The sequence below is a fragment of the Numida meleagris genome, chromosome 2 (assembly GCF_002078875.1).
Source record: "Numida meleagris isolate 19003 breed g44 Domestic line chromosome 2, NumMel1.0, whole genome shotgun sequence".
Classification (NCBI taxonomy): Eukaryota; Metazoa; Chordata; class Aves; order Galliformes; family Numididae; genus Numida; species Numida meleagris.
The window spans coordinates 62,371,076-62,637,464 of record NC_034410.1 but is presented as its reverse complement, the minus strand read 5'-3'; the positions used below and the strand labels follow the sequence as shown (position 1 = coordinate 62,637,464).

General features: G+C 43.6%; 4 protein-coding genes and 4 long non-coding RNA genes across 16 annotated transcripts; 4 read left to right on the top strand and 4 right to left on the bottom strand.

Annotated features, from left to right (window-relative positions):
- Positions 25,925–122,236, top strand: RREB1 (ras responsive element binding protein 1). 3 transcript variants are annotated; one of them, XM_021387046.1, is made up of 12 exons: positions 25,925–26,320; positions 50,089–50,214; positions 54,324–54,443; positions 55,738–55,940; positions 60,505–60,594; positions 61,891–62,054; positions 79,875–80,019; positions 81,186–81,322; positions 95,284–95,473; positions 96,376–99,112; positions 114,144–114,890; positions 118,552–122,236. In XM_021387046.1, the coding sequence occupies exons 4-12, from the start codon at positions 55,827–55,829 to the stop codon at positions 119,070–119,072; spliced, it is 4,845 nt and encodes a 1,614-aa protein (XP_021242721.1). In that variant the 5' UTR covers positions 25,925–26,320; positions 50,089–50,214; positions 54,324–54,443; positions 55,738–55,826; the 3' UTR covers positions 119,073–122,236. The 3 variants fall into 3 exon arrangements, with proteins under 3 accessions (XP_021242721.1, XP_021242723.1, XP_021242722.1); XM_021387048.1 differs by lacking the exon at positions 50,089–50,214 and having other exon boundaries at positions 26,194–26,320; XM_021387047.1 differs by lacking the exons at positions 25,925–26,320; positions 50,089–50,214; positions 54,324–54,443; positions 55,738–55,940 and adding an exon at positions 59,896–60,161.
- LOC110393773 lies at positions 122,156–125,386 on the bottom strand. The gene is made up of 2 exons (XR_002435194.1): positions 123,877–125,386; positions 122,156–122,947 (listed from the first exon to the last, which is right to left on the bottom strand). It is a non-coding gene; the product is annotated as an uncharacterized LOC110393773 (long non-coding RNA).
- Positions 129,715–143,799, bottom strand: SSR1 (signal sequence receptor subunit 1). Its single transcript, XM_021387050.1, has 8 exons — positions 143,606–143,799; positions 142,036–142,154; positions 140,554–140,641; positions 140,136–140,398; positions 139,563–139,639; positions 137,817–137,895; positions 136,931–137,024; positions 129,715–134,034 (listed from the first exon to the last, which is right to left on the bottom strand). The coding sequence occupies exons 1-8, from the start codon at positions 143,682–143,684 to the stop codon at positions 133,967–133,969; spliced, it is 867 nt and encodes a 288-aa protein (XP_021242725.1). The 5' UTR covers positions 143,685–143,799; the 3' UTR covers positions 129,715–133,966.
- LOC110393772 lies at positions 146,379–157,576 on the top strand. Its single transcript, XR_002435193.1, has 3 exons — positions 146,379–146,568; positions 156,697–156,860; positions 157,463–157,576. It is a non-coding gene; the product is annotated as an uncharacterized LOC110393772 (long non-coding RNA).
- Positions 156,783–159,485, bottom strand: LOC110393770. 2 transcript variants are annotated; one of them, XR_002435190.1, is made up of 4 exons: positions 159,199–159,485; positions 158,027–158,123; positions 157,169–157,205; positions 156,783–156,887 (listed from the first exon to the last, which is right to left on the bottom strand). It is a non-coding gene; the product is annotated as an uncharacterized LOC110393770 (long non-coding RNA). The 2 variants fall into 2 exon arrangements; XR_002435191.1 differs by lacking the exon at positions 157,169–157,205 and having other exon boundaries at positions 156,787–156,887.
- RIOK1 (RIO kinase 1) lies at positions 159,631–205,996 on the top strand. 4 transcript variants are annotated; one of them, XR_002435188.1, is made up of 20 exons: positions 159,631–159,792; positions 160,309–160,541; positions 162,136–162,226; positions 163,279–163,348; positions 163,772–163,814; positions 164,474–164,566; positions 165,398–165,510; positions 165,640–165,720; positions 166,267–166,353; positions 166,851–166,988; positions 167,747–167,850; positions 169,289–169,395; positions 170,251–170,316; positions 172,014–172,133; positions 172,424–172,477; positions 172,996–173,139; positions 175,643–175,755; positions 203,544–203,771; positions 205,022–205,087; positions 205,514–205,996. XR_002435188.1 is itself a non-coding variant. In XM_021387049.1 (17 exons), the coding sequence occupies exons 1-17, from the start codon at positions 159,722–159,724 to the stop codon at positions 174,585–174,587; spliced, it is 1,704 nt and encodes a 567-aa protein (XP_021242724.1). In that variant the 5' UTR covers positions 159,655–159,721; the 3' UTR covers positions 174,588–174,675. The 4 variants fall into 4 exon arrangements, 1 of the variants encoding a protein (XP_021242724.1); XR_002435187.1 differs by having other exon boundaries at positions 159,655–159,792; positions 160,331–160,541; XR_002435189.1 differs by having other exon boundaries at positions 159,655–159,792; positions 160,331–160,541; positions 175,643–179,888.
- LOC110393771 lies at positions 205,880–211,344 on the bottom strand. Its single transcript, XR_002435192.1, has 3 exons — positions 208,093–211,344; positions 207,317–207,411; positions 205,880–205,960 (listed from the first exon to the last, which is right to left on the bottom strand). It is a non-coding gene; the product is annotated as an uncharacterized LOC110393771 (long non-coding RNA).
- Positions 212,020–249,588, top strand: DSP (desmoplakin). 3 transcript variants are annotated; one of them, XM_021387244.1, is made up of 24 exons: positions 212,020–212,502; positions 220,465–220,567; positions 222,222–222,370; positions 222,674–222,848; positions 225,479–225,607; positions 226,913–226,963; positions 227,800–227,961; positions 228,611–228,715; positions 229,903–229,998; positions 230,544–230,669; positions 231,532–231,684; positions 232,823–232,977; positions 233,298–233,424; positions 233,949–234,153; positions 234,662–234,879; positions 235,680–235,846; positions 236,157–236,295; positions 237,614–237,807; positions 238,619–238,781; positions 239,372–239,455; positions 240,323–240,430; positions 241,045–241,143; positions 241,930–242,427; positions 245,643–249,588. In XM_021387244.1, exons 1-24 carry the CDS (start codon positions 212,303–212,305, stop codon positions 248,835–248,837), a joined length of 6,801 nt encoding a protein of 2,266 aa, XP_021242919.1. In that variant the 5' UTR covers positions 212,020–212,302; the 3' UTR covers positions 248,838–249,588. The 3 variants fall into 3 exon arrangements, with proteins under 3 accessions (XP_021242919.1, XP_021242918.1, XP_021242917.1); XM_021387243.1 differs by having other exon boundaries at positions 241,930–242,895; XM_021387242.1 differs by having other exon boundaries at positions 241,930–244,221.

The following is a 266,389-nucleotide window of genomic DNA, read 5'->3' as shown; positions in this document are numbered from 1 at the left end:
CCTCCTCCTCCCCTCCCTCCCCCCCAGCGGGGACGTGCGTGTCCTTTCCCTTCCCGGGGAGAGGGACGCGGAGACGGGAGGGTGTCCCCCTCCCTCAGCCGCCTTTGTGCGGAGCGGGGGCCGCATCTGAGCCGGGGGGGTCCCCTTCCTCCGGCCCAACCCGAGACAAAGTTTTGGGGCAGCGCCGCCCCAGCACCCCCCCGCCCCCCCGCCCTCCCCCGGTGTCCCCGGAGCCACGCGATGGGGGACACGGGGGGGTCCCGTGCCGAGCCCCGGCGAGGGGGGGCCGCGCTGTTGTCGGGCAGAGTAGGGCCGCGGGCAGCGAGATGCTGCAACCGGGTTTTTTTTTTTTTTTCGGCGAGCAGAGGAGGGAGGGCGGTGGATTGAACTTTGTCATGTCGCAGATAAGTTTCCTCTGGCTTCTTCTGCCTGTGCTTCTCCCTCCGCCTCCCCTCTGCACGCACGCGGCTTCTTTTTTCCGTATTTTTTTTTTCTTTTTATTCTTTTCTAAACTTTCTCTCATCCCACCTCTCAGCTGCACCCTGGTGGGGGGGAGCCGAGCCCTCCCCAGACCGCCAGGCCCAGCCGCTGATGCCCCAAGCCGCCAGCATCCTGCCCGCGGCAAGCTGAATTCAGGGGAAGTGGGGAAAAGCAGTCCCATCCCAACTCCTTCTTTTCGCCTGGTGTAGATAAGCACCTCGCCACGCTTAGTGTTGAGAACAGAGTCCCACACCCAAGTTTGGGGCAGCACGCAGTTGGTGTGCGCTGCACTCTGCTTTGGGGAAAAAAAAATCTGCTTATTAACAACAGGAGCAGTTGCTAACTAATGCCGTCTTGTCACCCTGCAGCGTTCAGCACACAGCTGTTAGGGTGGCTGAGGCTCTCGTGTGGAGGGCTGAAACAAGCCCTGCGTTTTGTTACCGCAGTTCCTGTTTTCCACCGGGTCAGCCTGAGTGAGAGGGATGCGGTGACTCAGGGTCAGGCCAGCCATATTTGTTTTAGGTTCTAATTTTCCCTTTGAAGACTTAGGGGTATACAGTCTTCTCTTGGTGCGCCTGCATAATGCCTATTAGCCTTAACGGGAGTTAGGTACATCCAGGGAAGAATGGGCCCTTTTGTTTGTTAGAAACCCAGGAACAGCGGGAGCCCGTCATCCCATCAGCCCAAGGACCAGGGCCGCCCTCACCTGCTGGTGGGATGCAGCCCCTTTCCTGCTCCACCTTCCTGCTGCCGGCATCCCACCCCTGGACAGCATTGCTTTGGTGGTTGGAAACACACCGTCCTCTGGGTACAGCGCAGAGGACAGCACAAACTTTTCCTTCTACTTTGCAGGAAGTTGGTAGTTGTCAAACTGCTGTTTGTCCGCCAGTCGTGACTGTTTTCATCGCCACTATTTCCCATTGCCTTCGATAACTAGTGACGCTAAAAAATATGCATTTTAAGGCAGAAAATAGCAGGGTGTCTGCTGGCTTTTTTTCCCTCACCCAGAGCTGAGCTTTGCGGATGTTGGAGCAGTGGAACATCGTGCTCTGACTCAGCTCCCGCAGGTTGTGCAGCCATCCTTAATACCTTGCAACACGCGCTGCCCCTCTGCCCTTCGTGTTGTGATTTTGAGGGTGCAGGAGAGGCCTGACGTTTCAAAACTGGGCAAGCTGAATGTCTTAATGATCTTTGAGTAATATGCATAATCTTCTTCTGTACCAAAGGCAAGTGCAGTGTTTCCCAAGGCAAAGAGATACTGCCGTGAGTCCTGCTTCTCTCAGTCCTTAAGGATGTTATCGCTTCGTCTACATTGAAGTTGCACTGCAACCGTAACAATAGCTTGGCTTCAGCCAACAGAAGTTTCTTCTTAGGCAGAAATACAGCTTGGATTGCTTTCAGAGAGATTTCTTATTTAAGTATAACCTGTTAGTGTACTTACAACTTATAGATTAAAAACATATAGATAAATCCCTTTGGTTATATTCATTATCCCTTGTAAAAGTAGGTGGTGCTTAGAAGGTCATAGGATAAGTGTTGCTAAGCAGCTAAACAGAAGGATGCTAAAATTAACCTGAGTGTTTTTGTAAGGGATTCACTTTTTAAGTTGCAGTAGTTTTTTTGATTGACTTCAAATACAAATTTTTGATACTAAAACGTCGGACAGAAATTACTTAGAAGCATGAAGAAAGCTTTCCGGAGGACTGTGTCAAGCAGTCAGGTTACCCAAGCACAGAAATAATTCCACCCTCCTCCAGTATGCCTAAATGTGACCAGGATTGGGCTCTCTCTGCCCTTTGCAAATGTCCTTGTGGAGTTATCTGCTGCTCGCTTCTCCAGGAGCATCTGATGCATGTTGGATAGCAGCCTGCAGGGACTGCGGAGGCTCCCCAGGAACGGGCAGAAAACAAGTAAATCCTGTTAGGCTCAACTCTATGCGCGTGCAGAAAAAGCCCCTTCTAGCTTTTTGATGGATGATGCCTGAGTTTGGAAATCTGTGTTTTAGGTGTACACTCTTGCAACGTGTGAAATCATGCCTGCTGCTTCCAGTGCAATAAAGGCTGTTGTAAAACGAGCGCATTGTTGGGCCGCGCTAGCAGCGTAAGCCAGCCACCTCACCAACGTGATGCTTTCCGTCTTGGAGGTGATTGTCCTCGGAGGGGGACGGCAGCGCTGCGTGCAGTTCTCCTGGCGGCAGCGGGAACGCCTGTTGCTCTGTGTCTTTTTCCTTTGCTTCCTTTCTGAATCCAAGCAAAATGTGGGATTACAGCTTTAAAATACGCTTTCTTCAAGAGTATTCGGCACGTTGGAAAGGAGCCAGGAGCTATTTCATGTTCCTCTGGTCGCGGCTTCATCGCGGATGTAGCGCTCAGGTACCCCGCAACTCTTTGGAGAAGCATGTGGAGGAGCAAAAGTAAACTCTGGGGGTGAGAAGAGTTGCCTTTTCAGGTGACGGACAGCGTGTTGCTTGCTGCAAGGTGCGAGATCTGACTTGCCAAGTTGTTGTTCAGAACTTAACACAGGTTTTCCTTGGGGAGGCATAAGAGGAATCCTTTCTGTGTGCGTTGGTTGGTTTTTAATATCCTACCTAAAACAGCAGCTGTGGGAGCTGCCCCCCCTGCCTTCCATTTAGGAGCATCTCTGCAGGCAGGGCTTGGGTGCCCTCAGTGCATCACCGGAGAGCAGCGTTTCCAAAAAGTGAGCTGCCTGTGTAGGGCCGGGAAGGGCCTGGGGCTTGGAGAGCTTTGCCAGGTCAGGTTTGGCTATCAGCTTTCGATTACAAATGAAAATAGGTGAGGTTGGCTGGGGTGGGAAGTGCTGGTCTGGCTCTGGGGTACTTCTGAACAGGAATTTCAGGAGTGTTGCCTCTCTGCTTTTCAGTGCAAGAGCTCTGGTAGCTCATCTTTGATGTGTGCCAGCTGTGGCATTTTCCCACCTGAAGTCCTGCCCTCCCCTCCGGCTGTCCCTATCGCACCCCTGAGGGCCAGGGACTCAGCAGTGAGTGCGGAGCAGCAGCACCAGAGCATCCCATTCTCCTCCCCTTCCCATTTCACTCCCAGCAGGGTGACAAAACTTGCTTAGAGCTGCTGTTAATGTTTTGTGATGAAATGTTACAAGTGCCAGTAATGGCCAGTTGGGGCATATGCTGTGGACTCCTGTTGGATAGCTGGTTTGTTTTGTGCTGCTCTCTTGCAACAGTGGGAAAGGGTCTGAACAAGGAAGAGGGCCTGGACAAAAGGGAGAAGAGTCAGTGGGATGTTTGGCTCACAGCTGTGTCGCAGATACTTGCTGCGGTCAGAGATGAATTGTCTGATGCAACTGAGCAACACCTGGACCTGCACGTCCTTTAGAAGTAGCACAGGTCCTCTGCTGTATCCTGTCGTGTTTTTTTTTTTAATAGTGGTATTTCGGCTTTCAGGTTGGCCAGCCTAGCAATCAATAAAGGTGGCTGCCTTTGAATAGGTGCTTTACACAAAAGAAGGAGTTGATGGGTGGAGACTGTTTATTCAGAGTGATTCAACTAAGTAATGCTAAGGGACTCTGAATGCCTCTTTAAAGATGCAGAGAAAGGCAGCTGTTTTAACAGCAGGATTCACCTGAGGAGCCCTGGCCATCCACAGAGATGCTAGAGCAAGGGAAAAGAAAAGCAGCCAGAATCCCCCAGGGGCGTTGTTAGGCTCCTGGACTGAAACAGGTATTCCAAGGACCATTAGGGAGAGAGGCCTTTAATGCCTTGATCACCATCTCCTTTGCTGCACCTGGAATGCAACTTTGAAATTCCATCATTTTCCTGCATCTAACCTTTCTCAGCAAAAAAAAAAAAAAAACCACAACAATTTGTGTTTAATTTATTTACTCATTTAATCTCATATGTTTAATCTTAGGGTCTTGATGGACCCTTTTGTCTTTGAAGAAGACATCTCCTGGTCCTGGTGTCTGGTGTTTCTTTGAAGATCAGTTTGCACAAGGGATGTTACTTTGTGTAGAGCCCTCAAAAAGTGTTGGGAGAACTGCTTTCACATCGTGGCCAAAGGACTTGACAGGGCAGTTGCCTTCAGCTTGGAAAAATGAAGTTCTGACTTTTAAGTCACTTTGAGTAAAAAAAGTTAAGCATCGTAGTTATCTTCTGTGCTGGTGTGCCTGGGTGACTTGCTAATTTGCCTCTGAAAATAAATTTATTTTGTGGTTAATAATGGAAGTGTCAGTCCCTGATAGATATAAGACTCCTCCAGTTGTCATCTTCTGGTGGAGATTTTAGCAGGTGCTATAGCACATGCCTTCTTGATATAGTGCAAACTTAGTTGTAGGTGTCGTAGGAATGGGTGGTCAGCATCATCCATCCTTTGAAAACAGGATGATCAACCACTGACAAACTTTTTTTTGCTAATTTAGGTATATGCCTACTCTGTAAAGATGAGAGGAACGAAATGCTCACATTGAAGCATGGCTGCCTTTGCATTTATCGTGTGCGATTAGCTGGTTTGAGCAAGAGCCCCTGTTAGTCCCGTTCCATACAGCAGGTGATGTCAGTGTGCAGATGTATCAGTGCCTGGGAGTGTTCTGCTCAGAGTACTTGCATCAGTGCAATAAATTCCATTCCTGTGTTGAGGCCGTGCTCCTTCACGCTGCTATTGCTGCTGCTTGGACAAGGGAAAACTGCTTTCTATTTTGCACATTAAGTAGCAATACTTCCTTTTATTTCCTTTAGGAAGCAACGTCACTTTTAATTTGGACCGCTTGCAGCTTTGGGCAGGGGAAAGAGCTTAGTTTAAGTTTCTTGTTCACTACACAGAATGTGTTTTCTTCATCGAGTTAAATTCACTATCTCTCAGCAGATGTGAAGCACCAGGACATGAATACCAGTGTGCTGTTCTTCCTCTGTGTGTGTGTGTTTTTTTTCTGATGGTGATGCAGTTGTGTGTGTATTGAGGACAGCAGGTGGCTATGGCATCTTGTGCATGTGCTTGCCAGCTTTGTCCCCTCCTTATCTCCAAAAGCCTGAAGGTATCCTGAATTGATGTTCACATCAATAACTTGTAGCGCAGCTCAAATATTTTGCAGTCTGTGATGCTTTTGGACAGGAGGAAGGAAAGCTGCAGGAGGAGGGTTGCTTTTTAGGTGAAACACTGCAGGTCCAGGGAGTGGAACTGCATGCTCTGGGAGAGATGTAGCTGTGTTACTGCGGGCTCCCATTTGTGAGGTTTGACTGAACTTTCCAGGGGAAGAAGTGTGAGTGCAATGACAGGTGCTTCTCAGTGAAGATGCAACTTATGCCTTGCATTTAGTTGATTTGGAGGATGTATTTCTTTTGGTCTCTTTTTCTAACAGCTGCAGGTATCAATGGTTCTACTTCCTTATCAGATGTTCCAACCAGGTGTCGGTTAGTACATCTTGCCAGTTTCCAAGTAAGTTTCAAAACTGTGGTCCTGGGCAGCTTGTGGAACAGGTCTCGGATCAACGTCCAGCTTTCACAGCAGATAGGTGGCTTTTCTGCTTGGGAAGCTCTTTTAGCAGTGCTTGGAGTGGCAGGAGCCTGACTGCCATGTTGCAAAATGGCTGAGAGCTGTATCGCTGTGCTCCTAATTCCCTAGTGTAAATGTAGGTTACTGCTGGAAACTGTGCTTTTCTTTAAATTGTGAGGAATCGGTTATTTTCGTATCACTGTTACCTACACTTTGAGGGAGAAATCTTCTTGGTCCTCTGTCCGTGTTCCTCATTTTTGGGAAACGGCAATGTCTCTGCTAAGCATGAAGTGACTCAGAGTGCCTGCCACATTCTGCCTAAGCAGAGGGTGAATTCCTAGGGGTGACTGAGGTGATCTGTACCTCCCCATGGATGCCAGTTACCCTGGGAGCAAGCCGTGCCGATTGTAAACTCCGCAGGAAGGAACTGGTGGATTCCATGAGCTCGGCAGCCCCGTTAACGACACTTCAAGCCATTCCCAGTCTCTGCTTTCAAAGCTCCTGGAACGTGTAAGCTCTTTAAATCTAGTGACTGAGGATTTTCCATGGTTCCCAAGAAGAAAAAAAAAAAAGAAAGATTAGAGTAAGTGGTAGGGTTTCTCGTCTTAAACGCTCAATAGTCAGCAAATGAAAGTTGAGGTGTTCGTAGAACTGTCAAGTGGGCCAAGCTGAACACAGATTGTATCTCATTATGGCTGCTTTGACATGTTTAATAAATCAGTAGATGTGTAAATAGCACGTAGAGGTGGAAAACGTGTCTTCATTCGAATCAACATTCCTTCACATTTCACTGGATGAAGATTTTATGTGGGGTATATACAGCTGAAAGCTCTTGAGCATTCATAGCACAGAAGAGGCCAGGAAACTTTAAAAAACTGAAACACTAATAGTGCCTTTGTATTTTTCTGGTGCTAGAAATTCCTACAGGTGTACTTGTAAAATCAGTGCATCTATTTTAGGACCTTGTTTGATAAACAGCAAACTGACTTTGAGCTACAATAGCCTGTTTGACAAAACTCTCTTCTGTCTTGAGTTTGAATGTCACCGAAACAGCATGGGCATTCCTGCATCCCTTTTCTAAATTGTAGAGGCTATGCTTTAGCTTTTGTGAATGCATTCCCTGTGATGAGAGGGAGGAGACTTGTCCTTCCCAGGCTTATCCTTCCCCCCAGAAAAAGGGGAATGCAGAGAATTTTCCCCGAGGATGGATCTGGGGCAGATGGCCCCTGTGTGTTTGGGGGCAGAGTTTTTATTTACACCCTTGCATAACTCTGGATCTCCATAGTAAAAGATGTGGGTCAGTAGATTTGGAACGCCACGGGCTTGCCTGGGGCTGCGGTCAGCCCAATGGCCAACGTGTGCTGGTGCCTGCCTGGGCTCGGCCAGGAGTCTCGTGTAACCCTGTGCAAGAGGAGCTGCTGATGCCTGGCTTGTGACCGGGCGCATTGGCAGCCCTTCTTGCCAGCACTGCCTCAGTCGTGTGACTTGCGTGCAGTAACTGCTTCTGTTTGCGTGCTCACTGGCTTTCTTTTCAGAATGATCGCTACGAGGTATTTGGGCCAAAAATGATTTACATTGGGCAAGAAGATGTCAGCACGCTGTACAGACTGCACCCTGCATTTGCTGTCCCAGCAGGTAATTCAGGCACTACTCAGTAGCGTGTACTGGGAAAGTCCAGACTGCTGATTTAAAAATTTCCACTAGTTCTGGTAATGGATGTTTATACGAGGTGCCTAGTCCAGAGACCTGCAAAGTGAGCGGGTGGTGGTCTTTGTTTAATTCCTGGTATACAGATGCCAAGTGTTATGCTTTGATTTCCTACACTGTAAACTCTTCGGGGCAGGGATCAGCATTCAATTACCGAGTTTTGAAAAGCCACCTAACACACTGTGGAACTGACCTGCTCGGCACTACCTCAGTATAAATGTTTAATTATAACTATCTTCTTACGCAGTAGCGGAGGCTTTCCAGATATCAAGGTTGAGGCATGCTGGGAACCTGCGGTGCTGCTGCTGAGGTGTCTGCCTACAGACAGAGAGCTTTGGTTGCAAGGCAGAATTCAGAACGCTCTCATCATAAATGCCTGAATTGCACACGAGGGACAAATATTCAGGATTGTTTTCTAGGTAGTAGTACAAGTATATATTCAGGAGATGGTGTTGCTTGGTTTAGAAGCAAAAATGCTCTTCAATTTAATACTTGTCTTAAGGCGTCGTGGTCAAACCGTATCCTTCTCTTTCATTTTAGTTACAGGTCTGTATGTAGAAATGGCAAATGTTAAGATTCTGAAGTGCAGAAATTAGGAGAGGAAACTGGGAATAGAAAGGAATCACCCCTTCGATACATCATGTTCCTAAGAGCGAAATGAAGTGCGGTTGCTGGCTCTTGCCATTCAGAAAGTAATCTAATTCTCCTGCCTTGAGTGACTTGCGTTGTAGCTTTAAACTGGATTCTTAAGTCACCCCAACAGTGATGTATGTATCATTTGTTATGTTTATACAACATGAAAGCATATGGAGTAATGGAAACAGCTAGAAATTAGACCTCCAGAGAAGACTCCCGTTTTAATCAGGTTACTTACTTGGATTAAACCAACCCAAATTTAAAACATGTGGCACATGTACTCAACTAGTAGCATTTTCAGCACGTTGGGGGTCCGTCTGGGCGATGTGGGTGCGCTGTAGTAGTCTGTTGCTGTCAGCTTTGTCGGAGCACTTTGGTGTTGCTAAGGTTGGAATAAGCTGATGTCAGATTTTTGTCCACAGCACATAGCAAGTAGAGGTCAAACACTCGCACAGCCGGTGATACTATGACTTGTTAAGAATGTACGCAGCAGGTCGCTTTTCAAAACATCTTTTGAAAGCAGCCTCTGAGAGCAGTGCCATGTGTAAGAGACATGCATCTTCGTCTGGCATCAGCAAATGGATGCATCCTATCACATTGGGCTGCTGAGCATGTTTAGTCATGTTACTGTAATAAGCTCTGGGAACAGGAATGGGTTTTGCCCTGCTGCACTTTGTGAAGATTTGAATGAATTTGACTGGTTTGTTCCAGAGGAACTTGTGCTGGTATCTGCTGTGTTTGTTCGGGGTATGTGAGAGGAAGGTGATGATTTGGTTTCTTGGCTGAAGAAGGTTTCTTTGCAGTTTAGAATTGCTGACATTGCTGCACTTAGTTGTACCTCTTCTAAGGAATAGTAACTTAAAAAAAAATCGTAAGTGACGCCTAGAGTTGTTTCTGGGGCTGATGGCAAACGTGTCTGCTCAGTTTTGAGGCACCCCTTTGCCCAGACAAACCAAGGGTTGGGTTCCCTCCTCTGGCTTCCAGCTGTAGCCTTTAGACATCCCTACTTCTCCTGTCCCAGGGAGCCATCCTACCACACACTGATAGAACATTTGCTGTGGAGGGGCTTGCCATCTTTTTTGTTTTTTTCCATCGTAACACAGCTCAGCCTAGTGGCTCTCCAGGTATTTTTAAAATTTGCTGGTGTGTGCGTGTACGTCGGAGGCAAGCGTGGATCATGCCAAGCGCTGATCCTGCAGACACTTCAAACATAGATATAATTCTACTTAAGGAGGTTGTTCCATTTAAGTCAAAATACTGGCATGGGTGAAGCGAAGGGAAGTGTTTCAGGACTGGGGCCTGTGTTTAACTTGCAGAAAAAGTATTCATGACACAAGCCAGAATCTTTAACCCATGTGAGCTGCAGCTCCGAGCACGTCTCGCTGGCTTCGGTTTCTGACCTACTTGAGAAAGCACTGCTCAGCTCGAGGCGGTGCGGCTGCTCTCGTGGCCTGAGAGGGGCCGGCTTGGAGGAGACGCGGCGACAGCAGTGGCTCTGGGCTGCAGCTCCATCCACACATGGTGCCTTGTAAGAGTTAAAGCTGAGTGCTCGAGCAGCTCGTGTTCTCTGTGTGTGCATACTTTCCTAATCTTGACATGGGGTCTGAGCTGCAGGCTCTGAGGGCGTGCGTGAGGTTGCCTGCCACCTTTCTTCTCCCCGAATCTGTCTGCGGCTCAGGGCAGGGATGCTCCCCGCTGCCGGGATGGCTGGCTGCTGAAATCTTGTGCCCGTGGGGTCAGCCGGGCCAAATGGTGCCCTGGCACAGCTCACGCTGCCTTCGCGGGGAGTGGCAGAGGGAAGGAGAAGGGCTGCAGCCTGGCCCCTTTGCTGCTGCTGGAAGATGGCTTGCACACACGTCGCGCTCATGGGAGAGCTCTGCTGCTCTGCTGTCAGCATTTGGCTGGAGAACAGCTGCCTCTGTGGACGGATTCTGGTTTGAGACAGGGCAACAGCTGTATGGAGTGGGACTCTGGGAAGAGTAGGGAGAGAAAGAGTATGTGTTTCTCTTCTTTAGGTGGCAAAGTCCTAAGGTCAATGTGGGCCTTGGCCATCCGGGAAGGAGAACTGCTGTTCCTTCACCTCACAGCATGGCTGTCAGAAGTCACCGACTGCTTCTGGACTAGAGACTGGAAATGAAAGCCGCTCTTTTTTTCGCTTAGGTCTTCTCAGAGAGGCCGCCAGTGGCCACCTCGCCCCACCCTGCAGACGTGTGGGTGGGAGGGGGGCAGCCAGCAGGAGAGAACATCACCAAAAGGCAGAGCAGCGCTTTGGCTCACTGCCACCAACAGGAGCAGCAGCAGCTGCCGGGATGGCCCCCGGAGCCTCACTGATGTCAGCAGAACCAGCACTCCTTAAAGCCCGCACCGCATGCGGGGGGCCGGGGGGCACAGCTGGGAGCTGCAGTAAGAGGAGAAGGCAGGGCGTAAAAAACATAACTGCTTTTATTTATTTTTTTTTTGCTCTCCGAAACAGACCTCTGCTTTCTATGGGGATGGGAACGTTTTGGATGGGTGAGTGAGAGTTAGGAGAAATGCATAAAAGTAGAACAAGTTACCAAAAGTAAAGGAGCAGAAAGGAAAAACACTGTAAGGTTTGTGTGTGTCTGCAGTGTGTCTGTTTGCTTGCTTTTTTCTTTTAAGAGAAATGTGGCTGGGAATAGTCGGGTGCTGTTGGATAAATCCGTCAGTGCATTCCCTTCTCTCTGTCCCTTGTTGTCTCTGAGAACTTGTCAAACTGTGGCAGATCATACTGTCAAACATCATACTGTGTTGGAGAAGTATCTGGCTTGCCTTGGGATGCCAAATGAGATATGGCAGGTTGCAGTCCTGCGTGCGCTCCCTTTCCCTCCTGCCATTACTTGAGCAGGGGAGGGGAGTGCACATCAATCACGTTGCTGTTGGCAGCTCCCTTCCGCTCCCCTTTGCTGTTGCAGAGGTGGCACCCGCACCACTGGTGTGTTTTGCTGAAGCTGTCTTTCCGTATGCGTTAATAGCAAGGGTTCCTGATGGTGAAAGCCTCTGTGAAGAAGGGCTGTGGGGCTGTCTGACCTCTCTGATGTGGCATTCACAGTGCAAAATTTCCTGTGATTTTGATAATGAAGTGAATGTGAGTTGCTCTCGGGCCGTGGACAAAGTCACAATGTGTGGTTTGAAATGCTGAGGGAACAGGATACAAGCTTTTCCAGAACTGTGCTGCTCGATCACAGAACGAGGTTGGACTGGACATGAAACTGGATTCCAGGGTGACGTGGTGATTGCTGTCTCTGTCGGCTTTGCTTCTTCCCACAGTTGGGGAGTTGATTTTCCCAGTAGGTCTGTGCCAGCTCAGTCTTGCTGCTCATATTGTGGTGTTACCCCTGCATAGAAGTTGTATTTGAATGGCTTAGAAGGACTATGCAGAGCACCAATACAGGTGACAGGGGTAAGCCAGCCTATCCGGGCTTGTTGCAAAGCTGAATGTGCGAAATGCTGTCTCCATCAAGGCTGAAGTAATAATAAGTTGCAGAGAGTCTGTCTTGAAAAACAAACAGCGTAGCACAGGCATTTGGGAAGGACTTTGTGCTCTTTTATATGGCCGATGCTCTTTGTTAACTCAGGTTAACTTACAAGTTGGATTAACATTTCCTGTGTCATTTGGGTATTCTTGGAGTAATTAGCAGAAATGACACAGGGTCACAGCAGTTGTATGAGACAGAATAAGCATCTACTCGTGTTCTTTTCAAACCAGACAATGGCACAAAAACCACGTTTAATGAAGGTGACAGAGACAGTAACAGAGTCAGCAAAAGAACCCAAATGCTCTAAATCCAGTCCTGTGTCTTCACCATTAGATCACGCTTCCTGTCTAGGCAGATGAACCCACATAAAACCCCTCGTTCACAAACAGATGACTTTCAAGTACTACAGCATGGTAAAATACAGCTAGGGCTAATATATTTGCTCTGACTTTCATCTTGAGTGCCTGGTGGAACACCTGTAAGTATTTACATTTTAACATGAGCTTTTGTGCTTGTGAAAGCAGACAGTTTGACAGCAGTGACCTCTCGCACAAAAGCTTGAATAAGTGATGAACTTCCAACAAATCCATGACCTGAACTCTGCTGGGTGCATATTGAAGGCAACAAGTTAATATGGCCTGTGGCTGTACCAGCAAGGGGCCTGGCTTTGTGCTGGGCTCTTCTGATGGAAGTGGTCTGCAGACGTGTCTCTCACCACTGTCCCTGCCCAAAGGCCTTCACGTAAGTTCTAGAAAATAAGACTGCCTGAGCTCGCTGCCTAGGTGAGGGCCTTAGGCAAATGTTTGCTATAGAAATGACCTCAGTGTTTCTGGAGGTTTCTCATCCTGCTGCTTGCTCTGGTCTCGGCTGAAGGGCTTGGTTAGTGGAGATGAGAAGACAGGAGGGTGGACGTATCTTGTGCCTCCCGTGTGCTGCACTTCAGAGTTCACTGTGCTTGGATTGAGTTGGGCTGAACTTCAGTTATGGGCAGCTCTGGTGTTGGACATGTCTCTGCTGCAAGTGTGGTACCCTCTGGCTGTCAGACAGGGAAGACAGCTGTGGTATGGTAACCTCTGAATTCATCCTGACCTGAATCATGCTGAAGCTGCGGTTCCAGCGACATTTCACCATCTCTGCCCTGTCCTGGAATGGGCAGTTCCTGGTACCTGCTTCTCCACTGAAACTTTGGGTCAGAGCAGGGAATGCCTCTCCAAGCTGGTGCTGCTGCTGAAAGAAATGCCTCTGAATCTTTGGCTGAAGGTTTTTCAGTCCTGTGGAGTAAGTCACCCTTCATTTTATCACTGGCAAAATTGAAAACTGGAGGGAATCCTGTTTGTGTCTAATTACAAGTCAGGCCAAAATCCCTTTTTAGCTCAGGATGCCAGCTGATGTGGATTTATCAAGATAGGGTATGGCAAAGGGACACCTGTTGATGCTTTCCTCGTGTAGTCTTCCAGGCACAGCTTCTGGAATCTTGAGCCAGGGAATTTTTACAGAAGTTCAGTATTTGGATTCAAGAATCCTTTTTCCTGAGCTTGGCTTTTTGAACCTGCACAGACACTTGGCGTGTTGTGGTGAGCGCTGCACTTTAGCTACGTGCTTTGTTGGAGAAGGGGTAAAAACCCAACTTTCAAAACCTGCCATTGGATGCTTCCGCTTGATACCATTTATGGCTCTGGGAAGTAATGAGTAATGGATCACTGCTGACCTTCTCCGTGCCTTTCAGGACTGCGTGGATCTCTGTTGTATCACGTCAGTGGCCTTCCTGCCATGCTGGAGTCTCCATCTGAGTGTCAGTGATTATGCAGAAGCTGTTCCATGCTCTTGATTACGCTGTTCACTTGTGAAAGCTATGGTTTGCCGTGTTAACATCTATCACAGACACATGCCAAATGTACTTTATTTGCCTACATATTTATTTCTGTAAGACATATACTTGGACAGGCTTAAAGATTTACAGGTGCTGCCAGGATTCTTTTCTTCAGCAGTTTTTTGGGGGGGAAGCTTTCTCAGTACTGGCACTTTACAGACAGGAGATGCTGACTGCTTAGGGTGTTTGAAGATCTGGCTCAGTTGCTTCCATCCTGATAACTTGAGAGCTGCTTGTTTAGATAATGCTTTGCTCTCTGCCTTCCTCTCCAGATACACTCCTGGTTTCTAAGAGTAGTGTCCCTGCATCCCTCCAGTAAATATCTTTTTACTCCTACAGATGGCAGCCTGAAGCGTGCCCTGCACAACTAAAACTTTAGTGAGTGGAATTCATCCAGAGACAAAGGGCATCAGTCCTTGCCAGCTGTGGAGTATTTCTTTGAACTCTGCCCGTCCCAAGTGGTATTGCCACAAAAAGTTAGCCAGCTTTCCTTGTCCAAATGCTGCACTGCTTACCCAAGGTGGTAGCTGGGATTCATCCATCTGTGTGGTCTCAGCAGCTGTGGGCAGAATTGCTTTGTGCTCCTTGAAGTGAAATGCTTATTGATATAACTGTTACATTCATACCCTCTTCTTTTCACGATCTCCCGACCTACTTGTCCACCTGTAGGATTGCTGCACATTGCTGAACCTGACAGTTTTAACTTTTTGCAACCAGAAGAATTTTGCTTTAACGCTAACCATACTGCTGGTGTTTACTTACGTTAGATCGCTCCCAGGGCACTTTGCAAATGGGTGCCCACACTACTACTGAAATGCAGCCACTTCTGAAGTGGAAAGTGAAGAAGGAGACGTTGAGATCAGGTCATGCTAACCCTTTTCTCTGTGTAAAGTGCTGCACATTCTTCAGTACTGACATAGCCTGAAAGGGAGCCACGGCTTTTAAAGCCCTACCTTACTTAACCTGTGTACCAAATTATGCGTGCTACTTGATTTGTGTTTAGTTTGTGAAAAACTTTATTCCAGCTTGCCAGAACTAGGAACTTCATTGCAGGTGATATGAATAATGATGATAGTGATTTCAAACCTTTAGTAAAGAAAGTATCTCACAGCCAGAAATCAAATTTGTCTAGGTTACATATTTCCTTTATTAAGCATCTCAAGATTTATGAAATATGGCAATCTTATGAGAAACCCTATACATCATGTAATGCTGGCTTATAATGATAATCTTTCAATGTAGCTGTGTATAAAACCATTCTAACAAGCTGTTGAGCACTTAGTCCTGTGCTATGTGGGCCCTGTGATTTATGTTGTGTTTGGAAGTAACTAGCGAATCTGTTCAGAGAAAGGAGGCTGGGGCTGTCCTTTTAAACTATCAAGCTGTGTTTGTAGCTCTGACTGTTGAATTCGAAGCTCGTCTCGTGGTGCTCTGCTGCTGCTGTATGCATTTAGTATCCTGCATTTAAATATAGTATCCAAAGGGTCGCATAAGGACCGAGGAACGTAGCTCTAGCGTGGCATATACTTTGCAAGGCTCTCTCTGCTCTTGGGTGTTAAACCAGGAAAATCTGAAAGCTAACATGAAGTCATTGTATATGTCTGAGAGGAGAGCACATCTATGTTGCTTTGATTAGAATGGTTTTCTTGGAATCATAGAATCATTAAGGTTAAAGACCACTAAGATCATCTAATTCAACCATCAACCCATAACCAACATGCCCTCTAACCCATGTCCCTCAGTGCCACATCTGCATGTTTCTTGAACACCTCCAGGGATGGTGACTACACTTCTTAATTGCCTTTATTTCTTAGAGTACATATCTTAAATTTTAAAGGTCTTAAATACCTAAGATATATCCAGCAGTACGAGGCTAAGAGGCTGATAAGCACTTTTTTTGCTTATCCCCCTGCCTCCCAAAAGAAGTTCATTTTCACCTGGATCAAGAGATTCAAAATGACCGTGCAACCAACATTAAAAAGGTCAGTGCTCAAACCACTGAAATGGCCACATCTAACAAAGCAAGGGTCAGGAGGAAAAGTGGAAGGACCAAAGGGAATTCCTTTTTGCCAATTTATCTTTGCTGGGGTCTCAAATCAACCTTAGATGAACCAGAAAGCGCTGCTTGCTAGGATGGATCCTGGAATCCATGCAGCTCTGCTGCTGGGTTGATTAATTCTTGCTCACAGAGCCTAATCCAGGCTCTGCTCCATGGGTGGGGGATCATTAGCTCTGTCTGTTGTATCTGTCTTGGTGTATAGGAACTGCATGTGCTCTGTTTCTCTTGCTGGGTTTAAATCTTGAGTGGCTTGGAGTTGCAATGTGGAAAGAACTGCACGGTCCTTTTTTTAAAAAAAAAAGTATCTGGAAGGTGCTTCATTTTTTATTTTAGTGTATTCTTATCTTCATTGTGGCTTCCAGCTTCATTGAAGGTAAGTGTGAGCATCCACTCTATGGTTGCTGTCAGTTCATAGGCATCTTTGTACCGTGATATCAGTAAAGTACTGAAAGAGTGGTAGGCTTATGTTAAATAGAGTCACTTTCCCCTCTCTTGCCCCTTTTCTTTTCCCACTTGGCCCTGTCTTCCAGGTACGTTGTTGTACTTGCCTTCAAAGCTTGTATTTAACACCACTTGTGTTTAACGCTTCCCCCCCCCACACCACTTCAAGGCAAGTATTCTTCCAGGTATGTGACTACAAACAATGCAAAGGGAACAATCTCAGTAGAGATCTGCGCATGATGTTTGTTATCTCTTTGAAGCTGCCTTTTTCTTAGGACTCTTTTGATATTTAGGTATTCCCTCCTATCTTTCCCTTTTCTGGTGCATCCTTGCCAGGATAACTGAAAGACCAGTGACAAACTAGTGTTGTCAAATTAGTGACCTCAGAATTAATTCCTTGACAACCTGAATGTGCATTTGACATCATAGCATGAAGAAGCAGTTTGTAATCTACAGCAAAACCAGCTTAAGGAGGGGTTTCTGTTTTTGTTTTCCATAATTTGTCTCCTCACCTCTAGCTGTTCGTTCCTGCCCATGTACTACTTTAACTTGCATCCCCTTCAGAGGTGCTGATACAAGTGTTTGTGGGCTTTCCTCTGGAAGTGAAATCACGGAAATGGTCTGAGTCGACAGTCCTCTTCCATTTTTTTCTGTCTTACAGTAGTCACACCCTGCAAACTTTTGTTTTGGTTGCTAAAAGGGAAGCAAACTGTAGGCTTTCCCAGTATGGGAATGAGCAGCTGGGGAAAGGGGAAGAGCTTCTGGGAGGTGCTTACCCTCAGTGCAGGAATCACAAAACTACGTGCTGTTTGCATAAATAGGTTTGAGAGTTACAGCTGTGAAGCTGGTCTCTTCTTCCCACTTTACCATGCATCGATGCAAAGCTCTTTATTGCATTAGCTGTGCAAAAATTCTGTTGCTTCTGTAAATTGTGTCGTCTTCAGCTGTTCTTTCTGCTACCAGAGTAATATCCATCTTAAGAGAGTATCTTTCTTAATTACGCTTGATATTGTGTAAGGAAATCATGTTTCATCATGTCAGACCGTGGTCCAGGTTTTGTTCTGGCTGAGCTGGTACAAATCTCACGCACCTTTGCCAGCGTTGGTGCAGTGTCTTTAGTGGGGGAAGTCAGTTTGTGTAGTGTATCAGGAGCAGAGTTATCAGTCGCTGCAGAGAGATTGTGCCAGCGGAGCTGAACTAACAGTAAGGACTGACGGAGATTTTACCAGAATGCCTGAACTTCTCTTACAGGGAATACATTTATGTTAAAGGCCAGCTAAACGCTGCAACAGCACACTTCCAAGAAAGCTGCCATATTGCTAATGAACATGGACTGTGAAGGGGCTTTGTGGCATATGCATACTTGATACAGGCTCAGTCAGCGGCTGTCATCAGTTCCAGTAGTCCATTTGTTTTTAGATTTCTGAAGTTACAACTTCTTCAGGGAGTAGCATGTAAAACAGGACAACCCATAGAAAGCTAGAACTCCAGCCAAAAGACACCTCCTCTTTGTGTCTACGTGTTGCAGCTGTCTATCTCTTGGCAGCAGGCAGCGTGGTGTAGAATGTGATGTTTCAGCGCTGAAACATGAAAGAGTGAATGAAGGAGTTCAGGACTTAAAATGGTTTTCTTCTCTAGGGAATTTCAGTCTTCATCGTCGCTTAATTATTTGGAGTCTGTTTGCAGAAGTGTTTATTTCTTTCAGTCATTCCTTGTACTAAAAATATGAAAAACTGAGACAGGTCACTAACTCTTTTCTCAGTTGTTCTACAGTTTAGTAATCAGATGAATCATAGTCAGTTGCATTGATACCCAGCTGGGAGGAAATATGAAAAGGAGGATGTGTATATTTCTTGAGGGGAAGAGAGGGGGAAAGGGGAGGCTGAACATTTTATCAGTGAAATAGACTTTTGTGTAAGCCAAATGTCATTTTGGGTTAGGAATGTCAGCGCAGGTAATATCATTTTGGTATGGATTACATTGTTTCTGTACAAACTATGGATGGCATCATAACACCTTTAATCTCCCCTAGTTACAGCTGGAAAAATAGAACTTTGCAAAATGAGCCAACATAGATTCCCTCAGTCTGACAGCGTGACACCAGGAACGCTTGTGTTCTGGGGCATGTAGGTGTCCATGCAGAATGCCACAGGAGAGGTGAGATGACCCACTGCAAGTTTTCCAGGTGAGAGCCATTTTTTGTACGTGCAGTCAGTTAGGTGGATGTTCTTGGAATGCTGCATGGACACGGTGTCTGAGGAGTCAGAGCCCACCACTCCTACACATAGGGCTGGAGGAACAACTGCCATCCCTGGCAGTGCATAGTCACACACCAAGTCCTTGCCTTTTGCCTGGGCTTTTCATTATTCCAGCCTTGCTTGGGGTGCAATCTCCTTTCGGTTCATAGAGGTACAGTTACCCACCCTCACTGGGTAGTCTGAGTAGGCAGGCAGGGGCAAGTTGTGCTGCCCTTGTGCTTGGCGAGGATCGCATATCTCTGCTTTGAAGATGGTTGCTCAACCTCCATGAAGTCTGTAAGTCACCCTGGGGAGAGGAGAAGGATGAGCACTTGGGGCCTGGGGCCTGGCTGTTAGGCTGCACTTCCCTTGCGCGGTGCAGGGCTGGCTGGCCATGTTCTCGCGGCAAATGGAGGAAGTGGTGCTGGCGGCGGCCCTCACGCTGGATCTCCTTGCATCAGGGGGCTGGATGCGGGTTGCATACAGCACCAAGGTGGAGACAGCAGGAAAAATCCCTATCAGTAGGCTACAGATGAAGCGAGACCAACTTTCCAGAACGCTTCATCTTGGAGGGACAGAGATTGTTTCCACAGGCAAGCGGAGGGGAAAGTACCACGGGAAGGAGCCGGGGAAGGATGGAGGGGGCCGGCCGCTGCTCTGCCTGCTTGCTGACTAAACAGTTATGTCAGCTGGCAGTCGGAGCAGCCTGGGGATTTGCGATAGCTCCTGGAGGGTGGGGGCGGCCGTGCGGGGGGAAGGGAGGGGAAGGGAAGGGCTGGCCGTACTGCAGCAGCAACCGCTGCTCCGGCCTGTCCTGGCGCGGGGGACAGAGGCCTGGCTGCGGGCCCCTCTGGGAAGCTTTCACAGCCATGCCCAAGCAACAGGGAACATGCTTGTTGAAACACTGTCACAGCATCTCATAGAGCAGCCTGCCACGAAGTGCAGGAGGGCCTTCCAGCCTTGCCTGCTGAGCTGGGCACATGTCACACACTGCGCAAGGAGCCCAGCGAGCGGAGTGCTGCTGCCAGGTACTGGGGCAGCACTATGGGATGGAGCAGCCCCTTAGTCCCCCTGCTGTGCTCACAGCAGTCCCAAATAATGGTGTCGAGGCTGTGCCAAAGTGCTACCTGCTGTCCTGCTGCAGGGATGGCCTTCCCCATGTGAGCTGCTGGAAAGTGGACTGTGAATCCTGGCTGCCATTCAAGTTGAGTGTTTCCTTCCTTGGCCTTGAAGGCAGATGGAGTCCAGGCTAGCCTTTAGGCAGAGCAGCAGGCATTTATAATGATTCCTGCAGGTTGCTGGTGTTTAAATCCCGTTTTTCTGTTCTTGTTTTGTTTTCCATAAATCGGGTGCTGTAAAACTGGAATAGCCTTGGAGCAGCTGTGGCTTTTCACCCATGTGCTTCCTTCTCCTCCTCCCCCCCGCTGAGAGTAAGTGAAGGATGGGTTGCATGTGAATCACCTCTGCGCCTACCTAACTTCTCCTGTCCCAGCAGCAAGACAGAGGAGGCCCCTGTCCTGACAGGCAGAAAGGGTGTGTGTCTCAATTGTGTGAGGTCAGCTGAGTTAGCTGAACGCAGTAAAAAAACACAAAGCCCTCTTGATGCTCCTTAAGGTACAGCTTGCCATGTCTGAAGCTGTGCTTGTGGCTATGTGAGACCAGCTAATGTGTTAACCTGCATCTTAATGAACATTAAGGTGGATTTTTAGTAATGTTAATCTGACTTAACTGAGTTAACACGACAGTAGTTCTGAACGAACCTGTCTTGCTCACATGGACAAGCTTGCTTAAGTTAGCAGGACAAACACCAGTCTTTCTAATGGCCTAGTTAAGATGATTTAAGGTGATTTGCCTTTTTTTTCCTTCACAAAGGTGAGTGCATCATGCAAGATGAGCAAAGGCCGTAGGAAAATGTTTGTATTTGCGATGTTGAAATCTACGGATCTAAACTAGGAGATGCTTTGTTTTGCCTTTGTGCAGCTCTCATCACCTTGGTGCAGTTCTCACATGGGTGTGTTGTGCCTGGCACTCCTTCACAGCACACCTGAATGCTATTCTGTGCACGAGTTAAATGGTAGCATGATTGCTTTGTGCCTTGCAATGCTTTGCTGAGTGGCCTTACAGATGACCAGGGCAGCTGGGCTCCTGGCAGTTTGTTCAAAACTACTTCAGAGTTTGCTAGCTGGTGTGGCAAGGCTAGAAGGCACTAAAATAGCCATGTGACACCTCAGTCTTTCTTCTTTTAAATGTTCCGCTTATGACGGACCAGAAGAGCATGCACTTGATGAGAGAGTATTGAAACTGATAAAATTTGATCCCCTAAACATCTAGCTCTTCTTCCTGCTTATAGTCGGTAAAAAGGCTTGGTTTTGTTTTGGTTTTACTTTCGAGCAGGGGAAAACATCTCCTGGAGATAAGGAACCACTCAGAAGTTACTGTGAAGCCAGTTATGTATTGTCTGGTTTTATAAAGCAGTCAGGTGGTCCATGGTTCTGTGAAAGTGGAATGATTTTGAAATGAGGGGTATATAACTGCTCGAGTACTTAGGTGCGGGGTCTGAAATGCTGAATAACCGCAATTCCTGCTAACTTCACAAGGAACGCTTCTGGAAACAGCTCTTGATGCACTGGGTTCAAAGCACTACAAGTGCAGGTAAATAGTTCTCTAAAATATTTTGGCACGCTGAGAAAACTTCGGTGAGTGCTACTTGGAAGCTGAACACTGGACTTTCCATGGCTAAGATCAGTTTAAATAGGTGAGTTTTTCTTCCTTCTGTGGGTACAAGAGAGGGGAACAGAAGGGCGAGTAAAAAAAAAAAAAAATTGGAGGAAAGACCTCACTGCTGACTTGGGCGACGTGTTTGACCTCCTTAGCCTCGTGCGCTTGTCTGTGGTTTTCAGCCAAAGGCTCCCACTTTGAGAAGGACTTGCTTCTTGTGCTGAACTATTTTTTGAAGCAGTGAATGAATGCAATATGTTAACGCTCCTGTAAGCCCCAGAATTGCTTGGCTGCCCCTTGCCCTGCCTGCCTCATTCTGGCTGAAAAGGTACCATTGTTTGTTCTGCAAACAGAGGGTGATGTTTGTTTCCAAGGTGACTGTGGCTCTGTTGCTGCCCTCTAGTACAAAATTAAAATGGCTTTAAACACCTGAGAGCATCCCACTGTCACTAGAGATGGTGGGAGGGAGGAAAAAGCTGTTTTGTATTGATCTCTGGGCTGTTTATTAGAATAAAGACAAAGAAAATGTCAGTTAGCTAAGAAGTGACGATGCATGCATTTGGTTTATATTACAAAACATTATCCATAAATAGTACACGGATACAGCTATTGAAACTCTTGGTAATTCTAAGAAGGCATGCCTTCAAGGAGAAGAAATGAATGTGAACATCTTTCAAACATGCTGCTCAAACGTTAGTTATCCTTTCCATTTACAGTAGGAATATTCTGCTTTTTCAGATATTTAAATCAGAGGATATTTTGAAGACGTTGCTCAAGTGAAGATGTATCAGCTTCCTAAAAGGAAAGCTGGAAAGGGAATATTAACAGTTCTGCTAGACTTGTGGGTTTTCTGATTGTTTTGGAAAATGATTATTTGGCAATAAAATACGCATCCTCAGAGAGAAACTCCCAGCAGTCAGTTGTTTCGTTGCTTTTGTGCGTTTTTGGATTCCATCATTCTACGTATATGACACTCAGAATAGCGCCTTGCTTTTAAGCCTCTAGGTGGATGGATTAAAAGCATTTTAGTGTGGTCTCCCTGTGCTGCCTGCTGATCTACTGACACATCTGTTTAGTATGGCAGGGGGAGCAAGTTGAGGGGAAAAAAAAGAACTTCTTTTAATTGGTCACGGATGCTGCTAGCAGAACTTTGCCTTCCTCCCCATCAGGTTTAGTACAGTTCATACACAGGTTTCAGTAAACATTAACCACTTTTATCAGGGCTCACAGCATGCTGAATGGTTAGCAAAGAGCATGTACTGAGAGGGACAGAGAAAATGAACAAGTCCAAGGTCAAAAGGATGGTAGATTTTTCCTTCATTGAAATACATGGTGGAGAAGGTTGACAATACTTTGTGCAAAAAGTAGGTCTGTGTGAAAACCTGGTTCTTGTCCTTCAGCTTTTGTCTGAGTGGAGGCAGTTTGGCGTTCTGCGAGGAGCATGCGCATCCTCAGTATTTCTCTGCTCTAGTGGGATCCTCAGAGGATGTCAACGTTCTTCACACTCATATTCAGGGCAACGTGAACTCTTCGTGCCTTGGATCAATCCCGTGCAAAGTATGATCTCTGCTATCACTGTCATATCTTTATGAAGGCCTGCTCCTGCCCAGCATCCACAAAACTTGCATTGACTTTCAGCAGTGCTCACAGGCAGCAGGAGATTGTGATTTCCTCCTCTCCCTGCCTGCATGAAGCAGTGATACAAAGCCATCCTGATTAGAAGAGCTGGTTAAGAAGCTATGTGGTTTAGCAATTTGCCTCCCCTTTCTTTCTCATGGGTGGCTTAGATGTTTTGTTATTGTTTCTAAGGGGTGCAGTACTGCTAATTTTGCTGCAAAGTGATTTGCTGTAGTGATGAAAAAATAGTTGATCAGTTTAGCAATGAAAATGGGAAAAACTGCAGTTAATTAAATGATTTGAAGTTGAGGTGTGAAAGTTTCGAAAAGAACATGTGACCTACCTCAGAACTTTGTTGGAGCATCTGATCACAGAATCACGGAGTTGTAGGGGTTGGAAGGGACCTTGGGGGATCATCAAGTCCAGCCCCCTGCTAAAGCAGATTCCCTACAGAAGGTTGCACAGGTAGGCATGCAGGTGGATCATGAGTGTCTCTAGAGAAGGAGATTCCACAGTCTCTCTGAGCAGCCTCTTCCAGTGCTCTGTTACTCTCAAAGTAAAGTTTTTCTTTATGTCCAAATGGAACGTCCTGTGTTCCAGTTTGTGCCCATTGCCCCTTGTCCTGTCACTGGGCAATGCTGAAGAGAGCCTGACCTCATCCTCTTGTCTCCTATCTCTTAGATATTTATAAGCATTGATATGATCACCCCCTCAGACTTCTCCAGGCTGAACAGCCCCAGGTCTCTCAGCCTTTCCTCATACAGGAGGTGCTCCAGGCCCCATCTTGGTGGCCCTCCACTGGACTATCTCTAGAAGATCCCTGTCTTTCTGGAACTGAGGAGCCCAGATCTGGACACAGTACTCCAAATGTGGCCTCAGCAAGACAGAGCAGAGGAAAAGAAAAGCTTCGCATGACCTGCTGGCAAATTCTAAAGTTATTTTTAATTGTGCAAATCAACATATCCTGTCCCTCCTAACTCCAGTCAAATAACGTTTTGCAAAAGAAAGAAGCAGCAGCGTTCACCTGCATGTGTCCTAGAAGATAAAATCATTGAGAGGTTGTACACTGGAAAAACACAGATTTCCTCAAATGACACATCAAACACAAAAGAAATCCAAACCGCCTGTGAATGATCTGACAGTAGTTTGAGAAACACCCTCTGCTGCATGCCCCTCAAATAAGAAACGTGTGCGCACAGTTAAAAATCTCATCTTTGTGGTGACACAGATGATTCAGTGCAGGAAACGAGAGGAATCTCATTCAGCAGCTAAGCATTTGTGGGGCGGGGGTGTGAGGTTCATGGTGTTCAGCACACCCGGCTAGAGAGCTTCGGGCTCCTTTCTCTCCTGAATTTTCTGCTGATTTAAATCAGGGCTGCTACCTGAAGTATCGGTGTGAGGTGCAAATCCTTTCTTCTTCGTTCTACTTGGATCAGGGGAGAGAGCAAAGAAAGACAAGAAAGGAATCTGTAGCTGTTTGTTTTTTTTTTTAAATATTAACAGCAGATATTAGCAGTGCCTTGTGATGGGAGGTGCAGGGTGGGCAGGCCAGCGGATGGAGATCACTGCTGCTGCTTGTGGCCTGTGTCCTTCCTCCGGTGGTGGCCAGACGTCCTGCACCAGCCCTGTGCTGAGGTTGGTGGAGGGATAGAGGAGCTGTGCGTGAGGGCTTGCAATTGCAGCCTCTTTCAAGATGCTCTTGTTCATCTAAATATAAAATAATGACTGTGGTTTTGGTCTTAAATATTTGTGGGATTTCAACAAACCACTACAAAGTAAACAGCAGCAAAAAGTGACACATTTAAGGCAGGATTTCTTCTTTATTTTTCTTTTGTAAGGTGATGTGGACACTTGTATCCTGTGACTCAGTGTTTGAATTGAAGACATTTTCTAAATTTGAGAAATTCTTTGTTCATCTCTTATGCATAAAATTTCCTTAAAGAGCTTTATTTTACAGTTTTTCATGAGGCTGGTATGTAATTTTCTTTTTAACCCTATTGATGTTCTTCCACAGCTTTCCAGGTGTTTTCTTCTCCCTCTCCGAATAAGACAAAAAATCTCCCTTCCTTTCTTAATAAGCAGGTCATGTGTGATATTACCAGTTTTTGTAAAAGTCTGTGAAGAGGAACTGAATCATATGTGCAAGGTGATCATCCCCCTGTACTCAGTACTGGTGAGGCCGCATTTCAAGTACTGTGTTTGGTTTTGGGCCTCTCACTACAAGAAAGACATGGAGGCCCTGGAGTGTGTCCAGAGAAGGGCAGTGAAGCTGTTGGAGGGTCTGGAGCACAAGTCTTATGGGGGTCAGCTGAGGGAGCTGGGATTGTTCAGTCTAGAGAAGAGAATGCTGACCTTATCGCTCTCTACAGCTCCCTGAAAGGAGATTGTAGCCAGGTGGAGGTCAGCCTCTTCTCCCAGGTCCCAGTGATAGGATGAGCGGTAATGGCCATAAGTTATGCCAGAGGAGGTTCAGGTTGGATATGCTGGATATCAGGAAAAAGAAAGAGTGGTGAGGCACTGGCACAGGCTGCCCAAGGAGGTGGTGGAGTCACTGTCGCTGGAGGTGTCCAAGAAACGTGTTGTGTGTCACTGAGAGACATGGTTAGTGGGCATGGTGGGGTTGGGTTAACAGTTGGACTAGATAGTCTAAGTGGACTTTTCCAACCTTAATGCTTCTATGATTCTGTGAATTTGAATTCTAAACTATATAGATTTAATACTAAGGGCAAGTTTAATGGGAACATGAGTGTAAACTTTTGCCTTGTCTGGAAACTTTCCAAGGAATAAAATAAGAAAGACGATTTTTAGATTGTTTTCATGCCTCTACAGAGGCATTTGCAGTTACGTAGCTGCTGTAAGTCCTCAGCTGATAATGAGCACTAATGAAGTGGCTTTTCATGCAGTTTTGTTGAGATTATTTATGCAAATGCAGGGCAGTGTTTATTGCAATGGCAATTATTTACAATTCTCAGTTGGTAAACCAAAGCATTACCATTGATCTCTGGTGCCTTGATACCCTGTAGAAAGCCTGCTCAGTTCTCCCTGCTGTAACTGGCTGGGTGTGCTCCTGGCTTTTGTTCCTTGTTTCCAACAGACTCACAGGTTTTGTCTGTTCATATCACAGAGCTGCAGGAAGGGCTTGCTCTTGATGAACAACTCATCCTGGTTTTTTTTTTTTTTTTTAAAGTTCTGTGGAAAAACACATGTATTGTCAGTGCCACAGTCCTGTTTCATGAAAGGATCTCAAAGAATGGTTAGGTACACTGTGGGCAGGAAGAGTTACACATGTCCCTTTCTAGATACCCTTGCAGAGTCTTCAGTGCATTCTCTTAAATCTTTGATGTACAAAGTCCTTTGAAAGTATCATGTAGGCACTCTGTCAACCCTTAACCAAACTTTCTGTCATCTGTCCTTTCACTGGGCCTTTCCAGGCCGGGGAAGACATCTCTTTACCCCATAACTAAATGTGTTCAAGTTCAACTTACTGCAAAATGTTTGTCTTCCAGTAAGATGTGAGAGACCTCTGTGCTGTGCAAATGCTTGCAGAAAACACGATGGATGCCTCGCCACAGCCTTGGAGCAGCCAAGAGTGATTGGTGAGACATTTCTCAACTCCGATCAATGTGCAGGCAGGCCTCAGCTCATTTTTTCTCTTAAAGAAACTCTCACTGGCCTTCCCACTGAACTTCAGTTACAGTCTGTGATTTTGGGTTGGTTTTTAATTGCCAATCTCAGTAGAACAGAGGAGGTTGTATGTATTTATTAATATGCTGTACTTTTCCATTTACGAAGACCTTTGTGTCCACTTATGTGGGTATCCCATGTATCTGAGGTCCAAGCAGGATTTGACCTCAGCACTGCAGTTTGGTGCAGGTCTGGTACTCGCTTCCTGGGTTGAGGGCAGACAGTATGGCACAGTCCCACTCTGCAGCAGGACCTGGACACCCATGGGCCCTGTCTGCACACAAGGGACATTCTGGGACTGCAAGAGTACATCTGCAGCCTGCATCTGGCAGCCTTCTGGCCAGGAGTGCTGTCAAGTGGGAACTGTAGGGCGCAAGACATGCTGTTCCTGTAGGAGCCTGGTCAGCGCTGTCAGTCTGGTGGGGTTTCTCCATCCTGTGGCTTGTCAGTAGACACCCAGGCGTGGGGTGTTGACCAGGTGAATCCTCCAGATGGGCCACATGGGGCCAGCATCCCCCTGATGAGGTGGCAGGGGGCCCGGCAAAGTTCCCCAGCCATAGAGCCTGGGTTGTTTCAGCCTTGCAACTCTGGTGGAGGGTCCTACATTCGAAGTGCTAGCAACTTCCTTGTTAGGATGCAGACTCTTTAAATTTTTATTAAAGGGATTGTCTGTTCTGACATTTAGCTAGCACCAGATGTTGGCTTTTCGTTACCAGTGTGGAGGTGGCATAGCTAATAAAGGCGAGGGTAAGAGACTTGCGTGAAGCTGTCAGATGCGGCTTTGTGTGCTGCAGCCTGCGTGATGTCTGTCGCGTCTTCATGGGCTGGTGTTTCTCTTCTTCCTTTTCTTCTGCACTCTTGACTGGCCAAGTGTTTTCCAAGTGCTTGTCTTTTTCAGGTGGCGGTGCTCATTTGTTACGTGCTAGCTAATGCAGTCAGGGTACAAAGATAGCTCAGTGGCAGTTTGTTTTATTCCTTGTACTTTGATATTTCTTCTGCACATAACTTTCCTGTAGATCATACTTCTCCCCCTCAACCTCTTTTCACCATCCCCTCCCTCAGAAAATGTCAGCAACCGATTGTTTCCTTTGCAGAGCTTAGAGCCCCTAGACAGAGGCTTTCCCAGCTTTATGAATGCACCGTTTGTTGCTGAGGGCACAACTGTTCGATATAACTGGCTGCATCCCACTCTGCTTTGGACCAGCATGCACTACAGCCAGTCTGTGCATAAACCAGATTTTTGTATTAAATGGCACCATTTTGTCCACAGCAGCAGTCTGTCTTTTGTGTGTGCGCGTGTGAGACTTGCAGCTTTCAAATGCAAAATGTATAAAGAACAGTAGTTTCGCAGAAATAAGTGTTAGTCAGTGAGCGTACATCGCCATTCGAAGACTTATTTTTCTTAGGGAGTCCCTGATGAGTGGTATTTCTTCCTTATTTTGTGTAGGCGGACCAAGGCAAAAACAAGTTTTTAAATGTTTTATGAAACGGATACAGAGTGTAACATCACAGATGTGTTGTGTTATCGGGGGCGCTCTCAGTTATAACTTCAGTGGAAATAAATGCATTTAGCACATTGAATGTGTATGTGCTTGTTTACACTTTATTTCATTGAACTGCTGTATTTCCCCTCCCACCCGTTTCTTATTTTGCTGGGGACTGTATAGGTATAGCGAATTGAAGATGCTGTGTGCTTCGCTTATGTCTAGGAAATGGCATCTGCTGTGAAACCTGGCGCTTCTCTTTGATGCTCTCCCTGATTACTCCCTGCCTAAGGTCAGTGTAGTTCGGTCATGGCGCAGGCCTGCAGCCCTCAGCTGTACTGTGCCTGGGGCAGCAGGAGGGGCTGCGTGGCACTGAGCTCCGTCACAGCCACGGGGGAGGCTGTGTGAGGCTCTGGTTGCAGCTGCTAAATCACAGCTTGGTCCCCACTCTCTGCTTGCTGCCTTTGTCTCCATGCCTGGCATTTCTCCTCAGAAGCACAGTGCCCTCTTCTCATCTCTCTGCTTACTTACCTGTTGGATGCCTCCAACAAATAAGAACGCTTCCAAAGCAGCCCCATCACCTCAGAGCTCACTGACTTGTACTATGTAGAAATCCTTTCTGTGCTCCTTCTTCACTGTATTTAGTAAGCAGGGGAAACTAGTAGCACCCACTTGTAAGAAGGTGGTGGTGCAGAAGATGAAGATTCCCCACCTCCCCCTCTTTTGGATACCCACGTTGAGCATTGGGCAGGCTTACCTAAAACATAATAATCCCCCCCACCAAAAAGAAATATGTACAGCTTTACAGCCCACCCTGACCGTGTTCCTCTACATACTCAGTGCTCACGTAACATTACCCATGGGATGTGGGTGGGAGGAGGAAACTTGTTCTCTTTCATGTGACTGCAGCACAGTTAAGAATTGCAGCAGGCTTCAGGCACTCGTGTGACCAAAATGATAGATCCGATGGGTTTCTAGTAACCAGTGGGGAACTTCTCAGGCACATCTCCATGTCTCAGCTTCCTGGTGGACTCCACGGAAGGATGCAAATCTGCTCTCTGTGTGATTGCTCATTTGTTAGGAGCTGGCAAGTGCATAGTGCGCAGAGACAAAGGCAGCCCTGGCCTGAAAAGCCCCCAAAGACAAGGTGTGTAGTAAATACATCTGTAAAGCAGTGTTTGAGTTACAGACTGCCTGCGGCTCACTCACTTGCACTCCATCTCTTCCCATTGCCCCTTACTGCCTTAAAAAGGGATGGCAAAATAGCTTGATAAAATGCAGCAAGTGCTAAACTGTTGATATGATTAAAAGAAGAAAAAAGAAGAGTCTTAGCTGAAGCATATGTCTGCAGCACTTTAATCTTTTATGGATTGCATACTTGCTGTGGGAGTGGAAGGGGATGTTGCAGGCTTACTTTCAGTGCATGCAGAAGTCTTTCCCACAGCACGAGAACTCCCTGGAAAACATGTGAAACAACTGACTGGAAACCAGGACGTTTCTTGTGCCCAGCACTCATTGCTCTGAGGGATTTGCTGTGCTCTGAAGGTCATTTAATCATCTCCCTTCTTTGTTGGTTTCTTTCAGTGCATTTCACACATGCTGCTGCTGCGATCGAGCTGTGCATGTGTTGCTTAGCTTTTAGGGGTCCGTGTTTCTGCCCTGTGTTTTTGCCCCTGTTTCTTTTGTTACTGTGCTCCTGTGATGATTAAGCATCTGTTGCTTAAAATGGCTACTGAGCAAGCCCACGTTCTTGCCATCAGTCAGAAACTGTTCAGCCCATGTCAAACCCCCCGCAGGGCTTTGAGTTGATGCCTGTGTTGCTTAGCAGGTAGATGGCTGATCTTTGGGCTGTCCATTAACCCTGTGGGTACTGCACACAATGAAGACATAAATCTGCTGCAGTGGTGAGAGCGTCTCCCGGTGCTGCCACCCCCGCACCAGCTCTGGTTAGATTTTCGGGGCATGCAGTCTTCTGAGCGTGTGGTTTGGGGTTTTCTCTGCTTTGCTTCCCCACCCCCTTATCGCTTTGCATAGTTTTTATTTTTGAGGCGCTAGAGGAGCAGCGGTGAAGGCGATGGGCTGGCACCGGTGGGCCGGCAGCGTTGCTGAGTTAGTCAGGTCGCTCCCGTTCCCTGTGATAAAGAAGCCGTGTGTCCAGGATCAGCCTGTGTTGGGCTCAGCATTTCGTTTTCTGGCATCCCCTTCCCGTGGGCCGGTGTTTGTACTGGAGCGTGACAGGGTGTGAAAGGTGTCAGAGCAGAGAAGGGGCTGCAGCTTGGCTCCAGCTGCCAACAGAAAAGCAAACCAACAAAACGAGAGTTAAACGGAACATACCATAGAACAGGTTAGGCAGGACTCAGAAGCCAGATACGAACCTTCTGCTGCGCTTTAAGGCATCTTTAGTCCACCCTCCTCCCTCTGCCCTTTCAGGATTTTTCTCCCCCCTGTTATGAAATAGGCCTGTGCGGGCTCGGATCGCCGGCAGGCGGGGAGCTGCGGCGCTCTCTTGCCTGCTGCCAGCTGTTTCTGAAGAAGGAGCGGGTGCACTTGTCTATGCCCATCATCCCCTCTGCACAGCACAGCATGCGCCTGGCTGCGCGTCATGCCCTCCGCCTGGCTGCCTTGTGGACGGCTGGGCCCTGAAGTACGGAGGGAGGCAGAGAGGAGATGGGGAGTGCAGGCGGGTGGAGCTGGCTGGGCTGATACTCCCCGCAGTTAATCATTACTCGCAGCATAACCTGTTCCTGTTTTCTAGAGGTTTCACTGGCACCCGTGGCCAGGAGCATGAGGGGTATGTGACGGACTGCTTTCCAAGCAGCAAGCTCGGTGTCCGATGCACGACATCAGTCCTTCTGTAACATGTTTATGCCTAATCGTTCAGTAAACATACCATATATAGTATGGATTGTGCTCGCTATAACACCCTGCTGCAAGGCGACTTCACTGGTACCACGCGAATTCCTTAGCTCCTGGTAACCAGCTGGCAAATAGGATGTCACCATACGTAATGTAAATATATCCCACCAGTGGCTTTTTTTTTTAATTGTCCTCCCCCTAGCACATAAAGCACGTGTTTTGGATCGCGATAGCCCGAAGTCTGGCACTTTGAGAAATGAGGGAGGTTACGCACAAGTTATCAAAGGATGGGCTGAGTCCCGTGAGTGTGTTGTTGTTGCAGAGTAAAGATGCTGCTCTTGCCATAAATGTCAGACAAGGCTCATATTTTTGGATCAGTGGTTCAGGGACTCTTTTTCAGGCTTCTTCCTTTTCTCCCTCTCTGTTTCAGATACCTGTTGCCTCCTAGGTGATGCTCTAGCTACAATCCATTGAGAGCTTACTCTTTTCATTCTAGCATCTTTCGTAGAATTTCTCCCCTTCCTCTTTCTCTGCGCCCTCCTTTTGCTTACCTGGTGCCAGCAGTGTACTCAGCACAGCAGAGAATGTGAGAAGCAGCACTCAGGCTGGATTCACAGCTTTCTTCATCAGCTGTTACATATGGATTGCCTTCAGCTTTTTTCTTTTCTTTAAACATTGTGAAAAGACTTCAGCATTGTTCTGACTCTTTCTGAAGTGGTTTCGGAAAAAGGAGATGAAGCCTGTCAACCTAGACTGGGGTAGGTTTTGTTTGCTTTTTTGTGCATTCTGCTTCTTGCCCTGTTTCCTGGACTGTGAGAATGCAGTGAGGTGGTAAGGACCCCAGGTAACCTTGCCTGGAGTTCTCTGTCCCTGCCTGGTGATGGCTCTTAGCGCCTGGCGCCTGCAGCTTAGTGCATGGTGATGCCTCTCCTACCTCTGAGATGGTTTCTCTGTCAGAGGGAGTGCCAGATAGCTGCGGATGGGTACAGGGAGGTTTTCCTCTGGCGGGCTGCTCCTTATTTAGCTCACAGAAGAGAAGAGTTTGTGGTGGGGGAAATGTTTAGGTGTTACGTAAATGGACAGGACATGCATTTCTCTGACTCGTCTCTCATTGGCCTCGTCAGAGTGAATTATGTCTGACTGCTTGGCAGTTAATTGGACCATCCTTCCCATTTCCTAAGCTGATAAGCCCCTCACTGTCTGCCTCAATCAGGCTTCTTTGTTTGAGAAGTTACTAATGCTGCAGAAGAAGAGAATAACAACTTTCCTATGTACTGTAACCAAGTGATGGGCTCTGAACGTTTAACTGCTGTCATAGTCTGTGAAGATCCTCTGTATTTCTTCAGCAACATCCTGTCATAAGAATTATTTGTACAGTAACTCCAGTGGGGCTTGGCAGGCAATGAAAAGTAGGTACAGCTGGTGTATTTACTACCAGTCTTGCCACTTTTTGAAAGAATTGTGTTCGTGTTTAAGGAATCCTGTGAGCAGCTTTGTTCTGGTGGATCCTGGTAGCTGTGCCTGTCGGGATTGAGTCTCAGAAATCGCTCCCTTTTATGACAGACCCTTCAGATGAGGACCGTCTTCCTGGTGTGTCTGGACGGTGCCTAGCTTAGAGTGGGTGTTGCCAGAAGGTGAGTAATAAATGGTGATTAATCGTCTCTGCTCTGTGGATGAGTTAGTATGAAAAAGCACTTGGCTGAAAGTTATGCTTCAGCAAGCTCATCAGACTTAACCATGCAGGAGACGGTAGCATACCATCCTAAAGGCCTGATTCTTGTGCCTCTGGTGGGTTTTGTGTTGACTTCCATGGATTTACTACATCTGACTGGAGGAGAAGCCTGTCTCCTTTTGTCTCCAGAGCTAAATGATATCCGTACTACAGGTTGCAAATGAGTAGAGTGATGTGGAATTGTACGTACTAAAAGTAAGCATCCTTCTGTCGGATTGTTTAGTAATGATTTTGATGCAAAGGTATGATTATCTACCTTGCAGGTATGCATCCTCATGCTTGTACCATTGAGTCTGTGGTACAAATGTACAAGATGCAACGATAACAGTTTGTGTGAAATTGTATCTTGAAGTTGAAAAGTCATTTGATTCTATGGGAACCCATTCATCCTTTACTGTCAAAACTGTAAATAAATAGAAAACCTAAAGCTGCAGTGATTTCTAAAATAGTTTCCATTCTGAGTTTTCATATTGATTTGAGCAATGCATTGCATCTGTTTGATCATAGTTACTTCTAAAGCCTTTTGAAAGCAGGATTAATCACAGAAAACTTCCTTCATCCCCCATCCTTCGACTATTTCTGGCAGCTTTCAGGGACCTGAGCACACAAAGGGTGTATTGGAGGATTTGCTCCTTGCACAGAAACTGGAAGAACTGGGGATTTTTGTTCTTTCTTTTCTTCCTTTGGAAAAAAAAACACCAAAGCTTTCCAAGGCATAGAGGATGTAAAAGTACGCAGAGAAAATAAATATTTGTGCATTGCATTGTGAACCTGCATTTGCAGGTACGCTTTGACCTCAGGAAGTGACCACCTGTTTGCTTTTTGTTGTAACTCTGAGTTTGCACTGTTAAGCCCCAGAATGGTAGTGGTATAGCTGGTGAAAGAGGAGAAGACACATACGCCGTCCGTGGGGATTCAAGCTGCCGCCAACGATGCTCAGCAACAATTCGTTCATTGTGTCAAAGAGATGCAGGGACCACAGTGGGCTGAACATGGGGCCTGATCAGCAGGACAAGATCTCGTGGAGAGACTGAGGGAGGTTGGAGTTTAAAAGCCATATATGTCCCACCAGTGGTGGCTGGATCTCCATTCTCTCCTGCCAAGGACTTGTCATCAGACCCTGGACAACTGACTGGCTCCTCTTGCAGTGACATCTTTTATTGGCATTTCTGTTGCCTGACATTCAAGAAGATGGGCAGAAAATTTGCATTTGGATTTTAAAGTTTTTGGAAGAATGTTTATGCTTTGTATCTTGGCTGAACCTTAATGTTGTAGCTAACCGCCATTGATTGATTCACCAAAGGCCTTGGCATCTACCACGGGGTCCATGAGCTGTAACCTTTCAGAGTGGAGGTGATGAGGAAAGAGAGGGAAGAGGTATCCATGTCCTGAAAGAGTTGAAAAGGAAAAGCTGGATAACAGATGGCTTCTCACTCAAAAGTCCTTGGAAAGAAAGATGCTATGTACGTAGTAGTTAATGCAAATTGCCCTCTGTGTGCACGGAAATGCAGACTGGCTCAGTGGCTTGTCAGAGTCAGGATGCTGAAGTGCCATCATTGCAACAGTGAATTGAGAGAATTTGGGAGGCAGTCTAACTTCCTTAAACAGGAACATCAAGGATGGAGAAGTTTAAAAAGCGTTTAGCCTCAAAATTAGGGCAACTTGAAATGAATTAACTGGTGGGCCTGTAGTGATCTGTGTTCGTGAATGTATAGGACCTTAAGCACAGAAAGTATTGGGATGAGTCTGGAAAGGGTCCGTGTGTAAGGAATGTAGTTCTTCTGGCTGCTGAGATAGCTTTTTGTGTAGACAGCGTGGAAAATGATTACAAAAACAAGTACTGCAAGGCACTTAATGAGATGGGAAACTGGAAGTGCTAAAGCTGTGGCTCTTGGAATGGAGTGATTGTGAGAGAAGTGCAGCTTTTTTCTGCTTTGTTTCCCAAGCAAACATTTTTTGACTTGTGAACAACCAGGAATTGAGTTTATCCAATGGGCTTAAAGTCAGCAAATCCAAAAATGCGCTGAATATCTCTCTTGACTTCTGGGATGAGGGGCTAGGACAGCTACTGGACTTGAGGAAAAAAGATACCTAATATTTGCTAGCAGTTCCACCATTGTGGTTCAAGACTTCGTTTCACCTTTTGAGAGGATGTTTAGCTGTTGGCTTTCACTGGTTTGAGATGGGGGTGACTGGAACTGACCAGACCAGTTTGTAGGGAGCTTAGTCAGCTTCCCTATTTCAAGGTATACATAGAGAGCCAGCTGGGACAGTAATGTTGGTAAGTTCCTCTGCAAGCAAGACGCTGGGCTGCCACGGGTATTTTCAGTCAGAGATCACTGGGCACCTTTATTCTAAGCCCTGTTTTCACTTGCATGCAGCTCTACTAAGCTTCAACCAGTTGTGCTGGAACACCACATTTCAGGTGTTTAGCTTCAGGCCACGTTTGTTTTGGTTGAGAGAAAAATAAGTAATAAAACTAATAATAAAAAAAAAAATGTCAGCCATTTCTAAATACGCAACTAAGGGAAAATAACTTCAGGTTTTGAATTCTTTTTTATGTCCTCTCTTTTCTTATTAGAAGAAAAAACAAACTTCCACTACCCTAAAAAAAAAGGTGGGGGTGGGAGGTGATTCTGACCATTTTTTCTAGTCCTCAGAGTTCTACTGCAGGAGTACTGAGATTTGGGAAGGGAGTGGGAGACGGCAGGTACAGCTGTTGATGGGAATAAGCTGGCGGGGGTGACAGCAGCAGTGCTTACTCTGGCATGTTCTGTTCTTGATGTCTGTTGCAACGTGTGTGGGGAAAAAGCCTGCACATGATCCCATGAAAGCCAAGCATCCTTTTGTCCCTCTGACTCCAAAGTGGAGTAAGCTAGATTAGCTCTGTGAACACTCTAGTTGGCAATGTAGTCCCACATCTTGATGTAGCAATTTAGCAGCCTTGTGTACCTGTGTATCTGCATGCTGTTCCACTAGCAAACAGTGTGGTGAATGCCCAAATATTTCTCCAGTGCTGTGACACGGAGGTATGGAATTTATGTTTGAGGGGTTTGCTGGTGTCAGACAAAAAAGCTGTTCTGTTGGATGCATTTAACTTTGCAGGTGCTTCTGTTCCACATGGAGTAAGGGTAGATTGAAAGCTACCTGGCAAGATTTGCATACCTTGCCAAACACAGGTAGTCTCTTATATTAAAACAAAGGCCCAGGAGTTCATAAATACCTGGGCATGTAGCGCATGGTCCCTATAGCCCTCCCTTGCAGACCACAGCTTGCTCAAGGACCTTTTGGCAGTGCCTGTTTGAAGCTTCAGTGGAAGTTAATGTATCTCCTTAGTAGAAGGGGCCTATATGTACCAATTCAAGACTCTGAGGCTTTGGTTTGTATTGAGCCCTTCAATGTGATTTGCAGTGGTCTGTCTGCATCTTAGTGAGCTCACAGTGCAATAGAGAACAGAGGAAGGCTGCAGCAGTGCTCACCTTCACTTCCATTCAGGGGAAACTGCAGCAGCAGAAAGGAGCATGCCACAGCTGGAGCTCCAGAGTGGGTCTTGCTGGGCTGTGAGCGCAGAGAATGAGATACCACTGGTGCTGGAACTATAAAGATGTGCGTATGAAGACGGAATGAGAAGTTACTGCAAAGCTACGTTTGCAGGTACCATAGCAAGGAAATTTTTTGAAACAAGGTCTGAAAGGTTTTGCAGCAGAGAGTATTTCAGGACACACCCTGACCTGTTTCATTTTCGTTGCTGAAGTCTTACAGTAGCCCCAGGTTTCCATCGTTAAGGCTAGCAATTAATGAAACATTTCAGGATAATTTTTCTGTTGTTTTGATTATGTGCAGTATGTATGTGTAGTGTGTGTTTTTAATATACGCTTTAAAAAATAACTCATTTCTTTTGCTTGGTTATGGAAGTAGAGACTGTGGAAAGAGTGTTTTGTAAGTTCTTTGACAAGACATTTGGCTGAGGATATTCATTCATGTTAAGCACCAAGGAGCAATACTGAATAGCTTTGCTTTCTGCTGTTTCGAGGAACTCATCAAAATGAAAGAAAAATCACTTTTATTGTTTGCTTTCTAAGGGAGAAAAAATGGAGTTTGAAAAGGGGTTAAATAGAGATTTGTCTTCCTTTTCTCAGAAGCTCCCCTTCCCTCCAAAACCCAGTGCTCCTTCCTTCTAGTGCTGCCCACAGTATTGCCGTGCTGCCAGTTTTAGGGGTGAGTTTACACGATCATTTTGAAAAGTGCTGTAGTCTCAATCTCTGGTAATCCACCAGGTGGAAGCAGATGTGTAGGATGTTTGTATTTGTAAATCTGAGGTTGTGTGGAGTGGGTTTCTGAGAGGGCGGCGTCCGTGGAAAGGGAAAGAGAGAACCTTCCTTGGCCTAATGCTGTCAGTAAAGCAAAAGTTTGCAGTTAACCACCGGCTTGATTCGTTGGTGGTTTTTGTTGGTGCGGTAGGCTGGGTGACATTGTATTAGCCAATTCTGATGGATGGTTAGAGATCAGTTGCCTGGTTGTTCTGAATGACGGTAAGGAGCAGGCCGTCAGGAGGGGGAATCGGATAGGAAGTGGTTTCTTAGAGCTGGTGTTCTGCTGGTGCTAACAGAAGTTCTGGTCTGCTAGCCACCAGCGTGCTTCTCTGACCTGCTCGAGCACAGCTGTGGCTCATGCTGCACTGGTCCCTTCCTGCTACCTTCCTGATAACCACCTTGCATCCGGGTGCATTGCCGCTCATGCGAAAAATGGCAACTTTGAAGTCTGGGCGGGGGGCATCCCTTTGTATTCAGCCCTCACAAGGATTCTGCTGCGGAAGCATCTTTATCAAGAAAGGTGCTAATGTGTTCCTTCCTTTGTTTCGGCAAAGGGATGGGTGGGGGTGGGTAGGGGGAGTCCACGCTCCAGCAGGAAGCTGTAGGTAGCTCCGAATAATCTCCTGAAAGCATCCCTTGGCCTGCAGTCGTTTGGAAAGAGTCTGTGCTATCTTGCTTTGCACTGCCTGTATTGTTTTGTGTAACATAAAACGTTTGTGTGCATACTGCTGCAAGTTCTTGGTCTTTTCTAGTACCATTCTTGTTGTTGTTTTTCTGCTGATGTGTTGTACTAAAATTAATATCACTGTCTGACAGATTGTGCTCCCAATAACTTAAGCTTCACACACAGGGCAAAGCCTGGACAGTAAGTTGTGTTGAATCGTTGGCTTAAATCATTTCTTCACTGACGTATTCTTTGAGCTTGGCTTAATTCTGAACGGGGTACAGTAACAAATTGCCTAAAAGTTAAGCCTTCCCTTCCAGCTGTACAGGTGAAAATATTTGCATTTTCAGCCCAGAGTTGCAAAACCCAGCCCTGTGCATGTACTTCGTGCATGTTAGGACAAAAATAAAATGGAGAAAGAAAGAACTGAAGGAAACCGTTTGCATCAGTTAAGGCCCAGTGGGATCTGAGGGTCAGTATCACTGCGAATTGAACAATTCACCAGAGAATTTGATAATACAAAGAAATTATGGTATTACAGTAAGATTTTCTTACTATTATTCTTATTAGTAGCAGAAACTTTAAAAATGAAAGGAGAGCGAGAGAAAGTATGGGAGCAGAAGTGGCCAGCAGGGGAAATCACAGAATCACAGAATCATAGGGGTTGGAAGGGACCTCTGGAGATCATGTAGTCCAACCCCTCTGCTACATGACCAAGTCGTGCTTGGAAATGCAGAGCATGATGGTTCAGGAGTGCTGCTTCAGTGTGTTTGTCTTTAAAACTTCTTTCTCTCTTGGGGAGGAGAGACAGATCACAGCCGTGTGAAATCTGATTTCTTAATGCTGTTTTGAATAAAGAAAAATAATTCTGGTCCCTCCTCTTGTCTGGATGACTGAAAACTTAAACGGGGAATGCTGGGCCTGCAGAAAAGTGACAGTAGTCTTGAATCTGTAAGTGACATTCAGCCTTCGTTGTTATTTTTAATGAATTAAAGCAGTGCAGAAGTCTGCAACAGACCAACATTTGGTCCTGCTGTACCTTGGTGAAGTAATTATAATGCAGAAACAGCTGATAGTCACGTCTCTAGCTCTGCACAGCGTTATGACTTGCTACCTACATTCCATGTTTAGCTTTGAGCGATCAGATGGTGCAAGCAATGTGAGCTAGCAGCGTCTGAGGACACGCAGCCAGGCAGCATGTCCTTGCTCCGTGCAGCTTTGGTTTCTTTTCTCCACTTCTGTCCCATTCCATCCCCTTAAGGTGATGGAGGCAGTTAGCTGCCAGTGCGGGAGCATGTGTGCCATTCCCACTGTGCTGCAGGTTAAGTCCAAGGCTCCAAGGTTTGTAAATATTTTTTCTAAAGTACCTGGGAACTCCAGGTGAGCAATTTGCCCTGCTTACCGTTCTGTAGCTCTGGTTGAGACGTGTAGTGGCACATGGTGGCAAGACTGTTCCAGCATTGTTACTGATGTAGCTTAACGAAGCGTGAGTTGTTTTTTGGGGGGATAGCTTCATCTTTGTGCATGGGGACAGGGCCATTTACAGCTGCTTGTGAACAAACAAAAATGTGGAAAATGCAGTTTAAATCAGCCCTGAGAACTCTGAGGGAGGCTGAGGGTGGAGATTTTCTGGACTTTTGTTTGTTTTGTGCTTAGTGCTGCACAAAAGGTACACCCAGTCCTTGATCTGGGAGAGATTGGATAGACAAGCAGTAAAATGACTGACAGACCGCCGGGGACTGCTCTTGCTCTCTTGCTCCCCTCTTCCAGGGATGCCATGGAAGAGATGCAGTGCAGACATTTTAATTGTGCTAGTTTGTTTTATGGTGAACTTATTTTCACAAGGTAAATTGGAGAGCTGAGGCTTAGGTAGAATTTTAATGGTAAGGAATGTTCTTTATGACAGAGGGACTGCAAACAAGCTCTGAGCTGGAGGGAGGGGAGAGAGGGGAAGTGGGAGGAGGGACTCTGCAGATGGAACTGGCTGAGAGTTTGTTCCACGACATCTTTTCATCTTTCCATGGTACTGCAGCACCACAGGAATAGAGTTACAGACAACATTCTTGCTCAGGTCTCTCATCCCGCACTCAAATAGAGGGTGTAATTTGACGATGCTTCAGCTACCCTGTTTGAAGACTGTTAGTGAAATATATTTGCGTGCACGTATAGAGAAAAACAAAAAAACAAACACACTACAAATCCTAAACTGGCATGGCCGATTCCATGATCCCAGATCACTGCTAGGCACGAGGGAGAAGGGTGCAGCGGGAGCTGAGGGGTTAAGTGAGGACTGGCAGTCTGTCCTTCTGAATGACAGCCATGGCTTACATCAGGTTAAATCAGTCTGTGCTCTGCAGACTGAGGCAGAGCAGAATGGATTAAAAACGGGTTTCCACATCTAGCCTTGAGATTCCTTGCAGCCGTAGTTCTAAATCAGCTTGTGGGGGGACACATATCACTGCACCTCAGCAGCGAGACGAGGTATGAGAGGCATCTTCTTCCAGGACACTTCTGGCAGTCAGCACTGGCTAAAGTGTTCCTTACTAGCACCTCAAGTTCCACGAGTTGATTTTAGGCTGGGTTTGCCTGCCGTCTTTTTCTCCTGATAGGGCTGGGGAGCAGCAAGGCCTGCTGGGCCGCACAGGAGCCACCTCATGCTCTGCTGGGCCAGCTAGCACAGGGCTTCTTGTTCAGCCAAGGTTATCTCGCTGCTGACCTTGTAACAGAGCTCAGCCTCTCTGTGGTATGGTAATTGTGAACATGAGGGGCTTTGAAAGAGTCTGCACAGGCTGATTGTCCTTTCTTGCTTTTGTAAAAGCTGTAGTTTATTTGCATCCTCACTCTGAAATAGGAAAGAAAGTGACACAGTGTTAAGTTCACAAATTCTGAGGAGGTCCCATCTGAAGATTCTTACTTTCTAAAATCCACTGTGGAGACTTCCTAAACTCGACATGACAGGAGGCTGCCATGCCACAGCTCGCCTTAGAAGTCTGCTTTTGGTCCTGTACCTTGTCGGCTGTTTGCTTACAGAGCTCTGATAGCTTGCCGTAAGTGATACATGGCATTTGATTTCTTCTAGCTGCCGACTTTCGTACTGGAATGTCTTTGCCTTGGTTGTAATTGGTTCAGTTTACTGAACTAAATATGTTTGCATGCTTTTGGGATGAAGAGGGACTTCTGTTTGCCGTGTAGCAGAATGAGGCATGGGGATTAACGGGGGGAGAGGGAGGAGTTGTGTGGGTTTTCTTTTTTTCCTGGAGGCATCAGGCTCCTCCTGTCGCGAGGGAGAGCATAGTACATCGAACCTAAAGACCTTTAAAGTACATGCTGAAATGGATGCTGGGAAGATACAGTACAGTGCTTGGGCACAACTCCAAGGCTCTCAAGGCAAGTAATATTTAAACAAGCTGAACAGCCCCTTTAGGCAAGCAGCAGGAAATCCAGCTCTGAGCTTTGTGTTGTTGCATGGTCAGCAGAAGATAAAAGCTCAGGCTATGCAGCTGGGGTTCCCTCCTATCACTGGATGGCAAACTGTTAAGAAAAGATAAAAGGGCAGAAACGAACAGGGGGTCATCTTATTGAAAAGCATTCCTTCATATTTTAAGCTGTCATAGTACTTTGAAATTTATTGTGCCTGACGCAGTTCAGAACTTACGCTGTCACTGGCAGTGGTGGTATGTGTTGGAGCTTCTACATCAGCTGGCAGGTGAAAGGTGAATTCAGCCATCAGCTTCACCAGAGATAAATGTTTAACGTGGGCAGGATGGTGATACACATAGGTGCCTTGCTGCAAGCGGGAGCCTCCCAGAGCCCTTCTAGGTCCCTCTTTTGGCAGCTTATCCTCAATTGGGCACTATTTTAACAATGAGGAAAACAAATTTAACTGAATGAGATTACTATTTCAAGTCTTCTAATCATTGTTTACTGTATTCCTCCCCTCCATCCCTCCTCCTTTTTTCCTGCATCACAGCACTGGTGTCTTGGGAAAGAAAATGCTTCAGAGCATTTGTTACCAATTTAGCAGCAAGTACGTGCTCAAATTTGGGATTTCTGAGATCTGTGTGTGCCATATGTAGGCAAAGTGTAATCTTTGCTAGTTCCAGTAGAAAGGAGCAAACACAAATTTGCTGTTCTTCAGATAGTGTTTCTTTAATCTAGTGAGACTTACATTTGTGCAGCCTTTTTGTTTTGGTAGGACAGTTAACTGTCCTCCCTGGGGTTCCTAATTGCTTATCATGGAGTAATCAGTCTCCTGGGTGTATGAAAGGCTGAAACACTGCCAAGATGGAGCCCCTGACTTCCCCAGAGGTCTGATAACCCTCCCAACTACTGAATCCTTGTGGGAGCTTGCTTGCTTTAACGACCTTGCTATTTCAGAAATTATCCCTGTTTTAGCAGGTTTAGGAAGTTTTATAGGGGTGTATTTACTAAGGAACCTCTGAACTTGTCAACTATATTTTTTAATGTCAAATCTGTATTGAATAATGTTTTGAGTTCATTGTGAAATATGCTGAACTTGTTGCTGCTCCTTCTGTTTTAAAAAGTGTCTACCTCCATAGTCTCCATGTCGTGCAAGACCCTAACAGATGAGGGAAGGCCCTCTTTCTGTCTTCAGCTGTCAGTAAGTCAGGCTGGCGAAATCTTCCAGCTTCAGAAACCCTCTTTGAAGTTCAGATGAACGAACAAGTGAAACAAATCTGGTGACTGTCTTCTAGTTTTTGGTAGAATTATACTTCCACATTACCATGTGTGAAATGAGTGGGTAGGCTGAGAAACGTTTTTTACCTTACAGTGAAGAATTATTTATTTAGCTGGTGGTTTTGTTTGGTTTCTCCTTTAGTTTCTTGTTTAAACTCATTAAAATACACACTTATCTTCTCCACAGGTGAGACTGCTACTAATTCCTTGAATTCTTCCACTGTACCTCTTTATATATAACAGTTGAACTCCAGAATGCTTATGAAACTTAGTGCAAAGCAATAATGTCTGAACTGGAGAAGTAAAATAGCTCCTGCTATTTAGTATCTGGGTGAAAGTATGCATTGAGATTTTCTGTCACTGAGATGTTCTTTGTCCATTACTTTTGCTCGGAATTAACATCTATTAAGTATGAAGCAGTGCCTCCTGTTTTATGATGTAGGCCCACAACGTCAGAGGCGGATGTTGGTGGTATGGCAGTAGGGGCTGAACCTTCCCACCAATATTCCATTACATTTTGCTGCCCTGTGACAGCTGGCAGCAGAGGGGCAGTCTGACAAAATGGCGTCTGACATGGAAGTATGTAAGAAGCAAAGGTGCGTCACTGAATTCCTCCATGTGGAAAAAATGGCACCCACTGACAATCATTGATGCTTGCTGAATGTTGATGGAGACCAGCCAGTGGATGTGAGCGCAGTGAGGCAGTGGACGGTGTGTTTCAGCAGTGGCAACAGTGACAGTCAGCCCCGCTGGTGCAGATGTTTACAAGTGTGGTGTACAGGCTCTTGTTCATCGCTGGCAAAAATGTAGAGCTAATGTCACAGTGGTGACTGTGTTGAAACATAGTGTTTTGTAGCTGAGAATCTGCTCTATCAAGCAGTGTTATTGTGCTCTGTCTATTGGTTGTAATTTACGTGGAAAGAAATAGGTGGCATTACTTTTGGTGCAACATATTGCCACAGTATGGGCTGGCTTAAAACTGTAAAGCAAGGTGATTTCATTCTTAGAATTAAAAGAAAGTGGGTGTGTATGTATGTATGACTGAGATGTTCACATGGGAACATCCCTCATGAAAATAAGTATGAATTTCAGTATCACAGGTCCTATTGTGATCCTTTAATGTTGCTTTGCTGTGTGTGCATATCTGAAGTAGATTAGTCAAGGTTCCTCTTAGCAAACTCTTGTTATCCTGCTGTAGAAATTGAGATGGCTGTGAGTGGAGGCACAGGTCTGTTGACCTGTTTTGTGTGTGTGTGCTTGGTTGTTTTGGAGTTTGCCAGGAGTTGGACTCGATAATCCTTATGGGTCCCTTCCAATTTGGGATAGTCTATGATTCTGTGTCTTTGTGACTAGTATTTGCAACTACTGCACAGTGGAGTTGAACTTTTCATAATTTGTACTATTTCGTTTCAGATTAGGGTTTTGGGGTGTGCAATATTATCTGTCAGGGGGAGTGAGCAGAAGGAAATGAACTGCCGTTTTCATACGTGAGATGTGGAAAGAATTGTCTGTATCATCTGTTTGATGGGAATGTGTGAAGCAGTGGAATTGTTTTTTTGGGAGAGGAGGATGGTTTTGGACCAGCAGCAGACATTTTTGGCTGAAGGAGCAGCAACTTGAAACTTCACTTACTGAAGAAACCTGTTCACAATTTTGTCTGTTTTCTTTCTTTTCCCTCCGCTTTCCTGAAATAAACTTCCTGCAATTCTTTGCGCGGTGCAGGTGTCCAGACTCCCCTTTACTCACAGTGACTTGTACAGCCTGTCAGACAACTGAAGGCTGCACCTAAAATTCTGCCCGTGGGGCCGTGCTCTGCAGTGGTCTTGACAGAGTTACAGTGGGTACCTTTTACACCTACAGGCTGCAGCATCTCCCTTTGTCTGAACAACTGAGAATTGCGTTCCAGGAGCCTGCATGTGGGTAGGACTGCCCATAATAGAAAAAAAGAAAGCTGCAGAGGCTGTAAGCTGCTGCCTAATCCCTGTGGTTGTTGTGCCGAGGAGCTTCAAAACTTTGCTGGATGGATCTGGAAGATCGTTGCAGAGTAGAGGGTCAGTCTTGCTAGTATTTGCAGTTATTAACATTAGTGGATGTTTGTTCGTTTACTGTGTTTTTGTGTTTTTCTCTGAGCGTGTAAGAGGATTGTGGCCTTGCCACCAGAATGCTCCCGTTCAGGGAACTTAAGACTGTTCCCGCTGACGAGCTTTGAAGATCAGCAGGCATTTCCTCACGGTTTACTGCATTGTTGGAGGAGTCCAATGCTGCAGAAGTCTTCAGGCCTATCCTCCCGACTCTGGGCATTCCTCACCCCACCAGCGTGTGGATTATGCTGTTTGCAGACTGTCTAAGCTCCATGATGACCTCCGTGGATTCCTCATGAGCTTTTGCAAGGCCGGGCCTGTGTACTTTGTAAAATCCTTTTGAAATGCCTGCTAGGCTTTTTGAAAGTCCCAGAGCAAAAGCTATGTGGCAAGGAACGTAGAAGATCAGCAGCTGGATGTGGTTGTGGATGAAGGGGATTTGTGTTTGTGTGAGTGTAGGCAATTCTTGGTTTAGAATGCATCTTTGTCAGGTCAGATAGAGAGAGATCTTTTCTGAGGAAGCTGCTTGTACTCATCTGATAAAGGAAAGAAATTGCAGAACTGGATTCCTGTGCTCTTTTTTAGCATGTGTGTTGCAGTCTATGAAAATTAAGAGATGCTGTTTCGTTTTGTGAGTGTGCAGGAAACACCTCCCACAGGTTAGTTTCGCCTTACTTACTTCAAAATAGACAGAAAACTCATACTGAAGAGTACTATTGACAAGTAGCACTGTTGTTTAAAGTTTCCCTGGCGGCTCTCCTGTGTGGGTCTCAGCTTGGAGATGGTTTGCCTGCTTGCCAGCACCATCTACTGCTGTAATTAATCTACCTCTAACTCAAACGAAAAACAAACACTGACTTTCAGAATGCAAAGCTCTCCAAACAGTGCTGAAGGAAGGCTACCTACCCAGCTGCAGTAAGCCAGTGCGAGTGCTCACAAGGCTGCAGCAGCATCTTCATCAGCAATGGGGTAGAGACGTTTTTCTCAAGGCTGGGTTCTTCCTTCACCGTGAGGAAGCAATAAACCCCAGTTTGAAAGATTTGTGGTACTCTGGCATCAACGGCAAATACCTGATTAGAACACTCCAGGTAAAATTGAACAGCTAGCTTGTATCTTTTAGTTCTGGTTCAGAATGATAGGAGAATGGCAATTGATGGTCATCTCAATTTAATATCACGTGGAGATGACATCGGTGGTGCATATCTGTTTCTAGTCATTAACAGACTGTAGGAGGTGGTTGACTCGAAGCCTGTTGTACCTTGTGCAGGGCAGGACTGTGACTTTGGCTTGTGGGTCTGTGTGAGGTCTGCCTGGTGTGGAGATATGGGTATGAAGCCGTGCTGCAGGTTATCTTGCTCACAAAAAGCCTGTGTAGCTGCTTTGGATGTTGTGCTGGAGCCTGACTTCAAAAATACCTTCTAAGGTGGACAGAAGAGTGAAGGTTGCACAGAATATTTCAGAATCCCTTTGCTCCAGCACTTCTCTTTTTCCTCCCTGTGGCATGTGGTTCCCTCTCCTAACGTCAAGCCAAAACTCTCTAAAAATCTCTTTCAGTGTGTGTGTTTCTGAACATTTTAAATTGACTTATAAATGTGTTGTTTATTTGTTTGGAGCTTGTGATAGACGGAATAGTTCCTGTGCTGACCAGAAACAGAAGACGGGAAGATAAGGATGTTAACAAGGTGGAGTAGAAAAGGAGGTGTTTGTTTAGAAGCCTGGTCTCTCAAGCCTGTGGAGCAGAGGAACCCTGCTGATAACACAGATGAAATAGTCTGCCTCTTTCCTAACTTTAGAGGAGTGGAGCTTTGTAATAAATGGCTGCCATGTGGCAGCTGTCTCCCAGCTTCGTGAGCCTGGCAGTAGTTAATCCTGTCAGCAAGTCATGCTCCCTGGAAAAGAGCAGCGAGGAGAGCTGCAGACTCTTGAATCATTCTCTGCAAAACATTAGCGTGTTGAATCCCTTTCTGCTTAAAATGAGTTTGGTAATTTGGTAGGGGCTCTCATCTTTAAGTAGCACTAGAATACAGCTGCGTTGGCTTTTAAATAAAATGTTAGAAACGTGTCAAGCTGTTGCGATTTTTTTCCCTCTTAAAAAAAAAAAAAAGCCATTTTGGTTTTGAAGGATGTGTATTCCTGGGTATAAAATATGCTGTTTTGTAAGGAAGGGACGCTCTGTGTTGATACTGCCATGTGTTAAGAAGTTACAGGTTGAGCATCTGAGGTCATGATTATCCTTAAGAGCTTGAGGCTTTACAATGTAAAAACATTTACCTTAATTTGCTTTTTAATGTTTTGTTGAGCATCTGAAGTTTCTATCCTTTCTACACAACCCATAAAACTAGAACTTCCCCTGAAAATAGCTTGGAGATTCTTATGCAGTAATGTAATACCATCAGATTTTCACAAGGCTTGCGATAAAGTCTTAATGGTTGACAACACCACCGCCAGGAAATGAGTTTTAGTCACTGTAATTTCTCTTCTTTTCTTGCATTGCGCAGTACTGCACCCTTTGGTGGGTGAAGCCCTCTTTAAATCCATCCCTGGAGGAAGAGGATCGCAAGAAGCAGGGCACTAGCACAGGAGATTTTCTATGTCTTCCTCTGCATGATTCATCCTGCCTCTCAGTAATCCCTTCCAAACCTGTCCTGCTGCACACATGCAGCTCCAGCTATGTGTGAGGAACAAGCACGAGGCAGCAAAATGCTTGCTCGTTTCTCCCAGCCCATCCTCCAGAGATTTGCCTGGGACCTTTGCCCGCAGCCCTGGGTCCGGGGCTGCCCTGGGCCAAGCTGCGGGGTTGCAGGCCCCCCTCCTGACCCAACAGCTGCAGGCACCGATTGCCAGCGAGCGGCACGGCCGCATAGCTCCGTGGCTTTTCTTCCTCTCACTGCTGCTGTTCCTTCTTGTTTCCACGATGCCACAAGGAGGAACAACCAGACTGATTGTCTCCCTGCCGGGTGGGTGCCTGGGCATCTGCACGACCAGTTGGTAAGGCACAGAAGCCCCTGTTTTTTAAGTGACACCAGGGGCTATTGATTGCAGGCTCGGGCTGTGCTGCTGCTGCACAGATGCTTGCTCTTGGCCCACCTTAAAAGGACAAGATATCCCGTGGTTCAGACGGGCTGTATATTGCCGGGGATGCCAGCATCTCCTAGCAGAACTGAGTGTCCCACTTCACCCACATTGCATCCTGTAGCCTTTTCTTCTCCAGAGCCTGAAGGGCACTGCAGCTTGCCTTGGCTAGAGGGGAAGTGGCTTTTCTTTCTCTTACGCTGAAATGTTTTCCATCTGGCTCTCTCAAGTGCAGTTTGTCTAGCTCGCCCTTTAGGCTCTGGGACAAGCATCCCATTCCCTCAGTGCAGTGCTTGCTTAGCCATCTAGGTGATGGCACATCAGTGGATAGCTTTTTTTTTCTTTTCTTTCCTCCAAGGTATTAAATTCACTGGGTTTGTGATTCTTCTCGTCGTTGCAAGGCAAAAAATTGAAAGAAAATACAGGGCTTTCTACTTGCTGCATTTAGATTGTTTCTTCTCTTTATCTTCCTTGCCCCTCTCTGAGGCAGCAGCAGCGGTGAGGTTTTGCTTCCCTGAGAGCTGCAGGGGGTCTCAGGCCCACCTCAGCAGGGAGCCTTCAGGGCCAGGCCCTGCAGCCCCTGGCTCTGAGGAACGTGGTCCCGGACTCCCAGGCTGTCCTGCACCATGTCCCACAGTGTCTCCTCACACAGCGGGATGTGGGCCAGCCCCAGCCTGAGGGAAAGCCTCAGCAGCCAGGCTGGTGGGGAAGGCTCATCCATCTGGGGAGAGACTGTGCACCGTGACTCAAGGCATGCCACCGTCCCGTAGGCTGCCAGCCCAGGGGGATGCGGAGAGACTTTCTTGGGTCGCCACTTCATCTAAGGCAAATAAACTGGAGTCGAAGCCAAGAAACACATCAACTTCCTGGAACTCTGCGAGCCGTCCACACAGCTGTCCTAGCTTGCCGAACACATGCAAAGCAGAGCTTATAAGGACAGACAGTATTGCTTTTGTGTCCCTTCTCGGCACGCGGGGAGGGAGCAGGGGCAGGGCACACTGGGTAACACCAGAGGTCCGTCTTACCCAGCGTGCTCCTATTGCCACAGTGAGCTGGGGGTTCTGGACACCCTCCCCAGAGGCCTTCTGCACCCCAATGGCTGCATGGGGAGCTGACAAAATGAGGATGGAGGGGGTTTGTATGTGGAGGGAGTGGAGGGATGTGTGCTTACAACTGCTGGCTTTCGCTTTGCTGTTTTCCCGACTTCATTTGTTTGCGTGTATCTGAAATCAGCTTTTGTGGCCCCAGGTTCGTTGAACTGTCTTGAAATCTCAGTATTCCCTTTTGTCTGAACACGTTCTCGAGGCTGACTGCTGTTTGGTGACAAAGGCTTCCTGGAGGGCCAGGTGCTAACCCACAAGCTGATACGAAGGATGAGGATGAGGAACAACTTTTAGATAGATCTTTGATATGAGGGAGGAGGAATAAGGTGTTAGAAAATCTCAAAATCCATCAAGAGCTGGTCAGTTGTGTGATGTTGCCATCCTGGGCGCAGTGATGCTGAGCAGGAGCTCAGTGTGGACTCGGACCAGACCGTTGGAGGTGCAAAGCATGGTGGCTGAGAATAAGGGTTTCCCATCAGGGGATGGGGCTGTCAGATTTTGGTTTCGCTCTCAGCAGTGCAGCAGCATGTGCTTTGCTTCTCCTTTCTAGCCTAGCAAGACCACAGGCTGCTGCATGTTGTGCCATCCCCACCGCATGCAGGAACAGATGGGAGTGTGCTTACTCTTCAAGTTAGCAGACTGCAGGGCCAAGAGGACAGGTATGAGTGCATCTTCAGTTAATGCTGCCTGTTTTCTCCTTGCGTTGCTGTAAGCCCATTGAATAATGCAGGAGAATTCCGTCCAGGAAGCCCCTGCTTTTCCAGCACAGCATCTCACTGTTACATTAGTACAGCTTCCTCATTTTCCCTGTGACTTGTCAGCATTGTACCAGGGCATCACGATGATTCAGAGCTGTAGTTTGCTTAAGGCAGTAGCAAAGTTCAAATTCCGGTACATTTTATGGAGAGATGCTTTTGGTCATCCAAGCCAAAGTCGTGAGGACTGCTAATGGTCCATAGATCATGAGAACGCAGATTTCAAAACTTTCAAAACTCCAACTTTCAAAACTGAATGCACCCACATATCCCATCATGCGTGCAAGGGAATAAAACTGAAGAAGTAAACAGCTTTGAATATTCAAAATCTGGGCTGCTAGGTGTGGTACCTACAGTGTACAAAATAATTGATAAATGCAGGGGGTCTTCTTGCTTTTGTTTGGTACTTCCTGCCCTGCCCCTAAAACAGGCTGTGCTCTCCAGCTCTGCTTTAAGGCATGGCGGTGAGCGTGTGCTTCACTTGTTTATTCAGTGTCTGTGCATATCTGTCGTGTGTGTGTTAAATTACAAGAGGCATATGGATGCGGTGGATTTGTAGAGTTCTTTTACAGAATAAAGTATTACGTACGTGCTAACACGGGTGAAACAGCTGTATCAGTAATAACCCCAAGAGGTCATCACAAGATGAGCGGTCTGTCTTTTAGTGCCCACAGTGCATGTCCTGAGGTGTTGCTCCTTCGGTTTGGTGTCTTTGAGGTTTCGTTTGTTGTTGGGTTTTGTTTGGTTTGTTGTTTTTTTTTTTTTAACTCCAGTGGAAAATTTTAGTTGGAGGTACAAGTTCAAAAGCTTTGGGGTAATATCCTTAGTGCCTGCCAGATTTTTCTGAATCCTAAGTGAGTAACCGACCACCAGCTATTCCCATGGCACTGGTTTTTTTATGCTTGTCTTCCTTTCCCCATAGGCTGCTTGGTACTGGTGCTCCAGCAGTGGTGACAGTGAGGTGACGCTGCCAGTATATTTCTCTACCGCTGGGGTGCCGAGTCAGCACCAACACTTCAGTAGCAAGGGCACAGTTGATATTAAAAAGGTCAGTTGGGAAAACTTTTTTCTTTTGGTTTTCCTTTGCCTTGAGGCAGTGGCTTTCAGTAGTATTAACCCCTTTTTCTTCCCACACAACGCATTTTCATCCTCTTTCCTTCCTGACAGCTTTGAAGCCAAATCACATTCAAAAAGTAGCTTGGGTGGCTGTGCACATCTCTTGGGGTGGGAGTGAGCCTTTGTGCTTGGGAGCGTCACTGTGTGCTCCGGGAAGGAAATCTGCTCCTCTGGTAGGAGCTCAGTACAAGACGCGTGCATCAGAAACATTTCTGAAAGTGGTGTAGTGATTCTTAGGTATTACAATCACAAGTGTAAGCCGTAAACTTTTGTTTATTCAAATGCAGTCTCTCTCTTTGAAGATCTGTTCGTGTCTAAATTTGTATACTAGGAAGGTCTGGCCTTCATTTAAATGATCCTTGGATATTTTTTTCTACCACTAAGAAGACAAAAAAAAAAATCAGTGGGAAAGCCTTGAGTAAGATAATAGCGTTGCTAAGATGGAAATGATGAAGAAGGCTTGGGATTCCTGTTTGGGCCTCACAGGAAAACGTGGTTTGAAATGCATGTGTGTGGGGGGTGCATTCCTAAAGCCATCATTTGTTTCCCCTGTTTCTGCTCCTCCCACCGCATTCTCTGCTGCGTACTACGGCATATTTAATGAAACCAATAAAAGTATTTGGCTGAGAGTGTTAATCTTTCCCTGGCCCAATTAGTGCATGGCTTCCAATTTAACATTGATGTGAACGTTTTTTTTAAGGCAGAACAATGAGCAGCTTTGTGCTACACACCAGGTTTTCCCCCGCCTTGCCTGCATTGTATGTTTCTTCTTACCTGTTCCAAAGGGAGAGCTCCTGTGCAGAGCCGGGAGCAAACCGGAGCAGGGACTCATACCAGCTCCGTGCTAGTGCGGCCACCTCTCACTGGCAAGTCAAGTGACCGTGACTCTGAAGGCTCATCATCTCTTCTCCTTTCTTCTTCCTTCCCCCGTGGCCTGTGCTGGCCTGCGTTCTCCTTTTTGCTTCATCTGTGATGCTCATCGCCAGAAGGAGAAACAGCTGTAACAGTTGAGAGTGGTCTTTAAACAAAAAAAATTAAATATAAATAAATACACATAAGCAGAGGGGGGAAGTAGCTGCTGATGGACTCAGCTTTAGCATACAGTGGAGTCACACTTTATCCCAGAGGAGGAAATAGGTCTAGCAAGTGTCTTCCTGTACAGACTGAATGGGAAGCAACAAGGCTTTTTTCTTTTTTTTTTTTTTTTTTTGAGCCTGCTGTTTCTCAGAGGCTCTCCCGTTATGTGCGGCATTGGGGTGGGCCTCCAGCAGAAGGAGGAGCTGAAGGCCCCACAGCCTACTATGTGGGATTGCAGCTGCCCAGTTTCATGGCTTCGGAAGGATCACCAAGTGGAGGGAGCCGGGTCCCTTTCTGTGGCCATGGAAAGAAGGCTGTTGGGATTTTGTTTTGTTCGTTACCCCTCACGTATATGCCCTCTGCTTTCTTAAGAAGGGGTTACTGCGATGCTGGGGGAGGGTCTCCAGAATAGATGTCTTGAATGCTTGTGGCCAATTCCCTGTTTCCTAGAGGCTTTGCTCTGATGTTGAATGCAACCTGAGGCCATGCTGTTTGCCAGCCTCTTTCCTGTTTGTCTCTCTTTCCTGGAGGTCTTTGTTCTCTTTTGGGAAAGGGGAGGAAGGAGGCTCCATTGGTGTGACCTCTGAGCTGGGGTGTTTAGAGTCCTGAGGGCAGGGCCACAGGGCATCCCTGCTGGTCACTGCCTGTCTGATTCCCTGGATCTCATAGGTGCTGTGGAAAAAAACATTTCCTCGTCCTCAGTGATGCATTTATTTAAAAAAAAAAAAAAAAGCTGCAAGAGAAACCTCTCAGTATTCTCTTGCCTGAAGGCTTTCTGCCATGGGTTTTCCCACAGGAAGGAGTGATTTGGCCCAGTATCCTTATTGTTTCTATATCCTATTGCAAATAGAAAGTTATGCTTCTGAAATCAGTGCGTCCTGCTCATGTGGTTATCTTTGTTTAAGTGGTGCATTTTTGCTTCATGCCAGAAAATGGAAAATACACATGTGAATAAAAGCATGTGACTATAATCCTATTCTTGCAGAATTTGAATTTCAGTCTTTCAACTGCTTAAAATTAAGAAATGTTGAATCTTCAGAGTTACACTATAGAGTAACTTTTTCCAGGATGTAACATTTTCCAGTGGTAACATTAATGTTAGAGGTAGTGGCTGAAAGAGGAAAGGATAAGTCTACTTCAGATGGAAGTGGATGGAAGAGTTGTTATTTGTTTATTTTGTTAATTTGTTTGTTTGCTTGTTTTTAAGTAGTAAAGCACTTACTTGCATTGTTTTAACAGAAGTCCTTCCAAATGATATAAACTGGTCATCATTTTTGGTGGTACTAAGAAGATAGAGCAAGCAACTTGGAAATAACTCTTTAGTACTTGTTCTCCTCAAGATTAAATCACTTACTTTCTTTTTAACCACTTACGCTGTAAAAAGAAGTGACTGTGTTGCTCTTTAATGACCTCTTATGAAGACCTTAACAAATAAGCAGCTCTTATACTTGTTTGAGAAAACTCAGGAGAATGGATGCTTGGCCTCTCCTTGAATCAAGCAGTCCCTGCCATCACAGGGAACAGCAGCGTTTTGCTTAGCAGAAAAGCATATAAAAATAACCTTAGAAGGGTTATATTGAATTGTTCAGGATAGCATCAAAATAGTCTTGGTTTCTGAAGATGCAGACTGAAAATGGTGTTTGAAGAAGGGGATTTTATCTGGAGCCTTAGACTGTGGCCTCAGTCAGATCACACATACATTTTACCTCTAGACTGTGCTGGCTCACTGTGTCAAACCACCAGTGTGCTGCTCCTGAGGACAGCAGTTTGACTTGGGGAGCTTGAGTCTGCTGCTTTTTCTTGAGTTGAGTGAAACAAGGAACTGCATGACACAAGTGAAGAGAGCAGAAGCTCTCTTTGTCTCCCTTTCTCTTTGTCTGCCTTTTGTTGTGCACTCTAAAATGTCAGAAGTTGGGATACCATCATTTCTTGTTTGCATATGCTGTTCAAAAGGATTTGAAGATATGTTTTGTGACTGATTTGCATGTCATCCTTGAGAATTTGTTATTTAAAAGGAAGAAACCCCATTAACCGCAAATTGAGAGTGGTGGCCTCTGCTTTCTGAAAAAAAGGAAAATGTGTATTTGATGCGATTTGGAAACCTGAGATGATGAAATGTCCACAGTGTGTAAATTTCCAATATGAGGTTATAAAAGTGTGTTTCTCCAATGAAAAGGTATCAGTATTTTCAGTGTTACGAATCATCTTCTTCAGAGGCTATGGCCGTGGGTGCTGCAGGGAGAGAACCCCTCTCTTTGTTAGACACTGATGATTCACCGTCGCTTCTATCAGTGATGTTCAGCTGCCCTGTCATTCTCCAACCAGAGCAGGCATCCCTCCTGAAACCCCAAGGATAGCATGATAAGATTGTGGTCTCAGAAAAGGGTGTGGAGAAATTCTGTCAGCAGATATGGTGGTTGCTTGTCTTCAGTTCATCTAAAACCCTTGGGCAGCGGGTGTAAGGAATGTGCCAAATGGCCCCAAAAACCTCAGTAGTCATTTATCTACTGCTGGAAGGAAGAAGGTTGCCCTGAATTCATCTATTCCCAAGAAGAGAAATTGAGGAGTGGGATGGTTATGAGTGAAACTGAATTACTTAGTGAATCTCCAGCAGGAGTATTCTTTTCCGTAAGTCGTGACTGTCAGTGGCATGCTGGTGTGCTCAGTCCTTTGTTCCCTCCTCCTTTTTTTCGTGGTGGAATACTAGAGACCAAGCTGAGTAAGGGTTTCCTTGCTTTGTTTGCTCAGATTTCACTGTTGGCAGCAGCAGCAGCATCTCCCACCCCTGTGCTAGGGCACTCATGGCCACGGGCTCTTGATTGCATTGGTTCCATTAACATGCTTCTACCATCAAACCTACGTACCCATCAGTAGAGCTCTCAAAAAAATGGGGCTGTAGTCTCTGCTAAAACAGCTTCCAGCAAAACTTACTCTCTTTCTCTTTTTCCCATCTCCATCACATAGTGCTAGAGGGTGCTACTGAAGAAGAGGCTGAAGAGCCTGATGCTACTAAACCTACTACACTAAGTGAGGAGACCAGCAAGCAAGAAGAGAGCCTCAGTCAATCAGGGGATAGCAATGAAGGTAACTGGTTTGACTAGCTCTGAGTGACTCATTAATTTAGGGCATTGATTAAAGCTTGTAGAAATATTTCTTACCCAATGCATGACCCTTATCTGTGTGAAGGGTATAATATATGTCGAGCAGAGGCATGGGTGCATGCATTTCTTTCCTCGCCTATAACCTTTATCTGCGTGAAGTATATGAAATACACCAAGCAGAAGCACAGGCACGTAAATACTCAGCTGCCACTGTAGGCTTCCAAACTAAGATTTTCTTGGCTCCAGGTAACTTGGAACCAAATTACTTAGCCTCAAAAAACGCCTGTTTGTAGTGCTCAGACTTATCTTCCAAAGGCGGTATTATACAGAGATCAAATGTTTACAGGCAGACATGTTTCTTCTTGCTCCTTGTTCACCCTCAACATCCTCTTGTGTTAAAATGACTCTCACACACATGAAGATCCTGTGCTGTCCACCTGAGATGATAGAGTTGTAGATTCGCAGGGTGTTCCTATTTGGTTGGGAGATTCTTTTTTGGGGGAAGGAATGTCTAATTTGAAAGCATTTTCCTTTTTAACTCCTTAAGGGGAAAGTGGAGGGCCTTACCTGTGTGTTTGACAACCTACGTAAAGAATATGATGGAGAAGTCTCAATCTGAACAGCTTTGCCTGCAGGGCGACATTAGTTATGGTTGTAACATATACTCCATGGACTGATACAAGTTGGTAGACCAAAAAGAAAAAAAAAAATATTAATGCCAGCTGTGACAGTAAAAGTGCATTTTAGGGGATTTGGAGTTGGTTTTTTTTCAGATTTAGGTTTTTGCTTCTACAGAGCTGACCTAAGCTATGCTAGACAGAGAAACCAGTATACTATGCTATTAATGTCTTAGTTGTGTAGTTCTGCTTAAAATACATGCTTGCTTGAATGATGGTATTTACCAGAGCATTCATTCATCACTGCTGCTCTGATAGTTCAATGTGATTGAAATTGATACCATTTTACATCAAGAAAATGTAAGGTAAATCACTCCATAATCCTCATACTGAATTTAAGATGAAAGTCAAGGTAACATGAAAGTCTTTAAGAAGAGATCTGCACCTTGTCCTATACATTCCAATAGGAGAAACTTTCACTATTACAAGAAAAAATTTAGTTATTATGAGCTGTTGTCTGTTGTCCATGAAATCAGAGAGTGTGATACGAGTTGCAGGCAGCTGAAAATACCTTGGGGTTTTGTTTTGTTTTGTTTTTTTTTGTTAAATTTTTAAGATAGCCTAGCAACTCTTATGTGTGCTTTTTCTTTTTAATTCCAGAGAAGCAGCTGGAAACTTTAAACAGTTACAAGGTGTCACCAAGTTCACCAAACAGTTCAGACGGAGCAGACTTGTCCTCCATTGATGCCATGATGTCAGCAGTAATGAATGTGGGGAAGATAGCTGAAAATGGGGGGAGCTCTCAGACTGTCAAATCTCCCTCGAAGTCTCCTGCACCAAATCGGATTGGTAGGAGGAATCAGGTTTGTAAACTCAAGTGCAGCGGAATGAAGGGAAGTCAAACAGTTGCATGGGAAATGATAAGATGTAATTATGTTTCAGTGATGGTTTTGTCTTTTTTTCACTCAATGAGTTTGTGTTGCCTCTGTCATTGCTTCTATATGCATGTTTCCTAATGGCCCTCCAGAACTTAACTTTAGAAAACTGGGGATGGAAGGGGTCTGCTTGCTCGGATTCTTGTGTCATGCAGTGGGCAAGCTGATCTACGAACTGACACCAGCGGTAGCAAAACCAAAACTGCCACTTCTTCCCTGCTACATCCATTATCCATGTTCTTGCATTTCCCTAATTTGTTGAGAGGGGCAGTTTGTTTCATTAACCTAGGAGAAAAGTATCTGGAACTGAAGTAGTTCTGTGAGGGATGGCCTGGCAGTAGTTCAGCAGGATGGCCTGGCAGGGGGCTGTGGGGCCCAGCTGTTAAAGAGGGTCGCTTCGTGAAGTATTGCTCCTGCAGAAGATGTGAGTGATTTAAGGTTAAAGGTGATGCTAGAACAAAACGTCCGTGAAGGCACTCAGTTCACACAATTGTACTATAAAGTGCTCTTACTTTGTTGTTAATGGAAGTATGAAGAACTGTTGCAGAATGCTTTGTATAAATCTTGCAGAGCAAATATATGTAGCTTTTATCATTTTTTTTTTCCATGTACCAGTTGATGGCACCAGTTGATAGCTGTATTGATCTGGAGAAGTGAGAGAGCCAGTTCAAGCGGTGATTATTGATATCTGTGTTTCTCTTCTGCTGAGTTAAGCCCTACTAATGAAGGTGTTGAGGAACAGCAAGAAATACCCCAAATTTCTGTGTCCATTTGACTTCAGCACAGAGAATTTGTAAATGAATCAAGACGTAACAGGGATCAGAAAGGTTGAGAGGCATGACTCATGTGATGGTCCTATAGTAGTTTATTAATAACTTGCAGAGTAGCTGTCCAGTTGACATACTTATGACTTGTCTTGAATTTTCTTCCTTAAAATGAGTTAAAAATCATTAATAATAAATGAACATAGGAATTCTTAATTGAAGAGCCTGGGCCGTATATGGGCAACTGTGTTCATGGGGTCACACTCTCTAGCACTTGACTTTGAAGTTTATTTGCAGTGTTCCCAGTTAAGGGCTACCCTGGTTCCTTGATTTCATCATGTGAAGTACAGACTGGAGTTTAGATGAGACTCGGTGGCAGTGCTATTGCACAGCTGTCTGCTGGTACACTATGTGGCTTGGCTTCAGGGAAGTTTATTAGTGTTAGTGACCTTTATTCCACCTGATACTTCGATGGGCATCGAATCAAAGGAAGCTTGAGAGTAAATGTGACAGGATTAAGAGGGATTCTTGTGGTGTAAAAATAAATAAATACATTGAAAACATAGTAAATAGCCTATTTGTTATTAGGCTGAAAGATCGTTATCACCAGAGGGGCAAATGTCTACATTACTGTGGTATTAGAAGTGAGATGTGAAATAATAAGTGGGTACCAGTCTGTTTAACAACATCTAATACAGTGAAATTCCATTTTCAGCATGGCAGCATGAAAGCACTGATTTGTTTCAGTGTGTAGCAGCACAAAGATCTCTGATTCTGGTCAGAATGTGCCCCTGATTGTAATTGCAAGGATGGTAACAGTTTGCTAGTTTTCTGGGTCTGACTGCTGTTTCTTGGCAGCAAAACACTTTGCACTGAACCTTTGTCCCAAGTCTATGGTTCTCTTTATAATGCTGACTTTATCTTGGCTCTAGTCTACCTATAGTCTAATAAACATGTTCTCACATCAACCTGCATCCATTTGAGCTTTTCATTTGCTTTGCTCTATAAGAGAATAAAAAAAAAAAGTGACAAAGGTGAGCTGGAGAAAAGCAGCCCTCATGCATAATTCCCAAAGCATTTGCCATCAGTTGAATGCAGAGCAGTCTTGCCAGGTTGACTAAAAAAAGAGTAGGTAACAAATTAACTGTTAATTTTATCTTTCAGTTCAGGAAGTGTGTTTTCCCCAGCTTGGCTCCAGTGAGGTGGCTGAGTGCTGTGTTCTACGTTTGTGAGTGGAGCTGCTTTTGCAGTAGAGATGCTAATGTTTTTTGGTCTGGATCGAGTCAGTCAACAGTGTTCCTCTTGTAGCTACCCTTGATTTGCTTGAGCTGTGTTACGGTATGCAGCATGTACCCTGGGTGACCACTGGAGAAAGTTTGGGTTTTAGTTAATAATAAACCCCAGATTCAATACTAATCAGCTCTGGCAGAGCTATAGTGTGTTTCTGATCTTTGCTTCAAGGTGAACCAGCAATTACTCTATCTGCTGTTAATTTGCTGATTCAAAGAGCAGGCAGTTGAGAAAGCAGGCTCTGAAACCATTGATTGCATCGTGTAGAACTGTATCACTCATTTAAAGGGGGGCAAAAAAAAAAAGCAGTAGGTTGATAATTTCACATAAATACCCTGGGGATTAAACACGATCTAAACTGTCAGCACAGCTGCAGGGATTTTCCTCGCAGCACAGTGTGTTTGTTCTCTGTCCTGAGCCAACTTTAACAGGATTGCAGTATAATTGGAGCTGAACACTACTCCACAGACTGGTTGCATGTAGTAAAATTAAAGTTGTATCAGTAGGATGGAATGCGTGTGTGTGAATTGTATGTGTGTGTGGGCCACGGGGATAATGTGTTTTAATTTTCTTGGGGTGTTCAGACTTCATAATGGCAGCCTTTCTTACTTGCTTTCTAATGTTTTGTGAGTAAAAGGGCATTGGGCCCTGGCCCATGTGCGTGGCCTACAGTGATTAACTTCGGGATGGGGAGCCTTGAAGTACAATTAGAAAGCTGTATGCAAGAGAAGCAAGAGGGGGGGTTGGGAGAGCCTAACAATTGCTGTTCCTGATAGTTTTAGAAGGGAGGTCACTGGCTTTGTTTACATGAGGCAGAATGAGAAAATAGCTCTGCATCCACATCCACAAGTCACTGGAGTTAATGGAAGAATATCATGACCCTACTTTTGAAAATGTAATGTTAGATTTTAGTCTGGAACTCTCTACAGAGTATTTCCTCAGCTTGTGTTGAGAGGAATCAAAACAACAACAAGAAAAAGCCTTTTCTAACACTGTGTCAGTGTCTTTCCTCCTGTAATGCCACAGGATTGATGACAGAGGCCTGGGTCAGTCATTGTCAGTGCTCCACACAGGTGCTTGTTTCTGATGGTCTGAAAGTGGTCCTTTCTCGGTTGATAGCTTTTAGGACAGCGAAGGGGAAAAAAATTGTTTGGAAAGAGGAAACAGATAGATATATACACATCAGCTCCCTCCTGTTTCTGACTAAAGAGCTACTTAGGTTTGGTGGGGTTTTTTTGTTGTCGTTTGTTTTTTTTTGCTTGTTCTCACTAATGTTACCTAAAATAGCCAGCAGAGAGATTCAATAGAATGCATCCTTTTAGCATAAATATTATAGCTTCCCATCAGTCATGCAGAGATGGTTTTTGTATTCTCATCACCGTGAGTTTAGGTAACAGGCGGTGGACCCCTAGCCGGTAAAGACGTGCATAATTCTACAGAAAACAGAGGTTTCATTTTCAGTGCCAGTCCTTCTTGCTTTGAGTCATACAGGCTTTGGTTCAGAAGCCACATCTGGTGAAAATGACCGTATGTCATTCAGTAGCCATCCTTGCAGACAGCACAGGCAGATGCCTTTGGTTTCTGTGAGAGTGCCATTCCAGCCTCGGCTGTGAAAGAGCAGTGGCTTTCCCCAGTGTCTCAAGGGCATACTTAAATCAGGCTGAGCAATCCGGGTCGGGTCGGCTGCATTGTTTGTACTCATGGTTTGACCATGGTTACTCCTGCTTCTCACCTGGGTGGAGAATAACCCGGTTCATAATGTGTTCTTTTGGAGTCACGTAGGCTCCCACATTGTCACCTCTTTCTCACTATGACCTCATCAGATCTTGCAAGCTTAAGAAGGGTTGGGCCTGGCCAGTGTTCCTGGATGGGATGCTTCCAGGAGAAACACAGGATGCTCAAGGAAGTGGTGCTGGTGATTCAGTAAATGCTGCTCTTCCTTTTGAGTCAGAGCTCTGAGAAAAGGGCATTGGCCTAGCAACCTGCCATCAAGATGGGGTTGAAAACCCAAAGTCCTGAAGACTTGTGCTTCCTAAAGATCTTTTTGGAAGATTAGTTGCATTTGCCAGCATATTCTGGCATGATTCCATCCCGGGTAATTGCTTTCTGCTCACCTAAATTCCTCCTGGCAGTTTGAGCTGGTTGCAGTAATTGCCTTCACTTCCTGTCCTAAACTGCTACTGCTGAGTATCTGTGTGCTGTTAAAACAGCTGCTGTTCTTCTGTGGTGGTTCAAATGGCCCCTATTTATAAATTCAGAAGTTTCTGAAACTTCCCTGAGGGATCTTCCAGGATGATAAATGCACATACAAGTTATTCTGTTAGCCGTGGCCTTTCGTACTGGAGATGGCTTGTACTCTTTCCATCCACAGCAGTAACAGCTTTCTAGTTCTTTAACATCTGTATTCCTTCTGATTTTTTGTTTTGTTTTCTTCACAGGAAACAAAAGAAGAGAAGTCTTCCTATACCTGTCCTCTGTGTGAAAAGATTTGCACTACACAGCACCAGCTAACTATGCACATTCGTCAGGTACGCAAAGTACAAGCTCTCAATTCCCTACTTTATTAAGAGTGTCTCATTGGCCAGTAGGCATTTTGCAGTGGTGAAAAACAATTCCACGTGCAAATCAGAAATGCTTGTATGTAACTTTTCACAATTGTTTTGCTTTTGTTTAAGCTTTCCCCTGGTATTAAAAAAAAAAATATACCAACCAGGAGGTGGATAATTCTCCTGTCTTTCTCTCCTTTCCTTCCCCTCCCTACTCCCCCAGTGGCTCAAACAAGGATGTGTGTCCTGTTCTGCACAGCTTAAGGTATCCTAAGGATCCGGAAAACCACTTCCATCATGAGGCATAAGTCCTGTTTTGCTATCCTGTTTGAATAGGGTTCCCTTTACTGTTCATGCAAATTAAGAAGCAGGAAGAAACAACTTTAAAATTACCTCGATGTTAAAGAGCTTCTCTATCCTTTATATAGGGTACAGCAATTTTGAGAGGCAGAATTTAAAATACCTATTTCAAATGTATGATGCCCTTTATTTTTGTCAGATACAGGCCTCATCTTGCTCCTCTTGAAATATGTATATGTGTGTTATGAGGAGCTTTGGCTTTTTCTATGTCAGAAAGCTCTCCCTGGGATGTTAAAGTTGTGGTTCACCACTGTGAGTCCACTAGATACTCATTACTTCAGTTTTCCCTTCTGTACTGTAACTGCTACTTAATTTTTTTCCTTATTCTCCTTTTGGTTTTGGTTTTGGGTTGTTTTTTTTTTCTTGGTACGTGAAGAAATGTTCACTTCTCTGAATACGAGTGAGAAAGAATGGTACATATAACACAGTAGACGATAGCCATGATTTGCTTCTGTTTTCTTACTACACAGTCACTTTGAAATTAGTATCTTTAAAGAGTATTTGTTTTTAAGTGTCTTCTGACATCAAGTTCATAATTACATTCTTTTTTTCCCCTTACCACTCACCCTACCCCAAACTACTACATAGCTTAACATATTCCAAGGTACCACTTGTTGGATGGATTGTTTCTGGATCCCTTTCTATCCTCTTCTGCTGCATACCCAGTGAAAGTGCAGCACGTGGTGGGCATTCCAGGCTGCCCAAAGCAGCTGTATTAAGGAGTTAAAAGCAAAAGGAGGGGGTGGAGTTAGGGGGGAGGGCTCGGGAAGAGAATTGTATATGGGGCACACCTTAAAATAAGGTATTGTGTCAAGTGGCTCTCTAAAGCTGCTTTTAAGATGTTTACAGTTCTCTCTGATATTTTACTCACGCTTCATAAGAGTCATTCAATGAAAAAAAAATCATTGCTTTCTCTAGCATAACACTGACACTGGAGGGACAGACCATTCCTGCAGCATCTGTGGAAAGTCTCTGAGCTCAGCGAGCTCCCTTGATCGCCACATGCTGGTGCACTCAGGTGAAAGGCCTTATAAATGTTCAGTGTGTGGACAGTCCTTCACCACCAATGGAAACATGCACAGGTGAGTGCTGATTGTGACCCAGGAGTTTGGAAAGCATTACAAGATCGGGGGCTGGGTTTGTTTCCTTGGAAGGACTTTGAAGCTGACTAAAGACCCTTACTTGGGCAGAAAACATGGACTCCGTTGGATGAGTCTGGTGTGATACAAACTCACACACACTTTACAACTGCTAGGATGATTATGTTGTTGCAGGGAGCCAAAATTGAGAGAGGGCTTCTAGTTCTCCTCACATAGTATTCAGTTGTTCTGGATATCCAGAAGTATTGCTTTTTAGGTTTTATTATTATTTTGACGAACAGGATGGATTTTTCTTTAAGGATAAATATAAATAGCCAAGCTGTAGAGCAACTTCTAATGTCGTAGCTTCAGAGTATCAGATGCAAATGGTTGTACTGGGTCATCTGTGGTCATAGAGGATGTTAAGCGGTGAAGTATCCAAGTGGCGCTGTGAAGATGCCTTTTCAGAATAATTGATCTTGTTTGTAAATACATACATCAGTACTTGTTGCACTGTAGGCAACTTACTGAACTACAGATCCAGGAAATTATCTGTGACCAGAGTATCCAGACATATTTCATGTAGTTTCCTTCATAGGGATGTAGCAATATGTATAGTTGTCAGCTCAGGAAACAGAATGTAAAATCACATAGAATCATAGAATGTCCCAATTTGCAGTGGACCTGTAAGGATTGCCAGGTCCAACTCCTGGCTCCACACAGGACCAAACAACATTTACTGGTTAGTTACAGTTGTTCTAACTGTAACACAGCTCTAGGACAGCCCTGTGAAATAAAATATGATTTTACAGAATGAAGAAAGAATGGATTTGTGTTTACTACTCCAGCAATGCCTGGAGCATCCTGGTTGGGGCCATCCCACTGGCTGGTGCCTTCTTGCTCCATGGAAAGATGGCCCCCTTCCTGCTGGGCACACATTTCTGAAACTGCTCTGGAATAATAAAATCATTAAATTGGAAAAGACCCCTGAGATCATCTAGTCCAACCATCCATCCACCACCAATACTTCCCACCAAACTGCGTCCTTCAGTACCACATCTACGCGTTTCCTTAAACACCTCCAGAGATGGTGTCTCCACCGCTTCTCTGGACTACCTATTCCAATGCCTCACCATTCTTTGTATGTTCCTTCCTCTCATCTCCCAGTTCAGTATTCACTTATTTGCATGGGTGGAGCACCTCAGAACCGATTAACAGTTTGTGAATTCCCACGTAGCTTTCGTCCCCATATCAAAGGGTTCACAACCTACTAAAAACTGGAAGACAAGTAGGGGAGGGGAGCCTAGCTTATAAGCAACATGGCAAGAGTGATGGTTACAGACTGGTTCTGTGTGGGAGGGAAGATACCTTGTTTCACTGATTATTACCAGCAGTTTTCCAAGCAGTATGCTATAGGTGGAATGAAGGAGGTTATTTCAGTGATGACAGGAGAGATAACAAAATCGTACCCAAAGGAATTATTATCTGCTTGCAGCTCTGCCTTTTTCTGAATCTTATTGACAGTTTAAGCAGTCATGTGAAAATGGAGAAATAGGAATGTGTGCAATTTTGTAACTCTGTATTCATTTGACCCATACTTGATTAGAATTGAGGAGGGATGGAGAAAGAAACAAATGAAAAGAGGAGGGCATGAAGATGCTCAAGAAGATACTGGCCTTGGGCATTGAATAAATCGTGTCTGACTCAACTGAGTCAGTTGTGAGCCACGTTTCCCAAATTGGGTCATTCCTCAGGAAGGCAGGGCATCTTCTGAGTTGCAGCTGATGCCAGTATTGGCACCAGAGGGTGAATTTCAGCACCAAGTCCCTCATGTTGGATACCGCTGTGTCCTGTTCCTCACTAGGCTGCTCACTGAAGGGTTGCAGGGTTTGTTTAGCTTTTTGCTCAGTAGGCATCTCCTCATCCTCCCTAGAAGCAAGGAGACTTCCTGTGGGACTTTATTCCAGGCCTGCCAGATGTTGATGTAGTATCCTTTGCTTATCGAGGTTTCCCTGTATAGCAACCCTTATCGTGCTTTAGCAGTAAATCTGCCAGACTGAGTGACTTGCCCAAAAGAAGTAACTATAGATCAAAACCTTCTGATGACAAGGTTGTTCATTTAACATTTTTCCTCTTAATGAGGTGTTGCCTGAAGTTGCCAGGGTAGAGTGCTCTGTTTACTGCCCGTGCTAGGAAGGACCTAAATTGTACAAGGAACAGATTCCTGTTACAAGCTCTTTCCATCTGACAGGTGTCAGTTCCTGTCTGCTCTGTAAAACTCCTCCTTGTGTAGGCTCACACTGCAGCAGCACGGTGGAACACTGCAAAAGCATGTTGCTGAGCTCACTGACAGTGCACCAAGTGGCCCTAGGCCATGACAGGAAAGATCGTGAGCCCACTGAAACAGGGTAGTTTTGCTAAGGAAGAGCACTGGTGGGCAGGATGGTGCCAAACCAATTGTTTGCAGTGAAGAACCATTTCTTGATGTTGTAACAGGCTACGATAGTGAATCCTGTTGCTGAAATAGAAAGTATGAATGTGCAAGTAGGCAGATGAGGATAAATACAAAGTGAAATGAAATTTGTTATCTGATACTATGACACACTCACAGGGAAGACGTTGATTTTGCCCACTAGGTACTTCCTTCAGAAACAAGTATTTCTGGTCTAAGATGGTCTGAAAGAAATTTTTCCATAGGCACCTTAGGCCTGGCTGTAGCATTGGGTCTCAGTGCTATGGATGAATGTTTTTCATATCACGTTCAAAACCTTCTGCCCCGAGATCCTGGAGCAAGGACCTGCTTGCCAGGTCCTGCCTCATGCTGCTCCTGAAGGCCATGCTGGTGGTGGTACCACATCTGTTCTTCCATGCCAGCTGGCTGGTGGGGCAAGAATGCCAGCCCATCTTTCCCTGCTGCTGCACGCAATTCCTTTATTCTTTGCTTTTGTGCTAGAGTGGCAGATGTATGCCCAAACCAGCAAGGAACAGGGTTTCTAATGTCCCCCTCCAGAGTCACACAAAATGTGGAGTCGGAGAGAGAAGTCGTGGGTTTAACAAAGCTGTGACAGTTCTGCTAAAGAATCAGCAGAGCTTGAACATTCCCATGAAGTGCTGCTTTTGCACCAGAAATGCTCAATGCCTGGGACTAGAGTGAGGGAGAATTTAGTCTGCTGAGATCTGGATGGGAGCAGAATGTGTATATACATCCTGTGTACATCCTCTCTTCTCTTTCTCCCCCCATGCCTTGTTCTGCCTCTTACTTAACTGTCTGTACTATCTTTTTAAACTGGACTTTTAAAATACCATTTAGGGGAAAAAAATCCAATGGATTAATGTTGTCAAGGGCAGTGCTGTGCCATAGGAGTGCTTAATTCTGTTCTGAGAGGATGAAATTTCGGATCCATTTTTCCACCTCTAGTAGCAGAGCTGAGAAGGAGGGGAGAAAAGTTCCAGTTGCTTTTTTGCAGTTTGAAAGTATCAGTGTCACGTTCTTCATAGAAAGTAATTTTTCTCCCCCCTCCATTTATTAAGGTAAGGGAGAAAAAACCCTCCACAGCTTTAATTTGTTGGGGTTTTTTTGCATCACAGGAAGAGTTTGTTGCAATACCTAATTTTTGTCAAGTGAGAATACTATTTTCTCTGCCTTCATCTAGCTGTGCTGGGGTGTTGCATGTACTCTTTACCTGTTAAATTGATGCTGCCCTTCCTGACTCTCACAATGCAAGCAAACACTTCATTTGTAAATGAGTCAGAGCCTCTCACATAAGGTCCAGTTCCTTTTTGTTGTGCTCTTTGGCTCTTTGTCAACAAGTCGAGTTGAATGGGCGCTGCAAATAGAGGGGTGGAGAAGGAAGGTTCTCGTGTGCAGCACCATTCAGTAAAAGAGGTTAAAACCTGCTTTCTTTTCTGACCAGGGTGACTCTTGGCCAGGATTTTCAGCAAGGAACTGTGATCTCAGGGCACCTCAGAAAGCTCTCTTATAGCTGCCAGACTGCTCCAGAGTGCCCTGAGCCTCCTATGGGGACAGTGGCAGTTGGAGAGAGCAAGATCTCTGGAGAACGCTCAACATACAGCGTGAAAAACTGATTCCCTCATTCCTTCGAATGTGCTGTCAGCCTAGCTGCCTCCAACTCAGTGCTGCTGCTCCTGTTTGAGGAGGGTTCTTGCAGTCTGCTGTGCTAACTGGGAGATCCATCCATGTCTGGGATCTGTACCAGAAATACGATTTGCTGAGAAGCAGTACAACTGGAGAGGACGCTGCCTGTTTTACACAGGCTTCTTTTGGAGCAGAGCTGGAAGGATCAAACTTTGTACTGTCAGGGACTGATGTGGGGCTTGGATGGCTTGTTTTCTTGGGGCTTTTAGGAATTTAGAGGAAGGGGTTAGATCATAGTAATTTTGAGTTCTAAATTCCTGTAACTAGAGTGGCACTGTGATCTGTACATAAGAAAATCTGTAGTACAGAGCATGCTAATCCTCACACTTCTCTGCTAGAGACACAGACTCTGCAGCTTTGTCTCGGTCACAGTAAATTAAAGTTGAATACTCTCAGATCTCTAGCAGGAGCATAAACTCTTATGGAAAGAAGGCGTGTGCATATAAAGAGTTTTCTGTGACTCTGAGAAGTCTGGGGATTTCCAAAGACGTGTCTGAAATCAATAGCTTGCAGTTACTGAAGGCTTTCCATCTGTACTACCACTGTAGCTCTCTAAGGAGTTTATCTGTGAATCACGCCAACTCGGAGGAGCTCTTTTGGGTCTAGACTCTGCTGGCAAATAGGAAGTTGCAAGCCTCTTATTCCATCTCCACCACTGCATGTCCCCAGAATGTGAACAGCTAAGTTGGTCTGCTGCTGTGGGTTTTGAGGATGGTGGTGGTTATTCGTAAGCTTTAGCAAGGGGCCTTAAGGCAGAGAAAAGAGTTCGCTTGACTTACTGTGCTGCATTCCAGTAGAACATGCATCAGACTTCAGGGGGAAGAGTGATGCCTCCACTTGCTCCAGATGGGTTTCCTTCAGGGTAGGAGACACTGCCAACAGCTCTTTTTCCATTTCTGTAACTAAGGATGGTCTGTACCTATCACTTTAAAATCAGATTTCCATCCCTGCCAAAGACACGTTCTCCACGCAACTTGGAAACGTTAATAGGATATAAATGCCAGGAGAGAGGTGAGAAATGACCTTCCTGCCAGTTTCCAGTGGGTAGCAATTACAGGCTCTGTGGCAAGTTTGAAAAGAGTTAAGGGATAATACATGTATTTCAACCACAACTTCCCAAGTTTGGTAAACTAAGCTGCAGTGTCTATGGCTGGTGTTCGCCAGGCTGTGTGATAATGCAACCTGACTGAAGTGTTCTGTATGAAACCAGAATGCTGCAGGTATTGACCTTCTTCTTGTCCTTCCTCCCTGCCTAGCGAAATTCTTCATGGTGGCATTTCAGTTACATCCTACTTGTAGGCTGTTTATGTACTGTCTCAAGAACAGGTCTCGAAGTTTGGAGATTTTTTTTTTGGCACATGCAAAACGCCACATGCAACAGCCACATGCAGAAGTCTTTGAAAATCAAATTGGAAGATCTGGATTGCAGAAGCTGTGCTTTGAAGCATGCTTACAAAGGGTCCTATCAAAGAAGGTATTTCTTCTTTTAATTAAGAAGGCACTTTCTTTCTCAGTCTTATTCTCAATGTTAGATAATTTTCCCAAACTTCTTTTTTTGACATTCTGTCAAAAGAAAAACAGCTGGTTTTATTGGAAAATAGCTGCTCTGCTATCGAATTTTTTTTGAACAACACCTCATGTGTATGCACGTGTTGCAGAGTGTGGGTTTTTTGAGAAAAATGGAAAATGCACATGCTGGAAGGGAACCTGTGAATGCTGATGTTTTTTGCCAGCCTCCTTCACCGGCAAGTGAAGAGGGTACACTTGGTGAAGACTGTAATACACTGATTAGAAGATGAATGTTGTGTCCCCGTAAAAGCACAGGGATTGAGATTCATAGGTTTTAATGATTTTCCAGCTCTCTTCAGCGCGGGTCTGTCTTTTACAGACAGGCACGCATACAGGCTGCCTGTGACATCTCAAACATCCAATATGCAGAGTGTCTTCAAGATCTGGCTAAATCCATCCTCTCCCTGTGTTCCACCTGTGAATTTCTCCTATGTTATTTATGATGCTGGCCTGCTTCCAGTAAGTTGTGTGTGCTTTGTGGGGTGCAGTGCAGTAACAATGCCCAGCCTCAAAGTACAAATAGGATCTCTGCAGTGTAGCACATGCATGCTGTCTGGCATTTGCTTAAGATGGAGATTTTTGGAGGTAGAGTCTAGCCAAATGAGATGGTTAACTGTTTTGTTTTTTAGAAGGGAACTGTCTTATTACAGTGTTGTTTGCTCTCTGGTGCACAGATGGGCAATTGGAAATTTGGTGTTGAATTTTTGGTAGCCTTGGATGATGGAACACGTAAAATCTTGAAGCTAAAAACGAGTGCCCAAGGAACTTGCCACACTGAAAATGACTGACACTTCACATGTGTGAAAAGGCATTTGTTTATTGCCTTGCACAATGGAAATGTCTCTTTGGTCATCTCCTGAGGAGCTTTTATTTCAGCGCTCTTAAATACGAAGAAGCAGGATGTATTACAGGCTTTCAAATCCATTCCTTGTATGTGGGGGATGATTTAACCGCTGTCAGCATGCTAGTAAAAGATAAGCTTCAGCAAATACAAGTGGCCTAATTCTTGAGCAGGGATAACTAACACAAAGGACTGATTGCAGCTTCTAGTAATTGATAACCAGAGCTGTAGAAGACAAGTGAGATACGATACCTGTTCTAGTTTTCTTTGCGGTTAAAAACTGTTTCTTACACTTTCATTAATACATTTTGTAAATAAAGGTGTGGAAACGGAGAGAAACGTTTTTGGGCTCTCCTGTCAGCAGGGATGTCCAGAGTAAATGTTTGGTACTCTGCTGGGACCTCTGTGTTTTGAAGATTTCGAAAAGAAAGAAAAAGGTCAGGATTTTTCAACAACAGTACCTACCAGTAAGAGTCTGTTTCTCTGTGCCTTTGGTGAGAATGAGAAAGACAAATTATTTTTAACAGTCCGGGCAGAAGCTTTTGTATGCCTCACTGTTGCTGAGTAGATTGATCATCTATGTAAAGATTAGACATAAACCGTTATTTAATTCACATGATGCACAAATAGGATGCTCCAAAAATAAAAAGTGGATATCTTCAGCTGTAAGCTAACTAAAGGAGCTCTTGTGTCACAGTACCGCTGTGAGAGCTGTAAGGAGATGCTATGATTTCAGACATGTTAAACACTGCTTGTAGCCTTGGACAGTATCCCCCTTCAGTTATCATTAAAGACCAGCAAAGGAAGTGAACACAAAAACAGTAATGTTGAGATCTGATTAGAATCAAGCGAAGCAAGGAAGTGCGGAGTTAAGATTTATATGCTAACCTTAATTAGCTCTATTGTTCTTGAGAGCTGAAGCATACACAATGAGGAACATTATCCTTGCATCTCCACAGCTCTTCAGTACCTAAACATAAGAAAGAATTCACTGTGCTTTTCAGCCCTAGATTTTGTGTGTGCTGCCTTTCATTAATATCTAAATCTGCACTTGTACTTTGCAAGGTTGTGGATTTTTAGGCTTTAGTTTTCTACAGACAAAGAGGGGATGCTGCCCTCAGTGGTAGCTTGAGGTTTGTGGTGTGAGTGATGCTTAGGGGGAAGGTGGTCTGACATCAGAGTAATGCCACCCTCCTCACGGGCAGTAACATAAATCTCCATGTAACAGAGTGCATTCAGCGTAGCTTAGTGCTGCTTTGTTAACCATGTCACAGTTCAAACAAGCACAAACCACTTGACAGATTAGACACTAGTGACAGAGCACATGGCTGCACGAGGCCTTGATCTTTCTGCATTAGTACCTTTTCAGGAACATCACCTCCTCCAAAGGTTTAGTATTCTCAGGGATGCTACCTCCTCTTCTCACCTTGAGGAGTTACAGAATAAATAGAAGCTTTAGTTTTGCTAGCACTAGAAAATCCAGGCTGTTTCAGCAACCAGTTAGTCCTTTGCCATAAGCCTGACATTAACGTGCGGCTCGCAGAGATGTGAGCTCTCAAGGTGAACAAGTGGTGCGTTGTCTGGTTGGCATTTCAGCTGGTGGCTTGTCTTCCAGCCTGTGCACTTCATTTTGAGTGATTCCGTTGTAGTAAATGCTGGCTGCTGAGAAAGTTTGCTGGGACAGTTTGTATGTTTAAGGTCATCTTTGCTTAGCCTGTTGTGTGTGTGCGCGTCAGAAAGACTTGCATCGCTTCCCTAATGAGTGTGTGCTCAGCGTTGTCTGAAAACACTCCTGGGCCAAGTACAAAGAGAAGGAGGAAAAAGTCAATCTCACACTGCATTTGTGGTTGCTGTCGTTCCACCTTTAACGTATATCTTCCAGCTTTACCTTTTCTCCCCCCAAGTATCCAACCCGCTCAACCTGTTCTAGCTCAGCATGCTGCAACCAGCGCACTGCAGTATGTACCCCCTTCTCGGGGTCAGTGGCTTTTTTTGCCTTTCTCTTTTTTCCCCTCTTTTAAAAATACACCGTTCACGCGTAGTGGACCGTCAGCATTTGGGGAAACTTCTCTGGCTTTAAAAAATGGTCTTAGCCAGAGCCTTCCTCTTATGTTTTTGAGCCATAACGCTCACCTGTGTGACACACAGCTTTGGCAAAGACATCAAGCGCTCCTGCCATGGTGCAACAGGTAAACAGGACACGGCGTACAAACACTGCTTTCTCTTTCTCGAAGGCATCAGCAAGTGTGCTGCCTTTGTCAGGCTGCTCTCCTCACTGAAGTTTTCTAAACGCTCGCAGTGGTTTCTAGTGATTCTTCAGCATCAGCTCTCCAGTGCTTTGTGTGGAAAGATGTCCCAAACTCCCCACATTCTGCAGCGGTTTCTGCTGATTCCCTTAAAGCAGCGCAAGTCGTGCAGGGACTTCTGTTTCCAGCTGCTGTGCATGTCTAAAATGGAGCTGTGGAACGAGATGAGAAACCTTTTCCTGGTGCTGTGAGATCACCGCTGGTGAGGAAGGAGGACCACATGTTCAGGAACAGGAGAGGAAATGGGCTAAACACGTGAAACCTTGTGTGCTGGGGTGCCGTCCTCAGCACTAGGAGAAGTTTTGCACAGCTCATGCGTGCCCCGATAACCCTCACTTCCTTGCTCTTGAGCTGCATGGTGACTGCTGATACCAGGGTAACGTGGAGACCCTGCTTTAACAGAGATGTGCCTCTGTTATCTCGTGCAGCTTCCTTGTTTGCAGGCGTGCGTGCGGGGGGAGGTACTAAGCTCCATCTGCGCGGTGTCCCCAGCAGTGCCGTGGCCATCTATTTTTTCCTCCTTGAGCTGTGTGACGCAGCACGTTGTTCTTTGCTGTGTGCCATCAGGATTGCTCAACAGTGGAGTGTGACAGGGCAGCAACTGCGGGAGGGCTCTGCCTGTTTCTGGGAAGTTGCAGAGGCTTATGTTTGCTTGGTTGTTCAAGGGGTGCGGTCTGGGGGATGGCAAGATGTACCTGGGACTTCTCCAACCCTGATTGCTCTTAGGACAAACCTTTTCCTCCTTCTGACATCCCTTCTCTGATTTTCTCTTTCTCTTTTTTTTTTTTCCCAGATGCTGTTATTTAATACTGCTCCAATTGTTCTTACCACACTTGTTTCCTTTTAATGTGTAGTTTAAAATCAACTCTGAAGTTACTGACTAGGCTTTTAGACCGTGATAACTAAAGGAGGTGCCTGAAAACCACACATTTCCAAAAAGATGAAAGAAAACAACGGTTCAGAATGTCCCAGGCCAGGTTTTTGGTACACTTTTAAAAACCTTATTCCTGCTTAGTTTTACTGTTGTTAATAAACTCTTGTCTCCAAGCTTAAAGAAGCACGGGGGCCTCAGAGGGATCTCGTTTAATACTTATTAAAGAGTTTCTTATGGCTTAGAAGTCTCCATGCGCTATTAGGCAATGCTGATTTAGGTCTGCTCTGAATTTAATGCAGGCTGCAGGCAGTTGGGTGCAGTGATACTGGGAAGCTCACGCTGCATTTCTCGCCTCTTTTCACCTCACTTATGCAAGGTTTGATGCGAAGGGCAAATGGATGCTTTCTTTTGCTATCCTTTGGTAAGCTTTGCTTCACAAGCATGTTTTGAACCACTTCCCTGTCACAGCATCATCAGGCAAATATTTGTCTCCATTTTCCTTTGAGGTGTTCTGACAGCACTTCTAGTAGAGAACAGGAGTGACTTTGAGCCAGGCTGGGAATGCAGTTGTATCAATCTCAACCTGTTCTGACTTGCTGATTCTGCGTAGCAAGTAGTTGCTTAAATATCTGTGAATACAGCATAATTATTCAGAAATGGTACCTCCCCCCCACTTCTTGGATTTGTAGATCGGTATCTTACTTCTCACGCATGCTTGCAACTTGCCTTTTTTCACAGCAAAGCAAAATTTTATTCAAGGATAAAAATACAAAATGCTTTGTGTGCACGTCGGTGTATCATATATCCTTAGGTATCATGTATTGGCAGCTGCATGGCACTGGTTAACTTTGCAGGCCGTCCTGGTAGCGCTGAGAAAGGATTTCTAGGCTGTCATGTGGACGTAACCACAGGTGCACACGGGTCGTCTCGGCGGAGCTAAATAATAATGCTCACGTCACCCTAATGATGCCGCCTGCCACCCCGCTGTGAGGCTGGCTCTGCTTTGCCTCGTTGCACAGGGGAATAGATGGTCTAGACGGCCTGGGAGGCTACACAGAGGACGCCGAAGGCACGTCAATGTGGCCTCATGGGATGCATCGATTCCTGGGGGTGCTGAGGGGAATGCTGCTGCATGGAGAGGCTCGCGGGGCCCTGCTAGCCCTGATAGAGAGGGAGCTCGCAAGCACTGGGGCCTCCGTGGGGATAACGAGCCGTGCCACTGCGCCGCGAGATTGCAGGCCGGTGAGCGCGTGCTGGAGCATCTCCTGCTCGCAGGCGTGCGGCTAAAATGAGTCAGTGCTTCCTGAGCCGATCCTCCCCGGGACCTGCCTGCCCCACCCGGCTCTTTCGATGGAATCGCTTGTGTTGCAAGGGCTCCCTCCCTTAGCGCTGTGGCTGGTCCCTTGCCGCACGTTAGCGTTCACTGCTGGTTAAGAGTAAACTGCCTGGTGGTACTTGAAATCTGTTTTGAGTTATAAGAAGGCATTTCCCAAATGGTCGAGCTTTTAGTATTGGCGTGTCTTTTGATTTGCTCTGAAGTGTGCATGCATGTCTGAGGGCTTTTGGGGTCATTTTTGTTGTTTTGAGGATAAAAATAGCGAAGGAGCCAAGAAGAGAAGACAAACAGAAACTCATCCAAGTACAAATCAGGTCTGATTTGCACAATTACCTGCATCTTTCTGGTTCCTGTGATTACAACTGGCAAGAGCTGAGTGAATTGCTCTCTTAAGTGGCTGCTGTTTGTAATTAGCACTGGAAATACATTGTCGATACAGATTCTCTACATGTTTTAACAAACAAACAACAGACTAAACTTTTTAACCCAAGGGTGTAATGTTACTATACTTTCGACTTAAGTTCCAGTCATGTTCATGAGACGCAAAGGAGAGAGTTAGCAGCAGTGTATTAAGTGATTGCTCCTAGAAATGCTGCTGCTTTGCTTTCTGTTTGTTTAGGATTTATTTCTCATGTATGTCAAATGGCAGAAGCTTTGAAGAGGAGTTCCTGTGTTTTCCTGCATTTCTAGACCATTTGGGCTGAAGTAAGATTTGTTAAGCGGAACAAAACAACACTGACAAAGGTGGCATGGCACAGAAATTGCTAAGAAGATACATCAGTGTAATTTTGAAGTCTGTTTTCTCTTACTCTCTGAGCCTGAGGAACATCACGGTCCAATTTTCAACATGCTTGCATGCATCCTGTGCTCCTGTTGGTTCTGATAAGGTGGCACAAAATTGAAGCTTAGACAAAAGATAATATTTTTTTTTTAACAAAGATGATTGCTCATCTGCTGAATGATAATTATGCTCCTTATTGGAGATTACTGAAAATATGTTGTTTTGATTCTTCAGACAATATTTACTGTTACTTGAAATTAGCAAAGTAAGTGGAAGATCTCAGGGAAGGTAACAACAGAAGAGGTCAAGCAATTATATCAGCTAAATTGTACTTTGGGCTTCTGACCAGTTCAGTCCTTCCCAGGTTAGCTTGGTGAACGTGAGCAACTCTTTACTCTGGGAGGAAAAAAAAAAAAAAAAGTATTTTAAATAAAAATAGTATTATATTTTACATAAGGTAAAGCATAGAAAGCGTTAGTTTTTTTGTTCAGTCTCTGAGTGGTTGGACGTGCCTTTAGATAAGCATCAGATGTGTGAGAATCATCCTCTAGATTCTGATACCAGACTGCTCAAAAGTCACGAGGGAGATGAGGAACCACAGCGTGCAACAGTGTATAGGGTACATCTAGTGGTAAAGTGGAGAAACTTAGAATAATATGCGGGATATGAAGCCAGAACCTGAACTTGATACTGTCAGATGATCGCTCTGGTCTGATAATGCCCAGATTCATTGGCCTCCCCACTGCGTTTTCACTGGAGTGGAGATGTGAGGGAGGAGGAGAAGGGTGTTTATACATGCACTGGATCCTATGCTCAAGAATTAATCTTGATTTAGATGCTGGGACTTTCCCAACCGGGCCCCACTGAAATTGCTTGCTGCTCCCCTCTGGACACGCTGCTCCTTCTAATCAGACCTACCCGGCATAAACCTCTTGACTGAAAGCCAGCAGTGCTTGTGCTGCCGTGGTTAGAAGGGTGAGGCTTTAACTGCGGTCCCTGCTCATGGGCTGCACATCCACCCTTTTGTTCCACACCTTCCTTTTGCCTGGGCCTCTGAGGCAGGCAGGCCCTTTCTTTAAGGATGTGGAGCACATCAGCAGCCGTGGAAACGTGGGGTGCAATGATGGTGTGGTTTTTCTCCCCGGAGACTGAGGTGAGGGATTCCCACACACGCTGCAGGATGCCTCCTCCCTAGAAGCTGGAGAGGTGCTGATGGGGTTATGTGCATGCAAAGCAGGAGCTCCTGGTTTCATTCGTAATTCAGCGGGACCTGGAGCTGGGAGCAGCTGCGTTGTGCAGTTGCCTCTTTCAGGATGCCCTGACTCCTCGTTCTAGCCTTGAGCCAGCCAGTCAAAACCTTCCCACGTTCTGGTTTTGGCATTGGAGCTGTGGGCTGCCCTGTTTTGAGACTTCCAGAAGGCTTATATGATCAACATGCAAATCCCCTCTGCATTAAGAAAATACAGCAACCCTTTTTGGAGATGCAGTAAAGATCGGGATGTGACCAATAGAAACTGCCTATCAGTTCAGTAGGACACGCTCTTTTTTCTCCCTCACTGTGAGTCACCTCCCTTAGGCACTGATCCAACATCACCCAGGGGGAAAAAAGGAGTAAGGCACTCGAGCTCTGCATGTGTTTGTTTTCACAAAAGTCTCTTCCTCAGTGAAAAGCACTGAAGTATTCACTTGCCACTGCTCTGGTCCAATATTCACCCTTCCAAAGTCATGCTTTGCATTACAGCGTTGGGACAAAGAGTTTGTCTGCTCGTTTGCTTTTTCAGAAGCTAGGGGAATTCTGGTGTGACTGTCATCTTAGTCATTCTGTTCTCATGACATTGGAGGGAAGAAGAAAGTTGTGGCACAAGAGGGGAAGCGGAAGGTGATTCTCCCAGGGAGGATGAAATGAAATGCAGTGAAGCAGTTGAAAAACATGATTTTTCTGAGCGGGCTGACTTGCACGCAGTCATAGCACAGTTGGATCCTCTTGGCTCACCTGTGAAATTCTTTTTGTGAGGGGGAGGGAACAGATTATGAGAACTTTTTCACATACAGCTGTGCTGTGAAAAGCAGAGCGTGTAGCAAGTTATCTGCATTTTTTGCATAGCAATTCTTAAACATGAAGAGTTCAGTTCAGAGGTGAATCAGACCTTGTTTGGAAAAGATTTAATTTTCTCTTGCCGTTTCGGGATTATTCCTTGCAGATTTTTCTGGCTCTGTGTCTGGACTCATTCTAAATAGAGTTCTACCACTTTCTCTGAGATCATATTCAAAGCTAGCTAGCTTGTAGTTCTGGGCAGTCTGCTTAGCACAATTTTTTCTCTCCTTCACTTTATCTTGGGAGTTGTAGTACCATTTCAGTATTCCACCCTCAGTACTGTCCAAGTGTGTGTGTACATGCATGCATGCCAAGGAGACTGGTAACCAGAAGTGCAGTTTTCTGGGCTCCACACCATCCTGAGCTTGTCTGCTGCTCTTGGATTGCTCTGCAGGATGGCTCAGAGCCACAGTTCATCAGTTTAAATTAGAAAAAAAGCAAAGTTCCATCAGTGATGGCTCTGGATCTCACTTGAGTTGAGGTAGTGGTCACTTCAGTGCTCTGGCAAGTGTTATGTAACATGGGTCTGTGGCTGAATGTGAGCATCTCCGTGCATGTCCTCACTTTGCATTCCATTCTCACTTAAAGTGTTGAGTGTTTATCTTTTTTTTTCCTAGATTTGATGAATGCCATATCATTTTCCTTTATCATTGTAGATGCTGAAAGCCAGGCTGACTTACAAGTGTGGCTTTCATATTCAAAGTATGCCAATGTTGTCGTGCCAAAATATGTTGTTATAGTCACAATGGGAAAATAACTTCTAAGCACGGCTTTGTTCCTGTTCTCCTTGTGTCTTGGCAGGCTAAACAGTGAAGTTGAGCATTTTGGGTGTTAAATGTAAGATCCAATCAAGGCAAACTCTTCTAAAGGAGGATAAGGGATAAGGCAACACAAATACTTCCATTACTCACCGCCTTTAATTTTAATTAGGAAACTTTTAAAGTAAAAGAAGCCTTGGTGAAGGGAGTGTTTAACAGAAAGGTTATAGATGTGACTTGGCATCTGCTGCAGTTCAACCGAAGTTGGGTGATAAATGTTTTCTCGAGGCAGAATGACATCCATGTTACAAAGTAAAAGAGAGAGATGAAGATTGTGTCTATCCTTTGTACTGCTTGGCTTTATCTTCCTGCTTATCTTGGGTTGTAGCTCTGGTAATCTTTTTCCTCTCCACCCTTGACTTGATGTAGTGAAACTTGCTTAACCTGTCAAAGGAATAAACCTGCTCATTGTAATGTGGACAGGTTGCGACTCTCTGCGAGAACTCTGGAACCTGCTGCTTTAGTTTCAGATTTTTCTTTTTCCTAATGATTGCATGCAGAGAGCTATCGTGGTGTCTGTGATATCTGACCTACACAGTAAAAGTCAAAGGTACAGCCAGGGTGTCTTCCTGTTTATAGCTCAATGGCTCAGGCTGCTTCCTTTCAAATATGCAAAACCAAAACTTGAAGGGATTACCACATTCCTTGCTGTGGGTATGGATTCTGCTCGTGCTTTCCGGGCACGGCACAAGTGTGCATGGGTATGCAGGAAGGAAAACTGCAGGCTGAGGGCAGCTGATGGCTTCAACACCAGGTGTAGCAAAGCCCGGTCACTGCACTGCTGCACCCACATTAACAAGCCCTGCCTTATTAGCAGTCATTTTATTGCAGGCATGGCTGGACTGCTTTTGAGACTTGCAGGAGCCAGTGTGTTTGCATGTATTGTGTCAAGGTAGGCAGAGGTGCCAGGCTGCACTTGCAGTTATCCGCAGTTACCAGCGGTTTCTCCTGTTGGTACACTGTGGATGTGCCGTCGCGCCCCTCTCCTGTAGGTGCAGCTCCATCAAAACAGCCAGAGTTAAGCAGATCGACAAAGAGCAGGGGAAAGTAACTTAGCCCTCAGGAAACTGTTTTCAATGGGTATCTACTAACAGGAATTCTGTATAGTTGTTACTGACTGAGAGGAGACTTGAAAATAGGAACAAAAAGTCCCACACTTTATGTGTAGCAGTTTTTTTGTTGTTGTTTGTTTTCTGGCTGAATGGGATTTAGCTTGATTGCTTTCGTTCTCTCCCTCTCTTAAAGTAACTAAGCAACTCATACTGACTAGATATGAGCCAAGCTGCCAGCAGGGTAAGCACACAGACCATTTCTCTGTCTGGGGTGAGGGGACAGACAGGCACATGCAAGAGGAAAATGTAATCAAAACTGGAAAGCAATCCTCACCAAAAGGAAGGAATTAGGAAAAAAAAAAAAAAGCCCAACAAACCACCTTTCAGGTCTGTGCCTCTAGAACTGGATACTGCCTTTTTGGTGCGTAGTTTCCCGTTGCTTTTCAAGTTTATCTGCAATCATTGTAGGCAGTTCTCTCTTACCAGCCTGCTGGGAACATCTGCATGCAGATGCTCTCTTCTTGGGCCTCCCGCAGTGCAAGCAGTCCACAGCTTCCATCTCCTGTTTCATGTGGCCCCGATAGTTACCTGGGAGCCAAATTTGGTGCCCCAAAACACTGTGGGTAGGTGAACAGTGCAGGCACTAGCTGAACAGCCATTTTAATCTTGCAGCAGTTCTGCTGTGTTTGGGGCTTTTGGATGGAGGCTGTTCCTGCATAACACCCTCAGGAACCCGACTGTAGTTTGAGACAGTAATGTAGTTGCCTTTTCTTCAAAGGTTCAGGGATTGTGAAAGTATTGTGCTGGGAGACATTCATCTGGCAGCCTCTGCCCATGGGTCAGTTTGGTCCAGCGTGTTATCTTGCAGTGTCACGCCCTTGGCATCCAAAACTAAAATTGATTTTACGTCATAACATCCAAGCAGCTTGAGGACATGTGAGACTCATCTAGATTACAACATCCTCTCGTGTTCGAACATGATGGTTGGCAGTCAAGTGAAATGGCACCGTCCTGAGCTGGACCGGTGTGACTTCTGAAGGAGCGTGCCCAGATACCATTAACACAGTCTGCCTTGTGCTGCTTTGAAATCAGTCGGGTGCCCAAAGGCCACTTGTCTCCTGCACTCCCAGTTGTAACTATTGGAAGTGCAAATTTCCATTGCGTATTGGAATGTAGGAACCTAAGTTTGATTTCTGTCAAAAGCACTTGACTACTATCAGTTTGAAGCAAAAAGCCCTGCATCTGGTTTTAAAAAAGTATAGTTAAGTGTTGAGTAGTCAGAGAAAGAAAGGTGGAGTAATACGTGTCATCTAACTGAAGAGAACTGGGTGGGAGCATCTTCCCTGGGTTGCAAACTTGGCAAACTAGGAGGCAAGTGGACCAAGTGCACAGATCATGAGATTGCTTCCTCAGCCATTTTGTGCTTGGGTTTATGTCCTGCACCAAAGAACCAAAGAAATACGCTAGGTGTCTCAGTCACTCTGATGGGGTTTGGATTCAGAACATCCTGCAGTGATGGGACTTCTAACCTGGGACAATATAAGTGGGCTCTGTTCAGCCCTGTTTTCCTCTTTGCAGTGTCACTGTGACAATAAGTAGTCTTTGTCCTGGGGGTATGGGTTTGGGAACATGTTTTAGCAGTACAGAGTTTCATGAGCCATGCTTGCTGCAGCTTCACAGCGTTACCAGTGTTATTTCGACTTCACGTGCGCAGCTGAGATTTGAAGGGCCTAGGGGTGATGGGGGACGGATGCAGGTGCAGGCGGTAGCAAGGTGATGGCCCACAGCCCCACTTACTCATGGGTGCTGTGAAGAGCCCGTGCTGAGTCATGCCCTGGCTGCATTTCAGGACTGTCAGGAGTGCGGTGCAGTTCATGAGATCTCTACTGGGATCATTGAAAGGCAAAGCTTGGAAGTGGTGTTGACCTTAAAATTGGTGCAGACTTGCCACCCTGATTTGCCCACTGACAGTGTCGTCTTCCCCCTCCTGCTCAGGCACATGAAGATTCACGAGAAGGATCCAAACAGCACGGCGAGCACAACTCCCCCGTCTCCGCTGAAGCGCAAGCGATTGTCTTCAAAACGGAAGTTCAGTCAAGATGCTGAAATGGACAGAGAGGAAAGGACACCTGCAAAAAAGGTTCGTTACCAGGCGTGAAGCAAAAGGCTTTCCTGGCAGCCTCCTAAGCTCTTAGCCGTTGTGCTTATGCAGTCAGCGCAGGAATATTAACATTTGGTCTTGTTACAGCCCTGTATGATTTAAGATACCTCTCTTTTTCCTCTGTAGCCAACCGTGTTGTCTGAAATGGAAAATGTATTTCTAATTTCAGAGATGGAAAGAATTATTATTATTCTTTATTGTTTAAATTTCTGGTTTTGCATGTTGATTACATATACGCCTATTGATTGCATATATTAACTAATGTTGGATGAGAAAACGATGAACTATTCCTTCGCTACTGCTGGTTTTTTCCCTATTTTATTTCCTGTTTAATTTATAGTATTCTTGCAGGGTGGTGATTTGAACTTCAAAAAAAAGTGTTTACTTAAGAAACAACTTAAGTGCGTTTTTGTTATGACTGGAGAAAAAAAAATCTATAGTATGTTTCCCTTCTGCAGTAGCATAATCCTGCATTATTTGAGTTGCAGGAGCAACCAGAAAATATTTATGCGAAGGCTAGACATTTCCATTAGGGTTTTGTTTATGAAATATTTTATTGCATTTCAGTCATTTATCCAAAAAGTATGGTGGCTGCCAAAATTAACTCGACCCTTTCTACATAGTCTCTAAATGGCAAACTAGTAGCAGCTCCATGTAGCTCAGTATCCTTGTTTCCGTGCATGCTTTTCCTCCCTGTAATCAGAAGAGGGCTACAGAAAACATGCAGAAGTTCATTGCTTTTCCATGGACCACTTGAGTTAGCAGTTGGCAGTATTTCAGTGGCATAAATAATTTAGGCTGACAGCTCGCCTGGCTCTCTGAAGGAGGAGGAATGCTAGTTCAGTGGTATATAAACATACGGACTTAAAAGTTGTTCAAATCACAGTTTCTCATTAGAACTGATGTACCCGTGACTTAGCTGCATGCTTCATCTCTTGTTGAGCCCCCTTTCTGCCATGCATATTCTCACATGCTCTGCCTTTCACGCTCTCTGTGTTGCCAGAATGAGCAATTTCTGGTCACTTGCAGCAAGGTTACAGATGGAACCTGCTGCTTCGCTTCTAAGAGGAAGACTTTGAATGGGTGACATGTTTGGTTTATTGCTTGAAATTCAGTCTAGTGAGGTTCTTTTCCTCTCTCCGTAGGTTGTCGAGGATGGTCAGTATGGTGAAGGGGATAGGAAAGAAGATGACGCTTACCATTGTCCAGTATGTTTCAAAGACTTTTTTTGCAAGTATGCGCTGGAGTCCCATATGGAGACACATCCAGATAACTCACTGAGGTAAGAAGTGGGCTTGAGAGCATTTCTGCTCACCAGATGGTCTGAGAGACCCAGTGTCATTCAGACCTCTGCACTATTAACTGACCCCCATTCTGAACTGGTTTTGAATCTTTCTGCCTCATCTTTTGTCACCGGGCTGCTGGAAGGTTTTTATTTTTATTTTTATTTTTTTTTTCAAATATAGGAAATCTTGCCAGTTAATAGCTGGAATGTTTTTAGAAGAAATCAAAGCACCCCTTCCTCCCCTCCAAACTTATCACAGTTGTTGTGTAAAATAGCAAAAGGTCACCATTGCAAAATTTTAGCAAGTAAAACTAAAGATGCTTAAAACAGGAAGCAAAACTAGATACATCCATTCAGGTACCAGCCTCTGAAGTTCTTCTGCCTGAGGTTTTGTTGTTTGTTGTGGCAGTGAGTGAAGATAGATGAGTTTCTGGTTCCAAACTTTGTGTAAAACGTGTTATGCTTTTCTGCCTATTGAGGTTAGGGAATGTTTTGGATTCTGGCTTAAATCAGCATCTCTTGACAAGGGTAAATTAGCTATTATTTTTTTGGGAAGGTGCTTGGGGTTTGTGTTTTGGTTCAAGTAATTGCTCCTGGAATTTCTGATACTTTTTTATTTCCTGCTTTTTACCATATTTTTTCTATGGTCTCTACATTTTTTCAGTAGAGGCAGATAACATGAAGATACAAAAGAGATATTCCAAGTCTAGTTTAAACATGTAGAAAAGCTGCTATGTTACAGAAGCAGGTTATCTATTTGCAAAAGCTTGTCAGTGCTTCAGGCTTATTTAGGACATTGGACTCTCAAGTGATCTTTTCAGAAGGTTGCAGAATTTGACATTTTGAAGTGTCAACATTCTTTCCTGAAGACATTGTCTTAATAGAATGGGATGGAACAGAGCTGGGGTTCATATTTATTTGTTTATTTCATTAGAAAACATTGGTGAATATGTCTAGAACCATTTTTTTTTAAGAGGCCTTGTAAGTGTTGTAATTGATGTGGAGGGGATTTAGAAAGCTCTTTCTTAAACTTAGTCCAGCAAATAATAGTAACTTAAGTGGAGTTTGCTGTCTCTGAAGTAAATCAAGTAAATTCTCATTACAGAGCAAAACTGAAACAGTTGATCTCTAACCCCCACCAAAAGGTCTCTGAGATCACTTTGCCATAAACTTTACAGTTCAGAGAAGGTGGCTGTGTTATTGGGCTTGAACTGATATTAGCCTCACTTAGAAGTCTCTACAAAGATACAACCCCTTTGCTAGGCTACATGCCATGAAGCTGAGTGGACAGGAGGGTTCTCTGGCTTTGGGTGATGGATAAAAGATAATCTACATCCTTCTAGCTTGGCAGCTTTACAGCCTGCTGCTGCAAGGCAGATGAACATTGGCTGTGCAAGCAACTTCTTCATGTATCTCTTCATGTAGCTCTTTCACTAGGATTAGGAGACTTGCTTTTGGGTAACGTTCTCCTGACATGGATTTTGCTACCCATAACTGTGTTGAGCAACAGAGGCTAAAATGTGTCCCTAAATCAAAGCCATTATTGTCATGCTCTGTGGGCACGAGTTAAGGGCGGTGCTGTGTCTTCATGGGCTTGTCTAGACAATGGCAAAGGGGGTTTTGTCAAATGTTTGCTTCAGCAATTTAAGACACGTCAGTAGAGATAGGGCAAGACAAGGAAGCCCTGGTTCTCCCTGGTCAGCTAACACATTCAAATGCAACTTGCCCTACCTTTCTGGCTGAAAACACACCTTTTGTCCTTGTCTAGACGAGTCACGTGTCACTGGCTGCTTGGCCCAACCTAGCAGAAAATCCTCTGGTAAGCAGAGCAGTCTGGGCTGCTGTTCAGGTGACTGTTTTGTCCTGCGGGAGATGAGTTAAAATCCGAGGCAGGCAGGGGCTACAATACCCTGGTTCCCAGGGTTCTATAGGACTGTTTGCAGGATGCAACAAAATGTCCCGATTGTGTTGTCCCATTTTCAGCCCTGAATTAATGTGACTGAAATGGTTCCTCTTGTGGGGTGTAGAGGTATCTTTTTGTGTGAAGGAGATGAAGAAAAGAGAAAATGCTGCTGGGATAATAGAGCAGGAGGCATGTGTGTATGGGTGTGTTTGTGGCAGGGGAGCAAACTGCAAAGTGTTAGAAGGCATTCATCAAATCCCGGTGTTTCCTTATTGTAGAAGACAAGGAGGAAGAACTCTACTTAAACAAAGTTCAAACAAACGAAAAAGGAGAGCAGCTGTGTTACGAGCAAAGGGCAGGGAGCAGAACACGCTCAGTCTCTTTTTATTGCCAGCATTGTAAAATTCGAGTCACTTGATCAGGACTTCTGTGCAGCAGGTATCAGATGTTGTGCATCCTCAGGACAGATGCTCTGGCTCTGGCAGTTGGTTTGCAGCTACTGCCATGGGCAGCCGCGCGCACACTGTTCTGTCACAACCAAAAAATTGGTGATGCTCTGTCAGCCTCTCCATGCCTTTCTTTGTAAACCATGAGGCAAACAGGCCGTGGCCGTGCTGTTGGGTAAGTACAGCTTCTCTCTCCCCCAGCATCTGCCTGTCCCACCCCCCATTAAGGAACAGAAGATGTGGGGCTGTCTGGCAGCCCCTGGGTCTGCCTGGGAGCAGCTCATTCACAGGGTGGGCCTTTGCCCTTCCAGATACTGTCAAATGAGCAACTTGAAATCGTTGGGTTAGCTGTTCAAAGCCAGATGAAAAGCCTTGTCCTCCGGAGGAGCACTTTTTTCATGTAGAGCCACGAGCTGGGAGCACCTCATTGTTTACTTGCAGCAAAATAGACAATGCTTAATCCATCGATTGTGTGAGAGAGGCTCCCGCTTGGGAGAGTCTCTCCCGGTTATGTAAAATCCCAGATCGGACATCTTTGTCTTCTAATTACGGTAAGAACTGTTGTGCTGCGGGGAGCCAGAATAGGGCCCTTTGTCCTGCCACAGTGGGCTGTGGCCCTGCGCATCCTGCACGCATCATCCCCCTGTCCCTTTGAAGCCCCAGGACCTTCACCCTAATTAGCGACAAGAACTGCTCCCAGCAAGGCTGCCTGCTGCCTGCACCCCCATTAGCTATGGGAGGGGGCACGGCTGTGCTTTCTGCCCTCCCCCCCGCCCCTGCTGCTCTTGTGCCTCCCTACCTGGATTATTTAAAGCCGGTGGCCATTTCCCTGTAGCCAGGGCCTTGGGACACCATCTATTTTGGGGGGTTTGTGTCTGAGCACTGATATAATTAGCAGAGCGCTGAAATGCTGGGCAGCCAATAGGGAAAATGAGAAACCCCACAGAGGAGGGTAACTCCTCTGGAAACTTTTGTGGCTGAGGGTTGCTGTCAGACATGGTAACTTGCTTCTAAAGGTCACCTGACAGGCAGCTCTGTGCAACAGCAGCAGCCCAGGCTGAGGAGATGGGAGGATTTCCTGAGGAGAAGCCTCTCGAGGCGCTCTGTGAGGTTTCCCTTCTTTCCTTTGGCAAGTACAATGGAACAGGCTTAAAGTAAAACGTGTGGCTTTTTAAAAAGTACATGCACTGTAAAATTCCTCTGTTGGGTTTCTCTGTAACTAGAGCATACCCATTTTCTTTTCTCTCCCTCTCCTCCAGGAGGCTTTTTACAGTACTCTCTGTACCAGCAGCTAAGGCTTTTTAGTTTCTCGTTTCTCCCAGCAGCAGTGAGGCGTTTATTGTGCTTCTCGTGGCCATACATCTTTCTGAGGAGGGGAGGAGGGAGGTGAAGATAATGTGGTAGTTACCACCCTTCATAGAGGCATGTTTCAGCATTAGTTCTCAGCAAGGACAGCTTGAACAGTTTGAAACATGGTAAAAGACAGCATGTTTATGAGTGTAATGTGTACTTTTTGATCACATTGGTTTCAGCTACAGGATTTGTTTTTTTCTAACTGTTCTTATAGGAGCTGAGCAGACAGGAGGAAAAAAAAAAGGCATTGCTGGGTGTGAAATGCGCTGTCTCCCTCAGGCCCTGAGCTGACCTAGAGTCCAGTACCAGTAGGTGCCTGTGTCCGTGAATGGATTCAGGGTAGATGAAGCTTTCTGACATTTTACAGAGCATGTCCAAACAGTGATATAATATATTAAGCTTTGTAACTTGCCAAATCCCAGGCATATTTTCACTAGGACAGCAAAAGCAGTTCTCTTGCCCCAGGATAATGTGCTTCTGTAAAACTTCCAAGAAGCCAAAGAAAGAAAGAAAACCAAGAGCCATTCTCTTGTCTACCTTGTTCTTCAAATCGGCTTACCCAAGTTTTGCTGAAACTTGTAATGTCAAGTGGGCTACAGCTTGAACGCCACTGTGGAAAGCTGTTGTTTTGAACAGCTAGATCAGTAAAAGACGTAGCAACAGAAATGCTCAGGACCTGGAATGAAAAATGTCAGGACACCCTGACCATCGGTGTTTGTTGTCATCTACCTCCAGTTTTGCCAGGGTAACCCGAGCTTGTGTTTCTGAAAAAGCTCCCGGGTAGGAAGTGCTGCTGTTGTGTCTTGATGTTGCATGGCTTCACTCACAAGGAAAGTGTGCAGCTTAAATGCTGCAAGAATGAGCCCCTGGCCTCTGTGGGTGAATTGTTTCACAGTTTGTAGTTAGTCAGTCTACTCACCAGACTCCCCCCTTTGCCAACACATTGCCATTCTTCAGTGCATGGTGTCAAGTAATGAGATGCTGCAAGGTACCTACACCTTTATCTGTACCTTAGTCACTTCAGCTAATGCACGTGAGCAGTATATATTAAGCTAAGTCAAAATCAAGTGGATTTTGAGTCAGAATTGTTCCAGCTACTTAGAATATTACATTTCTTGCCCAGTTACTGTTCTTCGCAACAGTTTTGTGCGTTGGTTTGGGGAGATAAAGTAACCAGGAAAACAAAACAATTAATTGTAAAGTGTACTGAGGTTATTTCAGTTATTACCACCAGTAGAAAAGACTACTGCAAGAGAAAATTGTGTGCTGAGCAGCACTGTGGCTGAGTGAAAGTACGTGGTACAGGATGTAAAAGAAAAAAAAAAAAAAAAACAACACCAGAAAAAGCCCCTTAAGTTTCATTCCCATTTCTGCCAATGCCTACTTAAGCAACTTCAGGAATTTACTTTCTCTCCTTATATAGTAAGGAATAATCCTGCTGACTTAATTTTTGTGAAGCGTGCTGCTTTCTACACACGGTCAGCATTTTGTAGGAAGAGGGTGTTATAGACATTGCAAAATTAAGAGAGTAAATGTGTTTGAAAAGCAAATGTATGCTATTTTTTATTGCCTATTTGCCACTACTGCAGGAATGTGGTGGGGAGGGTAAGTTTCTTCCTTGCAGTTGACATCAGTGTTTCTGGAAGCAACTAGTAGTCTTCATGTGGCACTGTGAAATTTCGTACTACTTTTCTGTCTCTGTCACAACCATTGGTGTGCCCATAGATAAGCCTCCTTTCTTGTTAGGGGTTCAAGATAGGAGTCTTGGGTTCTTTCAGTGCAGATGGATAATGCTGAGGTTGTTGTATCCTACACAAGTGTTGAGTATGAGGAGAGAGAGAAGGCACTCCAGCACGGACATGCTCATGGACTCATTGACCTTTGGTTTTGGCATGCTCTAGCCCCAGTGCTTCCCTTCTTAGTCATAGCTCTGGGATCGTCTGCTAGAGTTACCAAGTACTGACGGAGTAACTTCTACCAAACTTGTTGCAGCCAAGGACAGAGATGCACAAGGGTCAGCTGTATGGCAGTGCCTGTTGGGCTGACTACCCTGTTCTGTGTGCTCAGTTGCTTGCTCGGTGTCTGGCTAGTAGAAACTAGGAACTGAATCTTGATCACAGTTGGCAGCATGTTCAGTGTAGGAGCAATTCCAGAAGCCAGCTGGTAGCACTGAAATCCAGCTCTGGTGAATGCTGGAACCAAAAATATGCTGTGGTACAATGCAACTCACGATGCCCATAAGGCAAAGGAGAGGACACGCAAGAAAGCTGGTGATTGCATCTTTTACTAAGCCAGTAAAATGGGGAAGTAAAATCAGTGGGCTGAGCATCTGTCTCTATGCTGACGTGCAAAAGCAAACCAGAACTGCATTTTAAGTGCTTTCTGAAGTTTCTGTTCAGAAAAGAGAGATGGGAAACATCAGAAGAGCAGCACAAATCAACTCCATCCTAGAAGTGGTCAGCTCACACCAGGGAGCTCATTGTGCGAGGAGACTGGGAGTCAAGAGCAGGCGGGTAAAAATACCAGATAGTGAATGGACACAGGGAGTGAGGCTCTCACGCGGAGCTGTGTGGCGTGTCACATGGCGCTGAATATCTTAGCTCGGTTACCGAAATAGAAAGTGGGTAAAATGCAAAGCCCTGACTGCAGAGGAAAGCTTCTCGTAAAAGGGAATACAGGAGGGAAAGAGGGCTGAGCCAAAGTGGGTTATTAGCATGCCTGTCTGATCCTGGTGTCCAGGGTATGTTTATACACACGCTCTCTCAAAGTACTGGCTGCTGCTTCTTGTGTTAACAGCCATGTCTGCATGCTGAGCATAGCTTACCTGTGAATGCAGATAAGGGCAAGCATGTTCCGTCCAGATTGGGCTGCACCTATTTGTGAACTCTTCTGTCATCAGTAGATGGCTGTAGGATAGATGAGTGCCTGTAGATGTGTTTCTTCTTACGTTCCTTGGTGAAAAGCATTAATTTTCTTTTCTTTTCTTTTCTTTTTTTTTTTTTTAAGAAAACTTGATAGGCATGTGTAGGGTTGTTTGTTTGTTTGTTTGTTTTTGAAAAAAAGCAGGCAGGAAGAACTTTCCTTTTCTTTCCCCCAGAAAGAATACCGGAAGACCCATTTGTTTTTGCATGTACAAATAACTTTTATTCTGGGTGCTGTGCAGCCTGGAGTTTTGATAGCTACGAAGGACTGCACTGTGCAGGCTTCCTTTTTCCAGGTACACCTGCCCTGTTTGTGCACCCTTCATTGTTCTGTATGTTGATCTTCAGCTCTCACTCTGTGATTCTATCCAGCTACTTTCTTGACACTTCTGGTTTTTAAAGCTTTGACCTTTATTAAATGGAAAGGTCATTATGAAAAAATGAACTACTTTGTGCAAGGGTCTGCGGGCCATCTCCAATCTTCCCTTTATTTATTCTTAGTTGTATGCTTATTCTGTTGAAATAAATGGTAGAGTAAGCTCCTGTTCCACTGGGGCAGAGGTATTAAAACACAGCACTGTTGAACTGTTGCTAGTGCATGCAAATCATTACAGTGTTAGGAAAGAGTGAGCTCTTTTCTTCTGATTTTCGTTGCTGAAACACAAAGGAAGTCAAAAAATGTTGCAGATGTAGGTTTGTGCCAAGAATGGTTTGTGCCGTTAAGGCATGTGTTGGTCAGCCTCACTCAAGGTACTCTGACAGCGGGAGTTACGACACACCAGGACTGGTGCTGGCTCTGCAGCACACTGACACGTTTCTGAAGCACAACAGCACCCTGGCTTGTATCAGCCCTGCATGCTGCTTTCCCTGCCTGGACCAAAGCATGGCTGCAGGAATGCACATGGCATTGTGCATCTCTCTATAAATAGAAGGTTTGGTAGGGCGGCTTCAGCCTTGGCTACAGCCAAGGATGGAAGAGAGAGCACATTGGCAACAAAGTCAGGCCCTCAGCAGGGAGGCAGGAGAAAGGAAAAGCTGAAGTATGTCCCACTGAAGTTGTGGTCCCCTGTGCATCTCCCCAGCCTCCCTGCACTACCGTGCAGTCTCGGTGCTGACCAACAGCAGAGGCTGAGCTCCAGTGAGGTTTGCCTCTGCTTAGTGCTGGCAGAAGGAGGACGTGCTCAGTGAGGGGGAGATGGGAGAGCCTCAGATCCCTCGGGGTGCAGTGCCCAGGGGACCTGCAGGGATCCCCAGGGAAGGCAGGAGCAGCGCCCGCAGTGCTGCTGCTTTTCCGTCACTCATCTGCAGCAAGTGGGGGAGATTAGTGCAGCTGCTGGATGTTATTACCCAGGGCCCCGGGTGTGGAGGCCAGGAAGCGTTTTTCATCCAAAAAGAGATGAGTATCTGGACTTGGGCGGGGTTACACGGGAGCAGAAACCAATTTGTTCTCTCTCATCTCCCTCCCTTTGCCTTGCCCCAAACAAAGTGAGAAAGAGATTTCTCAATCCTTTCCTGAAGGGGAATACTCTTGCAAGTTGCTAGTTTGACTTCAGAGGGGGTGAAAGTCCTTCTGTTTAAAACGATCCTTTCTCCATCCCCTTGTTCTTGTCCTTTACATGCTAGCGGGGCTGAGGCTGGGGGGCTGCTCCCGTCCACGGGGCAGATAGAAGTCAGCTGGAGGCGAGTGCCCATTCTGCTCTGGTACCTGATTGTTCTGATTTTAGATGAGGACTGATTATCTTTGCTCATAAGGATACCCATGCTAATGTGAGACAGAAATGAGAATAATAACATCAAGAGTGGAAATCTATGTAGGGTATGTATTAGGGATTTAAGTGGGAGGAGTTGGATGATTTAATTACCTAACTGTGTACTAACGGATTCTGTCTCAGGATATGTTTCATCCTTGCTTTGTTTTCCTTGCTTCTGTTTGTGGCTGTTGCTAAAGAGCACGGTCAGGAAAGGAACAAAAAGGTACCTTTTTGTTTTCATTAATGCCCAGAAATTAACGGGGGTTTTACTTGTTAGTGCCCACAATGTGGGCGGCACAGTGTTGGTGAGCTGCATGGGTGAAAACTTTGGGTTTTGGTCTGCTCTTACATGGCATCAGATGTATAAGAACAAGAATGCTAAATACCACTTTCCCTTTTCCAACTAAGCCTTGTTTAATTTCTTGGTAAGAATAATGGTTATAAATATTAGGCATTTGAATCTTGACTACTGAAATATAGAGTTTAGAAGAATCAAATTAAAGTCATTGTGATTTGACTGCATTACCCTTAATCAAAAAGTGCCAATTAATTTCACTTAGAATTTGACTCTTCATTTCCTTTCTAAAGTATTTTCCCTTTTCTTAAAAAATAAGTAATCGTTACTATTGCTGTCAAATAGAAATTGGCTGAGATGGGAGTGTAATGCAAGGCAGCAGGCATTATTCTTGTAAATTTTTCTTGCATAGGTGCCTTTTGTCCTAAGCATGGCAAATCCTGGTTATCTCTTGAACAAGTTGCCTGAAAGAATGACTATTTCTTGAAGTGTGTTCAAATGCTTTTATATTCCAACTATCATTATGGATTACAAGTATGTTAACTTATTTTAGTAGGAAGCTTTTTAATGCTGTGTTTTTACGTAGAGATCTTGTAAGTGCAATGTTGTAGTATTACAGAATCATAGGAAGTGGAAGAGACCTCTGGAGATCATCCAGTCCAACCCCGCGGCTAAAGCAGGTTCCCTACAGCAGGTCACGCAGGAAGGCATCCAAGTGAGACTAGAAGATCTCTAGAGAACACTCCACAACCTCACTGTGCAGCTTGTTCCAGTGCTCTGTTGCCCTCAAAGCAGAGAAGTTCTTTCTCGTATTTGTATGAATCTTCCCATGTTGCAGCTTTTGCCTGCTGATCCTTGTCCTGTCGCTGCACACCACTGAGAAGAGCCTGGTCTCATCCATTTGGCTCCCGTACTTTGGGTATTTATAAACAGTGATGAGATCCCCTCTCAGCCTTTGCTCCTCCACGCTGAACAGCCCCAGGTCTCTAAGCCTTTCCTTATAAGGGAGATGCTCCTGGCCCCTCATCATCTTTGTAGCCCTCCACTGGACTCTCTCAAGAAATTTCCTGTCTTTCTTGAACTGAGGAGCCCAAAACTGGACACAGTACTCCAGATGTGGCCTCACCAGGGCAGGGTAGATAGGGAAGATCACCTCCCTCGACCTGCTGGCCACGCTCTTTTTAGTACACCCCAGGAAACCATTGGCCTTCTTGGCTGCAAGGGCACAGTTCTGGCTCATGGCCAACCTGTTGTCCACCAGAACACTCAGGTCCTTCTTGTCAGAGCTCCTTAGTAATAATTAAACAAACTCACCTGGTGTGATAGGTGGACTGAGCACCAAGGTCAGCCTGGTCTTTGCACCGTCATTGCATGGATACATTAGGAATCCGCTTTTGTGTTTTAGCAGTTCTGTTTTCTCACCCACTAGTTTTGTGCAGCTCTGCCAGCGAGCCGGAGCTCTAGTGCTGAACTGGCTTTGTACAGGTATGAGTGACTCTATTACATAAAGACTGCTGAGAAGGGTGCTCAATGTAAAGCAGTCTAAGTTGCTAACAACAGTTCTTGCTTACAATGAATCTCTTTTTAGAACCAAATGGCTTTCTTCTCTCTGTTCTATAATCGTATTTACAGAAAAATGGAGAGCAGCGGCCAAGACTAGCAATCATGTGATAACACAGCAGCTTTTATTTGCTACATCTGGAAACTTACCTTGCAAGTGCAGTGCTTTTATCTGTGCTCAGGTGTTGAGCTATTGCTCTGCCTGTTCTGCTCAGAATCTGTTCCCATTTCTGCTCTCTGCAGTCACACCATCCCTGTTTGACTTGGCACTGCATTGGGACAGCCTTGTGAAACTTTAAGGAGAGAGGGTTTGTTTTGTTTTGTCTTTAAGCTCATCTTGAGCAATGTATTACCATATGGCTCAGCTGCCTTATTTGATATGCTGGTCTTTTCGGATTTTCCAGATTAATAGTACATTTTTAAAAAGAAATTTAAGAAAGATGAAAAAAAAGTTCATATTACGTGAGATTCCTTTCTCTTGTGCTTCTTAAACTGTGTTTCTGAGTTTAAAAGCATTGTAAGTATTGCCATTGCTTAGAGGTGGAAAATAGTACTGAAGTCAAAACAGGCTAATTAATTTCCTTAAAAAAAAAAAAATGAAGACTGACAATGAATGCCTTGTTACACATGGCAGCATGCTCCTTTAAATTAACGCACATGTTAGTCAGCGCCACACAATGATTGCCTTAACTGGTTTTGAAGCTCCATACCCCTGAGTTTTACTTGGAGGTGGTACACCTCCATATCTACATCAGCCGTGCTCATTGTATTCAAACCCAAGAAACTCAGGTTCCCTTAGTACTGGAGATGGAGGGAAGGTAATTTAATAACACACAGGAGAAAAAAAAAAAAGGTGCATGTCGTTGTGTGAATGGGCTGTGTCTTGAAAGCTGCAGCCCCACTGGAGGCGCTGAGCTGAGGCAGTGCAATGACATTCCCTGTCAGGCCTGGCTTACCCGGGTGTTTCTTTATTCAGCCGGGAGCTTGGGTTTGTCCAAATGGGAAGAGAGTTTAATCCTTTTTGCAGATTTTTGTTTTTGCTTGAGAAAAACGCAGAAGATTGCTTAATTCTATGCATTATAAAAGAGAGAAGGGACATAACACGTTTTTTTAGAAGTAGTTTTGTTTTAGGGGAGGAGGGAGGGAGGTTTCTTTTACGTGAAAACACCATTTTTACATTGCAGATTTTTACTCTCCTGAGGCATAACAGTCGATACAGGTGTACCACAAAGGACTTTCACACGGGTCTCTGCCCTGAAAGATTTTGTCTCCAGCACAGCTTCTGGTGGGAGCCCCATATATGCCAGTGCTTAAAATCAGTCTGTCATACAGCTGGTGGATGTGAAAGGGTAGGGGAGCGTGAGACATGTGAGACGTACGAGGCAGTGGGACAGCTGCCCAGAGAAGCTGTGGGTGCCCCATCCCTGCAGGCGCGCAAGGCTGGCTTGGATGGGGCCCTGGGCAGCCTGAGCTGGTGGGAGAGAGCCCTGTCCATGGCAGGGGGTTGGAACTGGGTGGGCTTCAAGGTTCCTTCCAACCCTAACCATGCTATGGTTCTATGGCTCACTTAGCCCAAATCCCAGGGGTACGGCAGCAGACGCTGGCTCTCCCTGTGGCCCTGCAGTCCTGTCAGCAGTAGCTTTCTCTGCCCTGTCAAACATGAAGAGACACAGCCCCTGCGTTTTGTTGCTGGTCCCAGGGAGGTCAGACGCACTAGGGACTCCCAAAGCTGCCTCAGGGTAAGCAAGAAGAGGGTGAGAATCTGCATGCCTTCACAGAGCAGCCAGGGCTGCAAGCCCTCGCTGTCCATGTGCTGAGATAACCAGGAGGAGTGTGCCAGAAGCACTGCTGGTTTTCACGCCAGGCTTTTTCATCACCTCTAAAGGAGCATTTGTTGCAGTATCTTGCGAGTTCTGGATGTGACTGTTGTAAGCCTGTAATGCCCTCCTTCCCCAGTGGTTTTGGTGGTTGAGTGCTTTTGTTTTTGCCAAAGATGAAAGCTCTGCATCACGGACAGGTACTGCCAAGTGAGCTGGAAGAGAGCTGCAAATCCTGACACTGGAGGACCGCTGTGCATCGGCATTCCCTCACTCCACCAGAGCCAGTTGTCACATTTAGCAGATCTCTTAAAGTAAACACTCACTTTGTAAATGACTGTGGTTCTCTATTTAATGGAATGCCAGCACTATCCTGGCAATAATTATAAAGGTAGGATGCAAGTGAATTGACAGGGGAGATAAAACAGATTAAGCCTCCAGTGCATAATATTTATGCCTCAGCCTTCTGGGTACCATGATAACACAGGCAGTGGTACATATACTTCACACTTGTTTCTTTCACCACTCAGAGACTATGAGTCCAATTGTTCTGTGAGTGACTTGGTTATCTCTTCATTTTCAGGGAATAAAAAAGGTCTGTGGAAGTTTACGTAGTGATAAAAAGAACAACAATGGGAGTTTGTTAGGGACAGGACAGGGAGGGGGTTGTTTCAGGATTTTGTCAGAAGTCATTTCTAATTGCAGGATGTTTTTTTAATGAGTAGGCACATGTCCTTTTCCTCGATGGGAGGGCACAGACAGCATGGGGAGATGTGAAAAACTCCTAGTGAGAATAACGTTCTCAGCAACAGTCTGCTTCGCATTCACTGCTGATGGCTCCTGCAAAACTTGCGTTGTGGTTACAAGCTGGAGCTGTAACCATAGGGAACCATTTTGAGTGAAACTGTGTGTCATTTGTTAGATTCAGAGTGGATATAATCTGTCATAGTGCAGAGCTCAAACACCAGGTACTGAAAAGGCGATTACATTGTTGACATGTTGTCCAAATGTTGCTGTGTACTCCTTACCACCTGTAGCATAACTGCATTTCCAGCACCTTTGATTGTCTCATGCAAGTCTGCTGTACGTAAGAAACTTATGATTGACTGAATTTGGGAATAAAACTGAAATAAAACAAATCGGAGCCCCAAGCTGTGGATTGGAAAAGATGTTGCTTCTGCGTTTTTCAGAAGGCACACTGGCTGTGAAGGAGGTATATGATCGTCAGATTGTCAGAAGTGTTGAGCCTGTTTCAGGTCTTCCTGCTGACCTTTTCCCCTCCAAGGAGCAGACTTTTTTCTTTTAAAGAAAGTATATTTCTCATAACAGCTTTGAGAAGAATCAGTGGAAGTTTATGGAAAAGCAGTGCAGTATAAACATTTGGAGAAAAATTCATACACAGGTGTTTGAGTGGTGGGCAGTAGCATGTCTTAAGCTGTAGTTAAAAAGGTGTTATCTATACATTTGCAGCTGTGTGCTCTGTAAGTCTGATTTAACCTTTCCTTGCCACTGAGGTTTTCTAATTTTTAAAAAATTATTATCTTAATAGCACCTTTTAGTAAAAATTCAGAAAAATAGTATAAAGCCATTGAAATACTTGGACAATGGGAAGATTGTCAGAAGGCTACAGTCTCAGCTTCTACTACGTGTCAGCCCACGTGTGACATTCATTTGCTATATTCTTTGAACTTCTGGTGAACTTAACCACCAGAAACTGGTAGAAGGTGGCTGTGATTGAAATGGCCTTTCTGTGGTGATAGATTTTTGACATGCCATGACTTGGTTCTGTATTTAGCAGGTTCTTAGTATCATGGGGCGAGAGGAAGGAGGCTGGCCTAATGTGAGAAGAATGCTAGTCCTTATGCTTGCAGCAGTCAGTAAGTCATTTTTATTTTATTCTTTTCCTTTCCAGGTGTGACATCTGTTGTATTACCTTTCGTACTCATCGGGGCTTACTGCGCCATAATGCAGTTATCCATAAGCAGCTTCCCAGAGATCCCACTGGAAAGCCTTTCATTCAGAACAACCCTTCAATTCCAGCAGGCTTCCACGACTTGGGATTCACAGACTTCTCCTGTAGGAAGTTCCCCCGCATTTCTCAGGTACGCTTTCTTCTTAGGGGCTTAAGGTACCCTCTGATACAGTGTGTATTTTCTGAATGTATTGGAAGATTTGATCTAACAGAGACAAGGCATAGGATATTTTGTGGAAGCCACGTTACTACCATCTACATAGGATTCAGACACTTCCTTTTCCTTTTTTTCCTTCTCCTACTCCCTTGGCCTTTTTTTTTTCCCCCTCAGTATTCCAGTGGATAACTATTGGTGTGAAGATCTATAAAATTATCTTAAACAAAAATGTCGACAGTGTTAGATCCATGCCCCTCCCTCCCAGCCTTCCTCAAACAATTCCATATCTAATGCTACCTGGGTAGCATTTAAATATTCAAGTATAGTATTTGGATTACGATCGTTTTCAGGTATAAAATCTATTTGTGAGTTTAATATTTTTCTTGGAAGAATAAATGTAATCAGATTCCCTAATCAAAAGTCTGACTGGTTTTGCCTCCGCATTTCATTAATTTGATTTTGAGGGATGTTATTTTTGGTTGGTTTTTTTTTGTTGTTTACCCTTCTTGGATGCTCTTTTTTTTTTTCCGTTGTAGTTTCTTTGTAGTAAAAGAGCTGAAGGAGGTAGTCTTACTGCCCAGCTTACTGAAGTTAGCTGAGTAGTCCCCTGAGGCACCTGTCCTGTCAGTGAACAGAGAGAGGCTTCTGGATGGGCAGATCAGGGTGGAAAAGTATTTTAGAGCCTGAATAACCCTCTGAAGAAATTTGCTTCTATAGAAGGGGACTTCTGGAGAATCAGCCCCTAATCTAGATACACCTCTTAGGTGGCTGAAGGGTTTCTCTAAACTCCAGAAGAAGAGAGAGTGAAGATGGTTTAGTTTTGCAGTAATATGTGATTGCTTTGCCTACTCTAAATGTTTTGGCATGTCTTGCAGGTCTGGTGTGAAACGAATTTGCGAAGGTGCATCAGCGAATTCCATCGGTTTATTTGTGAGACATGTAACAAGGCATTCCCCATGCTTTCGGCACTCAAACTGCACACAGAAACTCACGTGATGGATCAGGGAAGAGACAAGCACAAGCTACAGTCCACATCCCTACCCAGTGAGAACCCAGACCAGAAAGCCTTCATGGCATCCTTGGGCCTACAGTACACCAAAGACATCAAACCTGTCAAGCAGGAGGACGATACACAAGACGAGGTCCAAGAAATGCGGCTCAGAGCACTGAAGAGTAACCTACCTCAGGAACCCGGCAGCACTGGCCTGCTCAGCCTCTCTCCTCTGGAAGCTGCCACTATGGGAGGGTCATTTTCGGTCCTCCCACCTACAAAGGAGAACATAAAGCTCCTCTCGCTGCAGCCTTTCCAGAAGGGTTTTATCATCCAGCCTGACAGCAGTATTGTGGTAAAACCCATCTCCAATGAATCTGCGATTGAGTTGGCAGACATTCAGCAGATCTTGAAGATGGCTTCTTCCGCTCCTCCTCAAATCAGTCTTCCTCCGCTTTCTAAGGCACCTTCTGTCCCTGTGCAGTCTATTTTCAAGCATATGCCACCACTGAAGCCAAAGCCTTTGGTAACGCCCCGAACAGTTGTCGCAACTTCTACGCCTCCTCCTCTCATCAGTGCCCAGCAAGCCTCCCCCGGCTGCATTAGCCCAAGCCTCCCACCACCTCCTCTGAGGCTGATCAAGAACTCAGTGGAGACCTCCTCCAACACTCACTTCTCCCAGCCAGGAGCCAAATCAAGTCCTTCCTCACAGTTGCTCCTCCAACCCAAAGTAGAGCCTTTAACTCAGCACGAGATGAAGACACAACTGGAGCAGGACAGCATTATTGAAGCTCTCCTGCCTCTGAATATGGAAGCCAAGATCAAGCAAGAGGTGACAGAAGGGGACCTCAAAGCCATCATTGCAGGGGCAGCAAACAAGAAAGCCCCAACAATGAGGAAAGTCTTGTACCCTTGCCGTTTCTGTGACCAGGTGTTCGCCTTCTCTGGTGTCCTGAGAGCTCATATCCGTTCTCACTTGGGTATTTCCCCATACCAGTGCAACATCTGTGACTACATTGCAGCTGACAAGGCAGCGCTGATCCGGCACCTGCGGACACACAGCGGGGAGAGGCCTTACATTTGTAAAATCTGCCACTACCCATTCACAGTTAAAGCCAACTGCGAGAGGCACCTGCGAAAGAAGCACCTCAAAGTGACCAGGAAAGATATAGAGAAGAACATTGAGTATGTCACCAGCAATGCCGCAGAGATGGTGGATGCCTTCTGTTCCCCAGACACTGTGTGCAAGCTGTGTGGAGAGGATCTGAAGCATTATCGGGCCCTCCGCATCCACATGAGGACACACAGTGGCTGCCAGAAGAAGAAGCCATTTGAGTGCAAGGAGTGTGGCACAGCCTTTTCAGCCAAGAGGAACTGCATTCACCATATCCTCAAGCAGCATTTGCATGTGCAGGAAAGAGAGATTGAGAATTACATCCTGGTGGTGGACTGCAGCGCCCAGGAGAGCCACACGGATGCTCCTTTATTGGAGGACAGCACTTACATGGACTGCAAGCCCATCGCGCCTTTCCTGGAGCCACAAAATGGCTTCTTGCTTGGGGCATCGTCTCATGTTCCCATCAAACTTGAACCTACGGGCAACTTCCCGATGGATTTTGATGAGCCATTGGATTTCTCTCAGAAGAGCAAAAACCTGAGTGCTGTGCAAGTGAAGCAGGAGAACCTGTTTGTCTCTTCTCCCCTGTCCTTCTACGACTGTTCCATGGAGCCTATTGACCTGTCCATCCCCAAAGTCCTGAAGAGGGATAATGATATCCCTGGCGAGGCCAGGAATCAAGAGCTGGCTTCTTCTGTGATCATTGATAATGCTTATAACTGTCAGCAGTGTCCTCTGGCCTTTGGTGCCAATGGGAACTCAGAGAAAAACAGGGCTGTCAGACATCCCCAGCCACTGAAGGGTTCGTTGCATTTGACTGTCCCAGTCATTTCCCCAGCTCTCCTTGGCAATTCTGCCTTGCTGAGACCCTTGAGGCCTAAACCACCACAACCTCTCTTGCCAAAGCCTCCAGTAACTAAAGAGCTGCCACCCCTGGCTTCCATTGCACAGATCATTTCATCTGTGTCTTCTGCCCCAGCTTTGCTGAAAACAGAGGCTGCAGATGCCAGTCCCAAGGCAGCAAGCAGCTCCACTGGGTGCGACAAATCAGGGAATGCCAAAGCAAAAATGACAATCGTGACCGCCATTCAGAGAGACTCCAGCCTTCCCGGTGACCTGACTCAGGCCTGTGATCCTGAGCCGTCTCCCATTGCTGACACTGGGTTGACTAAGAAAAGAGGTAGAAAAAAAGGAACAAAAAATAAGCCTAAACTGAGCAGTGGTGTGGATCTGGAGTCAAGCGGGGAGTTTGCCAGCATAGAGAAGATGCTGGCTACCACAGACACTAATAAATTTAGCCCGTTTCTACAGTCCACTGACAATTTCAAGGAAGAAAGCGGCCAAAATGGAACAAGTGAGGATGAGAAGGAAACTGCTGAAGATAAGCTGCTGAGAGGAAAGAGGAACACTTACTCAGACTGCCCGCAAAAAATCTCCTGTCCTTACTGTCCTCGAGTCTTTTCGTGGGCGAGTTCCCTACAGCGGCACATGCTCACTCACACAGGTAAGAGCTCCTTGTCCTTCAGGTGGATTGTAGTGCCTGAGGATTTTACTTACTGAAGGGTCTCCCCATGGAGGAGTCTTCCTTTCTTGTCTTCCCTCTCATGTCCAAATCATATTCTCTTTTATTTTATGCAAAGCCTCAGCTGTTGCTGTGGCATTGTGGTGGTGTTAAATTTTTTAGTAATGGAGTAATCTCTATGGCTTTGAGTATCAAGGGGGCAAATTAAGCTGCTAAAACCCATTTGACTTCAGTGGCGTAACTCAGCATACATGGAAAAAGAATTTGGTTTCAGGTTTTCTATTATTACTGTCTCATCTTGACAGTGAACATGTGTTGAATATTTCATTGTGCCTTACATGGTTTGTTTGGATGCTTCCAGGGGCTGTTTGTCAACTTCAGTAATGATAAAAATATGTCATAACAATGAGAGCAAATAAGTGTAAAACTGTGTCAGTGAAGGAAAATAATGTAGCATTTAGCACTTTTTTTTGTGATGGCTTTTATTTGACAGAAAGAAGGAGGATGCGAGAAATAGCATCCTGAACATTGCGTCGTAGTAGTTTCCCTCTAGGAAACGTTTCTTCTTAGTGACAACTAAAGGTGGGCTTATGCTCTGAGGCATGGAACCTGTAATACCGTGCTTCTGTGCAAGTAACCTCAAACCTGGGGGAAACCAAAGGAGGAACCGGGGAGCGAGATTTACTCTAAGTTAGGGGTTCTTTTTCATTCTTCATTGTGAAGGAAAGACATCATTGAATGCTATGTCAATTTGAAGTTAACTCCTTTTTCCACTCACTCTGTAACAATTAGGTTTTACCGTGCTTGGAGATGGAAAGGAAGAAACTCTACTTCCTTTGCCCTCTTTTAAGTCAGTGACAGTTATTAATATTATTCTTTTCATTATGCAGTCTCAACTTCTGATGTAAAAAGTTAGGAATACTTGCAGGAAATTTTTGGAATTGAGTACAGCCACATAAGAGATAAGATAGCTGCTTTTTTTTTTTTTTTTCTTTAAGAATGAAGGGTTCATGAGCCAAAGGATCCATTTCAGTATTAAAGGGGGGAACCCTGAAGAGGTAAAGAGTTAGCTAAGAGGTTTAAAGGGAATCTGAGTTGCAGGGCAGTCCCTCTGCAGTTTGCTTTGGGTGACATGAGGACGTAACACGAAGGTATCCATGCAACAGTGAGGCTATTGTTTTCTGGCCTGCACAGACCAAATTTCTATCATCTTATTAAGCATACAGTTTGCTTTTGGCGGTGAAGGAGAGCTCTTTATTCGTATCAATTGTTTTCTAACACCCTGCCCTCCAAAAATAATATATAGTTACTGAGGAACTTTTCATGAGACAGAAAACAATAAAGAACAGCTTTGCCCAGACTGAGGGGGTTGACCTGCTTATTGATGGCGGACTTCCAAGGTAGCAGCACTGCTATAAAGCCTTAATGAAGACAGGAAAATGCACTTCTGGTAAAACCTGTCTCCCCTACCATTGCTGGGCTTGGGAGGGGATGCCGTCCTTTTGAAAGCCTGCACTGCAGTTCCTGTGGGGAAAGCAAACAACTGCAGCAGGAGCTAGGTTGTGTTGTCAGTGCAGGTCCAGGACTTTGGCGATGCCACAGCAGTGGCACTAATCAGATTCAATCTGGTGCACTCTGACACTGCTCATACTGAGAGCACTTTTGTTGACGGAGACTTGGTGCTGGAGAATCACACTTCATCAGGTTTTGGCCTTGGGTCATCTCCTTTCAGGTGACACTGGTTCTCCGTTTCTGAACTGAGAGTCCACAGCAGCTCCTCTCTGACAGCAGTGTGGGTGAGGCTTACAGGAGGGGAAAGGGAGAGGTAAGATGGGAAGGCAGAGGAGGTTTAGGCCAGGAAGGTGATTCCAAAGCAAGTGCTGAGATGCACCGGGATGTGCTACGATGCACTGGGATGGAGTGAGCCCTTTGTTTTTGTGTTGCCTCTCAGGTGCTGGTGGCACGGGCAGAATTTGGCAGCTGTATGATGCAGCAGTTTGCTGGGTTTGTGTCCTGCATGGGTTTCTGATGAAGACAGCTACAGTGCTGTAGTGCAATGCACTTCTGTCCCCACCTATCGCACAGGCAGTGACTTGTTAGTTAGCTCTGCTTTTTAGAAGGTGTCAAGGAAAGGTTTTGATTCCTGATCTTACTGTTAAGAGAAAGAGGGAACTTCACTGGCTGAACTTGGTGGCTGCTCCCTGACTCAGTGAGAGAAGAGACTAAGATAAGTTGATGTGAATGAGAGAGGTGTTGTGCTCCCAAAATGTGTATGTTGGGTATTTGGTCTGTAGTGAATCAGGGAATGGCTTGGGTTGGAAAAGACCTCAAAGATCATCTAGTTCCAACACCACTGCTGCAAGCAGGGTTGCCAGCCACTAAATCAGACACTGGATCAGGCTGCCCAGGGAAGATTTCATAGAATCACGGCAGTGAGGCTGACCATGCTCCTAGATCACTGTAGTACATTGCTATCAGAAGAGTAGTGCAGTCACTTGAGCAAAGTGGTGCAGCTAGCTCTTTTCCATCCACTTGTAGTATGGAAATTGCTCATGGGAAAATGTGTTTAAGTGGTCTGAGCTAATGAGTGAGCATGACTGAGGAAAAGGTACTTCATTTGGGACATTTAAGTAGTGTAGATACTACCAGTTTTAAACCTCTGTCCATTTACAGTCGTGAAAAGATTTTTGCAAGCATGTATTTCGTGTTCAGTAGAATTTTGACATGGAGGAGTTCTTCCATGTGGTGTCAAGATTATTTTTGCTTTTTGTGGAAGGGCACAAATGCACGGGCTACCAGAAACCCATATCCTTTATGCAGCCAAAAGTCTCCGATAAAAGCCTTCGCACTGCTCAGTCTTGCCTCAACACCGCTGTGTTTTTTACTTCAGAAGCATTTCCCTGGGAAGTATACATCTTCTTCGTTGGTTTCTATTGTAATGCAAAGCTCACAAGTGGGGCTCTGGGAATTTGGCACAGCTTGGTTTTTAACAGTGTTTAGCACAGTACCTGTGTTTTGTTTGAACATGCTTGAACACTTGTTTTTAATACTTTCTTTCTCTTGATGTCTTTTTAATTTTCTCTTCTGTGTTCAACTCAGTTTACCTTTCTTGCTCTTCTCTCCAGCTCTTGACTTTTCTCATTCTCAGAGCAGCAAAGAAGATGTGCCGTGCAGGTGATGCAGTTATTTTTTCTCCTTTTATGGTACATGAATCAAACTAGGTTCCTACAGAATGAAAATGATGGTCTGTGGTCATTAGTTACAGATAACCTAGATCTATTTGCAGAGAATCACTTGAGGGTGTTCACAGAGGAATACTACCAGGTCATATTTGGTCCAGCGTTACTGTTTGTAAAAGGTGAGATACAGTGGCAGCAGTGGTTCTGTTTTTTTTTTGTTGTTGTTGTTGTTTTTTGTATTCGTGGTTTTCTTTTGGTTTTGGTTAGTTTTTTTGTTTGTTTGTTTGTTTTGCAGATAAGCTGTTGCTTGCCATGCAGGCATGCAGAATATCACAGAAATTAAATGGACAGGAAGATATCTATAAACAACATAAATGAATTAGTTAATAGAATACAGTAATGCCTAACCTGTGAACCTGACTGTTTCCTGTTGATGGGAAGATACAAGCTGTAAAAAAGAGTTGGGGGGGGGGTTATTCTTTGCTTGTATGACTTGAATCAAAGTGGATTTGTAGACATCTTTACTTTGCAGAGTTGGTCCTCACTGTGGCAATAATGTGCTTCAACTACTACAACAATGGCAAAAGATACATTAATTAAGCAATGATCTTTTGATGTACTATGATTGCCTAGATGACCTTTTATTCCAAAAGAGACTCCCTTCAAATGACTGGCTTCCATGAGGTGTCCAGCCTTGAGTAATCTCACTGTGCTGCTGAGTTTTGCCATCAGTTCTGAGTCGATACACAGCTGAAGATGGATTTTAATCCAAACCATGATCATTAATATGGAAATAAATAAAGAAATAAATAAAATTGTGTTTAAACTATAACTGCTTAGATGACCTTCTAGTGAGTAAGTATCAGAAGAGCAGGTGCCACTGAAGAACAGTATGGAAAGCATATACGGCTTATTTGAATTATCTTTATTGTGCCTTTAAAAGGTGGCATTTCTGTAAAGCAGTCCAATTTCTGTTTGGGAATAAGTCTGTAACTTGGGGTGGGTGAATTGGAGTTTGCGCAGTAAGCAGGACTTTTGTTTGAGTTTTGAGACCTCCAAATAGGATGTTTGTGTGGAAAGAAGATCTTATCTGTTGTAGATACTGGTCTGTGTGACAAATATTTGGTTGATAGAAAAGCTTTAAAATCTGAAGATATGAGAAAATCGTGACCTGAGATGCAGGTTGAGTTTCAAGCAATTAATCCCCAGCTAATCCCGTCATTGCATGCTTGAAAAGAAATGTGAAAAGAATTAGGCTATCGTGAAGCAAAAAGGTTTTTGCTGAACTTTGAAGTTCTGTTTTGTATTTGCATTGTGAAAGAAGCCAAATAAAAGTGCAGAAAGTGGTATTTGTAGCCGTAAATTTCTGGTTGATTTAGCAGACATCTGAAAAGAAAAAGTGAGTAACTTCTGAAAGCCTACAAAAATCAGTGCCATGATGCTTCTAAAAATGTTGTGTTGACACAATGAAGAGAAAGAAAAAACTGAAGTGAAATGTCTGCAAGATACGGGGAATCCCTCATTCAGGTTGAGGTATTAATTAGAACCGAACCAACTTGCAGCAGATAAAGTCAGGGAAGTACCCACAGTGTCATAGCAAAGAGAGGCTGTGATTGGTCTGGGGGATTGTGTGTGTGTGTGTTCAGGGAGTTTGGATGTGAGGGGGAAGGTGGGACAGGAGCTGGTCTCCTTTGGCTTGTAACCATCCTCACAATCTCCTTCTCCATCACAGAGACATCTTGTAGGACTACTTTCCTTATTCCACTGCATGAGCCTGGATTTTCTTCCTGCTCTTCCTGTACTTGGTCTTTTCCCTTCTCTTAGTCGTTTAAATGAATTAGAGAGATGAAAATCTTTCTCCTGCAGGGAATTAATTGGACTTTATTTGGGACTTTGTACAACTGAAGTCTATGGAATCAAGTGCCTAGTGGCTTTGATGGAAGTTTTGTCAAATTCAAACATAGACATCTCACGATAACTTCCTGTTAAGGAGCTTGCAATGAGGATGTTGTAGTAAGTCACCTTTGACTAGGGAAATTTGGGTTCTTCCACTGAAACAGATTTGGTTGTGACAGGCTGGTCTCAGAGATTGCTGAAAAGGTGACTTGAGAATGAAAGGGAGGGAGAAAGCAATAAAGGAGGAAAAACAAACAAGCAAAAAAAACAGCCAGCCATAGCAAATCTAATAGAATTTGCACAGATTCTGCCATCTGCTCCCTGGGGAGAAACGGGTTTATCCCCCAGTCTAAGGAAAGAGATGCAGGATCTCACAACGGCACAGGCACTTTTCAAATGGAATAGCAAGATCAAGTTGTGGTAGTTGGGCTGAGCACTGTACAAAAGCAAAGCATAAAGATGAAAGAAACAGAATCATAGAGTATCTCGAGTTGGAAAGGACCTGTTAGGATCATCATGTCCAACTCATGATGCCCTGCTGCATTAGAGCAGTGGTCCAGATGAACACCCTGTCTCCAGTGGTATCATTAGGATCTGCTGTTGAGGGTGAGCTTGTGGGCCTGGCCACTTCCTGCAATCTGTTCCTCTTAACACATGGCCAGCATCCACAACTGCTGTATTAGGGCTGCATGTTAGAGGGCGTGTCACTGCCTGCTCCCTTTAGAACCTGATCAAGGACCAGCTGTCTCTCAGTCTCTTCAGTTGCTTTCTGAACCTGCTGATGCTGTCTGCCTCCAACCTCATGTGGTGTCAAGCTCCAGAAGTTCACTACCTGCTGTGTAAAGAAATATTTTTTAAATCCGTTTTAAGCTGATCCCCTGCTAGTTTCAGAGAGCCTCCCTTCATTCCAGCATTGCAGGATTTGGTGAATTGCAGTTCTGTGTTTGCTCACTCTGCTGCAGACCTCAATCATAATCACCCCCTTCTCTCCTCCAGAATGAGGATCATCGTCCTTTCTGGTGTCATCCCATTGCTTGGATCACGTTCACTTTGTGCCTTCTGCAGCCCAGCTATGTCCTTCCTGCAGTGCTGAGGCCCGAACTGCTCACACAACCTGTAATGAGGATACCCCAGGCCTGTACGCAGCAGCAAAGGGACGCCCTTTGTTTTGCTCTCAGCACCCTTGCTTGTGATACACAGTGTTTCTTGGCTTTGTATTGGCTGCTGATGCAGGGCAAGGCAGTGATCCTGGAGAACTATAGGCAATGGCTTCTCTTTCCTGAACGCCAGTACCACTTTCAGCATCGTGAAGGCATGGTTTAGATGATTTTTTCCAGAGCTTTTTTACCCTAAATTCGTCTGCACTGACACTCACCCGTCATCTTCTTGCCCACTCAATTTTGAGAGTTTTGCAGTGAAGGAAATTGATTCTCAGATCACACGAGGCTTTGCTGTAGGCAGCTGAGTGGCATTTAGCAAGGAAGGGCAAACTGGCATCAAACTGTGGGTGAGTGCAGTAGTTCAGTGTTTGGCTGTGCTGACCAAATGGGATAGATGCAGGAAGGAAGCTCAACAGATTGGTGCATGTCCCTTGCCTGAGAAGCTTTTGTACAAAAGAGATACCTCCAGGAAAGACAGGGCAGCTCCATGTCACTGAGTAGGTGTCATGGAAGAGCTGCTGAAACAGCAAATGTAAAAGCAGCAAGACGTTTGTTTGGAAATGTCTGCTGCCTTCACAGCCTCTCATCCTTTCTTTCCCTTTTAATCGGCAGGTTGTGCTGCAGTGATTCAAATGCAGTCACACAGGTCTCAGTACTAGTCTGGCAGTAAAATCTGCCATGCTGGAGACATGTTGCAACGTGATTTGCTCTTGCGTGCCATGAAGGACGAAGATGTCTCGTTACCACGTTAACAGCCCGTAACTCCGCTGGGCTGTAGCACGTTACCCAGGGTGTCACGTGAGCTGGTTCGGTCTATGCAGGCAACAGATGGTTGCAGCATGAGGGGAAGACTCATGTTATAACATGATCCCCTAGCAGAACAAAAGTCTGCAGAAAGGGCTCTGAAAGTGCTCACCTCCGTGATCTTTGCGGCAGAATGAAGTAAAAGTAGCCCAGTGGGATCTGCTGGAAACTGTAGTCAGAGGGATGCTAAGGCAGCTCAGCTGATTGATGAGGTGAGGAGGAAAAGGTTTCTAAAGCCACTCAGACAAGTGTGAGCATGACACGTAGGATGTGCAGTACACTGATGGAACGTAAATGTTCTTAGCACTTGTGCAGCTGGTGCTGGGCTGGTCAGAGTGGTTCGACCTGCCACCGGCAGACAGAGCCTTGGGCCACGTTGGATAACACAAAGCACGTCTCAGCCATACTGGCTCAACCTGTTCCCAGCTGTTCATCCCCATGTCTGCAACTGACCTAGCTGTCCAAAAAAATGAAAAGGGCAAGGGGAGGGACCGTCAATCCTGAGATCAGTTCCCGGATCCAGCTCACGGTATGACCCTGAAAGAGCACGTTGATGCAGCAGGGTGATGGAGCTGGCAGAATCTCCTGGGAGAACTGCATGGATGCTGCTGAAATTGGCCTTGCCATCAAATGCTTTTTGTCTTCAGACAGCAGTTTCAGAAAGCAAGGAAAGCATCCAGCTCCTACGCTGGTAGCATTACTGTGAGCACTTCATAACATGGCTTAGCGTTCTTAACAAGCTTCACCAGCTGGTGTTTAATCACAGGCCAGAATCATTCAGCATCTTCGGACGTGTGGTCTCACCATTGCACAAGAAAAACAGATTTCAAAATCAGTGGAAGTAAATTATAATTTGAAACTGTGGCTCAGTTGAGAAGGGGGGCATTTCTTATCTTGTGCTGACTTTAAAAGGTGGGCAAGTGGTGTGCTTGGGGCTCACAGGAGAAGCCTTTCAAGGGCTTTATCTGCAAGTAGGTCATAGTCCAGATTGCTGCACTATGTGCTGAAAGGGAGATGGCTGGGTGGTGTTTGGTCAGCTCTAAATGAAGCAGAGAGGAAAGCTTTAAGATGAGGTGTAAGACAGGAAGCACAATTCAATAGAGTGTCATTGGGAACAGGTTTATAGAGGGTTTCTTTTGGTCTTGTTTTAAAACAAAACAAAAAACAGGATGGTGGTTTTGAATAGGAGTCAAAGACGGGGAGTCTGTCTGAGTGATGGAGTTTGTGCATGTCCTTGCTTCATGGAGCAGAAGGGAGCAGCCTGACAACAGGGCCCGAAACATCTCATGAAGGAGGGGCGACTTGGGGGGCTCAGTGCGGGGTAGGCTGCTGCAGCTGCCCTTTGGAGCAACTCAATGAATTGTCCACTTTCATCATGTTAGAGCAGCCCTGCCCTTGCTTCCGTAGGGCTTTCTGAAGGCTTCTCTCTTGCAACCAAATGCAGCTGATGGAGGAGAGATGTTGGGATGGGAATGGGGTAAGAGATTGTCTGTAATACAGTACATAAAGATAATTTCCTAAGAAAAGATCCCTTTCTTAGAGAGGCCTGCTCCTGATGTGAGAGAGTCAAAAACAACTACTGTGTTCTAACTAGGCAAATATTTACAAAGTTAGTATGCTAAACAGTGAATTTTCCGATTAGCGTTTAAGCAGAATTCATCTTTGCTCTAGAAATCTGCCACTCTGTGATCCCTCCAGAAATCATGTGAGCCCTGGTTATAGTGGAGGACTTGTTGTTTTTTCCAAACTGTCGTAGCTGTCTGTACCTCTGAACTACATTTGTCGTTATTTCCTAGAGGACAAAGGGCTTGAAACTGCAGTTTCAGTGTCAGGCAAAGTTTAACAGCCACTCCAGAGCCATAGCTTATGGCAAGGCAAGAGCTGCCTGGCAAAGGAGTGAGTGGCAAACGGAGGAGATGCTGAAGTTGGTCTGAATGGCAGAGCAGTTGTGTCGAAGATACCGAGGAGATGATGTATAACTCACTGAATGCGTTGCCAGCTCTGCATAAAACCCCCTTTCTGATAGACAGGAGAATTCACTGTGAACTGAAAGTCTCTGGGCTTTTTTCCCCCAGTTCAGTGCAGATTTTCACTTGTTAGGTGCAGTCAGAACTAGTCCTGAGTGCCTTTGTTTGTGTTGGTGACTTGAACTGCTCACTTGAAGGTCCTGGCGGGGACCGTAGGTTGTGTCAAAGGCAAACAGCATGGTGCTATGTATCTCCTCTCCAGGGTTTTAGTTTCAACCGGCTGCTTTTCCAGAATTGATCCTTTCCTTTTCCCCGAGATGTACACAAATTCCCTACACTTTTTTAAAAAGTCATCTGTCTTTTAGTGTTTTTATTTCAAGGGTCATGTAGATAACAGCTGAAGCTCCCTCAACTGTGGGCTGATTAAGTATGTATTTAGCCTTGTGTGTGATCTCATGTGATGTAGTGAAGGTGGCAAAATATGTGTTTACAATAAAAATGAACAAAGGCAACCCCCGTGTTTTTGCAAGCTGACTCTGCAGGTTGAAAAGATGTTCTCCAAGTTGTGGATGAAAGAAGGAGCAGCGTTATGTGAGCCGTTCATAAGAAGTACCAAATTTACTGGACTGCTACCACCTAGTGGTGGCAGCGTCTGTGGTAAAACAAGAAAAAAAATACCTGAGGTTATTTCAGTTAATGTAGGGAAAATAGTAAGCCGTCAGCTCATCTGACTGGTAGTGCCAATTGCTTGTCCAACATTTATTTCCAGTGCTCTGTCTGCTCCGCTTTTGAGCATTATTTATGTGATGGGTTTTCTGACACTTTCTGGACTTTGGGGATGCCAGGGATGTTTAGCAATAAACACTTGCTTTAAAGTCACAAAATTGTTTCCACTACAACACCCTGTTTTATCTAATAACACCTTAGCATCTCAAGCTCTACTCTTAGTTCCAGGGGAAAGGCATGCACAGGAAAACAGAATCAAACCAGCAGCCTCCCCGCCTTGATCTGTATCTGCTCTTTTATCTGAAACTTTCCATGTTCAGTGTCTCTCTGGACAGTTGTGTTTGTGTATACAGGAAAGCTGTTTACTTCTCATTCTCTTTCTTGCCACCTATAAAAGATGATGTTCTGACTGGGGCAACTGAAACTTTCAGCTTGAATTGTAAACAGACTTCATCAAAACACTTTTCTTGCAACAGTTTGAAGGAAAAAAGTGATGTTGGCTACAAGTATATAGTGGTTTCTTTCATGCAGGCGGAAAAGTTTTTGCATTCTTAGATGGAGACCTTGAGGTTTTGCTTATGAATATATCTCCTGAGAAGTTTGTTTCCCAGACGTTGAAGAGGTAGCAGCTGAGCTGCAACTTCTCCTTGCCTTCCTCTTCAGGGCCTCACCTCCCTGCTGATCCCCTCCCTCCCTTACATCTCCCATGGTCTTCAGTTTCATGTCAGAGTTGACTCCATCAAACCTTGACACCTTCGTCTCCTCACCTCAGAGGAGCAACTAGCAACTCAAACTGTGCTCCTCTGGGACAAGGCCACATGTTTGGCTCTCAGCCTTCTCCTAAAACAGGTTTAGGATTACCTAAACTGAGGTGCAGGTGCTGAGAAAGTGGCAGTGGGCAGAGGCCTTCATAAGGTCAGCTCTGCTCTTGTCCTCTCCAGGTTTAAGTATCTGTAGGATAACAAAGAGGACTGGAGAGCATTTTTAGCATTTAGTGACAAAAACGTCAGGCCTTTCCCTTGTACCCTGCCTTTCTCACTACCTCAAATGCATGTGGCTGCACAGCATGATAAACTAATGAAATCATAGAATGATAGAATTGCTCAGGTTGGAAAGGACCTTCAAGATCATCAAGTCCAGCCACAACCAAACCATATTGCTCTAACAACCCACCGCTAAATCATGTCCCCGAGCACCACATCCAAATGGTTTTTAAACACATTCAGGGATGGTGAATCAGCACCTCCCTGGGGAGCCTGTTCCAGTGCTTCATGGAGCCACCAATTCTGGAAATGAGAGTAAGCCTTTTGAGAGGAGCTCAGGCCCTTTGGAGGAGTGTTTGCTCCGATCTGAAGGCTTGGTTACAATCCTTCCCCCTATGTTATACAGCACTCTGTGTGACCAGCAAGGTTTTCTGCAAGGAGGTCTGTATACAAGTTAAAAGCAGCAGTGTCGGCCTTGTAGGAGGAACCCCACGCCAGGCACCAGTGAGGCCATCCTCGTGACAGTCCTCTTTCCCACACGGCTCCCTGCGCTGCTCTTCCAGTTTGTCCGCAGCAGAGTGGGGCTGGTTCTCACCCATCCCCAGAGTCAGGTTTTGTGCAAAGCAGGTTGCTTTTTCACCAGCTGTGAAACCAACCGCGCAGGTTGGGGGTAACCACAGAGTAGCTCAGCTAGTCAGGAGCTGCCATTTTGTGATACGCATGTAGTTTCATAAGGAGCCTGTGAAGCTCTTCCTTGACAAGAAAGGCAGCAGGTCTCGTTGGTGCAGGTGGGAAGGAAGAGCACTCACCCAAGCCCACACACACATTAGGATATTCCTGGCCAAGTCCATAAGTGAATTCTGGAAGTCTTCATTCCGTGGTGGTGAGCCAGTTTTGGAAGAGAAGGTGTGTGTATCCATGCTGCTGGTGTTTCAGGTCTTTTTCCTTCCTAAATGCTGGTGGTTAAGCTTCATATTCTTTTTCTTGATGTCATCATCATCTGTTAGGCTGTGTTGGTAAGGCAACATTGCCTGCATCGCCTGTCCCGCAGAGCCAGTCTCTCTTCCATATGAAAATGTAATTGTGAGCCAGCCACACAAGGAGGGAACTACAGGTGGGAATGGCACGGTGGGGAGAAAAAAGGCAATGGAGTTTCGGTACAATTTATTGAACAATTTCCTCCTAAAAGAAAAAAAAATAATAATACATTGTGCAAATGCTTAAAGCACAGCAAGGAAAAGTAGGGGGAAAAAGGGAAAAATGGAAAATGATGCACGATATGCAACGTGTTGAACTTAAAAGTTGACAAGGCTTTTGCATTTGAGGGTTTTAAAACAAAACATTCAGTTTCTGGCCTTCTCTGGTTCATATTCCCCTCCTGGAATGCTTCTGGTTCATATTCCCCTCCTGAGCATTGCTCCTGATAGTTCCTGTCTGAAAAGTCGGCTTGCACTCTGTCTTGCTTTCTTGTGTTTGGGCAGCAAGGAGTTACGGAGTGTGGCTCCTGGTGTGACAGAAGAGAAGCTCCCTCCATCCTAGTCTCTTCATGCTCATACTTCTCTCCATCCTAACAGACTTTCCTGCTCTGTTCCCCAGTAAAGCCCTCCTCCTCGTTCTGCTTTCAGTTTTCCTTTGGCCCTTACACACAGTTCCTCACAGGAGTGTTTCCTGACCTCACCCAGGGACCTCGTCTTGCTGAGGATGAGCACCAGCGTTGGGGTGCAGCAGCCATTCAGGTGTTTCCTATGGACGTTGTTTGAAGATCTCTGTGCCTCAACCCACTTTGCCAATTTTGTCTTTTCATCCCTTGCTCACAAATACTCGTTGTTGATGGCAGCAACCAAGGGCTGCTGAGGAGGAAAGTCCTCTGTGGTTTCCCTTCCCTTTGCCCTTGGAGCAGTGATTGTGGGGTCACTTCATTCCTATGCACCCCAGATCCACATTTTACCCCAAATCTCCACTGGGGTGAAAAAGACCCTGCTTGCCGTGTGGTATGTGAATGTTAGCACCACTAAGGTTGGGGCAGGAGTGGGTGGCCATGGTGAAGGACAAGAACCCTTTCAGCAGCAGTGTGGAGTCACGTCTCTCGTCTTTAATCCTTCCTTTCATCCAAACTCTTGGGCTAAGCTGAAGCATTTCCAGTGAGACACAGATGTGCTGTTCCAGTCCCCAGAATGCCATGTGTGGAAGAAGGCAGCAGGCCAAGAACCCACAGGAGTGCTTCCTCTGTTTTGTTTTGTTTTGTTTTTTAAAACATTTCCCCTGTACGGACGTGGCCTGGGTTTGGGTTCTGGTTTTGCTGCCTTGCCTGCAACATCGGCCATGAGACCCTGCTGCCTGCACGTAACCGAGAATGCTTTGTGTGCCCCCTGCTTCTCATCCACACCCGTCTCACATTTCTCTGAGTTGTAAAGCAGTGCTGCTCCTTAATTATTACGCTTTGGGATTTCAGCTGGGTTTTTAGAAATGGCCTCCTGATGTTTGTAATAACTTTGTTTAATTTTTTTACCTTAATTTATCCAGGCAAGAAGCAATGAGTCAAAACACAGAATTCAAATGCAAATGTGGAGGGCACTTGTAGGTGACCTTTTTTTTTCCAGATGCCCGCTTTCTCAAACTCTCCAGCATTAGACACCGATTAGGGCATAGTTGCATGTTTCAATAGGTAGATAATTAGATGAGCAATGAACTTTGTTGAAAGCTTTTGCGTAAACCAGTCTATATAAACTGATCTGTTTTGATTAAAAAATGAGATTTTTTTTTTTTCTGACAGTTTACTCTTTTCCTGCACTCCACCCCACCCAGACTTCCCCAAAAAAGGAAGTGTGTCTAGGATTATGCTGTATTAAGTGAAAGTTCACAATCTGGAAATGCTGCTTAGCTTTGACATTTGTTTAATGGCCATTGATTATCACTTGTGGTTGGACTGGATGATCTTGGAAGCCTTTTCCAGCCTTGGTGATTCTATGGTGATTCTAAGAAGATGGAGTCAACACAAGTTACATTGCAAGGCTACATTTGAACTTCAGTTTGCCTGAGAACTACCTTCATACCTCCTGTGATTACTCCTTGCTTACAGAAAAAATGCTATAATAGGAAATCTGGGCAGTGCAGAGATAAGCACATGTTGTGCTATGTCCACTGGAGGACTTCAGCTGCTCATCTGGAGTTTCTAAATCCCTGCAGTTACAAAGCAGCTACTGGGCTTGCAGATAAATGCTACAGTGACTGTTGTGTGGTGCCTCAGCTGCACACCGTCAACGAGAAGGAGGTGGGGGAGGACTTAACACAAGGAAGGTTTCAACTAAGCTCATGTCCTGGAACAATTGCTGGAAGGTGTCACTTGGGATGGAGTTACATGCCATGCAGCATTGTGAGCATGAGCATTCAGATTCAGTCCTGCTGATTTCCACTTCAGATATTTACAGTGTTTCTGTGGAGCTTGGAAGAGCTACAGCTCTGCCCCTTTGTCTGCCTTACTCGTGTTGTTTGAACGTGTTGTGTCTTTAGCAGTGGCAATGGCGCAGACTGATAGGGGAACAGAGAATATCATTAAGGTGGACATCTTAGACGTGTTTTGTCTTTTTGTTGGAGGAATGGTGCAACAGTGAAGAATGCTTCCTGTTACTGCTTCTTGGCTTAATGTTTTGTTTCCAGTTGAAATCCAGGTAATGTCGAAGTCTACTTGTAGACAAACATGAAGCATCTTTTGCTTATATGGTACAAACCCGTTTTTTTAACTGTCCTCTGCATTATTGCCTGCAATAACCTTTGACATTTAATTGTACCAACTGGTTGCATAAGGCCTTTACATTCTGTTTGGAAAACATTTCCCACTGCTCCCAATTTATCAGTTAGAGTAACATGAGGGTGTGTCTTACTTTAGTTTATATGCATATTCTGTACGCATGTTTACAGATAGTACATCCATGTGTCTCTGGTGCAGTATATTTGTAGCAGTAGCGGCCTAAACTTTTCTTCGGTGTTGCAGCATTTTGTATTCTCTGGTAAAAGCGATTGCATCACACTTCAAGAAATTGCTAAGAATGTGAGTTTATTTTGGAAAATAAAGTTTTTTTTTTTTTTTAACAGTTTTTTAATCATCTTTCTGATTGGTTCTGTGGTGTTTTGATCTCTTTTCAGCTGTAAGTTACTGCCTGCCTGGGTGACAGATAGGAGAAGCAGATGTTCAGACACTTGATCAGCAGCACTGTTTGTGGGTCTGTGAAGCCTCACTGCTGGTAGTTGTGAGTTAGTGGAGAGTGTCCCACTGAAATCTTCTCTCTGTTTGCTTGCAGACAGCCATTCTGATACGGAGACGCCCACTACAGGGGGTGAAGTCTTGGACCTGACGTCCTGCGAGAAGGAACAGCCAGAGGAAGTCACCGAGCTACCAGGGAGTGAGTGCAGCCCCAAGGAGGAGCAAAAGGCTGACTCCTCTCCAGCAGAAGAGGATGCCGAAGAAAAAGCAGATGAATATGAAGAGGGCCCTGAGGAAGATTCCGTAAGTAACAAAAGTCTTGACCTCAATTTTGCCAGCAAATTAATGGACTTCAAGCTGGCAGAGAGTGACCAGAGCACAGGCAGCAGTTCTCAGACTGAAAGGAAACATGCCTGTGATGTTTGTGGCAAAACCTTCAAGTTTGCTGGCACTCTTAGCCGTCACAAAAAGGCTCACATTCGTGAGGACAGAAAGGATGAAAGGAGCAGTGAGGATGAAAGCAAAAGCATCCAGGATGATGCAGGAGCTCCTTCGATGCAGGACTCTGGTCTTGAGCAGGAAGAGTCTCCGATGGACTTGAAGGTAGTGGAGTCTCCTCTGGACTGTGAGGCAACAGGAAAGGAGAATGAAGAGAGCGAAAGCATCTCTGAGGGGGAAGGCACAGAGAGAAAGTCCACTGAGAAGAGCAGTGATGACAAAATACCAAAGACTGATGAGGCTAAGAGTACTGCAAAAGCAGACAAAAGAAAGAAAGTCTGTACTGTGTGCAACAAGCGTTTCTGGTCTCTGCAAGATTTGACGCGACATATGCGGTCTCATACAGGTAAGAGGAGAATTCAGGGCAGAGCAGATGGTGAGCAGATCTGCCACCACAATACTGCATCTGCTCTGTAGGTGCACAATTACTGCTAGCACATGAGGTTGGAGACGATGCTTTTAGTCCTGCATGTAGCTGCAAGGTGTCATCTCTTCCCCAGTCTACCCTACTGTGCACAAAGCCTATTAAAGGAGCAGGTATAGTCATACTGCCCCCTTATCTTCAGTTCCCAGACAGTTTTCCCCCGTGTTTGGTTACTGTGTTTGGAGGATAGGACAGAACCCTTTACAGAAAGGGTTGTTAAGCACTGGAGTAAGCTCCCCAGGGAGGTGGTTGAGTCACCATCCCTGAATGTGTTTAAAAACCATTTGGATGTGGTGCTCGGGGACATGATCTAGTGATGGGTTGTTAGAGTTAGAGTAGTATGGTTAGGTTGCAGTTGGACGTGATGATCTTGAAGGTCTTTTCCAACCTGAGCAATTCTATGATTCTGTGATCTCCACACAGTCCAGCTTCTCATTCCCTTCCCATCACGTGTGAATGGCTATACCTCTTCCCAGTATTTTGGTGAGCAGTGGAGAAACATGACAGTATGTAAGACTTCATTTCGGAGTGAAAGTTTAGAGAGAGCTTGTGGTTTTGTCTGATTATCTGGGCCTGGTACTGGTAATATGCTGGTAATGTGCATGACCTTCTGCTTGCGTGAAAGGCACGGCTACAATTTGCATTCTGCTCTTCCTTGGGCAAAGAATGTGTAATACAGGTAGTAAAATCTTTGTCTGATTACTCAGTAATTAAAGTACTAGGGATTGCTTTATGCAATAAATTCCAGCAGTCCATTGCGAAGGAGGTGAAGTCATGAGCCAGCTCAAGAGTGAATTAGTCGTGCATCCTCATTAATGATGTGTTTTACCTCTCAGTGGACTGTTCTGGTGTGAAACAGTTTGACATTTCATGTCTTTTGAAATGCTTTCTGCTGAAGACAATATCTTTGTGATTAACTTTGGTTACAAAATAATTGTGCTGTAATTGAAGAGGATGTTTAATAAACTACACCAAAGATTAGTGCCTTAACCAAACATTTTACCTTCGGAATTGACTGCTCAAGTACAAAGATGACCTGTTTTCATCCGGCACTGAGGACTCAAAGCTTGAGTGAAACAAGGGATGGGTCCCACTCTTGTGGCTGTTTCCATACTAATTTGGAGGACTTGGGAAGATTATAATATCTAAAAGGCTGAATGTTAGACCTAAATGATACACTCTTGTGTGCCTGTGATTCCCATACTATGTGTTTTAAATGCATGCTGAGATACACAGACCATATCAATACGTCTATTTTTTTTTTGCTGTTTGTTTCTCTTATTTGACACTGAAGGACGTCAGTGTCATAGAAAAACATAGAATAGATGTTGAGTAGAAACCTGGATCAGTTCTTCAAACGTAACAAATTTAAACACCACTACTGTTTAGATAATGTGTTTTTTAATGCGGACTTTGACTCAGTGCTCTGGTTGACTCAATACTGGTTGACTCTCCTCCTTCCTCTCTCCCTCCCATCCACTCAGATACATGGCACAACACTGTCTTTGTGTAATATTGCCTATACCTTGGTTTTAACCATGCTTAATTTGAGTATAGAAAGTTTTTGGAGTACTTTTTCTCAGAAGAGGAACTTCTGGGGCACTCCAAGGTGTGTGAGGAGCCCCTGGCACAGTGCGTGCCTGCTGAATGGCAGTCAGGCTGAAACATTTCCTTCACCCTGGCATGTAGTTTTGGAGGACTCTGGGGTCCCAGTCACAGGATGAACTGCAGAGCTGTATTGTTTGCATCCCAGGGATGGCTAGGCAAAGGCTGCTGACCGGAGAAGTTCCTGGCTGAAGCCCTGTCCTCTGTCAAAAGCAGGGAGAGACATCGCTCAGAAGTGTCATGCTTCCCAGGGACAGCAGGACCAGCTTATACCCACACTGGTGGTGTCTTGATGGAATTGCACCACTGAGAAGTCTTTAGCAGCTGCAACCAGAAACACAGGATGAAGCCATCAGGGTGGGACCTTTGGTTCTTCAGGGCTGGCAGGGCAGTGGTAGCAGGTGGCAAGCACCTTGGGGCACTGTGCTTGGCCGGGAGCTGGGGACAGTTTTGTCAGCAGAGCTGTGGCTTTGTTTTTAAGGAGCTTATGCTAAATAAACTATTGAAACATTTCAGCTGCAAAAAGTGGTTCTGAGAGCAGAGCAAACACCATGTTGATTACAGCACAGGAGCAGCTCTGCAGCTGCTCTGAGGCTTAGGGTTGCAAAGTGAGTGGAAAAATTTTGTCTGGAGGATAGCATATCTTGCGCAGGTATGAAGAGGTTTCTTTAAGGGCTTTCAGGTGTGTCAGAGATAGGAGCAGACCTCCAGAAGGCTGAGGAACATCAACAGATTTTTAACAGCATCCCAAAGCACATGCACTCTAAAATTCCCTAAAAGGAGGTTCTAGTGAGGTAGGGGTTGGCCTCTTCTCCTGGGTGACAGCAATAGGATGTGAAGTAATGGCCTCAAGTTGTGCCAGGGGAAGTTCAGGTTGGATATTGGGAAATATTTCTTCTCAGAAAGAGTGGTCAGGCACTGAAATGGGCTGCCCAGGGAGGTGCTGTTGTCACCGTTCCTGGAGATGTTCAAGAACTGTGTAGATGTGGTACTGAGGGACGTGGTTAGCAGGCGTGGTGGGGATGGATTGGTGGGTGGTCTAGGTGATCTTAGCAGTCTTTTCCAGCCTTTATGATTCTGTGTTTTTCATTTGGTCAGTAAACATGGATCACCACTAACAGACACCTCTAGTGTCCTGTGAATGCCTAACAAATCTGGCTCCTTTAGCTGCCCTTACTGTTTCAAAACAGCCGTGCTGTCCTTCTGCTTCACAAAAAAAAGTAGAGCTTGTTCTGTTGAGAGCAGTTCATGACAGCTTCTCTTAGACTAACTCATCTGCCAGTATCTAGGAGAGGGAGATGTTTCTCATGTGCTGTTCAGTTTGGTTCCATTTTTAAGCCCTACTGACCACAGTCTCTGGGCAGTGTCATCCTATCTCAAATCTGCTCTCTCTGCATATAGCAGGACCTGTAACTTTGAGCCCCCACGGTGGGCTGCTGTAGAAGGGATGCTAACAAGCACCTGGGGATTGTGGTCTACCTCCCTCCTTAGTACAGGGTCAGAAGAGAAGGTATAGTAGGTACACCACGTGCTACCCTGTGGTTTTTACTGTGTGACCATGGAGACCATATGAGGAGGTGGGATGGAAGGCCCACCTTGACCCTAGAGGGTTGCTGCCTCCAGCCAGGTGGAGGAAAGGGAAAATCCAATTTATTGGACTGTGTAAGTTCAATGGCCTGGCACGTCAGAACCACAGGAATATAAGGCTCTACTGGACACCAGTGCACAGTGTACTCCAGTCTCATCAAGTTATAAAGGGGCGGAACCCATCTGTATTTCTGGAGTGACAGGGGCTCCAGAGCCTTTATACCTGCTTGCATACCATGATAGTACGGAAGCAAAAAAGCCTGCATAGAATGAACACTGAAGCTTGATGAAGGTACTGAGCTTCCAGTGTGGAGCATCTTAAGCTGCTTGAAACAAGAGGAAGTTGTGTTTGTGACCTTACGGCTGACCTCATATTTTCATTCTCTTCCAGGCGAGAGACCGTACAAGTGTCAAACCTGTGAACGGACCTTCACTCTGAAGCACAGCCTGGTTCGTCACCAGCGCATACACCAGAAAGTCAAAAATACTCGAAACCACGGGAAGGAGAGCGACAAGGAGGAGACCCAGTCGAGGTGCGGGGAAGACAGTGAAAACGAGTCTAGCCACAGTGGCACCAACCCCATCTCAGAAAACGAGTGCGACTCCGCAGGGGGTGTTGGCAGCCACCCATCCAGCACCAGAAGCCGAAAGGAGTCCCTGGTCGGCACAGCCAAGGACGTGCCCTGCGAAGAGGAGAGGCCGAGCGGGCAAGCAGCTGGCACCTGCCTTGCGGAGCCCGCCAAGAGCGCACAGAAGCAACCCGCAAAAGACCAGGAGCCTCGGGGTAGCTCCGAGCTCGAGAGACCGTCGGGTTTCATTCAAGACTTGCTGGAGATACACAACAAAAAGTCTCCCATGAATCACATTCTTGCCTCTGCAGACAGCACGCCTCAGCTCTTGGGGGTAGAATGACTTTGCAAGGAGGCTGGGCCCATCCCAGTGCACGAACTGAAGCCAGCAGAGCAAGGTTTTCGGGGTCTCGTTTCAGAAGAGTGACCTACAGCTGTGGGGAGAGTATGGCAGACTGGATGCAGTGCCATATGCCTTTCAGTATAATAATGCAAGAGACTACAGTATATACTGATTTGAGTGCCTTACTACTTTATTAGATCTTTTGGTATCATAGATTTTTTTTTTCAAAAATGATTTTTTTTTTTTAATATTTTAATGAATTATTTGGAGAGGACCTTTTTCATTTAAGCATTAATGTTACCTTTTGTATTGGTGTGTGTGAGCTTGGTCTTGTATATCTGATAGTCTCTGTGTTTGTTCTCTGAGCTGGAAATGGGGCAGTGGGGTGGGAGGCCCTTGGATACCGCAGCCAATAACTGGAAGCAATTTATGTGAATTTCATATGGAACAGTCAGAGGAAACGCAGACGAGATGTCGATTTCTGTTTTCTCACTAGATGTTCTCGCATTTGCCACACGGTGGAGCATTAAGCCTGTTGCAGGCATTAACAGCGTGGCAGCCGAAGGTGTTCAAAGTGGTTCGAGCCAAAAGCAGGAAGCGCAAAGAATTTCAACCTCATACTTGTTTCCACTTTTCAGCGTTAGAAATGGTGTTCTAGATACTAGGGTTTTTCTTCTGGCCGTCGTGGACTGAGTGTGTATACAGAGAAGAGTTACATAGCAACGTAACCTATGGAAATTATGCACCCGCTGTTATATATGTTTGATTTGCTTCAGTATATTATTATTATTATTTTATAATTATTTTATAAATTCATCAGTTTGCTTGTCTCTGCAGTCAGCAGAAACCAATGGGCAATATTTGCCCACGCAGATGTATAACGCAGCTTGGATCCCCTCTTTACAAGTTTTGACTTCAAGCTTTCACCAACTCCTCCTCCTATGTTGCAGCTCTTCTACTGTACTTTAATTGAAACCCTTCCTCTGACCGGAGAGTCAATCGGAGGCCAGCAGGTTGTCATCACACCCGTGCAGGGAACGCCCTGCTGCTCGCGGTGGGGTGTGCGTGCACGTGCCGAAGGACGGGCACGCGGCCATCTCCGTGCCATCAGCTGGCGGCAGCGCGCCTGCCTTCGGAGCAAAGTGACTCAGTCTTCCAGTCAAAAGCGAGCAAGAGAGAAATGCGAGCCTTACCGTCATCTTGCTACTGTCATGTTCTGGAGCAAGAAAATACTACTGGTGATAAAAACTACAGATATAAGACATGTTAAAAATAAGTAAAGTAAATTAAAAATAAAAATTTTAAAAAAAAAAAAGGAAAAAAAAAAAAAAGAAATTCTTCCTGAGATTTTGGGGTTGATGCTTGAAGACTTGAGGTGTGTGTCTAAATTTCATATCAGTAATTTAACCCCTTTAATGCTGGGAGCTGGAATTTCTCCAGATGGCTCCAGTTGCCGGCAACAGGTGCCACTCCAGCCGCCAGTATTTAAGGGGTTAAGCGAAATGTCTCCTACTGTAGCTGCGCGCTTCTAGGAGCGGGCGGCGTTTTTGTTGTTGTTGTTCTTGTTGTTGTTGTTTGTTAAATTGTCCTTCAGTCATGACCTCTGGGACAGACAGAGCCATAATAGCGATGCCGGAGCCTCACTGTGCTATGCCACCACTCAGCCCCAACCCGCACTGTGATCTCCCCGCCCCGCAGATCTGCTTTTCCTGCTTTCATCAGACATGGAGGACGTGGGCCTCGGACCCATGCTATATTATATAATATATATCTATATATAGCTATATCTATATTAAAAATTCTCCGAAAGTTTCTGGAGACTGAAATGTAACTGTCTGGAATTCAAAGGAAGAGAAACTTTCTTGAGTAATATTCTTGCAAATAGAATAAGAAAAAAAAAATGGTTGAGGTATATGTGATTTCTATTTTTTGTTCTTTTTAAATAGGGATGTTTGAACCAGTTCAGAAACAAAGCTAACGCCAGAGAGTCAGTCAGTCAGAACCAATGATTCACTAAAAGCTCTACACAGGTGCATTCTACTTAATTAAAACCAGTTCACGCATCCCTTAAATTGTTATTACTATTATAATTATAATAATAATTATTATTATTATTTTGGGTATTTTTTTGGTTCTCGTCATTTGTTATTTTGTTTTTGGTTTATTTGTTTTGTTTTATTTGGGGTTTTTTGTTGTTTTGTTGGGGTTTTTTTCTTTTGTTTTGTTTTTTTGTTTTTTTGTTTTGTTTTCTTGCAACTCTCCACACTAAACTGCGCAATACTGTGGGGGAGAAGCCATTACTAAACTATATGCTGCAGAACGATGTAGCACGTAATGAATTCCCAGCAGCCTGCCGGGACATCTGCTAGCAATAATCACTATTGAGTTAAAGCTTTATTTAGCCTTTATCTGTATCCTAGTAGAGTATAAGGTCTTGCCACATCTTATTGACATTTTTATTAGTTGAGTTTGACTGAGAACTGTTGCTGTTGTTGGGTTTTTTGTTTCCCCTCTTCCCCCAATATTAAACTGTGAAATTTATAATGTGTTTAAACTATGGGTGAATCTTAGGCTTTAGTTTGCATGTTCAGCTAATTTGTCTCTATACGATTTTTGTTTGGATCTTTTTATTTTTTTTCCTCTCTCAGGGCTTTTACAAAAAAAAAAAAAAAAACAACAACAAAAAAGGATCTTCTGAAATTCTTTTGCCTGAGTTGCAATGGACTTAACATGGAGATAGTTCAATCACTACATTGAGCACTTGACTGTGAAAGCGCAAAATGAAATAAAAAAGAAAAAAAAATTAAAAAAAAAAACAACCTTGTTTGAGGCAATTCTGAAATAACTTTTCGGGGCTATGTGAGTCTGATTCCATTTTCAGAATGATTCGTGATTTTCTCTCTCCTCTGCGTGTCTCCTTTCTCTCTTCTCTCCCCACGAAGGAAGGTTAATCCTAGTGATTTCATCCCATGCAGGAAACAGTAATAAGTGTGTAGAATTCATATTTTTCTAAAGGGAACTTAAACTGCTGCTACGAATTGTGTACAAGACTGGTTTATGCCACATGAACAGAGAATCACACATTTGTTTTGGTACTTTTATTCCTCTTTTTATTCAGTTGTACAGTACTTCCAAATTCAAAATAAAAGTTGTTCTGTATCAAACCATCTAAGCAATAAAATGTTATATTTAAAAATTATAGGTTCCAAAATGGACGTGGCTCTTCTTGTGAGTTTGTTGGTACTTGGTTTTGAGCTGGAGGACAGCGCGCGAAGCGGAGGTGTCCCACAGAGCAGTATTGCTGTTTCTCTTCCTTCACTTGGACTGAGCCAGAGGCAGCACTTTGGCAACTACATGCATTTGCCATTCTGTTCTCTGGTAGCCGAAACTCTCTGAAATGGTGTTCTGCTTTGAGGGCATTTTCTTAAAATAGCAACTGGAAACAGAAGAGATGTTGTTGGTGCTGATTATCCTGTGTAGGTGGTGGGCTTGAGCGGCGTGCCCTTCCATTAGTTGAGGCCACATGTGCACGTCCCAACAGCATGGCATGGTGATGGAGAGGTGCTGGGCTCTTCTCTGTGTAAATGAAAGAGGTTTCTGCCATCCTGGTGTTGGTTTTGCATAAAAGTGTTTGGCTGTGAAGTCTTCGGGATGTACTGGGAAGCCACGTGCAATTGTCAAAAGAAAAAAAAAATCCTTTGTTGTAGCTTATTGGAGCCGCCTTAGCTACATTTTATGTGCTTTCATATAAATAAAGTGCATTTCACAGGATGGTGAGCCAGAGAATCATCTGAGTTGCGTATCCAGTTCTGGAGGCCAGGGAAGTATAGAGCAGCTGAGTGCCTGCATGTCAACTCCTGGTGGGATGAGTCTTTCTGGTGGAGAAGGGAACCAGAGTCAGAGTTAGAGATGGTAACCGTGGACGCTGCATGCCCTGCTCCTGCCTGCCTTCCTCCAGCCTCTGGCACCCTTAGAAAGTTCTCTGGTGGGGACCTGATTCCTCACTACCAGACACAGACAAGTTAAAAGAAAACCTGTCAGTCAGCGCTGCCCCAGGCAGGAAATCTGGTGAGGCAGGGCTCCCAATGACCTCTGGGTGGACCAGAGGGATGGAAACAAGACTTCCGAGGGAAGAAAGCTGTAGAAAATCTAGTTCCCTCCACGCCTCAGGGGCAGTGGCCCTGTTCTCACTGCAGGGTGTGGAGCTTGGGGCAGGCCCAAGTCCTCTGCCACCATGGGTAGGGATCCATGAGTGGGCAGTAGGCCTTGGGAGGGGCAGGTGTGCGGCTCTGAGGTGACTGTCCTAAAGCAGAGCCTGGCCCAAGGATCTTTTGCGTATTTATTGATATTGCAATACAAACTGGTAAAGATAAAGGAATACAATCACTTGTTTTCCATTATCCAGCTGTTCCCCAGCATTTGTGTTCCCCAGCATGGAACACCAGGCACTTCCTCTATGTGAAACAGCCTGAGAAGCTCCAGCTTTTATCCTCCTCTCTGATAATGCAGGAAAAGATAAGGATGCAAAAATGCATCAGGGCTTTTAATGAGGATGTGTCTAACTGCTGGACTGTAGAAAAATGTGCTACAGCGGTGTCCTCTAGAGCTGGGCTACCTGAGTGGCCTGCAGATGCACTGGTTCATGTTTGCAAGTCTGGGCTCTGGCCTTTCTCAACATGGCTGACCTGGCATCTCGCCTCAGCTGAGGGCTGTTACTGGGGATGTGATTTTAGTTGAGTGAAATCTCCCTCCCCAGTCCTGAAGGAATGATTAATCCCACACAAGCACCAGGTATTGCTCCTACCTCTCCAGCAGCACCAGACAGTGGTGGTATGTGCCTTTGGTCCCATGAAAAGCTACAAACTCGCTTGTCCTGTGGTATGCATAAGTTTTCTTAGGACATACTGGAGGACTGCAGGGGCACAGCAGGAGGAGAAATCCTTGAGAGCAGCATTATTCAATGTTTTAAGGATCTCCCACCAACTGCACCAGGTGCAAGAGCTGCAGCAAGACCAGCCCCAGGTGCAGCCGGGGCCCATCAGCAGTCCCTATTTATAGGAGCGGGTGGGGTTTTCTTCCTGTAGCAACATAGAGAGCATTGTGCTGTGCTCTAGCTTGCAGGTGCAGCAGGGGACCTAGGTCACAGTTTGTGCCACTGGGAGCTATGTGGTTCCTTGGGTAAGGTCCTATGGAGCAAGAAGACCTCTAGTTGCCAGAACCTGGGGCGGCACTGGGACATCAGTCTGCTCTGGGACAGTCTGGAAGATGCAGGACAATGGAGGCTGTTGCAGAGAATAGGATACCTGTGGGAATGTGTCTGCTGTGCTGCTGTTGGTTGCCTGTAACCTCGGGTAAGTGATGCTTATGTATGTATGTACATAATGGCGTTGATGGGGTGCCTAATGGAGGAGAAAGCTGACTTGAATTTTCTGGGGAAATGAAACATGACAGAAAGCCTTGCAGCAATCCTCTGAGCTGCAGGAACTAGAAACAGCTTTTTTCCTTTGCGGTGCTTGCTTATTTCTCCTCTGCCAGATCTGCCTCTTGGTCTGCTGCTTGGTAAGGCTGCCAGTAATGCATGAGGAAACACTGTATGATGATCATTTGCAATGTGCTATTGTGAAATTATTTGAGCTCTTCTAGGGCCTTTCAGCGAGGGGTTGTGAAGTGGTTTCCAGTTGTCAGTGCTCAGTATGTTGTAAGTAAGAGAGAAGTTTGCTGGAGAAATGGCTTCTCATCGTTGAAGGCTCAGTCTGTGCTCACAGTCTCAGGGCCAGTGGTTGAGGCTAGTGTTGCTGTGGGCTGACTCCCAGTGGGGAATTTTTAGTTGGTAGCTGTGCTAGTAGTACACTATGAGAAGGTTGGGACAAAATGTGCCTTGCAGTAGGGCCACCAAGCTTTCTGGCTGACAACTGGAGTGGCAGCAACAAGGGGAACAGCAAAACATGCTCATTTGTGGTGTGCATTCACAAAAACAGTTCTTAGTGTGTATGTGTACATAAAACCAGCAGCTCCTCCCCTACAGTCAGGAGTTTGGCTTCCTTTAGGAAGCTGCTGCAATCATGGGCTCGTTTTTGTGGACCCAGTTCAGGTAACAGCTGAATGCTCCCAGCATTCAGGGGCCTGAAAAGAAGAGGTTCAGGGCTTTAGGAACTTTTAGTGGGCCAATCCTTTTGAACTTGAAATCATAGATTCACTGAGGTTGGAAAATACCTCTAAGCTCATCTAGTCCAATTGCCAACCTGTCCCCACCATGCCCACTAACCATGTCTCTCCGTGCCACATCTACGCATTTCTTGAACACCTCCAGGGATTGTGACTCCACCACCTCCCTGGACAGCCTGTGCTGGTGCTTCACCACTCATTTCTGAGAAGAATTTTTTCCTAATATCCAACCTGAACCTCCCCTGGTGCAAATTAAAACCATTATCTCTCATCCTATTGCTATTACCTGGGAGAAGAGGCCAACTCCTACCTCACTACAACCTCTTTTTAGGGAGTTACAGATAGCATGTGCCTTGGGATGCTGTTAAAATCTGTTGATGTTCCTCAGCCTGCAGGATCTGTAATCCTATTTCACAGTTACTCAGGAGAAGAGGCTGACCTCTGCCTCGCCACAACCTCCCTTCAGGCAGCTGTAGGGAGTGATAAGGTCTCCCTTGAGCCTCCACTTCTCTAGACTGAACAATCCCAGTCCCCTCAGCTGCTTCCCATAAGACTTGTGCTCCAGATGCTTCACAGCTTTGTTGCCCTTCTCTGGATGCACTCCAGAGCCTCCATGTCTTTCTTGCAGTGAAGGGCCCAGTACTTTACACAGTACTCAAGGTGCAGCCTCACCAGAGCTGATTACATGGGGACCATCACCTCCCTGCTCCTGCTGGCAGAGTGGTGAGGCACTGGCAGAGGCTGGGCAGGGAGATAGTGGAGTCCCTGCTCCTGGAGGTGGCCAAGAACCACATGGGTGTGGCACTGACAGATGTGGCACAGACAACTGTGGGCATGGTGGGGATGGGTTGGCAGTTGGACTAGATGAGCTTAGTGGTCTTTTCTAACCTTAATGATTCTATGATGACAGCTTAAATTGGCACCGAAACCTAAGTGTTGTCTTACATAAGCAAAATTGGACTTCTAATTTTTTAAAATAAAAATCACACCCCAGAAATATATATATTTATTTTAGGGTGATTACAGTGCTAGTTGTAGGTTTGCTTTAACCAATAAACACTTGTCCGAAGTGTGCCAGTCAAGGATTGCCATGTGTGACCAAGACCTGGTTTCATCTGCTGTCTTCATGATGCTAAACATGACTAAAGCCTTACACGATTTGAGGTTATGTGTATCCAGGTCAGTTACACTCCACAGACGGAGGAAACCAAAGCATGAAGCTGTCTGTGCAGACACAGCAACCTATCAGAAGCCTGCACCGCAACACAGCTGTTCATATCTCCTGCCCAGATTGTTATCTGCTGGTATCTCACAGAGCTAAAACCACAGCAGCCTTCTAGCACAGCTGCGTTAAACCCAGAGACTGCACTGAGCTGGTCAGAAAAAGCTACCAGGGTTGAGAGATAAAAGAAAGAAATGGACCTGGAGAAGTGAGCAACTTGTGTCCCAAATAGGCAATGGATTTTAGCACAACATAGAGCTGCCCACTGCTTTTAATGCATTTGGTACTGCTTTGGGTGAATGGACCTCTTTCAAAAACAGTGAAGTTTTTTTCTGAACTAAATCACTCTCTCCAGCAGTTGTAAAACGCCTGCTTAAGAATGAAGGCACTTAATTTGAACATTTAATTGAAAGTGATAGCAGCACCTCCCAGGGTTCCTTGTGACAGCATTTTGCAGAGCAGCTGGGGATGTTTTTGCAGTTTGTCACCAGATCCCTGCCCTGAGCAGGGCTTGTTATGAGGGAGGCTCACTCAGTGTGAGGCAAAATAACTCAGCCCAAATTCATAGCTGTATAGCAATGCAGCTGCTGTGCAGTACTCTGTCCTCATCTTTCAGGTCCATAGAGCAGAAGGGCAACAGAGTGTTACAACCCATCACGCCTTTGCACTAGAAAGGAGCTGGTCCCTGTAGCATGGCTTGCAAAATACAGAACAACTCAAACCAGGTTTTATCATTCTTAAAGACTGCCTTGCCTGTGGTGTGTGAAGAAACAAGAATGCTCTAAGCCAAATGCTGGCTTTAGGAAAAAACATAACCACTCTAATTATGATGTGTTAAAGAACTTAGACTTCTAGCTATAATCTATTACTTCAGTGATAATGTTTGCCATGCTGTATGTGTTAAGCCAGGAGTTACTTGAATGGCAGCTTTTCCTTTCTAATGGATGCCTGCAGAAAATGCTTTGAGATTTTCCTCCTATTTCGATTCCTGCTAAGTGAACCAACAGAGCAGTGGGCTCTGTCTCTCTTGGAAACTTGCTGGGGGATTTGCTGGTCAAGGCTGGGATGGAGCAGGCTAAGCTCCAAGCTAGGTCTCATCTTTTGTTCATGGCTATAGTGCTATGGAGCCAGGATTGTACCAAAATGTATGCTTCAGAGTTCTGGAAAAAGGGGACTGCACCCTCTGGCTTGCTTCAGTGGGAAAAAAAGACTTCAGGTGAAAACAGAAGGTGAGCCTAGTTGCAGATGAACACATTCAAGATGCATGTGGAGTTGACAGGTCCCACTTAAAGGGTAATTTCTGTAACAGGAAGCCTGAGGAGGCCCAGAGCTAGGAAAACAGATAACAAAAAGGAAGTGTGCATACAGTACCATTACTATGCCTACTACTGCAGCCAGTAGCCTACAGTCTTATTTTTTTTTTTAAGCAAAAGCAGGTCTCAGATTCAGTGACCAAGATATAGCACTACTAATACATTTTTACTAACAGGTGTTCTAGTCTTTCCATATGGATGCTCTGGGAGATCCCTCAGCTGGCAGCTCTTGGTGCTGGTGCTGGCTGTATATCCCTTTCCACTAGTTAAGTGGTAGTGACAGTGCTGCTAGATTTAAAAACTGAGCTTATCTTCGAAAGTTCTTTAACAGAGGTGGCTAGATACAGCAACTCCAGGTGTCAGCTTTCCCTTACCAGTTAACTGACATGAGTGCTGTAATTCTGGAGAAGTACTGCATATGGGTTAATATAAATTTATAATCAAGACAAGAAACATGAAGGGAAAGAGGACAGCCTACTGAAATTGCATGACCAGTAAAGGGGAAAAAAAGATACCAACGTGAGATTTCTTTAATCTAGATCTTGTTAGAGAAAAGTAAGACAGACTTCAGCTTTGGGAGTTAGTTACTTCTGACTGCCAGAGAATGTAAAAGTCAGTCAAAGGGAGAACTTGGAAGTGGCTAACTGACTTGTCCGCAGATGTAGTTCACAAACATGGAGTCTCACTATCCTTTGTTTCTCTTAGAACTGCTTTTCTGATTCATGAACTCATTTAGGACAAAATAGAAGTGGTAGCATTAGAGGCAGCTGGACACAAGAGGAAGCAGGTTTATTTCGAATCAGGGCTATTGGAAAAACATCTGTACTACTTTGTACAAGGTTCCTTCTCTGCCAAGCATAAGCCAAGTTATTCTTCTGCAGTTCTAACCTTTGGGGGTAAAAAGTCAGCCTCTGCCCTAACAGTAGGTGAGAAACAAAGCAGGAGAGCTTCAGTGCTGTTTTTAGAAGTGGTGGCTACTGCATCTTAGAAGTGGAGTCAAGTGCAGAAGCCATTACTTGTATCTAGGCATAAAGATAGACCAACAAATACACACTGAAAGTGATTCAACCAGTGAACTACATTGCTTCAAGAAAGAAAAAGCTTGCTTTGCAATTGCCCTTTGACTATCAGTTTACATCCATTCATTCTTTACTCTGTAGGAAGCCAGGGGTTCACAGCATCTTACCCCATAGGGACCAGAGACCTTAGCTGTGCAGTAAATGAATGACACTGCCTTCTGCTATAGCAACCTGCATTAATACAGCTATCCAGCACCTCACAACAGTTCAAGAAATAGCACTGAAGTGAAAGATAACAGGGTCTAAGTTATTTGCAGCTAGCAAAGTAATCAAGTGAAGGATGAGAGAGAAAACAGCTTTCAATACTGACTGCTTTGTCACAGCAGTAGTGAGAATCTACACCTACACAGAAGATGTAATAAAGTATTGGATTAATCGAACTTACCTTGCTTATGAGTTAGTTTGCCCTTTTCCAGGAAGTCTTACCTCATCCTCTGCTTAGAGGCAGTACGCCTCCCTGAACTGGTATTTTTCAGTACCGCTGCCTGCAATGCTGTTTGCTTAGATGATGACATGCATCTTACAGCTACAGGGATTTGGCCTTGTTACCACCTTGTGCTTCAGCCACCTTTAATCACCTGAACAGATCCTCTCCCCACTGCCTACAGGTTATTTCACATGGGAATGCAGCACTAGGGCTCAGTTTCTAACTGATTAAAGAATGATTTTTCTCAGGGCCCTCCCTTATTCTTCTTCAGAAGGTATCTTAATTCTAATATCTGTTTTTCAGAATGCCACAAAATACTTCCTTGCTATTCTTCTTCCAAATGGATTTGCAAAATGGCTTCTGAAGTACAGCTTACTTTCATTCTTTGCGAGCATTTGCTACAAGCCATTGCTTATCAAGGAAGAGAGCACCCACATACCACTCAGGCTTTTTGGTGCCATACTCATGCTTTATTTAAAAAAAAAAAAGAAAACACAGCTACAAGATGCTATGAAAACTTCAAGTTTACAAAATACCTGCAGCCACTTTAAGAGATCTGATCTCACTTATAAATGAAAACATCACCTGCTGGTTAACTTAACAATTCAGTTGCAATACATCATCTGAACTTAATCACCCAAAACAATCAGTCATTCTTAAACTCTTAACTGTTGATTGTATGTACAAGAACAATCATCTGTATCACTTTGATTAAAAAAATCCCTGGGAAAACTTAAAGTTACATGGAAAAGTGTGAGAGGAGAACTTAAGCCCACCTTTCAGCTCCTGCAGAAACTGGACGAGCACGCGTTCATTCTGGTTTCACTCTCCCCTGTAAGTTAATTGCAATTCCTCTGCATTTTAAAGAGAAGTCTTACTGAGGCTGCTCAGCTCTTTCCAGTGGGGGAAAGAAACTGATAGAACATGAATCTGTATAGTTGCCATCACACTACATCAGTGCTATGTCTTACTAGCTTTATGGAAACATGTTGTGCAGGTCTCAAGTAGCTTGAAAACACTCCTGAAACAGCCCTTGGTCACTCCTATGAGGTAGGTGCTGTCTTTCCTTTGGAGAAGAAAGAGCAGACTCGAGTGCTGCCTAGCACACCAGGCACACTGAGAAACATGACAACCAGCCTACACTAATTTGACTTTCCCATTACTTCCCTGAATTCAGAGCTTTCAAATGCAGTATTGTTTAGCACCACACATACCAGGAATAACAACAGCGAATGATGCTTTAGATGCATCCATTCCAAGACACTCAGCTGACCTGAACTCAGGTGTTCAGCCCACCTGTTTCCAAATAAGCTGAAGTAGGGCCATCAGTACCATGTTTCACTCAACTCCACAGCCTACAATTGAACTATTTTGTACATAAATAAGATACAGCTTAATTCTTTAGTATGTCAGCTGCCACTCATCTTTCTCAGATGAATATTGGGAAAAACTTTTCACAAAGACAGTATAAAGACTACAGATATCAAATACAATTCAGATGTAGCTAAATTAATGCTTTGTTATTAATGCAGACATGAAACTTAATGCAGTGTTTTTTCCACCCCCACAGGCAGCCTTGTGAAACCTTCACAATTTTTCTAATTAGTTTATGAATCAGGAGAAATGAATTAATAGTGGTGTTTCACACTAGGGCCATAATTTCTTCTGTAGTCTAAAAGCATCTATTCCCAGTAAGAAATCCGCATCTTTCACAGCTCTTACTCCCCATAACCTCACATGAGCAGGTGCATGACAGTACAACAACCTGGCAAGGAACTCAGCTGCTGAGAGAGCATGTTGGGTTATACAAGTACTTGTGCCACCACAAGTGAAGGGGCAGTACAGACACAAGCAAAATTGCTACTGACTCCATGGTGGAGTGAATGAAACTATGCCCTACTCAGCTATGTACTGGTATTATTATGTAACTGTATTAATACCTGTGGTTAAGATATTATGTTTCAAAATTGAGCAGAAAAATCAAGTATCTAAATGAAAATTGCTATGCTACCAACCACAATGCAACAAACATTTTCTCTCACTTGTAAAAGCTGAGAGTAGTAGACTGACTTACTAGAAAGATCCAAGAGATGGCAAAGTTCAGTTGCCACCGCTCTACAATGACACTGCTAAGCTTCAGTTACAGCAAGCAAACAGAGCTTTAACTGCTGCTTCATTTATCATGAACAATATCAGATCGCTAGCCACTGTTCATATGAACTAACAGCTTCCAGATAGAAAAGTTACTACCAACCATCCAAGGTCAATGCTAAGTCCTATGATCAGACAGTCTTGTTACAATTTCACTTCCCAACTGCTAGCTCCTATGCAAGATGCTAAACTGCTTTCTCTTTCATGCTCAGAACTTAAGTGTTTGGATGTTAACTACCAAGTGCAGAGAGGAAAGCTGAAACCTTAAAATTCTTCTTTCTAATCTAAGCGCTGGGCCATTTATTTGCACAGTGCTGCAGTCGTATTTCAACTTAAGTTCTGGTCAGTGCAAGATTTTGAAGGACTAACCTGCTCCACGACTCCCTCAGAGAGTTTAGCCCTTACTGATGAAACAGAACCAGGATATCAGAAGTTGCTGTCCTGTCTTCCAACCCTTTGCTCTTTCTCTTGGAGTCCCACTTTATCTAGAGCAGCTTTTATCAAGTTATTTTCAAGGAGCTTCTGATCTTGAAATCTTGTGAAAAGTTGAAGGCAGTTAAAGGTTACCTATTCCCAGAAGGTGGAGGAAGAACCAGAAAACCCACCTTGATTTCAGCTGAGATGCATAATCCACAAAAAGGAACAAGAGGTAAAACTGAGTATAACAGCCCCTACAACAACTAGGGATTTCACCATACAAACCATTTATTACCTGAACATTTTGCTGAACCAATGCAAGACTGAATACAGTCTGGTAGACCTACCACAGAGGCATCACTACAGGCAAAGTTGTTGCACACAGTTTGAGTAGTCAGCTGTTACAAAGTTACTCCGTTTGCCAAATGATCTACAGGATCATTCAGCAATCTTCCTATTAAAACAATTCTGCTTGGACTGGCATACCATGAAGTTGATGAAAGCATGACTGGGAGTTGTTCTTCCCGTTCTATTTCCCATGCAGAGGTGAGTCAAGAACATCTCTGCAATTCATTCTGGTATTCTGTGTAGTAAGACAGTGTCAATACATCAGTACAGGTGGCTTCAGAGCTTAGATGCCTCCAACATATTACATGATTTCTAAGTACTGCTTGGCTCTTGTTGGCTTAGAAGCTCAGCCCCTGCAGAACAAGTACAGATCCAAAAGTACTTCTGCACGTGTGATTTCTTCCCCTTCCTGACCCTCAAGTCAGTACCTTTTCCTGAAAGGAACAAGCTCCCAGATAACCTTCAGACACAAAGAACTGCAGATGAGATGGAAACAATTCCAGCCTTCTCAACTAGCAAACTGACTGTGCTTGATCTGCTTTCTTCCCCCCCCTCAAGGTTACAAGTCCTGAATGCAATGGGTGCAGATCAACACCTACGTTCCCGCTAACTGTGTAAGTTGCACCTACCACAGAAAAATCCCATTTTGACTACATACAACTTTTCTGTTGAAGTACTGAAGTAACATGTAGTTAATGGAAATACTTCTTGGTTTCTAATGGGAAAGCCACAATGATAAAAGCTTAACTTGAACCAATCTACTGACAACTCGTAGGTTAGAGGTTTAAAAACTGTAAAGGTTGAATTAAACAATATGTCATTTTAAAAGATTACTTGAAGCCAAGAGCTCTTCATATTCAGTTTCAAGTGCACGGAATACATCCAAAGTCCTCTCCCCACAGAAAGCTTGAAGAAAATTCCATGTGTTTTGATACAGGCAGCATTCGAATCTTTGCGAGAGTACCAAGAACGTACTGGAAACTTGTTCTGGCTAATTCAAAGTTTCTTGGGTAAACACTGCAGAGGTATCACTATACTGAGAACACCTAAACTGTTGGAATGACTCAATAACCGATTAACAAGTTGGGTATAAAAAAAATTTATGTAGTAATACCAATTCAGCACACAAATTCCATGCTTCACAAGTTCTGCTGCTGTGTAAGAGTTGTCCTAACATCTATGCAGCAAAGTTCAGATTTTTAGGTCACTGCATGCCCAGGTCAAAACAGCAGCAAAATATCTACCACTACAAGCAGCTATACCCAATTGTGCCTTTAGAATACTAACTATGCAGAAATCCAGATGACGAGTGCCTGGAACAGGACTGGACACACAAACTTGAGTTTGTGTGTGCAATAGAGAACAAAGTTACTGAGAAGAAAAACGTATACAGATTCTGAAACAGACAGAATACAATCAAGACTAATTAAGTCACCAGACATTCAGATTATGGGGAGGGGAAAAAATCCTTCCAAGTATACAGATGACAAGCCAGCATTTAAAAGAACTCTAAAGGCACATTTCAGGTAACACGGTTCTGTTAAGACCAACTGCTTACACACGCAGGCACAAATCTTAATGGCTCCCCCCAACAATTATTTAACAAATAAAGAGAAGTGCATTTTCAGTAATATTAACACCATTCAGTTAAACTGTTCAGTCCAAATGTTTAGCAGTATTTTCCTTATGCCGATACGGACTCTGCACTCCTCCAATCCAAAAAACCCAACAGGCAGGATTAGTAAAGGTTCAACTGTTGCACTAGTTAACATTTACTCATCAGAGCCCACTGATCTCTTCTGTGCCCTCTTGCGGGGCAACCTCCTTGGTGAAGCTTTATCTGGAAGAAGAAAAGGCAGATGCATTAGTTGTCTCACCTACTTCATGTTAGTTGTTAGATGACACTGCCTTTCTAGCACGATGCATCGTGAAAGAAGCCAGCTCAAGCATCTCAGTGCTTTTAAAAAAGCAGAGAACTCTACAAACTATTTGCATCCTAGATAGTAACAAAGAAATTCCTGTTAACATGCAATTCTAGAGTGAGTTGTTACTAAACCATCAGTAACTAAACCAAAAAAACACACACTCTCCTGATGAATCTGCATGCTCTGCTGTTTTAGGAATAAAAAAAAGCTTCATGCTCAATAATTATACTTTCAGAGTTAATGATTTATCACTACTGTTTTAGCTTACCAGCCTGAAGAATGTGGTAGGCCCACCCTTTATACAGCTTTGTCTTACATTAAATATTTCTATATACTATATTTGATATAACTATAATACTGTATTTCTATAACTACTTGAAGAGAGGTTGCAGTGAGCTGGAGGTCAGCCTCTTGTCTCTTGTAACTAGTGACAGGACGAGGGGGAATGGCCTCAAGTTGAGCCAGGGGAGATTTAGGCTGGACAGTAGGAAATACTACTTTTCTGAAAGAGTGGTCAGGTGCTGGAATGGGCTGCCCAGGGAGGTGGTGGAGTCACCATCCCTGGAGGTGTTCAAGAAACATTTAGATATAGCGTTGGGAGACATGGTCTAGTGGGGTTATTGGTGGCAGGTGGATGGTTGGACTAGATGATCTTGTAGGTCTTTTCCAACCTAGCTAATTCTATGATTCTGTATTCATACAGATTAACAGAAGTGTTTCAGCTGTGAAAAATCACACCTGTGCAGAAGTCATCCACATTTAATTATGTGGATGTCACTTTGTAATCAGCCATCCCATGTGGGAAAGCCACCCTGATTTAACTGCATGAGCACAGGGCACCAGATGCCTGTTCTTTTCATTTCAACTTAGCACAGGTTTACTATTGTCCTTCCACAGTGATGGTCCTTACATAGGTAGTACCTTCAACTCCTGCATTGTTATTCATACTCTGTATGAAGAAAGTGGTGAGGTGATTGCTGAGCATTTGCTTACAAATGCACTTTTCTTAACAAGACCTGCTTCCAGTATCTCACTTTTCGGAGTATGGGCAAACAACAAGCACCTGTCATGCTATTACAAGCAATTAGTACACTCTGATGCATCTTCAACAGAAGAGGCATGAACCTCTGAAGATCCCAAAGGCCATGTTTTTCAAAAGTATTCTAGTGCAGAGTAGTAATTTAACCTAACTAGGAATTAAAGACAATCACAATTAAAAAAAAACTTAAGCCTCATTTTCCCTAGCCTTCAGGTACTGAGAGATGAATCTACTTAAGCTTAAAAGGGGATGAGGGTAGAACTCAAACACTGACAAGATTTGAAGCTATTTAAAGACAGCTTGCTCTTCAGAGAGGTTTACCATTCAGAGCTTGTGTTCCTTACTACATTGAGACTTTTCAAATTTCTGTGCCTAGATTTTTATACTGTCATTCCACTGTCTCATGTGGAGCGTACAAGAAAATTGACATGTTCAGATGTAAAACAAGTCTTCATATTTGTGTAACATTAGTACAGTTAAAAAGGGATAGAAATAATAAAAGCTTAATTCATAATGACCTGTCCCAACTTGGGCGCAAGGTCTAGGGCCCAAAGGCCTTCTGTACTGAATAAAACTGTCAGAATAAGAACACTCAAAAATGCTTATTTAATCAAAACTGGAGTATTTGTCAAATGAAGGTAGTTGCTGCACAGGAAAAAGCTGCTTTGGTTTAGAATGTGCTTTGTTTGAAATGAGGCTAACTCAACTGAGACCAGCCAACAATAGCCTACTACTAGTGATAGGAGTTTATCCGGATTAAGGAAGACCCAGGAAGAAGAATCTGCCCATGAAGCTATTATAATCCAAACTGAGGCTTGTTTCTCCCTGAAACAAGATGCACTCAACCATCAGACATGACTAGTCCTCCACCACTTCAACAACAGCTTGACACTACACCAAGGCAGAACACTACATTATAGGTAAGAGGGTCTGGCAACTGTTGAGCAATATTTTGCTCTACTGTTCAGCAATATTTTAACAAAACTACACCACCACAATATAACCAAAGATATTATATATACGTATCGTATTTATATCTGAAAAAATATAAACTTAAATGCATATATAATGTTTGGATTGTTGTGTGCATCTGCTCTGTAATCTTTTACTGCTCATGTTACGTCACCAGTCATTGCATGCAGGAAAACAGGTTTCTATCCATGCCTAATTAACACACGGACAATACATTTAGAGCTTCCACTCTATCACCAAGGGTTTGCCTCACCTCTTCTACTCTGCACTGAAGCCATGGGAAAGCAAAAACAGAAGAGACAGCAAGAGAAGTTAGAAAAAATTCAGACACATTTTAAAGAAACCGCATACTAGCTTTGCTTTTGGCATTTCAGAGTAAAAATTCAGTCATTTTGGACATGAAGAACACAAATCCCAAGTTTAACTTGTCTCTGGTGAATACACACTTGCAATGCTTATTTAGAACTTCAGTCTATAGGGAAGCTTCCAACCAACTTACAGAAGCTCTCAGTATTTTGCTATTAAAACCTCTTCTGCGATCCAGGTTTTGGGTAGAGATGTTATACTGCTGAAAAAGAGCTACAAAGTGCAAAAACAACCACCAGTTGCCATTACTGTTATCAACCAGACAAGTTTGTTCTGTATAGGAACAGGCTGTTAACAATGCAATCATTAAGCCCAGTGCTTCAGACAATTCCCTATTCCTAAAAACATATATATGTGTGCTCTGGGAAATCAATATCAGCTACTTGTTAAGTGAAACTATTTGAGTGATTAATTTTGTGGCACAGACTACTTACTTATTTGATTTAAAGTTTCCTGGGGAATCCAGCTCATGTCAACATCATTCTGATTTGATGTTCCCATCTCAACTTTCTGTACCGGTCTTTTTCTCTGAAAAGTCAAGAAACAGGTTTTTGCCTTCCACAATGTTCTGACAGCACAAATATTACAAATAATCAATAGTTCTTTGAGAAATAAACCGCAATTGTTTCAAAGAGACAAACTTTGGGTAAAGACAGCAACATTTATTGACTTACCCTTTTAGCAATTTATTCGCCTAGGTTTGGTGTTAACACTCCTAAGGTCTCACAGTAGTTATTCTACACACAGATATTGTAATTTTATGCATGCCTAGACAAGTTCATTAGACTTGTTATGAAAAAATAGCTGATAATAACCCAAGCTGGATGACTGTTACGCTTTCTTAGATTGGCGCAGTATTCTTCTATGCAACACCGCAAAACAGAGTCTGAAGAATAACAGTAATTCCATGGGAAGCTTAGAACTGGCAGTCCAGTCCTTAATGCATTCTCCCTAAAGTTAGAACTCATTTATCACAACAGACACAGACAGACAGCAAGGGGAAGCCTACCTAGCAAGGTTTGAATCAGCAGCTGCACACATCCAGAGACTTGAAAGTAACAAAGCCTTTCACTCAGCCACTCCAGTCTTCTGGTAAGGATCAGTCATAAAGAACACCAGGCAACAAACCTACTAAGTCTCCAGTTCTTATTTTAAAGCTTCTATACTTCTGCCAGTAGCCGTTACAATCTTAGTTCTCAAAGCACATCTTCTAAAGTTCTACCTGCACCACTGAACTCTAGAAGCAACTACTACTTCTCCCTCCTCCCTGTACAGTAAGGCCTTGTGTTACTAACTACACAGACAAAATACACTACTTACCTTCCTAGATTCTAGTAACTGATGTAGGCCAACAATAACAAGTAGACCAAGTCCAGCAAGGAACATGTACATGAAGATCCTTTAAAAAAAATTTAGAAGTCATTAACTGAACATCTTAAGCATTTTAGAAAATGTCTAAGCAGAGACAGAAACTAGCGCTAGCTTTGGCCATGTGCCCATTTGATCTTTCCCAAGCCCTTTTGTAGGTGTAGGGAGTAAAAATGAACCTGAAACGTAGGCGTTAACAAATAAGAAACTATTCTGACTTCGATTTCAGAAACCAATCCTAACTTTAATTCTGAACAACAGAACATTTGAAGAATGCTATACAAGCTGGGAAACCACATATGCAATCACTGAAATTTAGCACCTGCAATAACTCTTTCAGAACACCATGGTTCAAGATGTTGGGACACAGATGTTTAGTTTTTGACTGCTTCAACCACTTGGAAAAGCATCTAAAATCTTACACGGTTTTAATTATGCAACTATGAAACAATTACTGCTAGGACACTCGCTTGCAGAGTTTTGAGATGCCTTTCTTAGACTATCTTGCATTGTGTTCCAGTGTTCAAATTCCACTGGTGCTAATGACAATTTTTTTAATCCATGCATTTTGGTTGGTTTTGAAGAATCCTATCCAAAATACTTGTTGATAATTTGCAGGAGGTTAAATATTAAACTAAAATTAATCTGGGGAGCAGGCAGGACTTTAGATATATAATCTATTCCAAGTTGAACATTTTAACTTAGATTTATAACAGAAAATAAGGTCAGTAGTTTAACTCCACAAGAAACTTAACATTTGTTTTATGTTAATTATCCCTTCTAAAGACATGAACTAATACTGGTTCTAATGATCTGAATTCTTTTGAGTTCCTTTAGTACCAGAGCATCACACTTTTATGTGACCAACTACTTGTTCACTGATGCCGCTCTTTGGCAAGTATGGTTTCAGACAACAGCTACTTTGGGTTGAGTTTTAAAAGAAAAGTCTGCTTAGCAGGCAATCTCTACACCTGTGGCAGGACAATTCAAGTATTCAGTGTTGTCTTCAAGGATTTCTGAAGACCATCTTTAAACTCGCATGTTTTTAACATCTCCCTCCTTTGTTAGAATATTTAAAAGCACAAAGGCATAGCGTATGCTTGCAAAAATATAAGGTATGATCCAGCCCAGCTGGTCTTTAAGAAAAAGCACTCCTGAAAGCAGCCTGCTATGAAAAGAGGAAGTGCAACAAAGAATGAGCTCAAGTTCCTCTATTTCCTACTCAAGACATCTTTTACTTTACAGAATCTTGAATTATACTGGAGTGTTCCAGAAGCCATTTGTTCCAAACTCCACAGAACACACAGCCCAATCCTATGAACCCTCTGCATCTTTTACTCAGGAAAATGGCACAGCAGCATTACAAAAGCTTTAAGGGCTTTGAATTGCTATGCAACTATGTAACACTATGACTTAGTCCAGACTGAAGTCCTCTGAGCAAAGCAGTCGCATAATGTGCCCACTGACATAATAAAAAATGCTGGAGATCCCTGGTACTAACAGACATCTTAATTTGGGGGAAAAAGCTCATATTTTCAGTCAACACTACAACAGTCAAATGCTTTCTACACCATCAGCAATCCAGATCAGACTTAACATTCAATAAATCAAAGATAATGAGAACTATTTTCACCGCCTCTTCATCAGTAACCCGTTCTCCTAGTACACTAAATAAAAGTTAATCTTCTGTCTCCTTACGTTTCTCCATCCAGTCCATCTTCTTTTTCAATAATCGTAACCGTCTGATTGAAGACAGCATCTTGAAACATATTACCCTATTAAAAAAAGTTTCCACATTTTAAATTATTTTTCTCAACACATACACAGCTTCCATCTCTTCCCATGTTCTTGGGAAAACTCTAAGCAGCAGCTAATCCTGTACTGTTCATTTATTTGCTCACAAAGTCAAGTTCGCAGATGGGATTCAGGCTGTTTGTTAACAAAGCCTAATCTGAAGAACAAAGTGAAATGTAAGTTTCCCTGAAAGCTTTTTTTTTTTTTAAATGAGAATAGCCCTCTACTACACAATGCAAAAGCATTTTAGCTTCCGTTGCTAATATAACTGTAACATAAGCAGCATAAAATGTACATATATAGTGCAGACATGTACATATATAGTACGCAGACAGCATGCCCATGCATCTACTGACATGCTTAAAGACTTCGAAAGCTTTCACTGTTCTGAAGAAATAATAACTTGACTAAGCAGTTCCTTCCTGATGTTTCCACATCAACTAAAAACACTGAAATGAGTCATAATATGACGCTTACACTTGCATCTCTGTAGTTGAGATTGATAACTAATCCAAAGGGACGGCCACCCATAGGTTCAGCAGGGATGAAAGAGTACTCAAATGTAGCTTGTCTCTGCGGCGGAACTACTGTATTCAGGGGGAGAGCTGTGAAGTTCTGGATATAGAACTGGTAATCCTGGGGGTACCGGAACGAAGCATCGAGAGACTCAACAATGAAGTCTTCTGTACCCTTATTGGTGAAGCCTACCAGGAATTTTACAATGTTGTTTGCTGGAAAATCTGGAATGAGAATATTTAACTATTAAAAGCCCTCATACAGCATACAACGTTCCTGTTTCTAGAGTCAGACCCCATTTATTTTAAGAGCTTCACTGTTTTAATTGATAAACTCTAAGCACAGTAAAGAAAATGGCAGATTGCCACAGGACTCTTACCTTCACCTTTGACAAATAATATTGTTGTATCAGCGCTAGGTGAGGCTTTGGGTTCTCCTGACAAGTCTTCTTCCTCTTTTTCTTCTGTCTAAGACAAGAGACTTTTTTGAAAAATCCTATAGTGAACAGTGAAGGCAAAGACTGTGCTTGTTTTATGAGAATCTCAAATGTTAAATATCAGTGTGTCAAACCATACAATGACAAGCGTTAGTACCAATTCCTGCCACTGCAGAATTAGCATTAAGTCCTCCTTCTAGATTTGATCTGCATTTATCCTTCTCTAATTTACTTTTAGCATTTATCCTTCTCCAATTGGCACAGTGACTAAATTCAGCTGCACTTGGCTGTACTGAAAGCGTTCTTACCAGAAAGCAAGAGTAAGGTTTATGTTCAAGGGAGGATGGAAAAGAGTAGCATCTAAGTATTAATTGTTCACCTCACTAAGCTATTTCCACTTAGAACTCATGGATAACCATTAGGCAAGCGACCATTATTTTCACTACAGATGGCCTGTATTCAACTTTAAGAAGTATTTTAAGAAGTATATGTTTCTCTGGAAACAGATTTTTGGAGCAAAGAGAGTTTATGTATTCACTTGTGCAAGCTCACCTTTGTGATGACTTTTTAATTTGGCAATTACAACCCTTAAGGGCATATTTCCAGAACAGGGGATCAAGGAGTCACCATCTTCTTAATCAAATGAAAACAAGACTGTTTCCATTTTGAACTGTCTGCTGAACCAACTGATTTGGAGTTGCTGTATTGTTTGGTTTCACAGCTAAAACAACTAAGTGAAGCAGTGTCTAGCCTACAGGATCAGTTGTGCATGCACCATTTGGTTGGGAAGCCATGAACCAGAATTGAAGTCAAGATGCTGGGCTCAAGGTGCTAAGCGAAACTACCTAGTTTCAGTGACATATAAAGCAAAGTGCCAAAAAAGTATACTGTTTTGTACCTTGCTTAGTTATAAATTATTTTTTAAAGTTACATTTGTAAGGTTACTTAATGAATTCTACCAGTACACAATACCTGGTACGTCCTCCAGCACTTAGCAAAGCTGGTCAACCATAAGCTCACAAACAGCAGTAAGACTAATAGAATCACAGAACAGTTACTGGATCTTCATTTGTACTAGGCAGGTCTTCTCCCTCCTAATCATGCCCCAAACTTTTTTCTTTTACGCTAGCAATTTAAAATTTAACCAGGTTCTCACATAAGCCCCTTATCTCATTTGGAGGTCTTTTCACAAACTGCAGTTCTGGTAGCAGGAACCTGGCTGTCCCCCATGTGATGTCTTCCCCACTGGTAATTTAGGAAAAGACACGTTCTGAAGCTTCAAGCAGCATGGAAGTTTAACAGGAGACTCTGAATCAACCACTTAGAAATATCAGTACTATTAAACATACACTTAAATTTAACTATGAATCTTCAAGCACTTTTGGTCCAATCCCTACTTATGAAAAAACATTCATGTACAGTTACCAAGTCTGTAGGCTCATCTTCTTCAACTTCAGCTTCATCATCTTCATCTTCAACTACAGTATCTTCCACAGCTTCCTCATCTTCTGTAGCATCTTGAGCTGCAACTAATAAACCTGAACCTACAGAATCATGATGCAAGCACAAAAGCTTTTCAGTACCTTCTTAACCAAGAGAAACTGATATAGTATGCAGAAGGCAACCAAGTTGCCTTGAAAGCCATTAAAATACTTCAGTTTTTTATCATAATGAATGTAAAAAAGCTAAAGTAATCGCTATTATCAGTAATGTAACTTTGGGAGTTATATTCCTTTTAAGACCGGCAAGCTTAGTAAATGATTAACTGTCCTTTTCATCTGCTGGTATCAGAACACTACACTTCCATAGGTAGTTATAAAAAATTTACATTAAGCCTTCATATCTAAGTGTTTTAACTTAATCTCCTTCACATACCAGTATATTAACGTGCTCAACAGAACTGGACTGCCAGTCAGAAAACAAGCCTGATCTAGAACAAAATAAGCGCAGTCAAGCAGTTCATCCCTCCTCTACTTTTGTGGTGCTGAGTCTCATACGTTCAAACACTGAGCAGGGCAGACAAGACTGAATCCAGTAGCAGCCACAGGCCAGATTTCCATCTGTATTTAGAGCATGCGTTAGTTAGGCAGAGGACTTCTACAAATACTAGGAAAACTTATTCTCATTGTGTGGCGATGCACTGGCACAGGCTGCCCAGGGAGGTGGTGGAGTCACTGTCCCCAGAGGCACTCAAGACGCATGTGGATGTGGCACTGAGGGACGTGGTTAGTGGGCACGGTGGTTGAACTAGATGATCTTACAGGTCTTTTCCAATCTTCACAATTCTATCGCACAGAAAACTACAGAGTTTTGTTGGTTCTTTTTCGATGAAGCTAATGCTTTTCCAAAAAGGAAAGAGCAGAAATGAATGGATGACGGAATTGCGCAAGCCTGGCACAGCTCGCTGCTCTGAGTACATGTTAAACAAATACTTAGCAACTTTCACGTGGAGTAAACCCTAACCCTTGACCAGCACACTTACAGCCAAGAGCTTCAGGACTGCCGATAATGTTTGGAAAAAAAGCAATTAAAGTCGCCTTCCTCTGACATCTTAGGGGTATACTCAGACTCCGCTCGACCGCGTGCAAAATTTAAGCGCAGCGATTTTACCTGCGGAACTTTTCGAAGACTTTAAGCGCGCAAGTAGTAGCTTACTTAAACCCTCAGGGCTGAACGTGGCACGGTAAGCTCCGAACATCCTTCGCACGGAGCCCACCCTACCGGCCCCCCACCTCGCAGCGTTCCCAGCGGATGCCAGGAGGACTGATGATGTGGCACGAGCGGGAAAGGAGCGCTCCGCCGCGCGGGAAGGACCGAAGCGGCCGCGCACGCCGCAGCCCGCCGTGAGGAGGCCGCCTCCAGCCCGCGGCAGCCGTCACACGGAGAACGAGAGCGAGCCACGGGGCGGGCAGCGGTCTGAAGGACACCGCAGCGGGAGGGCCGCGCGTCGCCACAACCGCCCCCCAACAGCAGCCGTTCCCTTCACCCCCCTCACCTGTGCCGCTACCCCGGAGCACCAGGGCGGCGGGAAAGACGAGCAGGACGAGCAGCAGCAGCCGCGGCGCGTTCCTCATGGCGGCTGGCAGGCCGGCAGCCCCGCGCCTGGCGCTGCGGGCGTTCTAAATGGCGGCCGCCTCCATCCGGGTCCGCCCCGCCCCGTGCCGTAGCGGACGTGGCTCCGCCGGGGAGGAGCGGCACGGTCACGTGAGCTTAGCACACGTCGCCCCTCTGCTTGCTGCCCGCGCGCCTGCGCGGCTCTGCCCGTACGCATGCGCCGGATGGTCGGCGGGCCTCGCTTCCTGGCACCGCCTCTGCTCGCTGGGTCTCCCGTGCGCATGCGCGACACCTCCCGCTCATAGCCCTAGTGCCGTGTGGCGAGGCGTCGGTGTGAGGTTTTCCCGTCCTACTTGCTTTAGGTTCGATAGTATTTAGTGCTTTACCACCAGCACAACGGGTGGTGTCTTTGAAAGCAGGTCTTTCCTTAAAGAAAACGTAAAGCGTGTGGAGTCCTTCCCAGATTCCCCGCTTCCCCAGTCAAAAATTGCAGTGAAAATCCCAAGGTGCAAAGCAGCCCCCGCACTTCCTCTTCTCCCTCAGCGTAAAGTCGGCACGATCAAACATAAATAACATTTAATTGCATTCAGTGTTTTGTAGTAATTTCAGTTTGTCATACGTGTGTGTGCAGCTTTCTGTGGTGGCAGTGGTAGATAGTATCTCCCGCTGTACTTTCATTAAACCCATTTTGAACCTGCAATTAAAAGCAAGAGCCACAAAAGCTGCCTTTCTGGGTGCTTTTTATCTTAGTCTTACTTTAAGCATGCTGACAATGATATGTTCGGTCTCGGCTGAAGTATGATTATGAAAACTGGAGAACGTCCATTGCTACAGATAAAAGTATGTCTGTCAGAAATACCCACTCAGCAGCAGAATGTTACATTCTGCAGGGTTCTGTAAGCTGTTTTAACATATCTTTGGCTAAACGTGCCTGACTTAACCAATCACATCTTTTTGGAAAAGTAGCTAAATATTTTTCTTGGGGGAAATAAAGAGCAAATGCTAGCAGGCCAGGGGAGGTGTTCTATTTAGCACAGTCCAATTTGAAACATTCTGTATCTTTTAAGCATTGGCTACTTACATTACGTGCTTCTCTTCCATTCAGGTTAAATGATCCTGCTGTTACTAATTAACTTGTATGGTGCTCTCACTAAGTGTATATGTAGTGGGAGCTGGTAAAGGAGTTAATTGAAAGAACATGTGAAAATAACATTGAGTAGCGTAGCAGAAATGCTAAGTCATGGCATGAACCAGTGACTGAGCACCTGGTAGGAAGGCAGAGCCAACCCAGGGGAGCTCAGGTGTAAGCAATGCACCTGAGTGACCAGAAGGGGTGGAGCCAGGATCGACCCCTTCCCAGAACTAATTTAAGGGTTGGCTCTGATCTCTGCCTTACCTGAGGCTTTCTAAAGGTAAGCAGGTTGTTTTTTGTATCTACAGCTGCTGCATTTGGACTTGTTCTTGTTTACTGCTGTCTAGGATTGTGCTACCCTGCTATTGTTGCTGTCTTTTCTGTTTCATTGTAGTATTACAACCAGTTTGAGTGAAACACTGTCTCATACAGACTGCAGTACCATAACAGTGCCACAAGGCCTATTGGGCCACAGTTCTTCTGTGCTAAATCATCTACTCCCTATGAACATTTCATAATCTGAAAAAATAAAAAGGCTAAGTGAATAATTATATCAAGCTGTGGGTTTTTGTTGGTTTGGCTGTTTTTTTTTTTTTGGGGGGGGGGGGGGGGATGGGGGGGGAACAGACTATGCTGGGGTATTCACACACACACAGAAAATGCAGTGTTGACAGTAATTGCCATTACTGCTATGTTGCTATTTGGTATCATGTATGCTGGATGCTAACTCTTAAGCAGACTGGAAGGAACGTTTCCTACTGTCCATGTGAATTCTGTATGTGGCCATAGCTGTGTACAAGCGAGGAAAAAAAAAAATCTTTTCAGTTAAAATTTATGGCTAGAGCTGCTACTACGTAAGCCTTCACTTTCACTACATGTATCATATGTATGCACATAGTCAAAAAGAGTATATTATTTCTTCATTAATACTTGCATTTAGCGTGGTAAGGAGTTCCAGAGTCTACTAGGCTGCCTCTTCCATATTTACTCTGTGGCTTGTGTGAGATGGATTCAACAAAGTAAGGTTAGAAATAGCGCTATGCATAAAATGCATTTTATGCATAAAATCTTCTCCTATTGTCTGCTTCCTGTATCTCAGTTTTGGACAGTATGCTGGGACCTTCCAGGAAAAGGCTGGCTGCAATGTAATCTGTCAAGGACAAGAGATTTTGCTTGTAATGTAGGGCAACGTTTTAATAGTAAAATTAGGAGGTTCATTTTTTCACTTGTTCCCTGAGTTTTTCTAGAATTTTACATATTAGTAAAATGTATTTTTTAATCAGTTGTTGTTCTCTGCACTTTGCTATGGCTATCCATACCAGTGCCATCGTATTCTGAGAACTGCAGTACTTCCCCATTCTTTTCAGGTTCCATTCAATGCAACAGCTTTGAGTAACTCCCTAATCCAGTGTGCACTCTAAAAAAATTAAAAAATAAAGAAAATTGCTCATTATTTTTGTTGGGACTTTCTATGGGGTCACAAGTAACACTGATTTTTCAACTTTTCAGAAAGTGTCAAAAGTAATATGTTTTCCTCTAAATAATAGGTGACTGCCTACCCTTCTATATTTTGTAGTAGGAACTGAAATCTGAAGAGAAAACTGGGATAAGTATTGCTGTCTATTCTTAGAATTACTTATCTGGAAGAAGTAGCAGATAGTTCTCAGCTTGGTGTTAATTGTGTCAGATGGGCTAGAAGAGTCCAAGTGCACTGATGCCTAGGATGCATTGCGTGTCTGAACGATGCAGTGATGAGATGCCTTTATATGTTGGTAAGTTGACATTTAACTATTCTGGGGATATATTTCTTCCACTAAAAGTTTCTTAAGCAATGCTGTGTCTTACAGGCTATGTATGTGAGTATTTCTCTTTTAAAAGTGTTTTATTATAACTTCCACACATATGTATGGTAGAATTCAGTAGAGACTTATACATCTTCAAGCTGATAAAAGCAAGGAAATGGGGTCTAATGGCTGAAGTAAGAGATTTGGCTTCAATTACTAGATTTGTCTATGACATGTTTCTTGCATGAATTTGGGAAACAACTTCCCTTCAGGTCTCTTCCTTATTTTCCTTTCCTATAGTTTGCCTGAGTGGTTTTGCACTGTGAGTGCTTCAAATCTGGGACTTGATCCAGTTTTCAGTATATTTTGCTCAGCCAAATTTTCTAGTTCTAATGGAAACCCCTTATTGCTAGCTTAATTGGCATTAATAAAAGCAATCCTGCTCTTCCAAAATAATTGTCAGGGATTAACTCTTCATTACCTTTTGTAGTTTAGAGAATTAGTATGGCATTGGGAGACTTGTTCCTATTAAATACTACAGAACTTCTCAAAATGACAGTGTGTGGCAGTTATTAACTATGGATTCCAGTAAGGATTGCCCACTTTCACCTACAAAGGTGTTGTAACTGAAGGGTCAACTTATGTGATGAGAGCAGAGAGTACTAGTATTACAAGCCTCAGGTCTGGGGGTCCTGTCTGCTGCTTCCAGCTGGGGAGCAGTGCAGGAGACAAAACTGTTCACGTATGCTCTTAATGAGATCTGTTAGATTTTAGACTGAATTGCAGAGGTTCCTTGAAGGTTAGTGCTTTCCCCATTTTATAATTTCCAGAGAAAATAAAATCAGTTTCTGTATTGCAACAAAATTGTATTAAATACCTGCAGATTCCCTACTTACCTGAAAAAGATACCTCTCTCAAGACCCACCTGATGCAAATAAATGGAGAGCTGATGTGTTCAGTGCCATGACTAACTTAGACGTTTTTGTGAGAAGCAGAAAAAAATCAACTGAAGAATGGAGAATCTAGATTAAATTTGTCATTGCTAACCATGATGATTGGGAACTAGATAAGGGATCCCTGTGCCATGTTCTACAGTGTAATGCAGACACACCAGAGAGCTCTTTACCAGCCTCAGCTGTCTGTTTTTTGCCCTTCTGGCAGGAAATGACACTAGTTAGTAGTTCAGTGCCACAACAACTGCCACTTTATTATGTGTACTGTATATTAGCAGAGCTGAGACATAGATTAGATATTTCTCTATTATTTCACCAAAAGAATGGTGATTTTTTTAATTGTCATATGAGGAACATATTTTCACTCTTGCTCAACACATGCTCAAGCACACTTTTGTAAAACAACACATATGAGAGCTAGCTAGATCAGTAAAGCTGCTTTGATATCATGAAGTCACAAAATCACAGAATGGTTGGTTTGAAGGGACCTTAAAGATCATCTAGTTCCAACCCCCCCAGCCATGGGCAGGAACAACACTCACTAAACCAGGTTGTCCAAAGATATTTTCAGCATGGACTCAAACACTTCCAGGGATGGGGCATCCATAACTCCTCTGGGTAACTTGTTCCAGTGCCTCATCACCCTCACAGTGAAGAATTTCTTCCTTAAAACTAAAAGCAGGGAGATTTTGATTAGATATAAACTGTTACCCCTTGTCCTATCACTACAGTCACTCCAGCTTTCTTATAACTTCCTATCAATACTAGAAGGCTCCTAGAGCCTAGTAACTCAAGCCTTATGTCAGGTTATTCAGTCATTGTCTCACATGATCCTGCATTGAAAAAAAAAAATTGGAAAATTATTAGATCCAATACAGTTGAGATATGTACACACACACATATATATAAATAATGCATCTACTGCATTGGGAAGGGATCACACTAATCAGCTCCCCTGCCTGCATCTTACTTGCCTTAGGAAATTTCAGAATGTCTGACATAAGAACTAAATCCTGTTAAGTATCTCCTTATGTGAATTTCAATCTACCTTAAATAGCAACAGCTGTAGATTAACCTCCTCTTCTGTTAGGAAAATATTGTACCAAATGTAGGTGGAAATACCATAAGTGGTTGTTATACAAGAATTGTCTTTGTCTTAGATTTATCACTTGGGAGATCAGAGAAAAAGCTCACATGGCCTAGAAGCATATTGGCTCTAAGAGACATAGTACACTGCTTATGTATATGCACAACTGAATTTGCCAGCTTGTTTTCAAGAGATCTATCAGTGCACCTCTACCCATGCAGGGTATTCAAAGGTACCTTCAGCTCCATGCTTCTCAGTTTGTCATCGAGATTGTCGTTTTCTCCTCTAAGACTGTTGCATTCCTCTTCCTTCAATGCCAGGTGACTTTTTAGTTTTTTAATCTTGAAAAATAATAAAATAATATTACATATGATTAGTGGGGGGAAAAATCCATCAGAAATGGAAAGCACGGAAGGCAGGGGACAGTTTCTGAATTGCTGGGGATTTCTGCAACCCTTTATTAATCCTTTATAGCAAGTTACAGAACTGTCATGTGAGAAGTAGGCCTTTGGTACTTCCTTAAGATGAGAAGCTGCTTGCACAGCACTAGCTACCGAGTGTAACCTCAGTGTGAAGATTATCATCCACACCATCAGAAGTTTTATGTGGTTTTGTATGTGTACATCCAAAGAGCACACGATGAATCAAACACTGAAGGAAATACAGCCTTTGTGACAGAAGCTGTGTGGCACCCAGATAGCCATCACAAGTATTTCTATGGTTTTTCTTTTGTCTGTTTTTATCATGTCTCTACCCCTAGCTCTGAAGCTCTTTTCTTTTTTCCTTGTGATCGTCACGTAGGTCTGGTCTAATCAGATCAGTTTTGTACTGTTCTCATCTTTCTGATGAGCAGCTCCTGAATCCTGTATGGAATTGTGCCATTACAGGGGAAAAAAAAACTGAAATCAATTTCTCCCCTAGTCATTAAACTAATCTGTCTTTCTGAAATGATGGATTCTTTCATTCTGTGATGCAACTAGGATGCAGGAAGGACCTTATTTTGGTGGCTGGAACCATCAATAGGCTGTAGCCCTTTGCATTTCTGCAAAGTCTGGCTTTGCAGAAATGACATGAGAAGTGTGCCATAGCTTGGCTTCTTTGTCTCTATGATAGCATATGAACTAGTAGTTTTCCCATGATTTTGGTTGTTGTTTTAGTGATTTTTGTCTTCCTCTGTCTGAGGAACTGCACGTTACTGATTTGCCCACCCTTCACTGGCTAGAGAGGCAGCCTTTATAAATACTGAGGAGAGAAACATCTAGTCCAAACATCTCCTCACCAGAGAGAAGGGTGCTGCACTGTGATGAGGAAAGAACAAAACTGGAAAGTCCTGATTTCAGAAGACTTTCCCCAGTTTGTTTTAGTTGTGACACACTAGTAAAGACAACCTGATTGACTAACCTAAATAAATTATCTTAAAAGATTAATAATAAATTACATGTGTAATATTTTGAAGAAAATTTGACTTGAGATTCAAATTGTTATTGTATTTCTGGTGGTACCGGACTAAGGATTCATCATGTCCATTTATTATCTGCTATTCCTTGTATATTGGTCAAAATCATGCTGGAAATGCCAGAGAGGTTAACATCAAAATTATAAATTAAATTCATATTTCTTAATGCAAATCAAACAAATTGGGCCTGGCAGCATAGTGACTTAAGGGGCCAGCATTCCCTTTTGCACAAGTTGAACACTTACCATGGGAGACCTCAGGAATGGAAATGAATCTGATGTAGTTCTGCCTAGCCAGGTGGCAAGCTGGCTAGTTCAACAGGACCAAGTGCCTGGTCCTGCGCTTTGGTCACAAAAACCCCATGCATTGCTACAGGTTTGGGGCAGAGTGACTGGAAAGCTGCATAGAGGAAAGGGATCTGGGGGCGTTAGCTAACAGCCGGATGAACATGGGTCAGCAGTGTGCCCAGGTGGCCAAGAAGGCTGGTGGCATCCTGGTTTGTATCAGAAATGGTGTAGCCAGCAGGAGCAGGGAAGTGATCATCTCACTGTACGCATTACTGGTGAGGCCACACCTTGAGTACTGTGTTCAGTGTTGGGCCCCTCACTGCAAGGAAGGCATGGAGGCCCTGGAGTGTGTCCAGAGAAAGGCAATGAAGCCGTGAGGAGTCTGGAGCACAAATCTTATGGGGAGTGGCTGAGGGGACTGGGGTTGTTCAGTCTGGAGGAGACTCCGGGTAGACCTTATAGCTCTCTATAGCTACCTGAAGGGAGGTTGAGGGTTGGCCTCTTCTCCCGCATAACCAGCAATAGGACTAGAGGGAATGGCCTCAAGATGTGCCAGGTTGGTATTAGGAAAAGAATTATTCTCTGAGAGAGCGGTTAGGTGCTGGAATGGGCTGACTTGGGGAGGTGATTTAGTCGCTGTCCCAGTAGGTACTCAAGAAATGTTTAGATATTGTAGTAAGGGACATGGTTTAGTGGGAAAATACTGGTGGTATGTAGATGGATGGTCTAGATGATATTGGAGGTTTTTTCCAACCTTGGTGACTCTATGATTCCACAACAGAGGGGTTGGAACTAGATGATCTTTAAGGTCCCTTCTGACCTAAGCCTTTCTATGAAGATAACAAACAGTTTCAGTTGTTACCAACCTTCTTAACAACATGAATATAACAATGTGTGCCAAACTGACGCTCCAGAAGAATAAGTTACAGAAGTCTGTAAGGGAATGTTTGATGTGCACTGTAATGATGTTAAGTTCCCCAGGTGAGTCAGTGGGTCAGATCGCACAGGATTAATATAGAGACCAATGTGGTAATGGTTAGAACCTTGTAAGAATGGAGAATCTGTAGACACCTATGTTATCCTGTCAGTCTCTTACCTAGTCATGGAGAAGAAACTCCTTACCTTAATGTTCCTGCCAAGAAAATACCTGCTGGTATCTCCTAAAGGATTGGTATACGCTCTATGATACTGCACATAGAGTACTCTGCATCTTCAACTATGTGATTCTCATTTCTTGAATCATCTTAGAATCATAGAATTGTTGGAGTTGGAAGGGACCTTTAAAAGTCATCTCGTCTAACTCTCCTGCAATGAACAGGGGCACCTACAATCTATGACAACCTACAACAATCAAGTTGCTTAGAACCCCCTTCCACCCTGACCTTGAATGTCTCCAGGGACAGGGTATCTACCACCTCTCTGGGCAACCTGTTCCAGTGCTTCACTACCCTTATAAAAAGCTTTTTCCTTATATCTAATCTAAATCTCCCTATTTTTAGTTTGAAACCGTTTCCCCTTGGCCTATCACAACAGATCCTGCTGAAGAGTCTGCCCTCTTTCTTACAGTCCCTCTTTAGACACTGAAAGGCCACTATCAGATCTCCTCGGAGCCTTCTCCAGGCTAACTCTCTTAGCCTCTTAGCCCTAACTCTCTTAGCCTGTCCTTGCAGGGGAGGTGTTCCATCCCTTTGATCATTTTTATGACACTCCTCTGGACGTGCTCCAACAGGTCTACATCTCTCCTCTACTGAGGATGCCACATCTGGATGCAATAATCCAGGTGAGGTCTCACCAGCACAGAGTAGAGGAACAGGATCGCCTCCCTCACCCTACTGGCTACGTTTCTCTTGATGCAGCCCAGGATACTGTTGGCTATCTGGGCTGTGAGGGCACATTTGCTGGCTCATGTCCATTTTGCCATCCACTAGTACCCCCAAGTCCTACTCAGCAGGGCTCTATAGTGCTCTATCCCTTTCTTCTCCAGCTTGTATTGTTAGTGGGGGTTGCTGCAACCCAGGTGCAAGACCTTGCACTTGGCTTTGTAGAACCCCAAGAGGTTTTCCTTGGCCCACTGCTTGAACCATTCTAGGTCCCTTTGAAAGATCAGTTCTTTATGATCTTCCCAATTAAGTGTACATCATCATAAGTGCAAATAATTTGTCTAGTTTTGGCTTACGCTATAATGGAAACTTTTTAGAAGTGACTAATTTTACAGACATTAAACCTAGAATCACAGATGAAGGGTGATTTTTTTTTGAGTAATTTCCAAAGTGACCTAGAAATCTGGTAATTAAATCTCCATAGATGTTATCATGATAGAAAACTATGTAATCAATATGATGTCTAATACTGGGCACAATCATATATTAACTGGACATAATCAAAATCAAATAAGCAATAATTTGAAGAGTGCATGAAAATTGTGATGGAGACACTGTGAACCAAATGAATAGCTCTCATATTCAGTCTAGTAAAAAGGATTACTAAGACTTCTATGTTCTTGGACTACAGAACCTTTCTTCATCAGCTGGACAGACCTATTTCTACACTCCCCCAGGCATTCAGGAAGATCTACCCTTTTCTGCAATGTTTTCTTCTCACAGATAAGGCTCTTCACTTTTTCTTGCAGTTTAGTAATTGTTTCATTATTCATGTTATGTTCAGTGATAGAAAGATAGTCTCTGCCCTAGAGAGTATAAAAATGGGGGAAAATTAACAAAGTTTGAATAGATAGAGAATGAAAATTTAGCGAAGAGGTTGTCACTGCCTTTCCTTTGAGTTAACTGAATAACTGTAGTGTCTTGACTGAGACCAACTACGACAAATAGTAAAGAGAATTATTAGGAGAAACTGGAATGCTCCAGCCTTCTTAAGGTCCTGAGCCACCAGTACATTTCACAGGTAAGGTTGTATTTATTTCATACATTTTCTTTTTTAGTATTAAAATACAGAATACATTATGGAAACTAGTGTAGTATGTGCTTGAATAAAAACTTCAGAGTGTCTACTGAGATGTGTTTAGAAATGTTATTACGGGAAAATAATTTAATAGCAGACCAGTGTCATTTATCCTATGTGGTAAAAAAAAAATATATATATGTATATTCAAAGCCTAGTGTCTGCAGAACAAGGGAATAAAATATGACCGGGAGAATATGTTCACAGAATTTCATATGGAGTCATCAATAAATAAGACAGACACTTATGGCCATGGTAGTGTTGTCAATGTTTAAAAAAAAAAAAAGGGAAACTGAAGAGATGACAAATTCGTAGACATTACACTTTATGCTACACAAAATGAACTGGGAGGTCCTTGTAGACACTAAGATGCCATAAGCCAGCAGTGTATCTAAGCAGCAAGATGGGACAAGAGCATCTTGGGCTCTATCAAGAAGAGCACAGCCAGCAGACTGAGGTGAGTGATTATTACCTGTCTTTTCAGTGAGTGTTGAACTGCATCTAGATTAATGCATCTGGTCTTGTACCTCCCCAACCCAGGGAAGATACTGAAAAAGCTGGAGTAAATTCAGCGGCATGGCAGCATATGCAGAGCTGAAATTACAATCTTAACCTCATGTTCCATCTTTTTTTCTGAGATTCTGCAGTTCCCATGTGTTTTTGTCCTTCCTATGTGTGGTATGGTCCATCTTCAAACACTGACTCCTAGATGTGTTCTTCAGTTCTACTTCATGCTTTATTTGAAGGAGATAACATTTAAGTTCTTCTATGCCCTTCTGAAGGGCTTTTTTTTTTTTTCAGTCTCAGAATCCTCAAGACATCTGATAGCACTGAATAAAAAAAAAAAGCTTCCTGCGTGACTAGAAGCCAACACTGAACCTCATTTCTCTCATTTTTAAAATGATAGTTTTTCCAAACGGTAACTGGAGTATTTTGTTCCACACATATCTAAGGATGCTTTACAAGGACTTGGACAGGGGCTTCCTTTTCTATGAGTGGAGAAAATCCCTTTATTGCTTATGTCTCCTGGTTATATTCTTCTTTAGGAGCAAGTGACATCTTGGAATGCTGGAGTGAAAATTCGTTACCAGCTTTAGGCATTTCCTGGGGAGACAACCACATTCTGTCATGAACTAATTAGAAAAAAAAATCACCTTGTCTTGACAGACATCTGCTTTCCCTAAATAGAAAAGCAATAGAGGATAAATTTGAGTCAGTTTCCCCTTACTGTTACAGAACTATTAGGGTTCTGTCATTCTAATATTAACAAGCAAAGAGACAACACTCACAGTTCTATTTATTCAAACTACTTCTTCACTAACTTCTGTGGAAATTTTCAATCTATAAAGATAAGTCTGTGTGGACCAGCATTATAAATAACGAAGGATCCCACCTTTCTACGGTACTTGCATCAAGCTCTAGGGGAGAGTCTAAGGAGCATCACTGTCAGATTTTGGCCTAACTACAGTACTCTCTTACCTTAAAGCAAGAATTGAAACAAAGCAAAACAAATGAAAATCAAACAAGAAATGAAAATTAAATGATTGGCCAAAACACTTTATTGTTGAAAATGGAAAAAATGAGATGTTTACATTAAAGCAATAAGAAATGTCTTGCAGTGATTTATGCAACAATGTATTTACTGAATTTGGAGAAAAGAAATAGAAGTGAGATGTTACTCACTGAAGATAGGGGAAGAAGGCAAAAAAAAATCCTTGAAATGCTACTGAGTTAGTCTGCTGGAAGGTGTGGGACAGTCAGAATATCTTATAGTAACTTACATAATAGGTCATACAATTTTTTTACTGAAATTGCTATACACTATAATAAAGCTAGTAATACACAGGAGCAGAGTTTGATTCATAGTTTTTAAATGTTTGTTTTTAGTTTTTTTTCTTGCACTATCAGTAACTGAAAAAGATAAAACTGTGAACAGTTTTCTTTTTATTTTTCCATATTTATAGGGAAAAGCATCGTACAGATTCTGGTGGAAGCTCTCTGTCAGAACTTTCTTGTTTGTACTGTGTTACATTGTTCTTTATACCCCTTTTCAGTTCTCTGCTTAATTCTATCAGGCATGGTATATACATTATCTTCTTAAAGAAGAAATCAGATGATGCACTATTGTTGTTCGATGGGTCAGTCTGCTTTCTAGTGGCTGCCTACCAAGAGAATTTAATCTGTGATCTGTAATCATTTGTAATCTACAAACATCTTAAATATAAATTTTTTTAAAAGTAAACATTATCTGAAGGGGGACTTCAGTGAAAATGTACTGCCCTCTACATTCAGAACTCAGTCCCTGTGGACTACCTCTGGACTTTGCCTTGGGACAGAAGCTCTTCAACTTCTTTATCAGTTATCTAGACAATGGTATCAAGTGCACCCTTGGCAAATTTGCAGACACCAATCTGAGTGCAGCTCTTAGAGTGGGTCCAGAGGAGGGCCACAAAGATGGTCGAAGGGGTGGAGTACCTCTCCAACAAAGAAAGGCTGAAGGAGCTGGGCTTCTTCAGCCTGGAGAAGAGAATGCTCTTGGAAGACCACGTTGGCCCTTTGGTACTTAAAGGGAGCTTATAAGTAAAATGGAGACTGACACTTTACAGTCTGATAGTGATAGGACAAGAGGGAATGGTTTTAAACTAAGAGAGAGGAGTTTTAGATTAGATATTAGAAGGGACTTTTTTTTTACTCAGAGGGTGGTGAGGCACTGGAGCAGGCTGCCCAAAGAAGTTGTGGATGCCTCATCCCTGGAGGTGTTCAAGGCCAGGAGGGCAGTCTGGTCTAGTTAGTGGCAACCCTGCTCATGGGTGGGTTGGAACTAGACAGTCTTTAAGGTTCCTTCCAGCCCAAACCATTCTGTGATTCCACAATTCTATGATTCTAATTCAAAGTGCAACTCCAACAACTGCATTCAATATTCTTAATGCCTCTCTTTTACATTATACATTTGGGAAGCCCCAAGCTCACATATAAGATACTACAATACGTGTTATTTAAAGTACTGTTTTGAGAGTGGTATTATCATTCAATACTCCTCTGAAATAGCAGGAAATCTTACCATCACTTCTTGCCTAGAAGTTTTGTTATCCATGTTCAAATTATCCAGTCCAGAAAACTGTTTCTTAGTACTAAAACTTGGATATATCTCGAACAGTGGCATATGTGGTTGAGTGAGAAAATAAGACTTTTTTTTTTAATAGGAGCGTCTTTAAGAATGCAATCCAACGACTCCCTCATTTCTATGAATGGCTTCTCTTGAGGATCTAGAAGGGGCAAAATTGATAATTTTTCTAACTGTGAAACGTCTTCTTTCACGGATTCTTGAATTCTTTTTTAATACTGTATTCTCCATTTATGTTTTCCTCTTGCCAGCCCAATATTCTCTTTTGATATGCTGGTTCTTCTCTGGCTGTGGATTCCTCCTCTGGGAAAAATGTTGTGCCCACACCTGAAGACTCCTTCCAGTCGGCTACACAGAAAGGTGTGTTGTTTCTACAGCAAGTGCTTCTATGACTTACTGGCATGGTTGCTTTCTGGTAAGCATCTTGAAATTTTAAATAGAACTAAAAAAGAATTAAGTTTCTTACAACTGTTTCAACCAATATTCATGGAAATAACATAATATAGCTATGAAGAGATACTTTGAAACTCAACATGACGTATGGATAATTTTTGATCAGGAGCCACCTAGCCAATACTTGATGCAACTACATCATTTTCACAGCAGCACTGTACTGAATTAGTTTCTCTTTCTGATATAAGTGTGCTTCTTTGATTTAAACCAAAATATGTATAAAATTGAAATATGCCCTACTGTACTGACTATCAAATGATGCAAACATACTTTAAGAGATGAAGGAGATCCTTGCCTCCAGCTGCACCTACGTACAAAGAGAATAAAAGTAAAGGGACTGCAAAAAGCAGAGCAGCATTAATCTTAATGTCCAAGACAGCATGAGTAGGATTTTCTGACGGTTGCTTTAGCTTGCTTGCTACCGATCTTTGATATATCGCTGTCACTGCAGTGAAATCAGAGATCCTGAGCTCGGCTGAACCAGCTGAGGCCAAATCTCAAGAACAGGCCACTTTCTTTGTAGTTACCTCCTCACAGCTATTCATGCTGTTTGTCTTGTGACAGCTTATTGTGATTATGGACAAGAGAGGACAAGTCACAGCTTGGAAGAAGGTGGAAGGACTCAGCTATTACAGAAGTACTTCACTCTTCATTACATTGGCAGAGTAGAAGGGAAATTTGTCAGTTACAGCAGCTTACTTCTAAAGCTGTATGTAAGTGAACTGAATGCCGCCCATACATTTCTTCTCTGAGAAATGTAGATATTGTATATATTATTTCCTATTTTCAGATGTTTTTTTAAGCGAATGACCTAATTTTAAGTCCCTTGACCATACAGTCTCCCATTCCTGTGCCTCTTGTTCTGTACACTGTATCTTTTTTCTCCTTCACTCATGCCACAGCAGAATGTTATAAGCAGCTGAACTCAAAACCAAATGCAGACTACTGATTTAACCAGCTTTTGCATCAGCCCAAGATCTGTGAGACAGCACTGCCTATGAAATACAAAGTACTGCCCTGGCATACTTTGATAGAGGTGAGGGGCATGATAAGATGTTATAATGACTTTTATCTAGCACATGGCAGTTGAAATCTCTCTCATGTTAGACATCTCCAACTGAAACATACCACATGTCACATTTTGCAGAGTGGATTCATAAATACAGGTTCCTTCACGAAGCTGGCAGTCAGTCTCTTTTCTTCCCTTTGTGTTATGCATTTTGTCCTACACATACAAAAAGTGAATTGTTAGTGGCCCTCTTGAATTGCTTTTCCCATGAAAGAGCAAGAGTGCAGTCTGTGTACCCAATTTCCCAGCTTCTTGTAAATCAGATATATCCTTATCGTGCATAACAGGCAGTGTTAAGTACTTTCTGCATACTTTGTACATCTCCAAGAGAGAATACATGTTGCAACCCTGAATGTTTTGGAAACATAATGGAATGCAGTCATAGGCAGAGTAAGTGATAGTTTTTGAAGGACAGTTTTGTTTGAGGAGAGAAACATGGATCTGTAGTGGTCTGAGATGAGTACATAGACTCATACCTAGAGATTAGGGGGTGCTAATTGATAAAACCCTGTCACTCTTTATATGTGCTGTCACATGGTGACTGGCACATGGAACTGTCATGCTGTTCCTGCCCTTCCCTCCTGCTAACTAGTGCAGTGCTCAGTAAGGAGTGAAGGGCCTGAAGTCCCTATTTTTATGAGTGAGTACTTGCAGGGGAATATTAAAAATGAGTTGTCTCTTCAGCAAGATTGAAGACTGAGGGTAGCATCCTCCTATTCCCCTGAAGGAATAACTGTAGGGTACAATTGCCTGACTCCATCCTTCTGATCTTGCTGGATGCAGTCTATCTAGACAGTTAAGTGACCCCCCCCCCCCCCCTATTTTAGTACATTCTAAATGCTAATGCATTTATCTTCCTTCCTTGGAATGGTTTGGGTTGGAAGGGACCTCAAAGCCCTGCCACCAGCTGAGGCTGTGCAGGGCCCCACCCAAGTTGGCCTTGAGTGCCTCCAGGGATGGGGTACCCACAGCTTCTTTGAGCAGCCTGTGCCACTGCCTCACCACACTCTCAGTGAAAATTTCCCTCTGACATCTAATCTAAATCTCTCTTTTACTTTGAAGCCATTCACCCTCGTCCTATCACTATTAGACCGTGTAAGAAGTCGCTCCCCCTCCTGCTTTTAAGTGCCCTTCTCTTCCCTATTCTCTTCTGCCTTACCAGCTGGCCCTTGAAAGGTGGTTTTTACAAAATTTACTATTACTTATCAGATAATAAGGGCACAGCACCCACTTGTGTTTTCTTAATCCCACGTAGTGTGCTGATCTGTTTTTACACCAACGTCCTTCAGTGTGCTGGGCCTTGCAGTGACCCAGCGTGCTTCTAGCGAGGACTGAATGCTTGGAATTCAGCTGGAATTTTAATAATATACTCTGAAAAATTCAAACGTTTAAGTAAAACACGTCGATCAATTTCTGTAACAGACAACGCAAACCATAACTGGTGTCTTAGGAAAAAAACATCAATCCGCGGCCATGACAGCCATAACTGGTCATTTCTAGTACAGGGAGCAGGAGGACACGGCTCTTTTAAGGCTGCTTTACGCTGCACTATTCAGCCGTACCACCGGCGCGCGTTGCTCCCAGATAGCTGCAAAACAGCTCCGCCCTCGCCTCGCGCTCTAGGGCGCCGTTCTTGTGACGTCAGACGCCGGTGACTGCCCGCCCGTAGCGTTCGCGCTCGATGATTTCTGTCCCTGTGCAGCCGCCGTAGGGGCCGTCGGTAGCGCCGGGCGGCTTGTGCCACCGCCGCCGCCATGGATTACCGCGCGGAGGTGATGAGGCAGGCCGTGCCCGGGCAGTTCGATGACGCGGAGTGCTCCGACAGGTATGTGGGCGGGTAGTGGGGCGCGGAGGGCGCTGGGCTTCAGCGTGGCGGCGTGAGGTGAGGCTAGGAGGCCCCGCTGGAGCTGTTCGGGTGCTGTTTGGAGTGATGGGGGTCCTCCTGCGTGCTGCTACTAAAGGCTGTTCTCTCTCGTCCTGTCACCATTATCCGGGAGGCTGACTCCCACCTCGCCACAACCTCCCTTCAGGCAGTTGTAGAGAGCAGTAAGGTCTCCCCTGAGCCTCCTCTTCTCCAGACTAAGCAATCCCAGCTCCCTCAGCCACTCCTCCTAAGGCCTGTGCTCCAGGCTCTTCACGGCTTTGCTGCCCTTCCCTAACACGTTCCAGGGCTTCTACGTCTTTCTTGTAGTGAGGGGCCCAAAACTGAACACAGTACTCATAGCATTCAGTATATCATAGGCAGGTGAACTGACAGGCATCTCCTGGAGAGCTAACATCCCAGCATTGTCTGCTGGGGTAGGTGTATTGAATTTGTTATAACCATAACAACCATTTGTAGTTATATGTGTATTTGTTCAAAGTGACCTTGCAGAAGACTCAGAAACAGTTCAGGAAGATGAGTTTGCTGAGAGCTGCCAGTCAAGTTTGTGCAAAGGAATCAACGCGAAGGAAGGAGATAGTGACGATGACAATGCTGATGAAGAGGAAGATGATGATGATGACTGGGATTGGGATGATGAGATGGGAAGACTCATGAAGTGCCACAGCACTGCTGCTGGATGCAATCCACAGGTATGCTAAAGGCTATGCTGTGAGCACCAACAGTGTCTGAAAACAGATGGGACTAACCCAGAGGTTTTGTTGTGCTCTAGTGTTGAGTATCACTTCTAGTGGAAACTTGTCATTGAGAGAATCCTATTTCTTTACATCTGTTCTTGTGCTATGCTGTTTGTGTAGTCAAAGCTTTACTTGGCTTCTGTGTCTCAAACTTTTTTGCTGGATTCTCCATGTCTCTGCAGTTTTCTTTCTGATCAGTCCCTAACTTTCTCAGCCTTTCATTCTTTGCTCACCCCAGTCTCTGCTGATGTTGCTTTTTTTTCCTGGAATTTGTCCTCTGTGATTTTTGAGCGTCTTCCCCGCTCTTCCCAGTGAATGTTATGATAGTACCTGCTCGTCACATCCATGGATTATGTTTTGGACTGCATTGTGTTTTAACACCAACAGGCAGCTAGGTACCACAGAGTCACTATGTCCACCTCTTCAGCAGGAGAGTAAGGGGTGAAAACAAGCTGGAGGGGAAAATAACAAAAAAGATAAAATAAAGAAAACAAGAGCCTTGTGGTTTTGAGGTAAGAGGAGTTTAATACAAGAAAAAGCAAAGGCTGTGCAGAAGCAAAAGAAGAAGCAGTTATTATCAACTTCCCATCAGCAAGCAATGTTCAGCCACTTTTGGGAAGCAGGACTTCCATAAGTGTAGTTGTTGGTCAGGAAGACAAACGCTTTGATAATGAAAGCGTAATGTCATACAGCATAGAATATCCTTCTGGTCAGTTTACATCAGCTGTTCTGGACATATCCCACCCCTAGCCTGCTGGCCTTTGGAGAGAGAATTGGAGAGAGTCTTGATGCTGTACCAGCACTGCTCAGCAATAGCCAAAACACCAGTGCAGTATCAGCACTGTTAGAGCTACACATGCAAAGCACATCACTGCATGGGCTGCTGTGGGAGCCATATCCAGCTCTGTCTAATAGCAGTAATAATACAAGTGGAGGAAAGTGCTGCAAGTGGGTGGATTTAGATTGTGTGTTGTTGGTTTGGAAACTTAGGTGTTGTGCAGAATGCAAGGCCCATGAAAGTGTGAGAATTAGAATCCTTTGTCTTCTCAGCTTGGCCATTAGAGGTTCAAAATCTCTCTGTTACTGATACCAGTAAACAGAATAGTTGAGGTAAATGAGAGTGGTGCTGGTATATCTCGTCTGACTCAAAGCACCTGTGTGATTTATTCTTGCCTATTAACACTTTTTGCTGTCCAGTGTTGGTGAAATAGTGTTCAGATACTGTGTTTAGAGAAGACCATCTGTAAGGCACCATCTTGGGAAGTTCTTTCTGTTCTTCATCTTCTCATCTTTTGTTCTTGTTTCTGTCTGTTACTCCCTTTTATTTTAAAGATGGTAAAGTGTTAATATGAGAGATTTGCAGCTCAGTTCTCTGACTAAAAGTAATCCCGAACTGGGTTTTTTCTTGGAATCCATTTCCTCACTCATTCTGGTTTTCTGTTTAGAGCTATGGACATAGGCACTTTAGCTGACATTTCCAATGGTATTGTCTGTATTTGAAGGGACTGTTTAGAGAAGGCAACTTACATTAACAAATCCTTTGTTTCAGGCAAATAGACAGACCCCTAGTTGCTATTCAGCAAAAATGTCTACCCCTACAGACAAGGCTTTGAGGAAATTTGAGCATAAAATTAATTTAGGTGAGTATAATTGTGTTGTCTTCTTTTAAGAAAACAGATACCACTCTATGAAGTTCTCAGGCTAATTCTGCTTGCTTTAGGTCAGAACTTACTGGAATGGCAGCTGACTGTTGCCAGATAAATTATAAAGGGCTTTTGTGTACTTGAAGTTGCCTTTAGTCTTTGTTAACCAGCTGTCATATCCCTTTTTCTACCCCTTCAGAGCCAGAGGATTCTTTTTCTCTTTACTTCCCCAGGTCACACAAAGTATTTCTTCCATAGCGTCTCTGTAGGAGCAAGTTTGGGCTGATTGAGACTAGCAGCTTTCTGCTACAATGCATTGGTCATTCTCTAAGGTGCTACTGCAGCTCAAGTTTTTTAGATGATTGTGGTTTCCTGTGGTATTAGTGTGGTACTTCATGCAACAGTTATCTGACAGATAGAGTTTTTGTGACAAAAGATTTCTTTCCTTTCTTGTATGCTTGTGGTTTACCGGGTGATAAAAATGGCTGCTCTGCTCAGCCTCTCAAAGCAAGTTGTAGCTGTGATTGGGGCTTTTTAATGGAACACTAAACAGTTGCATTTTCCTTCATAATTAACTGGTTCTAAAATGAAGGCTGAAAAGGGTGGTACTGGTGTACGTGGCCAAACACAGCAGTCTTTACATAGTTAGCAGTCAAACACCATTCTGAGTATGCTGTGGGAACAGAATCCTGAAGACTACTGTGTACTCTGGCATTGTATTGTGATAAGGGCAGATGAGTTTAATGGTGAAGTATGGTCCAAAGGACATTGCTTCTGGTTGGGATTGCATCTCCAAGCTCATGGGACTACAGCAGTTGTTACTTTGTAGTCCTACGTTGAAGTGTAGGCAGAGCCCATAGCTAAGTAAACTGGCATATAACTAAACTTCTGTGGTAAGCTTCTATCTTTCAAGTTCCCAACTGGCTTGCCATACAGAGATCTGTCTGCGTTTGAGCACTGTGTTGTGTCATATTGACTGTCAGGAGAATTGCAGAGGCAATTCCAAACAGGAAAAAAAATTTCCTCTCCATATCTTATGTGTTTTTCAGATAAGCTGAATTTTGATGACTCTGTTATAAACCGAGTCACAGAAAAGTCTAGACAGAAGGAAGCAGACATGTGAGTATTACACCTGTCTCTATATTCATTGACATAATTTGAACTCAGAAGAGTTCTTACTATTCCCTAGTTTGATCCTGAAATTTAAATAAATTTATTAACGAAAAAAAAAACCTCCAAGCAGTCAGCATGCCCTTTGCATCTTGGTCTTAAACATTTTTGATTTCCAGATCCGTTTCCGAAGTAATTCCAGCATTGTGATCTTCCTGTCCCTGAAATGGAGCCAAGAAGCTATCTGTAATAGGGAGGGGGCACTGATGCTTTTGGGTTTCTTGTTTGGGCTTTTTTCCTGCCTGCAGGAGAAAACTTTGCTGTTGTATGAACTGAAAGCCTTCCTTTTTGAGACATCTTCTCTTTAAATCAGAATGGTGTGTTTTACTTTGTTAAAGTATGCGTGGGTTTATATTGCCTTATTTTCTCTAGGTGCCGAGTCAAAGATAAGTCAGACAGAGCAACAGTAGAACAAGTAAGTCCTTAGTGCATCAAATTTCTCTTTTGACTGGAATAAATAATCTGGAATCTTGAAATCAATGATAAAACAGCTAATGTGGGAAAAGTCTTGCCTTGGAATTCAGTTTCCCTTCTTATCCTAAAGAAGCCTGTTGTTCCTCTGTTTCTTGTATGAAAGTTGCACTTCTTCCCGTAACCATTTTGGAGCTCATTTTTGTGCTTAGCGTTGTGATTTGATGGTATATGCAACGCAGAATTCCATTTTAAGCATTTATTGAATCCCAAGCATCAAACAGAAAATGCTGGGTTTGCTCTCTTTCCTTTCTTTTTTAAGGAAGGCTGAACTGGCCCAAGGCCATATAGTTGATCCTTTAAAGTTATGACTGCTATACCTTATTTTACCATCTGGTGCAAATGTTAAGTGGGAAATCATTCTCTTCAGTCAGAAGACATATACTTGTTTTAATTTTAATTTTTTTTTTTAATAAATGGAAGTATCATTCTAGAATCATGGCAAAATTTTGTGTGGCAGCTGTTTGAATTATCATTTGATCCTTAAGAATAGTCTGATGCCATTGGTCCTTTAGTATAGTACTAAGAAGGGGCTGTAGGAGTAGTAAGCTTAATTCTCTTCATAGAGGGCACTTGTGCTGACTGCTCTTTGTTGAACTTGAGGTGCTGGACCCAAGGACCCGAATGATTCTGTTCAAGATGCTGAGTAGAGGTGTCATATCAGAAATCAATGGCTGCATCAGCACGGGGAAAGAGGTAAGTGTTGTTACAAATGACGTGATAGTCTCTTTCTCAGCAAGCTAGGTAAGATATATATTGGAATGTTTAGTTTTGCCATTCATTCTGAGTTGCAACTGGAATATTTTACGAACTCTATGTGTACATACAGTATTAAACAGTGCCTGAAAGACATAAGAGTGCAGGTCGTTCGTTCTTCATACAGTATTATTGCATGCAGATCACATCAGTTTCACATCTCTCCAAGGGGAGAGTTGCCATCTATGTATCTAATGATGTAACAGAATGTTGTTTAAAATACTATTAAACTTCAGTTGTTTTACAAAACTAGCATGTTTGTGCACTGTTATTATCAAGTTATATGGCGGATAATTAAAACCAGACCAGAGTTTTCCAAGTAGATCAATAAACAGGTTTTAGAATGCCTTGTCTCTAGGCTGATCTGATTTTTTTCCAGTTCCTTGGATGCTGATTAAAGGCATACTTCCACCCTGTGTAGTAGTGTCAACATGAGATGTTTGGGCCGCACGTTAGGGCCTAAATAACGCGCAAGTTCCAGTTATGCCTTCACACACGGGCTTGTTTCAGTCTCAGAATATGGGTGGCATGGAATTCTCTTGTTTGTTGCTGCTGTTCTGGGTGCTTGCTCACATCCTTGCTCCATCTTAGATACTTCTTTATAGGCTGACTCTGGTAGAAAGAGATCATGAGATATGATGCAATGGCAAACTCAGCTGGGTGCCACCTGGGGGCTGAGGTGCGGTGGCTTCTCAGATCTTTTCCAGAATGTCAGAAGAAGAAAGAGGATTGTGTCAACATCAAGTTTTTCTTCCATTTTTAATCCAATAGGCTAATGTGTACCATGCCAGTACTGCAAACGGAGAGAATAGAGCAATAAAGATTTACAAAACCTCTATTTTGATGTTCAAGGATCGGGATAAGTATGTGAGCGGTGAATTCAGGTGAGTTGGAGTTCAGCCTCATCTTGCTGAGCAAGATAGGTTATTTGAAAGGTGTTGAAAAGACTGGCACTAATACTGCACTGATTGGCTAAGGATCCTCTCTATCTTTTGTTTATTATGTATTTTAAGATTTCGTCACGGATATTGTAAAGGCAACCCAAGAAAAATGGTGAGGACGTGGGCTGAAAAAGAAATGAGGAATTTAATAAGGTGATTCTTCCAGTTTTTATTTCATCATGAAAGGTAACAAATTGAAGTTACAGGAGATACTCTTCTATTGCTAGGTCATGGATATTACTATACTTTATGGTCTCTGGAGTATTCAGAAAAGTGTCTTAATCTTTCTGTGGGAGGGAAGAGAAGGAGGAAAAGATGGAATAAAGATACTTCTTTGTCTGGCTGTTCATGCTCTGAGTTCTTTGATGTATTCATTCTCTGACTTGACTGAAAAGTGAGGAGAAGCTAGAAACAGCTGCTGCTGAGTAACAGCATGCTGTGTAATACAGGTTAATCCCAGATTAACAGTGCAAAGATTCTTTGTCTGACCCGGGAATGCTTAGAGAAGGATCAGTGCAGAATGGTTGTGGTTCTTTTGCATTCATTTCTCAGTCACTGTTCACATCTATGAGTTCCTTCAGCAGAGGAGCTCTTACAGTTTCTGGTGTTTAAAGCAACAGAGCTGCTGTAGGCACTGCTGCAATGCAAATAGTAGAGTTAGTTTGTATTTTTTTCTATGGTTTTGTTCCTGTATTGCAGGTTGAATACAGCACAGATACCTTGCCCAGAGCCAATTATGCTGAGAAGTCATGTGCTTCTCATGGGCTTTATTGGTAAAGGCGATAGGTACGTACTCTTCGAAAATCAAAATGATTCTTCTTGTTAGTAGCTTTCCACAAATGTTTATTAAGAACAAATCAGCTGAACCTTTGTGTTACATACTATTTCTCTAGGCCTCTGAAATTAACGTGTTGCTCTTACATGTGCATGCAAGCTGTAGAGATCTTTGCCAGCTACTGCAGCAGCCAGTCTGCATGATTCTGAAACATTAGCTATGTGCAAAACAACCAGAGAATAAGGGCTAGAAAGGCTTCCTTGTTTCATATGAAGATAGATTATCATCTCGTAGTGCAAACATTAATGTAGCACATCCCAACTTCTTAGCTGGTGTTGGAAACAAACTACAGTATCTTTGGCAAGCGTATATCAAGCTTTGCTGCCTTTCATGCTGATTTGCTCGACACACTGAATGAAACGATCAGCTACAGCAATTAACATATTTGCAGCTGGTATGAAGAAGAAGAGAAGTATTTACTTTCTATTATTTCTGTTGCAATTTTAAGGCCTGCCCCTCTGCTGAAGAACGCACAGTTATCTGACTCGAAGGTTCGGGAGCTGTACTCGCAAGTCATCCAGTACATGAGAAGAATGTACCAAGATGCCAGACTTGTTCATGCAGATCTCAGTGAATTCAATATGCTGTATGTTTTTAAACTTTGAATTGTGACATCTGAAATGTATGTGTTGGCAACCTCTTCGTATAAATTTAGAGAGTACTAACCTGCCTGTAAGGGATGGTGGAGTCCTTTTTGTGACTGTTTTTAATTTATCTAATTAATTATGTAGCTTTTAACCCAGATCTGAGATCGCTGTTTAAGAAAAAGAGAAAAAGAAAACTCCCACCCGATAGTGACAAACTAAGAATTAGTGAAAACATTAGTAAGGGAAATATGGTTAGGTAGCTGTGTCTATGTACATAATATTAAATGAATAATATATATATATCATAGAATCATAGAATAGCCTGGGTTGAAAAAGACCTTAAAGATCATCTGGTTTCAACCCCCCTGCTAAGTGCAGGGTTGCCAACCACTAGACCAGGCTGCCCAGAGCCACGTCCAGCCTGGCCTTGAATGTCTCCAGGGATGGGGCATCCACAACCTCCTTGGGCAACCTGTTCCAGTGCGTCACCACCCTCTGTGTGAAAAACTTCCTTCTAATATGTAACCTAAATCTCCCCTGTCTTAGTTTAAAACCATTCCCCCTTGTCTTATTGCTATCCATTCTTGTAAACCCAACTCCACACCACTCTGGCTCTAGTGTGTGAGATGCATGCTTGAGAAATATGTTACGTTTGTCTGCTGGTTCATAAGATGGAAGCATGCTTTGTTCCCTGTCCCTCAACAGTCTCCCACGTAAAAGTACTGGTATCAGTGCAGCCCTGCTTGTTTATCCACAGGTACCACGGTGGGGATGTGTACATCATTGATGTGTCTCAGGCAGTAGAACATGACCACCCGCATGCACTGGAGTTTCTGCGAAAGGATTGTGCCAATGTTAATGGTGAGCAGGCGGCACTTGAGTGCTTGTTCTGGTAGATGTTTTTGTGTCGGTGTTTACTTTGTGTCTGTGTTTGTTTTAAGAAGGTGAACTGTATTCTTTCTTATATTCTTTATGTATAACTCTGTCTAAAGAAGCTGTCTGCTCCCCTTCCTAGGTTCTTATGGGTTGTTCAAGGTACTGTCTTCTGTGCCAAGTTCAGTAGGCAGTGCAGCCTATTTTGCTAGAAATCATTTAATCTCAGATTCACAAGAGAAAGAAGAGGTCAGAGTGCTCGTCTGCAGCAGCATGCACCCTGGTCTTAGCTTCCCTTGCATTTGAAGGACTGTGCAGGCATACTGATCTGTGTCCTTCTGTGAGTGTAATCCACAGCTGGAATTCCTCAATTGGCAAGAAGTTTGTCGCAAAGTTCCTTTCGCTTGTTTGTCAGGTTGGCTTAGAAGATAAAGGCATAGAGTAATTTATTAGAGGTCATAGACTTGCTGTAGTACTTTGATTAACAGGATACCTTTATGGTATTTTTGGCTTAAAAATGTTATTTTCATGGGAGTGTACATATGTTATGCAAGAGACAAAGATGTTCTGGTAGGCTGTGTTTCTGCCTTTCCTTTTTTCTTCATGGTCCTCTCCATTACTCCCTTCCGACTCAGATATTTGCACCCTTGCTCTTTTTTTCATGCTTTTTGGCTTGTTTTCCCTAAATGCCATTGCCTCAGTGACTTGCAATGTTCTTGGTGGTTGTTTTTTTCTTTTTTTCTGCCACTGCAGCTTTCTCTATGTAGTTCTCTTACAAAGACTGTAAGAGACACCTTCTAGCTGTGGGCATTGCTAAGACTTGTGGTTCCATGAGCACGGAGAGCTGCCACCAAACTAAATTTTTTTGTTGTTTGTTCTATGATTAATTTCTCATGGGGGAGATATCTTCTGAGAACATTAGTAGGGAGCACTTACTGAGCACTCCTCAGTGTGTTTCACTGCTGTTTTTCAGTGCTGAAGCAAAACCTCTGAAATCATTTATATTTGACTCAAGAAAGCAATTCTGAGCATAGTAACTGAGAAAAAATCTGATATGTTAGTGTGTCCCACACATCTTTCCATTTAGGTGGGTTGTAAGCAGGCTGTACTGTTTCAGTGGATATCTCAGATGCTCTTTGACAGAAGTTTGAGGTGTGCATTCATTATTATTTGAAATACTTTTTTCATCTCAGCTACTGCAAATACTTACGTTTATCTTAAATTGTTTACTTCCTCCTCTTTATCCCCTACTCCATTCAGTTTGTCTGCTGCTGAAGTTGATTTGACTTTATATTTGCTCACTTTGATTCTTCTTTCAGTATTTATTGCTTTGGGAAAATTATGCTGTTCTGTTGTTGTAACGATCACTGCTGCATATATTGCACAACACTTACAGTTTTTGTCTCTCCCCTTTGACTCTTTATAGGCTTTTTCCAGAAGCACAATGTTGCAGTGATGACCGTGAGGGAACTGTTTGAGTTTATTACTGATCCTTCTATCACAAGTGAGAACATCGATGACTATCTATCAAAGGTAAGACCGCAGAGCATTGTTGCTTACGTAGGTAGACTTGAATGATAAACTCAGATCTAGTTCAAACCCCTTTGTTTTGTTTGCTCTATATCCTGCTGTTGAAGTTGACTGGTAAATGAGATGCTAGATGCTATGTAGATTTAAGCAGGGTGGGCTGAGTGGAGAAGGGAATGACTCAGAGCATTGTTATTCCAAAGCAGTCTTACTAGCCAAATGTAGTGACTGACAGGACATGCTCATTCTAGGAAGACGTAAACTTGCTCAGTGCTGCTAGCAGCAGCCACCCATTTCATGCGTGGTGGTCAATCCTCTGCTCGTGTTAAGTGTTTCTTTAAAAAAGGAGGAAGGAAAACTAAAAACAAACAAAAACCCCACAAACCAACCAGAAATGGTGGTCCTAATACCACTATGGCACAGGGTTTTCCAGATGTTGTGTTCTTTCCCTCATATTATAGAGGCTGAGTGAAGTTGAGCTGTACTTCGTTTCCCTTCACTTGCGCTCCTCCGACTCGCTCAGTGTGCCTGGTGGTGAGAAGAGCATATTTTAGGACTAGGCACTGCTCACTGTGTTCCCCTTCCTGTTGTCTCTTGCAGTAATGCTAGACCTTCTACAATTTGGTCTAGAAGGAGCTGCAAGCTTGATTTCCTCCAATTAATAAAGCAGATCTGCGGTTCTAAGTGTACTTTGCAGAAATGTTGGGTACCATTAGGTGTCGCTCAAGGCATTGCCATAGGGAAGGCTGGGCAGTTCTGTGTGAGACCAAAGTACAGGGAGAAATACAGATGGGAATGGTTAGTTGGATTAAACGATGCGATTCTAAAGAGTGATAACTGTATTGTTTTATATTTCTTTAGGCAATGGAAATAGCATCAAAAAGAACAGAGGAGGAAAGATCCAGTCAAGATAAAGTGGATGAGGAAGTAAGTGAGAATTTTTGCTCCTGCTATGAAATGAAAATTAGCCTGTCCTCTTCTGAACAATGAAAACTGTTCTATTTGGCAAAATGCACAGTTGATAAACAAAGCACTGTGATATTGATATGTCCTGAACTGCTTGAGATATGAAGGATCGAGGGATGCAGTGTTAAAAGTGTAAGAGATGTTGATCAGATGCTAAAAAGGCAAATGCTCAGTTACCTAAACTGGTATGTTTGCTTGTAGCTAGGTCCCTTGATGTACCTTCCAGTTCAGGTTTAGTTTAAAACAAACAGAAAAAACCCAACTAAGTGGAAATCTGATTGTGTCAATGTTTTTGGACTGGTGATACAGACCAGGAGAATTCACGTGATATTCAGATGAATGTACTGACCAAATTGCCTGTCTGCCATTGTTCCAGGTCTAATTCAGTTCTTCCACATACTGTTTCCCTCCCTTGCTTTTACATATAGTAGGAACCATCTCAAGTCTTTTCTGTTGGTATTTTTGAAAACTACTAATGTTCTGGAAAAGCTTGATGTAAAGATAAAACAATCTTAATTTTTTTTTTTGCAATCTTATCTGTCCATTTGAGAAGAGTTTAAAAACCAAAAAAATCACACACACAAAAACAAAAACAACCAACAACTTAGTGTTGGGCAGAGCTTATATCGGCGAGAACCTCTTTGTACTAGTTCATCCAGCATTTATCCTTGAAGTCTGTGTTGCTTGATATACCAAAGACTTTTCTCTTGGAGCTCTGTAGGTTTTACTGACTGCTTCTGGCTCAAGCTTGGCCAAGTAAAGACTTTTATTTCCAGAGATATCTTGAGCATGCAACTCCTTTTGAATTAGAGGGTCAATGCTAGTTCTTTGTTGTAACTGCTCTTTAGCAAACGATTTATTCCTTTGCACGTGCAAAGGTATTGTTCTGTAAGAGAGATGATTAAGTAATATCTAAGTTCAAGTTCCCTCTCAGACTTTTCACTTTGGCTAGGCCAGCTTGTACTACTTCTCTCAGAGAAGAACAGAGATGGTTTAGAGCATGCTCTTTGGAGTTAAGATCATAAAGTGAGCTTAATTTGCTCTAGGATTGAACTGATACTATGGAAGAGAGGAGTAAAATTCTTCAGTCTGATCTAGTAGTGATTTAAGTTTGCTGCAGCACAGTCTGAAAAAGATTGCCTGACAAATTTTTAAGTATGTTGTTGATGCTGCAGTTAGGTTCCTGCACCAGAATAGTACCGTAAAACCTTTCTTGAGTTGGAGTGTACGTTGAAGCAGGAATTATTACATAAAGACATTAAGTTATGACGGCACGTTTTAATGGAGTTGCCCCCTGAGGGCTTTGTAAACATAACAGTAGAAACATTAGGGAAAATTCTTAGAATACAAAAATCAGTTGAGAGGAAGTTGGAAGGATTGGAGAAGTTCCTACGTGACTGCTAGTAGTGATACTGACATAGGAACCTTATTAATGATGAGCTATCAACAGTGCATAGGTTGCATGTTAAAAATCTGCTCCAGCAAAATAAATAGTAATAACCTGCAGTTCAAATGCTGGTGCATGACTGTTGTGTTTGTTCTGAGCTTCTCTAAGCTATGAAATCCCTTGTGGTTGCTCTGTTAGTGATGTGTAATTAGTATGGAAGAACATCACAGAACTATAAATCAGTAAATCTGTTTTCCCTTTGCCTTGCTAGGTGTTTAAGAAGGCTTATATACCTCGAACTTTGACTGAAGTTAAAAACTATGAGAGAGATGTGGATATAATGATGAAATTGAAAGAAGAGGATTTGGCATTGTGTGTTCAGCAAGATAATGTGAGTATGTGTGTGTATATATATATAATATATAAATGTGAGAAATCATGAGGTGCTGCAATAAAAAAAAGAGGAAATATGAACTTTTCTTAGTAAAACCTCGTAGCAACAAACAAAAAAAACCTTGTTGCCATGGTGTGAAGTACTGAATCTAGTGTCATGCTTAAAATTATCTGGTTAGTACTGATGCTTATATTGCTATCTCTTATGAGACACTCACTTTCCTTGGGTAGAAAGATTTAAGACTTGCATTTTGGTAAATAACTTTCTTTCTGTGTCTCTGGGTGTAGATTCTCTACCAGACCGTGACAGGATTGAAGAAAGATTTGTCTGGTGTTCAGAAGGTGAGAGGGCCTCTTTGAAATCCTCCATTTTTGCCATTTTCATAAAGATAGTTAAAGGAGTACGGAGAATGCCCCATCTTGAAGCTGTGACCGTGGAAGAAGTGTAGCTGCAGTGTAGATGCTTGTGTTTGCTCTAAAGCCTAAGTATGGTGCCCCTGAGGTAGATTTTGGTATGATCCAACTGTAATTAAAAATTGGCTTTCATCTATGTTAGCAATTTGCTATATAACTTATGGAAATCAGTCTGGGAGTGCCAATACATCTGTGCTGTGAGCCCTAGCCTGAAAGATCCTGTGTCGTATATTCTAGATATCCTGATCTTGGTTTGCATTAACCTCTTTTTGACTCTTCTTGAGACTCAACGATAGCTGTAGTAGGAGAGGAGATAACACAAGCTTGCTCAAGGATTTCTCTGTAGAAGATTATAGAATTTTTTTTTTGTATATATATCTGTATATTTTACTCTTAGGCTCCAGAGTTTGGGTTTGAGATAAACTCCCTCTTGATACATCTTGCAGATTCCTGCACTTCTAGAAAAGAAGACAGATGAGTCAGAAACAGGTTCTGGTGATGATGGTGACAGTTCAGAGGACTCTGATTCAAGCTGTAAAGAGTCTCGACATCCCAAAGATCTTCCTGCTACAGTTACTATGGATAAAAAGGTCAGTTGGCCAGGAATTGTACATTTTTCCTACATCTGCCCATGTGACAGGAAAAATCTACACATAGTTCGTCTTGCTTCTAGTATGAAACAAGCTGTGGGCTTTTTGTGCTCGGAAGAGTGAGAGCAGAGAAAGCAAATTTCATTATGGATGCTTTATTAATGATGGTTTTTGTGTAGAGGAACATTATACCATAGCATTCTCTAGCCTAGACAAAGCTAAAAGAGAGGTCTCTGCAGAGAGCTTTAGGGCTATGCAAAGCAGAGCCTAGTGAAGCCTGGGTGGATCTTCAGTCCCTCTGGCTACCCTTGCGGGCTTTGGTGTGCAGGTTGGTGGACGTGGCTCCTTTAGAAGCACCTTTTGTCCAGGAAACTGAGACCACTTGATCTATGCAACTGGTGACTTGGTGACAATGTTTGTACTGCAGTGGCTTTTGTCATACTGTTGGTACAGACTGACTAGCTTTGCTGTGGGCAGAAGACTGAAAGCAGATGTGCAAGGCAAATGCGTTTTTCAGGTTTTGTTTTCCAAACTACAGAACGAATACCCTCAGTTTTTGTGAGGCTCTTCTGTGGAGTGTCGCCCATGGGTGAGAGCCTTTGTGGCAGCTTTCTAGGTGCTTTGCAAAAGAAAGATGAAACTTGTTAGGTTTAAGATACTAGAGTTGTGGGGTTTTGCTTGTTAGGTTTGTGGGTTTGTTTGTTTTTTTCTTTTCTCCCTTAGAAAATATAATAGATTTCAAATCCATGAAATGAAATGGCAGTGCTCTTTCAGATACTTTTTTGTACCAATCTAGAGCTGCTGCCTTTCAGATATGAAACAGAGGGGCCTTGGTCACTTCTCAACCTTATGGATAAGTCTTGACTGTCTAGCAGAAATTCCAGTGTATTGTAGTCACATAGCACCCTTTCTTACCAATCCTGATGATGATCTGGTTGCTCTGAGTTACCAGAAGTTACTGGATCAGTATTTTTGTTTGATGTGTTAAAACACATCCTACTGTAGCCCTATGGGTTGCAGAAAACTTGGATCAGGCTTTCAGTTGTAATCTTTGCTATAAATAGCATGAGTTGAGTACCTCTTGTTGCTTTTCTTCAAAGGTTGCATGAAAGTCAGGTTTTAACTAGTTTGAATTTTGTACTCTCATTACCAGTGTGCAGTTCCACCCCCACATTATACTTCCTCTTTCCTTTCCTCTCCCCACTCCCAAAGTTATTTTCATTATACTCCCATTTTTGATGTGATGTATTAATTAACTTAATGTAAAGATTGGTAGGCCCGCTCACAACCTCTTATTCCTGCTGGCTTTGTATGAATGGTGTTTTGGTTCTTTATAGGAGAGGAAAAAGATGGTTAAAGAAGCCCAAAGAGAAAAGAGAAAAACCAAAATCCCAAAGCATGTGAAGAAGCGGAGAGAAAAGACTGCAAAAATGAAGAAGGGCAAATAAAATCGGCTTTGGCTTGGGAAATGGACTGGTTTGTTTCTTGTTAACGAATCACCTTCTTTTATAATTAAAAATCCTTTATTTACGTACATACAGTAGTAACTGTGAGGGTGGTCTCGGTAACAACATGGTGTAATTGTTTGAACAGAATTTATGCCATGGCTTTTGCAACACGGAGGAATGAATTTAACACATCTGTGCTTTTTAAAATCCTATTCGTGTGCAGATTCAGCCTGCTGTTAAACTCGCATTGATTTGTTTGTAGGGTCTTAGTCTCCTGCCTTACTCTGCGTGCATACTGGTTCATTTTGCTGCAGAGCACTGGTTCGATTCAAACAGGTTTTTGGAGGAGGGGGAACAACAAAGATGGAAAAACTAATTCAAGTAAAGGCCCATGCTTCTGTACTGCGAAGGCAGCAACTTAAGCTAGCTGTCCTCTACAGGCTGTTGCGGTTATCTGCAGGTAACCTTGCTGCCTCTCTGTGCTTTCATCACCTTTTGATGTTATCTTGCTGAAAGCTGAGTTTCATGATCAGGGAGGCAACTTTCCTCACTGCCCTGTTCCCTTTTGAAGCAATCAGGCAGGCATACCTAAACAGACCAAAGCTGTGATATTTCTTCTGTTTCTGCATGGGGCAATGTTGCTCTTAAGGGTGGTAGGACACATGTTTTTGTAGACTGGTTAAGCGAGTATTTGACATCAAGATTGCGTTTGTTCAAATTCAAGACCCTCTGCATGGAAGATCTGTGGTGGGAGCTGTTTGTGGTGAGCCTCAGCTTACCAGCCCATGTAGGGAGGAGCTGGCAGAATTTGAATGATCCCCTTGTGTTACAGTAAAGATCCCATACTCAAAACAGGCCACCTTTTCTCTTGGCAACCACTTGAGCCACTGAGGATGACAGAAGCCTTGAGAGAGGTATCGCCCTTGTTCATCGATCATCTTTTCCTGCTGCCTACAGATTCAGAACTCCCTGTACCAGCACAGACAAAGGCTCTGATTTCAGTAAAAATCTTGATTTTTGTTTTGTTTTGTTTTGTTTTGTTTCCCTATTTTAAGGGTGGAGTTGATGCTCTGGGGATTACACTTACAGGACACACGCTGTTTGATGACAGAAGAAGGCTGTTCTCCATCAGCGGGTATCCAGTAATAATGGGCTGGCCGGAGGCAAGGTGAAGCTTTCTTCTCTGCTCCTCCCCTTCCACACCCATAAGAGATTGCGGGATGGTCACACGCAAAGACCGAGATGTTGGCCAATTGCACACATGGTTGCTCCACTAAGGAGCACGTTTTCTCAAGGAAATGTGGTCTGGTTGCACTCCTCAGCTTGACCTCTACAACCCCTTACATTCCTTTGACTAGAATTGTGGTCAGTGCTTCCAGACACCTCCCTCCTTTTCTCCCTGTCCCCACAGGGATTGATAGACTGTTATGTACAGTGTGCAGGTAAGTTTAGATGGGATTGCTGGAACGTGTTGGGAAGCAAGACTGGTTTTGCCTCAGCAAGTAGGGATGCTTGTTGGCAGACTGTGGAAAAACGCATGCATTTTGGAAAATGACGTGACATCAGGTGCAAGAAAGGTGACTAACTTGGTAGTGAAGGAAGAGAGAGGTATAAGACCTACACCCTCAGATGAGCAAGTACTGTTGATGGCCATTTTTCTTTTGCCAGGGGCTGAGGTCCTACTGACTCCATGGACGTATCTTCTTTTGCTTGCCATCATGGGAACTTGCATGGTGGCATAATCAGGCAATGTGGCCTTCATGATGGCTGCCATTAATATGGCTGGTTGTCTTCGTGGGTGCAAAAGGTTTTGTGCGCTTTGCCATTGAATCACATTGTATCAGTCATTCTTCCCTGCTGACAAACTGACATGGATAACATCCATGTTTCATTAAAGTGTATGCACTGGAAAGTGATGGGAGGAGGCTGGTGGTGGTGGCAGGGAGTTGTGTCCCATCTGTTGCTTTCCTCTAGCAAGGAGTTGTGCACTGGGCAAACTTCAGTGTGTTTTGTGAAGTAGGCCAAGCCTGAGTGGATCTCTAACAATCTCTGTGCACTCCAAGTTCAGGTAGGCCACCAGTGGACTTCTCTGCCAGAAAACTGGTTCGTGGCTGGCTGTGAGCATGGGGTTGCCAGACACAAAGGCAGCCCCATTTTCTTTGGGATTGAGTGCTCTGAAGATGAGGGGAAATACTGGATCTTGGTGTCGGGCCTGGAAGCTACTGACCCAGAGCGTGTGCCCCACTGAGGGCTTTTGCCTTCCTTACCTGAGGAAGCACTTCAGAAAATGGAGGCTGCTGTGATCAGGACTTGGGGGAAGAAGAACTGTCCCAACTCACATAGCCTTGTCTTTCCTCTAGGCCATGTGGCACAGCCTGATCAAGTTTGCCCTGCTCTAGCCATCCTGTACCATGAAGGGGGGCCTGAATCAGCCATTTAGGAGCATTGCTCGCAGCTGTGTGCAGCAGGACTGCTTGTGCAGGCTATGCAAAGCTGACTTTCTGCCTCAGGTGCTTTTCTCTAGGTATGTAGTCAAGGTGTTTGCAAAGCATCTGTGGAGGAGCATGCCAAAAGAGCCTGTGTTTTGCAAGTGCAGGTGACCTGAGGATAACTTACAGCTGGGTATGCATTTGTTGAGGTGGGCTGTGAGAGCATTTCATATGCCCTGGCTATTGCAGGCTTGAGGTGTGGAGAAGTGGAGCAGTCCGCAGGCGCTGGGTGCGCCAGGAACTCTTTGGGCAAGGCCCATGAGATGAGCCATCCTTCTGGTGACCCTTGTGGCAGGAAAAAGGCCATTAAAGATATGTTAGGGACATAACTAGCTAAAGATATCAGTCTGGTAGTAGGTGGAGTGGATGAGGAGGGCATGCATTTGTATCCTGTACTAAAGAAAAAGTTTTGAAGTTCAGAGTAGCTTAGGATATTCAGTTATGCTGTATGGACATCAGCGTATGATGAGGTAGGGTCTTCTTTCCTGAATAATAGGATCTGAAGAGGCCTACTTGCTTTGCGTTTGCCATAGCAACATATTTATAGCATGCCCTATCACTGTTACCTGTGCAGGTGGAGTATTGCTAGGGCAGGAATGCCAGTACCTGCTATAAGAACTGGGCCGCAAGCAGCTCAAGGTAATGCTGCTGCTTTATCCTTCCTCTTTTTCTTCCTCTCTCTTACCGAGGTTACTGATAGGGCTCTGGGATCTCCTGTGGGCTGTGGGAAGTATCACACCCCCGTGGTGCAACGTGAGCGGACAGACCGTGGGGAGGTTGGCCATGGGGTAACTGGTGGGCTGCGGCCGCTGCAGATGGCTGAGATGGGTTACAGCAGTGCTGAGGCTGATATGATAACTATCCCTTAGGCGGTGAGAATTCCTTTCTGTTGACCGCAAATCTGTTTCCCCTTCACTCCATTGCTCACAGGGTATTCAAGTGTCAAAATGCAGCATCCAGATGAGTTTCTTTTCCCCTTCTGAATGAAAACATCTGTACTGCTGTCACGACTTGAACTCAAGCTGCTTTGTCACCATGGCTTTGGGAACGCTTCTGTAAGCAGGACTATATATTGTCTGACATGTTTGTCAAAGCATGCGTGTTTTGTTATCTGCATTCTCCAAAAATGGATGGGAACCCAATTCTGTCAGGCAATCGGTATGAGTTTTTGCAGCTGCGAAAGAAACAGCATGGCTAACTATGAGCTGCTTTAACGCTCTTTTCTGGCTAAAATATCTGCCACCTATGAAATCAAAACACCCATATGTAAAATTTTCATTTGGAAAACCAGGTATGCTAATTTAAGAGAAGATTATAGCCTTGTTTGGGGAAGTGTGGTGAATAAGATGCAAAAAGCATTGTGTCTGACCAAATCCTAAGGCTGGTGTTTAGTTCTGGTCAGAACATGGACCCACAGGGCATGCTTTTTTTTGACCCCCGGCCTGATGCTGTGTGTGACATCAGCTACCACATGAGGAGGAGGTGGTGGCATCACCCATGGCCATCCCAAGATGGCTCAGCCCTGTGGTGTCAGTGCAGGAAGAAGCACAGCCAAGTTGTAGGAGCCTTGTGAGGAGAGACTGAGAGGGCCGAGGCTCCTCAGTTTGGACAGGAGAAAGCAAAAGAGCAAGATAAGAGGTTTAAGGAATGACAGAAACAGCAAAGAAAGCGAATGCTGAAGTGTTATTCACCAAACCCTACAATAGTAGTTACGGGGAACTTAACCTGGTGGAGAGTTGGTTTGAAGCAGGTAGAAGTGCTTTTCATGGGACAGCCCACAGCAGGGAAGGTAAGCAGAGGCTGAAAATCAGCTCTCTAATCTGAGGTACCATTAACTTATTTAACTTTGTATTTTTAAACAGACTGAACATGTGAAAGGCGTCGGGTTCTCGGACACGAGTCAGATACTTGGAAAGATGCATTTCTTGGAATTTGCAGCCAAAAGCTTTAGTGATATCTGAAAGCATACGTACGTACAGTGGAAGTATTTACAACTGTACTATCAAAGACAAAAACATAAAAAAGCCATTAGTTCTATCGTAGGACATTCCAGAGCAGTCTCATCTGCCAGTGACTGAGCCTCCGTGGGAGGGGAGGAGTAGGGAAGAAATACTCTCAGCAGGTGTCTTCTGTTCCATAAAAGTTGATCTGTGAGGTGTCCGAGTTCTCTTTCCTTTTTTTCCCCACTCCATCCATCTTCCTAAAACGCTGTACAGCCAATTTGCCCTCTGAGCTGTTGTCGTCAGACTTCATCTCGGTTCTGAGGAGTGTGCCAGTTGTTCAGTCTGATATTGATTTATTGCTTCTCCCGCACTATGGGTCTTACAATATGTAGCAACAGAAGGACTGGGAGGTGGAGGCTTGTGGATTTGTTTTCTCTGTGGTGAAGCCAGTAGAACCAGCTTTGCACTTAAGGAGTGGCTGCGTAGAGGGTTTTCTTTTCGTTTCTGTGCTGAAATATTTGGATTAAACAATGCAAAACTAGCTGTGGCAGGCCTCTGGAGCTCAGGCACACGCTTGCTTTTGGCATGTGTGCTCAGACAAGAGTCGCAGCGATGGTCCCTTAAAATAGAAAAGAAGTGAGGCCGCTGTTTTCGGAGGACCAATGTGTCCTGCAGCTTTTGTTCACAGCCACTTGAGATGCTATTGATGTATGGCTGCAGAGGCAGGAGAAGGATTCCACAAACATTCCGTTACTTTATTTAGGAATGGGATGCTGTAAATATGAGGCACCGATACAGAACATGGCGAGTGCTTCTTCTCAGCATATCTTTAATCCTGTAGGATGCTCCCTGGGTGTGCTCGCAGAATGGTGAGAGACCACAGGGGCTGGGAAGTGTGCAGGGGTCTTCTCTCTGTTTACATGGAATTGCCTGTCTCTTGCTTTGCAGGGAAAGCATTTGGACACTCAGTGAGTGGGGCGGCACTCAAGAAACAGTTTTGTCACTTTTAATGAACTTTAAAATGTTGTTTGGTAAAGAGTTAAGTGCAATAAGCTGAATGAGAACTCATTTCTGAGTTTCTGTGGCATTGCTGTAAAAAATAAATCCATAAATCTGTAACTGGCTATCTTTACAGTTGTAATTTTGGTCCTGAAACACTGATAGACTTGGGAAGCAGAACCACTGACCTCTACTTTAGCGTCTCATGACTTTCCTTGTCTTGACGTGATCTTATTTTCTTTGTGCTCATTTTCATGTCCTCTAGAGGGAGAAGTAAGTTGCTCAGACTTTTGGAAAGTCTGCTAAGAATGCATTAGTGTATGAACAGTGCTAATGATGTTCCTGTAAATTTTGGTAGATCTGCACGTGGCACCTAAGCTGCTTAGTTCTCCTGAATTTGTAGTTCCTGGGCAAAGTGCTACTCCCTCAGAGGTAACAGGGGCATAATTTGTTCTGGGCCAGGCAGGGCTCCAGCTGGTATTAATGATGGATTTAGGATGAGATTGCAGGCTGCACATGACAAACACCAAGGAGACTTTTTCCTGCGTGTATGAAGACCTGTGGTGAGAACCAAAAACATCCTAAGGATTCAACTCTGCAGCTGTTCAAACTTGGGGGCATAAACTGCAAACTTAGGTAGTGCAATTGACAGTAACTGCTTTCCCATAAGAACTAGTTGTAAGCACAGTTTAAGTAGTTGACAGCTGTTATTTTTCTTCCCCTATGACTGCTTATTTTCTAAGGGCAGGAATAAGGACAAACTTGGCCTTTCTTCGTGGCATGCAACAACCTGCTCCCTATCTCTGCAGCCTGTGTGGACCTGTAAGCTCTCCTAAGCAAGAATGTGAACATTAGACCTAGCCTACAGCACTAGATTTAAGATCCTCTCTAACCTAGCCTGGAGATCCATGTCTGCTTTGGAGCTCAGAGGCCACGAGGCTGGGATTGTTGAGCAGGAGGGGCTGCTGGCAGCGTTGCTTGGTGTTTGAGTTTTGTTGTGTATTTTGGTTCTGGATTGGTGGGCTTTATTAGTTGTTTTCTGTTAAGATATCTGGTTATATTGGCCTGCTGCAGAGCAGGATGTCAGGTGGGCCATGGCCCTTCTTCTGGTATGAGTGCTGGGCTAAGGGAGAGGTGGGGATATGAGAACAGAAAGCTTGGCCCGTGGCTACTGGAGGACACTTGAAGCCAAAGGGTTTACTTGGCATTCCTTCTCTTAAGCCCTGCTTTTCACCTCCCTTTGCCTAATCTGACCCCTGACTCTTACAGCTTGACATGAGCACCATGCTCGAGTCAGGGAGGTGCTGCAGACCATTACCAGCACTTCGGCTGGGGATCTTGACAGCAAGTCTGAAACGATTTCTTTATGGATTCTTCACCATGTAATTTGGTGTCTGTGAGGTATATGAGTTAAAGTTACATTGGCAAGGTTGCTGTTACCCTATAAATAGTCCAAGCAGGTTGGAGTCAAGATTTGGAGAGGGATGGCTAAGTAAGCAGGCTTCTCACTAGGTCTGAGGATGAAGTGTTGAGGTGAGGTCAGATATGTAAAGTTTTTTTGAGTAATGTTTCCTCCGAGGTGGCAAGCATTCCAGTTTTGGTGTGCGTGCTGATTTTTTTGGGATACCTGGATCTTGCGGAGCTGTGAGTTGGCAGGACTAGATAAAGGTGGATGCTAACTAAAAATGCACAGCACGGGGTTTGACTGTCTCTGTTCCATTCTTTCTCATTTGTGTGCTTAGGATAAGATGTTGCTTTTGATGCTCTTATGCTACTGGTTAGAATAGAAACCTGAGGAGTTGTTTGTCCTCTGTCTTCACCCAGCTTCTCATTCTGCAATCCTCTGGTGTGCCTGAGCTTGCGGAGCATGAGTGTGCATGCGTTGCAGAGTGTTAGGTCTCTTCGGGCTACAAACTAGCCTTGACGTGGACTTGAGAGCTACTACTGTGGATAGTAGACCTCAGGTCTATCAGATATTTGGGTCCTCGAGGGAATGTAAGGAGGCAAAATCATAATGCATGGAAACACACTGTTTGTGTAACTTTTTCTGATGTAATAGTGGTGAATATGAAAAATGGTTGTTCTTTGGAGGTGGTGATAACTTAAATGATGGAGCAAGTCTGGATGAGCAAAGCTAGCAAGGGAAAGAGCAGATGAAGAGTAGGGGCTGTCATCTGGTGATTCTCCAGCACCTTCTGCACCGTCCCTTGTTCTGGATGCTGTCACTGGTCTGTCTGCCAGTTGTCCTTCCTTGCTGGTCCTTCCTTGCTTGCTCCTTACCATCCCCATAGACTGAACACAAACTATGTAAGAGGCAAACCAAAGACACAGCAGGGAGAGCAGGATATACTTTTCCAGGGCAGTTTTGACTTGTTTGAGAAGCCACTCCCTGTGGGGCTATGTGGCTGAGTTGGCAGATTTGCAGCGACTTGCCTCCATGACGTTAGGAGCATCAGTGCAACACAGGGTGCTGTTCATTGTTGGGTATTGGTAGGGACCAGACCAAGGGCTTAATCCTGCTAAAAGCTTAACTCCTAGTGCAACTGATGGGAGCTGAGAGATGGGAGGATTAAAATGGAGCTGAAGAATTCCTATCTGAGCAGGGGTGAGGGACATGTTTCTTGTGGACGTCACACTTCTGATGTTCTATTACATTAGTAGTAGTGCAAGAGAAAACAAGTAGTTTCTTCAGAGTTGTTTTTAAGAAACTTAAAAGAGGAACAGTTCTGAAGTGTCAGTGATGTGGCTTTATTTTGCCAATTATTATTACTACTTACAGCATTGGAAAGGACTGTAAAGGAAGAAAATGCCATATTTATAATGTTCTCTTTAAATCTCTTGCATTAAGATAAACTCCAGCATTACATACATCACAGATGATCTATATAATCTGTGAGATCATCGCAGAGAAAAGCTAGTTTTTTTCTTTTTTACCTGAAGTCAACCAAACTCTGCTCTGCAATGGAGCCACTTCTCTTTATTTAGTTTTTTAAAGGGCAAAAATTGTTACTGTAGGGAGTCACAAACCAAATTGAATTTGTCTTCATTCATGGCTTTCCAAGTATTTAGGTGAATTAAAAACTTTCCGAAGCTTTTGTTGTACTAAGGGACGTGGTTTAGTGGGGAAATTTGGTGGTAGGTGGAGGGTTGGGCTAGATGATCTTGGAGGTCTCTTCCAACCTTGGTGATTCTATGATTAGCAAGCCCTTGTCAGACATGTTGTATGAGCTTATTTCCCCTCCCACCAGTGAGCCAGGAACTCCCTCTCATCTTTTTCATTTGGGGAAACCAGTAGCAATGCCCAAAGACGCTACTGCTAAGTGATTTGCGGTTAAAGAGAAGTGAGATGTCAGCTTTCTGTGACCAACCCGTGTAATTGGTGGACTCCCTCTAAAAGAGCCAGAATACCCTGTGGCTGACTGTGCATTGCACTGTGTAGAATTAAAGGATTCCTGTTTGTATTGGATCAACAATACCTGTACTGTTTGCTTTGAAGCATGTGTAATGAGTGCATTTTATTGATGGTGAGCCTGGGTGGTGTGCTGTTCTCTTGCTTTGAGATGCTGGAAGTATTACAGATGGGAACTGAGAGTAATGAAATGGGTTTGGTGGTGAGGCTTAAGTGAAAAGAAAACATATTTTCATCGAGGCTTGAAAGTACCTGCTATTGGCGCTGAATTCTGGGCAGCCAGGAGAAACTATCCCATGGTTTGTGCAGAAGGGAAAGAGGACAAGTGAGAGAGGAAATAATCTGGCACAAGCAGGATGCTTCAACATAAAGGTGGAGTTTACATAGAGCTGTCAGTGTGCACTGTGCTATCAGCCACGTGTGCCTTGGGTAAAAATGCACGATAAGGGTACGTTCAGACTTGAGCCAACTCCTTGCTGCTGCTTTTTGCTATCTCATAGTTATGTCAGTCAGGACAGTGAAGAGATGTTCCCTGAAGTTCCCTGACCAGTGTGGCAGCTCTTGCAAAAGCCTGAAGATGGTGATGACTTCTGGCAGCTTGCTTCATACATAAGGGGCAGCACAGGCAAAAGATGAAAAGATTTCAGTGGGAAGCTAATAACAAGCTTGTTTTGATGTGCTTGTTAGGAGTGGTTTTACCATAGCAGCACAGGGAGCAATTGTTTGCTGATGTAACGGAGTCCACCAGAGGTGTGTGCATGGGCAGCACGATGCCCTTCAATTTATGCTGTAAAGACTCCTGGGGTAGCTGTAGCCTTGCATCTCAGGGGAGATTCAGGTTGGGTATTGGGAAAAATTTATTCTCAGAAAGTGTGCTGAGGCATTGGAACGGGCTGCCCAGGGAGGTGGTGGAGTCACTGTCCCTGGAGGTGTTCAAGAACCGTATGGATGTGGCGCTGAGAGGCATGGTTAGTGGGCATGGTGGGGATGGGTTGGCGGTTCCAATAGGTGATCTTAGTGGTCTTTTCCAACCTTAATGATTCTGTGATCACGCTGCAACTCCCAAGCTACAGAGTCTGGCTGCATAAGGCATGGTGATTGAGTTACCTGTGTTTTGGGTGGGTCTATGATGCCTCCAGATGTCTACATTCATACAATTTTTGGCTGTTGGGTCAGGGATGATGATGCTGTATTGGTGTGTTTGGAAGAAGTTGCAGAGTGCTTCCAGCCTTTGCCAATGATAAGACCCAAAATCTGAGTGAAACAAATGGCTAGGTGGCGTGGGTAGGAGCAGTCGCATGGTTTGGGGCTGCAAAGTGACCTCTGGAACAGTGTACTCACAGGCCCAGTTGAGGAGCTGCCAGCATTTTTGGAGAGGTGAATGTAAGGGAGATGTTTAGAGGAGGATGGATGGATGGATTGACTGATGCCTGGAATCTCCTTCTCAAGGGGAGGACTTACAACTCTTGCAGGTAGGAGATGGACAACTGCAAAGGAAGTGCTTCCTCTGCTGTTTCCAACTGGGCACTCTTCCGCATCCCTCTTGTAAGTTACAGTGAAACCCATACAAATGCTACTGGCCAAATTCTCTTCTCAGTTACACCCATGCAGCCTTCCTGAAGTCAGCAGTTGTCTGTTTTGCAACCATCACCTGATGCAATAACTTGAGGGCTGCGTATCTGGAAGGTTTAAGTCGTGCTTGCATTCTCAGCTCCGTGACAGCGAACGATGTCTGACGTGAAATTGTTGCTGCCTGAGTAACTGGTGAGGAATAATTAAGGTCAGTGGCGTTGCACAGCAGGAGCTCACAGGGCTGGGCTGGCGATGTTCCTCCTCCTCCTCCAGTCCCTGTAAGTGCAGTGGGGCCCAGGACAGGCTGACCCTGGCTCTCCCTTGGGCTGGAATGCCACTTTCCCACATCAGACACTCCCTGCGCTAATTACACCCTTCTTAGACTCGCCCTTCAGCAATTACTTGTCTAAGCCCTGCCTCAAGCTGACATCACTGGAAAGTCCAATAAAAATACAGCAAGCTTTCAAACCATCCCAGGAAAGCAGAATGGTGTATTAGTAGCAGTAGTATTTCAATGCAGCTGTTTGCTGCTGATTTGCTTAGCCTTATCTCATAATAGGAAGAGTTTGGGCTCCCTCCTGGCAAATGGCCTCCAGGGTCAGTGAAGTCCTCGTCTCTTCTTCAGTGACATGTTTGGCTCAAAGCTCTTTGCAGCGGCTCCCTTCTTTGCCTCTCTTTAACTCTTCTATGCAGTATCAAATGCTTTCTTTTGGAGGCCCAATCCTGAGCTTCTCAAACCTCAAGATACCAGACATCCCTATTAAGTCACTGATCGTCATCTTTGTTGTTCCTCAGTGTACGTCACCAGATGTACAACGTACATCACCAGCGTGCATCTGGTGCTTATGGGTTGATGGTTGGACTAGGTGACCCTAGAGGTCTTTTCCAACCTTAATGATTCTATGATCCATATTCCCCTTTATTTTTTATGTTTATTTCAAGGTTGATCACCTCTTTAAGACCCTAAAGGTATTTTCAGAACTTGCATTTGCTCAGGAAGAAAGGAAAGCAAATGGCAACTTGCCGTTTACATTTTTTTTTTTTCAGTAATACAACTTCAAACAATTCCATGAATTCTCTGAGGACAGAATTATCACATCTTCTTTTTTGTTATAGGTGAAGCTGAAAAATCGGACCTGAATCAGAGCAAATAGACTTATTTTCTTTTTTCCCCCTCCATTATGATCCTGTCTTAACTGGCATACAGCTCATCCCATGACATCAGAGTTGGTTTGTTTTTCAAAAAAAGTTCCTGCTTTGCATGGAAACAGGAGGACAGAAAATAACTTTCCAACTAAATAATAAGAAAGGAAACTACTTGCGCGCACCCACAGCCAACAAAGGTAATTGGAAATTTTTGCAGGCCAGGATTCCTGTTCTGTAACACCTGATGATGGAAGCATGAGGCTTTGCAGTTGTAAACATAATTTCTTTCCACCCTGCTTGGCAGTCGTATTCATTTTTTGGGCGTAACCCTTTCATATGCACAGCTGCGCGCCCCATTCCCACAGCCAGGCATGCCGGGTAAACCTTTTGATCTCGCATTCTGGCCTTCTATTGCTTGTGTTGTGTTTATTGCAGCTTCTTAAAACTCCTCCAGACCTGGGTGTGATGGGTGATCCTCGAGGAGCTGCCCTCCCTCCAGATCTCTCTGATTATATGGAGCTGATGGTTTCTCCCTGACAGGTGCAGGCAAGCTGATCCAGAAAACAGAACAAGTCGTTTTTGTAAAGCACAGCTCACCTGGGGTTGCGCCTCTGCTGTTGTGCTCAGATCGGGAGAGCAGAGGCTTTGCTCCAAAGCATCCAAAGCATCGACTCCCAGTTTTGCCTCTGGTACCATCACTTCTTTGAATCCCAAATTGCTGCCCTTGTGCTTGCTCTTGCTGTTTGGTACCAACGATGGCTGTTCCTCCAGAAACCGGGAGCACAAATTGGAGCAGCCCTTGCAATGTGTTTTTACCTTTTTGCTTCTTTGGGGTATTGCTATGTTTTGTTTTTTTTTTTTCTTTTTTTCACAGCATGCAGCAGGCTCTGCAGAAGGTGTTTCCATTAAAGTTAAGCTATTTGCACGCTGAAAGCTCTGGTCGAGATAAATCCCCGTGTCGTGCCCTGATGCAGGAGGTGCTGCTGGGCTGTCCTGCAGCTCCCCGGCCCTCGGCTGGCAGGCAATGTGCAGGCATTCTGCCTGTCTGCAAAACACCACATGGAAAAACAACTGCCTGCGTTTTGCTCTGATTTGACTAGTGTGAAAACCAGCTACAGACCTTGGGCTCCCTGCAGATCATGGTGTGTTGCCTTGCTGTTGCAGCACGGCTGCGATCAAGAAGAGCAGATGCTCTGAAAGGACAAATGCTCTTCTCCATTCCTTGTGGTTTGATACTGGGGAAACTCTTTAATTTTTGGGGTGCTGCACATGTGCTCAGATCAGTTTCATGGAAGCGTCAGAGCTGTGGTGCAGGACGCTGAGCTGTCTGATATTGTGTTTCCCATTTGTGCACGTGTATTGGCCAAGCGTTGGTCTCTGATAAGATGACATGAAGCCATTCTCTGCATATGTGATTTGTGAAGCCATGTGAAAAAACACTTTTTAAAAATTTGCATGTACTTTCAAGATTTTTATGTAATTGGGAGCATGGTGCTTTCTGTGTTTCTGGGTTTGCATGCATCAGTTGAAGCTGCACCTCTCAGAAATACAGTGTGGATTATTTCTCTTTTTGTGAGGGAGGAAAAAACAAATCATGTTGCTAATCCACCATGTGATGCCTGAGGAGTTGGGGTTGAATCTTACTCCGAGAGGCGATGATATACAAAGCCCATGCGTCAGCTCAGCTACTTTTTAATCTCTGTTCCGTGATTTGTCTGTGCTCAGCAGCTTTCTTCTGGCTGCAGCAGGAGCCAGCGCAGCGCTGGGGGCACAGGCGTCACCCAAGCTGCCTCTGCTGATGAAACTGAAGCTGCTTCCCGAGCGTTCGTGTCCCGTGTGCTGCTGGGTGAGCCCGCTGTGCAGCTGGGGCCAAGCTGGGTGTCTGCAAGTGATTTACGGTGCTCGGAGCTGCAGCTGCTTGGTGTACGGCAGCGGCTCTGCCACCAGCGCTGTCAGCCGTCACCACCACCAGTCAGGCTGAGAACAAAGTGGAAGAAAAGGAGATCATTTTTCTTATGGTACTCCTTGGTAGCTTTTTCCATTTATTATTTTATTGAAAGATGGAGGGCTTTGACTCTCCAGCACATCTGAGCTCCGCTCTTTCCTGGTGGTTTCCTTTTGAGAGTGAGTTACTGGGAGCTGATGGGAGGAATCGCAGGGGGCTGCTGTTTTAAAGCCCATGCAAGGAATTCCAAAATGTGAATACAAAAATCTATTCTTGGGAGAGCTCAGGCCTGGATTAACAGAGGAGGTTCATTAGGATACGTTTGATCCTGATGATTTGAAGGCAGCAGTCCTGCAGTTTGTGTACAGGAAAACCCTGAAGAAACAGTAACGTCAGAGTAGGAATCCTGTCTCCTTTCCCCCGTGCTTTCTCTTAGTTATCTGAAATGCCCCCCCTCCCTGAAAGGAGGTTATGGCAAGGTGGGGGTCGGCCTCTTTTCCCAGGTAACTAGTGATAGGATGAGCGGTAATGGCCTCAAGTTGCACCAGGGAAGATTCAGGTTGGATACTGGGAACAATCTCTTCTCAGAGCGGTGAGGCACTGGCACAGGCTGTTCAGGGAGGTGGTGTTGTCACCATCCCTGGAGGTGTTCAAGAACTGTGAGGATGTGGCACTGAGGGACATGGGTTAGAGGGCATGGTGGGGATGGGTTGGCGGTTGGACTTGTTGATCTCAGTGATCTCTTCTAACCTTAATGATTCTGTGAGTCTATAAGTGAATCAGGAAGGTTTAAGCCATTGCGACGCTTGTTGGTGATGGAGCGTGTCTGTGTAAATACACATCAAACCAGTACTTGGTATCAACATTACTAAGGTTCCTGAAAGTTTTACTTAACGAAAACTTAAATAGTATTAGTTGCTTGATGAAGAAAGGTGTCACAGGAAGATACAGGCTATCATCCACAAATATTAAAGCAGGGATGAAAGCCCATTTTCTTTATCTAGAGATGCATCGATCTTGTTGATGCTGAAGTAAATTATGAAAACATTTATCATTAGAGTCTCATAAATTAATGCAGAATGAAGTTGGAGAAATACCATATTTCCTGATTTTAATGAAAACAGATGGTATTTTCCAACTCTTAAATCACTGTAAGAAAAAGACCATTTTTGTCTCTTTTACTGAAAATGTGCCATAAATGTACTCCTCTTTCCAACCACAATCTATTAATGCAAGCCTCATGAGTCTAGTATGTGGGGCACATCTAGCTATGAATGTTTAGACAATTAAAAAAATCCCTTTTGATATTTTCTTTGGCTGAAATTTGAAGGCAGTGAAAACAATAATAATGTATTTACAAAATTCAACAGTCTTGGAACAAATATGGAAGTGTCCTAAAAGAGAAAAATGCCTGCAATTGTGTAGTACTTATTGTGAGAGCATTCACATCTTTTGAAATAAAGTAATATATCTCAGATAACTAACAAATATGTATTTATGCATGAAGATGTATCACATCGTAGTAATATTTGTGACCCAATGATAAATGTGTGTGGGCATGCGATTAATATTAAGAGGTATGTTTGCAAACTCTGAGTAGTTGGGAGGGGGATGTATGGAATCTGCGTGCCTCTTGCGTATTTCTTGGACATGAATGTGCCTCTGACCTTTCCTAAATCTGATGACCTTTCCATGACAGGAAGGCCCATCTCTTGTGCTTGGACACTGTGCAGGCGCTGAGCACTGTAAATCTCGTAGGAGAGCATTCTTCATGGGAACGTGGAAATATATTTCATCTGTGGTTCTGTGTCTGGTAACCCATGCAGCTAGTGCTGGGGGTTGAGCAGCAAGCAGTCCTGAGGGATTAATGCCTTCGGGGTGGCAAAGGCCAGGTCTCTTCAGGAAGAGGGCTGGCTGCAGCGCATGCCAGCCACCTCTCTGCTCAACTCAGTTGCTGTTTGCTGGTGCTATATTTACAAAATCAGTTAATGGGGACAATAAATGATTGGAGAAGTTTAAACATTTAGCCTTGTGGGAGAATGAATCCTCCAGGAGCAGCACATGGAGTTCTGTGAAAAGCTTAATTGAACTGAGAGGCGATATGGAGCAGTGGGTGCAGGTTTGCCTTCTAACCTATGTCAGCAGCTGGATGTAATATAAATCATAAGATTTATAGGCAGCCTGGTGAATCCATTGTCCCTTACGTCCATTACAGCCATAAATGCCTGCATGATGTAATTACTAAAGTCTGTTAAAAGGAAGATTATTACTATGGTAATTAAAGAATTACTGAAAATGAAGAAGCCTCCATCGATTGCTATGAGAGACATCAGCCCTTCGGGAAGGTAAAATGGATGCAGAAGTATGGCCATGGAGCGAAGTCATCAGTGGAGTCTTGCACGACTCTCAGCTGTTTGCTATATCCATACATGATCTGGGGGAGAGTGAGCAGTGAGGTGAGAAAAATCATCAGAGGATGCTTAGGGATGAGGAGGTTGAAGGTTGTCTGCAAGGGGATGCAGAAGAACTTTGTGACACTGACTGAATGAGGAAATAGCTGGTAAAATAGAGTGCGATAAGTGAGGCATCTGATAAGGAAGTGGGGAAACAATCCCAATTTTATATTCTGCAGTAGGTACTGAGTTGGTGATTGCCAAGCAGGAATGAGGTCTGGATTTATAATGGAGCTGTGAAATGTCCTCAATTTGCATTAAAAAAAAAAAAAGGCAATTCCTTGAAATCCATTACATCTGAGTCAAAATAGTCATTCCAGTTTGCAGCTGTAGGTACGTACCCCAGGCTACCCAGTGGAGTCTGAATGCTGATACTGATCAACCAGCCTTGTGTTTCCCAAATAAGCTTGTTACTGTCAAGTCACTGGCACTCAGCTTCTCAATTCATAGAATCATAGAATTAGCTAGGTTGGAAAAGACCTACAAGATCATCTAGTCCAACCATCCACCTACCACCAATAACGCCACTAAACCATGTGGTACTATATCTGCCTCAGGATCAGCCTGAGACAAGAATTAAATGTATAAAATTCATCTCTTTCATCCCTTTCCATACCAGTTGGTATTGGTACCCACATATTGGATTGGATTGGACCATGGTCTGTGGAGAATCGAAGAAAATGTGGTGTCCACTTGTTTATAATGGTTTCTGGTTTACAATACGGATATTGGAGATTTCAGGTGTTAACAAGCATTTTGACAGCACTATTAGTACTTTGCAGTTGCCAGGGTGGACTGCTATTTCTCCTGCTTTGCCACAGGCTGTTCACTCATTGCCTGCAGTGATAGTCATTGACCATTCATTAGGTTTAAGTTGCAGACTCTGTGATGTAACATTTCTGCAGACATGGACTTGGGAAACGCTTGTTTCCCTTGTAGGCTACCTTTTACCTACGTGGCAGAGGGCTTATGTGGAGCTTAATGGGACTTTTTCTCATTTTTGGTGGGCACAGAGCATGGGAAGGTCATGTGCCCATCCGTATAGATCACCCATTTCACGCTGCCACACAGAAGACAATGTGGGAAACATGCCTTGAAAACAAGGCTTGCTTAGAGAAAGCATCTATGGCCTCCCTCTTCATTAGCATGCTTCTTGCTTTGAAGATTGCATGAGCATGGTGGGGAGCAAGGAAATGGATATGTTCCTGTGCCTCCTTCAGGCAGCTGATGGATCTCTGCAAGATGTAGTTCAGCTGGGGCACAAAGGACTCGATGATAGAATGGCTCAGCATCTTTCCTGACCAGGCCTTCAGGTGAGAAAATGTGTGAAAAAACTGAGGAAATCCAGCAGGTGCTGGGAGCTGCTGCTTACCCTAGTGGGGAAAAGGTGGCAAGAGGTGAAGGTGGGATTGGGCTTGTGACTGTAGTGTCTCCAGCAGGTCAGGATGAGTTTTAAAAGCATGTTTGTCCAAATGAAAATTAATACATGAGTAAAGATAGGCAGGTTCACATGGAAAATCTAGGTGTTACAGTGATAGTGTGGGCTTTCCCTCTTTCCCCTTTCACCAGCTGCTCTGCTTGTAATCTCAGCGGACAAGGGACAACGTCCAGCTTGTTTTTATTGCCTTGTTATTCAGTGCTCACTGTCATATTGTTTGCTTGGATAACATTGTCTTTTCAGGCAGAAGACGCTGTGTATGAAAAAGCACATGGTAATAAAAATAGGGGAACTATAAATGTGGCTTGGCCTGCTCCTCAGCTGCTGTAAATTATTTTGTGCAGAGCAACTGTCTGATAAAATACTGCCTGATAAAGTCCTGCTTTACTACGTGGTAGAATAAAAGATATGTAAAAATAAGTTTCTGAGGAGGCATAAATAAATCATAGAATGGTTTTGGTTGGAAGGACCTTAAAGTTCATCGAGCTCCAACCCACTGCTGCGGGCAGGGTTGCCATCCACTAGATCAGGCTGGCCAGGGCTCCGTCCAGCCTGAAGTTGAATGGATAAAGTTAAAACCAAGTGACAGGCTATGTGGAAAAAGTGATTGGACATAAAAAGCTGACGGCTCAATGAGCTATGCACTGTGAAACCAAACAGTGTGGTGGCCCCTCCAGGCTTGTTCTCTCGGGCCGTGCCAGAAAGGCTGCAGCCACTCTTGGGGCAGGGCTGGTCTCCAAACCAGGCTGGGGTGTGCAGGCCATGGCTGGCCCTTCGGCCTGGTTGCAGCTGAACCACTGGCGAAGCTGCGCCTGACAGTTTGGTCTGTTGCCATGGCACATGAGGAAAGGGAACTGCACGGAGGAAAAGACAGGTTTGGCTTTTAAAGGTATTTCTTGAACTTGGCTGCTGGGACCTTCACACTCTGCCGGTGTTGATCGCACACCTTGTGATGGGAAGGGCAGCTTGGGATCAAGGCAAGATTGAAGCTGGGCACACCTGAGAACAGCTTGGAATTGGCAGGAGGCATCAGTAGGCAGTGGCATGTAACACCATCAAAGGACATGCACTGACTGTGTTGGTGCTCCTTGGTATTGGGCAGGGAGTACTATGTTGGCTCTCATTTATGTTGGGTATTGAACCTGTCCCTGAGCTTCCCATCCTTTTTTCCTTGCCATGGTATGCTAATGAAAGCCCTGGCCTGACTCTTTCATCTTGTCCCATGCTTTGCTTTGTTGTTGTGGAGCAGGAGCAAGGGAGGGGGCTGAGGGAGAGAGATAAAGCAGGTTTGTTTATGGCTGAGTCAGAGGACAGTCAAATGGAGCATCTTCCTCCTAATGTAACAGCTGCATTAATCACTGCCACTGCAGCTACTCCCACTGAAGTCCAGAAAAAGGCCTGGGTTTCTCACAGCTTTGCTGATACCAAAGGAGTTCTCTGCAAAGACTTCCTCTTAGCAGGTACAATTATAGTGTTTTAATAGGCATGCAAGATGTGGAAAGATTTTTAATTATTGTGCGCCAAACAGAGCCTAACCTCAGCAGGAACAATTGTTCTGAGTAATTTCAGATTAAATGAAATGATTTTGTACTAGCAGTGAGGTAATCAGAGCATCACTGGGCAGCTGGCTAAGAGTGGCTGATTCTGCAAAGGCACTACAACCTAATTATGGCATTGTGTACGCTAATGTGGGGGCTCGCTGTGGGGCAGTCAGTTCAGTATCATCTAGGTAAAATCACGGGTCCAATTTGCAGAAACCTTTGACTGTATGTGCTCAAACTCTTGCATGTCAGGATCATGTAAATAAGACGTTTATGCCTATGTGGAGAAGGAATGAATAATCCCATGACCGAAACCTGCTCTGATTTTGGAGTAATGACCTCAGTTCCTTGATGAGAGCATGGAGCACATTACTGGCTGTCTCCATCCTTGTGCCTCAGGGCCTTGCTTAGGAAGGGGGAGACAATATTTTTATACACGGAAGGGTTCCCCTTCTTTCCCACTGGTGTCCTTTAAGGTAAGATTTCCCTGTTGAACCATTCATCCCAGCACAGTGAAGTTCAGCACTTTCCCCTTTAGACTTCACCACAGCTCTCTGAACTCCCATCTCCCAGATTCTGCAATACCAAGCAGAGAGTTTCTAAAGTACTTGCATGAGTTACTACAAATCCAAGTGAAAAAAATAGGGCTTGTGCTCTGAAATTACTATAGCATCTTTGAAAAGTCTCCTCTTAGATTAATTTAGAAAAAAAAAAAGAAAAATAAGTGGAGGGATAAGAGTGGTACCTTACTCATTTATCTGAGTAGGAATAGTACAAGAATAGGGGAAACAGAGGTAAAAGATCACAAAAACCTAAACTATTTACTTCAGTCCTTCTGACTACAGAGATGCCACCCCTGTTATGCCCGCAGTATCTGAACCCTCTCTTGGGGAAAGGACCAGAATCATAGAATCATAGAATAGCTGGGGTTGGAGGAGACCTTAATTACCATCCAGTTCCCACCTCCCTGCCATGGGCAGGGACACCTCCCATTAGATCAGGCTGCTCAGGGCCCCATCCAACCTGGCCTTGAACATCCCCAGGGTACGTCTACAGTGACATGTCCCAGTTTCTGACTCTTTGGGTGAGCTCAGCCTCTGCTATGAGCAGCCTCCTTACCGTGCTCATTGTGGGGTCTCTTGCCAATACCTGCATGCTCAGTAGTACTGCAGGTTGCAACGTTTCCCCCATCCTCACCTCCTTGTATTGACCTTGCCCTTTGCTCTTCAGCATGGCTAAGGCTTCCCATTTTGCCACGTATCCTTGGCTTTCCTCTTTGCCTGCCATGTGTTTGCTGGAGCCAATTCAATGTCTACAATATATATGCTACCCAGGGTTCAGAGTTTCTGTTTGTCTGATTGCCTCATGCATGTGCTTTTTTTTCTGACCCTCCCTCAAAAAGGTTATGTCCCCTCAATCTTTACAAGTCCCATGGGTGACTGCACCCTCTGCTCCTACCTATCCTTATTGAAGCAGGGGTCTTTTAAAATTATCATTATTATTTTTCATTGTCAATGTGATTGCCAAGCCAGGGAGTCATTTTCAGTCTGGAAGGCAATGGTGGGGAAAAGCTTGAGGGTGTGCAAATAAAGAATGGCAAGTGGTTTTTGGCGTCCTGGTACAATGCAGTGGTGGAACGGACCCATGGCTGCTAAGGGAAGACAACATTTCCTCATGTTTAGAGAGTGCAAAATGCTCAGTTTCCATATGTGGCTGGCTGTGTAGATTATTTTCAGCCTTTATTGTGGTCTGCAGCTTGCTAGACCCATAAAAATAGTACCTTGTGTTCTCTGTGTGGCTAACTGCTAATTACCTGCAACCATCACTTATGGAACAAAACCAGGCAGCCATCCAAACTACATGTTGCTACCTGTGACACTGAGCAAATCATTTCAAATTCATTGATAGGAAGGGGGATGGGAGAATGGGAGCCACCTGTCTTCCCACGCCCATCACTAAGAACTAGGATAGCCTTGTGGGAGCTGGAACCTGTATTAAGAATTGGAGAGGCACACACTCCTACCCCAGAACAAGGGTGTGCCCTTTGTAAAGCTCAGATCCTGTGAGACTTTGAAAAGAGTAAATGGGAAATAGCTTGTCCTAGGGGTGCCTAACTTACACATTGATGTGGCTGCTTGGGAAGCTGAAGGCTAAAACTGTTGACTGGTCGGCTTGAAAGTCCTTTACACCCAAAGCATGTGAAGGAATTAGCTTTGGACGGTTTCTGCTTTGTGATGAAATTTTGGAATACAAAGAGATATGCAGGTGCCACTGGCTTTTCATGTATTCTTTGCAATTTTACTCTGTGTTCTCAAACACCACCTACCAGAGGCTCTTAAATATTCCCACCAAAATATGGATTTCTAGGCCATTGCTGTTAATTTCAGATCACTTATAATTAGTATGGAGGAGAAAAGGAAAACTAACCCAACCAATTCTTAGCTCCTTCATGCACTGTTACAGTCATATTCATCAGGAAATTATCTACAACTTTTTTTTTTTTTCTAGTAAGAATTTCTTTCTGAAGACCACTGCCGGACAGAGAGTGCTAGAGCTAGATGAACAGCAAGTCTGGGCCAAATCTGGAGCCTCTGTGTGCCTTTCTGTATTGAATTTGCTCACCTCAGCTTTCTCCACTTTTCACATTCAAGTACCTTCTGCTTACATAGCTATGCACCTTGCACCTCCTGGGCAGGCTGCAGGAGTCTGGAGAGTGGGGCAGGGGCCTCCACTCTCCCAGGTGATGTGAAAGGAGGCAGAGGGGCATTTCCTTACCGCCATCTCATCTATTTTAATTAGCAAGAACTTCAGTGGGGACTGAGATCGTTTTCATGTAAAGTACTGGGGATGGAGCCTAAGTTCTCCAGCACTTGTGTTAAGATGGCAGACACAAGCTGGGTGACCACAAGTGGATCATCTTATAAGAAGAAGGTAAGTTATCTTGAGTGTAATGCTGCATAGAAAAGTAGCAACCTTGTGCCAAATTCTTCTATGTGAGCAACAAACCTATTTCACCATGAAATAAGTATTTCTCCAGGCTGCATGCTTGTACAAACCGAGGTTTTGCGTCAGTCACTGAAATTAGTCTCCAGTCCTTTTGCAACTCAGAATGCCTTGGTGTGCAACCATGCAGAAGTGGAAGCACTAAAAATTGGGTCTACAGCATGATAATACGTTTTAGTCGAGGCTTAAATATAACAATACCTAGCTCATGCCAGACAGTTCCTCATCTTGTGATAAGTCTTCCCAGGTGCCATAGGCATGGAGTGAAAGATGGAATTCCTTCCCTTTCTTTGTATTAATCAGAGGAGGCCGGGTCAGACAGTTCCCTCCACACCACTCTTGACCAGCAGGGGTTTGGCCGTGCGCCAGCAATCAGCTATTTCTAGCTCATGTCAGAAGAGATAGGAGTTTACTTCCCACCAAAGGGATGATGAATGCAAGAGAAAATCCTGCTTCTTTAGGTCGGAGCCATTTTACTGCAGAGGGACCATATTGCAGAGGAACACCATGAGGACTTCTGGCTTGTGGCCATGCCCCATCTCACCCCTCCTCTTCTCAGGAGGTGAGTTTGGCAAGAGCTGATTTCCGATGTGCCAGGGCTCCCTTGGGTTGCATTGGCTGCCCAGGCCATGAGGGGAGGGCACAATATATGGTTATTTTCAGCTATGGCAGCTCCTCTGGGATGGAGGATGCCCAGAAAATTCATAACCACAGATCTGTTATTAACTGCAGCAAGATGAAAGGCATGTTTTATGAAAGTAATATATTCCAGCATTACACGTGCAAGTCAGGAGAAAGACAGCATGCATATTACTGCATTCCCTATTTGTTTGTGTACGTTATTCTATGTGTAGGGGATCAAATGTTTGTTATTTATGCAATGCTAATAACAGGTCTCCAGACTGTGCTGTCTGGCTGTGAGCCAAACAGTGGGGCTGTAATATGCTTTGGTATATTGCTGTGGTTTTCCCTTTTATTGAAAGACCTTTTTTTGAGGTGAGTTGCAGGATGCAGTTGTGGAGCAGTGGTAGATGGTATGATTTAAGGGTGAGGGACAAATGAGGCTTAAGAGACTAAAAATCTTCTATCGGATTGAGAAACATGGCTGAAGACTTTCAGAGCTTTGCACCACAGCATCCCTCTATCTTGTCTTTTTCCTACTTGAGCTTTATTAGCTGGCCCAATGCAAATTACCACTTCTCCCAGCAAGTCTCCTGCTCTGCCCATAGCTGGGTAAGACTGAAGTGTTCCTGCACTGCTTACAAATCTGGGGGCAGGTTGAAAGTAAGATACCAAATTAATGGACCTAAGATCCAAAGTGAGTCTTTGAAAATGATTTTTCCTCTTAACCACACTTCTGCACGGTCATGTGAAGTAGGATTGGGACTGCCCATCTTTCTAAGAGCTGCTCTAACTTAGCCACAGAACACTACTTTGATTCAAGATTAGATTTACAAGGTGTGATTGTAGAGTCTGCTCTGTGCCAGGGACCAATTATATTAACAAAACTGTTTCTTCTGGCTTTAAAAAGTTCATCTCTGTGAAATATGAAACCACTGTGCAGGTTAGAATAGGATTTAGAAAATGTTCTCTCTGTTACATCTCTTGCAGCCGCCTTGTGCTGCCATAACCAGCCTGGCTCTCCTGAGAAGCGATGGTTTGCTGATCTCAAACAGTTGTCAAGAGGGCTTTTACGGAAGAGGGGAAGGAGTGGAAAGCAGCTCCTTGGCTCAGTGCAGACTGGAATGGCTGCAGCTGCAGGGCTGGCAATCCCCATGTGGATGAACAGTCTGCTCCCTTGCGCTGGGTGCACAAACTGTGTCTTTGCAGCTCACCCTAGCATCCCAGGCAGACCTCAGCTTTCTGTAAAACTGCTGTTTCAGGTGGCTATGAAGTCTGCTCTTGGTCACGTATTTCTCCATGCCTTTTTCCTCCTGAAATTCTGAACTGCGCTGTTTTTTTGCTACCAAGTTTTATACCGCACCTCAGCTCCACTGGAGTTTAAATCCTTACTTTGGGGTGAAGATGTCTTCTGCTAAGTGAATATTAGAGAAAAGCACGAGCGTTTCATGCATAATATGCTGTTTCGTTTCTTTCCCTGGAGCAGTTTTTGGCCCTCTTCTTGCAGGTATTAAAAAGAGGGATGATGCCAACAGGTTGGGAAGGGCAGCTCTATATTTCATACACTTTTCTCAAGTCCTTTAAAGAACAACTAAACATATTCCTTTAACAGAAATTAGCTAAAAATTGTAGGAGAAATTGTTCAGCTCTTTCTGGTAAATTCATCAGTCCTACCTCACTTCACTGCTCACCTGCAATGCATGTCTCTGCTCAAGTCAGGCTCCCTTCCTGCTGCACTGCCTCTGAAACACTCTCCTCTCCAGGTTTTCCTTGCTCTCTGTGTGGTTTGAAGTCTGCTGCCACCACAGTTGATGGCCTGTGTGACCTCTTCTCCCTGCACCTCCTCACACATTCCTTCCTTATCTGTCTTTTGCTCTGCTCCAGATTCCCTCCTGACCATAGACCATACATGTTTACAGATCCCAACTTTATGCCTTCTAACAAAGCTGGCTTTCATCCTGACGCTGAGTCATATGACTTTCCTTTTTTTTTTCCCCACAAAAACCCTCTGTATACGCATGAAGCCTTTAAACAGTGACATCTTAAATATTTTTACATCATTCACCATGTCTGTCTGCTTATATCATCACTGTTTTTTATGAGGTAGTTATTACACTTTTCTGAATCTGCTCTAGCTGTATTTTGACTAGACTGTGGTGACCTTCAGACCCCCTGCTCTGCATGTTTGTACATCACTAAATACTTTGTTGATGCTCAATAAAAAAAGAAAATAACACACCTGTGAAATTACTTTCATGTGAAGAAGCAGCTTAAGAAAAAATCGTGGAGTGAGAAATTGTCACCTCTAAAGTTGATGGAATTCAGCCACGGGGCATTTAGGGCACAATCTTACCATGATTACTTTCCCCTTGTAGTTCTAGGTTACTTCCTCACTTTGTCATTCTTTTTTTATGTGGATCAAATGTTGTCTCTGTAAAGTTACCTTTCTTTTTTGAGTTGCAGATCTCAGTGACTGTGGAGTTCATAAACTGGTTGCTCAGAGAAGCTGTGGTTGCCCCGTCCCCAGGGCCAGGTTGGTTGGGGCCCTGGGCAGCCTGATCTGGTGGGTGGCAGCCTTGCCCAGGGCAGGGGGTTGGAACTGGATCCTCTTTACTGTCCCTTCCAACCTAAGCCATTCTATGATATGAAACATTGGTACGTTTTTGCCAGTTAAAATGACTTGACCTCACTGAAGCTTAATTTTTTTTCCCAGATGGACTGTGTGGGGTAGTACCTTCTTTTTTAGTGGTGATACTCAGCTTCAAGGAGAGCAAACTCTGAAGCAGGCTGAATGTGCATTGCCATGATGCCTGCATCTAAATGCCTCACGCTGTGGCAAACTTCGGACCTGCAAGAAATCCTATTGTTTGTTGATGGGAGAGGCCCCACCTCAGCCATAATTAAAGCCAAGCTCATGTCATAAATCTGTTGGCATCCCGAGTGAAGCTGGTGTTCCCTGAGAACGAAGGTTATCTGTTTCTTTTGCTGCTAGTCCTTTGAACTTCCTGTGGTCAGGGATTCCTAGTGTTTTAAACTAGAATAACAATTATGAAACTGTCCCTGCTCATCTGGCCAGGGTTCGTGTCTAATTAACTTTAACAGGAGTCATAATTTTAAAAGCGATTTCTCTAAAGCATTATAACTAAAGACAATTAATTCTTGAGAGAGAGCGCGAGACAGGGAGGGGAGAAAAACAGAGGCACTCCTTGGGGCAGGGCACTTCATGAGTATTAAACAGCTGTGACTCATTCCTGCCTCTAGTCCCAGTGCAAGTAAGACCTTTTGAATAAGTTCTGCCTGCTAGATAAAAACTTGTCTGCTGGTGCAAAAATCCTACGACACATGTTGGAACAAGCACCTTTATGGGCTGTTCCCATTAAAAACAATTACACAGAAATGGATTTATTTTTCGATCTGTTGGTGCAGTTTTTTTTAGTTGTGGAAACTTGTCGAAGTCTGCGGAAAGAGGGGAGAAGGGGGAAGGAAATGCAGAGCAAAGAACGAATGAATTAACTCAGTTGCCCTTGTGGAGTAGGATGTTTTTATTATTATTATGCATGATATGCATATTAGTATGTATGGAACAAATCCATCAGTCCACTTGACAGGCAAAACCTGATCTTCTTGAGGACGTGTGAAGCTAGCAAGGAGACTAGCAGCAGTGTGGAACACCAGCATGAGTGGGCCCTAGCTTTGACTTGTGAATTTATTCAAGGATAGTTCTTCACACAGTATTGAAACCTGACAGGCAACCTCTGAAACCAGGGCATTTTTCAGAACTGATGCCACAGAGGACAGCATCTCTATATGTCAAGGACCCAGACTTCCATGGACGCACAGAAAATCAGGTTTTATGATGGAGAACAGTATGGAAACCTACTGCTGCTTCTACAAGGCAATTCCCACCTTTGCTAGTGACATGAGGATTCTTGAGGAAACAGTTTTTCCACCCCAAAATTGGCTCTGAGCAAGGCTAGCTGGAGCAGTGGTTATAAGGGAGCCAGCCAATGCAGTCATGCTGTCACCAGCAGTGTTGGTGGAGACGGGCACTTGCTAGAATATCACTCAACAGCCTCACCACGTGCCCTCAAGGCTGGCTCTGCACCTATGCAGGGCAGTGAAGGCTTGGCATGCTCCTGCTGAAACCACTCCAGCAGCTGCTTCCTCACTGGGGACGTGAGATCCTTACAGAGGGCAGGGAGATGGTGGCAGGAAGGGCTGGTGATGTTGTGCGTCCTTATGGTGATTACCATCTGTTGTGCAGGCCATGTCCACACTGAAACCAAAGGTGGACCTGCAACATTGGCGCACTCCGTAAGGCTGCTTTCAATGGAGATGGCTTGGGTGGCAGTGGCAGCATGATGGTAGCAATGTAACAGCAGCTTGGAGCTGCCCCAGCCTGCTCGAGGTGTATTCTTCCTTAAAAATACTGAACAGCTGTGGTATGGCTGCAGGTTCTGCCTCGCAGTGATGTTTTCTCCCCTTGCTGAGAAGTCAAAGATTTCAGTCATTCAGTTCTTTAGGTCCTCCAGCTGCTCTAACAGCTCCCAGCTGCCCTGTAGGAGAGCGCTCATCTACTTTAGATGAAGCAACATAGCAAGATGAGTATCTTAGCATGATGAGACTAAAAGCAAACCTACACCATTTCTGGGCTTCTCAGAAGGTGAACCCTGACCACTTAGGGAAGAAAAATCTGAGCTACCATGTGGCAGTGTCTTGTGTCCTTGAAGCCAGGAACTGGGAATTTTGTGCCCTCTGGGAGGGAGCTGGCTTTCTCTGTGCAGGAGCCTGAGGCAAAGCAGCATGAATGTGGTATGGACACGAAGAGGACCAGGAGTGAAACAGAGTAAACCGCAATGGTAGTGTACAAGTATGCTAAGGATGATGCTTAGTAGTTTTACAACATATATTCTGTAAGCGATGAACACGAATTTCAAATTGTGTATTAATTTGCTTTCTGTTTATTCCTAGGAACATAGCATTTTTTTCTGTTTGCTGCATTGCTAATGTTAGCTTAGCCATTAGGTTGTCTCATTTGATCCCATAGAGATGCCAAAATATAGGGGAGGAAAGTATACTTTGGACAATATTTAATCAGTATTCTTGCTGGGAAAATGATAGCCAGCTCTAATCTTTTAATATGCTTGAATGAGGAAATCACTAACATGCACACCTATATTCCTTAATCTTCCATTACAAAAACAATGTTTAATAATTCTGAAACCTCACCTTCTCTTAAAGGCTATCATCCAGCAACACAAATTAACTTAGAAATAATAATAAAATCCCTAGGGAAAGTAATCCCTTTGTCCACCCACAAGGCAAAAGTATCAGTCTCCACTGAGCCAGCTAGAACTTATGTGTACGCTGCTGAATAATGAAGGTGATTTTATGGCCTTTGGAATAAGTAACATTCCATGGCAGGTATGCTGTTTGTGTTGTTATCAAGCCTCTCTGAGGGGACAGTGGTGAAAGCTTTGTTACGTGAATGAGATGAAGGTGATTGGGAATAGCCTACATAGATCTAGCAATATTATATTATGAATAACAGATGGTGTAGGCTTTGTGGGACCTCTAGAGGTCCCTCATCCCACCCCTATCCAAAGCAGAGCAGGTTGCCTAGGGCCTTGTCCAGTTGGATTTTGAGTATCTCCAAGTTGGAAACTCCACAGCACCCCTGGACACTTACTGCAGTGTTTACCCTCATGGTAAATTAATTTTCCATACTGAGTAGAAATGTCTCACTTGAGCAACCTGATTTTTTTTTTTTTTTTTGGTGTGTGTGACAAGGGAGGGGCAGTAGTTGCTATCTGCCATGACTTTAACTTAGCTTTAGACATGATCTCCTGCAGCATCTTTGTGTCCCAACTGGAACATTCTGGTCTGGATGAATGGATTAGCAGATAAGACCTCATTGTGGCCTTCCAGACCTCATTGTGGCCTTCCAATACTTGAAGGGAGCGTCTAAACAGGAGGGGGATCGATTGTTTGTGAGGGTGGATAGTGATAGGACAAGGGGGAATGGTTTTAAGCTGAGACAGGGGAGATTTAGGTTAGATATTAGGAGGAAGTTTTTCACACAGAGGGTGGTGACGCACTGGAACAGGTTGCCCAGGGAGGTTGTGGATGCCCCGTCCCTGGAGGCATTCAAGGCCAGACTGGACGTGGCTCTGGGCAGCCTGGTCTAGTGGTTGGCGACCCTGCACTTGGCAGGGGGGTTGAGACTCGATGATCTTTGAGGTCCTTTTCAACCCAAGCCATTCTATGGTAAGTGAAAAACTGTCTTATTTGTTAAGCTTGATGACTTAATATTGTACTTGGAGGCCTTTACAAGCACAGTTCTTCCAGATTTATTCTGGCATGTATCTGATTTACCACCTTTGCCTGTGACGTGCAGGTGGAGCAAGAACTCACCCTCATCAAGTCTGCAGCTGACACCAAACTGGGAAGAGCCATCATCATAGGCTGCCACTCAGAGGAACCTGGGCAGCTGGAGGAATGGGCCAACAGGAACTTTATAAAATTTGCCAGCAGTTTGCTCTGGCAGCAATGAAGATCAAGAGCCTGATACAGCTTGGGCTATATCAGCAGGAGCACGGGCAGTGTATTCAGGGGAGTGATTATGGTGAGTATCCCCGTCTATGCAGTATTAATTAGATTCCATTTACAATCTTGCATCCAGATTTCAGCCCTGGTGCAAGAGCTAAGTTGATAAACTTGCTGCTAAGCCCCCCAGATGCTTGGAATTTGGAGATCAGCCCTGTTAAGGAAAGCTGATGGATCAGGACTTGTCCAGACCAGGGATGAGACATCTTCAGGAGGTTAAGAGCAGCCTGCCACTACCTATGAGGCAGTTATCAGAGTCACCAAAGTTCCTCACAGTGGTATGTGGTAGGAGGACAACAGACAATGGGCAAGAGAGGGTCAAATGGGAGATAAGGAGGAACCTTTCCCCATGAGGACAACAAGCAGTGGAACAGGCTGTACAGCGAGGCTGTGCAGGCACCATCCTTGGATGCGTCCAGCTCCAGCACCGAGGAGCTCCCTTCAGGCACAGTGTATTGCATCACTTTCCATACACCAGCACCAGGTGCTCCTGCCTCTCCTGGAAGATCTAGATCATGGTACCTCTTGTACTTATCTACATCAAAGGAGTGCATTAACTACAGAAATACAAGAAAGCACAGTGTTATAAACAGCTGCCCAGTCCATAATTATTGTCTTATTGCTTTCTCACAGACAAAACTGGCACATTTTCAAGGATATGGCTAGAGTCTGTCCTGGAGGAGAGGACATACCTGGCATGCAACTGGCAGGATTAGACATATTCTCAATTAAAACTCATACTACATTTAACAGAGTAGTGTGAACAAGTGAAATTTCTGATTCAATTGAGGGAAATCATGTCTGCATTGTGTAACATAGCATGGTCTTTCACTATCTGCTTACTGCTGTTTGGAGGACTACCTCATTGTAATCTAGAACTTCCTCATGAGGGCAGGGGAGGGGCAGCACTGATCTTTACTCTCTGGTGACAGCGACAGGACCCAAGAGATGGCATGGAGCCCCATTGGGGAAGGGTCAGATTGGGGGGTTAGGAAAAGGCTCTTCACCAGAGGGCGGTGGGTATGGAACAGGTTCCCCAGGGCACTGGGCACGGCCCCCAGCTGATGGAGTTCCAGAAGCATTTGGACAACACTCTTAGACATAGGGGCTGAATTTTGGGTGGTCCTGTGTGGAGCCAGGAGTTGGACTTAATGGTCCTTGTAGGTACCTTGCAACTCAGGCTATTCTATGATACTCGAGCATGTTTAGTTTGCTAAAATGCATGCACAAGGAGGCATTGTTACAGAGAGGTGATCTTGTTTCCTACAGTGTCATTTGGAGGTTATTTCCTAGGAATCCACACAGAAAATAAGACCTCAGAGCTGTTGCAATAAGGTTAGTGTGAAACGATCCTTTTTCTTCCCTCATTCCCACCAACTTTTGTAGTGATGTTAGCCTCATTAATCATGTGAAAGATTTGCATTTTTATGGAAACAGCTGTCTGTGTCCTTAAGCAATCTAAGTCTTCCTCACAGAAAAGTGGATCCAAAGGGAAAAAGAAGAAATGAAGTTATAATTTTATTTCCTTACGTGTCTGATTTAGAGCTACTCACATAGAGAAGACATTGTAGGTACTGAAAGACATGTCTCAATCACATGGAGAGCTGGGGAGAAAACATTAATGCAAAGTAGCTTCTTTAGCATCTCATCTCATATCAGGGCTCTAATCTTCTGGTCTCTTTATCAGACTTTTATGATTATTTGCAGCATAGAAAGAGAAGGTGGAAAATCAAATGTAATAGATTTTTTTTCATCTACAAGGTTTATGTGGGTGTTTGGGGAAAGAAAGTGAAGTACACCAGCTCTTGAACACTGAGCAACAACACAGGAGCAATAATTGAGGACGGAGAAGGAAGAGAACATTCCATTGTAAGTCTGAGTGAAATTTACACATCTTGAGAGCTGTGGTAATCACAGATGGTTCCCAGTGTCTGCCTCACAATATTCTGGTCTTGCTGATGATGACTACTCAAGTTTAAAATGGGTTACAGTGCTGTTTGCGCTTTTGTAATGGAGTGGAATACAGTTGTCACAGAAGAGCTTCCCATTTTTGCATTTCTGTTCAACATGACTCAACTGGATAGAAGAGAATGGCGTCCACTTCTCACTTCTGAATTTGTCTTCAGAGAGTTGTGGATGTGTGTGGCAGGGAGAGGCTGCCTCTTTTTTCCTTCACTTGTAATGCGTACTTTATAGTAACAAAATTCCCTGTTAAATGATCACAATTAAAAGACTCCTAAGAAACTTTCTTACGTCAAGTTTTACACGTTCGAAAAGGCTTCCTTGGCACAAAACAATTCCTAATGCTGCCCTCACTGCATAGCCAGATTCCTTTTGGTTGTGTACCCAACATACTGATTGGCTCCATGAGCAAGCACAGCTAGAGCACACAATGCTGTGATAACGTCTGAAATTTGTAGAGTGGGAATCTTAGTAAGGAGGTTTCCAATTCTACCAGAAGATAAATCACTATCCATAGCCTTGGGGTTTTCGAGAAGAAAATCATCTTGTAAGGATGACACCTCCACTTCTCAGCTGGAAGAAGAGCAGCTTCTGGCACAGTGAAGAGCTCAATCTTTATCTTTCCTGTTTGTTATCAAAATAGCTTTGGTATGCCCCACAAATTGAACATGAAACAAGTCTGCTTGCAAAAACTAATGCAAACTGAGCTAATTGCCATCCTTTTGTATATATTAGATCAAATTCTCCGTTGTCCTCCACAGCCTGCAGCCATTATGCTCTGTAAAAGTTCAGCATAGGGGAGATGTGCATGCAAATCTGTTTAAAAAGTCCTACTTTTCTCCATTAAGTTGGTAAAGATAGTTAAGATCTTTATAACTGCTCTGATCTGGTATTCCCTCTTACAAGTTACAAGGTATTTTTAATTACGGTGGTAACATTTTAATAAGACTATCAGTGCCTCGAGCCAATGCCCTAACCCAGTTGTTTGACATGCTAGGATGACAAGCTTCTGTTATAATGCTCAGCCTTGCTAATGGAAGATTCACGCTAATGAGGGGAAATCCTGGGTGTCTATACACCTACTGTAGCAGCTCCCATTTGATCCTTCACTCCCATTTCCAAGAATGAGGATATGAGCAGAAGAAAGGGATGGGTGTCAATCATGCTCCTCATTCCCTTGGGCTCACACGTACCTGGGTGCAAATTAGAGCAGCCCTGGTGTGAAGTGACTGTGAAGTTTCCTGGAGAGCTTCCTGTCCCATTTCTTGTCTGGTACTGTGTGCGGCCCAGCTGCGCTGTAGTATCTAACGCCAAACATCAAACTGAATAATGAGGGAGGATGCTCTACTGAAAGTTCACGTTTTGTTGAAATAATTCATCCTCACAAATGAATGCATATTGCATGCATATTATGTGGCTGAATAAATTTTTGACCCGGTATTATACAACAGCTAGTCAGAAATAGCCTCCTATTGCTGTCAGCACTATTAAGTACCTTTCTATAAATTTCTCAAGCTCTGGCAAATGTCAGCAGGTATTGATGAAACATCATTGTAAAGAGTTTTTAAAGGAACAGAAATAATGCATCATTAAATAACTGACCTTGTACTATCACTGTTAGGTTTCTGTGCTTCCAGCAACACAAACTCAGGAGTTGTGCAGAAAATATAAAATGTACAGTCAGTCATGGTAGGACCCTGGTGGGAAAAGGATGTCACATGTCATTCTCCTTCACCTGAAGCAAAGCAGCAAGGTATCCTGAAACTTTTTGTCTGAGTAGTCAGTCAGGTTTGGCAAGGCTGATGCATCCTTCACCACACCCTTTATTTTTGCATGGTAGAGAAAGAATTTTGCAGTCCTAGGATGCGTTTTCCCCTTGAATTCAAATACTTTTTTTTTCTTAACCTTACTAGAAACTGGTAGTGTAATACTTTCTAAAAGGGGCAGAGCTGGTGTTCAGGTGCCTGGGAATGACAGCCCTTGGCAGACAGTCCTGGGCTTGGCTAGTTACAGGTTGACATGGAGAACTTTTTGTCAGTCATTCCCCGCCCTCCCCAACCCCTCCAAACTCTCATTGGGGCATATCTACCTTTTAAAATGGATTATGCTGCAGGGCATTATAAATCTGCCCATAATTAGGCACCAGTTGAGTGTATATAAGATATATCTTCCCCATGACAGAGATATCTTGGAGTAAGTTGTCTGAGTTCTCTAGCTTTGTTATTAATGATATTTTAGGCTATCTGCAGTTGCTGTAGAGGTGTTGCTGCTGGTGCCAGCTGGCAAACCTCTTTCCCCGTTAAGAGAGAAGCTCAGAATAAAGACTTGGGATTTTTGAGGTCGAGTGAAGTGAGGAAGTGGGAATTCCTAGGACTGACCTTCATTTCCTCAGAAACACAAACTTTATGAGTGCTGCCACTCAGGCTAAGTTCTCGCTTCCCAGGCAGTCATTGCACAGGAGTAATGATGCACAGCAATCATGTCACAAAGATACGTAGCCAGATAAGTAGCTTGCACGTGCAAACTTGTCTTTGCTACGCAGAACTGTAGGAGGTAGGAACACGGAAGTCACATTCTGTCTTATTGTGACAATTTAGAACCTTGTTTGGAATTCTAGACCTAGTTTTCATAAGCAACAATAACAAAAATCAATTTCCAAGTCATATTCACATTTCTGCTTTGAATGTCAGCTACCATCAGTTATCAGTGTGTTTCACCTACTTCAAATTTACTTGGTTCTTCTCCATGCAAGGAAGGTATCAAAGAGAGGATGGTATTAAATAAGCTCACAAGATGGCATGTGAAGTAGGAGGGCATGGCAGCTGCTGTTATAAGTTAATTAACAAGGCATAGAGAGGAATTTCTGCCTGCCCTAGGAATTCAGTTTATGAAGTAAAATATAGTTATCTCCCTCGTATAGACAGAGACAGTCACCTCAAGTACTGGCATGAATAATTAAAAACTTAGTACCCAGTGTCCTAAGCCTGAAACACAGTTTTTGGGTACATCATTTAGGGTTAGAAAATAATCTTCTACAAAGCCTAGACAGACAGAGAGATGATGCCTAGCCTTAGGATTATGTATAAAGGAGCTTCCCTCTGCTTACTAAACTGATGTTCAGACATAACTGTATCATCTTCACATCCATGGAGTTGCATTCTGCTAATACATGCAGTTCCAGAGGAGGTGAGTTAGGATAAAGAGCTGTAGAACAGACCGTAGCTCTTGGTTTAAGAAGCCAGGAGGGAATATTGCATCTACTTTAGACTGACTTGTTTAAAGACAGTCTCCTAGGACCCAGACAGTTTTCATGAATCCGTGTGTTAAGAAACAGAACTCCACCTTCTGCTAAGAGGCATGAGCAAGAAGCTCCAAATTACTGCATTTCATTCTCTTCTGCATGGAGTTTTCCTTGGGAAGAAAAAGACACCAAGGCTTGCAGAGTTTACTGGACATTTGGTCTCAGTAACACTTTGAAGTATAAGAAAGTCAAGGAACTTAGGATGTGGCTTCAGGTAAGTCAGGACTGGCCTGGCCCTTCCTAGGAGCAGTGAAGCAAGGTTGAAGCAGTATCTTCCAGTTATGATACTGACATTTTCCCACAGTAAGTAGAATTTTAAGCAATACCCGTGTCACTTGTTATTGTTCCAAGATAACTTGTTCCACCAATTCCACCCAGGGTAGCACCTACAAAACTTTACTTTGTTTCAGCAAAATAAAAATACCTCTGTTTACTTATTTCTACTGCCCATGTGTGAAAATAGCTCACATGGGAGCACTGAGCTGTTCTCAGTATCAGTTCAGTTTTATCCTCTCCTCTGAATTCCAGTGGGGCTAATTGTGCAAGAAGGACTAGCAGAATCCATTTGCTGCTTAAGCACATTTTTCAACATGTCCAGGTAACAATGACTCATTTGGGCCTCTGGGTGTATCACATACATGCTGTCTCCATCACAAATAATGGAGTGCCTCACTGAGCTGGCACACTAGTCCAAGCTGAAAAAGGTGGGGCTGATTGGAGGTGGTGCTAAAACTCAGCAAGAATGCCAAATCACTGTAATGCTTGCAGATTTCTAAATACACATACATATAAACAGACAACTTTCAAAGGGAGCTGCTGAAAAAAAAATCCTTACTGTTTGTATGTTTACATACAAGTGCCTGACTTGATGTATCAGCACTTGAAAAATCTGACTTTTAGATATGCTGGTGTCACTAATGCAGTGATCTCTGTATCTATGTAGTGAAAACTTTGGACTGCCTTTGTTTTTCTTACTCAGCCTTACTGTTTTTGTATTCTGCTCCCTGATGACTTGGAATGTAATGTCAAATCATCAACTTGTGCAGATTTATTCCAAAAAGTACCCCAAATCCACATAAATACATATATCTGTATCAGTTGATTGATATGTGCACTGCTACATACTGATTCAATAGTACAGAATATATATTCCAATATGGAAGTCACTGTATGACTTCACAGCTAGTGGCCAACTTGCATTTTGCCGCTTTGTAGCACTCCATGTAGCCCTGTGCAACATATTCGCTTGGAACAGCTCTTAGCTTCCACTGTGCTGCATCCACCACCACCCTACCGCAGCAGGTTAGGTTCTCGTGTCACTTGCAGTGGCACTGCAGAGGATTGCTCTCTTTTGGTTGTTTTTTGATTAGTTCAGAAAGCCTTGTCCTTTGATGTGTTTGAGTTGGGATGTGGTTTATCACTCAGATCTAAAATACCAGGAAAATGACTGGTGCAGGAGAGACAGAAAGAGGCCCAAGAATTTACAGATGCGGATGACTTACATGGCTGGCTAGCTGTACTGCACTTTGAGAGAAATACCTTGGCAGATTTATCCATGGGTCACAGCTACTTCTTAAAATCTGACCATCTTTCCTCAGCTTTCTAACGTCTTGGTCAAGTGGCCAGAACAGCTGATGAAGAGCAATTAAGCACAGGTAAGAAATGGTTCCAAGCTGGCCCATGAGACAAATCAGTAGTCAATGGCTGAGAGTGAAGGAGCTGCTGGGCATCCTACAGCAAACTGCCTTTGCTGACACTGCACTCACACAAATGTATTAGAACAATTTTGTCTCTAGCATCTGACATTTTTCACTTTTTAAAATGAAACTTTCAGGTAGCAAGAAAGCCTGCAATGTGAAAATGTTTGTTTAAACACCTGTTTCTGGATACCCTCTTTCACATGCACAAACACAGGCAGTGCATGACACAATTCAAATATTTCATCTACTGATGTGAGAGTTTCAGGTCTGTTTTAGAAAAGTACTGGGCTTGGAATACTGACAGTGCTCCTGCTTGGGGGACCTCTCTGGTGGGGTCACATCTGGAGTACTCTGTCCTGTTTTGGGCTGCTCAGTTCAAGAAAGACAGAACTAGAGAGAGTCCAGCCTCTGCTGGCCATGAAGATGATGAGGGGCCTGCAACATCTCCCTTGTGAGGAAAGGCTTAGAGACCTGGGGCTGTTCAGCCTGGAGGAGAGAAGACTGAGTGGGGATCTCATCACTGTTTATAAATATCTGAAGTGCGAGAGCCAAATGGATGAGATCAGGCTCTTTTCAGTGGTGTGCAGCAATACAATAAGGAGCAACAGGCAGAAACTGGAACATAGGAAGATCCATCTGAACATGAGGAAAATCTTCTTTACTTTGAGGGTGACAGAGCACTGGAACAGGCTGCCCAGAGAAGCTGTGGAGTCTCCTTCTCTGGAGATACTCAAAACCTGCCTGGATGCTTTCCTCTGCGACCTGCTTTAGCAGGGGGTTGGACTTGATGTTTTCCAGAGGCCCCTTCCATCCCCTACAACTCTGTGATTCTAGTGTGTCTACGAATTGATGGAACCATTTACACTGCTTCCCCAACAAGCACATTAGCCCTGCGATGAAGTCCTGAAGCAGGGGGACATGGCTGCTGTGTGCAGAGCACGCTCATCCGTGGTGTAACCATGCTGATTTAACAGGTGCTGTCTTTTTTGAGTCCCTGTTGCCTTCTGGATGTTTGGCATCATTGGTACGCCTCCCACAGCCATCCTCACCACAGTGCTCAGGAGGCCGTGTTGTACCATGAGGAAGGCGGTAGATTTTGCCTCAATTCGACCGGAAGCGTTTAATGGGGCCGCAACCTCCGTACCTAGAACTTGTGAAGGAACCGAAGCAGTCGGGGAGCCCGGCAGGGGAACCGGGGCCATGGTGGTGCGGAGGGCGGGCTAGCAGAGCGCCGGGCCGGGCTGAAGGCGAGGCAGCTCCACGCCCCGCACCGCCGCTTAAAACCGCCGCCGAAAGGTGTGGCTTCGCCTTTCCTGTGCCGGCGGGGAGGGGACGGGACGCAACTTTGCTCTTACTACTACTGCTGCTGCTGCTGCTGCTGCCGCCGCCGCCACCGCCCGCAGCCTCCGCCGCCCGAGACCCCTCTGCTTCGCCCAGCCGCCCTCCCTCACCTCCCGGCGCCCGGCCCCCGCCCGCCCCGCCGCCTCCTGAGCTCGGGCTCGCCGGGCGGTGAATGCCGCTGTCCCCTCCGGCTGTGGGTCGGCTGTCTCCCCGCTGCCCGCTTCGTCCCCTCTCCGCCCCGCCGCCATGAGCATGAACGGCGGCTCGCACCCGCGGATCAACACGCTGGGCCGCATGGCGCGGGCCGACTCGGGCACCGACCTGCGCTACGAGATGAGCTCCCATGTGGTGGGCGGCGGCGGCGGCGGCGGCGGCACCACCCACACCCACAAGACCTACTATTACCAGAAGACCTACGGGGGGGACTACGCCTCCGACGGGTACGGGTAGGTAGCTAGGGTCAGCGTTAGTTCTCTCGGACCTCTTGGTCTCATTATTGGTGCCGCTCTTCTGGGCGTTGCTTCTGGAGCACTGTTGCACGGTTCGTGTTAAAGTTCATCCCTGGCTTTATTGCTGGGACATCCTGATCGCGTTGCAGGAGGATGAGAGTGCAGTGTATACAGTAAGCAAACAGCAGCTGGCAATGCGCAGGCTATATGAAGCCACACGTACCCGCTGAGAATCAGGCTTTCGGGAATTAGGGACCCTACCCAGCGCTGAGAGCTGTGCTTCACATCTGCTGCCCAGGACTGCTGAATGAAGGACCAAACTTGCATTCTTCCTATATTTGCTTGTTACTTTGCACAGTTCTTAGTTCTTCATTTCACTTTTGGTTTAGTTTGTGCTCTCTGATCAGCTGCCGCTGGGAGATGTTCACCTACTGCTGCGGTAATATGAGAATACCTATTATTGCAGTACAATGAGAGCAATTCAGTGCTTTTCCAGTGGAGAGTGCACGTTAGGACTCCGAAATACTGTCGCTGTGTTGCATTTTTGAGGGTCTGTTTTGCCAGCGATGCTCCACTACAAGTAGCTTTACTGCTTTTAAGAGACAGACATGAAAAATGAATGGCAGAGCATACTGCTTCCTCGCTGTTCTTTTTTCCAGACTTCCTTCCAGCACAGTTACAGTGGTGTTACTTCCCTGTTAGTCCTGACTTTCACTAGAGGATAAATACTTTTATTTAGTGTTCTTTGGCCTTTGTTAGGTTTTTCAAAGGAGCCCGTAGTTTGCTAGATGCTTCTTTCTTTAGTTTTCAGTGGTTCATTAGCACGGGCATGATGAAGAGGTTAACAGTCTTCCATCAACATAGTTTCATCAACTCTCTGTAACGTAATGTTCATATCTCCTTTTTGGCAAGGACGTTACGATGACAGTTCCTTTTCACCTTATTCCAAGGTCACTTTGTGGAACTAAAGACCCTTGTTAATGAGATTGAAATACATATATGTATTTTACGTATAATCTTTTGTACATGAAGAGGTCTGACCATAATGTTTTATGCAAGTACTTGCAAAACGGTGTATGTACTTGCACCTTACCCAGTTGCATAGATTTGTTTTGGATTGGTGCTGACTTGAATGATGTGTCTCAAAACAGAAGAAGAGGTTTGGTTGCCATTTGATGGAAAAAAGCAGCCAGGCCTAATTTTGCGCATGTGCAGAAAATCCACTAAATCCTATGTGTGCTTGCAGAACCAGGGCCATGATCTCTAGAATTGGTTTTTGTTATTGTTAAACCTCATACTGTTACTGCCAAATTTCAGTGGCAGTTACCGAACTTAAAAACAAAGGCTTCTTTTTTTTCAGTGGGGAAAATTCCTGTACTTGAATTTAAAATGCAGTAGCATTCAACGTAGGGTCTAGTCTTGTAAGTTTTGGGGCGTATTCTGCCAAACAAGTCTGTGCTGAGTGCTACATTAGTCACAGAGCAATATAAGCCGCTCCTTACCCTTAGGGCTCGGCAAGGTGCTTTTACAACATTCCCAGTTTCTTCTGGCTTGGGAACTCAGGATGAGCTTGGCCCTGGGTACAGATACTCAGCTTGATGTTGAGTCACACACCCTTAAACTGCCCATTCAGCAGCCAGGTGTTTATCAGTGCCTTTGCGACAGGGAGATGCTGGCGGAGAAGAAGACAGTGGCCAGTTTTGCAGTTTTATTTGTCATTGCTGAGATCAGGCAAGGAAGGAGAAAAAAAAAAGCATAAGATTCATGGTCACGAAGTAATGCATTGCTGCAATAATTAATTGGTTTACACACAAGATACGTTTGAAGGTTAATGGAATGCCAGAGCCTTACATGTAGAAAAGGAGCCAGAAATTCATGATGAAGCTTTGAAATAACTTGCAAGGGGCTGGCAGACAAGGTAAACTTAAAGGAAACGGATTCAGAGTTGTGGTTTTGCCCCTCCCATTGGCCTTGCGGCGGTCTGCAGGGTCTTGCCCATGGTGAATCGCAGTGCTGTGCTGGCCATGAGAGCTGCCCCAGTGACAAACAGAACTATCAGAAGACAGAGAGTAAAGAATGTTCCGGAGCTGCCAAATGCCTGCTGCACTAGCAGAGCCAGCAGGAGAACAGCTCTTACCAATAGCTGGTAACGCTGCCATGAGATAAAGAAACGACGTCGTGCCTCTCCTAATAAACCTTTTAATAAATACCTGTGAGAGATTGGTTCCATTGCAGGCTATTCATCTTTGAAAGCACAAAAGCTGCTGTCGAGTGCAGCCATATTTCAGGCAGCTGTTGTTGGAGGAGCCGCAGTGCCGAGCTGTGCCATGGGCTCCAGGTGCACCTCCCTCCCAGCACGGGCTGTGCAGACGTGCGTACAGCCACCAGCTGCTGCCTCTGCAAATGGTGCCTTCTCTCCCACTGACTCATACCAGTGGCAAAAGTCCCGCTCAGGAGTGTGAGAATTTCTTCAAACAGGCGTGGCCGGGCCCCTTGTGAAACCCTGCAGCTTCCACCGAAGGCACCTGGCAGTTTTAACACGTCGCCAGTGACTTTTTTTTTTTTTTTTTTTGCACACCTAAATGGATTAAGAGCCCAGTAATGCGAGATACAGATTTCTTTTGAGATGTATCACATTGTGGTCTACATGCATGGTCTATTCTTCCAAGTTTGAAGGTGTTTGATGAGGCTGCAGTGTGCCAGAATGGAGCCAGTAAGAGCAGAGAATGACAAAATTCCCTGTCATATAATCATAGAATAATTTAAGTTGGAGGGACCTTCTAAGTCCATCTGATTCAACTCTCCTGCTATGCGCAGGGTGTTTACAGTTGCATTTGGCTGTCAGAGTTCAATTAAACAACAGTTTGCCTGAGTACAGTTTAATTTTTTTGTTGTATTTTTATGGATATTGCAATTGACCACATTTTATCAGTTTCTCTCAGGAGTATTGGCCATACTTTTGCTACACATCAAATCCATTTCCTAACACTTGATTTCCAGGTGCACACAAGCAGCTTTCTGACGATGGGTGCAGCCTGTGTACTGGGATTGGAGTTCCAGTTCACGTTTTTCTTTTAACTTGCCTACCCTGAGGGTACCGGGTAATCCCTTGATGAACCTATTGCTTGTTCAAACAAGTCCGTGTGAATGGAGGAAAAAAAAATAGGAGGTGCTATTGTTTTGCTCAGTTTCAGTCTCCTTGTTGAGTTATGGGAGTTGCTTGATAACTCTGGAGCTGCAAGAAGACCTTTCTTAAAGCTTCTTTTACTTTTTGAATAATAATTAAAAAATGCCCTGGATTTTTAAAAGGGTCAATATTTTGTGGAGCAATCAAAAAATTTAACAGGGATTATTCTGACCTGGTGTGCAACCTCTTGAATCAGATCTTCAGGCCGAGAGTGCTTCCAGAGCATTAGGGAACTGTGAAGCAGTCTCACGGTGCTGCCAGCCAGACATGCGTCTGTGTGCCACCTCCAGAGTGCTCCTCTGGACTCACCACCCTCCGACAACAGTCACGTCTGCTGCTTCCTCATTCTGGACAGTGGCAGCTCTCAAGAGGATAGCGCTTAGACCAGTTAAGTGAAAACCTATTTCAGAAATGCAGGATTCGCCAGCAAGGCAATGGCTGAACTCTGCTCAGTGGACGTTGCAGCAGGGAGGTGTTGTCCCGAGCACTGTCCTGTACAAAGCCTGGTTGCAGCAGGGCTTTGTGCTCTCCTTGTTTCTTCAGGAGAGCAGGAGTGCAGCCCAGCAAGGGAGAGTGTGTTCTGCCCTACCACAAGGTAACAGGCCTCCTATACAGAGAGATGGCAGCATGAAGGTGCTGTCCCATCCTTAGAGCCACATCTTCACATCTGCAGCCTTCACAGAATTTAGGGATTGGAAGGCACCTCTGGAAATCTGCTAAAACAGGTTCCCTACAGCAGGTTGCACAGAAAAGCATCCAGGTGGGTCTTGAAGATCTCTGGAGCAGGAGACTCCACAGCCTCTCTTGGCAGCCCATTCCAGTGTCTGTCTCCCTCACAGTAAAGAAACCTTCTCCAAATCAAAAGTGATTCTTCTGCATTTTGAAGTATTCTCATAGATTTAAAACAAAGACACTATCCCTGTATGTTTCCCTTTGTTCCTTTAGTAATTAATGGCTATTAAAATCAAGTCATTTTAATAAAGAATTTGGTTTTATAGTGTTGTTTTAAAATTCATGAGTTATCTTCAAAATACATATTGTAGTTTGAGTTGTGAAGGTGCAGGTACAAGGAGGTAGTTAAGGTCTGGAGCAGCCCAGGCTGTTTTGCTCAGCGCTGTTCTGTGGGGTTTGCAGACACAAAGCAGCGTAGCCATCAGCCAGGATCTTGCAAATGTGTGTATTTTTTAGTTGGTGCCCCTGCTCTCCTGTATTGTAAGTCTGGCTAAAAGGTCCAACCTCCATTTCCTTCCCTTTCTGTACAGATAGTTGGGAAGTTTGAAAATTCTTTCTGTATTTACAGGTGTGCGCTAAACCAAGTGAAAACCTGGCCCATTCTTTATTGCCCGGTGTGACTGCAGTGTTGGTGTAGAAGGATCCCGTTCACAGATTTGAGCTTTAGATGACGACAGGGTTAAAGTCAAATCAAAATGTTGTCGTGGCTGCAACCAAACATTGCTTTAATATCATTCATGTAAATGAAATGAGAGAGAACAAGGGGGAGTGGATTTCAACTAAAAGAGGGGAGGTTTACGTTAGATGTTAGGAAGCAATTCTTCACTCAGAGTGTGGTGAGGCAGTGGCACAGGCTGCCCAGAGAATCTATGGGTGCTCCATCCCTGGATATGTTCAAGGCCTGGCTTGATGGGTTCCTGGGCAGCCTGATCTAGTGGTTACCTACACTGCCCACAGCAGGGAGGTTGGAACTAGATCTTTGAGGTCCCTTCCAACCCAAGCTATTCTATGATTCTAAAATACCATTTATGGGTAAGCCATTATGAGGATTGTCAGGGTCCTGCGTCCTTCTGGGGGCCACAAATGTAGTTTTAAAGAGGATTTAGTTTACAAGAGTGTACTTCAGAAGTCCAGTTCTTAGTGCCTCCACGTTATGATGCCACCTACCATGTTTATGAGTTAGGATTTGCACAGTTGTCTTTGGTCCAGTGTTTTTCTCCTTCCTTTACACTGTTGTGCTGGATATAGTATTCCTTTGTCTGGATTTTTCCTTCTGCCTCAGGGTCGGTTGTCTGCTTACCCCACACTGGGGTTTCTGCTTTGATCTACTCATTCCCGTTAAAGACCTGGTGGCTTCAGGAAGGGGTGTATCAGAGCTGAGGATTTTGAAACTGCTTATTAAATGCTTTCTTGTTGCACGGGTGACAAGAATCTAACTTGTGTTCATGTGAGATTGTTCTCATTGCATCTGATAAATCAACCAATATATGTTGAGGTAGGCTCTTCTACAGTGTACTTGTGCAGCTAAGTCCTCTTGAGATGTAAAGGCCTCACATTGTATTGGCTTGGCAGAGCTCTTCCTCCAGACTGTAATCTCCTCTGTAGGCTTCTGCTGGTTCCGGCTGTGCCCCAGAATGCTGAGCTACCGTGCTTTTTTCTGGTTTCATTTTGTATGGCTATAACTTCTGCCATTATTTTTGATTATGTCTTATTTATTTTTGATTATGTCTTTATTTAAACAGACTGAAGAGCTTCAAATGTTTGCTGCTTTCTTCTTGTAAAGATCTCTGTGAATGACAAACAAAGATCTTCATTTAAAGATTTCAGCAGGGTGCACTGAAGCTTCCCACTACAACGCATTTTCTCCTGCCTTAAATCCATTCTGTGCATCTGTATTAAGCCATCTTCAGTTTTCCAACTTTTTTATTATTTGGACAAAATGCTGGATGTGGTATTCTAGTAGCATTGGGATGAACACAGAATACTTACAATTCTGTATTTTTCTGTCTTATAAATTGTTCTTGTAGCTTGGTATTTGAAAATACCTTTTCTTCACAATTTCTTAGTGTGTTAACTGTGACAGCCATTGTTTAGATGTTATTTAGACTTCTCTCAGTGTAAGGTGAACTAATCCCTTTGAGGTCCACAGAACTCAGTGGATGTGTGCTGATTTATTAGAATAGAGGTCTGGTTCCTTTGGCTTTAATGGACATCAGGCATTTGCAGCTGTCAGGAGATGATTATGAAAGCATTTGAAGAAAAAAAATACCCTTCTTGTGCTCTAAAAAGAGAAAATTATGTGGAAGATTCCTCTCTCTTCTTTACTGTTTCATTAATGAGCATAATTGTAGGTATAATTAATGTAAATTTTAGATGCAGTCAGATACTTCTCGATCCAAACACAACAGTAATGCCTAAGGTGAAGGAATGATTTAGAAAAGGAAACCGATGGGGAAGCCTGGCATAAAATCAGTTGTGCAATTGCTTTCTTTAAGCTGTTTCCAAGATATACAGGCATGCATAGCACAGTAGGGTGTACAGTGTTTATGCAGCCAAAGGGTCATGGTGTAAGCGAGGGTTGTGTGTGTACAACTTGTTTTAAGTCATCCAGTGATTCTCCAGTCCTGCCTCTGTCTTCAAAGGTTTTTTCCCATGTATTGACAAGAACAGTTTTAAAGTTTTTCTTACCACTTCTTCAAGAAATGCTCACAGGAGAATGGCAGGCTGCTAAAGGACAAACTACACATGCTGCAAAGCTCTCTTAAAGTGTACCATTGAATGTTTCCCTTCACTGCAGTGATTTTTTCCCAAGGACAATTCTACCATGTGTCACATTTCCTTTTGCTAAGTGTGATTGGAGTCAATGGAAAGTTCCAGTGTATCCAGATGACATGCTGGTTATACTGAGTTGGACAGGCTTGCACAGATAGTCTTTTTGATGTTGGTGTTGTATGGAAGATTTGGGCCTTCAGTGATTTAAAATGGAGGAGGTTACCTGCTATGAACACCACAGTCAGAAAACTAGGCAAGGCTTGGAAACCTCTTTTTTTCTTATTCTCTCTTAGTAGTGGTTTACTTCAGTTTTACTGGCAAGTGCCTGGGTTTGGGAGCTGCCTGAGCTTGCTTGGGAGCTCTGATTCCATCAGCAAGGAATGATTCCTAGCTTGAAACACCTCGCCCACCTTCAACTAGCAGTGGCTCGCTTTGGTGGCAGGGTCCCAAGGTGAGCAAATCCTGGAAAAGCAACCTTCTGGTGGTGCAGTTGCAGTGGATTATGTACAAGACAATAATAATGACCCCATTATCTACCTTTGCTGTTTTCTCCGCTAGTGTTTCTTATCCAGGAGTTTTACACGGACCCCCCCCCCCAAGCTCCCCTTTTACTTATTTGTGAAAAAACAAGTCCTCTGACTCCAGCCTCTACATGTGTTTCTGTAATAGCTTAAGCATCTTGTAATGCCTCTTTGCGCAGCGTTTTTTATCATTTCCTCTTATAAGAGGGCCCTTTGTATACTTGTGTAGACTTGTGTGTTCATGCACTTGCATAGCAGAGAATCCTGCATTCCTTTTATACTCTTAAGTTCAATGGCTGGCATGATAACGTGTATGATAATGTAACTTACAGACTACATTCTAACGTGTTGACTCGAAGAAAAATCATGAATACTTTATTCATACCCTGCTACTGTCAAAGTTTTGTCTGTCAAAGCTGCAAATACCTGTACTGGAGGAAAACCTTTGTCTTAACCGCATGGGAGGTTCCATCTTCTGCACGATCCTGTGGTGAAGTCATTCCTTGTCTGCTGATGCACAATCTGGAAGTGGCTCTGCCATTGTGGAATGAGCCTCAAACTTTGCAGTGAAGTTATGGAGGAGGGAGCAGACCAAGCATGTTTGTCTCTCCAGAGCTTAACTAGACTTACTATGTCGTGTAACTTGTGGCTATTGGGAATTCCTACTTCACATTTCTCTTTGTAGTGTGTGATGTACTTACTTCATTGTAATGTATTTACTTCATTGTATTCTTTACTCACCAACAGTCAGAATGGGACCTGTACAGTTTCCAGACGTCAGAACACCATTCAGGAGCTTCTGCAAAACTGTTCGGATTGCCTGATGAGAGCTGAGCTCATAGTACAACCTGTGAGTGCTTCTTGTTCTTCTTAGAAAAAGTGATTATGAATATTTGTAGGGAATGAATGCTGCATTGTTAACTGAATTCAGAGGCTGTGGTTCTTCATCTCTATTCTACCTTTTCAGCTATTTGTGTGAGGCAGCTGCCACTTACCCTTAGAGCGGAGTAACATACATCCTTGCTAGGTCTCCTGCTTCTGTCTACGCTCAGTGTTCAGTAAAACTGATTGAAGTGCAGCTGATTAAAAAAAGGAGGCAAAGCAAAATGCAAAACCAAAAAAGAACAACAAAACACCCTTTGAACAAATTCTACTGCATCTTATTTTTCACCTTATCGATGATCGAGGCCACTGTTGGTGTAAAGGCTGATAATGTTATGGCCACTTACCCTCCCTTAGTGTATCTTGTCAAGTGTCATCATCATTTTGAGCCATAATTAATGTGAACAACCATCGTAAAAACATTCACCACATTTGTTTTTCCAGCTGATTCCTAAAGAAGCTTTTGAAATAAGATTAAAGTCTTGTCAGTTGTTTGATCTGAACTACGTACAGATGATCTTTGCTGTATGCCACACCAACCCATTGTATCTGGGGATGGGTTACTCATTGTGACTAAGTCAAAAGAAGTGCAGGATGGTGAGCACATCTTGCTGTTGAGGCCATTGAGTTCTAGAATCCATTTACAGTTCTTGCAGTAGACGAGATTTAATGCACATTTTTTGACCCTCTGTGAACAAAAAATTCTTCTGGGAATGAACTCTTTTAGCAATTTACTTCCTTTTCAGAGGTACAGCATGTGGGAGCATGTTTACATAAAAATCAATGCCACAGTAAATAATGCCTCTTGCTAAGGATTAATATTATTGCAGTGAAGTTAAAAGGAAGCAATGTTTAGTTCCAGCTTGGTGACACAACATGCAGTGCTGGCTATTTTTTTGTTTGTTGTTTTTTTTCCCGAGGGACAAAGTAATGAGGCCCATCAACATTTTCTTTGCAAAATCAAATCACAGCTGGATTATGTTTAGCTCAGCATGGCCATGTCAGCACAGGATGAGATCAGAAAGCCTTGCCTTCCTTCTTAAAGTACTATGACCATGCTGGTCCAGTGCACTGAAGACAAATGGAGAATTTGCATAGATTTGCATAGACTTTAGGGATGCAAATATGACTGGGTATGGAGCTGGTCCCAGGCAGAAGAGATGCATTCTGTATTTTGTGTGGAGAGGAGCAATGGGGATAGCTCTTAGAATCTTAGAAAAACTTCTGCAGAACTGGGAGAAAAGTTCACCAGCTCTAGGACAGCATGTTTTGTTCTTGTCCTCTAAACACGAAAGCCATTCCTGCTTCATAAAGTCTTAAAAACTCAGCAAACTGGGTGCAGCCTTGGCTCCTCTGAAATAAAACTTGGTCATAATGTGCTGTTCTTTATGGAAATGTTTGGTTGGTACTGTATTTAAAAATTTTCCTGTATATTTTATTCACAATTAGGACGATCAAATGACTATGAATCCTTTAATAATTGGCCTTCAGCTAATTAAATCTGTCAATCAGAGACCTAGCAGTTGAAACCTTTTATACTTCATAACATCACTCTCAAAACGATGTGAAGTTTATGCAGTAAATATTTAGTTTCCATCTCTCTTTTTTTTTTTTAATTTTAGGAATTGAAATATGGTGATGGTGTCCAGATTAGAGGAAACAGAGATCTGGAAGAATGTTTTGCGCAGGCAAATGACCAAATGGACATCCTGGATGGGCTGATCAGAGAGCTAAGGCAGATGAATCAGCCCTGTGAAATGTATCAGAAAAGGTATTACCAGGGAAGGGCTGGGGCGGGGAATGTGATAGGTATAATCCTGTGGTGTCTGAAATGCTCACGTTCTCTAATGTTGCAGGCATAAATCAATAAGGTGGAAAGCAGTCTGTCTGTTTGGGGCATGCTAACATGGAGAAAGGCCTTGCAATGATTTTTTTTTTTTAATGTCTTGGTTGTTACAATTTAATTTTAGTCATTTTTTTTTTCTACAGCCTGTGCTATCAGCATTTCTTTTTGAGTACGTGGTGGTTCAGCAGGAGATGGATTTTCATGTTTTCTGGGTTCCTTCCCTTTCAGACTGCTTCAGCTTCAAGAGCAAATGCGTGCTCTGTACAAAGCCATCAGTGTTCCCCGTGCCAGGAGGGCCAGCTCCAAAGGTGGTGGTTGCTACTCCTCTCAGAGCGGTTCAGGCTGGGATGAGTATACAAAACGTGTCACAAGTGAATGCTTAAACTGGATGAGGCAACAGAAGGTAAATCTGTACAAAACCTAGAGACAATGATAAAACCTAATTTTGCTTATGAATGTCACCTTGCATGCGGTAGTGTTTTGAGTACATTAGAACATTGAGTACATTAGAAGTACGTTTAGATGGTGCTATATTGTTCCAAGTTCCTCTTCATATTTTTTATTCTCTTATTTGCTGCATTGTAAGTGTAGTGAGTTTTCACTGAAATACAGAAATGGATTTAGGGATCTTCTTTGGCAGGGGAAAAAGTGGAAGTCAGATTTAAAAACAAAAAATGAGACACAGCTGTTAACATAACAAAAGACATTAGCGTGTTTGTGTTAGAGATTATGATGTTCAATATTTCCTTCCTTCCTTCCACATATTTCCTTTATGCTTTATATTTATTTTAACCCTTTACAGATGAGACCAACTTCACAGTTTTAACTGTTAACCAATATTTTGCAATTTCTCCTCCTCTAATACATCCTTATCAAAATGGGAGCTAGAAGGTAGAGTTAATTGCCACAGGACTAGACTTCCAGAAGTCACTGCCTGTAAAGCAGCCTCAGCATTTTCATATGTATCTGTTGCATGCACAGAATAAATTTGCCTATCCACAGCTGTTGATGGTACATCCTGGAGTAAAAGCATGCATTGAGAGCCTGTAGATTTCTTGTGTTGCTGGTGTGGAAATTCTGTGTTTGTAGTTGGACAGCACTTACTGAGAGACAGGTAGGGGAAAAAGGAGCAGGGAGGCCTGAGATAGAATTTGCAGACTCCCTGTAATTTGAAATTGCATTATTTTTATCTCTCTTTTATGAAGTTGTTGCTTGGTAATCCTGTCATTGTTATCTACATACGGTGTTTACCAGGTGGCTGCTATGCAAACCAGATGAGCAGGGGAGAGCTGTGTACAGTTCCCATACTTATGTGAATGCCAGTCATAGTCTGGTCTTCCAGTGCCCTCCCATATCATGACCTGTTTTAGAGGAAGAAAGGGAAGTGGAGATGCACTCCTTTGAGTGCTAACATTTACAGGCATTGTGCCAGTAGAGCAGCAGCAGATAATGATTGCTCTTCACATACTGTGGGAGAGTAGGCTGATTATCAGACCTGCCACGGCTTGAGGAGTGATGTTGGACAGACACTGGGCCTCCATCCAGTGATGAAAGATTCTGAACATGCTGCACCTCCCGGAGATGCCACGTGACTCTCTGCTCAGGCACCCCTCACTGAGCAAGCACGTTACAGCTGAGTTCCCACGCAGTAGCTCCAGTGAAAGAAGGAGGCTCACTCTCTCACCCTTTCAGTCTCTAAAGTGAAGCTGAGGTGCGGCCTGTAAGCATTTAGCTTCCTATTAGGCTTTCGAGGTTTTTCTTTTTTTTTTTTTAGGGAAAATTTATTTTGAACTTTGCACCATACCTTTTCTTCCCGCTGTCTTACTATCTGCTCATATGGTGACCGAGATAACATGATGAAGAAAAAAAAAAGAAAAAAAGTCTGGGCAGCTGTGGTGGTTTTCTGCCTGTGTTTTTGTGTCTTATGTCTGGATGGCTTGCTGATAGGAGAGCCAGGTGGTAGGAGGACCGGTCAGATTTCCATTGCAGAATTAAGGAAGGTGAACTGATATCCAGACAGCTTTTGTTTGCATATTGGCAGTCTTTCAAGATTGCTGCTGTTGCTACAGGCTCCCTAGACTGTATAAATATAATGAGAAGGGTCAAAGTCCTGTAACTTTTCGGTGGTTGAATGTAAAATGGTTTCATTTCTCGGAACATTTTCAGCCTTGCTTTGAACCCCCACGCCTGAGTGTGGTTCAGGCTTAATTGACATCTCTTGACTCATAGAGATTCGGCCCCAGGCTGGTAATTATCAAATTGAGTCCCAACCCAAGATTAAGATACATAATTCTCTACAGTGCACATGCTCACAGGGGCATTCATAAAGGGATGGATTGTGATTGTCTTCACAGAGTAAAAGATGCTTTGGAATTTGGGGATTTGAGCTGTCGATTCAGTGGATTTGAGTATTTGCACATAATGAAACAACTGCAGTCAGACAGTTTTCAAGTTAGTAATCATCCAGGTGTATTACTGCTCTTTCAAATACTGTTTCTAGAGATTTTTACTCAACATCCTATAATAAAAGTTGCAAAAATGCAAGACAAACAACATGTTTTATAATCCTTTCAATTTATTTAATACATAGCTTGGCTTCTGTTTATTTATTTATTTATTATTTGTTTTTTTGTTTTCATCTGACTGGACTGCATTTAACTGAAGTCAGTGGTGTTACATGAACGGAATTAAAATGGAATGTAGTGTACTGGGCTGCAGAACTTGACTGTCCATTTTCACATGACTTTTGTGAACAGTGTTGTAGAAAACCTTAAATTATGCTATTGATTGTGCTTCATTTTATCTAGTTTCAAGCAACTTAAGTAGATTCCCTACTTTGTTTCTTCTATTTTGAGAGCCTGTCACACAGTTTAAGTGAAGGCAATTTAAATACATTTTTAACCCCTATTCTAAATATCCCTTTTCAGTTTTACTTCTTACTGCATAATCATGTTTCTTTCAACCTTGATGCTCTCATTTAGGTAATAGTGTCTTGTATGAAATGAAAGTACAAATGCTGTCCTTTTTTCCTAGGCTGAAATGGAGCTGGTGAAATGGGGGTTTGATGCAGCATCCATTGAGCAACAGATTAGTGACCATAGGAGAACTCACAATGCCATTGGAGACTATCGCTGGCACCTGGACAAAGTCAAAACCGATCTGGTAATTACTGTCTTCCCTTACACATTGCTTGGTCTAGATTTGTATCCTTGGCTTGCCAATGTTCCATTGCAGCAAGTAACGCTGAACAGCAGAACTTCTCTTCAGAAAGCACTGATATAGTGATAGCAGACACTTTCCACCCATGAAATAATAAATAATTATTTCATGATTATTTTGTGTTCCACTTCTTTCCCTAGAATTTTATAATGAGAATTTAGTATTATTTAATGTTTCATCATTGCGTACCCAAACTGGCTATTATGTATTGGGATATTTTTGGTGAGAGAATGGCCAAGAGTAATTGTTTTCACTTTCTTATGTTAAAATAAGGAAGTGAAAGGATTATGTGGGTGTTCAGCCCAAACTCTGGGCTTTTTTGTTTGTTTGTTTTTAACCCTTCTGCAGCTTCTCATAGAATCAGCGAGGTTGGAAAAGACCTACAACATCATCCAGTCCAACCATCCACCTGCCTTATAACCCCACAAAACCATGTTTCTCAACACAACATCTAAACGTTTCTTGAACACCTCCAGGACAGTGACTCCACCACCTCCCTGGGCAGCCCATTCCAGCGCCTGACCATTCTTTCAGAAAAGTAGCATTTTGTAATGTCCGGATCATCCATCTCTGAGTTTTGTGATTGTACTGCAGAAGCCAGTGAAAGTGCCGTAGTTAATTTCTTCAGTTATTAGGCCAACAACTAGGTGTTGGAGAAAGGCTTACTTCATCTCAACTCTTTTCTGTTAATTCCTCACATGGATAAGTGGAGAGGAAGTTGAATCTAAACAAAAAGTATTCAGTTCTGGAGCTTTGTTCTCTCAGACAAGCTAGACTGGAAGGGTTGTTTTTCCCTTCTTCCTTATGCTTATTCAAAAGGTAGGAAAGGTAGCCCTCTCAAATAATAGTTACAAGGTTGTGCACATTCCCAGTCATAGAAACGAGAATAAAATCAGAGCACGCTGCTCAGGTTATAATTTACACTAGTTCATCTTTATAAAGCTAGCTCAAGGACTGGATGGTTCTCCAGAGTTATCTGGAGTTTGATTCAGAAAGAGATCAAATTTTAGGAGCTGTTTTGGTATTACAGGGTTTGTGTTCAACCTTGCTTATGAACATCTCTGTGGGAAATTAGTTTGTCCAAGTCTTGTTAATACTTCTGGTCCTCCGGTGGTGCAGACCTGCTGCTGACCTATATCCCTTGCAGACATTTGTGAATTACCACCTGAAGTTATAACGTTGTGGTACTGGCACTGTAAAGAAAGGCAACGTCTAGAAGGCACACTAAATGTTTGCTCTCTGTTTCAGCGCGAGAAGGCTGCTGTTCATCAGCTGGAGGAAGAATACGAAGGACTGCTGGTGAGCACAGGATGTTTTCATGTCTGATACTCTCTGTGATAAATGTTTTTTGTTCTAGCCCTGGTGTGATAGACAAGACAGATGCATATATAACTAGTGCCATTCAGCCGCATTTTGTATCTTATATAAGGCTCAGTTTGAGGCGTGAACTTCAGATTAATTCATTACCTGGTTTATAATTGACTTACCCTCACCAGGAAGTTTCTAGTTTGCACCAGGTGAAGGATGCTAGTCATTAAGCAGGTGCAGAGTAGAACTCTACTTCCTTAATGGGAATAGATATAGCAGCAAAGTTGGTCTATATTAGAAGGGCTGTGCGTCTTGTCCATGTCTTCATGTAAAACAGTGAGAAGCTTGTGCAAATTATAGACTTAACTCTTGGGATTGGAAGCTATTTCCTGTACACATACACAGGGTATGCACTATGATGCAAGGACAGAGAAGGAATCTTTTCATGAATTGTCATCTGTGCAAAAGGCGCTGGTACAACATCAAGGATATACTATCAGCAGGAAATGGAAGTAAAAGCCATGCTAAATTTTCAGGAATTTCTTTTATTTTCCCCATGTCTTTTTGCTTGCCTGCCTGCATGTCTGCTGCATTTGTGTTTGAAATGACTTAAGAACCTGGTGACTTCAGATCCCAGTTGCTCTTTAAATACAGGCGTGTTATCCATTGTCCACTGCCAGCAGATTTTATAGCTGTGTGGTTTTTACTGTTATTCTTAGTTCAAAAAAGAATGCCGTAAATGTGCATGCTGTTCCGTTGGCTTTCCTTTCTCTACCCAGCACAGGCTTTTCTGTGTTTATTGCTTCTCATTTTGGAATTCCTTGCAGAAATACTCCTTTGAGAGAATGGATCAGCTCCGTCAATTCCAGAACCTCATCCAAGCCACCAGCAGAGAGATCATGTGGATCAATGACTGTGAGGAAGAGGAGCTTCTCTACGACTGGAGTGACAGGAACACAGATATCTCCAGGAAGCAGGAGGCCTTCTCTGTAAGACACCACTATCTCCTTCTGCTTTCCACGGATTTCTCTTCTGGCATATTTTGGGAGGAACAGCATGTCTCAGGGGAACCGATAATGGCATTTCTTCACTAAGTATTGTTTTTTTTTAGTTTAGTGGGTTTTTTTGTTTGTTTGTTTTTTTGCCTAAACACTGTTGGATTAAGTACTATGTGACAACCTTTTGAATCAAGATTGGACATCAACTGGAAGATTGTGCTCACGCTCAGCTGCTTCTTGTGTATTCTTTTGAACTTGGAAACTGGCTTTATCAGTACAGTTCATTGAGGGCTAGTAATCACTTGTAGCATGTGCATGCATGGTAAACTAGGGGACTTGAGTCAAGCAGCTCAGTTCTCCCTGTTAGAGCTTACGTAGGGGCTAGCAATCCGTGTATGTGGTCCTGATCTCTTCACCAGGTAGTAGAGCTATGCATGAGGGAGCTACTCTCTCTTCCCCTGAAGGCCTCAGCACATTGAGAGCACTGTCAGAGATGGCTTGCAGTGCTCCTTCTTGTCTTCTTTTATACAATTGTTGCTTTTATGCAATTGTTATACAAACTATCAGGAAAAATTTAAGTAAATCACTCTAAGCACTGTGCCTTTGGAGGCTCATTTAACACTGTGTTTTGGTTGTTTAGAAACGTATGAGTGAACTGGAGCTTAAAGAAAAAGAACTCAACAAGCTAAAGCAAGAAAGTGACCAGCTAGTGCTCAACCAGCACCCTGCTTCAGACAAAATTGAGGTGAGTTAAGCCTCATGTGATTTAACTCGGTCCTTTAGTTGCTATGTGGGAAAAGTTCTAAGTGAAAGTCCACAAATGAAATGCTGCATTTAGACACCAGAAGGGTTTGCTTGCCAAAAATTGTATCAATTTTTATCCAGCCGTAAGAACTGTTCTAATAAATGTTACCACCTTCTTCTGCAAACCTGCAGACACAAGTACTGCAGACTTCTTAAGAGCTTGGGAGAGATCTCATTGCTTCCAAATTTGATGATGGATGCCTGTAAAAATTAATATAGAGGCTTAGGGAGTTGTCTAAATACATTGAAATTGCTATATTTCCTGTGAGTTAACTTCAGTGAAGTAGAATATGGTAGGAAGACATGCCATTCTTCTGCTATCTCAATAGGCATGTTTTGAAGATAGCCACACCCTTTAAGGGTTTATATTTAATCCAGTGCAAATACTTTCTGCAGCTGAAATTTATAGTGTGTTTCTACACCTTAGTCAAGACTAAGGAAAATCTTAGTCTTTAGTAAGTGCTGCAGCTATAGTTTTAAATGTGTGAAAGAACCCTGGAAGGGAAAGAAGCTGACAGGAAAAAAAGAAAACAACACAAAAACAGAATTCTTTCTCTTCTTCAATGCATTTATTTTGTAACTTGTTATCATATTGTGTAGAATCATCACTTATAATTCTCTCTGTGGTCAGTTTCTGCCTTAAAGGAAAAATCCTTGTGAGTTTCAGCAGTGAAGTAAAAAGTAGTGTGTAACTTTCCAAACTTACATAAAGGGTGTGTGAGAAGTCTTGCTTTAAAAAGTAGGCATCATGAAAAATTATGTGACGGTCCTCCTTGGAAGGAGAACATGACAATTTGCTGTTGAAATTTTTCACGTGCATTACAGTTTTATGCATTTCACCCCTTTGTTCATGCACTTCAGGCTTTATGCTGATCAAACAAAATTCAAGTCAGGAACAAATTTCTCTTTATATAACCCACAAACAGGTATGTAACTCCCTTCAGTTAGGTGGGCACATAGAAGTAGGGGAACTATTTGCATGGGTTACATTATTCTGGTGTACATTAATTTGCTCTAGTAGATATTTATTTTGCATTTATATAGGGAATAAGTAATTGTGCTTGAGTCTAGGTATGGAAGAGAGTTCCTTGTGGTGATTTGAGTTCTGCGTATTATTTTTTTCCTTAGGCCTACATGGATACACTACAAACTCAGTGGAGCTGGATTCTTCAGATCACCAAATGCATTGATGTTCATCTGAAAGAGAATGCAGCTTACTTTCAGGTGAGTAGTGGTATGGAGAATTCAGACTTTTGTATTATGTAAGTGCTAGACAAATATTCATTCATAAGTGATTACTTTAAACTTCATGTTCCAGCATTGAAACATTTAAAACATATGAACTTATAAAAAGAATTGACACATTTCTAAAAGCTCGCTTCATTAGCTAGCAATATAGGGTAACATAAAACTGTGTTTATACTTTTCCACATGTAAGAATTTCCAGGGCTATCAACATGTTTTGCTCATGTTAGAGCTTTAAGGAATTAGTTTACGAATTCTGAATACGATTAATAGTTCATGGCAGATCTGTTCTGTCCTTCAAAACTTTTGGTAAAAGTGTGGATCCCACCACAGGTATTTTTTCTGTACTAAAGTCTTCCTAAATCCATGCATAATTAGATGTAACACAGTGTTATCAAATTGTTGTAAATGCTACAGTTCTGCTGGATATGAACTGGGATTCCTCATGAAAGGAATCCATTAATTTATAGTGGACATTTCTGTGAGAGCTGTGTGCAACTGAAATCACAACTTTTTTCCTGTAGTTCTTTGAGGAGGCCCAAGCTACAGAGAGCTATCTGAAGAATTTACAGGACTCCATCAGAAAGAAGTTCATATGTGATAAGAGCATGTCACTTCAGAGCTTGCTGGAGCAGATCAAAGAGCTGGAGGTACTGTTCCGCCCTACTCACGGATCATGTTCTGCCTTGCATGGATAACAGTTGCCCTCTTCAGATTCCAAATATTAATCCAAATATATTGGAATGGTGATAAACAGTAGTGAGTGAACTTGAAACATTAATGATATATTCATCTCCTTTTTTTGGGATAGCCTACAAATGAATCAGTGTTATTTTGTGTGGTATTATTTGGGAACTCTGCTGATTTATTTTCAAATCTTGAAATGAGCCTAACAAGCTTCCGAGTTTCTGACTTGCTAACAAATTTAAAATTTAAAAAAAAGCACTTTGATTCATAAGTGGTAGAGTAGATTTTGCCTCAAAGGATAAGTGCATTTAATAAATGATTCATTGTGTCATTTTATGTCACTGTGATCCAGACAAAAGGACTGAACTTCTGTATTTTTGTTTGGTTGATTTGTTTGTTTGTTTTTTAGCAATTCACTCATGAGTTAGTTCCTACAATTCCATATTGACTGTCTGAGGAAAAATGATCAGTGATATAAAGTGGCAATTGATGAAGTCAGAGTTGAGGGTATAGTTACTCCTTTTTTAAAGATATTCATGTTTTATTAGTTCTTTGTATTTATTCCTGTTACACCTCACTTTAACCACATTGTAGTTCTGTATGAAAAACAACAGCTTGCTCAAGTTGCAAAAATAATTAATTTGTTGTTTCTCTTCTCTTTCTTTAAGCTACAGTTTTACATTATAGGCTAAAGATTCATACCACTGTAGATAAAGGAATTTTTGCCCACAGTGAGCTCCAGATGTATGCCTCTTAATAAACTAGTGGGAACTAGATGTGGTTTCTTTTTAGAATGAGTTTTTAACTTACAGTTGATCTTTGCAGAATGAACGAGAGAGAATTCTTGAATACAAGAGGCAAGTGCAGAGTTTGGTGAATAAATCCAGGAAGATTGTGCAGCTGAAGCCACGTAACCCAGATTACCGAAGTAACAAGCCCATTATCCTCAAGGCTCTGTGTGACTACAAACAGGATCTGGTAATGTTTCCCTTTTTTTGGCTGAAATGAAGATAATGTAAACTAAAATGCGGCAAGTGATTTAGTAGACAAACTATTGAGCTGATAGGTGTAACATTTTTGCAAGTACAAGTATGAAGTTAATGGTGGTGGTTTCTTCCTTTCCAGTATTGGATATGTTGAAGTTTTTTTCTATGTTGTTTCTTAACAGCATGCTTCCATGTATTTTCTCCCTACTTGCTCTTTTTCTGCTCTTTTTCTTACTGGTTCCTAGTTTTCCTGTGTTTTATCTGTAAAACCTGTTTTACCTGATGCACTAGATTGCACTCCTATAGTGACCACTAATAGACCATTGTGATGTGTGTTTACAATCTGGGGTTTCTGCTATCCACTCTCTGTGATCTTCCATATCACATTTTATTCTGGAATCACAGAAGTTCAGCCCACGTAGAGGTAACTACTTGTTGGTACTGTAAGCAAAACTAAACAAATGTAGGCAGTGTTTACCTGTCTGCTTGGCAATTGTCCTCACAGTTAAACAAGCTAGAATCTGCTCAGATGAAGATAAGGCCAGACAAATTCAAAGACTTTGCATGGTCAGGTCAATGTAAAGCCTGTGGCCTTTTGCTAGTGATGTCCAAAAATGATACAGGGACTCCTGGCATGATAAATGATAGGAGGAGTTTTCCCCTCTTGGGTGTGTGTGGGTTGTAAGCTGCACCATCCAGACCTGTAGCCTCAGGGTGTCAGAATATCTGGCAGAAATTGCTGGTGGATCTTGCTCTGTGGCACTTGCTCCCAGTCCCTTCTCAAGTATGGCTGCAGTGCTAAGCATCTATTTGCTTCCAGCTTGCTGTGGGGTGGCTTACAGCCATAAATGATTGCGTAGCTTACAGTACCCGTGTTCCCACGCTTGGTCTTTGATGTATGTCATGGCAAGCCCCAGATCTGAAGATCAGTTGGACTGGCAGATGCTTAGGGTGTTGTGTGGCTCCCAGTTGGTTTTACAGTTAGTATCAAGCCAGGATGTACACATGCACGTAGCAGCTGTGGAGCACTCCTGGTTCTGTGATCTAGGTGCATCATCCTTGTCTCTCTCTCCTAGAAACCCCATCTTGCTTAACTGAAGAAAAAAAATGTTATTTTGTGTTCCTTACAGAAAACAGTGCGCAAAGGAGATGAATGCATCCTGAAGGACAACAATGAGCGCAGCAAGTGGTTGGTGACTGGCCCTGGAGGAGTAGATATGCTGGTGCCATCTGTTAGTCTGATCATCCCACCCCCAAATCCATTAGCAGTGGATCTTGCTACCAAGTGAGTTGCCAAGTTGAATTTGCTTGTAGACATGAGCTGGCTTGAGTGGAGCCAGCTCAGGTGTCGCTGTGCTCATGCCACAGACATATCCTGATTGTTATAAGAGTGAATTCTTTCTGAAAGCTTCGTCTTGTGATATTTTTTGGCTATGCTACTAAGATGTACAAGTTTTGACCACGTGGTGCTCAGGGACATGATTTAGCGGTGGGTTGTTAGAGTTAGGGTAGTATGGTTAGGTTGTGGTTGGACTTGATGATCTTTAGGGTCTTTTCCAACCTGAGTGATTCTGTGATTCTATGCAATTTCTTCTCCCATCTCAGAATTGAGCAGTACTATGAAGCTATTCTGGCTTTGTGGAACCAGCTGTATATCAACATGAAGAGCCTGGTATCTTGGCATTATTGCATGATTGACATTGAGAAAATCAGAGCGATGACTATTGCCAAGGTAAGACTCTAGTAGGCCTTAACTGTAGACAAGGGACATTCATGACCTGTCCTCTGCTGCTCCAAACAGTGCTTGCAGTGTCCTTTTCAACTGTATGTTCTGCTAAACTGCGGGCTTTCCTTTTGCTGGGTTATACAGGCAGATATACATGGAAATCGGCATTTTATTTAAGGAGAAGAACAATGCTTTCCCATTCAAATATGATGTAGATAAAAATGAAGGTTAACTAAGGGGACTTACTGTGTACTTGCACTACTAGTTCCCACTGTGCAAGGACATGGATAGACATAGTAAAAGGCAGAGTTGCAAACTGTTCTTAAATTGTGAAATGTTTGTTACAGGAATAGCTAGCTCGAAGGTTGCTTTGTGCATTTGACTTTTAGAGGCAGCCTATGTTGGTTTTATTCTAAAATGAGATTCCTCTGTTCTTCAGTCGATGTATTAGTATGTTCCTTAATGAGTCGTTAGTCATATACCCTCTCCAATTTTTGTCTTTTTCAAAACTGTCTTCTTTGTTATTTCAGCTGAAAACAATGCGTAAGGAAGATTACCAAAAAATAATAACTGACTTGGAGATCCATTATCAAGAATTCCTCAGGAACAGCCAAGGCTCAGAGATGTTTGGTGATGAAGACAAACGAAAGATCCAGACTCAGTTCACTGATGCTCAGAAGCACTACCAAACCTTAATAATACAACTGCCCAATCAACCACGGCAGCCGCCAACAGGTTTGTTGTCTTCCTGTTTTCTTGTAGAGATTGTACTGCTTGGGTTTCCTTGTTAGAGGTGGAAGAGAGGGCTGCATTTCCTTTTCATGTGAAAATGGTCTCGTAAACATATGCAGAGACATGTAAAAGAACTGTAACTGCTGTCTCTGAGAATAACAAAACTCATCATGCTCAAGAAAGAGTATATTTTGATCTTCCTTCCATTGCTGTGTATCTGGGAATAGTTCTCTGAAGTTCATGGAACTTGTTGAGAAAATGAGAGGAATTTAATCCATTGATTTTCAGTTGTTAGGAAGCAAAACCTCACTGTTGCATTTGAGGAAGCAAGTTTATCTTTTTGTGAAGGGGACATTTCATTGCTTCAGACACTGCCTGATGGCCCAGATCTACCAGTTCTCTGTTCTACGATTCAAATCAGTGCTTAGGTCACTTTGACACTGCGTTGGCTTTCTGTATGTAGGAATTCAGTTCTCTTGCAGTTGACATTTACCTCCAACTCACTTTACAGTGATTCCAACTGAGAGTTGCCCTGTGGGTTCCTCAAACACCATTATAGTTAATGAGAGAAACCGAGAACATGATAAACAGGAGGCTTGGCTGCTGATGGAACTTCAGAAACTTCGGCGTCAGATTGAAGCTTCTGAGATTCGGATGGTTCAAAGAGCTCCCCTTGGAGTGGATCAAGGGGCTCTGCATGACTTTTCTGTCAGAATACAGGATTTAGAGGTAACTGTGTATGTTCTCATTTGAGCATCTCAAACTCATCGTGACTCTGTTCTGCAGAGCATACTGCAATTGGACTCCTGATCAGCTGGGAGTGACACACACACACTTTACACATACATCTTTTAATTGGAAGCAAACCATGATATTTGGGTTGGTGTTTAGCTCCTTATCTAGAAGCCTAAGTAGGAAAAGTTGACTCTTTAGAATTCTTTCAGGCTGATTACTAAAAGCCTGATGTCAGCTAGATGTGATCTCATGTTAAGTGTCATCCAGGTTAAAGCACTGTTAACATTCTTTTGTACAGACCCCACTTTCCCACCTACCTTATAAGTGCTGTCTATACATACATGAGGCTTACAGACTCTGTCCCCCTCCCAGCTCTTCAGATTTGAAGGAGACTGGAGAGAGAGAAGTTCAGTAAGAAAAGAGAATAGATTCAGTTTGAGAAATTCCCCTGGGGCAATGAGGTTACTAGGAGGACCTTGACATGACCACTGGGGGAAGTAGGCAACTGGCAATAAGGCATTCTGTGAGCTGCTTTCTACAGAGCAGAATTCCAGAATGGAAGAGGTACTTAAAAAGAGGTATTACCTGTTGTGGACTGTACAATAATGTAATATAATATATAATAACGTAGTGTTACTTAATTTAAAGGAAGCAAGCTGAGGCACTGCTTTGTTCCTCATTCAAGCTAGTTAGATAAGATGAGACTATTTGGATAAGGAAATCAACTTCAGATGTGATGTAGAATAATAATTCAGCAACTGAAAATGCATAAACCGGGTGTTCTTTTTCCTTAGGGCGTGCAGAATGACTCTCAAATAATGGCTGAAACCCTTAATAAGCATAAGGACTTGCTGCCTAACTTCAGAGGCTGCGAAAAGTATGTGTACTTGCAATCAGAGATAAATGCCCTGTTTCAAAAACTGGAAAATATTAATGGTGTTTCTGCTGGCTACTTAGACAGGTAAGAAAACAGAGACTGTAGTAATAAATCATTAACTTTCTTCCATAATTCTTTCATAATCCTATGGTCTAGAAATCTCCCTTTTATTATCAGTAATATAAAATTATACCTTCTGTCCTTCATGTGGGAAGAAACATAAGTTTCATCACTTTTCCAAAAGACTAAAGAAAAATGAGACTTGTGGATATTACTGAATTTTCTTTTTTTATTGCATATTCTCTTCAGCTAACAATCTGCAATTAATTAGAATTATCATCTTTCCTGCCTCAGTCCATAACTAATTTGTCTTGTTTTGTGTTATTTACTGTAGCTTGAATGTACTGAGGTGTCTGCTCCAGCTTATTCTGCAAACCGAAGATGTGATCAGAGTTTTTGAAGTCAGACTGTCTGAAGAGGAGACTGTTCCTTTGGATCTTGATAAAGTGGAGGCTTACCGGGCTTGCCTAAAGGTGAGAGGCTAAGCTCCAAGGACACAGCAAAACAGAAGTTGTAGCTGTCATCACTAGTCTGTTGAGCTGGGTAGAAGCCTTCTGAAACTGCAGGAGATGAAAAAGCTAATCCTGTCATACTTTGGCATAGACATACAATGCTTTTGCAGGTTATTGGAAGGAATATACAGGTCTTCCATCCCCTGGCTGGTGCTTCCTGCAGAGAAAAGCCAGGGGCACAGAAGGTCTCCATAAACAGTTTCTGAACAAGACCACCTGTGTTTATTCGTGTCAGTTACTGCCTTCAAATCTAGCTTCCTCTGTTTCTTGCAGAAAATCTTGTTGGTTACTCTTGTTTGTGATCTAGTTGTGTAACGAGCGAATTAGAGTATTAGTGTGTGTCCTGTTTTTTTTTCTGTCAAATGAGTTTCAAATCTTACAGTGAGAACTTCGTCCTAAACAAGGCAAAGAATGATTCTCTTGCTACTCACAATGACGGCTTGCAGAATCAATCTATCTGACACTGAGCTGGTCCTTTTGTGCACTGAGTGCCTTTGGTAGTATACTCACTCCTTCTTTCTTTTCTCAAGTGTAGTAGAGCTAAGGCATGAGGTGACAAAAATGGAACACAAACAGGTTGCTCTTCTACCACGTTACCCAAGAGCTGCAGTTTCAGTTGGTAGATGTATTTAACTGATGTAAATTTGAATTACACACAAAAGAAACACTTGAGCAGATTATCGAAGGTTGTACCCATCCCCATAACTGGGGAATGCAAGAGAGACCTGCCTGCACTGTATGTGCTGCTTGGTGTTACCCCACAGTGTGTGAGTATTTGCACACTCATACACCAGTCTGCATGTGTGTGTAAAGCAACATCTTTATGTAAGACATTTAGGAAAATGCAAACAGGACAGAAAAAAAACACAAATAACCAGTGCAGAACTTATTTAACGTTTAGAAACTGTACGGTAGTCCTGAGGCTTGATCCTACCATGAGGATTTTCTTCTTTCCCCCCTATCCCCCTGTCCTGGGACTGCTCAACATAGCTCTCAGAAGTGGAAATATTGGCTACCAAGTGTGACATCAGAGGACTGTGGTTCAGTAAACTATTTAAGGATAAGTCTAACTTCAAACACGTTTTTAAGTAAATCTCTGTTTACCAAAGTAGGTGTTTCACTTCAAATATATTAACTCCACTTGGCACCAGCACACATACTATCCTGAACTAGAAACAGAATATTTAGATCTCAACACATTGTATGTGCTCTTGATGGCTAAGATTGAATATCCTCTGAAGAATAAAATGTATGGTACCTTCTTTTTTTTCCTCTCCAGAAAATGAAAAGTGATCTGAACATGAAGAAGTCACTGTTGAATACCCTTGAGAGTGAACTGCAGAAAATGCTTCAGATTCATTCACAGTCTTGTCAGTCGTATACCCTGTATGATATGGATGTTGGAAAGTTCACTGACAAAGTTACCCAATTAATAGACCGCTGGCAGAGAGCTGAAAAGCAGATAGATAACAGGTTTGCTTGAGTTTCCTACTAGCTTCTTCCTTACGGCTATTGCTGCTAAGATCTTCTTAATAAGTCTAAAAGAGCTAATATCCCTTGGAAGTAAAGTTCCTGCACAATGATTACTGTAGGGCAGAAAGACTGTAGTAAACAGTAAATAGCAACTGTGAATAGGTTGAACATACTTCAAAATTGTGTAAGACCAAGCCAGAAAATGTAGTTTTTCATGTTACTGTGTAACCTATGTGCTGCAGAGTTAACCAGCATTTTGCCCCTCAAACAAAGCAACCATGCTTATTCCTGAATATTCTTTACGCAAGGAGTAAAAAAAAAAAAACAACCAACCAAGAAAACCACCACAGAACCTAACATTAAGACTAAGAGGGGAAAAAAAATCTAAAACTTCATTGAACTGAAGGCATGTTCTACCATTTTTTACTTCAGGCCAAATCTAGTCCTAATGATCAAAACTGACTAGCTGCTGCTTTTTTTTTGTGGTGAAAATGGAAAACAAGTGTACTGAGGTCAGTGCAGTGTCACAGCACTGCAATTCATTCTCCACTTAACTGTCAAGAAGCGTTGACCTCTGTGTAATTCACTATCACTCAAAAGTCAGGGACCACAGCCTCTTATTGTGTAACTAGTAGTGAGTACAGTAGTCATTACTGGAAATTTTTGTTCAGCATCTCCTCCTTTTAGAGCTGGACATTGTTTTGCTCAGTTTATTACAATATTTATCAAGGTGTCTTACTTCTACAAAATGTTTAAAGAGAGAAAAAGTGAATGCATTTTCATTTTGATAGTTTTCCCTGTTGTTTTCTAGATCATGGGATTTAGAAAGACAGATCAAACAGCTGAAAACTTACCGGGATCTGTATCAGGCTCTGTGCAAATGGATCTGTGATGCCAAGCGCAGGCAGGATTCTATTGAGTCCACAAAGCTGTGCGATTCCAACACTATTATGAGATATCTACATGATCAGAAGGTATGCAACACCTGGCTGGGCTGTCTTCAGTTAACTGGATGTTAAATCGCTTTGCTAGTCAGGAAATAACCACTATCAATGCAGTCAGCAATCCAGTGGCCTGTTTTGAATTAGAAAATACACAAGCTACCAAAAACCACCACATATGTAGAAGTTAAGAGAGAGGAAATATTATTACCCTCATTACTTTCTGTCAGTACTGCTGTGGATCATGAAAAAGACTATGTTTGGCTCCTTCACGATGACTGACACTTTGGCACAGCAGCTTTGAGTTAAGTCAAGGAATTGTAAGATGTTGCAACTTATGGGACAGATTATAGCACAAAAGTAAAAATGAAAAATGGGGTAAATTTATGTAAACTAAAGTCAAGCGCCTGTCACTTCCCAGCTCAGGAGGTTGTTGAGTTGCTAGGTGTTCCTTTTGAGAAACAGCCTTCTCCTATACAGTGTGTTTGCCTCTGTGGAAATGGCTTGGCTAGACTTTGTTTCAGTCTAAGCCTCTGGTTTCATACAGCAGGCATCATGTGGTGGAGGCTGTGTGTACTGGCAAATCTGAGGGACTGCTTCACAGCTCACTTTTTTCTTGACAGAACTTGCACAGTGAAATCTGTGGGAAGCGAGACAAAGTTGAAGAGCTTCTCAAGCATGCAGATCAGTGCTCAGCTGCAATTAAGGTACTTGGATTTCAGCATTTTTACAGGTTGTGGTTTTCATGGTCAGATACATCCTATTGTCTCTGCTCTGCTGATAGGCAAAATGTCAGCTCTCTGGGTTGTGTGTGTGCTTGAGAGAAGAAATTGCTGGGGTAATACTTGTGTATACAAAACGTAACAAAAACAGTCTGTACTTGCCTCCTGAAGATGGCAGGATGATGTGGGAGATACCAATGAATGCTTCTCTTTAGGAGAATCAAAGCCTCCTTCTAGCCACACCAACCTTTCTAGTTCACATGTTAAGAGTAGAGAACAGACTGGTTGCTTAGAAATATGATCTGATTAGGATCTGGTCTAGAAGGTTAGACAAATGCAGATTAGCAGGAAGAATGGTGGACAATAGCCATGAAAGCCAAAAAGATGTACAGGGAGTGGTTTTGTGGTCTTTGCATTTCTGTGTCACCTTTATATCTATGCTTTCTCCAGTTAAGCCTTACTTTCTGTCCAAAAGATATTGCTATACATGTTGTAGCAAAAGTGATGTGAAAGAGACTGGAGTCAGTTATCTCTGAAGTTTTCACTGATAATGAAAAGATGGTCTTCAACTGACAGAAATACACATCTTCCTGGTTTTCCAAAATTTATATGTTCTGTTTTCCCTTTTATTATTGTCTTCCATGAGTCTTCACGGAGTTTTGTTGAACTGAAGAGCCTCAGTTTGTGAGAGAAGGTCATTTGTACATGGCCGGAGATAAACAAGGGAGAATGTAGCTATTTAAACAAAAAAATACAAAACCAACCCTTTATTTGCATGTTGAGAAGTCCAGAGCCAGGGAGGATTATTTGGCAGTTGCTATCTGGGTCTTACCTTTTCCTGCTGTTTTACAGGATTATGAGCTTCAGGTTGCTTCCTACAGTTCTGGATTAGAAACGTTGCTCAACATACCTATCAAGAAGTGTGTGGTTCAGTCTCCTGCAGTGCTGATTCTGCAAGAGGTATCTTTCTTTCTTCCCTCATTAGTCTTGTGAATACATTTATTCATCTGTGTGAGCCAGTGTGAGTCATATCCAGCTATATACTAATAATTATCATGTCACTGGTAATGTTTACTAAGCACATATGCAAAAGTAATTAGTGCAGAATAGTTGCTGCGCTGCAAAATTATACTTAGGCTCATTTAGACAGTAGATTAACCCTCAGGAATTTAGCTCATTCTTATCCAATGTCCATTATATACATATTGTGAGAAAGTAAGATCTGTGCCCCAGGTGGTTCGGTCACTTTCAAGCTGGGAATTAACCATTATTAAAAAAGTTTAACTTGAGTTACTGCGACTGTCAGGCAGGAATAGCATGAAGAACCAGGAGATGAGGGCTTGGATTTAATACTACATGAGCATGGGGGGAAAATAATACTGAAATAGGTATGGGTCTGTCAGAAGGGAGTATTTATATACTTGGGGTCCCCAGGAAGTGGAAACTTTGCTACTTAATTGTCAAATGACTTGTTTTCTCAAGTAGATTGGAATTCTTAAATAGTCTGAGAACTAGATGCGTTCATATCTAACTCTCTAGTATAAACAACTAATAATTCCCCTTTTCTTTCCAAGGCTAGCGAGGCTCAGGCTCGCTACATAGAGCTTCTTACAAGATCCGGAGATTATTACAAATTCTTAAGTGAAATGTTAAAGAGCATGGAGGACCTGAAGGTATCTGCCTCTTTTCTTTCCTTTGCCTTCTATTTTTGTCACAGGTTAGCGCTATCACTCCACAAAGCTAAATGCTGAATTTTGTCATTGAACAGGAGACTCCTATGAAGGAGGCATATGAGCAGTTTCATGCAACTTTTTTTCAGAGTACAGTGTCTTGCAGAGTTACTGCCAAGGTCTTCTGTGAGGTGGAGAATATTAGCCTTTGCATTAAATAAGAGGCGCTTGATCAAGCATGCAGGAGGTTCTTCTTCCCCTGTCAGAGTGACCTCATTAAGAATACAGTTATCTCCATGGTGAAAACTTATCGTTAAAAGGACACACCTCACTGGTACCTGTTGTTTCAAATGGAGTAATGGTTGCATGGATTCCATTCAGGCCCGTTTGGGATGTCATATATAGAGGATGAAAATCACGTGTTTGAAAATGAAATAGATTCTAAATGAGGCTGTTTAGTATTTTGCTGGTGAACTCTTGGTACATCAGATTTTACCATCTGTATTGCATCTCCCTTCCCCATCAAGTACTGTTTCCCTCTGAAAGTCATCATGTTGCTTTCTGAATAAAGTCTGGATCTGAATGAATAAGAGATTTGCCAGAATTTGCCTTGATGACTTTAAATTAAAAAGGATTTTGAGCTATCACTGAAACAAATAAAACTGACATTTTGTAAGTTGTCAGATTTGCAAGTGTATATCGTATTGTTCGTGCTACTTTTGAAACAGTTGTCACAAGTGAGCATTTTTTTTCTTCTTTTTTTCCCCTTCTTTTGTTACCGTTTTGTAGATGAAAGCCACTAAAATTGAACTCCTGGAAGAAGAACTCAGGCTTGCCAGGGATTCAAATTCAGAGACAAACAACAAGCATAAATTCCTGGAACAAAATCTGCAGAAGTACCAGATGGACATCTCTCAGCTCAAAGCAAAGCTGATGAGTTTGGAGGAGATGAAGAGACAGGCTGAAATGGATGGAAATTCTGCTAAGCAAAACCTGGACAAATGCTATGCCCAAATAAAGGATCTAAATGACAGAATAACCAGGTTGACTTACGAGACTGAAGATGAGAAAAGGAAAAGGAAGATACTGGAGGACAGATATGAGCAACAAAAGAATGACTACGACCAGCTGCAGAAAACAAGACAAAACGAGAAAGACAGCCTTGGCTGGCAAAAGTTAGAATCTGAGAAGGTCATCAAGGAGAAGGAGTACGAGATAGAAAGATTAAGGGTTCTCCTGCAGGATGAAGGCACACGGAAGAGGGAGTATGAAAATGAGCTGGCTAAGGTAAGAAACCAGTTTAGCGAGGAGATGAGTAATTTAAAGAACAAGTATGAAACAGAAATTAATATTAAGAAGACCACAATCCAGCAGATAGCTGCACAGAAAGATGATGATGCAAAAGGTCTCAGAGCCCAGGTTGACAGACTGTCAAGAGAAAACAGAGACCTTAAGGATGAGATCGTGAGGCTGAATGATGCCATTCTGCAAACCACAGATCAGCGGAGGAGGGCAGAGGAAGATGCTCTTCAGCAGAAGGCTTGCAGTTCTGAGGTGTCACAGCAAAAGCACCAGTTAGAGCTGGAGCTGAAACAGATCATTCAGCTTCGTGGTGAAGACAACTCAAGATACAAGCAGGCTCTTGAAGAGGCTGCTGCTACTATTCAGGATAAAACTAAGGAGCTGGAAAGGCTAAAGCTTCAGCTTCAGGAAGAAGCTAAAAGCCGATGGGAACTTGAAAATGAGTTGGCTAAGGTAAGGAACAGTTATGATGAGGAAATTATTAGCTTAAAGAACAAATATGAAACTGAGATTAATATCACAAAGACCACAATTCACCAGGTCACTAAGCAAAAGGAAGAGGATACCAATAATTATAGAACACAGCTTGATAATGCTGTGAGAGAAAATAGGAATTTGTGTGAGGAAATTAGGAGGCTGAAGAATACAATAACTCAAACAACAGATAATCTACGGAAAATCGAAGAGAATGCTCAGCAGCAGAAGGCAGCTGGCTCAGAGCTTTCTCAGAAGAAACAGCAGCTGGAGATTGAACTAAAACAAGTTATTCAGAGGCACACTGAGGAAAGCATGCGATACAAACAGTCGCTTGATGATGCTTCTAAGACCATTAAAGAGAGAAACAAAGAGATTGAAAGGCTGAGAAAGTTGTTGGATGTAGAGACAAGTCAAAGAAAAGAACTAGAGGATGAGAACAATCAGTTAAAAAGAGTTCAGTTTGACCTCCAGAAAGCAAACACGAATGCTACTGAGACAATTAACAAGCTGAGGATCCAGGAGCAGGATCTGGCCAGACTGAAAATTGACTATGAAAGAGTTTTGCAAGAGAAAAAAGGCAGGGATCAAGAAAGTGCAAAGTTTCAAAGCACTATAAAAGACTTGCAGATCCAAAAACATAAGCTGGAGGAGGAACTTTGCAGACAGAATAAGAATGTAATGGAGGAGACAGCCAGGAGGAAGAAACTGGAAGAGGAAGTAGAAGGCATGAGGAGATCTCTGAGAGAGCAATCAGTTAAAATAACGAATCTCACACAGCAGATAGAGGAAGTGTCTATTGTAAAGAAGAGAAATGAAGATGACCTTAGACACCAAAGAGAAGTATTAGATGGTCATGTGAGAGAGAAACAAAGGTACATGGAGGAGATAAGAAAATACACATCTGATATTGAGAGTTTACGTCGTCAGTTGGTGCAAGAACAGGAGCAATTAAAACAGGCTCACCTGCGAAATGAGCACTTACAGAAAACCTCTGAGGAGAAGAGCAAAAACTTGAACGAATGCAAAATCGAAATCGAAAGGCTTCAGTCTCTCACCGAGAACCTAACCAAGGAACACTTGTTGCTGGAGGAAGAGCTGCGAAATGTTAGATTGGAGTATGATGATCTCAGAATGGTCAGAAATGAAGTTGATGAGAAAAATTCAGCCATTGCTGAACTAAAGAATCAGCTCCAGACAAGCAGCAAGCAAACCCTGGAACTTCAGGGGTTGATTAATGATTTACAGAAAGAAAGGGAAAAATTGAGACAGGAAATTGAAAAATTCCAAAAGCAGGCTCTGGAGGTATTCACACATATTTTGATCCCAGCTTTACTGTCTCTCAGATATATAATTAATCACAATGTCCGTTTGAACCAACTTAATTCACACCTTGCTGATTAAGTTTACTGTACTTGTCACTAATATTCCTTTTATGGCCAGTCTCCTTGTTATTTTTAAAAGAAAAATAGCAGTATTTGGCCACTTTCTTAGCCCCTTTACTCCCTGGGAACTGTGCTAGGAAACTAGCTGAGCCTTGTCCTCAGCATGAAGGAAACCCTGGATATGTACCAGTCTTCACCAAACTATGCTAAGGGAAAATAAGAATACATGGAATACCACCGTGCTTTAGTTGTACCCTGCTGGCTGTGCGCTTCCCAGGTCTGTTTTGGTCAGAATGGGTTAAAGCAGTCCTTTGAGGCTCACCTGAGCTGTACCACAAACTAAACAAGCTAAAAGCCCCAGAACCGACAAACCGTCAAAGTACTGTTTAGCTGCGTAAAGTGGTGACTAAGAATTAAAAATGATGCTGCCAGCTAAGATACCTGAAACCTAAATTTCATTGAATGTTGGGACTTCTGTTCCTAAGTCACCAAGGGTGACTTAAATTTCACTATCAGCCCATGTTCCTTAAACTTGAGATGACAGTATAGATAAGCTAAAGAAAACATATTTTTGCATCTTCATTCTTCTACCCTTTGAAAATATTTTTTTTTCTGTAATTGCCCTCCATACTTTTTTCCTCATTCTCATCTATTCTGTCAATTATTCAGTTTTTCTTTATTTTTAAAACCTTAATACTAATTTTTAATAACATTTAGCATTATCTGACATCTATACGTACATAATGCATGTATTACAAATGTATAACATTTTATTTGGTTTAATATGGACTGCATGTGAATGTGCATGTAGGCGTTCGTGTATAAAGGTGTATGTGTGTGTATATATTATAATATGAAGATATTAAGAGAATTAAAATGTAAATCAACACAGGTAAAATTGTTTGAAACTAATAGGAAAAAGTGAGTCATATATTTCGTTTTCATCCATGTGTAGCCAGTCCTTAGCTGATACGTATTCACTCAGGTTAGTAGTTACGCCAGGGTACACCTACTGGGCATCAGACTCTTAAAGAATCTCGAGTGCTCTGTGCGTGTACTGTGAGACATATTAAAAAGTCATGAAGAACTAACTAAATCACTAGAAAATTAACACTGTAGGTAATAGAATGGAGACTCCGGTAATAAAGACACTTTCATTGAAGGGAATGATGTACCTTCACTGGTTTATTTTATTCATGGTCTTGAGTAAGGCACTGCTGTGACTAGAATGTTTTCCAGTGGCAGTTTGTCATAGGTTAAATGACAGGCTGAAGAGCATTGTGAGTGGAGAGTATAACTCTAACTATCTTCTCTTGGTTTATTTCTTCTTTAAAATTTTAGGCATCCAATAGGATTCAAGAATCCAAAAATCAGTATAATCACATTATGCAAGAAAGAGAAACCTTGCTGATAAAAATGAGTGCTTTGGAGCAAGACAAAGCCAGGCTGCAGAGATTAGAAGAGGAGCTGAATCGTTTGAAAGTTAACCTGGAATCAGAGTCTCGTTTGAAGCAACGCCTGGAAAATGAGAAACAACAAATCCTGAATGACCTCAACCAATGGAAGAGCCAGCACTCCCGGACGGAGGAATCCATAAGGAAGATCCAGTGTGAGAAAGAGAAGAGTGAGAGGGAGAAGAATGCCTTGAGGAGTGAGATTGAAAGGCTGCAGATGGAGATTAAAAGGATTGAGGACAGATACCGGTGCAGATTGGAAGAGACTGCTGTCAAAAACCAGTCAGAGTTGGAGTCTGAGCGTCTCAGGCTGCAGAGAGAGATTGAGAAACTTAAACAACGTCCATATGGGTCCCACAGATCTACGCAGACTGAAGAAGACTTCTGTATTGATGCCTCCAAGTTGGTGTTCAGTGGGCTGCGGAAGAAGATTACAGCAATGCAGCTATATGAGTGTCAGCTTATAGACAAACTCACTCTGGATAAACTGCTGAAGGGGCAGAGGTCAGTAGAAGAAGTCGCTGCTGACATTGAACCCTTTCTGAAAGGGGCAGGTGCTATTGCAGGAGTGTCTGTTTTACCCAGACAGAAGTACTCCTTTGTCGAGGCCAAACGGAACCAGCTGCTTACGGCAGAAAATACAGTCCTGCTCTTGGAAGCCCAGGCAGCAACAGGAGGAGTGATAGACCCCCACCGCAATGAGGTGTTAACAGTGGACAGTGCTGTTGCCAGAGATCTGATTGACTTCGATGACAGAGAGCAAATCTATACAGCAGAAAAGGCTATCACAGGTTTTAAAGATCCTTTCTCAGGCAAAACTGTGCCACTATCTGAAGCCATCAAGAAAAACTTGATTGACAGAGAAACTGGGATGCGTCTGCTTGAAGCCCAGCTGGCTGTGGGAGGGATTGTTGATCCTGTCAACAGTGTTTTCCTACCCAAAGATGTAGCTTTATCCCGTGGATTGATTGACAAGGATCTGTACAGGATTCTAAACAACTGCCAAAGCACCACAAAGAACTTCATTGATCCCAGTACCAAAAAAGCAGTCACTTACTTGCAGCTAAAGGAAAAATGCAGGATTGAGCCACATACTGGCTTGCTCCTCCTCCCAGTGCAGAAGAGGAGTATGTCATTCCAAGGGATCAGGCAGCCTGTCTCAGCAGATGCGCTTCTCGAGGCTGGAATTATTAAGGAATCAACAAGAAATGATTTGGAAAGAGGTGCAATTACAGTGGAAGAAGTGAGTGAGAGGATTATTGATTTCCTTCAGGGTTCTAGCTGTATTGCAGGTATCTACAATGAGGCTACTAAAGAGAAACTTGGCATTTACCAGGCTATGAAAATAGGCTTGGTTAGACCAGGGACAGCCCTTGAACTCCTAGAAGCCCAGGCAGCCACCGGGTTCATAGTTGATCCTGTCAGCAACGCGAGGCTGCCTGTTGAGGAAGCTTACAAAAGAGGTCTTGTTGGAATAGAATTTAAAGATAAGCTTCTCTCTGCTGAAAGAGCTGTCACTGGGTACAAAGACCCAGAAACTGGAAACATCATTTCTCTGTTTCAAGCAATGAACAAAGAGCTCATAGAAAGAGGCCATGGCATTCGCTTGCTGGAGGCCCAGATTGCCACCGGTGGAATCATTGACCCCAAAGAAAGCTACCGCTTGCCAGTAGAGACGGCTTACAAGCGTGGCTACTTCAATGAGGAGCTCAACCAGATCCTCAGCGATCCAAGTGATGACACCAAAGGGTTTTTTGATCCCAATACAGAAGAGAATTTGACCTACTTGCAGCTGAAAGAAAGATGCATAAAGGATGAAGCAACAGGGCTCTGCCTTCTGCCCCTGAGGGAGAAGAAGAAGGTGGTGCACACCTCACAAAAGAACACCCTTAGGAAGCGCCGAGTTGTCATTGTGGATCCAGAAACAAACAGGGAAATGTCAGTGCAGGAGGCATACAGCAAAGGCCTCATAGATTTTGACACCTATACAGAACTAGCTGAACAGGAGTGTGAGTGGGAAGAAATAACCATTACAGGATCGGATGGTAGCAGTAGAGTAGTCCTTGTTGACAGGAAAACAGGTAGCCAGTATGATATACAAGATGCTATTGATAAAGGTCTGGTGGAGAAGAAGTTCTTTGATCAATACCGTTCTGGAAGTTTAAGCCTGACACAGTTTGCAGACATGATTTCCTGCCGTAATGGCACTGATGAGGTGTTTCGACATGAGTCGGTGACTCGGTCTCCCACAGTGCTGAGTGTCAGGAGTTCTTCCTCGCTGATAAGGAGTGGTTCATTCTCAGAGACCCCAGATGAGTGCAGTCCCATTGCAGCCATATTTGACACTGAAAACCTGGAGAAAATTTCCATTTCAGAAGCTATACAGCGGGGCATTGTGGATAGCATCACCGGACAACGGTTACTTGAAGCCCAGGCCTGCACAGGGGGCATAATATGCCCTACAACAGGCCAGAGGCTCTCCCTTCAGGAAGCTACCAGTCAAGGCATCATTGATCAGGATATGGCCACACGGCTCAAACCTGCCCAGAAGGCCTTCATAGGATTTGAAGGCATAAAGAGTGGACGAAAGAGGATGTCAGCAGCAGAAGCAGTCAAGGAAAAATGGTTGCCTTATGAGGCTGGGCAGCGGTTCCTTGAATTCCAGTACCTCACTGGTGGTCTGGTGGACCCAGAAGTACGTGGAAGAATAAGTATTGAAGAAGCCATTCGAAATTCATTGATTGATGGTCGTGCTGCCCAGAAATTGCAAGACACCAACAGCTATCCCAAAATTCTGACCTGCCCCAAGACCAAGCTGAAAATATCCTACAAAGATGCAATGAATCGGTCAATGGTGGAAGATATCACTGGTCTTAAACTCTTGGAAGCAGCCTCTGTTTCATCTAAAGGTATATCCAGTCCCTACAATGTCTCCTCAGCACCTGGCTCTCGCTCTGGCTCTCGCTCTGGCTCACGTTCAGGCTCACGCAGTGGGTCTAGGAGGGGAAGTTTTGATGCATCGGCAACTTCTTCATATTCTTACTCATACTCAACCTTCAGCAGCGGGTCTATTGGGCGCTAGTAAATGAGGGAATGTGTGTGCATTTTAATATCATCTAGCTTTGTCTATATCCCCTTTCCTAAATCAACAGCTGAATAACTGAAAGCATTATAGTTCGTGTTCCTGTTGTTTCTTGCCCAAGCAAAACCACTTTGCTGAAACAAAGGAAATAAAGGCATGTCCAAAAGAAACTTTAAGTCTTTTCTGGGTGTGTTCAATGTCTGAAAAAGCTGTAAAACGCTTGAACACGGATTTGTGGTGTATAGGATAGGGGAATGCAAGAAGTCATATTTGTGAATTTTGATTTTCAGTTGCCATTTCCTTTTAGTGTTGGATTTTTAATGGGTCTCTGTATATTTTAATTACTGTCATTTGCCTTCTCCTATTAACTGTAACTGTCAACTCATAAACAGATAGCTGAGGTTTTAAAGTCCTGAAGTATTTTTTTTTTTCACATAGACCTTTCTCAATTTGCTATTATGAAGAAAAAATACACTGTGGATGGAAAATACCTTAAATATTGGTCTAGAATCTATGCTATAACATGAAAAGCTATATTCCAGATGTTCTACTTCTGTATGTTTGGCTGGCCATTTTCTTAAGTATAACTTGGTGAATATAAAGGGCTGGTATTAGGCTGGGCTTTTGTTTTACTGTTACCTATATATGTTTTCTACTGTTTTGCTTGATTTCCATGTAACAAAAAATGCATATAAATCTAACTGCACCACATCAGCTATCCTAGGCAATAAACCTTTGCAGTTTTAAATTATTTGTTGTGTGCTTATTAAATTTATCTATGGATACTCTTAGAGATAAGAATTAGAGAAAGAACCATTCAGAAAAGAAACAAGTAATGGTCTTGTAAAAACAGTGGATCAGCATCATGAAAAATAATATGCCTGTACATCATTTTTATGAATACAGACTTACAATTCTGCATTTTCAGAAGGAAAATGAAGATCGTACCAATAATGAAAACTGCTCTAGAAGCAGAAAGCCGGTTTCCACAGTTGGTTGTAGACTTGATGATGATCAGAAGCGTATTTCTTCTGCTCATGATCCAGCCCATTGTCTCTGCAGCTACAAGAAACTGTGAAGCAGATTCTCCCTTGTGCATCATTCAATTTTGGACAGTGAGCAGAATAAAGATAAGTGACTGGACTTAGCCAAACAATCTAGTGGAATAGGAGAGTCTTTCAAAACCCTGACAGTCGCCTCCTGTAATGTCCGGCCACCTCTGATTGCTCCTGAATGCCGAGGCTCAGAAAATAGCAAGCACGTATCTTGTTCTTGTGATGGCTTGCTGTTGCCAGTTCTGCTAGCAGCCTGCTGATTCCTTGTACCTTAGGTCTCTCCTGAGCTCAGAAAGCAGAGCAGGACTGAGCACAGGATAGAGGGTGCAGGCATGGTTTGAAGCTGCTTAGTTGCTGTGACTGTTCCTCAGCCATAGCAGAACGTGTGCATGTTGAGAGTGCCATGTCCTCTCCCACGCACAGCAGAGTGCCAATACATTTGGTACGTGTTGTGTTCCTACCTCTGTTACCACTTAAAATAATGTATGGATTTAGACAAATGCCAGTATAGAGCTTTAAATGGAAAAACTATTCCTGTAATTTGCCAGTACCTGAAATAAATTCTTCCTGTAAGTAGCTGAAACCATTGCCTGAGACACATAACTGGCTTTTAGCTGTGTACCACATAGGGACTTCACCTGTCTATCAAATGTCAGTTGTTGCAGGTAAAAAGAGGAAACTGATAGGAACAAATGCGTATCACTGTCAATGGTGCTGCAGGATTTTTGTAGTGTATTTTTTTCCCAGGATGAGAGTAGATGGGGTTTTGATAATTTTCTCTCTACTGAAGTGTGGCTTCCAAGCTGAAAAGCGTTTCCAGTATCTTCTGAAGATCAGAACAGCATCTAAACTCTTTCCCATACAAATGTATCCTCCATTACTGAACTAAGAAACTAAGTAGACTGGTACAAGTCAGTAGGGACCTCTGTAGAAAGAAGGTGATAAAGTGCAACCTGTCTCTGAGGAAATTCCACAGCTGCTGAGGTTTGCTTACAGCTGAAGTTCATTAGCTGTACCATAGGGGAAGGCTCTGCCTGCCTAGCTTTCTGACTGCTAGGGAGAAACAGCTGTGGGTGGGTTTTTTTTTGTTTGCTTGCTTTTAAAGACCTTAATCAAAATCTGTTGCACCAGTTTTAAATGGCAAGGAAGTTGCTGTGCTCTATAGTAAAGATAAAAGCGGTCATTGCTAAAGAAAAGCCTGCAATTGGGTGACTGCACTTGACATGGACTGGGGAATCCCGCTTACTTTGTGGCACAGTTGCTTGCTCTGTGCATATATGTTTTGCACAAGACGTTCCTGGCATCTCTGGTAGGCTGTTTAAAGCTGTGTCTTTGTGTATTACATCTCTTACTGCAGGATCAACATTTTATCCTATGGATCAACGTTTTGTTCTCTGGTGGTAGCCTAAATGTAACATTGTATTTCCCAGAAATGATGATGACCTTGCTTTCTCCTCCGTACACTAGCACTACTTTAGCCAGGGGTGGCCTCATTTGGCCGGAGGCATTTGGTGCAGAGACCCGGGGGCTGAGCAGCAGCTGAGCCAGGACAGGCAGCAGGTGGGGCAGGAAACTGATAATCTGGAGGTGCAAAGTGTATTAGAGAGTTTTCCTCTGTAGCAAAAGGTACAGAGGAAGGAGCTGTAGGAAGAGCTCCCCTTCTCCAGAGCTGAAGTTTGGCAGCTGCAGCCCCATAAGGTCAGAGAGCAGAGATGTGACAGGTATGAGCACCAGGAGGACGAGGTGTTGGGCTGAGGAGAGCAAGTTTCTGAAGCAGCATATTGTGCTGGTGAGATGGGAGAGCTGTACCTGAATGCAACCAGGTTGTTTTGTTGTGGTGTGGTGCTGTGGGGATAAAGAAGTGAGTGTGGGACCTTGGGGTAGGGAGTTCACAAGCTCAGCACCTCTTGTATGACAGATGAAAGGGGTTTTTTTTCCATTCACCTTGAATGAGTGGCTGTCAATTCTGAATTTTCATCTCTGCTGAGACAGTAGTTCTTCAATATTAAAAAGCCATATGGTTTGCACAACGCAGCAGCGCTTTAGCCAGTTTTTTCTGTCTTCTGCAACTTGGTAATGCATGCAGCATGGTTGACTAATAGTCTAGCCTTCTGAATATGAAGGATGGGTGGGGAATATTTACAGAATAACTATGTGACAGTGTAAAATTGTCAGGATTATTAGATTATGGGTGTTTACAGCAAGTGTGGGTGTGTTTTTTTCTAAAGACGTGTTTAAATTTCAATTTTCTGCATATTCTTCTAAGATAAATCTATGTGAGTCATTTACTTTGAAGTTTCTGTGAATCTAGACTGTTCTGAGATGAGTGGGATTTACTTGTCATGTGTAACTGTCTCAGAGTTATGTTATGTTTGAAAACGCATATTTTTTTTACATGCCCAAACAACTTGCACAATCCTTAGGTCCCTTAAAGCAGGCTGTGAGTAGGCTCTCTGCTCCTTTCTGGCCTGTGTTAGCTATCTTGGTGCTTACAACTATGCATCTCTAATCTGAGGTTAACATTTTTATTTTTTTCTCCACACAAAATGCATAGTTAGTACATGTATAACAGCTTCATATAACAACCAGAGCAATATCGAGGCTTCCATTCATCACAGAGCATGTTTCAGCTTTAGTAGTTCATTGGCAATGGATTTTATAGTAGAGCATCCCACTGGATTTACACTACTGGGGGGAGCTGAATACCTATCTGTTAATACATCAGGTACTTCTGTTGCTGATCCCTCTGCAGATTCCGGTTCTGTTGGCAGTACGTGGTCCTTGGCTTCTTGTAGCCCAGGTGCACACACTGAACTGGGGAGTGCTTATTGCCCATGGCAGCTGCTGCTTTATGGGGGAGGGCATCTATCACCTGGATGCTTGGAGACTAAGAGGCTTTCTTTTCCTTTCCTTTGACTTGCAAACGGACGCTCTTGTGCCATTTCTTCCACCTGGGCCCTAGTGCTGCCTTCCATTTTCTGTCTGCGTGGTGGTAACAGTTATAGTCATTTAGTTCAAAAATACCTTCAAGGTCACAAGTCCAGCCATCAACCTGACCTACTGTGTTCCATCACTAAACTGTGTGCCTCAGTGCTATGTCCACATCTCTCTCAAATATCTCCAGGAGTGGGGACTCCACTACTTCCCTGGGCAGTCCGTTCCAATGTTTCACTACTGCCTATGGAGAAATTCTTACAATGGTCAATCTAAACCTCTCTGTGCAACCTGAGACCAGTTCCCAGGTGACAAGCAATGGAACTGAAGGAAAAGCAGCCAACACCCTCCTCACTGCAACATCCTGTCAGGGGGTTGTAGTAAGCGATAAGGTCTCCCCCGAGCCTCCTCTTCTCCAGACCAAACAGCCCTAGTTCCCTCAGCTGCTCCTCATGACTTTTCCTCTAATCCCTTACTAGCTTGTTGCTCTTCTGTGCACATGCTCAAGCAAGTCAGTGTCTTTCTTGTAGTGAGGAGCCCAAAGCTGAACACCATGTTTGAGGTGTGGTTTCACCAGTGCTGCATGCAAGAGGACCACTGCTTCCCCAGTTCTGCTGGCCACACTGTTTCTGATGCAGCTCAGGAGCCATTGGCCTTGGCCATCTGGGCATGTTGCTGGCTCTTGTTCAGCTGGCTGTCAGTCAGCACCACCAGGTCCTTTTCTGCTTGGCAGCTTTCCAGCCATTCTGCCCTGAGCCTACACTGCTGTGTGGGGTTGTTGTGACCCAAGTGCAGCACCTGGCGTTGAACCTTGTTGAAAGCCGGTACAGTTGGACTCAGCACACTGACCCAGCCTATCCAGCTCCCTCTGCAAACCTTCCAAACCCTGACAGAGAGAAACGTGCAAGAGATGCTGTTGCTAAATACTGTTGAGTACCTTACTACAAGTAAACCTTTCACTATACTAAAAGCCTTCCTGTTCTTATGAAGCTGCATTTTATGTTTAATGGCTAAATAAGCGATAAACAGAGAATAAAATCATTCATAAAGCTTGGCTGTTATTCAACCTTATCTCAGAGACCTTGATAGTGATCTAAGCAAACTGTGCAACCCTGCTTTGAGAATGACTCTGGGGACTTTGGGGTTCCTACCTTGTTTCCCAGTGGCTTCCTTCGCTCCGGGAAATCTAGCATGTTCTCTGGGTCCAGACTCACCATTAAGTCCAGGCGGACCAGATTTTGCCTTTTCAAAATGTTGCAGACTTCATTTTTATTTTTTTTTTAATTATGCCTAGAGTAATGTATATGTTTTCATAGGAGGGGGTAAAAAAAACACACAAAGCAAAGAACAAAGTCCTGGAAAGGTTTTCAAACAATTGAGGACAGAATGGGGATAGCACTTGGTTTCTTGGATGAGCTAAGGAGTTTGAAGGCAGAACCAAATGTTTCTTTTTCAGATATCTTTTATTTTTAAAACTTTTTTCTATTTTAAAACGTTGCAATAAACATACTCGTTTAGAAAATATCAGGGAAAGTCTTTGAACTTGTCTTGCTTTCTAGCTTTTTTTATTCCTTCTCTTATTTGTAAAACTATTCATGGAGTTTAAAACAGGTTTCAAAATAGCTGCAATTCATTTGAAGTTGTTTGGTTTTCTGGCAAATAATTTGAGGTAGAATTGAATGAAGAGTGGGGTAATGTGCTTGGCTAATAGCCTGGAAATATTTAAGTTTCCATTTTTTTTCAGGTTGATATTAGAGCTTCCAGATTCAATGAGGACCGTGCTATACCCATTGTGTACATCCAGCCTGGAGAAATGGAGAATAAAACTATCTCAGATACTGCATTGTTTCTTATCCCCCATTGTTTGAGGCCCTCTGTCCTCAAATAGCCATTCTAGGCCAGATCCTTAGCCCTACCCTCAGGATACTGTGCTCTGCTTGGCTGCAAGCTCATCGCAGGCACTGTTTGAAGATGAGACGCAAACTCTTCTCTGGTGGTTGCCACCTCCTCTTACTGCTGGTTTCCAGTGGTGGCATGTGTGAGCTTTAGTCCGCTACCCAGTACCACAAGCGCTGAGTGAATAGAATGGTTACCAGCAGTGCATGGCGGGAAAGGGGTGGTGCTTGCTATGCCCTATTGTAATAGGGCCATGATAGTTTTGTAGGCAGTCAGTACAGGTCACAGCTGTTCTACACTGGGCTCTGGTCCCAATGACTTGGCTGTACATATTCTTAAAGAGGTTTTCCTACACAGGTGCTTATTCGTGTGTGTGGTAAGCATAAATATGTATCAAGACAGACTAAGAGGAGCCAGCTTTGAGTCACACCTCTCCCAAGCCCCGAGAGTTTGCTGCTTCCTCTTACTGCATGGACAGTCTGTGGGACTGTTTGAATGAGGTGGGAACAAGTGGTTTATTATTCGAACCTCTGCTGGATTAAAGCCATGGCACTGGGTTACTGCTATCACAGTCTGAAGGTTGTGGCCAGCATACAAAGCTAGAGATCCAGTGTTTTTTTTATCTCCCGCTTTGTTTCTTCTTCTTAAGCTATCAACCTCTAAAAGAGGGAACCCACCTCAGTGTCATCATAGGCTCTCCTTAAAGACAGATTTCCTCACTCATAATATTTTCTGTTCCCTGCTGTACCCAACATGAATATTTAAGCTCAGCCATGCGTGAGGGTTACCTGGGCTGCATTAGGCCTAAGATGCTTGGTTGGATAAGGTGATAAGGAGAAATAAGCTAAAGAAAGATAAGAGGTAGCAAGTTCATAGAATCGCAGAATCGCTTAGGTTGGAAGGAACTTCAAAGCCCATCTAGTTCCAACCTCCTGCTGTGAGCAGGGCTGCCCCCCACCAGCTCAGGCTGCCCAGGGCTCCATCCAGCCAAAAAAATCCAGGTCTTGAACCCTTCCAGGGATGGGGCACTCACAGCTTCTCTGGGCAGCCCATGCCACTGCCTCACCACCCTCTGGGTAAATAACTTCATCCTAAAGTCTCACCTTCTCAACCCACCATCTCATTTCCTCTTTTAGTTTAATGATATTCCCCCTTGTCCTATCACTATTTGTGTTAAAAGTGCATACCAAATTACTGTACATATACAACGCTATGGAATGGGGATCATGCATGCTGCTTATCTTCCACAAATAAAAAGCAAAGTGATTTAAATAATTCCACTCTCACAACTGATAAAGTGGTTGGATTATCTTGTCTTTTGCTGCGGTGTGAAATCTTTTGCATACAACATCAGCATGGCTCAGAAGACACATTAGACTGTGCTAGCGTGGTTATGTGTCCCCAGTCTATTGGAACTGACGCCTGCTCTAAAAGAATATTTAACAACAACTTGTACCTAAACTTCTTTATTAACATTTATAGAGGCTGCTTAAAATGTCAGATATACATCTTGATTTCACTCAACATTAGTAATACATTATCTTACTTAGGATATTTTTATACATACTTAGTAAGATGTTTTAAAGTTTGATTTCCATGGGAAGATTTGGCTTATCTTTCTTATTGGAGTCACTTTGGGGCAGATTTTCTCTTTTACAGACTTGTCTGCTTTGCAGTTCTCCAAGTTTAATATTTGAAATGTCTGTGTCTTTAGAGAAGTCAAATTTCAGACTTGAATCTGGAACTCTCCCAAAGTTCAGTGAGCAAATCACCAGAAATATTTGAAGACTTCCCACTCTCCCACCTTCTTTCTGACTCTCCACTTCTGCCCTTTCTGGAAACAAAGGCAGCTCCTACAGACAAGACTTTCCCTTCCTGCTGGCGATCTTGGAAGCAACTTTGGTGTTTATTGGTCTTTCAGGTGACCATTCCTTATCATGACATGCTGAGCCACTGCTGCACATCTGCCCAGTGGATAAGTAAAATCATAGAATCATAGAATTAGCAAGGTTGGAAAAGACCTACAAGGCCATCCAGTCCAACCATCCACCTACCACCAATATAACCCCACTAAACCACATCTCTCAACACAACGTCTAAATGTTTCTTGAACTGCCAGCCATCAGCTGTCCTTCAGCCTAATGTCTTTCCTACCTGGGCTTTGCAGCAGCTTAGAAATAGTGTTTGAAGCAATTTATTTATTTATTTATTTTTAAAGTTGCTGCTTCCTATTCTGCTGGCAAATGGACAGGCATGTACAGCCACATATGTATTTGTACCACATCAGGTCTGAAAGCTGGTACCCAAGCTCCATCACAGAAGAGCTTGGTCTTCCCAGGGGGCATCCTTGAGCTTGCTCATCCTTGGCTCCCTGTCAAGGGAGTTTGAAACACATGGGATCATTCACTTCTGGGAAAGGGCAGTTTATGATAATAGGCTTTGATCCAAGCTCACCACAGTCAAGGTGAAGTTTAAGTGAGTTTTTAAGCTGGGCTTGTCATAGTCCACACTATGGATATCTTTCTTTCTTTCTTTCTCTCTCTCTTTTTTAGGTCTGGAGAAACAGTAAGATCTGTATTTCTAGCTTAGTTTTACAGCACACCTGACTGGCTGGAAAGGAGAAGCTTAGAAGGCATCATTAATAGCCAAGACTATTGTTGGATTACTTGGTAAGCCTCTCAGCATAATCATTGTAAATATTAGACTTCAGGAATCACCTGGAACTTCTTAGCCGCTCTTGGGTTTCTGGAGAAGCTTTTAGCTGTAGAGTCAGCCACATGCTGATGGAAAGTAAAGCCCTGGAAGATGCTGCTTTCTGTTAATCATTTTCTGTCTTTTTTTCTTTTATGTCCTGATTGCTTTGAGTGTTAAACTGATCTCACGCATTAACTGCATTGTCTTTACTTTTGTTCCCATCTTGCCTTCTATCCCTGCCAAAGGACTCTGAAGGCTGGTGAAATCTCTGTCAGGGTATACTGTGCATGAAAATTGGCCTTATTAGCATTTTGAGGTGAATGTTACTTCATAGAATCATCAAGGATGGAAAAGACCTCTCAGACCACCTAGTCCAGCCACAAACCCATCCCCACCATGTCCACTAATTGTATTTCTCAGTGTCACATCTATATGTTTCTTGAACACCTCCAAGTGACTCCATCACCTCCCTGGGCAGCTCATTCCACTACTTCATCACTCCTTCTGAGAAGAAATATTTCTTAACATCCAATATAAACTTTCCTTGGTGTAAATTAAGGCCATTCCCTCTCATCCTGTCACTGTTATCTGGGAGAAGAGGCTGACACCTTGCTTGCCACAACCTCCTTTTTAGAGACCAATAAGATCTCCCCTGAACCTCTTGTTCTCCAGAGTAAACAATCTTAGCTCCTTCAGCTGTTTTTTGTAAGAGTTGTGCTCCAGACCTTTCCTGAACTGCCATCAATTCCTGGGCTCCCATACGCCCTTCATCACTCTGGAAATAACAAAGCAGTCCAAATAAAGATCCTCTTCTTGCTCAGTAGTTGCCAGTGTTGCAAAGGATCTAACTTTTAGAATTTGTCTGTATGTCTAAGTTAATTTAATGCTCTCAAATATTCTGCTTTGATGGAGTTGATACAGCTGGAAAATTATTTCCAATATAGAACAGGAACTACTTGAAAGCGGAAAGATTATGCATTGCGTTCAGCTTAAGTGCTTGTAGTTACCTATCTTCAGGCATGAAACAACCTTTGATTTTAGGCCAATTGAAAAATCTATGGAACTGTTTGTTCCTTTTGGTTCTCCAGTTCACCCCTCAAGAGAAAATCCTGTTAGACTTGCAGCAAACCAGGGAAATGGCATTTTCTACACAATATTATGTAATGCAGTCAAAATATTGTGGTGAAGTCCTTCTAGGAGTGAGACTAAGGATGTTGGCAATTTCTAAAAAGAGGAGGAAGTATAAAATGTTTTCATTATGGGTTCTTAAAAATCACTTAAAAAAAAAAACCAAACCCTATATTTACTTTTGCAGAAATTTCTGGCATTGTTAATGTCAGCGATGTAGAACCAAACTCAAAACAGACTTTATTTTCTGTTGTATGCTCGTCTTCTCCAATCTCTCTGATAATCCCTGGCTAGTCTTAGGCAAAGAAAAATTAAAGGAATGGTGCTGTAGTGGAGTTGCCTGGAACATTGTGTGGTACGCAGTGCACAACACCATAAAGATTGTGATTCTTTGAATAACAAGCATCAGAAAATAACCTTTGATAAATCATTATCACATCAGTTTTTAATCTCAGAATGGTTGTTTTGCAAAGACTACCATCAGGACTAATCACCCTGTATAGTAAAAATTTCATTAATTTTTAGCATGAGGAATAGTATCTCCTCAAGGCTACTGTGCATCTACCACCTAGCTATGCATTTGAATCCTGTCTGTGGGCTGATGAGGAGAGATCGTCCAACTGCTTTTTGCCCTTGTTAGGTAAATTACCAAGAAGTAGCAACCTTAAAGAGTAGATAGGACTAGTGAGAGCTGTAATTCCAGCAACACCTGCTGGAAGTCACTCAATCCTTCCTTAAGAGTTTCACACAGATAGAATTCTGGATGAAAAGCTGTACAGATTAAAAATAATATTAAGTCAGTGTGGGTGTTAGGGTGACTCAAGTGTGTGGGGGAACAGAGGAGTGAGCAGAAATATCAAAAGTATAATACTGAAGACTGTGTTTATATTCAATTTCTGTGATTGTGGGTTTTTTCTTTCTTTTCCTTTTTTTTTTTCTTTCTTTCCTTCTTTCTTTCTTTCTTATAGCATTTCCTGGCTTTTTTAGTGCAGACATCTTCTAGATCTTAGGTGGAACAAGAAAGTATATGGACACCGGAAGTGAGGTCAGGTGACATGGAAGGACTACAGAGATGTTGTTCAACATTGTAGAGAGAAAACTAGTGTGACTAATGCTCAGTTAGAGTTGAGGCTAGCCAGTACTGCGGGGGATGACAAAAATGGCTTTTTAAAAATATGTTAACCGCAAAAGGAGGACTAGAGATAATATTTCTTGATGAGAATGGAATTCTCACAAATAGGTGTCCAGATAATGCAGAGACGTTAATTCTTCTTCAACAATGATTATGGCCCTGGGACCCAAGAGACCTGAGTTGGAGGACCATGGCTGAGGTAAAGATAAACTCCTAGCCAATGTCTAATTTGTATGGGATTTGCTGCTCCAGCTGGATTCATATAAGTCTACATCTCAGTGGGATTCATCCCAGGATTCCAAGATCTGGTTGATGTCATTCTCTCAGTTATTTATTTTTCAGTGGTCTTGGGAATCAGTCCCATTTGACTGGAAGCTAGCAAATGGTGTCCCAGTTTTCAAGAAGAGCAAGAAAGAAGATCCTGGTAATTATAGGCCTGCCAGTCTCATTTTGGTGCCTGGAAAATTATGTATAAGGTTATTCTGGAGTTATTGAAAAAACACCTGAAAGGGTCCTGTGTATACTTCTGGGTGCCACAGAGTAAAAAGGACATAAAACCATTAAAGAGTATCTAAGGTAGGGATGTAAAGATGGGGAAGGTTCTGGAGGGCAAGGAGGAGTGGCTGAGATCCCTTGGTTTGTTCAGCCCAGAGCAGAGGAGGCTGAGGGGAGGCCTCATGGCGGCTGCAGCTCCTCATGGTGGGGAGCAGAGGGGCAGCGCTGAGCTCTGCTCTCTAGTGACAGGACCTGAGGGGACAGCATGGGGCTACATCAGGAGAGGGTCAGGATGCATACCAGGAAAAGGTTCTTCACCAGAAGAATGGCACCAAGCTGCTGGAGTTCAAGAAGTATTTGGACAACACTCAGAAATATGGATTAAGTTTTGGGTGGTCCTGTGTGGAGCCAGAAGTTGGAAGGTGATTCTTGTGGGTCATTTTCAACTTCGAATATTCTATAATTCATTTGCTTCATGTGATATTATGCTATAGGTTTTTGTTAGCTGCAATTTAAATGCAACGTACTGGCTTTTACAGGGTGAATCAAGTTAGAGCTTAAAAAACTAATTTTATTTTTAAGCATCTGAAAAATAAGTACTATTTGTTCTTCCTATATGTGACTACATAATTTTCCTTCCTACAGTCACAGAATCACAGAAAAATTGAGGTGGGAAGGGATCTCTGGAGGTCATTGGGTCCACCTCTCTTTGCTGAAGTATGGACACCTAAAGGCAGTTCCCCAGCATCACGTTCCAAATGACTTGAATATCACTAAGGAGGAACAATACATAAGCTCTCTGGGCAACCTGTGCCAGTGCTCAGTCACCCTCACAGTAAAAGTGTTTCCTGATCTTCAGGTGATACCTCCTGTGTTTCAGTGTGTGTCCCTTGTCCTGTAACTCAGCATCACCAAAAAGATCCCAGCATTATCTTCAGATATTTGTACATATTGATTATTTTTCTTTGAGCCTTCTCTATCTCAATCTGGATAAAGTCAGCTTTCTCAGCCTTTCCTCATTTGTGAAATGCTTCAGTTCCTGTATCTAGGTATATCTTCAGTTTCCCTATAGAGATGCCTTCACTTTTCATCCCTTGGTTCAAGAGCATGATAACACGTCTGGAGGGTAAGACATAGCTGTGAGAAGAGCTGATCAGTCTTCTCTTCTATGGATTTCCCTCAGGTATAAATGTGCTTCAGACTAAGTTGCACGTGTCCCATGGAGAGGAATTGTTCCAGGGTCAGTCTTAACTACAAAGAATATGAATCAGTAGTCTTTATTTTGAAGAATTGTGACACCATACATCATTGCTTTTGGTAGAACATTGCAACATGATAATGCAACAAAAAAGGGAGAGCTGGGTCAAGGCTTCAGGCCAGAAATGTTTAAGGGTGCTGTGTGAGTAGGCTGAAGGTTACTCATATTTTACTGCCTTTGATACTTAAGAATCCTTCCCCCAACACAGTGCATAGTGTGTCACTAATGGTAAATGCTAAAATGCCTGTAAAGTTTAAGAAAATAAAATACTCAGAGACTAGAAAAAGCTTGTCTTCTCCAAAAGTTAAATTTGCACTGGCCCTAGAGTTGAAATTTACACCCAAATTCACTTATTTACAAAACAGAGTAACCATACCTGTTTGTAATCTCAGGTAAATCAAGGAGAATTAAAAGTACTTTAATTTGCAGCTAAGAGGAGAGAGGTTGTGCCTTCTGGAGACTTAGAATGAAGTTCTGGCTCCACAAAAAGAGCAGGGAACTGGTTACTATTCCAGTGGGACCAGTTTTTCACCTTTAGTCTTTTAATATTTTTAAACAAACTCATCCTTTTAAGCAAATGAGCAATATATTTTTGCAAAACCCTGATGTTTCATGTGCAATGTCTTGCTCTACTTTAATTAGTAAATGTTTGTCCTCTTTACCTCTAAATCAGAAAGGCTGGCATGACCTAGTCTACTGAGAGCACTACTGCGGTCCACATATCCCAGGTCTGTACATTTGTGAGGAAGGGAGGAAATATGCAACAAGAAAAGCAAATAGATAGCTAGGCTAAAAAAGTGACATTTAAGAAGTGTTTGGTAGACACTTTCCTTGTGCGCTCCAAGGAGAAAATAAGTATACCTAATTTCCATATTTACAAATCCATAAAGTAAGAAAATCATCCACTCATCTTCCTATAAGGAAGAAAAGAAGTGAAAGAAAAACAAAGAGTGAAAACTAGGCAAATAAATTTAATTACAATCTTGGGGAAAAGAAATCACATGGATATATTATTTGCAGTCAGTCAGCTCACCAGCCCAGGAGCTTTACTGTGGGTTTTCTCTGATGCTATGTTATAGTCTATATGAAGTTCAAGCTGTTGCACATCAGCCTGTAGGATATGTCAATAGGAAGACAGATTTTAAAATTGCTGAACAGATTCAGTCTAAATCCAGTCTGTCTACTTGTCCATACAGACATCTTTACCACTGTGTCTGAGCTCATCCCAAACATAAGTGCAAAAACGCATTCTCAATTTGTGGATGAAAGGACTTGGAAGGCTTGTGGATTTTTCTGCATAGGATGGAGAAGACTCCTTGTGCTGTGGTGCTTGTGTCTGAAGAATTAGTTGACGAAATACTAAACCTCAATATATTCTTCATTGAGTTGAGGGAATGTTAAGGTCTGAAGTGATCTCAGTCAGGAATGAGTTTCTAGAATTTCATTGCCTGTAAAATCCTGTGTTGTTCTTTGCGTGTTCGAAGGCCTGTGTTTTTGCAGCTTTCTGTGTCAAGTCAGGGTTATGAAGGGAAGACAAATGCTATAGTTACCTGTAATACTTTCTGAATAAAATGTTCTTATTCAGACATGTCTTATTCAGACATGCATTCTCAGTCCATGAAATACTGATTTTGAATTTTTGGCTGCAACATGAATATTATGTTCAGCTGTCACAGTGTACTGCATGATGGGAAACATTAAGAATAACTGTCTTATGTACCTTATTCCTTTGTGACTTCTTTCTTCCTGCTGAACACTGTGCTGACTGTGGAGGTTATAGCAGCATTGTTATAGGAGTCTGTTGGAGTGGGATAGGTATACCTTTCTTTTTGTAGGTCAGCCAAATGATGTGGACTCATGGAAGTCACAAGAGGTTTCCTCCATGAAGCACGTACCAGAATAGCCTGTAATGTAAGGCATGCTAGTGACAGTCATCTTTCAGTTACTCTCTGATACAGCCACAAAAGGGTGTACTTTCAGGTTATTGTGCAGTAGACGAGAATTCTGGTCCTGTTTTCCTGTAGGTCTCATTGTCACCAAATCGCATTTGAGGTATTGATAATAATGAAGATGAATGTATCTTGCAAAACAGTAAAGCTCTTCTCTTAGCTTATCCCAGTGTGTCTGAGGCATTGCTCCTGCAGTACAAACTTTTGCAGAAACTTCATTGGACTTCAAGTTCTACTAGCGTGTACAGCCGAATTTATGGTACACCAGAGGCAGGATTAACCCCAGTAACCTAAATGTTAAGTGATTACATTAATTTAGTTATCTCTATATTCAGGGAAAATAGACCATATCTAAATGAGCATGCTGAATCACATAGTGCTTATAAGCAGTGCCTACCTCTTTATTTTTACCCATTGGTGATAAGTTAGATGGTCAGCCTAGAGTAGGTGCTCACACCCTCTAAAGGGGCAAAGTCAGACCCCAGCCTTGCAAGTTATGAAGCCAGGATGGAATCGACACACTCATTTCTGCTATAGCCTATATAAATAAATAGCTGTAATCATACACTTACTCCTTTATCTATTAGCATTTCATTTGTTGGATTAACTCTATGACTACTTAAAACAGATATGAGTTTGTCACTTGGCAACCTACTGAGAATGTCAGTAAGCTAACTGGAAATCATAATAATAGAAGTACTCTTCACTTATTTTTGCTTTTCGCCAAGCTAAGTTAGTTGATTTATTATCATGCACTTGAAGAACATCTAGATGTCTCCTCTTTGATGCGGAACATCTCCACAGCAAGAAAGACTAGAAACCAGGTCACCACTGTTATCCACTTCACAGAGAAAACCCTCTGGTACAGTCAAAGACATTCAGGACATGTGTAGTTAGAAAGATAAACCTTTCCATCTCGCAACAAGACAACAGTGGCCTTGTGGACTCTTGTAATGTTTTTTTGACGGTTTGGAGCTTGTGCTGTTGCTTTGCTGTGTGCTAGTGAGTAGGCAATTGGACTAGGTGACCTTCTGAAGTCTTCTCCAACCTGAATGTTCCATGATCCTTGATACACAAAACTGAGATAACAGCCTAATAATCTTCAGAGTGAAAGAAATAAGAGCAGTTTCTCTTTGGAGAGACATAACAGCTTCATTATGTAAGCTCTTCAGGATTTTTCGCTAGGTAAATGATTTCACGTGTTAAAATATGGTCTTTGGTTGTTTTTTGCTTGCATTAACTTGTAAATAGGACAAACATTCTACAAATGTGACCTTTAATATCTGTTTTTTCTCTCTGAAGCTTCAACTTATTACAGAATCACAGAATTGTACAGTTTGGAAGGAACCTCTGGAGATCATCGAGTTCAATCCCCCTAATAAGGCAGGTTCCCTGCAGTAGGTCGCATGGGTAGGCATCTAGGTCTGTCTTGAATATTTCCAGAGAAGGAGACTCCACAGCTTCTCTGGGCAGCCTGTTCCAGTTGTTCCAGTGCTCTGTCATCCTCAAAGTAAAGAAGTTCTTCCTTGTGTTAGTATGGAACTTCCTGTGTTGCAGTTTCTGCCCATTGGCCCTTGTTCTATTGCTGCTTGCCACTGAAAAAAGTCCGATGCCATCAACTTGACTCCCGCACTTCAGATATTTATAAACAGTGGTCAGATTCCCTCTTACAGTTATTTCTCAGAGAAACCATGCCAAATTTTTTTGTGAAAGAAAATTTTGGGCAACTGGGATTCAGATATCGAACAGCATTTCCCCTAGTAAGAAATTCAACTAGAAGTAGACTGTGTTTTCAGTGACCAATTGCATTCCAGAAGAAGCTAACATTGGTTGTATTTTTTTTAGAAGAGATAAACTGGAATGTCTGTGACAGCTCTAAAATGAATTTGTAAGAGAGATGTTACATACCTCTAACTTGGCATTTATGGCGCTGAGGTTTATTTAGCTGAAGCTAGTGTTAAGTCTGTACTAGAAATCACTTAGGAGCCACATGTTTCTTATAGACAATTAATTTTCAGAATTAGTGCTGCAGTTCCAAGAGCACAACCTATCCGAATAGTGTTTTCTATTCTTTTTTTTTTTTTTTCCTGCAAAGAATGTAGTTATTCACTCTTTTACAAAAACAGCTCTAGCAGCTTGAGTCCCAACCCTCAGGGAGAGCTTAAAATGCTCACCCACAGTATAAGGATGTTTCCCTCAGAGAGAGAAACCATTTTAATGTCTTGTAATAATACCCGGAACCTGTAAAGCTTGGGTGCATGCCCCATGGTAAGTGTAAGATTTAAGCACTTACCTGAATTGCAGTTCTTCTTAAAATCATTGGTAAAACACGAAGATCACTTACAAAAACAGTAATAGTTTAGTAAACTCCTCTAAGAATATCTTTATGCATGTCTATGTACCTAAGTCTGGAGAGTCCATTCACATTAATAAGCTTTAAAAAAAAATTACAGTTCTTACGCTCCTTTCCCTACTTTTTAAAATCATTTTTGCAAGCTTGAAAATGTGTTAAGGATAGCTGTTAATAAGAATGAAGTAGAAAATGCTCCTTTAAATTTTAAGTAGAAAGGAAGAAAAGGATTACATTTCTCCCTAGTTACTAGGAATTATTAATCCCTGAATCTGGTCTGGAATGTGAGAAGTGAAGATCAACTAGCAGCAAGATGAGACATTCCCAGCCAGAGGAGAAAGCGATCCAGTGCCTTCTGTGAACACAGAGGAAGAGGTCCTGGTGTTGAACACAGCAGAGATATACTGGTTCTTTGTTTGAGTTTGTGAAATCAACAGGCCAGTGCAAAATCTGAGTATTAGCCTTTCTTTTTGACCCAATATCACTATCAAACAGAATCATTTTATCTATGTGCATAGATGCAGATAAAGATTGAAATTAAGAAACTTCCAAAAGTTTAAAAAATGCAAAGGCATATCAGAAAATGACTTCAGCTAAAATATGGTTTGAGGCATGTGGTAATTTATAGGGCCAGCCTTTACTGTCTAGGAATATTGTGGCT

What these genes read in the sequence shown, in the direction of transcription:
- RREB1 (XM_021387046.1), top strand. Translation starts at nt 55,827, where the DNA reads ATGATGTCAGCAGTAATGAATGTGGGGAAGATAGCTGAAAATGGGGGG. An exon ending in TAACTATGCACATTCGTCAG is followed by an intron (nt 60,595 to 61,890) that starts GTACGCAAAGTA and finishes TGCTTTCTCTAG; the next exon opens with CATAACACTGACACTGGAGG. An exon ending in ACCAATGGAAACATGCACAG is followed by an intron (nt 62,055 to 79,874) that starts GTGAGTGCTGAT and finishes CCTCCTGCTCAG; the next exon opens with GCACATGAAGATTCACGAGA.
- SSR1 (XM_021387050.1), bottom strand. Translation starts at nt 143,684, where the DNA reads ATGAGGAACGCGCCGCGGCTGCTGCTGCTCGTCCTGCTCGTCTTTCCC. An exon ending in AAGATGAGCCTACAGACTTG is followed by an intron (nt 140,642 to 142,035) that starts GTAACTGTACAT and finishes CTCTTGTCTTAG; the next exon opens with ACAGAAGAAAAAGAGGAAGA. An exon ending in GGAAACTTTAAATCAAATAA is followed by an intron (nt 134,035 to 136,930) that starts GTAAGTAGTCTG and finishes TTCTTCTTCCAG; the next exon opens with ATAAAGCTTCACCAAGGAGG.
- RIOK1 (XM_021387049.1), top strand. Translation starts at nt 159,722, where the DNA reads ATGGATTACCGCGCGGAGGTGATGAGGCAGGCCGTGCCCGGGCAGTTC. An exon ending in TGAGCATAAAATTAATTTAG is followed by an intron (nt 162,227 to 163,278) that starts GTGAGTATAATT and finishes TGTGTTTTTCAG; the next exon opens with ATAAGCTGAATTTTGATGAC. An exon ending in TATGTGAGCGGTGAATTCAG is followed by an intron (nt 165,511 to 165,639) that starts GTGAGTTGGAGT and finishes ATGTATTTTAAG; the next exon opens with ATTTCGTCACGGATATTGTA.
- DSP (XM_021387242.1), top strand. Translation starts at nt 212,303, where the DNA reads ATGAGCATGAACGGCGGCTCGCACCCGCGGATCAACACGCTGGGCCGC. An exon ending in ACAAAGTCAAAACCGATCTG is followed by an intron (nt 225,608 to 226,912) that starts GTAATTACTGTC and finishes TCTCTGTTTCAG; the next exon opens with CGCGAGAAGGCTGCTGTTCA. An exon ending in GAAAAGCAGATAGATAACAG is followed by an intron (nt 237,808 to 238,618) that starts GTTTGCTTGAGT and finishes GTTGTTTTCTAG; the next exon opens with ATCATGGGATTTAGAAAGAC.